Source organism: Scyliorhinus canicula, chromosome 15 (genome assembly GCF_902713615.1).
Source record: "Scyliorhinus canicula chromosome 15, sScyCan1.1, whole genome shotgun sequence".
Lineage (NCBI taxonomy): Eukaryota > Metazoa > Chordata > Chondrichthyes > Carcharhiniformes > Scyliorhinidae > Scyliorhinus > Scyliorhinus canicula.
In genome coordinates this window covers 111168555-111456912 of record NC_052160.1, presented here as the reverse complement: position 1 = coordinate 111456912, position 288358 = coordinate 111168555, and the positions used below count along the sequence as shown (strand labels likewise).

At 44.7% G+C, this 288358-nt stretch overlaps 3 protein-coding genes and 1 long non-coding RNA gene across 6 annotated transcripts; 2 read left to right on the top strand and 2 right to left on the bottom strand.

Moving 5' to 3' along the window:
- Nucleotides 1-97071: 97071 nt before the first annotated feature.
- LOC119978235 (suppressor of cytokine signaling 2-like) lies at nt 97072-122463 on the bottom strand. Of its 2 annotated transcripts, none has more exons than XM_038819694.1 (3): nt 122426-122463; nt 120780-120983; nt 97072-108708 (listed from the first exon to the last, which is right to left on the bottom strand). In XM_038819694.1, the coding sequence occupies exons 1-3, from the start codon at nt 122439-122441 to the stop codon at nt 108236-108238; spliced, it is 693 nt and encodes a 230-aa protein (XP_038675622.1). In that variant the 5' UTR covers nt 122442-122463; the 3' UTR covers nt 97072-108235. The 2 variants fall into 2 exon arrangements, with proteins under 2 accessions (XP_038675622.1, XP_038675623.1); XM_038819695.1 differs by lacking the exon at nt 122426-122463 and adding an exon at nt 121546-122380.
- Nucleotides 122464-122691: 228 nt separating this feature from the next.
- On the top strand, nt 122692-143575 carry LOC119978039. The gene is made up of 3 exons (XR_005463353.1): nt 122692-122897; nt 138196-138443; nt 143093-143575. It is a non-coding gene; the product is annotated as an uncharacterized LOC119978039 (long non-coding RNA).
- LOC119978038 (diphosphoinositol polyphosphate phosphohydrolase 1) lies at nt 140372-209076 on the bottom strand. The gene is made up of 5 exons (XM_038819370.1): nt 208537-209076; nt 181897-182007; nt 151939-151983; nt 143587-143671; nt 140372-142532 (listed from the first exon to the last, which is right to left on the bottom strand). Exons 1-5 carry the CDS (start codon nt 208633-208635, stop codon nt 142339-142341), a joined length of 534 nt encoding a protein of 177 aa, XP_038675298.1. The 5' UTR covers nt 208636-209076; the 3' UTR covers nt 140372-142338.
- Nucleotides 209077-209391: 315 nt separating this feature from the next.
- LOC119978037 lies at nt 209392-277691 on the top strand. 2 transcript variants are annotated; one of them, XM_038819368.1, is made up of 6 exons: nt 210322-211066; nt 233876-233997; nt 235298-235392; nt 244386-244512; nt 265473-265612; nt 275084-277691. In XM_038819368.1, exons 1-6 carry the CDS (start codon nt 210612-210614, stop codon nt 275132-275134), a joined length of 990 nt encoding a protein of 329 aa, XP_038675296.1. In that variant the 5' UTR covers nt 210322-210611; the 3' UTR covers nt 275135-277691. The 2 variants fall into 2 exon arrangements, with proteins under 2 accessions (XP_038675297.1, XP_038675296.1); XM_038819369.1 differs by lacking the exons at nt 265473-265612; nt 275084-277691 and adding an exon at nt 254157-254331 and having other exon boundaries at nt 209392-211066.
- The last annotated feature ends 10667 nt before the right edge of the window (nt 277692-288358 follow it).

Below are 288358 nucleotides of genomic sequence, written 5' to 3'. Positions count from 1 at the left end.
AACAGTACAGCACAGAACAGGCCCTTCGGCCCTCGAAGTTGTGCCGAGCAATGATCACCCTACTGAAGCCAACGTATCCACCCTATACCAGTAACCCCCCCCCCCCCCCCCCCCCAATTAACCTTATTTTCCAGGACACTAAGGGCAATTTAGCATGGCCAATCCACCTAACCCGCACATCTTTGGACTGTGGGAGGAAACCGGAGCACCCGGAGGAAACCCACGCACACACGGGGAGGACGTGCAGACTCCGCACAGACAGTGACCCAGCCGGGAACTGAACCTGGGACCCTGGAGCTGTGAAGCATTTATGCTAACCACCATGCTACCGTGCTGCCCAAATATGCCGAGTCCAGTGGCAGAGACATTGACCAAGCATCCTGCATAACGTCACGGTTTTGAGTATTGTTACCACTGCACTCATCCAAGTGGATGGTAACTATTCAATCACATTGTTGTTGTGAACATTATGGTGAATAAACTTTGAGGTGAGTGAGCAACCCTTCTCAGAGTAGCCAGCCTCTGCACCACTCAAGTAGATATATGGCTGGTCCAGTTCAACTTGTGGTCTATATGTGTGATCACCCCAAAGATGTTTAGGGTGGAGGCTTTGGCAATAGCAGGGCCATTGGAAGTCAAGCGGAGGTGACTGGGCTTCCTATCTTTCAAGATTGTTATTACCTGTAAAGTATTGATACTGGTGTGAATACCACCTGCCAGTTTTCCGCCCGAATCCAGTTGTTATAGTAATCCTCCTGTGGGTTGCCACAGTCTCCTGCATTATCTCAGCAATTGTTATTGAAGATGAACACTGTGGAATCGTCATTGAGCAGACCAACGTTAGGAGAAGGTCAGTGATGAAATTGTCAAAATTCTCTGAGGGACTCATTTCTTTTTGAACTTTGATGACCCATTGAAGCCTAAAATAATAGTGATCTTTTGTAAGTAAAAATGCAGGCTTCTATTTCAGCAAACACTCACTGGGCCCTGTATCCCTGTGAGAAGATGCATGACTTGCTCAAACAGACAGAAGTAAAAGTTGCCTCCCCACCCAAATTATTTGCTACAGGGCGGCACAATCCATGCGTTTAATCAAACTGTCTCAGACTGTTGATGTGAGCCTGATGAAAGGACTTGAAAATGAAATCAAGTTTGGTCGCGCTATTGCTGGAGTTCTGCTATAGTTGCAGGCAATAGGGAAGGAGGTGGGAGGGAACGGCAAGAGCTTTTGTCCCTCTTCTACCAAAGGCTGAACTGATCTTGTCTGCTTTGTGGCTTAAAACAGCAAAGAAAGTGGGTGGTGACTGCCTCATCACAATTCCTCACTATATGAATCACTCATAACACCATTGAAGCCCTTGAAATATCCAACAAGCCCTGGCATGCAGCTACTGCCCTGCTACTGTCTGAAATTAACAAAGCAGTACGTTTCCTGCTACCCTATCATTAAGCTTTTTTGGCAATGATAAGATGTATGAACAGGCTGATTTCCCTGTTCCTCCGTGACTGCATCGAATAGGGGTGGTACACCCAGAGTATGTTGCTCCTGCCCAAGCCTAAGATTAATAAAATTTCCCATGACGTTGCCTGGGCATCCCCTGCTACAGGCCCGCACCCAGCAGGACCGAGCCACAAGAGGAGGAAGAGAAGGGGAATTAAGACAACCACAGTCGCTTGGGACACAGAATTGCCAATGCTCCAAAATTGTGTGTATATAAAGAAACAAATAAACTGACTGAAGGAATTAACAGATTACATTCGCGTAGTTGAGCTGTGTTCTTTGAGCTCAAAGATTTACATCCTAAATAAAAGCAAATTACTGCGGATGCTGGAATCTGAAGCAAAAACAGAAAATGCTGGACAATCTCAGCAGGTCTGGCAGCATGGGTGGAGAGAGAAGGGAGCTAAAATTTTGCGTCCGGACGACTGTTTGTCAAAGCTGACTTGCATCTTAAACGTTGCTTTGTTCTGTCTGACATAACCACCGAAAGCAGAGATGGGCCTTTGTCTTTATAAAATCACATGGATGTTGTTTTCATCAGAGTTTAGATTTGCTTGTTCCTACATGATGATTGATTGTTTCTGAATCTGTGAATTGTGCATCTATTGAAAATTAAAAACAGCAACGTTTTTGTGTTATATCCATCTGGTATTTAATGAATTCCCAAGGTCGTCCAAAAAAAATAAACTCTGCAAACCATTAAGATTCCTGAGTACCCAAGTCTGTACATTTACAAAGAGGATTCTCAACACTCCTGAAGATTTTGTGGTGTTAGGTTGACTAGTTCAATTTTATGATGTTACGTAAATTAGGGTGGGACAAGTAAACACAGAAATAAATTGCTAAAGCTCCACAAAGACAAAAATAAAATAAAAACTGAATTGATATGCAACTCCAATACAACTCCAACATGGCTCTAATTCCCTCGACTCCCAAGCTTACTCTGATGACACCCCAACAGCCAGGTCCTTCGCCTAGACAACCAATAGGGTAAGGTTTTCACGCTCTGTCCCCATTGGCTGCAGGCGGATCACATGGCCAGCGAAGGATCAACCCTTAAATGGGCCATACCACCACAGTGGTGATGTAGAGAAAGCTGGCAGCCAATTTGTGCACAATAAGATTCCACACACAACAAGTCAGATGATCAGGTAATCAGTCTTTGGTAATGTTGGTCAAGAAATCAATGCTGGTTCCTGTATGCTTCAGAGATTTGGGGGTGAATTCTCCGCCGGCGGGATTTTCCGTTCCACTGGCAGCGCACCCCTGCCTGCGGGTTTCCCAGTAGTGTGGGGTGCCTTCAATGGGAAATCCTATTGTCCAGCAGCGGGAAGAGAGAATCCCGCTGACAACGACGGCGTGCTATCAAGAAACACATGGCTGGAGAGGCAGAGAATTCACCCCCTTAGACAACTTACAGTAAGCACCTCAGAAAGCACTGGAAAAGTACCATCATCAAAACCTCCATAGTCCAATGGCAGAGTCCTCTCCCAAGCCAACATGCCCAATGTCAGGCACTAATCACTCAAAATCAGCTCTGTTAGGCAGGACGTGCCATTCATATGCCTGATGCCAGACTCCAGAAGCAACTGCTCTACTCAAAATTTAGTTGCAGCAGGCCTCTTCCAGGAAGACTGGAAACCTTTTGGGGTCCTTCTCAAAGCATCCCTGAAGAGGTAGAACATCCCAGCTGACTCATGGGAGGCCCTGACTTGTGACCAACTAAAATGGAGAATGTTCATTTGGGAAACCATCTAACACATCGAGAGGCTTTGTAGGGAACACACAGATACAAAGTCAAGGTGTCGAAGAGAGTGCAAAGAACTCATCTAATAACCCTCCAAGCACCACCTGCCCAGCAGGTGGCTGCTCATATGTCGGAAGCCATAGGACCGGACTAGAAGCAAGTTATCTTTGATTTTGAGAGATTGTTTCAGAGAATGGAAGAATGGAGAGAGAGTTGGACTGAAAGGAGTCAAGTGCAAAGGAATACAATTTTTTTACATCCAGGCCTTGGTTTAACATTTTGTCCAAAATGTCAGAGTTGTGTATAAGTGTTCATAACAGTTAACAAAGAGTCAATCAACTAGACATGTTAAAGGAAACCTTCAGCCATTTTCTAAGTCCTAAACTCCCTTGTCAGTGTCCAAGAAGTGGCACGCAAACTTTAAGCATGTGGGTCAATTCAGTCAGGCACCGGTGGCATATGGAATATAGCCAGAATAGGCAAGGGCCTGCATTCTCTGGACTATGGATAGAATATTCCATAGGGCATCTGAGTTCAACTTTAACATGTATCTAGTAAAGAAAAAGGAGAGGGTCTATCGTATTCCACAGGATCACTGGTTTCTCCAAAATGCAGGAGGTTGTCAATGGAACCTGTATTCCATTGAAGATCCCCAGTAATCCACCATCTACAGGAATTCATTAAATGTAAAGATCCTTTCCGTGCCCAACTATACATCACAAGTGTCAATGCAGATCACTGGGTGCTCATCACATCTTCCATCCTTTGGCACTCGAATTACACATGCCTTCAAGGACCTGGATGGATATTTGTGTCAAGGCCTACCCGCTCAGGTAAGATCAATAACGAACCACAGGGAAGATACAACTGTGTACTCATGTACACAATCCAAGCAGGACAATCAGTACGCAAAAATTACACTTCCGGTGCCTGAACAGATGGAGGGCCTCTTTGTAGTACTCATCTGTCAAAATGACGAGGATTGTGGTCTTCTGTTGCGCATTGCACAAGTTTGTCCTGCTGGAAGGAATTACCGTTAACCTGCAGACAAAATATTGGTAGGAATGAACAACATGGATTGTCCCAGCCCAGGTACTGCTGGGACCATGGTTCGTTGGCTATCTAAGGGAGCTCCAGCTGCAGTGGACAGGGCAGTTGGAGAGTAGCCGATGGCTCATATTGTTGGATAGTGATAAGACTGCCAAGATGTTTCCTCTGCCTCCAGTAAAAGCCTACAAAGGAATAAGCCAGATTGACAGTGAAATAAGAACATTTATTGAAACAGCCACTATTCAGCACAAAACATTTAAGGAAACACTGAGGTGCTTTGTGCAAAACTTTAAAAAGAATTGAGTTCGCTGTCTATTTTCTACTTTGGAGACAGTTATAACGTTAATGTTTTTGATGTTAATAAAAACATTTCAACAGCCACAAGTTATTTCAAATGAATACTTACATAGGTCACCTATCTTTGGCCCAATTGAGGACCTTAAATGGGCAATTTATGGCCAATTTTGGGCCTTATCTCTGTTATAATGGGTGGCAGGAGAGGCCTGCAGGTTTAACCATGTGGGGCCATGGGGACCCTTCACACAGTTTTGCCTCCCAAGTCCACTATACCACCTCCCCCACCCCAACGAACCCCCCCTCCCCCTCCCCCCACCCCTCCTTCACCGGGGCCAGTCAGCCTGGCCCCAGCGAGTTTGGGTTGATCGCTCAACACCACTTCTGGGCCTAGCTTCAGCACCAGCAGTAGCCACCATTTCCGCTTGGTGCTGCCAGTGGGCAGAAATGCCAGCCTCCAATTGGCAGGCAGCTCTACGAAGTGGGATGTTCTTGGAAATAGACAGAATCCCCTCCTCATGCTGAATAAAGTGCCGTCACCCAAAAAAAACAGGTGGAGTGAGTTGGCTCAGCGGAGGAGGGTTTGCCCCCAAAACGTACACTGAGGTGCAGGGAGCCTGACCTTACTGTAAAAGGCATTTAAAGACTCAGGCATTTAAATTTCATTGATAATTACATAGGATGAATACAGTTTCTGAGCCGTGCCTTTTTAATCAGCTCCTGGCACCTCCAGTTATGAATACTAAATGACTGCCAAGGTGAAGACTCAATCCGCTTTTTTGACAGAATTGCATCCTACATCCCTCAGATAGAGATGAAGCCACACTCATACACTGAGCAGTCCAATCTTCTCTGAATCCATTTCTTGATCAGCAGCTGCAAAGATTATGGGACTGAATTTCCTCAGAGTTTTCCCACTGCCCTACCTTGATATTGATGGAAGTTTGGTGCACATGCCATTTATGCACAGAAAAGTGACTCCCCTGTGTGTTTTTGGTGTGGGGTGGGGGGTTGAGCATGTAAACTAGGGCAAGTGCCCAACCCACATCCTTTCCACCCACCCCATACTCACTCCCATAGTACACTAGATGGGCAGATGCTGAAATTGGCAGCCTGCCTGACATATATCAGGGCTGCACAGTAGCACAGTAGTTAGCACTGTTGCTTCACAGCGGCAGAGGCCCAGGTTCGATTACCGGCTTGGGTCACTGTCTGCTTGGGTTTCCTCTGGGTGCTCCGATTTCCTCCCACAAGTCCCAAAAGACGTGCTTGTTAGGTGAATTGGACATTCTGAATTCTCCCTCAGCGTACCTGAACAGATGCCGTGTGTGGCGACTAGGGGACTTTCACAGTAACTTCATTGCAATGTTAATGTAAGCCTACTTGTGAAAATAATAAAGATTATTATTAGTATTATGTAAATAGGTAAATAAGGGTTAATTGAGCTCGTTAACAAGGCCGCCTATTGCTGGCCCTCTATCCAGCCCCACTGCTCCACCCCTCTCCCCCACAACAATACAGTTCTCTCTAGCTTTGACAGAGTCATCCAGACTCGAAACATTACTCCATTCTCTCTCCACAGCTGCTGTCAGACCTGCTGAGATTGTTCAGCATTTTCTGTTTTCATTAAGAAGACAATTGACTTTGATTTTATGAGGTCCATATCATAATACAGTTTGTATGGGCAGGCAGGTTCGAGTGGGCAGCCTGTTTTTAAAAAAGCGTTTTTCAATGGATGCGAAGGAAGGCAGGCACTTAGATGGGTGTCCTTAGTGCATTGGGGGCAGTTCCCTTTAGATAGTACCTGACCTTCCTTCCTGCTGACCTACTCTCCCAAACCCAGTATCTCAACCCTCCCACAGCTGACCTAACCCCCCTTTCCCAATATCCAGCACTTGGAGATCCATTGAGCCTCCTTCTCTTGTGATTGGTTGCAGTCCCGGTAGTGGCCACTGCTGAGTTCCGTTCATGGCTGGGTCTGTTGGAGCTGCCTGACAATCAGATTGGCTGGCAGCTCCCGAGAGCAGGGCTTAGGTTCCCCCCAGTGGGAGGCGGTTGTCCCACTGGCCACCAATTTATCCCTCTCACGACACATTATGTCTGTGGGGCGAGGTCTTGCACAGAGTGAGTCGGCTTCCAGATGGCTTTCCTTCTTGGGTTTGGTGAGGACAGTAAGTGGCACGGTGGCACAGTGCTGCTTCACAGCCCATTTGATTTGATTTATTATTGTCACATGTATTAGTATACAGTGAAAAGTATTTTTTCTTGCATGCTGTAAAAAACAATGCATACCATACATAAGGAAGCAAGGAGAGACTGCAGAATATAATATTACAGTTACAGCAAGGTGTAGAGAAAAGATCAACTTAATACGAGGTAGGTCCATTCAAAAGTCTGATGGCAGTAGAAAAGAAGCTGTTCTTGAGTTGGTTGGTATGTGACCTTAAACTTTGGTATCTTTTCCTGACAGAAGAAGGCAGAAGAGAGTATGTCCGGGGTGCGTGGGGTCCTGAATTATGCTGGCTGCCTTTCTGAAGCAGCGGGAATTGTAGACAGAGTCAATAGATTGGAGGCTGGTTTGCATGATGGATTGGGCTACATTCACAACCTTTTGTCGTTTCCTGCAGTCTTGGGCAGAGCAAGATCCATACCAAGCTGTGATACAACCAGAAAGAATGCTTTCTATGGTGCATCTGTAGAAGTTGGTGAGAGTCGTAGGCGACATGCCAAATTTCCTTAGTCTTCTGAGAAAGTAGAGGCGTTGGTGGGCTTTCTTAACTGTACTGTCAGCATGGGGGGGACCAGGACAGGTTGTTGGTGATCTGGACACCTGAAAACTTGAATTTCTCGACCCTTTCTACTTCATTCCCATTGATGTAGACAGGGGCACGTTCTCCACTACGGTTCAGAGACCTGGGTTCAATTCTGGCCTCGGGTGGCTGCCCTTTTCTCCCCGTGTCTGCGTGGGTTTCCTCTGGGTGCTCCGGCTTCCTCCCACAGTCCAAAGATGTGCCGGTTAGATGGATTGGCCATTCTAAATTGCCCTTAGTGTCCAAAACATTAGGCGGGGTTCTTGGGTTACGGGGATAGGGTGAAGCGTGGGCTTAAGTAGGGTGCTCTTACCAAGGCCCAATGCAGATTTGATGGGCTGAATGGCCTCCTTCTGCACTGTAAATTCTATGATATTCTATGAACGTGGGCTCTGGACTTCACCACATTCAAACTTGCACAAATCTGACACATACAAATTGTGCCTCATAGCTCTGGGTTATATTGGCAATTTACTATTCAAAAAGTTACCTGTAAACACATATGAGTCATTCAGGTTAAAAAATAAGTAGCTCAGCCACATGATATTTTGAACATTACAGTGCTTCTTACAATGCAACCTCTTCCTCCAGATTAGAATGGTCTGTGAAGTGCAGTTATGATAACTATTTTTTTCACAAAAGCACGGGTGACACATGTGGTATCACATTGTAGATATTAAATAAATATCTAGCATCAGTTCTTATAAAATGATCATTTAAGTAGAAGCACAGCAGAGGCGTCGGGAAAAAAAATTGGTTCTGAGAAATGGATAAAAATAACTGTGAATAAACCATCTGCCCTTGAAGGATTTCACCTCAGACTGTTGGAAAAATGTTTGAATGGAGCAAATTGAGGCTCCACCCGTAACCTTTCAATCAACCCTGCTTCAATATTCAAGTTATACTATTGGGCTGCAGAATAGCCAATGTGTCATTTTTATTCGAGAAGGATAAATTGGGGCGGGATTCTCTCAGCCCACGCTAGTTCAGACAATCGGCGGGCCGGGCGCGATTCGTGCGACGTCGCCCCAACGCCGGTGACCGGAGAATCAGCGGCATTGGCGCCATGCGGTCGGCGCAGTGCCGGTTCGGGGGCCGCTCTACGTGGTTCCCCCCCGGTGATTCTCCGCCTGGGATGAGCCAAGTGGTCTTACCCAGCGGGACCTCGGCATCCATCCTGTCGGGGGCAGCCTGGTGGGGGAGGGGTCTGACCTGGGGGGGGGGGGCCTCCACCGTGGCGTGACCCGCGATAGGACCTGCCGATCAGCGGGCTGGCCTCTCCTGATGGGGGCCTCTTTTACTCCGCGCCTGCCCCTGTAGCCCTATGCCATGTTGCGTCGGGGCCAGCACAGTGAAGGAAGCTACCACGCATGTGCATGTTCACGCCTGTCGCAGTGCGCATGCACAGACCCGCAGTGCAAGTGTGACACCGGTATCGGCAGCTGGAGCGGCGTGAGTCGCTCCAGTGCTGTGCTATTCTCCTGTAGGGCAGAGGATCGCTACACTTAACGGTCTGATGACGCCGTCGTTAAACTCTCCGTTTTTTACGACGGCGTCAACACTGCCATCAGAAGGGAGAATACCGCTCCAGGCAAGATAGGTTAGTGTAACAGCAGTTTGAGCAAACTCTATGACATATATGCAAGATAATATTAATGAGCATAGGTTTAACAAGGAGAGACAGCAGGGATTGATTCAAGGTAACTTGTATTTAACACAATTAATTGAGTTTTTGAATAAGTGACCAGTTAAAAGAAGGGAATGCAGTTGACTTCTTTGTATTTCAGGATGTGTTTAATAATATACTACACAGGAGGCTTATTAGAAAAATCAATATGTGCAATATCGGATTAAGTATAGCAGCATGGTTGCAAGGCTGGTTGATTGAGTAAGCACAAATGGGTGTTGCTTGGATTGGAGAAGGGTTGAAGGTTGTTTACTTTAGAGGTCAATACTAGCTCTACCTTTGCTCTTGATATCTGCAGATATCATAAGAATATTTATTTATAATATATTTTGATTCTGTATAGAGGACCTAATCTCACAATACTTTGATAGTACAAAAGAAGGCAGTTTGGCCTTGGTGAGGAAGGTTGTAAAGGGCTTTAGGAAAACATAGGCTGGTTAGCGAAATGCCAGATACAATTTAATGTCTTGTGGTGTAAATAATACAAGGGGAGTGTGCACTCAATATGTAAGTGTTGAAGGGAGTGGATGAATACTAACTTCAGAGGACAAATACACTAATTCCTTAAATGTATGAGTGTAGATGGATAACAGCACTTTTGGGATTATAAGTAGGAATATAGGATGAAAATGCTGTATAAATCATTAGTTAGGCCATAAATAGAGTCCTGAGTGCTGTTTTGGCATGAAAGCCTCAGAGGGCATGTAGCACAGATTAACCAAGATGTTGCCAGGAAGGTGAATCTATAATTATGAGGAAAACCTTTGATGCCGGGACTATTTCTATAGGAACTAAAAGGTCAAAGAAGAAATATAATGGGGATTTATAGAATTAGGATGGGTTCTAATAAGGTGAATAGGGAAGGGCTATTCCCTCTGTTGGGTAGCAGTGGTGAGGACACGTCAATCTATGGCAGGGAATGGTTGAGGCAGAGGCCGCTGCATCTTTTAAAGAAAATATAACATTTAAAACAGGGGAAAATATAAGATCAAGGTAGCGTTGGAGGGGGTGGGGCGGTGGTGGCAGGGGATGGTCAGCGAAATTAGTTTTGTAGAGTTCTAGAATAGACTGGCATAGACATGGAGGCCCAAGTGGACTTTCCTGCTTTGCGGAGGCAACTCGCCATTAGCTGGTGGCTGGATCTTCCGGTCAATGGGTTTTCCTGTTGTTCACATCCTCTGATGCCGGGGGATTCATGGAAGGGGTTTACCATTGGCGAGACCAGAAGACCCTGCTGGCAGGAACAACCAGCAAATTGTGGCTGCTCTGGTTCTAAAAGTTAAAACGGACTCATTTTCTATACTGGATATTTGTCAACTTACTTTCTTTTTCACATTTGTTTGCTACTGTACATTTGTGGCTTTCAAGAAAACTTGTCCTTTCTGTCATATAGTAAGCTTTGCACCTCACAGCATGTGCTGGGCAGATATCAGCAAGGACTACTTCATCTTCAGAGGAACAGGTTTTGAATGCATCAGCAGGAACAACAAAGCGGTATTCGACCATTTATCCAGTAATAATCAAATGAATTGGCAAATCATCACTGGTTAATGACTTCACTCTTCTCTTGTATTAAATCATTATGAAAGTAATATAACTCTCTTGAAAATAATGCTCAGACAGGCTATACATCAGATATTCTAGTGGACAGTAATATTCCTTTTGAAAGTAATCCACTAATATTGATTCTTGTCTGTTTAAAAGGATTGAATTGATTTAATAATCATAATCTTTATTGTCACATGTAGACTGACATTAACACTGCAATGAAGTTACTGTGAAAAGACCCTAGTCGCCACATTCTGGCGCCTTTTCGGGTTCACAGAGGGAGAATTCAGAATGTTTAATTCACCTAACAGGACGTCTTTCAGGACTTGTGGGAGGAAACCTGGGCACCCAGAGGAAACCCACGCAGACATGGGGAAAACATGCAGACTCCGCACAGGCAGTGCAGAGTTTAATGGTAGAGTTTTAGAGAATATGTTCCCCCCCCTCCCACCCACAGTTCCCGATTAGCATTTTCTGGAGGGGAAAGAGGAAAGATTGTGCATGCAAGTAAATCTTTGGAAAAACATTCAAAAAGACACATAGATGATTGCGAGCGTTCTGAGTGCAACAAACAACACAAATCAATTGATTGATTTTTTTCTTGCAGTCACTCAAACTAAACAATTAAATCAAATAATTTACAGCCTCCACATAAAGACTGAGAGGTACATTTAGGGTGTGCTGAAGGACCAAATGGAAATATAGTTGTTCTAATTACATGTTGCAAATAAATGTTCTTCATTTTATTCAGTGTTCCATGTATATGTCTATTCCAGTCCCAGACCAGACCCCAGTGGCTAGGATCCTGGACCGAAACCCCAATATTTTATAATATTTTGTAAGACTGTACGGAAAGAATACTTTGTTCCAGGTGTGATTACGCAAAGAAATAGGGATTTGATATTCTAAACCAAAACTTTATTATTAATATAATATTAAACTCTTTAACATACCCGAAAATAGCTTACAATTACCCCCTAAACAATAATACTCTATTCCCAATTAAACAGGACAGAAAAACATACAGCTCTCAATCCATCCTACATTCCAATGGCACAGATTAATACTAGCTCTCCAGAATAGATTTTGCTTTGGTTAGAACCCCTGCAGACTCTGGCTGGAAATCTTCAAAAAGCTGTTTCAACTGGTTGTTTCAGCTTCCCCATTTTCCTCCGACACTTCTGTACTGCTTTAAATACTATTACTCTTTTCAACTTTCCTACTGGGAGCAAAGGTATCCAGATGAGAACTCAACTTAAAAAGCTTTCTCAAAATGTCTGAATACCTTGACCTCACCCAGAAATGGCATCATCTCCCCAGGCTGAAAACATATTAACTCCCCAGGACTCCCCCTGGTCAAGCAACATTGCATTAGTCCAGGCTGAAAACACATTACTCTTGCTAATTTCACCTCTGGCTTCAAAAAGCTTTCTGGTCTTGCAAAACAAGAGTCTTTTTTAAAAACATGACTACTGCAGTCAAACACACTCCAACCCAGGCTGTCAACCTTTAAGTTACCAAATGTTTATAATCCAATATATCTAAAATCCTGCATTTGTCACAATGCCGGCAATAGTAGGGAGAAGTACAACAAAGATACTGGCTTTAAACCATAGTCACTGGCCATTAAATATTCCTTTTGTGGGATCATGCAGATTGTATGTAAAGTTCTTTAAATTGTCTTATTGTTCCTATAAGTATTCTTATTGGAAAAATTGTAATTCAATATGGATTATAATTATTACAATAGGCATTAAGGCCACAAAGTTCAGCTCCATAATGCCAGTTGTTCCAGTGCTAGGAGAGGCAGTTAAGGTGAAAAATGGTGGAGGGCCCCACCCAATCATTTTGGTGTAGCCTGTACTGATCACCATGTTATTAAAAGCAATAACGCAGGCATTATATCTGTGTCTGGGAGGTATGAGGAACAAACACGTTGTCCAATGCTGATTGGTTGAGATGACCTTCCATTTTAGACTTTGTGGCTATATTTAGTGTTCTCTCTTAAACGTGCACAAATAACTCAATCACAGAGCTAGTGCAAGTACCGTCTTCTTGGAGGAGTTGTGAGAAATTGTTAAGTCAGAAGGGAGCATTTTGAAGGGATGTAAGCTTCTGAAAGGTTTTTGTGCAAAGTTCTTGCTCCCAATCATGGGGTTTCTCTTAAGGGCAGCATCAGCGAAAGAGGGGGCAGAGGCAGCAGAGAAAACATGCTGTTCATAGAGGGAGAAGGAGGCAGATAACACTCAGCAGGAAGCCTAACCTACCTAGGGTGATCAGGGAACACTTCACCAGCATCTTAAATCAGGAGCAGCACATTTGTGGCTGTACCTCACCAAGATGGTTGTCACATCACTCTGCCACCTCTTTGAACCAAATGTATAGCCTCAGTACAAGGCAAGAACTACAATACCAGTAGCTAGCTAGATGACCATGACCCTGTACATGAGCGAATCTTTCCGGCTGGAACGGGACAAGGTGAGCATCTCATATTTGCCGTTCGTTGTTGAACTCGGGAGGTCACAGAGACTTTCTACAGCAGCAGAGACGACTTCATTGTCTCCTTTATAAACGAGACAAGCAGGACAAATACATACATGTCCTGCCAGGCCACCAAACTGCCCCAGAGAGTACGGTGTCATTGTCTGCATGCATGTAGCTTTGTCGGCTTTGCACCTCAATGGTGAGAGGTACCAGAGCTGCAACGATTATCGCTCAGTCAGTATGCAGCTGGTGTGGCCATTCCCAGTACATCAGGCTGGTGAATGCTCATTGTCCTAGCAGCAGCCATGGAGTGCTCCTCTTGCACAATCAGCGATGCCAGAAATCTTCCAACCACCATGTCAAACCCAATGGCGTTTGCTTGACGAAAGGGCTATCTGCCTTACGGAGTACACCTGTCTCATGATTCCCCTTTACTATCACACCAAAACCTGCCAGCAATCATACAATAGAGATGTAATGAGCAACTTCATTGTCCAGGTAATCAGGGTGCTGAAACAATGGCTATGATTTAGCGGCCATGCTAGCTGCGAGTGTAAATCCTGTAATGGTGACTAAAACTCATGAGAGGCCAAAAACAGGATTTGCATCGGCGGAATTTCAGTTTGGGATCTTCCACATACACCTCCGATGATGCTCAGGTTCACGGCCAGGAAGGGTGTGGGCCTGATTAGCATATATTAGCATACATTATAAGCTAATTTGCAGGCTTGATGCTGCTACTTCTGCCCTCAATGTATCTTCCTACACAGCCGGTGTGTCATCACGCTGGCGTGAATCACTATTGGTTTTCAAAGGCAGAAAAGTAGTCATGATTACCATCCTGGGGGCACACAGTTAATTACAGGACCCTGAGTGGTGAGCGATGCCTTGGCAGTTCCCTGGCACTGTCTGCTGGCACTCTGGCAGTGCCAACTTGGGAGGGGGTGCACCCCCATGCCTGTGGGGGGGGGGGCGATGCCTGTGAGGTGGCAGGGCCTGATGAATGTGTATGAGGGGGTGAGTCACCCCCATCCTTGTAAGTGGGTCCTCTGTGTCCATTGGGGAGAGGTATTTTTTGCAGAGATTGGGACGCAATTTAAAGACGACGCACCCATCTCTGAAGCGCCACCTTACCGGTCTATCAGGCCCCACCTTGCCAGACTGACGGTGCAAACCACGCCCCCAGATTCTCTTTGCACGGAGCGCCAGTACATCTGGAGAGAAAACCCAGCTGTGTACCTGGTGAGCTGCACGTTGGTTTTCAGTATGGAACTAACACTCTGGCAAATCTTGGCATAATTCGATCCATTGGTTCTATCACCTGGACTTCTGAAGATGAGGCCACCAGAACTAGAGGGCCCATTCCCACGAGTGCAAATCCCATTATGGCTAAATCCATGTTAATGGAATGGAGAATGGCCTTAATTGGTGATTATTGTTTTCTCGCTGTGCCTAAGCGAGTTCCAGAATCCGCTATTGGGAGCGAGCTGATTCGATTACAAACCGCTTGGTGCCTGGCGAGGTTCTCCATTTAGGCCGCTCCCACGATCGAACCAGCTCACACGGATTCTCGCCAGGCACAACGAGGCCATTGTCATTTTTAAAAACTAAAGTTTTGTAATGTCAGAGACCACTTGCCTTTTGTGCACAAACTATTAAGGGAAAGAGTTCGAAGAAGGACGTTGTTTGAAATTCAGCAGTGGGTCACTCCAGAGCAGGCTTCAGGCGCCACATGGAACTCCTATTCTTTGAGTACATCTCAACTTGCTCTCACTCTAAATTGTCAGTGATGCTGTCAATATGTAATGTTTTGTATGAATAAAACAATGGGAAGATAAAATGACACATTGATTTCTCTTTCAGGGAAAAGTTCCATTTGAAATACTTACTTGTAATTCTGTGCAAAATTGAGCGGCAATCCCAATCCCACATGATACGACATGGAATTTTTAAGTCACCCTGTGTCACCCTGGGGTGATGAGCTGCTCATTGTCACTCTAGAAAGCCATTCCCTGCCTCCTCCTGTCAGCCTGCAGTTTCATAACCCAGCTTTAAACCGCAGGAAATATATCTCTGCAGGCTTCTGCCCAGTAATGAAGCAACCTCGTTTTACACAAATCAAGTCAAGGAGCATGCTCGAATTTAACCTGCTCCCAGTTGAGGTTAACTGCTCCAAGTAAACCATAACCAGACATAACTAGTTAAACCGGCTGTAAAATTGGTGTGAAATGTGTTTTGGTTGGACTTCCGTTGGTTTCTTGTTGGTTCCTAGTTGCTCCGGTTGATCCCAGGCGCATGCCAGTACTTCCGGTTCGGACCTGTTTTTTTCCTTCTGGGTAGTGGAGGCTGGGTCTTTAAATTTATTCAAGGCCGCGTTTGATAGATTTTTGTCAGACAAGGCAGTCAAGGATTAAGAAGGGCAGACAGGAAAGTGAAGATGAGACCACAACTAGGTCTGCTATGATTTTATTAAATGGTGGAGCAGGCTCAAAGTGGCCTGCTCCTGCTCCTATGTTCTTATGTTACACCATTGCAGCTTGGGCATGTGGGTAAAGAGGGACTTGAAAAGGTGCCACTTTCACCTATTACCTTCTGAACACTTGTCTGGGGGGACTCCTGGTCCGCTGAAGTATATGAAGTTAGGTAGAAGAGCAGCCATCATTGCATTGAAGAGTCAAACATGCTCAAAGGACTTAACATGACCTACACCCCACATGTTCCTTTGAACTCTTTGCTCTGGTTCACCTCCCGCAGTTGCAACTACAGTGCAACCTTCAAAAACATGAAGAGCACACTCCCTTCCCTGTTGACGGCCTTCAAACGTTGCTCAAGCAGTTTAAGCCCCTGCTGCAACCAAAATTACCCACAACTTTAAGAGGTGCAGTCTGACTCTAAGTCGTTTAGGCTAGTTTAAGTGGTGCCAGCCTGGCAAAGACATGGACCTCTTACTGATGTGCAGCTAGTCAGCAGCGTGCTTAGCACTGGGATACACCTCGCAATCTTGGAAATGAGGAGGCAGCACAGAATTTGCATACCATCTACACCACTTTGATCGGCCATGGTATAAGCACAAATGGTATTTGGGGCTATCCAAATTAGTCCTTTCATTCATATTTTTATAGCCTTGGAATAATTGATTATATTGCAAAACAAATTTGTTCTTAAAACACATTGCAATTTAGAGTGGAGAATTTTAATGCATGTCTAAAAACTATAACCTTTCATTCACTACACAAACTCATAGGCAACAGATAGAAACGACAAAAAAGAGTTGTGATCGCTAACCAGAACAAATGGGAAGCAGAATGATGTCTTTTTTTGTATTGTCAAAATATTTCTGCTGTATTGTTACCACAGGCGGGACAAAAGTATGAATGCTCAGTTGTATAAAATCCCACATCATTTTGGGGAATGTGGTTAAAGGCCAGTAATGTGAAAGTCATATTGTTGGTTTGTGTAAATGAGTTGCATGATCAAATCCACCCCCAGACAGAACAAAATAATATCCTGTGCCGATGTCGAATAGCATTTATGGTCACGACCAGTATGCTGCTGCTTTCAAAATTTGCCATGATGTGGAGATGCCGGCGTTGGACTGGGGTGGGCACAGTAAGAAGTCTTACAACACCAGGTTAAAGTCCAACAGTTTTGATTCAAACAAGAGCTTTTGGAGCGCAGCTCCTTCCTCAAGTGAATGATAGAAGAATACAAGAAAGATGGACACACATTTTGGATTAAAACTCATCAACTCAAATGCAAAGAAAAAAATGCCAGATATTTTGAATCCAAACAGATCGGCCAAAATTCGCCGGTTGCAAGTGCGCGGCCGAGTATAACGCGGCTGGTGGACCGGAGAATCCAGCCCATCTGTTTTTCGGATGCTAACTGAACTAGTAATTTCTAACATTTTCTACTTTACTCCAGAATTTGTGTTATTTTCTTTTTATTTTCTAGTGTTCTCACATCAATTTATTTCCAGTGTCATCTATACTGCATCTTCAGTCTGTAGGCCTTTAATCCACGTTTAAGAATATAAGAAATCCGATTTGGAATAGGCCACAAATGTCTTTTGAGTCTGCTTTGCTGTTCAGCAAGATCATGGTCAATCTTCTGCCTCAACTCTACTTTCCTACTCAATCCCCATATTCCTGGAGGCCCCGGTGCCCAACGGTCGATTGATCGTTGCCTTGAATATTCTCGATGTGGAGATGCCGGCGTTGGACTGGGGTGAGCACAGTAAGAAGTCTTACAACACCAGGTTAAAGTCCAACAGGTTTGTTTCAAACACGAGCTTTCGGAGCACGGCTCCTTCTTCAGGTGAATGGAAAGGCTTGTTCCAGAAATGTTTATATAGACACAGTCAGAGATGCCCCGGAATGCGAGCACCTGCAGGCAATCAAATCATCAAAGATGCAGAGAGAGAGGTAACTCCAGGTTAAAGAGGTGTGAATTGTCCCAAGCCAGTTCAGTCGGTAGGCCTCTGCAAGTCCAGGCTTGTTGGTGGGGGCCGAATGTAATGCGACATGAATCCCAGATCCCGGTTGAGTCCGCATTCAATATTCTCATGGACGAAGGAAAAAACAGCCCTCTGCTGTAGAGAATTCCAAAGATCAATAACTCTCTGAGTGGAGAAATGACTCCTCATCTCAATCTCAAGATCGATCTGAAACTATGGCCTGAATTTTCCAGCCATTCCCGCTGGCGGGATTTTCCAGTCCCGCTGACGATGCTGTCCCGCTGTTGTTTCCCTGGCTGCAGAGGGTGCGAACAATGGGAAATCCCATTGACAGTGGTGAGACCAGTGGAGTGCCACCTCTGCTGCTGCGGGGGGGAGGGGGGAGGGGGGGGGGGGGGGGGGGGGTTGAAGGTCCCGCCCCTAGATTTGACACTCCAGCTATGAAAAACGGCCTTGCAATGTCTGGCCCTATCAAGTTCTCATTTCAAGGTTAACAGGATGATATGATGCCAGGAGAGTGGGAAGTGTCTATATTGTAGGAGCAGCATGGTAGCACAGTGGTTAGCACTGTTGCTTCCCAGCGCCAGAGACCTGGGTTTTAATCCCGGCTTGGGTCACTGTTTGTGTGGAGTCTGCACGTTCTCCCCATGTCTGCATGGGTTTCCTCTGGGTGCTCTGATTTTCTCCCAAAGGTCCAAAAAGAGGTGCTTGTTAGGTGAATTGGACATTCTGAATTCTCCCTCAGTGTACCTGAACAGGCGCTGGAGTATGGCGACTAGGGTTTTTTCACAGTAACTTCATTGCAGTGTTAATGTAAGCCATTGTAGCCATGTACAATGGCCACCTGCAAAAGACCATGGGAATTGTGGTCAATTTGGGACACAGACAGGTAAACAGCCTTTGTGTATTGTGCAAAGAAACCAGACTTTGTTGAAACTTGCATCCATTGAGAATCAATTACCATTTTCCCCACGACAATAGCATTCGCATTAAGGACCATCAATGATAGCAGACTAACCAGCGCCACCCCCCTTATTTGGAAAGGCCTACATACCTGGGACACTGATAGCTAGGACCCGTCCAGCCATCGAGGTATCCGCTCCCTAATTGGGCAGGATCGACGAGGGTGATCGAAAACCCTATCGATTCATTGGACCTGGAGTAAGGACTTCCCAAAAGGGCGCAAAAGAGATGAAGGATTAAAAGCCCTGCGCACTAGAGATCAATCTCTTTTGGGACTGGCCTGTGCGCGATCAACTGTAGCAGAACAACCAAGTTCAAGGACCAGCGACCATCCTGAAGGACGAGCCCAGCTGAGACGAACCCAACAACTTCCAACCGACCATGTGGACCCAGATGAAGGCCTTATCTCACACAGTGCCGGTCACTCAAAGTTAAGTAAAGATCATCTTAGTTGTTAGGTGTAGTTTATTACAGAGCCGCGTGCATTATTGCATGGAGATACAAGTCTTGTGCTATTAATAAACTGTGTTTTTGAGCTAACATACTGGTTGTGTGGTCATTTAGTCAATATAAGAAACAGCTTGTGGTTCACATAAAGGGTAAAAAGGCCACACCGTCTTGTGACAATAATAAAGATTATTATTATGCAGAAAGTTATATTTGCATATGTGATGGGTAGAATCTTACTATATTTTTCAACATGTCAGGCTTGGATTAAAAACCATCGTGTAGCTCTCCAGCTGTACAGACCAAGTTTCACTCCAGCTCTTGAGCCTCCCTGAGTAAAATCAAATCAGTGGGTGTGGTTTACACCATCAGTCTGGCAGGCGGGGTCCTGATTGAGCGGGCAAGGCCGGCTCCACAGAGATCTGGGCGCCATCTTTAAAGGGTACCCCAATCAGAACTGAAAATCAACTGCACTGTCCGCTCCCCATTGTAGCTGCAAGTCCCCCCTCATTGGCCTCAGCACTCTCTACCCCACGACACATAATGGGAAAACCCTCCCCCATGTGGCTCCCCAGAGGGAGTGCCCAGGCTCTGCCCTGGCATCACCCCTTGGCACAGATTGGCACTGTGTTGACCTGGCAGTGCCAATTTTCCAGTGACAATCTGGCAGTACCAACCTATGTGAAGGGGCAGTGCCGGCATATTCCTCTCCTCTCAGGGGCAATAATTACCTTGGCACCCCTGGGATATCTCTTTTATGGATTCACATCTTCAAATAACTGTTGCAAACCGCGTTACGTGATGTTACATTGGGGAGGTTTGATTATTTAGTGAGGGGAACATGTGATGGAGCTGGGTAGTTACATTGAAATGTATTCCAAAACATTAAAATTAGGTTCTTGCCCTTTGTAGGTTTGAACCTCGTGACGTCACCAGCAAGGGGTGTGAAAAATCTGGAAACGTAATCTCTCTGGAGAGAATTGCGCTTCCCGATTCTCTTCAGATTTTCCGCCCACGTCAGCAATCCCCACGCACGGCTGATGCAGGCTCAAAATCACCCCTGATGTGTCAAATGTCTTGCAAATGCTTAAAATGCTGAAGAAGAAACTTGTTCAAAAATAGACTGAAACCAAAAATGTATTCATCATAGTCGATTCCTTCATAAATAATGCAAAATATTCAATTAAGAGTGGAGGATAATGCAATTCCAACTAGTTGTTTTTCTCTCTCTGTAAATGAACATAACCAGCCCTCAGCTATCCTATTCCTGAAATGAATTTCTCAGAAATAACATTGTGGAAAATAATTAAATATCAGATAGAAATACAGAGAGCTGGCGAGATTTTGGTGCCAAAATTGCATTGTTTGGTTGGAAAATTAATACGCTGTCTTCTTCTTCTGCCTTTATATTAGCTGGCCTGACTCAACCTATTTTCATCAACGATAAAAGCTTGTCTTTTCTTTTAATGGCCTATTTTCCTGGGAGAGTTTGAAGGTCAGTCAAAGAATAACGGCGAAGGGTATTCAGTAATTGCTCCTTCCAGGAATCTGACTTCCTGGAAAGTACTAACTGCAAGAACTGAATTCAGGCTGTCCCAAGGGTCCATTCCTTGCCTGTGATGTTATTTTATCTGACTTGGTCCTTGTTAATGCACTGACCTTTTCTGACTTCTTATTTTCTTATCAATTAATCTTTCTCACACTACTGCAGCAACTCGCTTATTAAACTAATTAAAGTCCAAGGTTTACCAGGGTAGAGGAAAGAAGTTGAAATAATATATCAACAGGATTAATAAAGAAGACAGTGATAAAAGCAGCACTGCCTCAAATAACTTCAAAGTACATACATCAATATACCAGCACTTTTTATCTTACTGTTCAGAATTATAACCAATGCTATTGGGGAAAAGGATTTATAATAGAGATATGCATGCCTATGCATGCAACAGATTTCCTTGTTTAAAGATTGTTCTTTTTTTTAAAATAATTTTTATTGAAAGAGTTTTTCCATACAGACATTTACCCCTACTAATTTTTAAATTATTTACAACACAATCCCTCTAGGCAAATGTCCCTCCCTCGCCCGCCCTCTCGCGCGCACCAGTCCTCCCCCCCCCCCCCCCCCCCCCAGGCAACCTTAACAACCAAGGCAGCCTACAGTTTCAGACATGAGCAGCGAGCAGGCTTGCCCGCGTTACAGTCGTGCGTGTCCCCCCACGACCCTTGCTGCCCCCCCTCCCCTCCCCCCCCCTCCCCCCCTCCCCCCCCCTCCCCCCCTCCCCCCCCTCCCCCCCTCCCCCCCCCCTCCCTCCCCCCCTCCCTCCCCCCCTCCCCCCCCCCCCCCCCCCGGGTTGCTGCTGCCACGACCCCGAACGTCTATCTCTGATCTAAAAAGTCAAGGAAAGGTTGCCACCGCCTGGCGAATCCCTGTACCGACCCTCTCAGGGCAAATTTGATCCTTTCTAGCTGAATATAGCTAGCCATATCGTTAATCCAAGTTTCAACGCTTGGAGGCCTCGCGTCCTTCCATTGAATTAATATCCTTCGTCGAGCCACTAGGGACGCAAAGGCCAGTATTCCGGCCTCCCTAGCCTCCTGTACCCCCGGTTCTACCCCGACCCCAAAGATCGCAAGCCCCCATCCTGGTTTGACCCTGGACCCCACCACCTTCGACACCGTCCTTGCCACCCCCTTCCAGAACCCTTCCAGCACCGGACATGCCCAGAACATATGCACATGGTTCGCTGGGCTTCCCAGACATCTGACACACCTGTCCTCACCCCCAAAGAACCGGCTCATCCTTGTCCCCGTCATGTGAGCTCTATGCAGCACCTTAAATTGAATGAGGCTCAGTCTCGCACACGAGGAGGAAGAGTTGACCTTCTCCAGTGCATCCGCCCACGTCCCGTCTTCTATCTGCTCTCCCAGCTCCCCTTCCCACTTGGCTTTCAGCTCCTCCCCCGATGCTGCTTCCGCCTCCTGCATTATCTTGTAGATGTCTGATATCTTCCCCCCTCCGACCCAGACCCCCGAGAGCACCCTATCACTCGCCCCCTTACTGGGGAGCAGGGGAAACCCCTCCACCTGCCGCCTAGCAAATGCCTTCACTTGTAAATATCTGAACATGTTTCCCGGGGGGAGCTCAAACTTCTCCTCCAGCCCTCCCAGGCTCGCAAACCTCCCCTCTATAAACAGGTCCTTCAGCTGCCGTATGCCCACCCTGTACCAGCTCTGAAATCCCCCGTCGATGTTCCCCGGGATGAATCTATGGTTCCCTCTTATTGGCGCCGCCAACAGACCTCCCATTTCCCCCCTATGTCGCCTCCACTGCCCCCATATCTTGAGGGTGGCCGCCACCACCGGGCTCGTGGTGTACCTCGTGGGGGGGAGCGGCCATGGTGCCGTTACTAGGGCCCCCAGGCTTGTGTTGCCACAGGACGCCCTCTCCATTCGTTTCCAAGCTGCCCCCTCCCCTTCCATCATCCACTTGCGCACCATTGACACATTTGCCGCCCAGTAGTACCCCGAGAGATTGGGCAGTGCCAGCCCTCCACTGTCCCTACTCCGCTCCAAAAAGACCCTCCTCACCCTTGGGGTGCCATGCGCCCACACGTAGCTCATGATGCTACTCGTCACCTTTTTGAAGAAGGCCCTAGGGAGGAAGATGGGCAAGCACTGAAATAAAAACAAGAACCTTGGGAGGACCGTCATTTTGATTGACTGCACCCTCCCCGCCAGCGACAACGGTACCATGTCCCACCTCTTAAACTCCTCCTCCATCTGTTCCACCAGCCTGGAAAAGTTCAACTTGTGGAGGGTCCCCCAGTTCCTTGCCACCTGCACCCCTAAGTACCTAAAGCTCTTTCCTGCTCGCTTGAAGGGGAGTCTCCCAATACCCTCTCCCTGGTCCCCCGGGTGTATCACAAAAACCTCGCTTTTGCCCAAATTTAATTTGTACCCCGAAAAGTCCCCAAACTCTGCTAATAGTTCCATTATCTCCGGCATTCCCCCTTCTGGGTCTGCCACGTACAGCAGCAGATCATCCGCATACAGCGATACTCGATGTTCCTCCCCTCCCCTAGTCAGTCCTCTCCACCCCCCTGAACCCCTCAGTGCCATCGCCAACGGTTCAATCGCCAGTGCGAAAAGTAGGGGGGATAGGGGACATCCCTGCCTGGTCCCTCGGTGGAGCCCGAAATACTCCGACCTCCTCCCGTTTGTCACTACACTCGCCGTCGGGGCCGAGTAGAGCAACTTCACCCACTTAATAAACCCTTCCCCAAACCCAAACCGTTTCAACGTCTCCCACAGGTACTCCCACTCCACCCTATCGAATGCCTTCTCCGCGTCCAGCGCTACCACTATCTCAGCCTCCCCCTCCACTGCCGGCATCATAATTACATTCAGCAATCTCCGCACGTTCGTGTTGAGCTGCCGCCCCTTCACGAACCCCGTCTGGTCCTCATGGATTACCCCTGGCACACAATCCTCTATTCTAGCTGCCAGGATCTTTGCCAGCAACTTGGCATCCACGTTCAGAAGCGAGATAGGCCTGTAGGACCCGCACTGCACGGGGTCTTTATCCCGCTTCAATATCAGGGAGATCAGAGCCTGCGACATTGTCGGGGGCAGAACCCCCCCCTCTCGCGCCTCATTAAAGGCTCGTACCAGTACCGGTCCCACCAAGTCCACATTTTTCTTATAGAATTCCACCGGGAACCCATCCGGCCCCGGCGCCTTCCCCGCTTGCATCTGACCTATTCCCTTGACTAGCTCCTCTAACCCTATTGGCGCCCCCAGCCCTTCTACCAGCCCCTCCTGGACCCTTGGGAACCTCAATTTGTTTAGGAAGTCCTCCATTCCCCCTCTCCTTGTCGGCGGCTCAGACCGATACAACTCCTTGTAAAAATCCCTGAAGACCCCGTTCACTTCTTGCCCCTTCTGCACTACCTTCCCGCCCCTCTCCTTCACTCCCCCAATCTCCCTAGCCGCATCTCGTTTGCGAAGCTGGTGTGCCAGCATCCTGCTCGCCTTTTCCCCATACTCATAGACCGCGCCCTGTGCCCTTCTCCACTGCGTCTCTGCCTTCCTGGTGGTCAGCAGGTCGAACTTGACCTGCAGGCTGCGCCGTTCTTCCAGCAGCCCCTCCTCTGGTGCCTCCGCATATCTCCTATCCACTTCCAATAGCTCCCCCACCAGCCTCTCCCTCTCCTGCCTCTCCTTTCTTTCTCTATGCGCCCTTATGGAGATCAGCTCTCCCCTGATCACTGCCTTCAGGGCCTCCCAGACCATCCCCACCTGCACCTCACCCGTGTCATTCAAGTCCAGATAGCTCTCAATGCTCTTCCGGACCCTTTTACACACCTCGTCGTCCGCTAACAGCCCCACATCCAGCCGCCACAGCGGGCGCTGGTCCCGCGCCTCCCCCATTTCCACATCCACCCAATGCGGTGCATGATCAGAGATCGCAATGGCCGAGTACTCAGCTTCCCGTACCCTCGGGATCAGCCCCCTGCTCAACACGAAGAAATCGATTCTGGAGTACACTCTATGGACGTGGGAGAAAAAGGAATACTCCCTCGCCCTCGGCCTACCAAACCTCCATGGGTCTACTCCTCCCATCTGCTCCATGTACCCCCTCAGCACTTCTGCCGCTGCCGGCCTCCTATTGGTCCTTGCGCTCGATCTGTCTAGCCCGGGGTCCAGCACTGTGTTAAAGTCCCCCCCCATGATCAAGCCCCCTGCCTCCAGTCCCGGAATGAGGCCCAATAGGCGCCTCATAAAACCCGCGTCATCCCAGTTCGGGGCATATACGTTGACCATCACCACTTTCTCCCCCTGCAGCTTACCCTTCACCATCACATACCTACCCTCCTTATCCGCCACCACCTCCTCCGCCACGAACGACACCCTCTTTCCCACCAGAATCGCCACCCCCCGGTTCTTTGCGTCCAATCCAGAGTGGAACACCTGTCCCACCCACCCCCTTCTCAGGCGAACCTGGTCCACTACCTTCAAATGGGTCTCCTGTAACATTGCTACATCAGCCTTCAGTCCCTTCAGGTGTGAGAATACCCTTGATCTCTTGACCGGCCCATTCAACCCCCTCACGTTCCAAGTGATCAGCCGGGTCGCGGGACGACCCCCCCCCCTTCCCCTGCCGATTAGCCATGTCCTGTTCCCTGCTCGCCCCGGGTCGACCCTCCCCTTCTGACCCGCTCCCCATGGCGATGTCCCCCTCCCCCCACCTCTCCAGTCCTCCACTTCCCGTTTCTGGTCTTTTCAGCAGCAACCCGGTGTCCCTCCCTAACCCCCCTCCCCCCCCCCCAGGCTAGGACCCCTCCTAGCCGCGATGTACCCTCCATCGTACTCCCGTAAGTCAGCTGGTTCACGCTGACCCGGCTGCTCCTGCCCCACTCCGACTCCCCCCGGCTCGGGGGGGGGCCTCCCCCCCCCTTGCCACTCCTCCCTGGCCCCGCTCCAGCGCGGGAAAGGTCGCCATTGCTAGCCACGCCCCGCACTCCTCCCCTCCCCCCTCCTCTGCCCCGCGCGCGGGAAAACAGAGGAAAGCCCGCGCTTTCGCCCTGCCACACCCCACCCCGCCATCTTCAGTTCCACCCCCGACCCCGTCCATGCCTGTAAAAGAACCCCCCCTAGGAGCCCATATCCCCGATCTGCTCTCCCCCCCGTCCCACCTCCCCAACTTAACATTATAAATAACAGATAAATAACAAATAACAATGTACTTAACAGTCGCCCTCTACCAAACAGCATAAATAACCATAAATAACCATGAATAACCACAATAACAATAACTAAGGGAAGTTGGCAAAGGGGGAAAAAACATCAGAAGAAAAACCACAGCAAGAGTTCAAAATCCAAACAAAGAATTCAGCTGAAAGTACCCGAGCGGCTACGGCCGCCAAGGATCCCCTGGGTCTAATTCGAGTCCAGTTTCTCTTCCTGTACAAAGGCCCACGCCTCCTCTGGGGACTCAAAATAGTGGTGTTGGTTCCTGTAGGTGACCCACAAGCGCGCTGGCTGCAGCATTCCGAACCTGATCCGTTTTGCATGTAGCACCGCCTTCGTCCGGTTGTACCGGGCCCGCCGCTTTGCCACCTCCGCACTCCAGTCCTGGTAGACCCTCACCGTCGAATTCTCCCACTTGCTGCTCCTTTCCCTCTTGGCCCACTCCAGCACTCTCTCACGGTCGCTGAGTCGCTGGAACCGCACCAGCACCGCCCTCGGGGGCTCATTTGCTCTTGGCCTCCTAGCCATGACCCTGTAGGCCTCTTCCAGCTCCAGGGGCGAAGGGACGGCCCCTGCCCCCATCAGGGAGCTCAGCATTTCTGCTACATATCCCGGGAGGTCTGACCCCTCCAGGCCTTCTGCCAGGCCCAAGATCCTCAGGTTCTTCCACCTCATTCGGGTATCCAGCTCCTCAAAACGGCTCTGCCATTTCAGGTGGAGTGCCTCGTGCACCTCTACCTTTCCCACGAGGACCGTGGCCTCCTCCTCCCTCACAGTCATCTCCTGTTGCAGCTCCCGAATCGACGCCTCTTGGGTCGCCTGGGCTCCCATCAGCCTGGTGGTCGTCGCATTCATTGACTCCAAGAGCTCCATTTTCAGCTCCGTAAAGAAGCGCAGGAGAGCGGCCTGCTGCTCCTCCGCCCATTTCCTCCATTCCTCGGGTGCTCCACCGGCCGCCATTTTGGTCTTCTTCCCCCGCTTTTTTTTGGGAGCTGCTGTTGCTTTCTTTACCACCCCACTCCGGGTACCGACCATAAAGTTGGTCTGGTTCTCTTCAGGGAGCCTTCCCCCACCGGGATTTGTCCTTACAGCGCCGTTGGGGCCCTCCAATCGGCCCGAAAACACCTTTGTAGCAGGAGCAGCCAAACGTGCGACTTAGCTGGTCATAGCCGCAACCGGAAGTCTAAAGATTGTTCTTAATAATAATAATCTTTATTAGTGTTACAAGCAGGCTTATATTAACACTGCAATGGGGTTACTGTGAAAATCCCCTCGTCGCCATCCTACGGCGCCTGTTCGGGTACACGGAGAGAGAATTCAGAATGTCCAAATCACCTAACAAGCACGTCATTCGAGATTTGTGGGAGGAAACCGGAGCGCCCGGAATAAACCCATGCAGGCACGGGGAGAACGTGCAGACTCCGCACAGACATGAACCAAGCAGAGAATGGAACCCAGGTCCCTGGCGCTGTGAAGCAACTGTGGTAACCACTGTGCTACCGTGCCTTTTTGCTGTTCTGTATGCACTTCAGGTTCAGCATGAATTTAAAATGCGAAAACAAATCCCACACTGATGTGGATGTACAACAATCAGCAAAGAGATCTAGTCCACAGATGTCACCTGAAAGAAAAATGGCTTGAGTGAACTATTTGCAAGATATTTCGATTCAGATACCGTACATGTCTTTCATGCTGCATAAGCTTCTGAATTTTACAACGCAAAACATGGATGCAACAGTGACTGAAATCACTAGGGACAGACCAGCAAGGCTGTGGCTCCTCCCTTTCCATGCCTGGTTCCAAGCTGACTGCTTTTTTATTTGCAGAATCTAAAATGGAGATACATATTTCTTGTTTTACTCAAATTGTGCCACAGGCTGGCATTTGGACTTTTTAGTAGAATATCAGAACGATTCGACTATTTCTATACTTACCTTCGTACGTTCCATGACTGCATCATTACAGGGAATTGAAGGCTGGAGAAAAAGCTGGCTGTATTAGGGAATCTAACTGATCTCAGAAAAAAGCAGTGTCCTTTCTTTTATATCAGATTTCAAAACGGGCCTATAAAGGTATTGAGAAAGCAAAAAAATAAATCAAACTATATGCTTATTGCACATCCTGGAATCATTCAAAATACATGCACTCAGAGTTTCCAGGAAAGAAAGATATTTCATTCACATACTGTCCTTCTTATCCCCGGGAAATTGTGTTTAAAAAACAGACACGGTTGGTTCGCATTTTGTAGAAAACAAGATCCCATGGTCAGGACATGAGTACGTGTTTGTGTAATCTGTTTTGGAGAGTGCTGGTCAAGGGATGAATATTGACTAGAACACCAAGAGAAGCTTCTTGCTCTTTTTGAAATAGTTTAATGGGATCATTCCAGCAAATATCCCAGAGGTCATGGAAGGGCCGCAGTAATATAACAATAGGATCGTTTTAACCATTTCTTAACCATCTTTTCTTAATTCCTTATCCCTTAGTACTTAGGTCCTGAGGATGTAACTTACTTATTAGTTCTCCCAGCAACACCACTGTCACCTTTGGAATTCCAGTTGTGAATCTTTTAAAGTAATGTGTCCAGAAGAAAAGAAAACCCTAGTGAAAAGTATTAGGGCAGGTGTAATAATAATCTATTATTGTTACAAATGCAAGGAAGTTACTGTGAAAAGCCCCTAGTTGCCACAGTCACGCGCCTGTTCAGATATCCAGAAGGAGAATTCAGAATGTCCAATTCATCTAACAGCACGTCTTTCGGGTTCTGTGCGAAGAAACCGAAGCAGCCGGAGGAAACCCACGCAAACACAGGGAGAACATGCAGACTCCGCACAGACAGTGACCCAAGCCGGGAATCGAACCCAAGACCCTGGCGCTGTGAAGCAACAGTGCTACCACTGTGCTACCTTGCCACACTAGGTGCAGGTAGCCCAACAGACGTTTCCCCTTCTGCGTGAGGATGTGGATACATCTGCTTGTAAAGTACCGCTTGCAGGTACAGGTTACCTTAATTTGACACATGCATTCTGGTGGAAGTTCTTCAAAAGGAAGCAATGATCACAGATTCTTGGTGCCAGCATCACTTGGATTTGGGAATGCCCGACTAACCATAAGGATAGATGTTTCTTCAGATGCAATTCAGTCACACTAATAAAAAGAAGCAAAATACTGCAGGTGCTCTCCTCCATCTTAACCTTTTATTTTAACTATCCCGAACATTTTTGTTCCTAAGCAAAAACCCTCCCTCCCTCTCCCCCACTGGGCCATCTGTCACTTGTTCTTAAGTTTCCCCACATCTTTGTTGCAATCTCTCCCAGTTACTACTCCCCACTGTTTCAGTTGTTCCGCCCCCTTTTATACAGTATATAATCCAATACATTTTTCTCTCACTTTAATTCTGAAGAAGAGTCATACAGAAGCAAAATGTTTCCTCTGTATCCTCTTCCTCTGGACATTTCCAGACCAGCTGGGTTTTTTCAGTATTCTCTGCTTTTCTTTCTGTCACACTCACATTCTGTTTTCAATGGCGCGGCAGGAAAAGAATCCATGTTAAGGTGATCAAGGACCACCTTAGGCTGATTGGCTGCAATACCGTGATGCCACTAAGTATTTCTGCAGGCCCTGGGACAATGGCCCATCAAACTCACCTGGGAACTGTTTGTTTTTTAGGGCCCAGATCAGCAAAGTGGTAGAAGAAGTGCTGTGAGCTCAGCTGCAAGATCATCTGAGCTGTTTTGCGGATATGGCAACCATGCAGGCAGGAGTGCAGTCATAAAATAAATAGGGGCCGGACTGCATCATATGGTGCCTCAAGCCTGCTTTAACTTTCAATAAGATCATGGCTAATCTTTGGCCACAACTCTACTATCCCGCTTGATCCCAATTATCGCTTGATTCTCTCCAAGTCCAAAATTCTATTTATTTCAGCCTTGAATAGATTCAATTACTGAGGTAGAAAATGCCAAAGATTCACAAACCTCTGGTTAAAGAAGTGTCTCCTCACTTTAGTCCTGGAGTGAAGATAATGATGCCTATGTCTAGATATTCCAGCTAGAGGAAACAGCCTTTCAGCATCTACCCGGTGGAGCCCTCCTTGAATTTTCTTTCGATTAGATCACCTCTCATTCTTCCAAGCTCCAAGGAATATAAGCTCATTCTGCTCGATCTCTCCTTATTGAACAATCCTCTCATCCTCGTAATCAACCTAATGGATCTCTGTTAGAACATTTGTTGAGGCAAATATCTCTTTCCTTCGATGCAGAGACTGAAGCTGTACACAGTACTCCAGGTGTGGTCTCACCAAAGCCTGTACAATTGTAGAAACACTTCCTTACTTTTGTACTACAAGCTGTTTGCAATGAAGGCTGACTGACAACTTGCCTTCCTAATCTAATTTGGTGTACCTACATTTTAGTTTTCTGCATTTCATACACGAGGGCATTCAAATCGCTTTGAATACCAATATTTAATAGTTTCTCACCATTAGAAAAAATCTGTTTTTCTATTCTTTTTACCAAAGTGATTAACTTCACATTTCTCCACATTATATACCACGTTCCACACCATGCCAAATCGCTTACAGTCTCTCGATCCTTTTGCAGGCTCTTTCTACGGAATCTTATCACCGTTGAAGATTTTATAGGGTTGGAATTCAAAGTGGGTTGTGACCCGATTGGTGATGCCTGGCTATCAACCTGTGTGATCTTAGCAGAGACAGCCAATTAAGACGCTGCCTCAGGGAGCACTGTCCTTGCAGGACATGCACCCAGTTGGACCAAAGACGGAGCCCATGGCATTGTTCTCCCACTGGGGGAGGTGGACAATGCTGCAGCAGGCAGGGGAACATGAGGGCACCTCAAAATGGAGTCGCTCCAGGAAGATGTGTTAAAATTCCCTTCTTAGCAGCTGTGTGAGTGTAGCCACACCACATTGATTGCAGCCATTCAAGAAGGAAACTCACCACCACCTTCTCAAGGGAATTTAGGGGTGGTCAGGACACACTAGTCTAGTCAGAGACATCCATATCCCATGAAAGAATAAAACATTTTTTTAAAGTATTTGTGACCACAACTACCAGGCCATCATTATGGAGGGAACCTCTCTACAGGATGGCCAGTAACCACAGCTGGTCATTCGAGACCCAGATGGTCAGACAGGGCAGGGTGGCACCCTGGCACTTCCTCTGATACCAGGGAAACTCAACATTGCCAGTCTGGAACTCTGGCTGTGCTACTTGAGAACATTGGTAGTTCTCGGGTAACACAGCCAGGCTGGTAGGGGCACTGTCAGGGTGCCAAAATGGCAGTGCCAGTGTATTCGGGTGCAGTTTAGCACTGCAAGAAATCCAATCCAGGGGCCTTACCAGGTGGAGGGGGGGAGGGGGCGAATACAGGGGAGGCAGAAAGAGAGGGGTAGATCGGCTTTGCGAGGCAAAATGGCACCCCAATCTGCGAGGAGCCTTTCTTGCTGGGCTCATCAGCAAGAAATGACTCTAAATGCGGCCTTGGTGGAGAGAATCTCCCCAAGGCCAAAACAATAGCCAAGTGATGTTGAATAGTCGGGAGTTTCTCGCGTTGCAACCTCCAAGATAGACCTTGCTAAACTTGCCCAAAACCGGACATAGATTTTGTTTCCGGTTAAATCGTATCCTATATCTGCAACTTGATGTTGTTCTGATGTTAGCTGCCCCTATCTCTCTTTCCTTAGTTAGGGTTCTACAATTTATACAATTTATTTCCCTATGATGCTATTCACCCTGCGGAGTTGGCTTTTGGCAGGTATGTCCATTTCCTTATCTCTCTACTTTGAAGTTACCACCTACATAGCCCCATTGTTTTTTCTAATCAAATATTTGTTTTCCACTGATAGAAAAATTTGCATCTCATCATTTCGCCAGACGTCTCCCTCTAATCAACTCTCTATTTCACTTTGTTTTTTAATCTTAATTTTCCCCAGTTCTTAAACTGGGAAGATTCTGCCCGTTGTTTCCTCCTCAAAATATATTTTGCCACCAGCTTTGTATGATCAGCTCATTGCACTTATTTGCTGGCCACTGTACCAACGTGTCGCCCATTTAATTTTGTTTAATTTACTAAGAGCAGTTTTACTAACTCAGGTGAAGCTGAAACCGCCCTATTCTTATTTGCCACAACAAAATTAAACAGAGAAATTGGTCAACCTTTGTATTTCTGTTTTGTCTCAGATAGTGGGGCCTAATCAATATGGAACAGAATTAATGCCACTATGAATTTGATCTATAAAGCAAGGCCAGAAAATCAAATATCCTTATTTTCCAGCTCCTCATGATTTTGTACATGGTTTTCATGAATAAAAAGGTAGACATGTCACAGTACACAGACAGCTTGAATTCTCTGTGCAAGCATCTGTCCTTAAGACCATGAGAAATAGGAACAAGGGTAGGCCATTCAGCCCCTCAAGCCTGCTCCGCCATTCATGGCTGATCCATCATTCCTCCAGTCCACTTTCCTGCCCTTTCCCCTTAACCCGTGATTCCCTTAATGATCAAGAATCAGTCCATCTCAGCATTAAACATACACAAGGACTCTGCTCCCACTGTGACAAGAAGTTCCAAAGACTCACAACCCTCTGAGGGAAGAAATTCTTCCTCATATCAGTCTTAAATTGGCAACCCTTCACTCTGACACTATGCCCTCTGGTCCTAAACTCTCCCGTGAGGGGAAATATCCTAAACTCTCCCGTGAGGGGAAATTGCTGGACAATAATCACTTCTCTGATGATTGAGAGTCGACTGATGGGGAGGTAATTGACTGGGCTGGATTGTTCCTGCTGTTTGTGTACAGGACGTACTTGGGCAACTTTTCACATTGCCGGCTAGATGCCAGTGTTGTAGCCATACAGGAACAGCTTGGCTAGGGATGCGGCAAGTTCTGGAGCAAAAGTATTCAGTCCCATTGCTGGAATATTGTCAGGGCCCATAGCTTTTGCAGTATCCAGTGCCTTCAGCCATTTCTTGATATCACATGGACTGAATAAATAAACATCCTTGTACTAAGACAACAAACAATGGCTGAGCAACAGTGATAGTTGTGTGTGCAGTTTGGCTACACCACCATAAGGAGTAATTTAAAGTCACAGAGAATGTACAGTATATATGCCAGGTCTGTGAAACTATAACAGGAGAAACTTATGATCCTCGGACTACTTTTCCTGGAGCAGAAAATGTGTACCTGATTTGTAAAAGAATTAGGAAGACTTTCAAAGATTGAATGAAGTAAAACTATTCCCTTTGGTTCAGCTCTCAAGATGGGCATCAGCAAATGAAAACCGCCACTAAGCGAATTGGATGGAGGGCTATTGGAAGAAGGACTGCTTTACTACACGGGGTGATTCAGGCAAAGTCCATTGCATCTTCTCAGAGAAAATTGGATAAATATTTGAGAGAGAGCAAGAAAGAGGGCACAGGAGAGGGAGCAGGAGAGTGGGATTTTCTTTAGCTTACTCTGGAAAGGAGCAAGTACAGGTGCAATGGCCTCCCTTAGTGGCTCCATTGGAGGGCAAGTTTAAATATGGGTAGAGAGACTATTTTTGTATTCAAGGTTAGCAGTTGTTGCCCATCTCTAGTTGGCCTTGACAAAATGGCTGGTGGGTCATCTTGAAGTGCTGCAATCCCTGGGCGGACAGCATTCATGCAATGCTGCATGGCAGTATTTTCCATGATTTTGACTCAAGGACATTGGAGAAATGATGTGTCTCAAATCGGCATGGTGTACAGCTTGGCTGAGACCTTCAAGATTCCCTTGCTCCCTTGCACTTGCTGCTCTTGCTCTTCTAAGTGGAGATGGTCACAGGTTTGGCACATAATATTGAAGAAGCCTTGGCGACTCGCTGCAGCGTTGCTTATAGATAGCATACACTGTACTGATATGTTGGAGGTGATGGAGAATTCAATCAACCTATATTTCTGAGCAGAGAAATTAGGTAAGGTTATCCACTGTTACTCATTACATTTATGTTGCCATCGGTGATTTTATTAAGGAGTTCCTGTTTAAGCATTTCTGAAATGTGCTGTTTTTCATAGATGATATGATTGTGCTTGCATTCAAATTGTAATTACTTTCCATATGCCATAGGTGAGGCTATTGGGTTTCTGTTATCATTGAAAAGCAAACTGATTTGTGACAACTGACACCAAAACTCTAATAAAAATGCTCCAATCCATTGAAATAGAAAGGAATTTAACTACCTCCCCCCTAATTCCCATATATATTTTCCAGTATTAGCAGCTATGCTTTCAGCCACTGCATCTCAATGTCCTGTAAGTCCCTCGCTGCATTCCTTCCTCACTCCACTACCCTCTTTCTTTAAGATTTGCCTTAAATCCCACAAAATCTTTGGTATAGGGTCTTCTGATTTGATGAGTGGTCAGAGACAGTAGGTTGTGACTGTGAGTCAGGCAGTTGTGGAGACCCAGAAGATAAAAGTGGAGGGGCCTTATCCTTGGCAATTATCCTTTAGGTTTGAGGCACTTGCAACAGATATACAGGAAAGTGGGACGGCAGAGTGGATAGGCAAACTGACCATGGTACAGGAAGCTGTTCAAGTGGGGGGAGGGGGTTAATAGGAATATAATGGTAGGAGGGAACAGTGCAGTCGAGGGAGGCACAGTTCTCTACAGCCAAGAATGCGAGCCCAAATATTTGTGTTACCAGCCCAGTTCCAGGGTTCAGGACATGAGCCCTCGGCTGGAGAGATACTTGAGGTGGGAGGGAGAGGATCCAGTAGTCAAGGTCCACATAACTATCAGTCAGATAGTAAGACTAGGAAAGAGGTTCTGCTTAGGGAGTATGAGCATATAGGAGCTAAATTAAAAAGCAGAATCTCAAAGGTAAAATCTCTGGATTATTACCTGATCTACGAGCAAATTGGCAGAGGGGATAAATAAGATTGGGGAGTTGAATGTGTGGCTCAAAGATTGGTGTGGAAGAAATGGGTTTCGATTCATGGGACATTGGCGCCAGCATTGGGGAAAATGCAATCTGTACCATTGGATGATGCTCACCTGAACTGTGCTGGAAACAGTGATCTGGCAAGTTGTATAACTGGGGTGGTAAAGAGGGCTTTAAGCTAACTAGTTGGCACACGGGATCAAGTCTGACAAGAGTTAATGAGAGAAGACAAGGCAAGAGAGTAAGGTAGCAATAAAAAAGTGTTAATCAGAGCGTGACAGGAAGGGTCAGAAAGAGCAAATTTAAGAGTGCACCAGCAGATTAAGCCAGAGATTGTAAAAATGGTGAAAAGACAGAACGAAAGGCTCTGTATCTTAATGCATGCAGCATTCATAACAAACCGGATTAATTAACAGCTCCAATAGAAACATATATGTATGATCTGATCGGCATTACAGAGACATGGGTCTGGATTCTCCGACCCCCTGCCGGGTCGGAGAATCGCCAGGGGCAGGCGTCAATCCCGCCCCGGCCGTGTCCCGAATTCTCCGCCACCAGAGATTCGGTGGGGGTGAGAATCGCGCCGTTTGGTGCCCCCCCCCCCCCCCCCCCCCCGGCGGCCCCCGATGGGCCAAAGTCCAGCCGCTGACAAGCCTCTCCCGCCGGCGGGAATCAAAACACCTACCTGACCGGCGGGACTGACGGTGCGGGCGGGCTCCGGGGTCCTGGGGGGGTCGCGGGGCGATCTGGCCCCGGGGGGGGGGGGTGCCCCCACGGTGGCCTGGCCCATGATTGGGACCCACCGATTGGCGGGCGGGCCTGTGCCATGGGGGCACTCTTTTCCTTCCGCCTTCACCATGGTCTTCACCATGGCAGAGACGGAAGTGACTCCCTCTCCTGCGCATGCGCGGGGATGACGTCAGCAGTCGCTGATGCTCCGTCGCATGCACGGACTTACGTCGGCCGGCGAAGTCCTTTCGGCCCCGGCTGGTGTGGCGCCAAAGGCCGTTCACACCAGCCGGCGGAGCGGCAACCACGCCGGCGCGGGCCTAGCCCCTCAATGTGAGGGCTTGGCCCCTAAAGGTACGGAGACTTCCGCACCGCTGGGTAGGGGAGAATCCCGGCCATGGCTGACTTATATTGCCATTGAAATATATTGCCATCCCTTCACTGTCACTGGGTCAACATCCTGGAATTCCCTCCCTAACAGTACTGTGGGTACGCCTTTACCTCAGGGACTGCAGTAATTCCTGAAGGCAGCTCACCATCACCTTCCCAAGGGCAGATAGGGATGAACAATAAATGCTGGCGTAGCCAGTGATGCCCACATCCCATAAATGGATTTTTTAAAAGATTAACAAGGGACCTGAATATTCAAGGGTGCATGACATTTCAGATGGACAGGAGGCTAGGAAAAAGTAGAGGTTGCTTGAGGATGACATTAGTACAATAGAGAGAGAGAAATGTAGTTCTAACGGTCAAGACGTAGGTCAGAATTCTCCGCTGCGAGTCACTTGTGAAGTGGTTTATAGGCCCCATATAAATAGGACACGGTATACAGGAAGAAATAATGAGGCTTGTGAGAAGTGTACAGTGATAATCATGGGCAATATTAATCGATATATAAATTGAGAAAATCAGGATGGCAAAGGTAATCTGGATGATGTATTTATAGTGTTTTGGGAACAATTTCTTGGAGCAGTACTTGCTGGGGCCTATTCTAGATCTGGTTCTGTGTAATGAGTCAGGATTAATTCATTGCCTCACAGTATCTTGGTAGCAGTGATCATGACAGGTGCATCTAAGACTAGTGTGTTCAACTTAAGGACAATTATGGTGGTATCAAGACAGAGCTGGCAAAAGTGAACTGGGAAAGTAGGTTAATTGCTAGAGGTGTAATGGCAGCCAGTTAAGGATATATTTTGTAACACTAAAGAATATTAGTGAACCAGCTGGTTCATTATTTTTAATGGTTTCGTTATCACCATTAGACTTTTAATGCCAGATTTTTAAAATTCAATTCAAATGTCGCCATCTGCCATGATTACCCTGGGTCTCTATATTATCAATCCAGTGACAATACCACCTCTACTCCTCTAAGAATATGGGAATAGCAAATAATAGCTAAAAATAAAAGGGAGGTGGAAATTAGAGTACAAAAGAAAGCTAGCTGGAAATATAAAAACAGATACTGAGAATTTCTACAGGTATTTACAAAAGAGTGAGTAAAATGAACTTTGGCCCTCTATAGAGTGATTTTGTGGAATTAATAAAGGAAGATAAGGAAAGGACAGAAGAATTGAACAGGTGTTTTGCACCTGTCTTCACTATGGAGGTTACAAATGGCACCCCATTATTAAGTGTGAATCAAGAAGTGAAAGGGAAGGAGAGAGTAGTGAAGGCGGAATCATAAAATATTTTCAAAGATGAGTAAGATAGATTCTTGATTGACAAAGGGAGTCAAAAGGTATAATGGGTCGGAAGGAAAAAGGAGTTGAGGCCACAATCTAATGTGCCATGCTCGTATTGAATGAAGAGTGTACTAGAGGGGCTAAATGGCCTACTCCTGCTCCTCATTCACCTATTCATATAATTCAGTGACTAAAGATGATCAGTAGGAAGCAGTTTACCCAGCCTGTCTTCCAATGAATCTCCCTCTCTTAACCTTTTCACACCCTGACTTTCATCTGTTTCTGTAGCTAATTATTAGCTACAGAATAATTAGCCAGGATTTATAGCTTGAGGGACATTACACCACGTCAAGCACAGCCACACTCATGCAAACAGACAAACGATGGGGCAAATTAGCACAACCACTCCACCTAACCTGTGTATCTTTGGCTGTGGGAGGGAACAGGAACACCCAGCGAAAACCTACACAGATAGGGCGAGAACATGCAAACTCCACACAGACAGACCCCAGGCCGGAATCGAACCCGAGTCCCTGGCGCAGTGAGGCAGTAATGCTAACCACTGCACACCGTGCCATCCCTTCCAATGAGTTTTATCAATGAAAACAAAGTGAGGCGGACAGAGACACAATTTATAAATTACCAACAAACTTTAAAACTGGCTGTAGTGTCAACGGCTACTGTAACTGATTATTGAAGTATGAGATTCCATCAGCTGCTTTATTCCTGCTTAACTTACCTTTTGGTAAATTTAGAAGTATGTGCAAAACACTATTTAACAATCTGTTGATGGATATTTTGCAGTCATCTTCATCTAGTTTTCCCTCAGCTCTTGAGGAGACTAATTTACTGGCTGACCATTTCCACAGGCGCTGGCTCTCGTCCGACATCCTCCCTCACATGTACATTCTTCATGTTTGAACCTCTGAAGGAAGCACTCACAAACTATTCCATATGACATTGGAGGAAAAGCCGGAACTTAGGCACAGGGGTACGCCATTTAGTCCATCAAGCCTGTTCCATCGCTCAATGAGATCGGGGCTGATCTGAGCCCAACTCCTTGCACCTGCCTTTGCTCCATGTTCCCTAACATTCTTTAACAAAAACATGCCAATCTCAGTTTGCCACTCTGAGACTTCTGTACTGGCACCACCCTTTGTTTGTAAAAGTATTTAATCTTGCTCCTGAAAAGATTGGCCATAATTTCAAACTATGCCACCTAACCATGGACTTCCCTGCTAGTGGAAATAAATTCTATCTACCTTTATATGTTTCCTTTTATATCTTGAAACCTTCAAGCAATTCACCCCTTAGCCTTCTAAATTCCAGGAAATATGACCCCAGCTTGTCTAATCTTTTCTTGTCATTCAGCCCTTGGAATCCAGTTATCATTCTAGTAAATCTATGCTGCACACCCTCCAAGGCCAATATATCTTTGCTAAGGTCAGCTTCTTAGAAGTGCTCGCCATACTCCAGGTGTGGTCTAACCAGAGCTTTGAGCAGCTCAAGCATGACTTTTACCTCCTTGTATAACATTCCTCTAGAAATTAAGGGCATTATTATTCACTTTTTTGATTACATTCTTTGCTTGTTCACGACATTTTAATGATTTAGGTACTTGTACCTCAAATATCTTTGGACCTCCACCAAGTCTGAATCTGTTGCATCTCATTGTATTTATAAACCTGTTTGACTATCAATTAACATAGGCCAGGAATTTCCTCAGAGCTACTTAGCATTACCACTATAACTTTGGCAGGGCTGGTAGCAATTGTGGGCAGAATTCTCCCACAGCCCCAATGGCAGGTTGAATGGCAGGAGGGGAGAGATTTTGCGCTGGCATGAATTTGCTGTGGGATCTTCTGCTGGTGCCTACCATGATGTTTTGGGGGTCCCGCTGGGAGCTGGTGTGAAATTGATTTACATCCTGCTAATTGGATGCGGATGAAGGCCCAACTGGAATCAATAGACCAACCATGGCACCCAAGTGGCACTGCAAGGGTACCCATGTGGCACCAGCAAGCCACGGCACCACCCTGCCCAAAGGGCATTCAGCTGGGGTCTCCAATCCCCTGGGAGACCCCTATGAGTGCTGTTCCATCTGGTCCCCGCTTATGGGCAGGATTCACATCGCAATGTCTTGCGGGATTGCATTGAATCTCGTGAGGCGTTGAGAGCCAGGTAGATCCTGGGAGTGGGGTTTCCCGGCTTTCAACAGCTATGCTTCCACACAGCATATAATAGGTGAATGGCATGAAAGCATCATAGCTTGGCATGATAGGCATGAATGGCCATCAGAGGTAGATGGGGGGCATATCTTGGCATGGAGCAGGGGTGCATGAGGAGGATATTTTGAGCTTACCTTCAAAGCATTCCCTCATTCATAGAACATAGAACATTACAGCGCAGTACAGGCCCTTCGGCCCACGATGTTGCACCGTCCTGTGAAACCCTTCTAAAGTCCCTCTACACTATTCCCTTATTGTCCATATGCCTATCCAATGACCATTGGTGTTGGCGAGTCCACTACTGTTGCAGGCAGGGCATTCCACGCCCTTACTACTCTCTGAGTAAAGAACCTACCTCTGACATCTGTCCTATATCTATCTCCCCTCAATTTAAAGCTATGTCCCCTTGTGCTGGACATCACCATCCGAGGAAAAAGGCTCTCGATGTCCACCCTATTTAATCCTCTGATCATCTTGTATGCTTCAATTAAGTCCCCATTTAACCTTCTTCTCTCTAACAGAAACAGCCTCAAGTCCTTCAGCCTTTCCTCATACGATCTTCCCTCCATACCAGGCAACATTCTTGTAAATCTCCTCTGTACCCTTTCCAATGCTTCCACATCCTTCCTATAATGTGGCGACCAGAACTGCACACAATACTCCAAATGCGGCCGCACCAGAGTTTTGTACAACTGCAACATGACTTAATGGCTCCGAAACTCAATTCCTCTACCAATTATTCATGATATCTCTGAGGAACTGTGAACCACAACTCTTTTCAAATTGCAAAATAGTGGGACATGCCTATCCCTGTAATGGACCTTTAAAAGACACTCCTGAAAATCAGAAACCTGGGGAATACGGTAGGGAATTCCAGAATCGGGATCTTCTCGCCATTTCTAAAGATCTCCCAAGTCTTCCTGACTGTGTGACAATCCAGCCCATAATCTCTGATGTGCAGGATATTAATAAAGTGGAAGCGGGCCCTTCCAGCGCACCGCACAGATCTCTCCTCGCCGCCCCGGGCCCCTGCGCCTGGCCTGCTCGCCTCTCTGCCCCCGCTCTCAGCCGCTCTTAGCTCAGTGATAGCATTCCGACTTCTGAGTCAGATGGCTGGAGGGGGGTTATCAACAGGAATGGAGTAGTTGGGCCACTGAGCCAGTTCCACTCCATAATAGTTAAATCATCAGAGTTAAATACTTCTTCTCCATCTGCATCTCTGCCAACCACTGACTCTGAGGTCATGAACGGTGCTATGTAAATAATAGTTTACTATTTCCATAATAATTCCCAGCAAAATAGAGCTGGTGCATTGCAATTTCTAATTTTACTGAGCACAGGCCATGGGCTGGATTCTCCGACCCCCCCCGACGGGTTGGAGAATCGCCGAGGGGGCGGCGTGAATCCCACCCCCGCCGTCTACTGAAGTCTCCGGCACCAGAGATTCGGTGGGGGCGGGAATTGCGCCCCGCCGGTCAGCGCACCCCCCCCCCCCCCCCCCCGGCGATTCTCCGGCACACAATGGGCCGAAGTCCCGCTGCTGTCATGCCGGTCCCGCCGGCGGGAATCAAACCACCTACCTTACCGGTGGGCTCCGGGGTCCTGGGGGGGGGGCGTGGGCCAATCTGGCCCCGGGGGGTGCCCCCACAGTGTCCTGGCCTGCGATCGGAGCCCACCATCAGCGGGTGTGCCTGTGCCATGGGGCACTCTTTTCCTTCCGCTTTGGCCATAGTCTTCACGATGGCGGACGCGGAAGTGACCCCCTCCCCTGCACATGAACCTGGATTACGTCAGCAGCCACTGACTCTCCGGTGCATGCGCGGACGTCCGCCGACTGGCGAAGTCCCTTCGGCCCCGGCTAGCCTGGCATCAGAGGCCTTTCCCGCCGGCCGGCGGGTCACAACCACTCTGGCGTGGGCCCAGCCCCTCAAGGTTAGGGCTTGGCCCCTAAAGGTGCAGAGAAATCGGCACCTTTGGGGCGGCCCTACGCCGGAGTGGTTCACGCCACACCGTCCTGGCGGGACTCCCTGCCCTGCCGGGTAGGAGAGAATCCCGGCCCATATTCTATTCAACTCAACAGGACTTTGATGTTCCAGGATTTCAGGTTTTCTCCCATCTGACCATCACATTCCCCCACACCCTCCCCATCTCCCCATAACCCCTGGGGTCCGTGATTATAAAACAGGCCAGGTTTTTACATGATGCATCTAGGACAGCCATTTTCTTAAATGATTTCCAACTGGGTGTATAATGGCTGTTGGGTGGTATGGTGGTGCAGTAGTTAGCAGTGCTGCCTCACGGCGCCGAGGACCCGGGATCGAACCTGGCCCCGGATCACAGTCCGTGTGGAGTTTGCACATTCTCCCTGTGTCTGTGTGGGTCTCACCACCACAACCAAAAGATGTGCAGGGGAGGTGGATTGGCCATGCTAAATTGCCCCTTAATTGGAAAAAAAAGAATTGGGTACTTCAAATTTTTTTTAAAAGTATAATGCCTGTTCTTTTCTTCACAACTGAAAGATCACACATGGACCTATTCTTTAGGACATGAATGAGCGGGCAGAAAGATTTATGCTGAATGGTTTGGCATCAAATTTTGGATTTATACTTGTGCCTCAAATCTGCCTTTTTGATTGACTTCAGACTCAGTATCTGGAGCATTTTTTTCATGCACTGGGTGTGGAACTAAAAAATTTCGGGTTTGGATCATTGCTAGCAGAAACAATTTTGATGCGGATTTCAGCCCCCAATTAAGCAGCTCAAGCATGACTTTTACCTCCTTGTATAACATTCCTCTATAAATTAAGGGCATTATTATTCACTTTTTTGATTACATTCTTTGCTTGTTCACGACATTTTAATGATTTAGGTACTTGTACCTCAAATATCTTTGGACCTCCACCAAGTCTGAATCTGTTGCATCTCATTGTATTTATAAACCTGTTTGACTATCAATTAACATAGGCCAGGAATTTCCTCAGAGCTACTTAGCATTACCACTATAACTTTGGCAGGGCTGGTAGCAATTGTGGGCAGAATTCTCCCACAGCCCCAATGGCAGGTTGAATGGCAGGAGGGGAGAGATTTTGCACTGGCATGAATTTGCTGTGGGATCTTCTGCTGGTGCCTACCATGATGTGCCGGGAGTCCCGCTGGGATTTCAGCCCCCAATTAAGCAGCACTTCCATCCGAGGCACAACTCTGTGCAAGCTACCTCTATTTATCTGCAAGTGACTCCATCCACTTTGGTTCAGCACAAATGTAATCACCCAGGTCTCAAAGTGTACCTAGCACAATTATATAAATCTTGTTCTGTTCAACAGAAGACATAGAAAGCACTCTCAATCTCCTCTTGCTTTGACACAGAACGTTTCACATCATCTCTGTCGTCTCTTTGCAAGTGACCAAAACAACACATGTAGCAAAATGGCCATGGCGTTCTTATTGATAGAATTCACTGGGAGTGCACAAAATGATTTTTTTTCTCTGTGTTGTACCAGGAATCTATCTCTGCACAACTCACGCGAGGAGGAAACAATCTATTTCAGATTTACAATCCTAGGAATAAGTGCATGTTGCCTAAACATGTGATAAAACTCCTTAAAGATCAAAAATGTCTGCATCTGCTTACTTAGCATTCACTCTTCATCCTTGAAGCGAGACAATGGTGCATTGTGATTGCAGTATGTACCACTAGTACTCATTAGAAGCTGGCTTGCAGGCAGAAAGCACACTCAAAAAGGCTAATGGGATGCTGGGCTTCATTATAGTTTGTATGTGGAATATAAAATCAAAAAAAGGAATGTAGGAGCCCAGTGGTTATGCCATCAGAGTGATAGCACAGAGAATATCAGTTCAAATCTCACCTGGACAAGTCCGAAAATAAATCTGGCAATTTATGATTTTGTGCCCAACTGATTCACCTCTGGGAAGAAAGACTACAATCCGTAACTTGTTGCAACTTTCTACTGGTGACCAGTTACTGCCACCAAGTGCCCCCAACCTCAATGATTCATCAGTCCTCCCCCCATATTCAACATCACTTGAACAAAATCCTGAGAGAATTAATTCAAGGTGACTCAGTAGTACAATATTGATTCCTTGTTATAGTTGTCAAAACAGCAGTTATCTGTTTGGTCTAGTCCTCATCAACCTTATTGAGCAAACATTCGACCTACAAAAGGGAAGAAATAATAGCAGCATTATTACAAATATATTAAACAAGTAGCAAAGAGAATAGTGTCAGAAGACTGGTGGAGAGCTACTGTGATTTATGTAATTAAAGGCAGATAGAAGAGTCCATGCAACAAAGACCAATTAGATTAACATTGGTGGTAGAAAAGATTAATGGGAGGGATTTTCTGGCCCTTCATACGAGCAGGATCTCCAGTCTGGCCAAAGGCGACCCCCGTGGCAGTGCCCCTGGCAGCGGGATGGGCAAGCCACGGAAAATGCCATAGACATTGGCAGGACCGGCAGCCAATGGCGAGCAGCCTTTGTTGCCAGAAAATGGGCCGCAGAGTGGGTTGGGAGAGAATTTTCGCTAAATACTTCTTTACTCAAAGATATAATTTAAAAAACACAGAAGTTGAAAATAAAATAAAAGGTAAACATTTTTTTTTAAAATTTAGAATATCCAATTCATTTTTTCCAATTAAGGGGCAATTTAACGTGGCCAATCCACCTAACCTGCACATCTTTGGGTTGTGGGGGTGAAACCCACGCAGACACGGGGAGAATGTGCAAACTCCACACAGACAGTGACCCAGGGCCGGTATTCGAACCCGGGTCCTCAGCGCCGTAGGCAGCAATGCTAACCACTGTGCCACCGTGCCGCCCTATAAAAGGTAAACATTATGGATTCCAAAAGGGAAGGTCAGGCTTGACCAAATCTAGTGAATACTTTGAAGACTTTGAGGATAGCAAATGTTGTCCCCTTGTTCAAGAAGGGGAGTAGAGACAACCCTGGTAATTATAGACCTGTGAGCCTTACTTCGGTTGTGGGTAAAATGTTGGAAAAGGTTATAAGAGATAGGGTTTATAATCATCTTGAAAAGAACAAGTTGATTAGCAATACTCAACACGGTTTTGTGAAGGGTAGGTCATGTCTCACAAACCTTATTGAGTTTTTTGAGAAGGTGACCAAACAGGTGGATCAGGGTAAAGCTGTTGATGTGGTGTATATGGATTTCAGTAAGGCGTTTGATAAGGTTCCCCACGGTAGGCTATTGCAGAAAATAAGGAAGTATGGAATTGAAGGTGATTTAGCGGTTTGGATCAGTAATTGGCTAGCTGAAAGAAGACAGAGGGTGGTGGTTGATGGCAAATGTTCATCCTGGAGTTCAGTTACTAGTGGTGTACCGCAAGGATCTGTTTTGGGGCCACTGCTGTTTGTCATTTTTATAAATGACCTGGAAGAGGGTGTAGAAGGATGGGTTAGTAAATTTGCAGATGACACGAAGGTCGGTGGAGTTGTGGATAGTGCTGAAGGATGTTATAGGATACAGAGGGACATAGATAAGCTGCAGAGCTGGTCTGAGAGGTGGCAGATGGAGTTTAATGCGGAAAAGTGTGAGGTGGTTCACTTTGGAAGGAGTAACAGGAATGCAGAGTACTGGGCTAATGGCAAGATTCTTGGTAGTGTAGATGAACAGAGAGATCTCGGCATCCAGGTACATAAATCCCTGAAAGTTGCCACCCAGGTTAATAGGGCTGTTAAGAAGGCATATGGTGTGCTAGCCTTTATAAGCAGGGGGATTGAGTTTCGGAACCACAAGGTCATGCTGCAGCTGTACATAACTCTGGTGCGGCCACACCTGGAGTACTGCGTGCAGTTCTGGTCACCACATTATAGGAAGGATGTGGAAGCTTTGGAAAGGGTTCAGAGGAGATTTACTAGGATGTTGCCTGGTATGGAGGGAAGATCGTATGAGGAAAGGCTGAAGGACTTGAGGCTGTTTCTGTTAGAGAGAAGAAGGTTAAATGGGGACTTAATTGAAGCATACAAGATGATCAGAGGATTAAATAGGGTGGACATCGAGAGCCTTTTTCCTCGGATGGTGATGTCCAGCACAAGGGGACATAGCTTTAAATTGAGGGGTGAGAGATATAGGACAGATGTCAGAGGCAGTTTCTTTACTCAGAGAGTAGTAGGGGTGTGGAACGCCCTGCCTGCAATAGTAGTAGACTCGCCAACTTTAAGGGCATTTAAGTGGTCACTGGATAGACATATGGATGAAAATGGAATAGTGTAGGTCAGATAGGCTTCAGATGGTTTCACAGGTCGGCGCAACATCGAGGGCCGAAGGGCCCGTACTGCGCTGTAGTGTTCTATGTTCTATGTTCTATGTAACAGAAAGGGTAGATAAGGGCAATGTGGTGGATATAATTGGTGCGATCTACCAGGCACGCTGTGCCGGAAAAACAGCTCGCCGCAGCACAGCATGGTGGATGAAAGCAGGAAGACCCCCGCTCCCGGGATCCAACTGGCTCGCAACACCTCACGAGGTTCAACACAATCTCATGCGACGTTGCAAGTAGAATCCAACCCATAATGGGCGGTATCAGGTTTTGCCAAATCGGCATGTTGGAGAGCGAGGCAGTAAGCCTTACTCTAATGTGCAGATTTCCAAGGTACCTGAGGTTTTAGGATTCAACCCTTCCCCTCGGTGACCTTGGGCGAGTGCCATTTGGTACTGATCCCCACAAAAGGGGACCAGATGGAACGGCACTTGTGGGTGTCTCCAAGGGGGAACCTGCTCTCTGGCACTGCTGGTGCTACCTGGGTACCCTGGCAGTGTCACTTGGGTGCCAGCCTGGCACTGCCAAGGTGGTGCTGGCAGGGGCACTGCCAGAGTTCCAGGTTGCCTAGCTGACATTTTTGCGTACGTGCGATTGGGCCGGGGTTGCCCACCATGGGTGTTTGAGGGTGTGGGGGACCCTCCCATGTTGCGTTTGGGTTGAGGGGAGGATGGGGATTTTTCTTGTGGGCCTTTTGCCACAACATGGAGTTCCGGCGAGCAGAGCTCCCCGTTTTATGTGCTGCCTCAGCCGCAGTTCCCCATTTACACCCCTTATTCAAAGCGAGTTGCATTGAATAACCACGTGTTTCTCCGCACTGTGAGTGCTCAGAAACACATGGCTAAACGCGCTCGCTAGGAGACATTGTTCCCTTTTGGGAAGATCGCGCCCAATATATTTGAATTTTCAAAACAGATTTGATTAAATGCTGTAGATTTATGACTAATTTCAGAACGTGTGCGGACGGACGGTAAACTGGCCACAAAACAGGGTCTGGATTCTGCATTTTTGGGACTATATTCCCACATGGTCGTAGAAACTGTGGCTTTCACGACAGAAAAACTGGCCTGAAAGGGCCACATATTCATAGCCCTGCAGGGGGCTAGCAGTGAACCGTCGGGAAGCTTGCAGCTTTTGCTGCAGATACGGGCCCATGTACTTCCGGGTCAGGGGCCGCGCATGCGCAAGGCAGTGGCCTATAGCGGCCATGCTGTGCTCCATGGCGGACTCAGACCGCGGAGCTGAAACTTCCAAATAGTGCCCCCAATGGGCCGAGTTTGCGACCCTGACCGCCCGCCCAAGATTAGCCCAGTGCCATATAAGGCCCCCCCCCCCCCCCCCCCCCCGCCCTCCAATCAGCCCGCCCCCGACCATGGTGGCTGCAGACAGAGTCAGCAAATGCCACGCTAGTATTCCGACTGGCAGGACCACATTAGATCCACGCTGTCGGGACTTCAGCTGGTCAGGGGCGGAGAACAGTGGGGCGGGCCTCCAGCAATGGCCGCAGGTAAGGAATATGCGACGCAATGTACTCCCACGGTACGGCACTTTTCGGGGCCTGGAGAATCGGGGAACTGGCGCTGATGCCGATTTCGTGCACGGGAATGGATTCTCCGCCTCGGCGCCGGCTGTGATTTCAGCGTCAGGGTGCGGAGAATCCAACCCCAGAAGTTAGGTATTAAAGCTAGTTACTCAGACTGGTAAATTATGTAAAAGCTGTGTTCCTAAAGGATTGGTATTGCAATCACTGTTGTTCGCAATCTACATATAAAATTTCGGCTTGGGAATTGGAGGTACAATTTCAAAATTTACAGATGGCACCAAATTATGTGCGCTGAGTGGGGCGTTTGCGATAATACAGAGGAGCGCTGTGACAAAATAAACTGACAGTATACTGTAATTGGCAAATTAATTTTGATATCGGTAAGCATGATAATCCTCAAAAGGCCCACGGGAATACACTGATAAATCGCCCCATGGAACTCATAGAATACGAGCTTCCCCACCAGTGGATAGAGGTCCGCCCAGCTGGGGCTCGTTAATTAGCCCTTTAAATTCTGACCTGAACCAGGACCAAGCCGTTCACTCGTCCCCGGCTTTGATCCTTTAGTTGTTTGCTGTGGTAGTGGCCTTAACCTTTAAGTTTATAATAAACTAGGGGAAGCATGGTGGCACAGTGTAACCCTGCTGCCTCACGGCGCCGAGATTCCAGGTTCGATCCTGGCTCTGGGTCACTGTCCGTATGGAGTTTGCACATTCTCCCCGTGTCTGCGTGGGTTTTGCTCCCATAACCCAAAGATGTGCAGGCTAGGTGGATTGGCCATGCTAAATTGCCCCAAAGTGGAAAAAATGAGTTGTGTATTCTAAATTTTAAAAATGTTTATCATAAAATTAAGTGAACCTTCTTTTCCAGCTCTCCTGGGAAGTGTGAAGCTGTATATTTAGATAGGAAGAATGCAAAGGATGTTTTTGTCCTTCATTAATGTTGTTGAAACTGCACTGATCCTGTCAAGCGGAGATTATATCATCATCTTCCTGATTTGTGCCTTGTCAATGGTGGAAAGGCTTTGGTGATTTTGGAGGTGAAACACTCACCATATAGATCTCTAACCTGCTCAATCAGCCATTGTATTGATATGGTTGAGCCAGTTAAGTTTGTGTTAATGTTGAGCCCCAGGGTGTTGCTGGTAGGGCAATCTGCAATGGTAATGCTGTTGAATGTCATTGTTTGGCACTTGTGTGACATGAATGTTACTTGCCACTTGACAGCCCATGCAGTCCAGGTGTTGCTGCATACTGTTTCTTTATCCAAGAAGATTTAAATGGAACTGAACACTGCAATCGTCAATGAACATCTGCCATTCTAACCTTACGATGGAGGAAAGCTTATTGACGAAACAATTGAAGATGGTTGAGCCAAGGTGAGCAGGTTTTTGATGATTAAGGCTGCTTGCTGACACTGTCAATGTCACCTTCCATCGGTCTGCCGTTAAATGAGAGTGCACTATTGGGTGGTACTTGGCTGAATCTGATTTGTTCAACTTTACACGGGCAAGACATACCTGGAAAATTTTCAGACTTACTGGTAGATGCAGCATTGTATCTGTATTGCATCAGTACAGCTTAGCTAGAGGTACGGCTAGTTCCACAGCACAATTCTTCAGCTCCATAGCTGGATCAGCTACACTCAGCCAATTATTGATATCATGTGAAGTGAATTAATTGCTTGGACTGCTTTCCGTGATGATGGAGATCTCAGGAGGAGGCAGAAATAAATCATTCACTTGGCACTTCTGGCACAAGATAGTTGAAATACCTAATAAAATTCCTACAGTGCGGAAGAAGGATAAAGGCACACAGGAAAAAGCACAAAGAAGATTTACAACAATGAACTGAAACTAGGAGATAATACCTAAAAGAATAGATTGAACAGACTGTCTTTCCCTTGTGTAGAAAAGAGAAACCTGGGAGGTGGCTTGATAAAGTTCTTAAACATTATCAAAGAGTTTGATGGGGTAGCTATAGAGAAAAATGTTCCTGTTGTGGGAGAGCCTAGAACCAGAAGCCAAAAATATAAGATAGTGATTAATAAATCCAGTAAGGAATTCAGGAGAAACTTCTTTACCTGGAGAGCTGTTAGATCCTGGATCAGGCAACTGGGGGCAAAGAATATAAATGTATTTAAGGGGAAGCTAGATAAACACATGATGAGGGAAAGGATTAGAAGGATCTGTAATAGGGTTAGATGAAGTGTGGGAAGAGGTTTGTGTTGAGCATGAACAGTGGCAGAGACCTGTTAGGGCAAATTGCCTGTTACTGTGCTGTAAACAATATACAGTACTGTCCAATACATCCGTCCATGATGGAAACCCTTGTAAGGATATCTTCCATAGTGCCATGTATCATTATCACTGCAGCAACCCAAAACTGGCCATCTGTGAGGCACTGCATTGCATCTGCCGTAGCAGAATTGCTTTCCGCCACAATCTGTAACTTCATGGCTTGGCACATGTAGAAGAGCATGTTAGGAGCAAGGCCAGAGATACATCTTAGAAAGAGATTCACAATCTCAATGTTACTATACAGTGCTTTCTGCATAGCAGAAAAATCAGAAGGCTATAGACAGAAGGGAATGGCTCCATAACAAGGGATCAGAACAAAACTCTGAATGCTAGCGCATCAAGTTAAGAAAGATGTTGGAAACTGAGGCAACTAACAGGAGGAGAAGGTAGCATGAACATTCCCATTCTGAACAATAGTGGAGTGTAGCACAGCAGTATAAGAAATAAGGGTATTTTTGCAAACGTCTTCATCTACAACTGCCAATTGTATGATCCTCCCACCTTCTGCAGCATCATAAATGTCAGTGCGCGGTCAATTCAGTTCACTCTACCTAACCTTTGCACCAGAGCTCTTTGCTTCTCCAGTGAAGCTGACCAAGTACAGATTATTAATAGTTAAAATTCCACAATGACAATTTGTGAGTTTGAATTCTATTGAAAAGAAAAACTAAATTTAGAATAAAAAGCTGGCAGTAGGAATAACATGAAGCTGCTGGATTATTGTAAAACTCCAGTTGGTTTGATAATGTCCTTTAGGAAAGGAAACTTCCTGTTCCTACTCTGGCCTGCAGACCCACGCACTGAATCATAACTTTCAGTCAATGTCTCAGAATCCTCCATCATCAGCACAGGGTAGGTTCTGTCTTATTGTGATGTTTACAGAGATGTTCAAAGTGGCCTCAACACTGACTTTAGATTCCATTGTCACGATTTTGTGCCCACATTCATCATGGCGAGCGCTGGTGGCTTGGAAACCTAATTTCAACACGGGCAGCACAGTAGCATTGTGGATAGCGCAATTGCTTCACAGCTCCAGGGTCCCAGGTTCGATTCCGGCTTGGGTCACTGTCTGTGCGGAGTCTGCACATCCTCCCTGTGTGTGCGTGGGTTTCCTCGGGGTGCTCCAGTTTCCTCCCACAGTCCAAAGATGTGCAGTTTAGGTGGATTGGCCATGGTAAATTGCCCTTAGTGTCCAAAATTGCCCTTAGTGTTGGGTGGGCTTACTGAGTTATGGGGATAGGTTGGAGGTGTTGACCTTGGGTAGGGTGCTCTTTCCAAGAGCCGGTGCAGGCTCGATGGGCCGAATGGCCTCCTTCTGCACTGTAAATTCTATGATAACACATTAACATACTATTAGCGAGATTCCTCGCCGTAACATGACGTCGTGTTAGTGAGGTCTATAACTGCTTTTTTAAAACATGAACCAGCCTTTTCTGGCCCTGCGCCATCAACCGGATGGTGTGGGCGGGCCTCCAGATTGTTTCTGCACAGAGTACTGGATTATCCAGAGAGAAAAGCTGGCTGCGAAGCTGGCGAGCTGCACGTCTGTTTTCTCGGCCAGCACTCTGCAGTGAATGGAAGATTCCACCCCATGTCTCAAATCAAGCATGGGCAAGGAAACTACTGCTGATTACCACTGATCATCCACCCTTAGCCAACTCTCATGTTGAACACACTTGGAGAGAATTCTGAGGGTAGTATGTGTAGTGATCTCTATATGTGCATGTACACAAGGAGTTAATGTGTAATCAGTAACACCACATGATCACTAGAGGGCCAGACCAACAGGGGTATAAAAGGCAACCACATTGGGTCTCTGGGCCTCTCTTGGGTGCACTGTGACCAGGGCAATAGCAGACTAGTTCAGATGGCTAGTGGAGTTACGTATAGTTACCATAGTTAGATCTTGTTAACCTTATCACTAGTATCAAAGTTAAAGTAAAGAACTCATGCAATTATTGTTATAGTTACTCAGTAAACCTTTTGTTACTACTGGACGAGTTTGAGTCTTCTTCTTCGCGATTCAGAAGACCTCATCGCTAACCAAGGTTTGAGTAGCACATGTTACCTACCACACAGGTAACAAAACAGTCAGGACACAGAATACACTCTGGGTGCGGAGTGAGGGCTTCAATGTTCATAACCAAGTAGCATCATTAATTGACTTAGTTACGTCCTGAAGGAAATAACTACCAATCTTGCAGCAAGTGGTGGCAGTACCAACTTCAGGTAATAACAATTGACCTTACCCTCACCTGTCTACCAGCCACAGATGCATTTGTCCTTGATAATACCAGTCAGAGTGACCACCGCACAGTCTTTGTGAAAACCAAGTCCCAGCTTTTCACTGAGAACACCCTCAAACATACTTTACAGCTGGTGATTCTGATATAGTTTATTCTCAGTCCTGTCTTTATTTTCTGAGTTTTGTGTCTATATTTTTTTCCCCACAGGCAACGTTTTGTTCCTTTGCCATATTGTCTTTTCTCGCCAGTCAATTGAACTTGAGTCAGCACTGACCAGGCATGGCTTCTGCATGACTCACATAGTCTAACTCTTCATCAGCTCCTGTCTTGCTGCTGTGACCACTTGAAGAAACACATGCCTCAACAGCATTAGCAAATCATCAGCTGCTAAGCTGTTTTAATTCTCTGGGGATCAAGAACCTGAAGTTTTGGAAAAGTCATCAACTCTACATTGGAACTGAGGGAAGAAAAAGAATTGAGAAATTGCAAGTTGTTCTGGAAAATCTTGTCACGTGTCAACAACTCAAATTACAGGGTGTATCATTTTCTGATGATGTGGAGATGCCGCCGTTGGACTGGGATGAGCGCAGTAAGAAGTCTTACAACACCAGGTTAAAGTCCAACAGGTTTGTTTCAAACATTAGCTTTCGGAGCACTGCTCCTTCCTCAGGTCCATCTGATAGGCCCGATCTTCCTGCTAACGTATACTGTCGATTTCACCCTCTACCAGTCCTGCCATTGCTTAATTATTCCATATTTTCCTGCCCATTTCTAATCAGCATGCCTTTCTGCAGGCTAGAGGCAGTACAGCTAATAGCAAACATTCATCAGTTTTTAGTAACCTGGAACACTTGTTGATTCCATTTGAGTTGCGTCTCAAATGATGATGGTGGCACTGCAACGAATCCAACAAGTTGATCGCTGAAGAGAAACCTGTATTTTACTACAGATAAATGTACTTAATGGATGATGGAACCATCAATTCACCAGACACATGTTTCCGATATGAATCTAGGCTTTACTTGACGAATGCGTACTGGGGGTTGGAGTGGAGCAGGCGCACCTTTTCAACAAGGGGGTCGGTTTTGTGAGCCCTGACGTGTTTCCTCAGAAGTACGGGGCCCGGCGTCCTCAGCCATGCCGGAAGTGAGACCCCCGTGGTAGTGCCCCTGGAAAAAATGAAGAACCTCTCGTGAGGAGTCTGGTTGGTCACTGTGCACAAAAGGGACCTAATAGCGTGGAGCGCGTCTGGGAGGACTTCCTGCCACTGGGAGACTTGGAGCTTTCTAGACCGGAGGGTCAGTAGGACGGTCTTCCAGACCGTCGCGTTCTCCCTCTCCACCTGCCCGTTCCCCATGGGGTTGTAGCTAGTAGTCCTGCTCGAGGCAATGCCCTAGTCGAGCAGGTACTGATGCAGCTCGTCGCTCATGAAGAACGAACCCCGGTCGCTGTGTACGTAGCTGGGGAAACCAAACAGGGTGAAGATGCTATGCAGGGCCCTAATGACTGTGTGGGAGGTCTTGTCGGGGCACGGGATAGCGAATGGGAAACGGGAGAACTCGTCTACGACATTTAGAAAGTAAACGTTCTTGTTAGTTGAGGGGAGTGGTCCTTTGAAATCAATCGCGAGGCGTTCAAAGGGCCTAGAAGCCTTGACCAGGTGGGCCCTGTCTGGTCTATAGAAGTGCGGTTTGCACTCCGCACAGGTCGGGCAGTCCCTGATGACCGCTTTTACCTCCTCATTGGAGAAAGGCAGGTTTCGGGCCCTGATGTAGTGGGCGAGCCGGGTGACCCCCGGGTGGCAGAGATCATTGTTGATGGCTTTTAATCGGTCGATCTGCGCGCTGGCGCATGTCCCGCGGGATAGGGCATCTGGAGGCTCGTTGAGCTTCCCGGGTCGATATTTAATATCGTAATTGTAGGTGGAGAGTTCGATCCTCCACCTCAGAATTTCTCCTTGTTGTACGTGAGATTCAGGTTCTGTGCCGTCTGGAGAAAACGGTGGAGGTTGGCGTCGTGGTCCTGCTGGTCATAGCCGCAGATGGTGACATTGTCCAAGTACGGAAACGTGGCCCGCAGCCTGTACTGGTCCACCATTCGGTCCATTGCTCGTTGGAACACTGAGACCCCATTAGTGACGCCGAAAGGGACCTGGAGGAAATGGAAGAGGCAGCCATCGGCCTCGAATGCCATCTAGTGGCGGTCCTCCAGGCGGATTGGGAGCTGGTGGTATGCAGACTTCAGATCCACCATGGAAAAGAGCCGGTACTGGGCAATCTGGTTTATCATGTCTGCAATCCTGGGGAGGGGATACGCGTCGAGGAGCGTAAATCTATTTATGATCTGACTGTAGTCGACCACCATACGGAATTTTTCCCCGGTCTTAACGACTACCACTTGAGCTCTCCAGGGACTATTGCTGGCCTCTATAACCCCCTCACTGAGTAGCCTTCGGACCTCTGCTCTGATAAATACCCTATCCTGTAGGCTATACCGCCTGCTACGAGTGGCTACGGGTTTACAGTCCTTAGTGAGATTGGCGAGGGGGGGGGGGTGGATCCGCAGCATAGCGAGGCTGCAGATCGTGAGTGGGGGTAGGGGCCCTCCGAAGCTGAGGGTGAGGCTCTTGAGGTTGCATTGGAAGTCTAGGCGTAATAAGAGTGGCGTGCAGAGTTCGGGCAAAACGTAGAGTTTGAATTTCAAGTAGCTAGCGTCTCGAATTGTGAGTGTCGCGGCGGTGCGCCCCTGGATCTGGACCGAGTGGGAGCCTGAAGCAAGCGAGATAGTTTGCTGCACGGGGAAAACGGGGAGCGAACAGCGTCTTACCAGGTCTGGATGTATGAAGCTCTCCGTGCTCCCGGGGTCGAAGTGGCATGGCGTTTTGTACCCGTTGATATGGACCTCTGCCATCGGGTTTCGTAGATTCTTTGGTCGTGATTGGTCCAGGGTGACCGCGCTGAGTTGAGGGTAGTCGGCGGCTCGATCTGCTGTGCTGGAGTGGCCCCGTGATGACTGCCCTCTGAGTTCATAGTCGAATTCGAATTCTTCCGCAGAGTTGTCCGAGCGCGGAGATGCCAATCGGGCCCGTGGATCGCACGTGGTGGTCGGCGAGGAAGATGGCGTCCAAGATGGCGGCCCCCATGAGTCGCACATGGCCGGCCGCATGGTGGAGGTTTTCCAAGATGGCGGGCCCCATGGATCGCACGTGGCTGGAGGGGGCGGAGTCAGGGCATAGGCCGCAGCGTTTTGGGCCCCGCGGGCCTGCGAGTGAGGAGAGCGATTACTTCGAGTCGCTGGGGAGTTGGAAGTTGGGGCCCTTTTAGCGAGGCACACTCTTGCGTAATGGCCTTTTCGCCCACAGCTGCTGCAGGTCGCGTTGCGGGCCGGGCAGTGCTGCCGCGGGTGCTGGTTCTGGTCGCAGGAATGGCAGACTGGAGCAGCATAGTGGCTGGCTGGAGCAGCATAGTGGCTGGCTGGGGCAGCATGGTGGCTAGGCGGCCGTGTAGCACAGGCCTGAGGGAGTCGCTGGTCGGGGGCCCATGATTGGGACGCGGGGTCCGCGGGGAACGAGTTAAGGCTGCAGAAGGAGACCTCCATCGTGGTAGCAGCTTCCACAGTCATTTCTAAGTCCTGGGCCCCCTTTTCCAGCAGTCGTTGGCGCACATAGTTCGACCTGAGGCCCGCTACAAAAACATTGTGTACACCCCGTTCCCTGTGTTCAGCCGCGGTAACCGCTTGATAATTACAGTCATTGGACTTCCCTTAGAGTTCCCTTAGAAATTCGGCGAGTGATTCTGTAGGCCGCTGGCGGTGAGTCGTGAACACATGGCGAGCGTAAACTTCATTAATAGGCCTTACATAAATTTTATCGAGAACTGCTAGCACCGCAGTATATGAGCTGGCTGGGTTTAGTTGCGTAGAGATTCTGTTGCTCACCCTCGCGAGCAGTAGACTTAGCTTCTGATCCTCTGTCGTTTCGGCTGTGCTCGCTTCTGCCAGGTAGGCCTTGAAGCACCGCATCCAGTGGGAGAAGATTTCTTTAGCCTCTGCATCCTGCGGGTTGAGATCCAGGCATCCAGGCTTGAGGGCCGATTCCATAATCGATCTTTACTGTTCTTTAGTCGCTTAAATTGATGGAACCATCAATTCACCAGACACGTGTTTCCGATATGAATCTAGGCTTTAATCGACTTACTTCAGAGCCAGCCTGTTACCCGTTGATGAACTCGTAGTGAACTCAGGCTGACTCTGGACAAGGGTATTTATATAGCGGCACGAGGGGGAGGAGTCATGGGCGGAGCCAAGGGTGGAGCCCAGTACAAGTTCCTGAATACTCCCAGAGCTACTCCCCCTAGTGGTAGGATAGCGCCACTGCGCTTACAAAGACAGTGTGAATTATCATATATATACATATATTACATTCACCACAATGGATCTCTAGATTTATCACATTACCCCATGGGGTCTGCCATTGTGTCGATTGGGAGAAAATGTAAACAAACTCACTGGGTATTATAAACACCTGGAATCACGTGGAACGTCAGTTTTACATCCTGGTCAATGATACTCTCTATTGAATTCAATGAAGAGTAAATTCAGACCTGGAGTAAAGCTAGTGTTGCACCCAATCCCAACCTTTTCCCGGCAGGTGAATTAAGTTAAAATTGCCCCCATCGAATTAGGAATGTTATGGTTTATTCCTCCCCTGCTCCCCACTACACACACACAAGCACATATTCCTCACTTCATCCCCAAACTCCCTCTCTGATTTTTGAAGGAACATTAAGGGAATGGTACAGGATTTCCAAAGCATCTCCACAGCTACATTGCTTTAGCTAAAACAAAATATTTTGAATATAAGTGACCAGGAACTATGTGGACAAGCTCAGGCTTACTAGAAAGCATGCTTACGAGTACATAAATTGTCCTTGGAACAATAAGCCACACCATCGCCAGACCATCAGTGCTGTTATTTTGAATTTTACTTGTTTGTGGCACAAAACTGCTTTGAAAGAAATCACTATTACTATTGATTTGACCGGGGGCAGAGCTATGGAACGGAATGTTAGTTGAATCAATCTGATCGACTGCAGGAGGTGAAGTGACGCTTCCCACTACTCATTCTCCTTTGTGTTGCGGAACATTGAATGCAGTAAGGCACAAAAGGATCATTCATTTTTTTTTTACCTTCACGCCCACGAAAAATAAAACAAATGACAGCCTAGTACCTGTCCCTGGAGAAAGCAAACATTACTGCTGCCTTCAGTAACCTGATTCCTAGAAAGGCTTCATGAAGTCTACTGCATGTATCAAATCCCTGGTTAGCTTCCATCACAAGGAGAGTAATTATATTACAGAGATCCTTACTGAGAAAATAACTCATGTAATTCTCCAATTCATTTTGATTCAATGTATTTTGGAGTTTTCTTCTCCACCCCTGCCCTGCCTTCCTCCCCTCCCCCATCCCTGCCTACACTATTTTCCCAGCTGCCATTAAAAAAAATCTTTGTGCCTACAGGAAAGAACAATTCTCACCAGTGCTTTCATCTCCCAGTTTTTATTATTGTTCCATTTTAAGGTATACAAGACCAATTCAAACCAGTATTCCCATTCCCCAGGTATTACTGGTATTCCTTTTTAAGGTATACAAGACCAGTTTGGACCAGCACTCTAATATCCTAGATTTAACTATTCCTTTGTTCAAGGACATTCAAAGCAATAGTTAATCAGGTTGCAATATTGGCAATATGAATATAGCTCTTGTCATTAAAGACCATGGGCGGAATTCTCTGACCCCCCGGGGGGGTCGGTGAAACGCCCGGGGCCGGTGTCAATCCCGCCCCCGCCGTGTCCCGAATTCTCTGTCCCCCGAGATGCGGCGGGGGCGGGAAACATGCCGCGCCGGTCGGCGAGCCCCCCGCTGCAATTCTCCGGCCCACGATGGGCCGAAGTCCCGCGGCCGAAAGGCCTCTCCCGCCGGCGTGGTTTAAACCACTTACCTGACCGGTGGGATTGGCGGCGCGGGCAGGCTCCGGGGTCCTGGGGGGGGGGGGGGGGGGGGGGGGGGAGGGGCGGGGCAATCTGACCCCAGGGGTGCCTGGCCTGCGATTAGGGCCCACCATAGAGGCACTCTTTTTCTTCCGCCCCCGCCATGGCCTTCACCATGGCGGAGGCGGAAGAGACCCCCTCCCCTGCGCATGCGCCGGTATGACGTCAGCAGCCGCTGACGCTCCGGCGCATGCGCGGATTAACGCCAGCTGGCGAAGTCCTTTCGGCCCTGGCTGGCATGGCGCCAAAGGCCGTTCACGGCAGCCGACGGAGTGAGAACCACTCCGCCGCGGACCGAGCCCCTCAATGTGAGGGCTTGGTCCCTATAGGTGCGGGGAATTCCGCACCTTTGGGGCGGCCCGACGCCGGAGTGGTTCACGCCACTCCGACACGCCGGGACCCCCTGCCCCGCCGGGTAGGGGAGAATCCCGGCCCATCCGTCTAATCTGTGAGTCATGAAATCTCTATTATTCCACTGCATTTAAACTACCTGGTGAATCTCACAATTGTTCCAGTTATTTGTAGAAGAGTGTTAGAAAGCAGGGAGCAAGGCAAGGTATTCACCTATTAAAACTACACGTTGCACAGGTCAGGTCCGTACCACTACATCACGGATTCCAGCCAATCTACCCACTCTATCAGATGTTGACTGAGTTAGTGTGTACTTCCTACATTTTCTGCTTTTTTACTCCGATTGCCAGAGATTTTTAGTTCTATTTTCAGAATGTCTATGTGGCATTTTGTGGTGATTATGCCATTAAGGGTAACAGAGCAGAAGAGGGTCACCTGTCTTGAGGGACCAATTGGGACCGAGAGTGGGTAATCACCCCGGGGGGGTGGAGTCCTCTCTGGGAGGAAGACATATAGGGGGTCGATTCTCCAAGCCCCGCACCGGGCCAGAGAATCGGCGCAACCACACCACGACGGCCCGACACCGGCGCACGATTCTCCAAGGTGCGGAGAATTGGCGCCATTTGTGCCGGCGCGGGGTCGCTGATTCTCCGGCCCATATGGGCCGAGCGGCTGCGCGGATACGACAGAGTCCCGCCGGCGCCGTTCACCTTGGTTGCTGCCGGCAGGAACTCTGCGCGAACGGTCGGAGGGTGGGGAGGGGGGGTTGGCCTGTGGGGTGGGGAGGGGGGCTCCGTCCCCAGGGGGGGGCCTCCGATGGGGTCTGGCCCGTGATCGGGTCCCACTTATCGGCGGGCCTACCTCTCCCCACCCCCGGGCCTACTTTCCTGCGCGGCCGGCCCCTGAACACCGACGCCATGTTTAGTCGGGGCTGGCGCGCTGAAGAAGTCCCCTGCACATGCGCAGGTTGGCGCGGCGCCAATTTGGCACCAGGAAGGGAGGCTGGAGCGGCATGAACCTCTCCAGTGCCATGCTATCCCATCCCATCCCCCTATGGGGCCAGAATCGATCGTCCCTGTGCCCGTTTTGCGCCGTCGTGAAACGCGACAGAGTTCATGACGGCGCGAACACTTGGGCTCCATTTGGGGGAATCGCCCCCCCTAGAAGGCATGTAGGGCTGGGACCATAAGACCATAAGACATAGGAGCAGATTTAGGCCACTCCGCCCATCGAGTCTGCTCCGCTATTCAATCATGGCTGATATTTTCTCATCCCCATTCTCCTGCCTTCTCCCCATAACCCCTGATCCCCTTACAACTGGTGGGCTCCTGGCTTCTGTACAGTTTTTCATATTAATAAATACCTGTTGCATTTCTAAAGAAGTCTGCAACGTGCATGATCTATATAACCTTGCAAAATTCACTGTACCGACTTGGACCTCAAGCAGTTCAAAACATATTGATTTTGACACAGTATTTTGTCCATATATTCTTTCTGTTACACGACTCTTGGTTTTGTTTCTAGACAGATATTCAATTGGTTATTTTGCAATGTTGACAATCAACTCAACATTAATAGTTTTATCTGAGAATATAGTCAATGTATCCATAATTTTATGGCAAAAGCTTCTAATCAAAGTTCTTGTTTGAGCTTTGCTCATTTTATCCTGTGTGCGCAGATCAAATTGGAAAAACAAGTCAGCTTGGGGTTCCGCCAATGCTTGTTGCGCAAGGACAGGACAAGGCTTGCATGTGAGTATGCACAGTCGAACAGCAATGTGCATTATTTAGATCTTAATGTATTAAAAAATTCTAAAGTTCTTCATGAAGGCATAATCAAAAAAGCTTCTGGGCTAAAGAAGGAGCTAATCGGAGTAGCCAACAGGTTAATTAGTGTGGGTTTTAAGGCACGTCTTAAAGGAGGAAATGGGGAGGCAGTGACGTAGTTTATTGTCGCTGGACTAGTAATCCAGATACCCAGGATAATAATCTGCGGGCCCAGGGCCCCCTGGGTTCGAATCCCACCATGGCAGATGGTGAAATTTGAATTCACTACAAACCTGGAATTAAAATGTCCAATGATGGCCATAAAACCATTTCCGATTGTCATGAAAAAAAACTCATCTGGTTCACTGATGTTCTTTAGGGAAGGAAATCTGGCATCCTTACCTGGCCTGGTCTACATGTGACTCCCGATCCACAGCAATGCATTGACTCTTAGAATGCCCTCAGGGATGGGCAACAAATACTGGCCCAGACAGCGATGCCCACAGCCCATGAACGAATAACATAAAAGTGGTGAAAGGGAGGAGTTTGGAGAGGGATTTCCAAAGCATTGGGCCTGGGCAGCTGAAGGCTCAGCCACAATGGTGTGGCAATACAAGAGCGGATTCACAGTTGGTCAGAGTTTAATGAAGTCTGAAGGGGCAGTAGGTGTCTTCTTCTTGGGCAGTTCCTCAGCGTCGAGGGTGACTTGCTTCCACTCTAGGGAGGTGGGTTCTGTGGTGGTTGAACAATCCAATCCTGGAGCCACAGACTCTGCCACAGGTTTACGCAGGTGGTGTTCGATGAGGTGGGACGCTCTGGATTCTGCGCTCTCCTCCCGCTGTTTACGCTTGGCCTCTGCGTGTTCCACCCTACGACGCTCAATGTAATTGGCGCCCTCGCAGATTCTTTCTCTCCAGTCTGTGCGTTCTGAGGCAAATGATTCCCACATGTCCATGGGAATGTTGCATCTATTTAGGGACACTTTCAGGGAGTTTTTGCAGCATTTTCTCTGCCCTTCTAGTGATTGGTTGCTATTGTGGGGCTCGGAGTAGAGCACCAGAGACTGGAGAGAGAACGACAGTAGGCGTGAGTGATTGTGGGAGATTATTTCTTGGCATGAATATTACTTGCCACTCATTAGCCCAAGTCTGAACATTGTTCAGGTCTTGTTGTCTATGGGACAAGGACTGTTCAAGTATCTGAGTGGTCAGCAATGGTGCTGAACATTGTGCAATCATCAGTGAACATCCTAATTTTTGATTGGTAATTTAATTACCACTTAATTGGTAATTTTCCACATTGCTGGTAGATGCCAGTGTTGTAGTTGCACTGGAACAGCTTGCTTAGGGACACAGCTAGTTCTGGAGCATAAGTCTTCAATGATATTATCGGATGTTGTCAGGGTCTATAGCCTTTGCAGTGCCTTCAGCTGTTTCTTGATATCATGTGAACGAAACCAATCTGCTGACGATTTGTATCTGTAATGCTGGGGACCTCAGGAACAGGCCAACATGGATCATCCACCCTCCACTTCTGGCTGAAGATAGTTGCAAATGATTCAGACTTGTCTTTTGTCCTGATGTGCTGGGCTTCCTCATCATTGAGGATGGTGACATTTGTGGAGCCTCCTCCTCCCATTAGGTGCTTAATTTTCCACCATCATTCATTCAGCACTGGAGGTGGCATGAATATATAGCTTTGATGTGATCAGTTGGTGAGGGGATTGTTTAGCTCTGTCTATTGCATGCTGCTTCTGCTGTTTAGCATGTATATAGTTCTGTGTTGTAGCTTCACCAGGCATTCATCTCATCTTTCGAAATGCCTGGCGCTGCTCCTGGCATGCTATCCTGCACTTTTCATTGAACCAGGATTGATCCCCTTGTTTGATGATTATGATAGAGTGAGGGATATGAGGTTACAGATTGTGGTTGAATATAATTCTGCTGCTGCGGGCGGCTCAAAGCACTTCACAGGTGCCCAGTTTTGAGTTGCTAGATCTGTTCTGAATTGATGATATTTTGCACGGTGGTAATGCCACACAGTACAATGGAGGGTGTGCTCAGTGTGAAGATAGGACTTTATCTCCCTATACTGTCATGGACAGATGCATCTATGACATCTAGATTGGTGAAGATGAGGTCAAGTAGGTTTTCCCCTCTTGTTGGTTTCCTCATGACCTTTAGCAGGTCCAGTCCGGTAGATATGTCCTTCAAGACTCAGTCAGCTCAGTGAGTAGTGGTGCTACCGAGCCACTCTTGGTGATGCACATAGAATGTACTCTTAGTGGGGGACTTCAGTGCCCTTCCAAGTAGTATTCAACATAGAGGAATATTGATTCATTGTCTGATGGAGATCAGGAAGTTATAATAATGGGGTCCAGAATTATGGCCGGAAATTTCCGAGAACAGCCAAATCGTGTTTTATGTTGCAGTAAATGCATGAAGCAATTGTCCCTTCCCCGTCAGTGCCTGAGTTTGTCTCCAATGTTTGAGGTCAGGGACATAATTTGCATTCATTAACGTATCATTATCATAACCCCCCCGAACCACCCCCCCCCCCCCCCCCCCCTCAAGAAAATCCATTCACATCGATGTGATGGCAGAATGGCATGAAACACAAGGCATGTACATGGCAAACAGACCTCGCAGGGGATCTCAAGTTAGTGCAGCGCTCAGGGTGAGAGGGTTGTGCATGGGCACTGTCCTGGCAATGTCCCTGGAGGCGCTGTCCAGAATGACTAGGGGACAGTTCCCGAGCAGTGATGGGGACAGTGCTGGGGAGCAGTGGCGAGGGGGGGGGGGGGGGGGGGGGGGTAATAATAATCATTGTTGTCACAAGTAGGCCTACATTAACACTGCAATGAAGCCACTGTGAAAAGCCCCTAGTCGCCACACTCCGGCACCAGCTCGGGTACACAGAGGGAGAATTCAGAATGTCCAATGTCAGGATGAACTCATTTGCACTGGGGAGACCTTTAAAAATGGTACCTCGATCCTTTAAAGACTACATTGCAGGTGGGAGGCGGAAATTAGGACCACCTTGCCAGCGATACATCCTTTGATTTGATTTTCTATGTACTGGACTATATAGTATTACTGTCCACAGTGTCAATGCTGCTTTCCCTGCCCGTTATTGGCCTTTGCTGATTTCTGGGAAAATCCCGCCCAAAGTTGAGGGCAATTCCCTTCCAACTGTACACCACTGTGCCAGCACCTCTAATGGTTCTGGCCTGTCGGTGGGACAAGATGTACCCAGGATGCCGATGGTAATGTCTGGACATTGACTGTAAATTATAATTATGTGGGTATTTTAAAGTTTCTACTACTTATTCAACATTTTTGGCATGTATAATGAATAACAAAATTACTCACTTTCTCCAAATTAATATGGTTCAGTAAATTATGCTAAACATTTACAAATCACTGCTTTATGCCTTGGTTGGTGTGCTGGATAAAATTCTAAGTATCACACTTTAGATGGAAGGCAAGATCCTGGAGAAAGTACAGAACTGATTAAACAAGATGAGGCGAGATCGTAGAAACTGGAAATGTTCTGGATGGAAATGGTTAAGGAGAGACCAAAATTATAAGGGAGAAACAAGCAAGTAGGGAGAAACTATTTCTTCTCGCAAGTGGATCAGTGACTAGAGTTAATAGATTTAAAATAATTGACAACAGAACTAGAGGGGAAAATTAGGAGAAGTTTCTTCACACAGCAGTTTGTTTAGACCTGGAATTCACTGCCTGGAAGGACGATGGTCTTATATTCCATCAGAACGGTTTGAAGGGCCGATGACAGTACACTTGAAGAGGGCTAATTTACAGGGTTTCTTTGACAAAGCTGATGTCTGGCACCAAGTTGGACAACTCTTTCAAAGAGCTAGCACAGGTATGATGAACCAAGTGGCCTCTTCCTGTGCTGTAAAATGTTATGATTGGAATTATTTTGAAGTAACTTGAATTTAATAATAATCTTTATTGGTGTCACAAGTAGGCTTACATTAACACTGCAATGAGGTTACTGTACATTACATTATCTACTCCACTCCTTTGCCTCCACATTACAGCTTGGTGGCTTGGACTGAGAGCTGGGAGATCCCAAGAAGTCTTCATCTTTCCTCTGAACAGCCACACAAACTGAAATGTGTACCTGATCCAGGATCGAAACCCAGAAGTGCATATTTGGCCTCCATGAAAAATAAATAATAATTTAAGCCAAATTGGTCTGACGTTTATTTGGAACACGCCAAGCCGACCTGAACTGAACCTGTTGTTGGTGCCAGCAGCGATAAAAGCATGGTCATTTGCAGTACAGATACCAGTCTCAAGTGAAGCAAAGAAAGAAGAAACTGTTTGTTTCACACAGTGAAAAGTCTGACCATAATTGCAGATGCAGAGTAACAATATTGACATGAAATGTGTCTGGAAGGTTTATTTTGAAGCGAAAACTGAAACCTGCTAGGACCCCCAAGACAGAGTTGGAATACCTGTTACGGATGAATGATTAATATCAATAGAGGTTGGATTTTACCCTCCATAAGGGTCATTGCCAACTGTTGAGTTTAAGTGTTGCCCAGAGCGATTTTTGTTATTTGTTACAAAGCCAACAATGATTTGCAGAATCTTTCAGAGTATCACAAAGAAACAGGCAACATAGAATTGGATGGAAAAACAGCTATTATTAACAAGACAAGAGGCACATAATGAGCGCAGTGGTCTCCAGTACTCTCTTTAGACCAGCTCATTTCCCATTTTGGGAAGGAAGAATTGGGGTAACATTCCAAGCAGCCAGCAATAGATTATGTGGCACAGTGGGTCTGAGTTCGAAAACTTTCATCTCAAATATCTGGATTTGAATTCAACCCTAATAATGAGATGAAGATCTTCTTTTCCTGCTGGGCATAGAGTTCAAACGTGAAAAGGTTTGGCAGTCTCAACATAATTCCTAAAGAGCTCAAATTCACACTGCAAAGCTGCATATAATTACACTGGCAGCTTCACTCAAGTGAAGCCAAAGGATGCATTTTTCAATTCGAATGAAGAGCTAGCATCGGCTCATTGTCAGCGGCAGCAAGTGCTTTGTAATTGAGAGAGCAAATTACTAGACAAAGACATCAATTTGTCACTTCCGTCATAGTGAAAAGTCACCATTATAAAATGTATGTCTCATAATAGTTGGGCAGCAAATACTTCTCGACAAAAAGGTTGTGGCACATCATTCACTTAGCGAGGGGGTTCTTAGCCTTGCTTGAACCCATGCTATATTTGAACAGAAAATATTTAATACTAACACTGGCTGTGAAAAGTGGAGAGAAAAACAGTTCCATGGTGCTGATGCTTATCACCTTAACAAAAAATCCAATTAAAACAAGTATAATGTGTTTTAAGCAGTTTAGAACCACTCTACTGAGGTGAAGTGACTCATCTGAAACTGAAGAATGAAATATTTTACATTTTCTAATTTTATGTATTTAATTTTACAGCAGTTTGTATGGATAGTAGTGATTGGAGATTAGTTCCAAATCTAGGGTGTGTTCACAAATACGAAGGATTGAAAATCCTGTGGCAATAACGCACGTCCATACTCCCCAAAGCCTGTCCACCATCTACAAGGCACAAGTCAGGAGTGTGATAGAAATACCCTCCACTTGCCTGGATGAGTGCAGCTCCAACAACACTCAAAGAAGCTCCACAACATCCAGGACAGAGCAGCCCATTTTATTGGTACCCTTCCACACTCCCTCCACCACATACAGACAGTGGAAGCAGTATGTGCCATCTACAAGATGCACTGCAGGAACTCACCAAGGCTCCTTAGGCTGCACCTTCCACACCCACAGCTGCTGCCATCCAGAAGGCCAAGGGCAGCAGATACATGGGAACACCACCACCTAGAAGTTCCCCTCTAAGTCAGTCACCACCCTGCTTTGGGGCCGTCCGGGGCATCAAGCGGGGCCGGTTCGTAAACCGTCAAGGAACCCTACACGTGAGTCGGGCGGCTGGTGCTGAGGCGTCGGGCCCAGCGCACGCGGAGGTTGGAGCAGCGGGGGCGGAGTCAAACGAAGGGCGAGGCAGCAGGTCTGAAGCCAGGGCGCGATGTCGGTGAGATGTCCCACATCGGGTGGCTCCTGCCTAGAATGTGGTAAGAAGACTGAAGTTCGGTCCCAGGGGATTTCTGGAGGAATACAAAGAAGAAGAGAAAGAAGTTTTAAAGAAACTTGGTGAAAGTTTTTTCTTTTTGTTTGAAGGAAGAATTTTTTGTTTTTCTATAAAATAAAAATAAAGATTAAAGAAGGAAAGAAGGGTGAAAAAACGAAAAATAATAAGTCGTTAAAGGATGCGAAAAGCAGCGTCGAGGAAGGGAGGAAATGTGGGCTCGCCGTTGAATGAGAGGACCAGAAAAAGTGCTGACAAGATGGCGGACCGCATGGTGGGACCGCACTACTTACGGTGGAGAAGATGACTGAGGTGATGGCAGTGGAGCTGGAAAAGCAGTTTGCGAGGCACATGGAGGCTTTGAGGAAGGAGATGGCGGTCGCAATGAAGTCACTGGCGGAAGAGGCAATCACCCCGGTGAGGGTAGCTGTGGCAAAGACATCAGCCGAGGTGAGAGAGCAGGGTGAAAAGATGAAGGAAGTGGAGGAGGCCGTGTCGCAGCACAGGGACCAGTTTACCACGGTGGGGGACAAGCTGCAGAGGGTGGTGGAGGTCAACAGAGGACTCCGAGTAAAGCTCGAGGACTTCGAGAACCGCTCGAGGCGGTACAATCTGAGAATTGTGAGCTTGCCTGAAGGGACAGAGGGCCCAAGGCCAACAGAGTACTTCACTAAGAAGTTGACGGAGTTGATGGGGGAGGGTGAGAACCCCTCCTGGTATGAGCTGGACCGAGCTCATCAGTCATTAAGGCCGAAGCCCAAAGTGAATGAGCCAGCAAGAGCAGTAATTATCTGCTTCCCATAAGTACTGCATGAAGGAGAAGCTAGGCGAAGCAGAAGCGTGAGGTGCAGTGGGATAGTGCTGGATTTCAGATCTACCAGGACTTGACGGTAGAGTTGGCAAAAAGATGAGCAGCGTTCGGGCGAGTGAAGGCGGCACTGTACAAAAAGATTTGGTATGGTATACCCGGCGATGCTGAGGGTGACGTACGATGCCAAAGACTTTTATCTCGAGACAGCGGAGGCAGCTGAGGTGTTCGTGAGGGCAGAAGGCTTGGGACAGACGTGAGGCGCAGAGCTGGAAGAGAGACTGTGGACTGTGATTGGGTACCTGGAAAATGTATAAAAGCTATAACTTTCTTTTTACTGATGTGTATTGTAATTTACTTCTCTTCACATTGTTATAGAGTTCAAGTTATTGGTTTGGTTGATTGGCATTTTGTGTTGCGACGGTTATATCTTATTTTAGTGAATATTATGGGTTGGATTGTTGTTTTTGTTTTTTCTTGCTCTGTGACTGGGTGGGAGGGGACGCTATATCTTGGCGGGGGGAGCCACCTGCGCTAGATAACTAAAGTCGGCTAGTGAACGGAGGTGAGGTGAGCGACATCGGAGCCTGGTTAGCAGGTTTCGATGGGCCTACGAGGCAAGGGGGGGGGGGGGGGGGGGGGGGAAGGGATTGGTGCTGGGAGATATTTTGAGAGGAAATGTAGGGGGATTTTTGGGAGGGGGGAAGGGGTTCGATTTTAATAATGGATAGGGGGCAGGTCAGGCTCATGGGGCAGAGCCCAGTGGTATGATGATGGTGGATAAGAAGGGTGGGAGGGGTGAGAGACCCCCAGTTAGGATAGTCACGTGGAATGTGAGGGGGTTAGGAGGTCCGGTCAAGAGGTCATGGGTGCTTCCGCATCTTAGAAGTTTGAAAGCCGATGTAGCAATACTGCAGGAGACTCACTTGAGGGTGAAGGACCAGCTGAGACTTAAAAAGGGCTGGGTTAGTCAGGTGTTTCACTCTGGATTTGACGGAAGGGCTCGAGGGATAACAGAAATGGTCAGCAAAAGGGTACGCTTCCAGGTGGAGAAGGTGGTGGCAGATCAGGGGGATAGATATGTGATTGTGACAGGGGCGCTGGAGGGGAGGTTAGTGGCGCTGTTAAGTGTATACGGTCCCAATTGGGACAATGCGGGATTTGCGAGGAAGGTGTTTGGGGCCATTCCCGACTTGGACACACACAAACTGATAGTGGGGGGGGGGGGGACTGGAACCTGGTGCAGGAGCCAAGGTTGGACAGATCACGGCCGTGCTCGCTGGTCCCATCGGGGGGGGGGGGGAGGGGGGGGGGGGGGGGTGGAAAGGCGCTAGCTGGGCTAATGGTGAAAATGGGAGGGGTGGACCCTTAGAGGTTTCTGCACCCGAGGAAACGGGAGTACTCATTTCTCTCAGCAGTCCATAAGGTATACTCGCGGATCAACTTTTTTGTGGTGGGGAAGGCTTTGCTGGCTGGGGTTAAGGGGTCAGAATACTCGGCAATTGCTGTGTCAGATCATGCTCCACGTTGGGTGTATATGGTACTGGAGAAGGTGGTAGCACAGAGGCCGGGGTGGAAATGAGATGTGGGACTTTTGGGGGTCCAAGGGATTTGTGACAAAATTGAAAAGGTAATTGAGGAATATGGAGGTTTCAACTGTACGGGTGAGGTGTCGAAGGCAGTTGTCTGGGAGACTCTAAAGGCGGTAGTGAGGGGTAAGGTGATTTTGTTTGAGGCCAGGGTGGACAAAGAGGAGAGGTTGGAGCGGCAGAGGCTAATAGATGAGATGTTGGAGGCAGATAGGAGTTATGCAGAAGATGGAGAACCAGCAAAGCTGGAAAAGAGGAAGGAACTATAAGCGAGCTTTGACCAACTGTCTACCAGGAAGGCGACTGAGACGAGCAAGGGATGCAGTTTACGAACATGGAGATAAGGTGAGGCATGTTAGCAGGTCAGCTCCGGAGGGAGGCAGCAGTAAGGGAAATTGTTCAGGTGAGGGATAGGGCAGGGAATTTGGTGGTGGCTCCAGATCTGATTAACAAGGTTTTTGAGGAATTTTATGAGAGGTTGTACAGGTCAGAGCCACCTGGGGGAGACCGTGAGATGCAGGAATTTCTAGATGGGTTGGATTTCCGAGGTTAGGGGAGGGGGACCGGGCTACATTAGAAAGAGTGATAGTGGAGCAGGAGATAAAGGATGTGATTGGGAGGTTGCAGTCAGGGAAGGTACCAGGGCTGGATGGGTTTCCGGTGGAATATTATAAAAAATTTAAGGATAAGCTGGCACCCCTGATGGTGGGGATGTTTGATGAGGCGATAGGGAAGGGGGTGTTGCCACAAACTTTGGGGCAGGCATCGATTTCCCTGTTGCTAAAAAAAAATAAGGATCCGAAGGAGTGAGGGTCGTATAGGCCCATATCACTTCTGAATGTGGACGCAAAAGTATTGGCGACGATACTGGCGGGTAGGCTGGGGGAGTGCCTCCCGAAGATGATAGGTGAAGATCAGACGGGGTTTGTGAGAGTGAGGCAGCTCTTTTCAAACGTTAGAAGGGTATTGAACGTCGTTATGGCACCGGCAGAGGGGAAGGAAACTGAGGTGATTATGGCATTGGACGCTGAGAAGGCATTTGACCGGGTAGAATGAGGGAACTTGATGGCAGTTCTGGAGCAGTTTGGGATTGGACCAAGATTTGTGAACTGGGTAAAGCTACTATATAAGGAGCTGAGGGCGAGTGTGCACACAAACAACATCAGCTCGAGATACTTTTCTCCCCACCGTGGGACTAGGCAGGGATGTCCTATGTCCCCCCTGCTGTTTGCACTCACGATTGAGCCGTTGGCCATCGCATTAAGAAGTTCAGGAGTATGGAAAGGAATAGTACGGGCGGGGGTGGATAGAGCAAAGGGTGTCCTTATATGCCAATGACTTGCTGTTATACTTGTCGGAACCGAATGTGTCAATCGGGAGAATATTGGAGCTGCTTCGAGTGTTTGGGTCTTTCTCGGGGTACAAACTAAATCCAGACAAGAGTGAGTATTTTGTGGTGTCTCGGCCGGGGGTGGAGGCAGGGGTGGGGGGGCTGCCATTCCGTAGGGCAGGGACTCACTTTAGGTACTTGGGGGTGCAGGTTGCCCGGGAGTGGGGGGGGGGGGGGGGGGGGGGGGGGAGTGCTCCGCAGTTACAACATAACTAGTTTGGTGGGGAGTGAAAGCGGATCTGGCAAGGTGGGATGGTCTCTCTCTGTCACTGGCAGGTCGGGTACAGGCGGTTAAAGTGAACGTGTTGCCGCAATTTCTGTTTATTTTTCAATGCCTGCCGATTTTCCTGCCAAAGGGAAGGTGGCCAGAGTTAGAAAGGTGCTGCTACAGGGGGGAAGTCAGGCAGAGGGTTTGGGTCTTCCGAACCTGATGTATTACTACTGGGCGGCGAATGTGGAGAAGGTGCGGAGCTGGGTCAGAGGGGTTGATTCCCAGTGGGTCAGAATGGAGCAGAGTTTGTGTAGGGGATCGGGATTGAAAGAACTAGCAACAGCGCCGCTCCCGATAGCCCCGGGGAAATGCTCAGGGAGTCCGGTAATAATAGCTTTATTGAGAATTTGGAGGCCGTTTTGCCATCACTTCGGGTTGCGGGCAGGGTCAAGGGAAATGCCGATTCGGGGGAACCACAGATTTGAGCCAGGGAGGTGGATGGAAATTTTCGGAAATGGGAGGAGAAGGGTATTAAGACACTAAAAGATTTGTTTCTTAGGGGTCGGTTTGCAGGATTGAAGGAGCTGGAAACGAAGTATGGGCTGGAGCAGGGAGAAATGTTTAGATACATGCAGGTTCGAGATTTTGCCAGGAAGGAGATACAGACCTTCCCGCTGGATCTGGCCTCCACATTGCTGGAGGAGGTGCTGACGACAGGGGGTAGTGTCGGCGGTTTACGGAGCTATTTTGGAAGAGGAGAAGGCACCACTGGAAGGGATCAAAGCAAAGTGGGAGGAAGAGTTGGGAGAGGATATGGAGGAGGGGTTCTGGTGTGAGGTGCTCGGAGAGCGAATGCCTCCACCTCGTGCACGAGGTTGGGGCTGATACAGCTAAAGGTGGTATACAGAGCACACCTCACGAGGGCGAGGATGAGCCGATTCTTTGAGGGAGTAGAAGATGTGTGTGAACGTTGCAGGGCTGGCCCGCCAATCGCGTTCATATGTTTTGGTCCTGTCCAAAGCTAGAGGATTACTGGAAGGAGGTTTTTATGGTAATTTCTAAAGTGGTGCACGTGAAACTGGACCCGGACCCTCGGGAGGCCATAATCGGGGTGTCGGACCAGCCAGGGTTGGAAATGGGTGCGGAGGCAGATGTTGTAGCCTTCGCCTCGTTGATCACCCGAAGGCGGATCCTGTTGGGATAGAGAGCAGCCTCTCCACCCTGTGCCCTGGCGTGGCGGGGGGACCTGTTGGAATTCTTGACTCTTGAGAAGGTTAAGTTTGAACTGAGGGGAAGGATGGAGGGGTTCTACAATTCATGGGCATTGTTCATTATGCACTTACAAGAACTGGATAACATCAAACATTAGTTGGGGCGTGTGGGTGGGAGGGTTGGGGGGGCTGTATGTGTTAATGGCGACTATGGGTGATCCCTCATTTCTTTTTGTCATTTGTTTGTGTGAACATGCGGGCTAATGTTTGGGGTTTGGTGGGAAGATGGGATCATTGTTATTGATGTGGGGATTGACATATTTGTTGCTGATTATTGTTTATTGTTGGTGGGTATAAATTTGGGAGAAAGTGCAGAAAAGGAGAATAAAAAATATCTTTAAAAAAAGTCAGTCAGCACCCTGACTTGGAAATACATCGCCGTTCCTTCACTGTTGCTGGCTCAAAACCCTGGAACTCCTTCCCTAACAGCACTGTGGGTGTACCTACGCCTCAGGGACTGCAGCAGTTCAAGAAGGCAACTCACCACCACCTTGTCAAGGGCAACTAGGGATGGACAATAAATGCTGACCTAACCAGCGACGCCCACATCCCATAAATGAATAAGAAAATGTTGCTGCTTCCCTCCAGAATGTTTTGTTGAAAAATATTAAACTGCAGCTGAGCGATCATGAATGCTTTCTTGTTGTGCAACAATCACAATGTTGCATTATGTCTAATGATCCCCTCCAGTGTAACAAGAGATTCATGCTGCTTAAGGATGTAGCATGGAGGTAAATAATCAGAAAGAGAAATGAAAAGCATGGGCCCTGATTTTGCTTTGAGAATAATGGTGAGGCTACTAGGTGTACCCTACAATTGCCAGGCATATGGCAGGTTAGGAAGATTGTGGTGTCAGTCTAATGCTGATTTGATAGCTGACCTCCTGTTAATATCCTCTCTTAAAATGAAAATGAAATGAAAATCGCTTATTGTCACAAGTAGGCTTCAAATGAAGTTACTGTGAAAAGCCCCTAGTCACCACATTCCAGCGCCTGTTCGGGGAGGCTGGTATGGGAATTGAACTGTGCTGCTGGCCTGCCTTGGTCTGCTTTCAAAGCCAGCGATTTAGCCCTGTGCTAAACCAGACCCACATGAACACATGCAGATGAACAAGCAATAAGCTTCCCCCTCAGAAGGAGGAGGAAGAGAGCAGGTAGCCACATCATCAGGCTCTGCTTTGCTTTAATGACCAAATCCCCCACTGCTCAACACTTCCCCACTATATCATCCTATAAGAGACTCTCCATCCCAGTGACTTCCTGGATGAAACAGAAGACACCGCAAAACAAGCTTTACATAGCAACTTTATCCATCAACACACTCAATACAATATTCAACGGGTCATCTTGGTGCATTTCTGTAATACCTATCTAATGGGTGCTTTTGCCTGGCCGCCCGCTCCTGCAGGTTGCACCCCAGTGGTGAATGAAAGGATGCTTTCTGTGGGGAGACTGTGGATGGCCTTGGAGGATCCCCTCAAGTTGCTGTGGGCCTTCTGGGCTTGGCTTCAGCCTGCACCATCTCGGCATGGGTGGAAGCAGTCTAAATTAGTTGGATGATAGACAATAGAAATGACATTGGAAGAGTGGCAGTGGTGGGAGCATGAATGCAGTCAGCTCGGGAGAGAACAGTAGGTTTGTGCACCATGAAGTCACTGCCACCCAATCGGGGTGGCGCCTTAGCAATCCTGGTACCACTTTGGACCACTGAGTGATGGACTGTGGGATCCTGTATACCGCTTTCAGCACTGATATCTGCAGTCATCTGACAGCGGTCTGAGCCGACAGTACACCAAATGGAGAGCCCATGTCCGAGCATCCATTGTTGCAATCAGATGCGGAGTAATTCCAGCTCATGCTGCAATGGACGCTGAGACATGAGCCATCAGAAGCTGCATCATGATTAATTCAACCATGGTCAACCCTCCCATGCTAGAAAGGATGGACTCCAAGCTCTGTGCAAAGCCCTGTGCCATGCTGGAGCCAGACTTTCTATGTTCCTGGCTCTCTTGTAGGCCTGCCAATGTAGCAAGCATTTACGTGTAGATTTGCCTTTTTCTGTTGGTCGCCCCATTGAAATCCTCATGAGTGCTCTGCAACATAACTTGTGTTCGACCTCACCCTCCATTAAGTTGCACACATGCTATCTTACGCCCTGGCCTGGCTACAGCCAAGTCTTGCTTGGTGACTTACCACATGCAAATCGCATTTCTATCCTTCCCTCTTAAGATCTATGCAGTGTCAATATCGGAGTTGAGAGCATCACATCAACTGACTGCATTTCTTCCTGAGTGGTCTGCTCTTCCTTTAGGCCTTCAGCCTCAGGCACCACTAGCTGTCCGAGTGGTTGTTCTTGGATGTCTGAAAGCATAAATGAGGGAATGTTTGGGGTGTGGGAATGTTTGGAGTGTGGATGGGAAGCAGGAACAAGAGATGCAATGCTACACCATCTATGGCTTGTACACGAGATGATACGTAAGGCAGGATCTATCATCATGGATGGCTTCAACGATATCACTTGTCACAGCCTCAATGATGGCCACTCTAATTTTCCCCAGCACAATTTTGTCTGGCTTCAGTTTATTATGGGCCACCTCATCCTCCAAAAGAGAGGAAGTTGTATCAGTGTGGTGCAATATGTTTGTGGAATACTGTGCACAGTAGTGAATGTGTGATGAAGTACATGAATATAGGATTTAATTTGTGGATCAAGGGGATATGGTGAGGAAGGTGATATGGTGATTGGTATGAGGCTAGTAGTGAAATTGGTTGGGCTTGGCCGATAAAGAAAGTATTCACTGACTTTGAGCACTCGTGTGACGTCATTAAACTTCTTGAGGCATTGTATCCAGGCTCTCAGCGATAAACTGACCTCCATGGCCATCCGTTCCACTCCAACCTCAGCAGTTGTTTTGAGGGTCTCATAGCTCCTGTGAAGAAGCGAACCTTTCTCCTCTGGTCAATGTCCCGTGGCAGTGACTTGTGCACAGGATCAGAAAGACTGCAGGTGTGCTCTCTTGTCTGTTGCACCATTTCAGGTCCTACTTGCTGCAGCCAGAATGCACCTTGCATTTCAGATGTCTGGCTTTGCAGGCTAGCTTAAAATGGTGCTGGTCTCGGCCCACACATCAACCCTCTTCTGAGGTGTGCAATCACACAGCAACACATTTAGCACTATGCTGCAGGCCACAACATGGGAATAAGCAGGCAGCACGAATTTCAAACACTGCCTGCATCGCATCAATCAGGCGCTGGGTAATAATGCATCACAATCTCTGTGCCTGATTTTGGGCATCATCAAAATTAGTTCCCTGCATCAGTCAATGTAGATTCTTCAATCCAATTGGTTGAAAAGTCATGTAAACACAAGCTGTGGTGGACAATTAAGCAACTAACTGGAGGAAGAGGCTCCACAAATACCTCCATCCTCAATGATGGATTTTGTCAAGCATTTATCAATCTTCAGCCAGAAGGGCCGAGTGGATGATCCATCTCGGTCTCCTCTGGGGGTGCCCTGTATCACAGATGTCAGTCTTCAGTCAATCCAATTCATTCCACGTGACATCAAGAAATGGCTGAAGGCACTGGATACTACAACGTCCATGGGGCCCTGACAATATTCCGGCAATAGCTCAAGACTTGTTCTTCAGAACTTTCTGCGCCTCGAGCCAAGCTGTTCCAGTACAGCTACAGCACTGGCATCTACCCGGCGACGTCGGAGATTGTCCAGGTATGTCCTGTACATAAGAAGCAGGACAAATCCAACATGGCCAATTACCACCCCATCAGTCTACTCTTGATCATCAGTAAAGTAGTGGAAGGGGTCATTAACAGTGCTGTGACGCGGGGCGGCACAGTGGCTCAATGGTTAGCACTGTTACCTCACGGTGATGAGGAATTTGCACTTCCTCCCAGATGTGTTTCCTCCGGGTGTCCCGGTTTCCTCCCACAATCCAAAGAGGTGTAGGTTAGGTGGATTGGCCATGCTGAATTGTCCCTTGGTATCAAAAAGGATAGGTTGGGTTACGGGAATAGGCTTGGGCTGAAGTGGGGTGCTCTTTCCGAGGGCCGGTACATACTCGATGGGCCGAATGGCCTCTTTCTGCACTGTAAATTCTATGATCGATGATCTATGATGTCACAGGTCCCCTGTAGAGGGGGTAACACTGGATTGACTCTCTAAATATCGTAAATAAAAGCCCGCACATATTCTGTGGGTAGTTGTGACGAAAACTGAGTGCCATTCATTCACTGTTTTAAAAACAATTTTGAGTATCCAATTTATTTTTTCCAATTAAGGGGCAATTTAGCACCTACTCTGCACATCTTTGGGTTGTGGGGGTGAAACCCACGCTAACGCGGGGCTCATGTGCAAACTCCACACAGACAGTGACCCAGAGCTGGGATCGAACCTGGGACCTCAGCGCCGTGAGGCAGTAGGGCTAACCCACTGCGCCACCGTGCTGCCCTCATTCATTCACTGTAGACCATTAATCAGGGCCACTGAGAAATTTGAGAAATATGTTCATAAGGGAACAAAATTCTGAACTAGCAATATACAAAGTCAAAATATCAATTCCTCGCTGAGCATTTGGGTTGGCCAATTAGTAACCAGTGAAGGCCAAATAACTGTGTTTTTAATGTGTTGAAAACAAAACAACAGATCCGTTTATAACATTAATGTGTTTTCCCCTTTATCTCCATTCCTTTAAACTTTTCAGCACGGTCCATACTTTATTAACTAAGTCCAATTTGCCAAATAGTGAATAACCTCTAAAATATTTTCCAGTACTTGGTTTGGGGTCAACTCAGTTCCCATCCAAAATAGTTTAACAATATTTAGCCAAAAAAAGCATAATGAAGCATTTATAGATGTTGGGAAAAAAAATGATAGGCTGACGCCACATTTTCTAGGAAGCATTAATGATTACATAGAAAGTAATGAGTATCAATGTTATTTTTACTGGTTAAATATGACCTTATACAAAATTACAATTGATGAGTTGACTTGCATCGGGATTATTTCAAATCTTGCACCTCTATATAGCAGCACTCCAAGTGTGTTAATACTTTGGTGAAATTACAGGGATTCTTATCCTTGTTCAGATCTCCATTCATTGTACAACTTAACTCCTCCAAGAAACAGATTGCATATTCTGCCTTTTCTGGAAATGCTGCCGTGTGATTCAATAACAGACAGGCCATTCCCAGCTTTTTTCAGATTGCAACACAAACTGGGTTGGAGACTCCCCGGGGGGTGGCGCGAATGCCGCCCCGCCACTCCGATGCTGCTGCCGTATTCTCCAGTGCCGTTTTTCGGGCGGGGGCGGAGTTTACGCCGCGCCAGTCGGGAGCCATTGGCATCAGCCCCTCCGGCAATTCTCCGGGCCCCGATGGGTCGAGCAGCTGTCGTTTCCTGGCCAGTCCCACCGGCGTGAAATGGACATGGTCCATCACAGCAGGACCTGGCTTGTAGGCCGGCTAGGTGAGTCCTCGGGGGGCATGGGGGGATTCGGCCCTGGGAGGGGCCCCCGACGTGGCCAAGCCTGCAATCGGGGCCCACCGATCTGTGGGCGGGCCTGTGCCATGGGGGCACTCTTTCCTTCTGCGCTGGCCTCTGTAAGGCTCCGCCATGGCCAGCGCGGAGAAGAACCCCCTTGCACATGTGCAGGAAACACGGCAGCCGGTCTGCGCATGCGCGGAACCATGCCGGCGGTTCTGCACATGCGCTAACTTGCGCCGGCCCTTCAGCGCCAGTTGGCGCAGCACCAACTCCTCCGGCACCGGCCTAGCCCTCGGAAGTGCGGAGGATTCAGCACCGTCTGGTCGGCCCGACACCAGAGTGGTTCGCGCTGCTCTTGGTGGCGGCTTTGGGCCATCCAGCCAGTCTGGGGAGAATCCCGCTTTTGGTTTCCAATGTAAAAGGGTTTCTTCTCTGCTTGAGAAGAAAGTACTTTCCCTAGTATATGGAGGAAAGTTCAAAAGCAAAATATTCCTAATAAAAGCCTTTGAAATTCTGCATACTTTATATTAGTTTCAAAGTTCATTCTAACATTGGAATTTTCATCCTTGTATCCTGATTTTGTAACCCCCGGTCAGTTCGATCTATAATGTATCACACTATTATTAAAGTGGAACGCTTCCCATAATTAAACACTATCGAGTTGTATAAAGCAAAGGGAAGGCAAATGGAATTTTGGCCTCTTCGGCTAAAGGAATAGAATATAAAAGTAGTGAAGTGTTGCTGCAACTTTACAAGGCATTGTTGAGACCACACCTGGAGTAATGTGCACAGTTTTGGTACCCTTATTTGAGGAGGGATGAAATTGCATTAGAGGCAGTTCAGAGAGGGTTCACTAGGTTGATTCCAGAGATGAGGGGTTTGTCTTATGAAGAGAGGTTGAGCAGTTTAGATTTATACTCTCTAGAGTTTAGAAGATCAAGAGGAGATCTAATTGAGGTATATAAGATGATAGAAGATATTGACAAAGTAGATGTTAAGCAGATGATTCCTCTTGTGGAGGAATCTAGAACAAGAAGTCATAGTTTTAGGATTAAGGGTAGAAAATTTAAAGCAGAGATGAAGAGACATTGGGCATGATCCACTGGCCACGCTGTGCTCTCGCTTGAGTGTGGTGCAGCCAGTGAATGCCTGGTGAGCCCTCTTGCAGACTTCCCGGAAGTATGGGATTCACCCATGTCCCACGAGACATCCGGGCCAGGTTCCCAGCAACACGGGGTGTGACAAAACGGCATGCACCAAAGCTGGTTCTAAACAGGCTTTGGGAACTTACCCAGCATCCACCGGCATCGCGGGATCCACCAGCATCCCCAGGTGGACGTGGACCAGGTGGAATGGCACTCGTGGGGGGGGGGGGGGGGGGGGGGGGGGGGATCTCCCGGGCCATCTAAGACCCTTGGGTGAGCAGTGTCAATGAAGGGTGGCTCCCTGGCACTCCCCCTGGGACATGGACAACTTGACACTGCCCTATTGGAACTTGGCACTGCAACCCTGGCACTTGGCACTGCAAGCCAGATGGCACTGCCAAGCTGGCAGGAGCACTGCCTGGGTGCCAAGGTGGCAGTGCAAGAGTGTCCGTATGCCAGGATGGCACTACCAAGGGCCAGCAGGTGGGGGGGGGGGGCACGCCCATGAAAGGAGGTAGGGGTATTTGAAGGGTGGGGGTTTGCAGGGCAGTTAAGTAGGTAAGTAAGAGATTGGGGGGGTGGGGGTCCTGGAAGGGAGGGGTGCTGTAAGGGGTTTTGGGGGGGGGGACTCAATGAGGCCTCCCCAGGAACCCCATAGCAGGGTGTCCTCGTTTGGAGTGTGTGGCGTAGTGTCCATGTGTGTGTGTGTGTGGGGGGGGGGGGGGTGACATTACCCATGGGTGGGGGCTGTGGGGGACCCACATGCTCACTTAGAGATTGTGGCACCCTTTCAAAATTGTTGCCCGATCTCATTGTTCAGCTCCCCGATGCTAAAATAAAATTCTATGTGTGGCCAGTGAGAAATACCCCAGGGCCCCCAAAAATGACTACGTGTCATTGAATAGCAGTGGGGAACCTGCCGTCAGAGCCGGCGCGAAATATCCTGACAAATCCGCCACAAATGAACTTAGAAATTTTTCCAGAGAATCGCAAACATTATTTCTCACAAAGGTTCATGAAACTGTGGAATTCACTAGCTTAGAGTGCGGTGGATGCGGGGCATTGAATAAGTTTGAGGAGATGGACATATTTTTAATTAGTAATGGGTTGAAGGGTTGGAGAATGGTCAGGAAAGTGGAACTGAGGCCAAGATAAGATCAGCCATCAGCCGTAAGAGTACTGCGGGTTGACGTGGAAGAGCTGTACCCTCTCGACCAACGGGTCCGCCTTGTGGCGTTTAACATGTCCACGGAGGAGGACGGATCCTGGAGCTGCCAGCCATGTTGGGAGTGAAACCCCGGAGGTGGACTTCCTGGGGAAGGCAAAGAGACGTTCATGGGGGGGTTTCATTAGTCGCGGTGCACAGGAGCAACCGAATGGAGTGAAGTGCGTCGGGGAGGACCTCCTGCCCGCGGGAGGCGGGGAGATCTTTGGACCGTAGGGCCAGCTGGACAGCCCTCCAGACCGTCCCATTTTCCGTCTCCACCTGCCCGTTTCCCCTGGGGTTGTAGCTAGTCGTCCTGCTCGAGGCAATGCCCATGTTGAGCAGGTACTGGCGCAGCTCATCGCTCATGAATGAGGATCCCCGGTCGCTGTGGACATCAGCGGGGAATCCGAACAGAGTGAAGATGGTTTTGAGGGCTTTGATGACGGTGGCAGACGTCAGGTCGGGGCATGGGACGGCAAAGTAGAATCGGGATATTCATCGACCACACTGAGGAAGTACGTGTTTTGGTCAGTGGAGGGGAGGGGTCCTTTGAAAGACAGCGTCTCATTGACTGCGTGCATTGCGGCCTTGGCGATGTCGGCCTTGATACGGTTGAAAGCCTGGTGAGCCTCAGCTGTCGGTGGTTTGAATGGGTGGGCGGGCCTTATCCGCATAGTTTGGGACCCATTGGGCGTAATACGAAAAGAACCCCAGGCATCGATTGAGGGCCTTGGGGCAGTGGGGAAGGGGAGTTCCACGAGGGGGCATGCAATCGGGGTCGGGCCCCAGAATTCCGTTCTGGACCACATAGCCGAGGATGGCTAAGCGGTTTGTGCTGAACACGCACTTCTCCTTGTTATACGTGAGGTTGAGGAGAGTGGCGGTATGGAGAAATTTGGAAAGGTTGGCATCATGGCGACATTGTCTAGGTACGGGAAAGTGGTCTGCAGTCCGTACCGGTCAACCATTCGGTCCATCTCCAGTTGGAAGAGTGAGACCCCGTTGGTGATGCTGAAGGGAACCCTACGAAAATGGTAAATGCGGCCGTCTGCTACGAACGCAGTGTATGGGCGGTCTGCCTTACGGATGGGGAGCTGGTGGTAGGCACATTTCAGGTCCACTGTCGAGAAGACCTGGTACTGTGTAATCTGATTAACCATATCAGATCTGCGTGGGAGGGGGTACGCGTCGAGCTGCGTGTACCGATTGATGGTCTGATTGTAGTCAACGACCATCCTGTTTTTTTCCCCAGTTTTGACCACTACCACTTGTGCTCTCCAGGGGCTGTTGCTGGCCTTGATGATGCCTTCCCGAAGCAGCTACTGGACTTCAGACCTGATGAAGGTTCTGTCCTGGGCGCAGTACTGTCTGCTCCTGGTGGCGACGGGTTTGCAATCCGGGGTTAGGTTTGCAAAAAGGGAAGACGGGTCGACCTTAAGGGTTGCGAGGCCGCACACGGTAAGGGGTGGTAGGGGTCCGCCAAATTTCAGGATTAGGCTCTGGAGGTTGCACTGGAAGTACAGGCCGAGTAGTAGGGCAGCGCAGAGGTTGGGGAGGACGTAAAAGCGCAAGCCACTGAACTCCACGACCTGGATGGTGAGGTTGCCGATGCAGTACCCCCAGATCACCACGGAGTGGGATCCGGAGGTCAGGGAGATTCTCTGGTTATCGGGGTGTACTGTGAGGGAGTAGCGCCTTACCGTATCGGGGTGAATGAAGCTCTCAGTGCTCCCAGAGTCCAGCAGGCAGGAGATCTCGTGCCCGTTGACGTTCACCTTTGTTGAAGCGGTCGCGAGGTTGTGTGGTTGAGACTGGTCAATCGTGAGCGAGGCAAGACGCGGCTGGTCATCGGCGGTTGCAGGCAATGAGCGGCCTGATGAGGTGCCCGACGGGCAGGGGTCCTGAGTCCGGTAAGACGGCAGCGCCCACGGGCCGCACGTGTCCTGGGGGAGGCAAGATGGTGGCGCCCATTGGTCCTGGGAGAGACAAGATGGTGGCGCCCATTGGTCCTGGGAGAGACAAGATGGTGGCGCCCACGGGCCGCACTTGTTGTGAGGAGAGCGAGATGGCAGCGCCCACTGGCCGCACGTGGTCCGAGGAGGGGAAGATGGCGGCGCCCACTGGCCCCACGTTGGGGAAGCCAAGACAATAGCGGCGATTGAGCGGGCCTGGCACACTGCAGTAAAATGTCCTTCTTGTCACAGGCTTTGCAGAGGGCGATCCCCGCCGGGCAGCGCTGTCGGGGGTGTTTTGACTGCCCACAGAAGTAGCATCTGGGTCCCCCGGGGTTGGTTGGCTGCCGCGCAGCACAGGCATGGGGTTGGTTGAGGGCGATCGCTGATGGGGTCCACGATGGGGCGGCCGTCTGCGGCGTCCATGATGCACAGTGGGGGGTGGGCCGTGCGGTCGGGGGCCTGAATGTTGCGTGATGCAACCATAAGTGAGAACGCTAGTTTTTTGGTCACCGCGAGGTCGAACATGGCCCCTTCTAAGGGGCGCTGGCGGATGTAGTCAGACACTATGCCCGTAACAAATGCGCCTCTCATCACCAAGTTTGAGTGTTCCGTGGCCGATACGGCCTGGCAGTCACAGTCACTAACTAGGGCGAGCAGGGCATGCCAAAAATCTTCCATCGACTCACCGGGAAGTTGGCGCCGCGTGGAGATGAGATGCCTGACTTAGATTCTGTTAGTTCGCTGAGCGTTGTTTTCCTTCAGTAGCGCTGGGTGGAGTGAGTGGAGTGAGTCGCGATCGGCCCGGCGCCTGGCACAAAGCCCAATTTGGGGATCTCGCACGATTTACCCATTGCGCCCAGCTCCATGCCAAGCACAAAGCAAGGAGCAACACAATGGCTGAATCGCACCCATTGCTTTTTGTCTCCATCACAGACTGTCTCACGACAAAGAGTCATCGGACTCGAAACATTAGCTCTTTTCTCTCCCTACAGATGCTGCCAGACCTGCTGAGATTTTCCAGCATTTTCTCTTTCTGTCTCATCACTTTCCCTGAAAGAACCGTTATTTCAAGTTGAATCGGACTGTTCAGAACCTCAGTGCCCTGTTTGACACCACGCTGAACTTTCAACTTCGTAACTTCTCTGTCAGAATGACCACTTACTTCCACCATTTCCCATCTCCACCATGTTCCTGTTCACCTGCTGCAAAAAATCTCATCCATGTGTTTGTTATCTACACACTCATCTATGCCAATGATCAATGGCTAGTGCTTCATCCTCTATCATTCATTGACTTCAGCTCATCCAAATCTCTGATGCCCATTGCCTAACCCACTTGGCCATAACTTCAATGCTCACTGACCTCTGCTGGTCCCTGGATCACCAGTGCTTTCAATTTAAAATTTGCATCTTTGTGTTCAAATCCCTTCAAGGCCTTGCCTCACGTTTTCTCTGTAATCAGCTCTACAAAACTCCGAAAATCCTGCATTCCTAAAATGTCAATCGCTTCCCTCATTCACTTCTCCCCGCTATTACAAGCCATCCCTTCAGCTGGCTCAGCAATTTTACTGAGAAACTCTTCAGAGTTGTTCTTGCTCCTCTGATGTGGTTTCACCAGAAGAGTAGCAGAAACTCCGGGCTGAATTCTCCACTACCCATCGCTGATAGCAGAGTTCCCAATTCAGAAAATCCAGCGCCTGGAAAAAAGAGGCAACAGTGCCCCGCTGGCGACGGGATCAAGGTTCATCCTATTAACGAGCTGGGCCCTTGTGAAATTAAATGAAATGAAAACCGCTTATTGTCACAAGTAGGCTTCAAATAAAGTTACTGTGAAAAGCCCCTAGTCACCACATTCCGGCGCCAATTCAGGGAAGCTGGTACGGGAATTGAACCGTGCTGCTGGCCTGCCTTAATCTGCTTTAAAAGCCAGCGATTTAGCCCTGTGCCCTTGTGATTCTCAATGCTGTGAATCACATGGGAGAAAATTGATGTAGGTGTTGACAAGAATGGACCTGGCGTGGTGGACCTCAGGTTGGGTCAAGGGGTAACTCTTTACGAGAGTTGACCCAAAGTCCAACGGAGGTCTAACCCCCCGCCTCCCCTCAAAACTCGATCCCGACACCAGCAGGCAGACCTGAGCATCGGAAATGGATCAGGGCCCGGCGGCAAATCCATTTTCTCCCCTGATGCTCAATTCTTTGCCGCATTGGGAACTCTGCTATCACCGCAAGGCAGTGGAGAATCCATCCGATAGTCATTTTTCTGGAGATTGGAAAGATTCTCGCTGAATTTTCCAACAAAATGGGTGGGATTCTCCCATCGGGCGGCTAAGTGTCGATGCCGGCGTAAAAATGGGTATCTTTTACTCCAGCGTCGGCACCCGTCACGGGACCCCATTCTCCGGCCCACAGGGGGCTAGCATGACATTCGAGCGGCCCGCGCCGCTCCAGCTGCCAATCCCTGCGTGAATCCGGCACCGCGGGGTCCGCACATGCGCTATTGGCCCAGCGGCAACTCGTGCATGCGCAGTGATCTTCTTCCCCGCGCCCGCCCTGACGCCAAATGGCGCAGGGCTACTAGAGCCAGCGTGGAGGAAAGGAGGCCCCTAGCCAGAGAGGCCGGCTCGCAGATCAGTGGGCCCCGATCGCGGGTCAGGCCACTACAGAGGCACCCCCCTGGTTTCGGACCCCCCCTCCTCCCCTACAGGCTGCCCCTGGACCCTTCAACGCAAAGTCCTGCCAGCTCAGATGATATCAGAACAGCGCCAGCGGGACTCAGATTTTTTGGATGGCCGCTCGGCCCATCTAGGCTGGAGAATCGGCGCGCCAGCCCGTACCGGTCCGAGCCGGAGAGTCGGCACATACCCCGACTGGCGCCACACCGACCACGCCGACGCCGATGGTGCATATTCTCCGCTCTGCGGAGAATTGTGTCCCGGCATTGGGGCGGCGTGACGCGATTCGTGCAGCGCCAATTCTCCAACCCGGCGGGGGTTGTAGAATTCCAATGTTTTTTGGAGTGGGGAACTAAAGACCGGCTCCTCAGAGATCAGAGTGCACTTTTTGCGGTGCAACCCCCCCATACACCCCTTCAACTTCCCACCCTTCATACACCTCATCAGGACACCCCTTCAGGACCACTCTCTCATGGCCATGGCCCCCCTCCGGCCCCGCCCTTTGGCAGTGCCCCTTGACACCCTGGCACAGCCCCTAGCACTGCCAGAGTTCCAGCGCAGGGACAGGGCACTTTCCTGTACCAATCCCGACCAACATGGGCTCCAATGGTCTTCAAGACACCGACGCCCCCCCACCGCCCCCCCACCCCCCCCCCGCGTGGTCATCATATCTGGTTTCCGTTTTTGGGAAACTAGTACTAATTTGCAGCAGCCTCAACCTGCGCTACTGGGGCCGGTGAATCCTTGAAGCCGAGAGACTGGCCTCCAATGGGCTAAGCGTATTTAAATGAGTTGAAGGACTCATTTGAATATGGGTGTTTGGTTCATACCCAGCAACAGTGTGATCCAGATCGTGCTGGTCTCTGTGGGTCAGGAGCATCACAGTCTTTTCAGGGCCCAGCGCAAAACCCGTTTAGAGGCTTTCCCGCTATCTACGGGAATAACAGAAGGTGCACTGAGCAAAACGCTGCTGGTAAATCGCCCCCACAACATGCAAACCAGGAAGTGTAAAGTAGGAAATATAAATTAGACACTGTTGCTTCACAGCACCAGGGTCCCAGGTTCGATTCCCAGCTTGGGTCACTGTCTGCGCGGAGTCTGCATGTTCTTCCCGTGTCTGTGTGGGTTTCCTACGGGTGCCTCCCACAGGTCCCAAAAGACGTACTTGTTAGCTGAATTGGATATTCTGAATTCTCCCTCTATGTACCTGAACAGACGCCAGAGTGTGGCGACTATGGGCTTAATAGAGATTATAATTAGACTTCAAATTATCTATTGATACCAAAATAATGATTAGAGATTACAGATGCAATAAAATAATACAAACAAGACAGATCGAAAAAGTATAAAAATCCAACACTAAATTTTCTTCTGAGGGAATCAGACTCCACACTCATAAAATTAGTGTTTCTCGGCTTAGATGTTGTTCAGCAGCAATGATCACTTATTGCACAGTAAAATCCCATCAGAATTCATCAGCTCCAGCTTTTTCAGTGATTCGTAGCAGGTGAATAGAGAAGGTTTACACCGTTGCAGTCATTTTGATGCTGAATCTATTTTTTTTTAAAAATAATTTTTATTGAAAATTTTGAATTTATACAGCAATAAAGCACCATAGTAAAATACCAAAAATAACAATAATATTAACAATCATAAACATTCGCCCCACCTCCATGAACAACACAGCATTTTAACAACAACGCAAATTAACACAATATAAAGTTACAGAATAGACACTACAATAAGGAACACCCCCCCCCCCCCCCTCCCCCCGGGTTGCTGCTGCTATTGACCAAGTTACCTATCTTTGAGCCAGGAAGTCCAGAAAAGGCTGCCATCGTTTATAGAACCCTTGTATTGATCCTCTCAGGGCAAATTTGACCCTTTCCAATTTTATAAATCCCGCCATGTCACTGATCCAGGTCTCCACACTTCGGGGCCTTGCATCCTTCCATTGTAACAGAATCCTTCGTCGGGCTACTAGGGACGCAAAGGCCAGGACACCGGCCTCTTTCGCCTCCTGCACTCCCGGCTCTACCGCAACTCCAAAAATCGCGAGTCCCCACGCTGGTTTGACTCTGGATCCAACCACCCTCGACACCGTCCCCGCCACCCCCTTCCAGAATTCTTCCAGTGCTGGGCATGTCCAGAACATATGGGCGTGGTTCGCTGGACTCCCCGAACATCTGGTGCACCTGTCCTCACCCCCAAAGAACCTACTCATCCTAGTCCCGGACATGTGGGCCCGGTGCAGCACCTTAAATTGGATGAGACCAAGCCTCGCACATGAGGAGGAAGAGTTGACTTTCTCCAAGGCATCCGCCCAAGTCCCGTCCTCTATCTGCTCCCCAAGTTCCTCCTCCCATTTAGCCTTCAGCTCCTCCACTGACGACTCCTCCACCTCCTGCATTACCTTATAGATATCAGACACCTTCCCCTCTCCGACCCACACCCCCGAAAGCACTCTGTCCATCGTCCCCCGCGACGGCAGCAGAGGGAATCCCTCTACCTGTCGCCTAGCAAACGCCTTTACCTGCAAGTATCTGAACATGTTCCCTTGGGGAAGGCCAAATTTATCTTCCAGTTCCCCCAGGCCCGCAAACCTCCCGCCAATAAACAGGTCCCTCAATTTGCTGATGCCCACCCTTTGCCACCCACTAAATCCCCCATCCTTGTTCCCCGGGATGAACCGATGGTTGCCACCCAGTGGAGCCTCCATCGAGCCCCCTGTTTCCCCCCAATGCCGTCTCCACTGTCCCCAGATTCTTAGGGTCGCCGCCACCACCGGGCTCATGGTAAACCTCTTAGGGGAGAGCGGCAACGGTGCCGTTACCATGGCACCCAGGATCGTACCTCTACATGACGCCATCTCCATTCTTTTCAACGCCGCCCCTCCCCCCTCCATCACCCATTTACGCACCATTGACACATTGGCTGACCAATAGTACCCCAGAAGGTTGGGCAGCGCCAGCCCGCCTCTATCCCTCCCTCGCTCCAGGAACACCCTCTTCACTCTCGGAGTGTCATGTGCCCACACAAAGCTCAGAATACTGCTAGTCACTCTCCTAAAGAAGGCCCTGGGGATAAAGATGGGCAGGCACTGAAAGAGGAACAAGAACCTCGGAAGCACTGTCATTTTGACAGACTGTACCCTCCCTGCCAATGATAATGGCAGCATGCCCCACCTCTTGAACTCCTCCTCCATCTGATCTACAAGTCTGGTGAAGTTATGCTTGTGAAGAGTCCCCCAGTCCCTGGCCACCTGCACCCCCAGGTACCTAAAGCTCTCCCCTGCCCGCCTAAGCGGGAGCCTACCAATTCCTTTCTCCTGGTCTCCAGGGTGCACCACAAACACCTCGCTCTTGCCTAAATTTAATTTATAACCTGAAAAGGTCCCAAACTCAGCTAGAAACTCCATCACTCCCGGCATCCCTCCCACCGGGTCCGCCACATACAGTAACAGGTCATCGGCATACAACGACACCCTATGTTCCTCTCCACCTCGCACCAAGCCTCTCCACCTCTCTGAATCTCTCAACGCCATCGCCAGTGCAAACAACAAGGAGGACAGGGGGCAACCCTGCCTGGTCCCTCGGTAAAGCCGGAAGTACTCCGACCTCCTCCTATTCGTGGCCACGCACGCCATTGGGGCCTCATATAGCAGCCTTACCCATCTAATGAACCCTTCACCAAATCCAAACCTCCCCAACACCTCCCATAGGTACCCCCACTCCACTCTATCGAAGGCCTTCTCCGCATCCAGTGCCACCACTATCTCTGCCTCCCCCTCAATCGCCGGCATCATGGTGACATTCAACAATCTCCGCACATTCGTGTTCAGCTGCCTTCCCTTCACGAAATCTGTCTGGTCCTCATGCACAATCCCGGGCACACAGTCCTCTATCCTGGTGGCCAGGATTTTTGCCAGGACCTTAGCATCCACATTGAGGAGAGATATGGGCCTGTATGAACCACACTGCTGGGGGTCCTTGTCCCTCTTTAAAATTAACGAGATCAGTGCCCGCGACATCGTCGGGGGCAAAGTCCCCCCTTCCCACGCTTCATTGAGTGTCCGCACCAACAAGGGGCCCACTAAGTCCACAAACTTTTTATAAAATTCCACCGGGAACCCATCCGGCCCCGGTGCCTTCCCTGACTGCATCTGCCCGATCCCCTTAACTAGCTCCTCCAGCTCAATCGGCGCACCCAACCCCTCCACCTTCTCCTCCTGCACCTTCGGGAAAGAAAGCCCGTCAAGGAACCTCTCCATTCCCCTCCTCTCCCCCGTTGGCTCCGACCGGTACAGTTCCCCGTAAAAGTCCTTGAAGACCTAATTCACCTCTACCCCCTTCCGCACCACATTCCCACTCTTGTCTCTCACTCCAGCAATTTCCTTAGCCGCATCCCGCTTGCGGAGCTGATAAGCCAGCATCCTACTCGCCTTTTCACCATGTTCGTACACTGCCCCTTGTGCCTTCCTCCACTGTGCCTCCGCCTTTCTAGTGGTCAGCAAATCAAATTCAGCCTGCAGGCTGCGCCTCTCCCCCAACAGTCCCTCCTCTGGTGCCTCTGCATACCTCCTGTCCACCTCCAGCATCTTTCCCACCAGTCTATCCCTCTCACTCCTCTCGCTCCTCTCCCTGTGTGCCCGGATGGATATCAGCTCCCCACGAATCACTGCCTTCAGGGCTTCCCAGACCATCCCCACCTGAACCTCCCCCGTATCATTCACCTCGAGGTACCCCTCAATACTTGCCCGGACCCTCCTACACACCACCTCCTCCGCCAACAACCCCACATCCAACCGCCACAACGGACGTTGGTCCCGCACCTCCCCCATCTCCAACTCCATCCAATGTGGAGCGTGGTCGGAGATTGCAATGGCCGAATACTCGGCCTCCTCCACTCTCGGAATCAGTCCCCTACTCACCACGAAGAAATCTATCAGAGAGTGGACCCTATGTACGTGGGAGAAGAAAGAGTACTCGCGTGCCCTCGGCCTCACAAACCTCCATGGATCCACCCCACCCATCTGATCCATAAACCCTCTCAGTACCTTGGCCGCCGCCGGCCTCCTACCCATCCTAGAGCTGGACCGATCCAGTGAAGGATCCAACACCATATTAAAGTCCCCCCCCCCCCATGATCAGACCTCCCGCCTCCAGATCCGGGACCCGTCCCAACATACGCCTCATAAAGCCCGCATCGTCCCAATTTGGGGCATACACACTAGCCAGTACCACCTTCTCTCCTTGTAGCCTGCCCCTAACCATAACATACCTACCCCCCTTATCCACCACCACCTCCGATGCCTCAAACAACACATTTTTCCCCACCAGAATCGCTACTCCCCGGTTCTTCACGTCCAACCCAGAATGGAAAACCTGCCCCACCCATCCCTTCCTCAGGCGGACCTGGTCTGCCACCTTCAGGTGGGTCTCCTGAAGCATTGCCACATCTGCCTTTAGCCCCTTCAGGTGAGCCAGTACCCTCGACCGCTTCACCGGCCCATTCAACCCTCTCGCATTCCAGGTGACCAACCAGATCAGAGGGCGTCCCGCCCCCCTCCCCCGTTGACTAGCCATAGCCCGTCGACTGCCCGCCCCAGGCCAGCACCCCCTGCCCGACCCAGTCCCCACAGCGACAACACCTCTCCTCTGTCCCCCCCAGCCCCCACCAGCTCCTTCCTGACAACTACCAGCAGCAACCCAGTATTCCCCTTTCCCCCCCCCCCCTCCCTTCCCCCCCGGGCTAGGAACCCTCCCAGCCGCGAACCGTCCTCCATTGTACTTCCGTGGGTCAGTTGACTTCTGCTGACCCCGGAAACTCCCGCCAATAACCCGACCCCTCCCAAAGTGGGATCATCCCCCAATCTATCCATCCTCCAGGCACCGCTCCAGCGCGGGGAAGAACCAGTTAAGGCCCCGCCTCCCCGTCACCGTCTCCGCCCCCCAGCCCCGCAGCGCGGGAAACCAGAGGAAAGCCCGCGCTTTTGCACTGCCCCACCACACCCTTCTGACGCAGCTCCCAAATAACAGCCCCACTCCATACCCCCGACATAGAATACACCAAACCCCCCCCCGACCCTCCCCGCAAGATACACAACTCAACCAATGCCCCACAGCAGAAAAAAACATAGCAGAACAACACCCCCATAAATAACCATATCAAAATTGCAAAAGTACAAAAAAAAAAGAACATAGCAACAGCAGAATCCAGCGCTAAGATATTACAACCGACCCCGCAACCCCAAACCCCTAGTTCAAGTCCAGTTTCTCCGTCCGCACGAAGGCCCACGCCTCCTCCGGGGAATCAAAATAATAATGCCGGTCCGAATAAGTTACCCACAGGCGCACGGGCTGCAACATTCCGAACTTTATCTTTTGCCTGTAAAGCACCTCCTTCGTCCGATTAAATACGGACCGCCGCTTAGCCACCTCCGCACTCCAATCCTGGTAGATCCGTACTACTCCATTCTCCCACTTGCTGCTCTTCACCTTCTTGGCCCAGCGCAGCACACACTCCCGATCACTGAACCGGTGGAACCTCACCAGCACCGCACGCGGGGGTTCATTGTCCTTAGGCCTCCTGGCCAGTACTCTGTGTGCTCCCTCCAGCTCCAAGGGCAGATGGAAAGACCCGGCCCCCACTAGCGAGTTCAGCATTATAGCCACATAGGTTGTCAGGTCCGACCCCTCCAGCCCCTCCGCAGGTTTTTCCGCCTCATGCGGTGATCAAGCTCCTCGAAGTCGTTCCTGCCACTTCTTGTGGAGTGCCTCGTGCCCCTCCACCTTACTCACGAGGACCACGGCCTCCTCCTCTCGTTCAGTGGCCTGCGTCTGCAACTCCTTGATGGCAGCACCCGGGGTGGTCTGAATCTCCGACAGCCTTCTGTTTGTTTCCTGCAGAGAGCTCAGTACCTCAGCCTTGAAGTCTGTGAAGCAGTGCAGGAGAGCATCTAGTTGCTCCTGGGCCCACTGTTTCCACTCCTCTGGAGCTCTGCCGGTGGCCATCTTGGATCCCTTCCCCCGTTTTTTCTGGGGAGCTGCTGCTGCTTTTTCCCCCTTTCCACTCCGAGTTCGAGTCATGGACTGCGGGGAAAGTCGTTCAGCACACCTTCCCCCACCGGGAGACGTCGAAAAATTTCCGTTTTGGGCTCTAAAAAGAGCCGAAAAGTCCGTTTAAAACGGGAGCTCCCAAATGTGTGGCTTCCTACTTCATCACAGCCACCAGAAGGCTGATGCTGAATCTATTGACCAACACTTCAGCTGCACACCTTGAGGACCAGTGGTGTATCTCTAACAGAAACGTCCAGATTCATGTTTGACTGTGCACATGTGAATACTAGAAGCTGCTGTTGATTTACCCTGTAATAACAGTGTGGCTCTCAGTGTCCATAGCCTCAGTTACTATGACTGTAAATGTTGGGTCATCATTTTCAATTTATTCTACTTAGCTGCAAAGCAATTTTCAGTTGGTTCACCCATACATACTGTAGAAATAAAAATCAGTATTATGCATCATTGTATGACATTTGATAACATTCAGAATTTCATGTCCGTTTTAGCTATTCAAATCTCATCACTATGCAACTGTATATTAATTTACAAACAGAATTGCCAGCATATGGTAGTTAAATACAATATTGGGACTCACTAATTCTCAGCAGAATACATTTTCTGCCCTACAGATAGCTAGTGCACTGGAATGGATCCAGGCAAGGTTAGGGAATGATGGATTAAACAGGGAAGCCTGGGAAATGTCAAAGACACACAATACATTGGCTTGCTGCTTGACCTACGCGGCACATCACACCCTTGGACTTTCACATATGTTGACCATATCCTTGCACAAATGGTTCAGAAGCAGCATTACTAAACATCATATAATACTAATGAACCAACATGGAATTTTGCATTGCTAATCCTTGTTTTGCATGGGTTCTGAGTTCATAGAATTTACAGTGTAGAAGGAAGCCAATCGGCCCATCGAGTCTGCACTGGCTCTTGGAAAGAGCATCCCACCTAAGTCCACATCTCCACCCTATCCCTGTAACCCAGTAACCCCACCTAACCCAAGGGCAATTTAGCATGGCCAATCCACCTAACCTGCACATCTTTTGGACTGTGGGAGGAAACCGGAGCACCCGGAGGAAACCCACGCAGCCATAGGGAGAACGTGCAGACTCCGCTCAGACAGTGACCCAAGCCGGGAGTCGAACCTGGGACTCTGGAGCTGTGAAGCAACCGTGCTAACCACTGTGCTACTGTGCCACCCTCATACTAAAAGCAAAACTGCAAGAAATTATTTCAGACTTCAGTGCTCTTTCAACTGTTTTTTTTGTGTTACCTGCATATCATGATATATGAAGATATGTCATGGAGATTCGTCCGAACTATAGACAGTGTACTCAGCGCATTATTATTTACTGATCGGTGTTCGGGGACCGCAAGAAAAAGAACAGCCTTTTCCAGATCAAGGTGCAAAAATAAGGGATTAATAGAATTCTCCTATCTGTTATAATGGGACCTGCAGGCAAACTCCAGTGCAAGGACCATACTGCTGGTGATAATCATGTCCACAATAATCCTCAACTTCTATGTTCTTCCCACTTGCCACAATGTTGCTACATCAAGCATGACATTACTACTTTGTCACAAGGGGAAAAGCATTGTTGCTATTGACAGGTAAAACAAAGCGAGAATGAAATGGCACCTCAGTTCTTCCACATCACATGGTTCTCTAAATCCAGAACATTACTAATTGTATGCACAAGGTCCTCCAGAGACAATACCACGGATCTTATGACCCACAAGAGCTTGCAGGGTCACTCCACTAGATCATTATTGTCTGTGATATGCAGGTGAATCTTGTCCTCACAATGTCCAACCTCGGAGAAGGACGCTCATCTGCAGATGGCACCCAAGGAGAGTAATTAGTGTGGAAGCTCGAATCGGAAGATCAAACATCACATAAATGTTAGATAAGAGAGTGTGTTACATGTTATTAGACGAGTCTAAGCATTCAAAAACGATACTCCTCTCCTAGCTACGCCTAATCTCTCCATCAATCCCAAGGTTGTCCATTGTTGTCTCCTCAAAGACACTTAAGGACTTCCCACCATTATAGGCCACTTCCTTACTGTATGTCTGCATGTACATAATAGCTGTCCAGGTGTCTGGTGTCAGGAGTACCAGTACACCCAATGTCATCCATGCTACAGCCCATAGAAGTACATGAATATGTATGGTGAGTACATGAATATGCATAATGCAGCTAGGTTTTGGCAGAAGGATTGTTGGAACAAAGTTCTTTTAGGATGTCAACACAACAAAGTTACAGCTGGATTCATGCCATTCTGCAGTTGAAGGTGAGTGGAAGGTACCCGGAGTGCTTTGGCTAGCAATCAATCATACAAGACTTGTGCCATGCATACTCACCCATCTGATCTGTATATCAACTTACCTTGGCTATTTTATTCCATTCCAAAAACATTGTGGGTTTGGTGCCAGTATTTCTCCAGAATGCAGCCTGAATAGATGCATTTTACCACCTCCTGTAACTGTGGATTGGCACTCTATGGATCTACATCCCATAAAGGATAAACAGGACAATCTTCCGTTCCACCATGTTTTGCAGCAGTTAGAACATAAAACATAGTGCAGAAGGAGTCTATTCGGCCCATCGAGTCTGCACCAACCCACTTAAGCCCTTACTTTCACTCTATCCCAGTAACCCAAAAACCCTTCCTAACCTTTTTGGACATTAAGGGCAATTTAGCATGGCCAATCCACCTAGCCTGCACGTCTTTGGACTGTGGGAGGAAACCGGAGCACCCGGAGGAAACCCACACAGACACGGGGAGAATGTGCAGATTCTGCACAGACAGTGACCCAGCGGGGAAGCGAACCTGGGACCCTGGCGCTGTGAAGCCACAGTGCTAACCACTATGCTACCGTGTACCCAGTTTTATTGATGCATCTTAAAATATGCAGGCTATGCCTTGCTGGCATTCAGTTACCTGCCTGCAGGCTTTATGCTGTTTTTATAGAACTCTTTTTCAAATGGGCTCCAGCCAAAATGAACCTTGTTAAATGGCTGCTGCAGCCTTACAAATAGGCGCTAGAGCATTAGCAATGTTCTTCAGGAGTCATGAGCGCTCTGCAAGTACTCAATTACATGCTAGACCATTATTTGTGTATGGTCTATATAGAAAACCTAAATCTTATTGCACAGTGATGGCCATTTCTAGATGTTAGCAATGTTTATCTTTACAATATTTTATGAATAAGGTATGTTTTTGCAACAAATAAAAAGTAGAATTAGAACTAAACCCAGAAGGGTTTTTAGATCACATTATTTGAGTCAGTGCCAAACTCATGTGGCAAAATTTCCCCACAATTCATGGAAAATCAACCCCAATGTTTAAACAGGAAGAGATTATCTTTCATCAGGTGTGATTTCACAATCCCAGCAAGCATTTTACAATTTAAATGGGCATAAGTCAAATATTAGGTGACAACGGGCAAGATTTACCGACCAACTCACCACCTGTTTTTTACGGTGGCGGCTGCGCACCAGTGGGATTTACTGACCGTGCCATTGTCAACGGGATTTCCAGGTGACTGCACCCCCTTGTCGTCAGGAAACCCATACACCGCCGTTGAGTACAGCTGCCTGCTTGGATCAGACCTATAACATTTATTGGGCGGGATTGTCCGTTAGCTGATGCCAACATCGGGGTGTGCGATCGGGCGGAGAATAGCTTCCGACATTAAATGCAGCGTAATTTTAAAAACGTCGTAAACACCGTTTGCACATTATTAGTGGGCCCACCTGTGATTCTCCGCCTCCGAGCTTTGAGGGAGAGAGAGCAAGTAGCCAGCAAGGCAGCTATGCAGCTGCACATGCTGCTGACAGCCAGCTTCATACATGGCGCCCTGGTTCATATAGGTGATCCCTCCCTGGCGCTAGCTGACCTATCAGCTGTATGGGCACTCCAGCACAACCTGCCCCCACGTTTCGGCTTCGATAAGTGTGTGTGGGGAATGTATGATTACGCGCGGCTGCAGATTGTCAGCCCGGCAAGTGTCAATCACGGACCTGGTGAATCCCACTTTTTTTCATGGGATTCGATGGTGTTCCACGCAGCACCGGTGTTAATCCCTGACCGGTATCAAAATCGGTGCCGGTGGGGTGCCTATTTTCCTGTCGTAAAGGTCCACAGATTCTCTGTTGGCGTCAACTTAGTCGCAGAAATGTAGAATCCAGCCCATAACCGTTTAAAGTTATGAATAAACATGGCACAGTGGTTAGCACAGCTGCCTCACACCACCAATTCGGCCTTCGGTGACCGTCTGTGGAGTTTGTACTTTCTCCCTGTGTTCGTGTGGGTTTCCTCCAGGTGCTCCAGTTTCCTCCCACAGTTAAAAGTGCAGGTTCGGAGGATTTGCTATGCTAAATTGTCTTTTAGTACCCAAATGTTAAATGGGGTTACGGGGATAGGATGGTGGCGCGGGCTTAAATAGGGTGCTCCTTTGGTGGGTCGGTACAGACTCGATGGTCACGTGGCCTACTTCTGCATTGGAGGGATCCTATGATTCTAAGGGTCATTTCTAAAGAAACTTGGAAATGTGATATTAAAACAGAATAACTTAACATACAAATTTAATAATACTTGGAGAAGAGCATGTTGTTGAAATTAGCATTTTCTTTGGCACCTCATCAACAAACGGTTCTTGCATAGAAGAGAATGTCCTTGGCCTTCACATTGTGTTTTTACAAAGCTCTGGCACAGACAAAGGGCAGAACATCCACTGCCCGTCTGAGCCTAATCTTTGCCAGTGATTAAAACAGACAATGCATGAGCAGTTTAGTGGAATTGTAGTCAATGGACTTTCTCCCACACTTTAATATTCCCCACAGCGTGGACTGGCATTTGGAATCCTTCCGTCATGTAAAAGATGATTTTCACCAGTGACCAGCTATTCCAAGCTTGGGAAAATTTTCAGAGATAAGTTGCTATTTGGTGGGCAAGACTTTTTGAATCAATACAATAAAATAAAAATTTCCATGGGTCAACAAATGTATGTGGGCAGGAACACCCAAACAAATATTTACGGTCAACTGGAAAGTAGGAAGATAGACTAATAAACTACAATGATACAGAAGATGCCGGAAAATAGGAGATTCTGGAAAAGGCTAATGATGGAAGCAAAGATAAGATGATTTTTGTTGCCACAAGAGAGGAATAAAGGGTGGGAAACCTCCATTTCGGCATTCCCAATGCAATTTGTGGAGTTGGAACATCCTATTTCATACCAGAGCACCATACTTCCAAAGGCTGTCAAAATAAACTTTAAAATACAGCCTCTCATACCTTTTGGTTCATACCAAAAAATGAAGGAAGTGATGTGATCACATCTGGAAAGAGGTAGGATTTTTTTTTAATTGAAGAAAAAAAAGTATATCATCTGCAGCTGGTCAATCTGATCAGTAACAAAGATTTTAGTTATGCTGAATATGATAGAAAACAGAATGAGCTGCTATAGGTACAAGATGGTTTTCTTTCCAGCAAAAGAACACTTAGAACTCAACAAAATCACCCTCGTACTGTAGACAAGCTACCTTTTACAGGCCTGACAAAATAAATCTTTGAATATTTTACCCTGGTTGTAAAGAGTAAGTGGAGATCTTATGGCGCAGTGGTAGTGTCCCTACCTCTGCGCCAGAAGCTCCAGGTTAAAGTCCCACTGCAGGGCTTGATGGCTACAGAAGGTGCGTGCCGAACAAATAGATAATCAGCCTATAAATTCTGGCAGTAAAGGGTTTCTGGGTCGGGTATACTGCTGAAGGCAATGACAAATGACTGCAGTACTTTGCCAAGCATTATCATTGAGATAGTGTGGGCCCTTTTAAAGGTGGGGGGGGGGGGGGGGTTCCACCAACCATGTGACTGGGCTGGGGCCAATCGCACAGAAGCACGCAAACCCTGGCTAATGGGGAGTTTGTGCGGGGCCCTGGGAGCAGAACCTCGGACAGTGTGGACCAGGGAACTTGAGAGTAAAGACCCTCGGAGCTACAGCACTGAGTAACACCCTACTATTCAACGGCACTGTGCCATATCTTTTGGACTCTAGGTGTTTCTCTCTATTAAGGCTGCATTGAGAATCATTTCCTGCTCGAGTCCAACAGGAAAAGCTCCTCGCAGATCGGGGCGCCATTTTGTCTGGCTGCCCAATCTCTTTCCCCCCCCTTGCCCCACACATTTTCACACAGTCATACCAAGAATAAATTATAACATGGTTAAATAGCTTCTAATCATGGAAAAGATTCAGCAGTATTTTATTGGAGTATGAATTACAACAAGGTTTACAAAATGCGAACAGAAAGACACAAACAGATAATACTGTACAGAGCCTGCAGTTCCAGAAATATAACAAACAATACTATCTATTAAATATTAACAATATATCAATGTTTGCAGGCCTCCCAAGCTTCATTTGCAGAAGGTCAATTGACAAGGTAAACGCTTATTTTAATTCAGGATTACAAATCAAATCAAAAACACTAACACAATGAATGCATTTTTCCAATCATGTTTAGTTTGTGTTTTTTCTCCATCTGAAAGCAAGGGATAAAACCATCCAGTGTTTGTCTGGTGATAAATCCTGATGTTAATACTGGACTGAAGTTTGATTACATTCAAAGCACAAAAATCAGACACCAAAAAGAGTTTTAAAAATATTAGGATTACATTTTATTCACCATGGAGGTTTATAAAGTGCTGCTTGCTGTACTTGCTCATTGGTTTAAATCTTTTTTTCAACTTTTTTTTCATTACACATCCTTAGTAATAACAATTAGTCAGCCACAGGTCTAAACTTAGAATATGTCCAACATCCTTACTACCTCCATACTGACAATACATAAATGGATCATTAACGGAGATGTTCTTTGATATGCCCACTTTGTGCGATGGAAGTAAAAAGGTTAGTTTTCCCAACAGTACAAAAGATCTGTTTGGCCAGACCAGCTGACTCCTCTCAATTAGCCAACCGCCTCAATCAACATGTGGCTTTACCAATTTACCAATATCCTGATGCAGCTATGATTTGATATAAAATAAAAGCCAGGGTGTCAGACACTCTGCTGGTCACTGAGGAATTATTTCAGGTTTACCAACATAATTTATATTTCGGGAACTATATAAAAATATATAAAATAAAGAACTGTGTGTTTTTGTAAACGGAATCCTTTTATATTTTAACTTGTGCTTTTATCAGGCATACTGATAAAAAAAAGTGAAAAGTCCCAAAAACACTTGCAAACAAACACCTTACCCAGGCTTGCATGTCGTAAGAATGGCCATGCCAGTTCTGACTTCAAAGTAAAAATAACATTTGTAAGTTGCAGGTGTAATTTTGAAGCTGCTCAGTAAAGTATTGGCTAAGCCCTTCTTTATCAATTACTTTAAAAATCTGCTGTAAAATGCCGATAGACATCATTAGGTCACTGATGTTCTATCAACAAAAATTACACATGATTTGTCCCCTCCAGAACACTAGTTTGCCAAACTCTTGAATGCGCCTCTTTAAATATAGGTGCAGCCATTTCCATAGCAAGTATTTAAACCGGAGTTTTGTGGTGAATTTTAAAATGTGCCATTCAAAGTATTTTTCCAAAGGTATCATTTATTTTGTGAGAAGAATATTACCAATAATTGAATAGCTAGTTTTAGTGACCAATAACTACATAGCTATAAGTCGAATAAGAACAAGGCTGGAAAATGCTAGGAAACAGCTGTGCACCAATAACCAAAAATGTTTTAGCACCAACAGATTTGACTTAATATTAACCCAAGAGATTGTTTTCATAATGTGCACCATGTTTGTAATTTGGCCACTTCCCAGCAGTTGATAAATCAGCTGCTTAAGTCATCATATTGTGTTAACACAATGAATGCATTGGAGTGTTCAAATTTTTCCTGAGAGCAGATTTGTTCAAATGAACAAGACCCAAGATAACTGGAGGTCATCGGTCAAAAGATTTACCTGGGACCAATTCAGCTCAGAAAATTCCACAGCACACATTACTGGGAGCCTGTGAAATGGAAGCAAGGAGCACTGTGAACAACTGCAGCAAAATCTAGTTGCGTTATTCACTCATCATTAATTTTATTACATTTATAATGTACATTTATAATGGGGCTGGTTTAGCACAGTGAGCTAAACAGCCAGCTTGTAATGCAGAACAATGCCAGCAGCGTGGGTTCAATTCCCGCACTGGCCTCCCCGAACAGGCGCCGGAATGTGGCAACTAGGGGCTTTTCACAGTAACTTCATTGAAGCCTACTTGTGACAATAAGTGATTATTATTATTTATACCGGTTTACGTTTACGATATACAAGAATTACAAAATGACTTTCAATCAAACTAGTTATACATAATCCAGAGTATTTCACATATGGAATTGAATTTAAAATGAGGAACAATATGTATTTCAGTCAGTAGGTCCTGGACGATTAATTTTCTGTACACAAGGTTTTATCACAAATAATTGCCACACTTTGTGTAACAAGCTCATGGTCTGCAAGCACAACAGTTTGTAATGGTAGATGTCATCAAAGGTGGAAAAGTCTCAGAGATCACTGTTGACATGGAAATGCAAAGGATGTCTCCTACGTAAAACACGTAGATTCAAAGTCCCTATGCATCAAGTATACCAAATAATCAACTAAAACTCATTTCACAAGAAGTATCAATAGCCTTTTTGGGTTGAAGCATTCCCTATCAAAGAGTGGAAAAATCACACGCATACAGAACAGTCCCCCCACCCGCTATGGAAATACCAAAGTGGGCCATTTATCAGCTGAAGCATTATTCATGCATTTTCCCTTTACTACTGCAATCAAAATAATGACTGGTAAAATATTTTCTGCTGAACTAAACATGGTCAGATTTGGACATTTAATGCCACATGGCACACTTGTCTAAAATGCCTCCAAATACTTGTTTTATGTGGAATCAAGTGGTTTGTGAAAAAAGTGATTAAAATAAATCAACTACGTTTAATGTGTCATTTTAAAATTTACTCTTTTCATTATTAGAGTAGAATGCCACAACAATGTCAATTTTTGGCAGGCACTAAGGTGTAGAGTATTTATGATTGAAACATTAGTACGTCAGATGTTGTCTTAGTCTTTCTATGCCCTCAGTAATCATTAGGATAGGGTTGAAGAATCATTTACCCTTATCACAGCAGCCTCTATCTGCAATCATTATGATATCACCAAATAGAATAAAAGAGGAAAATCTTGGCTATTTCCCAGATTGTCGAAAGTAACCTCACTCTTGTAGGTTCTTTAAAATATTGTATGGTAAAAGCACCCGAGACACAGGAACCACAATTCTTAACTGGAGATGTTCTTTGATATGCCCACTTTGTGTGATGGAAGTAAAAAGGTTAGTTTTCCCGACACTACAAAAGATCTGTTTGGCCAGACTAGCTGAATCCTCTCAGTTAGCCTACCGCCTCAATCAACATGTGGCTTTACCAATTTGTAGCTATGATTTGATATAAAATAAAAAGCCAGGGTGTCAGACACTCTGCTGGTCACTGAGGAATTATTTCAGGTTTATCAACATAATTTGTATTTTGGGAACAATATAAAAATATATAAAATAAAGAACTGTGTGTTTTTGTAAACAGAATCCTTTTATATTTTAACTTGTGCTTGCTGCAATAATATGACTGAACATCAGTCAACAGTAGCATCAGCTGTTTGGGTGAAAGCAATTCAAATGGGCAACTAACAATCATAAAAAGAAACAAGGAAATGTTTCAATGCAATATACTCCTCCCACTTCATTTTTGCAGATTCTGTATAGTTTATCTTTTAAAACTTTGTAAGGCGTCAGGAGAAACCTGTTTCAATCTGGTATCCCCGAGCTGTTATCATAAATACAGGTTAAACAGCTCTTAAATAAACCAAGAAAAGAAAACCAGTCCCAGTCAATGGTAAACCATTGGCTGAACCAATGGTTAATAGCAGTTGAGCACATCTTCGGCCTGAACAGACAGCCGCCTCAAAGATACAATTAAAAAACATTCCCAATGTTTTAGGATGATTTTCTTTTAAAATATATGAGGTACAATCATAGGTCGCAGATATGAGAGGAGCGATAAGTCTTTCCAATACAACATTTTTCCCTTTAACTAGTTTAATCATAATTACAGACTACTTGTCATGTGAGTTAGTTGGCTCACAACTCAGCAGCACTGAAATCATTGCTTCCAATTTCCATTCCATATGCATGGTCTTTCTTCCTCTAAGCATTGTCCTCTAATTAAAAAACAGTTGTTTAGGGCCTCAAGCTGCTTTGATTTGTAATTGAAGGCGAATGGGTTGAGTTGTCCACCTCCACTTTCCCTCTCCAAGTTAAAATACATTACCCAATTATGGGTTATTTGGCACTGGAGTAGTAGTTCAGTCACAAACACGAGGTCAGATGTTGCCACTCAGAAAATGGGTCCGAATAGGATGCACTTACTGGGCACAATTTGCAGCCTTCAGATTTTCAAAAAGTCAAATATTTCAACTGTAAAAGTTTTCCCATGGGGGTTAAAAATTTGGAAATATTCGGTACTTAAGTAACCCCAATCCCCTGACCCACTTTTCTCACTTACTAACCCCTTAGGTGCTCAATCACATGGATTGTGTACAGGCATGCCACACCAGCACGCAACATTATAACAGGTAGTCATGACCCAAAAATACATGAGTGCCCTGGATCCTATATGTGCTGGTCCCTCATTGTTCTTAGTCCTATCTTCGAGGAGAGCAGCTAACTGTTGGTCGGCACTAACACGTGTCTTACTTTAGCTCTTTGTCACAAACTTGGATTTATTTAAATGGATATTGCCCTCAATAAGTTATTCAAGAAACTGCCAGAGGTCTATACTTAAATTAGAGCAGAAATGTTGGAAATATTCAGGAGGTCTGGCAGCATCTGTGGAGAGAGAAACATGTCCGAGGTCACCAATCAAAGTCCATCGACCTCAAATGTTAACTTGGTTCCTCTCTTCACAGATGCTGCCAGACCTGATGAGGACTTCCAGCATTTTCTATTTTTATTGCAGGTTTTTGGATAGCACTGATCCACTTTAAAACATTTTGTGAAATTATGCACCGGGTAGATTTGAACCAGATTTTTTTCAGGGGCCCAATAGGTTTCCAGCAGAAGTCATTTTCTGTGCTTTCAAATTGCACAAGGACCACGGACAGCAGCATTTATTTTTGATATATTAAATAGTGACATTTTCAATGCTCAGTTTGCCACATCCTGAAATATGGTCCCTGACAGCATAAACCACACAATAAATTCACAGCCGTATTCATCACTTGTCCATTTAAAAAGTAAATAACTATTTTTAGTGAATAAATTATGAAAATGTTCGTACTTTTAGAATCTTATCTGCATTCATTAAAAATATTCAGTTTCAAACCTCAAAAGCCAAATATATTTCACCTTCTATTTTCTCAGATTCTTTTGATTCTTTTCTGTCAAGAGAATGTGTTTTTATTGAAAGCACAGTACATTTCTAACATGTAAAGTGGTCTAATCTGGGTGGGATCTGTAGCATCACTGAATGTTCACTGTTCCAAGGTGTACACATTTTAATTACATCAAGTCGTGGAGGCTCTGATCTGCCTAATGCCAGCAATGTTTTATCCAGCCTACACCCCATTTTCAGAAATCCCATCTGGCTGCACTGTGGACACGCAGTAGGGTTAATATTTGCAAAATATGGTCATTCAGATTGGAGATTTTCCCCTACATTTTAAAGAGATTAATGCTGGAAAGATCACAACACTGTACTTGCAACTGTGAAAAGAGATTATTTTGTAAGGAAATTAGCTATCACGTTACATAATAAATCCATGATCTGATATCACTGATCCTTTCGTCCATTGACATATGTGTACCTTTAAAAATGAGAGCTTTTCAAATATTAAGAGCCGTAATGAGAAGCATTTGCTAGAGGAAGAGAGGACAGTCTACATTCAAAGTGCATAAAGGTTTTGAAAATACTCAATGTATGCAACAATGGCTGATAACTGCTAGTGATCATGTGGTGCTACTGATTACACATTAACCCCTTATGTACATAGAGAGATCACTGCACCAAAATCAAAACAGAAAATGCTGGGAAACCTCAGCGCTCGGAAGAGGACTCATACAGACTTGAAACATTAACTCTCTCCCCCCACAGATGCTGCCAGACCTGCTGTGTTTATCCAGCATTTTTTGTTTTTATAGTGTCGGCCATGACTGAAGAAAAAGGAGTATTTGCTTAGCTATTTTGACCATCATTATCTACGAGATCAAATACTTTTGCTAGTGACCTGCCCTTGAGTCAGCAAGGAAGACAACATCTGGCTTGCTCATTTTAAAAACTGCTTCCTTTTCTGAGTACATGAAAGAAATATTAAAATTATAGAGATCTTAATGTTTAAAAATCATTAAACAAAGGGCTTTAGTTGACCAAGAACTGTATTGAACCTCAAAGTATTTTATTGCTTCCAAAAGGCTTCATTTGAAGATGTGGACACATCTCTGGAAAAATGAATAAATGAAAAAAATTCTCAAAGTCTGCTACATGATCGTATTAACTAGGGTTCTGGTCTATGAGGAATAAATAGATTTAAGAAAACAGCCCATGTTATCTTTTTAAACACATACAATTAGTGTTGCTCTTTGTGGTCATTTGGATTCAGAAATTTATTTTGTATCTTTACACCAATGCGGTTTTTAACCCGTTGGAGAATAATGGGGGAAGTGATGGAAGGATTTTTGAGCTGATCAGCCCATTGAACCACGTTTTGAACGCTCCTTTTTTGTCCAAAAAGTCGTGGTGTTTGGGCTCAAACCCAAAGCTTCTGGTCCAGGAGTAGCGGCGCTACCACCGTGCCACAGGCCTACACCTAGTCGAGATACGAAAGCTGGTAATGTGCCCGACACGGAAGGCAAAAAGGCCAAATCGCTCATGAACAGCAGGACATACTGCGGAGAAAAATAAAAATATAATAGTAGGTCATGTTGAGAAAGGAAAAACATGTCAGAGATGTCAGGTGTTACCCAAGGGCAACATTTTCACTGGAATGCATTGGACTAGATTTTAGAATTATACTTTGTAAAACCTTCATCACAGCATAACCAAGAATGGAGCCTCGGTTTGTTTTAAATTATGAAATCAGAGCGATCAAGGCAAGGCATTATAATGCACACTGATCGCCAGGTATAAGGGAGAACCACAATGGAGATCTTCTGACATGTAGCTACTGTGCTAATACCATTAATTATTTTCATTCTGAGTTAGTATATTGCCGGAACCATGACCTTTGCATTCCCGATTCAGTGCCAAATTCCACTGTAAACACATACCTTTCTCATTTCAAGTTCTGCAATTAGATCATCAGTGGCACACAAGGGATTAGTTATAACTTCAAGCAGCCAGATGTTGTTTTATCGATCTATCAACCACACACCTTTATCCTTCCAAATGAATCTATATGCTTCAGGATGCAATTGAACATTATAACACAGAGTACCTTAAAATAGCTTGAAATGGGCCTTGAAAAGAAAAAAAACATTTGATTTCTTCAGAAAATTCCAATATTTGGTTTGATTTACTTGTAACACCCAACCAGACATCATTGGAACTGTATCCACAACATAAAAAGGGGAATCATAAAATAAATAATTTAAGACTCGTGAAAGGCAACATTTCAATTCCCGAATTACATTTTTTAAAATTTTCTGTTTAAAAATGGTTACACATTAAACATGCACTTACTTAAACTTTTAAGATTGTTAAAATTAACTACATTGATCTTTTGAAATTTGGGGATGAGAAAAATATCTGCCTTGATTGAATGGCGGAGCAGACTCAATGGGCTGAGTGGCCTAATTCTGTTCTCATGTCTTATGGTGCAGTATCTCCACTTTGGGTACAATTGGCAATCCAGGTGAAAATTGTGCTCAAAATTGCACTAGTTTATATTTTAAAAGTTTTTTTCTTAGCTCAATTCCTCATGCATTTGCACATAACGCCAACATCAAATCTACCAGATATCATCACAATCCGACAATATTTTGGAATGCACTTTTTCTTTGCATTTAAAGTATTCCTTGATATATTTAAGAGTGGTAACTTGGCGTAGTTAAATTAATGCAGCTGAAAATGAGTTTAACCACAAAAGTTTTAACAAGGCTGCCTAATCAACCACCTGTGAGCAGCCTGATATTAAACAACTGATGTTAAAAAGCTATAGAGAACCATTAACTAGTTTCATTGGTGCACAGTGGGTAGCTTCGTTGTAAATTGAAAGACAGTTTAAAAGCTATTGAATGGGGCAAATGGCGTGCTTGCGCCTCAAAATGCTTGTGTCTCCATTTTAAGAGCTTCCTCGAAGGTCTGCAAATGGGCACAACCAGCAGGAGTGATTGATTAATCCGATTTGGGGCACAGCCAATTGTGAGGGCAGGGCCAGCTTCCCGTGTGATTTTGTTTTAAAACTATCGCAGATTTTGGAAACTTAATTTGCGTTTGGTGTAATTTGCAATTGAAGCTCTTCGATCTTTTGCTGGTTTGGTCAATTTACAAGTCCTAAATGGAATATTAAGAAAGAAATCAGGAGACGAACATGATTTTGATATGTTATTCTTTTAAATAAACAGTGCAGATATTTAATGGAGATGAGGAGAATTCATTTCTTGCACCGAGCTGTTCTGATATGGAGTGCACTACCTGAAAGTGTAGTGGTTCCATGGTAATGTCCCAAAACAGAATTTGAAAAGAAAATTTTTGCAGCTCAATTGAGAGCATCCTTTTCTGCTGCATGATTTTACATTATTGTGATATCAGTTTTGCTGGCTTTTTGTTTTGCTAAGAGGGATGTAGAGTCAATACTTCCCAGCTTCATGTCACTCTCTGCTCAGGCAAAGTGAAGCACTACAATGTAAACTGCCTCAATTAACCAAGATCCAAATGGTGTTTTTTTTGTTTAAAAGCTAACAAGGCAAGGACATTTCCTCTGCGACAATGCTAAAAGGTTTAAACGTGAGCTTCTTTAAAGAAAAAAGGCTGCTTTTCGATGAATTGCAGGCATATTACTTTGGGCTCGTACCATTGCAGTGTCGGGATAACTGCCAGATGTGATCTCCATTAAACCAAATCCTGGCAAAATCTGGCAGTATACAAGCAATTCTCAGATCTAATTGATAAAAGAATGTGAAGGGTTACTGGGCCAAACAATGTAAGCAGTAAATAAAAGCAGAGGTTTTGACAGAATCAGGAATGCAGGCAAAGAGGGCATTCTTCAAAGTGAGCCGTGAGCTTGATAAATCAGAGTTTCAAGATAATCTCTTGCAGCGAATCAATACCTGGAATAAGCTAATGCCCAGCACAGTAAAAATCTCTGCTAAATCCAGGAGGTAGGAATAAACAGATTTTGTTGCAGAATGGAAGATTAAGATTTTGAACAAGTCAGTGACAGATGGGACTAGGGGTGGATCACAGTATATATACTGTGGCTATTTATAACACACAAGCAAAAGACAGAACAAGCTGAACAGGCTGAGTGACATTTCCCTGTTCCATGGATTCTAAGGTGTCAGCAAGCCAATTAAGCAGCTGTTTTTCTGGTCTACAGATATCAGTAAATCATTGGCATCACTCCAACTGAACAAGGTAACATAATGGCCTAAAGTTTTCAGGCAGCAGAAAGGGACAGCTCTTGCCACTGACATTGAAGGAAGAAGCCTACAAAGAATTACCGGGCTATACGCAATTGATCTTCCTCATTCAGATGCAGCTTCCAATCTGGTGCCGCCTATAACATCCAGGACAGTGAAGGCCTCAAGTTGGCTGGACAGCCATTCAGACTGAAACAAATTGCACAGACTAGAAGTTTAAAAAAGCCAGGGCCATGGCTTGCACTCTAATCATCTTACAGAGAGTGAAATAAAGACTGGGGCATATACGTAAGATTAAGTATGAAAATTAAACTGAAAATTAAATTAAACTTTTAAAGAAAATTTAAAACCTACGCAATTTTTATTCATGAAAATGCAGGGATTGACACTTCATAATTGCAAAACTACATTCTCAGGGCCAGAGATGTTATTCAGCACTCATCACGACTGAGGAAGCTGTTAATATCTCAGGCTTAACATTTTAAAAAATGCTTTTACAGTGAGAATAGTGCATAAAAAGTTGAGGGTCAGGTCATATTATTGATTGTGTTGACTGCATTGATGAAGTCTGCAACAGTGCACCCTGTAGCCGAACAGCATATGACTGACAGCAACTTCTGCATTGGGCTGAGCGTGTGCAGAAACCAGAAGCTTCTGTCAATAATGAGAGCAAATGCCGACAGTGCCAGAATTGTTACAGTGACAAATTCCAGGCCAACCTGCTCTCGACAGAAAGATTTGTTTTCAGGAAAGGTTTAAATCAACAATTTTGTTTTCTCTGCCCGATTCTTTTGGTTTGTGTACTTAAAAGAATTCAAATCACATTTCACACAGCACTCTCAAACATCAAGAAGCTTCATCCTTAGCTGACTGGCTTGCCAGACAAGTGGGGGAATGCTGCCTGTGCAAGCTATCTACAGTTCATAATAGGGCTAGAAGCAAAATCAAGCATTGATTAAAATCTCCCTCACCCTATCACCCAAGCCGTGGAGAGATCCATAGTTTGTAATTTCACAGGGAAAGACCAGTTTACCAAACATCAAGCCACATTACCAACCTGTGACAGGAAGAAAGTCCAAGTGCTTGTCCATATTGGGGTTTATGGGAGTCGCTGTGGGGAGCAGCAGGAAACGGTGTTCTAAATCAATCTCAATGGCAAGTTAAGCAAACCTTTTAGTCCCAGTAGCACATTTTGGCCGCTGGGCTGAAAATTAGGACACAATAATTCTTAGTAAGGATGCTCTCCTGGATGAGACTTCGAGCACATTCCTGGCGATACCGGATTTCATCTTCTGATTCGTCCCATCCTTGCACAGACGGAACACGAGAACCACCAGATGCCAAACTATTCCCCAGATAATACACATCAACAATGCAAGTTGTATGCAATGTATAGTGTACCATGACAAGTTGTAACTGTCAAAAGAAATGTTGAACAAAAATCAAACGGTTACCATAAAAACTGAGAAAACTAAACAGATTGTATTTACTAAGAAACCATAAAATTTGCTTATACATTAAATTAATCCAAATATAAAAAAATGGTGGACAGTTTAATTCAATATCTATAGGGTGTATTCCAATAGAGCACCAAATCTCATTCTGTTGTTAACAGGAAACAGTTGAGCATTTGCTCAGGATAACACAAGTCCCTCTGACACTCGAGTCATTTTCTCTCCCACACATTTTAGGAATGGTTATCTGTTGACTGCCTTACAAACGGAAAGGATATTCTAATAAATATTCCTTTAATCTAGTGGGTAAAGGAAGTTCTTGGATCGTCTTGGTACTTTTATTGATTATAATCCTGCATAGATGTTGCAATGACGGCGTTGCAACGTAGAGGGGTTTGGTCAGTTTTAGGTGAATTACTGTGTCTTTAGTCACGGGTGCAATTGATTGGTCATGTGTAGTTTGGGCACTTTTAGACAAGGAGACGTAATGCTGGATTAGATCAACCACATCTTCAAAATTCTTGAGCTTCGGTTTCGCCAAAACCACTGAATCGAAGCCAAACTTTCCTTCGTTGTACTCAATGCGAAGGTGTGCAGGTCCTGAGCTTGTTTTGACGGAAAGAGTTAGAAGATATTCCGGGTTAGAGCTGTCACGGATTAGAAATGTGCCTTCAGTGGTTTGATTCAGGATTTGTCGTGCTTCAATTGATGTGAGTGCTCCCCAATACCAGCCTGGAGAGAGAGAAAAAATGAGGGCTAAAGTAAATCACATCTCTCATTTCATCACGTTGCATCTGAATCTGGAGAACAAATCAAAGCAAGAATCATTTGTTCATTCAACATTTATTAGTTTCCTCTAATTAAAATTTCAGCAACACCAAATGCAGCTAAATAGTACAAAAACTATTCTAAAAAAAAATCACAAAGACGTTAGAATTCCATTCAGAAATTGAATTTATACAGTTCAGTTCTTCTGTTTTGTCCCCCATTCCCTTTATATTTCTTAATTATTCAGGAACTTTCTGAAATTAATTTTGAATCAATGGCTTCCTATATGTCAATTCCAATAAGTCTTTGCAGAAGAAAGTTTCTTCTAATCTCATTTCTAGTCGAGTATTTACTTCAAGGTCATGTTTATTGTCTTCAATTTGACTCTACCAATGGTGAATTTAAACACCTGTATCAACTACATCCATCCCAAATCTCTGGACAATTCAGCTCTTATATTTCCTACATTTTCTGGTAAACATCCTTTTATGCTTCCCCAAGGCTCCTGCGTTCCTCCTTTTGTGAGTAGTAGAAAACTACTCACTTAGTCCAGATCTGACCTACAATACTGTGCAGAGTCATCATGACCTCTTTGTTTGTTGTTCAAACCATCTTGAAATAAACTCCAAAATCACACTTTCCTTCCTCAAGCTTTTTTTTTAAACCTACCGAACCAACATTAAGGAATTCTTTATCTAGATTCTATAACGCCTCCACTGCACTGAAAATATAATACTTCTATTCATGTTCTCCAAAAATATTGTCTCGTATGTGTTCTGTATTAAGCGTTACCTTCTACTGATTGCTCAGTGCCTTGCCCTCGGAGTCAGAGGTGTACAGCACAGAAAAGGCCCTTCGGCCCATCATGCCTATGCCAGTCAAAAACAATCACTAAAGTATTCTAATCCCATTTTCCAGCACTTGGCCCTGAGCCTTGGCATCAAAGTGCACATTTAAATACTTCTTAAATGTCATGAGGGTCTCTGCTTCCAGCACCCTTTCAGGCTGTGAGTTCTAGACTCTCACCACCCTTTGGGTGGAAAAAGGTTTCTCTCACATCCCCTTTAAACCTCCTTCTCCTTACCTTAAATCTATGCCCACTGGTCATTGATCCCTTCACCAAGAGGAAAAATGTCTTCCTGTCTACTCTATCTATGCCCCTCGTAATCTTACACATCTCAATCATGTCCCCCCTCAGGTTCCTCTGCTCCAAGGAAAATAACCCCAGTTTATCCAATCTTTCTTCATAACTAAAACTTAAGGGACCAGTGTACATGCGTACCAAGGTCCCTCTGATCCTTGGTGATTCCCAGTCCTGCTATTCATCATGTATTCCTTGCCTTGTTTGTCCTGCCAAAACGCACTAATCCAGATTGAATTCCATTTGCCACTGATCTGCCCATCTATGCCCTCCTGTAACCTACGGCTATCCTCCTCACCATTTATCACTCCAACAATTTTTGTATCATCCGCAACACTGATCAACTCCCCCTGCAGCCCTCCCTCTGATTTCCTGAATCCTCCCCAGCAGTCCACATTTTTAGGCCGCAGTTTGCCAGGCTCATCAGGCCCATCGACACGGGCGCAACTCCCGTGCTGGCCACTAGCACTCTCAGGAGGGCCATAACGGTATTTGCGTCGGGGAGATCTTAGAATGAGATCTTCCCTACCCCTGCTACCGTGGGCAAAAATTTGGTTTAAGCCCAGCGGGAGTATTAACCTGATTATCATCAATTTGCATGGATTTAAATATTCCTGAACGGCATAACATTGTATCTTCTGGGAGTTAGATGTTCCCCCTCAGAGGCATGATATCACACTGGCAGGAATCAGTCGAGATGACCATGCCAGGGGCAAGGAGATTAGTGTAGCTCACAGGTGATCAGGAAGATGGCAGGGCAGTGCATCCCGGCCCCACTAACCTTGCCTACATAAAAAGGTTACAGGTAATTTGACCTATTGAGTCCATGTCAGTCTAAACAAGGATAACCCAGCTTGTTCCATTCCCCAGCTCCTCACAAATAGCGTCTTTTCTGGTGCACATCCACTTCCCCTTTGAAAGCATTGTGACCATTCCTGCATTATATATAATAGAAAAATCTGGACTGCCAGAGAGAATTAATGACTTTACACATTGTATGAGGAGTTATAAATTGCACCCCAAGCTTACCGAGCTAAAGTCTGAATGAATGTACTCCATGTTAAATTTTGTAGCTCTACATTTTCTCCCCGAGGAGAGAGAATTTTACTGCAAATGTCCGTCTAAATAAATACTTGGTAAAAATGCCAGAAGACGAGCTAATGCAGAATGTTATAGCTGTTAAAAGTAGCAAAACAGCCGAGAAAAGCCACCCTGCATGGTTTGGGTTGTGGACATGTTTAGTAGGCTATTAACAAAAAAAATAAAGTGAATCAATTTAATGGGTATTCTTCCCTTGCTTTCATTGGATTTCCTTTGTTGGAAAATTCCTGGAAGGATTTACGTGAAAACAGATGCCGCACTGCAATTTACTGACACATTACCAGAAAAATTCAAACAAAAAAAAGCCCATGATGATTATTTTCAGAGGTGTTATGAATGGCACACAGGCAGATAACAAACATATCCATATACTTTATCCTTTATTCAATCACAGTTTCAACAACATGCTTTTAAGAGAAGGAAACACAAAGTGCAAACTTTCTAAGTTTTTGAAAACATGACTAGGTGTGTCCTCGTGCGTGAATCTGAGTTTCACAAACCTACAGGGACAGATTCTCAGAGTAAACAGCACCAGATGCATAATTATGTTCCTAGACAGAAAAGTATACATAATTACCAACATGAAGCAATGACCTTTATTTGGAAAGGGAAAGAGACTGAACAGGGCGCGTCTGTTAATGCTTCGGCTATCTGCCAATCTGTGGGTGGAAGTGAAGGAAGAGAGGGAGGGGGGAGTGCGGTGAAATAGGGAGGTAGGCTGTTATGCAAATGCTTCCAAGGTGAAAGATGACAGTCCTGCAAATCATTGAAAGTAAAGCCAGGTGGATGGAAGCATTAGGCGATTTGCTTTGATGGTTATAAACAACAGCTCTACCTTCACTAGACATATTACCCAGAAACCCAGTTCATCACAGAAGAACCCAATGTCACCACAAGCCACACACAGAAAAACCAAAGTTGAAAACACAGGACAATTACTGCACAACAGGAATGACATCATGCTAAAACATCTATGTATAACTAGACAACAGCTCCATTCACACATTACAGCAGCTGCCTGAAATGCTTCACAGCTGTTTATGTATTAAAAAAATTAAACACACAATATTATCCACTAATTGAAGCCATCCATCCTGCAAAAATATCTTTATAATAATCTTTATTAGTGTCACAAGTAGGCTTACATTATCACTATAATGAAGTTACTGTGAAAATCCCCTATGCGCCACAGTCCAGCGCCTGTTCGGGTATACTGAGGGAGAATTCAGAATGTCCAATTCACCTAACAAGAACATCTTTCGGGACTTATGGGAGGAAACTCACGCAGTCACGGGGAAACCATGCAGACTCCTCACAGTGTCCCAAGCCGGGAATCGAACCCGCGTCCCTGGTGTTGTGAAACAACAGTGCTAACCACTGTGCTACCATGCTGCCCATGAGACTGTAAACTCTAATGCAGTGTCTGTGAAGTTATCCTACAGACAGGAATTAGGGTCCACTTCAGTTATCTCAATTCGATTTATGATGAATATGGTAAGCTGGACAATACACACTACTAGAGCAACTGCACTGACTAGGTGCACTTAGGTGAACACTTTTGAATGGACAGCATTATTAAATAAATAAATCATCTTTATTCTTGTCACATGTATGCTTACATTAACACTGCAATAAAGTTATCGTGAAAAGCCCCTAGTCGTCACACTCCGGCACCTGTTCGGGTACATAGAGGGAGAATTCAGAATGTCTAACTCACCTCACAAGCACGTCTTACGGGATGTGTGGGAGGAAACCGGAGCACCCAGAGGATACCCACGCAAACACGGGGAGAAGGTGCAGATTCCACACAGACAGTGCCGGGAATCGAACCTGGGACCCTGGCGCTGTGAAGCAACAATGCTAACCACTGTACTACTGTGCCGCATTCAAAAGCATGTCTTCCTTCCCTTTCAGTCCAAAGCCTAGGGCAACTATGGCCTTGCCGATCACTGAATGGCTTGTTTCTATTGATAGCAGCAGAACCTGCTGGCCCAGGTACAGCCAGATACAGTGCAGTGGCTGTTTCTCTGCCCCGAAAGCACAGTTCAACTCCAACCTCACAAGAACAACCATTGTATACATTCATATTCATCACATCAGACATCCCAGTGACCAATCTGATGCCAAATTATAAGTGGCATTTGTAAAATTGCCCATCTCCATAAAGAACAAGGTTAAGATTTCCCAACCGGCCACAAATAAAAGAATGAACTGCCCTTGAATGGCAACATGAAACATACCAAAATAACAAAGTAAGGGGTTCTATGACACCCTGAAGAATTGTCATTGGCCAACATTGGACATTGTTGCATCTGACAACCCTGCTTCAGCCATAGCTACTGCAAAGCCATAAAGCATCCAGATGATCAGCACCATTGTGAGTAGTAATCCTTACTAGAGTCAAAACACATTCCTTTTTACACTAAATATATAGTGATGTAGCATGAACCTAGTTATTTAATTATTAGTGTGTCTACTGCTAAATGAGATTTTTTTAATATAAAGTGCCAGGGATGGTAGAATGTGCGCTTTCTGGCATGTAGCTGGATTGATTGAATCACAGAAAGACATTGCCTGATGAAGGAGCTGTGCACCAAAAGCTAGTGATTTGAAACAAACCTGTTGGACTTTAACCTGGTGTTGCAAGTCTTCTTACAGAAAGATAGACAGTTTGATGTGATGTCATTTCTGTTGTATTATTGGCTTCCTGTATTTTAGCATCAAATTACATTTTGTGGTGTGTATTACCCTTGTGTTATTTTTCTGTTTCACTCAAAAGTGTCAATTCAGTCTGTGAACAGTACAGAGAGACTGGCCAGCTCCCAGTACCATACCTACCCGGCCATCATTTACATCCTTTACATATTTGGCTGTAGGTGTTGGAAGGCTATTCAGACAGAGAGCATCTTGCAGTGCACTTCCTAGGAGTAGCTGCACACTGGGTGAGACAGGGAACGCTGATTTTCTCCTCTCTAACCTAACAGCAAGGATCAAACGTAGCATGCAAGAATGGGTGCAGTCACAAACCTACATCGATAAATACTGTTTTTTGTATTTCTTGATCTATTGTGATGTTAAATGAAGCACAAAAGGCTGCCGCCTTTGAGCAATATGCAGAATGCATTATTTACAAGAGACTCTTGCATTTATTAGAAATTATTCCCAAACAATGTACCATGAATCTTTGATTTTGAATGACTGCAAAACCAATTTACAAACCAGGAATATGCTTTTGTCTTTGCCTGAATTTCAATTGGATATGGGGATATTTTTGTTTGCCCTTTGTTTTATATCATGAAGGGCAGGGCAAAGAGCAGGCAGACAGCAGTCAGTAAGTTCAATGCAACATAGGAAATTTACATATATAATAATGTTAATAATAATAATAATCTTAATTGTCACAAGTGGGCTTACATTAACACTGTAATGAAGTTACTGTGAAAGCCCCTTGTTGGCAAATTCCGGCGCCTGTTCGAGTATACGGTGGGAGAATTCAGAATGTCCAAATTACCCAATAGCACGTCTTTCGGGACTTGTGGGAGGAAACCGGACACTAAGGGCAATTTAGCATGGCCAATCCACCTAACCTGCACATCTTTGGACTGTGGGAGAAAACTGGAGCACCCGGAGGAAACCCACGCAGACACGGGGAGAACGTGTAGACTCTGCAGTGACCCAAGCAGGGAATCGAACCTGGGACCCTGGTACTGTGAAGCAATAGTGCTAATCACAGTCTTTCATTCTCACTCCAAAGTACAAATATTTCCGACTCTCTCTGTTAGCTTTGATAAAGAGTCATCGGACTCAAAACATTAGCTCTTTTCTCTCCCTACAGATGCTGCCAGACTTGCTGAGATTTTCCAGCATTTTCCCTTTCGTGCTAATCACTGTGGTACTGTGCCGCCATCTGTATAGGCATGTGACTGCTTAGCTATCTAGGCTAAATAACTGCTGTTGGCAATTGTAATCAACTCTCAGCAATAGTTTAAAAATAACCGCCTTCAAAAAAGGCAAATAGTCCAATCAATAGAATTTATTATTGTAGAATGACTCTAGAAATAATAATAAATCACATGATTAGCATGAGCCAATCACTTACAAACCACTCAAACACCAGCAGGGAACACACAAAACAATCTTTGCCCATGTTTCTCCATTATTGATTTAAAAACACTAATTTGTGTTTTTCAAAAATTCTATGTTTTAGCTTTCTTGTTTCAAACTATTTCAATTTCCCCCTGCACACACAAGTCCCAGCCCACTCAACCTTTCCCCCTTAGCTAAATGTAACCCATATATCTTCCCTCCATTTTAAGCGCCCAAACGTATGCGACAATCATACCAACTAAAAACAAAGGAACGCTTCAGGATGCACAAAGAAAGAAACTGGTGGTGGCAATTAGTAAAGATAGTACTGGATCAGCTTACTGAATACACCCAAACTAAGCATTATTGCTCAGTAAGTTTAAAAAAAACATTAAACAGGAACCTTGTGTAATGCGGAGCTTGCATAAGCATTACAGTTTTTTTGGCTCCGTACTGCTGATTACTTTCCCAGTAACTTTTCTTCTACCACTATAAGAAAAGAACAGCTTTATTACTTCATTCCTTTGCTGTAACTGAGCTGCAACGAACTTTGGACTGCTTTTCCCAGAAACAGCCTGAATTTTGATGAAAAGGGAAAGTACTCGGGAAAGTACTTTTTAAATCAGGAATTATGAACGGCATTATAAACAGACAAATGATCCTTTAGCACTAGAAAGTTATCAGAGTTTGATTAATTGAAACAGTAAGAGCCAACTAAAAATCTCACACACCACTAAAGTTAAGTTTTTAAAGTAAAAATCGGATATTTGTTCTCTCGCTAGTACTATAATATATTTTGAAACACAAAGTCTTCGACAAAGATGGACTAAATTCCATCCAGATTTGATTATGGAGCTGCAATCACTAATCACAGCAATTCATTTTTACCAAACAGTCTAGACACAAGATGTTAAAAATCTAACAGCCAGTTGGAGATGACCAGAAGCCAATCTTTTCTCAGTTTTAGATTCATTCAGAGTGAAACATTGAAAATGTATATCTCCGAAATCAACTCCCACAACACTGTCAATAATTGTCTCTTTATCCTCTTTTGAAATGTGTTCAAGCAATCATCCAATCCATGTCCTCCACAAGCATGGACTTAAACTTAATTGGCGAAAGCCCTGGAGGTGAAAAGCAATGGGAGCCATATTCCAACATTACCTTGTCACATCCCAAGTTACTCATCGATACAGTTTATAGGGTGCAAGTTGGTTGATGATATATAATATATATACACACACACATATAATAATATACACACCAAAAGATGAATACCCATCACCGTAAAAATGTAATTGACATTAACAAACCTTAATAACGTAATTGATATTACATTGACATATACTGTATCCAGAATGACCATTTTCTAAAAAATATCTAAATTGCATTTGAGTCAATCAATACTTTCTGCTTCTACCGTCTCCCTAGGGATCTTGTTGCATGGATTTACTGAAATAATGTGCCATAATTGGCCGGAATAATAACTGTGAAGCTAATAGTGCACACTGTTATGTATACACAAATGTGCAACAAATTCAGATGTGGCCTAAGGCAGAGGTGCACCTAAACTTTACTATCAAATGTTGCTGTTCCAATTGTACCACTTACCATTATATGGTGTGAAGCTGCTGCATTTTGCAGTAGGGACAAACTAAGCTCACCGTGGAAAATCAAGATTTGTTCATTTATGTGGTAAATGTTAAGATTGCAAGTGTACAATCTCATTACTGCAGGCTTTAAATTGTTGAAGACTTTTAAAATGTAAAACTAAAAAAATCTGTTCTGAAACTTTTACTTTCAGGCGTTTTCTCCTCTCTCAATTCAATCTTTTTTTCCCTCTCTTTATTTTCCTGTGACATTGAATTCACGCACTAATTCTTCGCTGTCCTTGTATTGTTAATTTCACAATCCTGCAACCGATTGGCCAAGGAACACAGTTTCTTGTCCCATTTACTCAGATTGCAAACACTCAGTCTTTATCACTATGATGTTATCAGCTTGCACGTTCAGCAACTTGTTAAGCAGAAACATTTAAACCTAAATGTGTAAAGGTGAGTCTAATGAATAGCAAACACCATCATTTTAACTCCTACAAAAAATGTTCCAATGTTTCTGCGGATTCATTTTGAATTTACATCCCTTCTTGCATGGGCCATATCGTCTAGCTCTATCCTTGAGACAAGGCAAGATGGCTGGTCATGGTTTACACTGCCTAATCCCTTTAGAATCCAAAACAAAGCAACCATCTTCTCTTCCAACTTTCACCATCTCCCAGTGAGAACATGCCCTGTTCACACAACTGTTGCCCAACCATAATCCAATCCATCTATCCCTTCAATTAACCTGGTTCTTAAGGCAGCACGGTGGCGCAGTGGGTTAGCCCTGTTGCCTCATGGCACCGGGGTCCCAGGTTCGATCCCGGCTCTGGGTCACTATCTGTGTGGAGTTTGCACATTATCCCTGTGTTTGCATGGATTTCGCTCCCACAGCCCAAAGATGTGCAGGGTAGGTGGATTGGCCACGTTAAATTGCCCCTTAATTGGAAAAAATTATTTGGGCACTGAAAATTTTTTTAAAAATGTATCCTGGTTCTTCTCCTCTGTATCCTTTCAGTAGCAACAGCATTATTTTTGTACTCTGGTGATCAGAACTGTAAATCCAAGTGCAGTTGCACCAATGATTTATAAAGTAACAGGTTTACCTCAAAATTTAACCCATTAATCCATCCTAACATCATTTTTGCTTTTCTCACTCATTGTTGCGATAGCCTGGATTTAGTGTTTTTAATTTGCTATGCACATTAGTTACTTTCCATATTGATCATGATCTCTCCCTGGATTCTTCGCAAGCTTGTGAAGCACTTTGCATTTTTCTACTTGGCATTTCACCTGTCTGCCTAATTTCTATTCATATTCAAAACCTCTTCCACTTTATCCTGTTTATTTTTGGAATCTATCACCCAAAGTTGCACAGATGAGGGACTCACAGGGTTAGACAAAATGTGGGAGTTTAGGATGAAGCATGACAGCTCTTTAATGAGATAAATTATCTCAATCCATGCTGCACGCTTCTGTGATTCCGATTTATTAGTTTTGCATCGTACGCAAATATAACCACTGTGCTCATTACTTTTAGCTCCAGATTGTTTATGAAGATATTAAATAAAAGAGGACGCAAAAAAGGATCGCCAGGACTTTACTACTTCACATATTCTCCCAGGCTAATGATAAGCCCTGGACTACCATCATTTGGGTTCTATTGGTCAACCAGTTGTGTAGCCAAGATTTATATTTGTGTGTCTGCAGAAGGAGAGGGGGCCAAAACTGATCACAGAATATTTGTATAAGTCAATCCATACAATTGCAGTTTATTTTCATGTGGACAGAAAATACAGTGGAAGAGTGGCTGCATGCTTATAGAATTGTTAGTATCCCAGAAGTAAAGGGAGATGCTGTGGAACATACTAATAGCTTGTCAAGAAAAAGTCCCTTTATTCCCCATTTGGAAATCAAAATTTGCAATTATAGTCAAGTCTTTTTTTTTTGCATATTCCCAACATTTGGGTTCTATTAGTCAACCAGTTGTGTAACCACTAGAAAATACTGCCACTGATTCCTGTTTTATTTTCAGTACCAGCCTTTACAGAAAATCTGTATCAAAGGCCTTACTAAAATGAAAGTACATCACATCTTTGCGCCTTACCCCCATCAAGCTCCTTTGTCACAACAAAGGAAACCAGTATGTTTTATTGACAAAATTGCCTCTCTATTATTGCATATTATGTAAGATTTATTTCTATTCATATTAAAGATAATAAGATGGTGCATAAGAGCTTCCATAACTTTAACCACAGTGGATGTCAAACTCTCTAGTCTGTAGTTTATTGGGTTAGTTTTGCTAGATATATTTTTTTTTAAATGGAGCAACATCTGCCTTTCTTCAATCCCTAGGCATCGTTCCAATATTCAGAGACTTTTGGGTGATTTGTGCCCAAGTTCTTACAATGTCCTCCTTATTTAGTACTTTTGCAGCCAACATAGCATCAGTTATCTTGCTATTCCACATTCCGTTTCTTGTTTTACCTTATCGCTTAACATAACTAATAGCATTTTCATTACCATCCTACACTTCTCTTGGCATATTCAATCCAAAGTGTTCCTTTGACACTTTCATTCTCTTTTCACACTCCAAGCATGTTCTTTGGTATGAATCTATTTGGATGAACAATCAATAGGGGCATCATTGTTGGGAGGGGGGAGGAAGGGGGTCACCGTTTGTGTGGAGTTTCAAATCCAGTTGTGTTAAGGAACTGAACTAAGTTCAGCCAAGATTTATATTTGTGTGTCTACAGAATGAGGGGACCAAAACTGATCACAGAATATTTGTACAAGTCGACCCATACAATTGCAGTTTATTTTCAAGTACACAGCAGTGGAAGAGTGGCTGCATGCTTATAGAATTATTAGTATCAGAAGTAAAGGGAGATGCTGTGGAACATGCTAATAGCTAGTCAAGAAAAGTTCCCTTTATCCCCCATTTGCAAATCAAAATTTGCTATTTTTTTTTGCATACTTCCCATTAGAGAGTAGAAATTTTAAAAATATTTTTGCTAGAGTTGGAAAGAAAATAAAACTCCAATTATGAAGTCTTTTAATAACACTGGTTGTTTTCTTAGCCTAGTGTAGTTCTGTTTATGCAGTTGTTTAAGTTAACACTTTACACGTGGTGCTTTATGTCTCCACTCAGGCATGTGCTGCCCTACTTAATAATTCGCTTCAGACTATTTTAATAAGAGTTTAATTGCTCTTTAGGTTTCTGACATGTTGCATGATGTTAGGTGTCTCAGCTAATTGCTTCGTTTTGCAATATTTTAAATATATCAGGTCAAGTAAAAATACATCTAACCCCAATAATAGTGTCGATGGCAGCCATGGTGTGGAGATGCCGGCGTTGGACTGGGGCGAGCACAGTAAGAACTCAATAAGACTCAATAATAGTAAACTTTTAAAATATGTATCCTCTGTACTTATTCTTAAATAGTGACATGTTTCTTCACCGACTGAAATTAATTTCAAGTCCAGGTTTATTACAGTTCAAAATCAATTGTGACGTTGCATAATTTATAAAGCTAATGTTGCGTTCTCTGAAATTACGAAGAAGAATCCTTCTAAATATTTTCCACTCACTATTCTAATAGAATGGCACATGTATTAGTTGTATATATAATATAAAAACTCATCTTTCTGATTTCTGTACACGAGAGATACTAAACCCGCCATCTACATCGAAAGCTCCCAATACTAAACATTAGTCCTCAAAAAAAAGTTACAAGAATTTGGAACCGAAATGATATTTACAAGAAAATATTTAACTGTCGGAATTAAGTGACTCTCCTATACATCAGATTTTTTTCGTGTCGGTGTTGAGATGGCATTGAACCATTAAGCAGTGTTGTGACCTGATATATCTGGGATAACATATATTGCGTTTGAAACGGAATCCTGGACATTTAAGAGAAGGGGGAATTTACTGAAATGCCAGATACCTATTAGAAAGAAAATCACATCACATACGCCGCCACCGTCAAAGGGGCGATTTCACTACAGCACATTCTAAAGGGAGCTCCATTCACAAACCAACCTGCACCCTCCACATATACTCCAAATTATAAATCCATACATTCGCGCACACACACACACGCTACCTGTGAGCTCCAAATGACTCATGGTGCAGGAAATACGGAACAAGTGAGAATGTCCTTCCCGGAGGTCAAGTGGGTCCTGGGGCGAGTTGCTGGAGGACAGCGCCGTTGCTGCTTTCTCCTGACAGATCATAGAGGTGATGAATTGGGATAACCGCTGAGGTAACCGTCTACATCGGCCAGAAAGAGCTTGGTGTCTTCGAGCCCCTGAATGTGGACAAGGAAAGAGACGGGTTCATGGTGAAACTGACGGCACCAACTCCTGACACATTGAAGTTCTAAGACAGAACGCTTCCTTCAAAATCAAGTCCTCAGATACGGCAAAGCAACATTTTTTTTGCCGGCCGTAAACATGACTCGAAAACTCAATTCACATTCGTCTTCGGCATCATTTCGGAATTCAGTTCTCCCCCCCCCCCCCCCCCCCCCCCAAAAAAAAACTACGGTGACACAGCAGCACGCCCAGGAGTTTACTACAGCAGTCACATTAATTTATGCAGGCAAGACCGAAAAATGCTTTCGAGTAAAAATCAATCGCTTCGATATAAAGGATCGCAATGGCCCCGAAGGCACGAACGATTTCACTAAGAGCCAGTTCCTGGAGTCTCTGCCAGCTCCGCTGTTCTCACCACATTCGTTGCAGCTTAATTTATAAACATGTCATTTACATAAACTCATTTCCATCTCACCCCCACCCGCCTTCTTACTGAGCACCCAACGAATATATTCCCCAGAGTATGGGGCGTTGTGAAACATTAGCGGCACACACCTTTCCTTCCCCGTTTTGTCACCCGATTCACCGGCTTCCAAACATCTTGCCGAGCCTGGGAACAAGCTCAGGCGCTGCCCTCGTGTAAACTCCACTGGGAGCAGCCAGCCGCTAATTGGATATCGGCCTCATTTAACCCTCTCAGACAAAGTGGAGGAAAGCGACGGGCGCATTACAAAAGGAAACGAAAATGGGGGGAGGGAGGGTTTCTGATTCTTGGAATTAATTTAACCCTTTGAAGTCCCCCTCTAACTGCCCCCCTCCTCCTCCCCCAAGTGAACACCTCTCAGCTCCAGTGATGCGCGACACAGGATGAACTTGGAAGCAACACACACAGACAGGCCGTTCAGCTTCTCTCAATGAACATTTCCCAGTCGGGAAGGGAGGAGGGGTGAGATTTACGAGGAGTATCTTCCAGTCATGGCGAACGGCGTTTTCCCTTCACACACAAAAACACAACAACAAAGGGACATTTGCAGCAAGAAGGTCACAGGGCGGTAGCACCGAGTGGATTCACTCCAACAGCTCAAATAAAACCCCCCACAGAGCATCACCGAATATGTTAACATCGGAGACACGCCTACGTGCTCAAACGCATCCTGTTTCCCGTTGAACTTTTTTTCCTCCTCTCCCCCCCCCCCTAACTAGCGCTAACTAACGCCCAATCATACAAAAGTGTTCTTGAGAGGATGGTTGACAAACAAGGAGGCAGCATCATTAATATATAGAAAGGCTGCACTGGACAGATGTGTGTGTGCAGTGACGGATGCTATTACAGCCCAGCTCCTTCCTCCCCGAAAGCTTTAATTTTTGCCTTTGTGGCCTTGAAGGCGGTGGCGCACGCGCTGCTTTCCAGGAACTTTCCAAGAACTCGCGTCACCTGCTCTTGTTGCCATTTCACCGCCGGCCAATCAGCGGCGGCGCTTCCCTTCCGCTCATCCCGCCTGCCATTGTGACATCGCCGCCGGGAGGAGGGCTCTTACGTCATCGGGCTTGGCGCTAACTAACGCCGAGGAGGGGGGAGGTGTCAGGAAATGAGCCTTTTCTGATCAGTACGCGAGGAGGGGTGGTGGAGGGGGGGATTCAGTACGCGAGGAGGGGTGGTGGAGGGGGGGATTCAATACGCGAAGTGGGGGTGGAGGAGGAGGAGGGGGTGTTTCGATACACGGAGGAGGGTGGATCACTGCACAATTTCATTGACTCCTTCCTGAGCTGCTCAGCATCAACAATTGCGGATACTGACTGCCCTTACTGTCTGCTGACTGTTCCTCAGTCGACCCAAGCGTGAATTGCAATCGTGTGATTATGCATCGCCAACGCACTTCGTCATATTTTGCTTTCTGAGCTCTCAGGTAATTTATTTCCAGTCTTTTTTAGAAATATTTTTGACATTTGCATTGGCTCTAGAAGCTGCTCAACTGCACCCCCCTCCTCCCACGAGTGGAGATTTGTGCGCAAAAGGTCTCATTTGCAAGTGGACAACAAAGCGGACAGGCTGACGATGCTGCTTCTGACACTATTTAAGAGGGGGGGGGGGGGGGGTAAGACACCTGAATGGCTGCTCGCAGAAGATGGCATGCAGATTCGATGGGCCGAATGGCCTCCCTCTGTCATTGAGATTCCGAAATGAATTATTGGGGCGGCATCGGCGCCGCGCATTTACTTGTGACATCAGCCGTAGTTTCAAAAATAATCATCGTCACTCCATTGGTTGTATTTAGTAATAAATCTTCACACCAAGAACTGTTTCTATGTTCCGAATATGAAAGTCAGGGTTTATTTTACACAATAAATAACTGGAATCTGTCAAGTTCAATTGTGTGGCATCATTTGTGGAATGTTGGGGAAGGGGACCTTCCTTTAATCAACGCCATATAGAATTCCCCCCAATATATTGATATCCAGCAGAGTAAATAACTGGCACAATAAAAATGTCCCAATTTGATGCTGTATTGAAATCGCGGTAACTTGGGGCAGGGGGCAGATTTCCGGGACCGATCGAGGGACAGCAGCCAGAGTTACGCCAGCTCGCTGCACTATTGCAAAAAAAACATAACCCGCTGGGAAAGAGGTCGTGTCGAATCTCGGGTAAGACGGAAAACAAAGACAAGCGCAAAACGGGGACGCTGGAAAACGCTTCGAGGAAGTTTTGACAATGGTTTATCAGCCGATTGGCGAGCGGCGCTAGTCCGCTAATTCATACAGAAGGAATTGTTCAGCTTTTCGCAATCAATTTTAGTTCAGTTCAAAGAAGGTGCAAGTGTGACTGCTCCATTGTCCCCCATTGTGAGGCAACAGCGTCCTCCAGTGGAATTACAAAGCATGTTTCGGGTGAAATAAAGCTTGCCAGAGAAAAGTTATGATGTGGAGATGCCGTCTTTGGACTGGAGCGGGCACAGTAAGAAGTCTTACAACACCAGGTTAAAGTCCAACAGGTTTGTTTCGAATCACTAGCTTTTGGAGTGCAACTCCTTCCTCAGGTGAAAAGTTAGGGCACACTGAGTTGAGGTCATTCAGCACATCGTCTGCATCGACCCCCTCCCCAAAAAGAAATGGACTGTTCATCTTAATCCCACTTTCCAGCACTGGTTTGTAAACCTTATATGTTACAGCACTTGAGATGCAGGTCCAAGCAATTGAGCATTTCCAGCCTTTATATTTGCACAGTACACATTGACATAGCCACAATTTCCTTTGGTGGCCTATGAAGGATATTGTAGACCCACAAAGTCCCGCAAGCAGCTAATAAGGCAAATAACCACTTCAGTTATGTGGTACACAGGACATTTCCCCCACCATCTTCTGAAGTAATTCACAGGCGAGCTTTACATTCAGCCGAACGAGAGACATTATAGGGGCTCCGCTTTATAGTCTCCTCGGTACCTCCAGCAATGCAAAAACATCCCCCAGCACAGCACTGGAACATCAACCAAGATCATACAATTAATTCCGAAGAAGGGAAAGAGCAAATACTGCAGATGCTGGAAATCTGAAATAAAATCCAAAAATGCTGGAAAAAGGCAGCATCTGTGGAGAGAAAGAGAGGGTTGTTATTTCATACTAAAACCCCTTCTTTAGAATGGCAAAGCTGTTACACTTGTTACATGCTTGTGATATTTGCTTGGACAGAAATGACCAGCCCCCAGTAAAATATTTTAATGAATCCTAGCTCATTCGAACAGGAGACACTTTGTAATTGGATATACAAATCTTAAAGAAAGGAAATAGCAATCTCCAGGCTGTAGAATTGTTTCAGTTCCTATCTCCTGATATGCCAGGCCAATTGGGAGTTCTGCTGCATCAATCGTCCCTTATCAGAAAAGTAAGAGTTAGGGAAGGTGAAGGTGGTTCTGATATCTCCCCAAATACCAAGCACAGAATTTATAATAATTTTTATTATAATCTTTATTATCACAAGTAGGCTTACATTAACACTGCAATGAAGTTACTGAGAAAATCCCCTGGTCACCACACTCCACCGCCTGCTTGGGTACATTTTTTTTTGGAAATGTTTTTTATTGAGTTTTCATATTTTATATCCAACAAATTACAAATTATTAGAAAAAAAACACGCAAAAATTAACATGTATATTTACAGGCAAGCATCTTCATAATAACAACTGTGGCCACCCCCTTTAACCGGCATACATATTTTACATTCCCCAATATGGCCGAGGCACATGTTTATAGGCATTTATTTACAATTTGGTTTTGGGCCTTAGCTTGCCATCAGACTGTCTCGTGCGGCTTTGTCCTTCCTTTTTTTTGGGAATAATTTTTATTCAAGTTTTCAACAACAAATTTTATCACAACAGAGAAAATCAGTAACCCCTCCCCTCCAATACAAAAACAATAAATTAACAAGAAAAAGAAATAAGCATAAAACCATGAGAACAAACCTCTATAACGAACCCGTAGCCCCCCCCCACCCCCCCCCCCCCCCGGCTACCTTCCCCCGATTCCCGTCCATTTTCCCCTGATTCTTGGCCACCTGACTATTCTTCCTGTTGTTCGTTGGCCACAAACAGGTCCCGGAACATTTGCATGAATGGCTCCCACTTTCTGTGGAAGCCGTCGTCTGATCCTCGGATGGCGAATTTGATTTTCTCTATTTGGAGAGATTCTGAGAGGTCGGACAGCCAGTCTGCAGCTCTGGGTGGTGCTGCTGACCGCCAGCCAAACAGGATTCTACGGCGGGCGATCAGGGAGGCAAAGGCAAGGGCGTCCGCCCTCCTCCCCAGGAATAGATCTGGCTGGTCTGAAACCCCGAAGACCGCCACTATCGGGCATGGCTCCACCCTCACCCCCATAGCCTCGAAGAAGGCTGTCCAGTACTCCACATGTGGGCGTGATTGGCCGGGCCTCTTTGGCACCGTTCACATCTGTCCTCCACCTCCGGGAAGAACCTACTCATACGGTTTCTTGTTAAGTGGGCTCTATGTACCACCTTTAGCTGAATCAGACTGAGCCTTGCTCACGTGGCGGTGGAGTTGACCCTATGCAGTGCTTCGCTCCAGAGTCCCCACCCTATCTCAATCCCCAGGTCATCTTCCCATTTCTTTCTTGTTGCGTCCAGTACGGTGTCGGACCTTTCTACCAGTCGGTCATACATGTCGCTACAGTTCCCTTTATCTAGGATACTTGCGTCCAGTAGGTCTTCCAGTGGTGTCTGTCGTGGCGGTTGTGGGTACGTCCTTGTCTCCTTTCGTAAGAAGTTTTTGAGCTGCAGATACCGTAGCTCGTTCCCCCTGGCTAGCCAAAATTTCTCTGTCAGTTCGTCCAGTGCTGCGATCCTGCCGTCCGTGTATAGGTCCCTGACTGTCAGTGTCCCTCCGTCCTGCCTCCACCTTTTGAAGGTGGCGTCAGTCAGTGCTGGTGTGAACCTATGGTTGTTGCAGATGCTCAGGTACATTGAGGCAGAATTCAGAATGTCCAATTCACCTAACAGCACTTATTTTGGGACTTGTGGGAGGGAACCGGAGTACCCGAAGGTAACCCACACAGACACGGGAGAATGTGCAGACTCCGCATAGACAGTGACCCAAGCCGGGAATTGACCGTGAGACCCTGGTGCCCTCAGTGACCCTCAACATACTTCACCATCTTAGCTCTACCGCTACATCCAGGTGTGACCCCAGAATACATACTAGAGGTGGAGGCAGCCAGCTGCTTACCACTTCTCATGGCCTGCGATGCCCATGTTGGGTGTCCTCTCAGGGCTCTGGGGGTGGAGGGCCCCGGCACACTTGTCAACCGCACATGCACAGCTGTGACGTCCCTGTTCCGTGTGGAACGTGGCCTCATCAGAAGGGTGGAACTTGGGGGAGCTGGTGGCCACCATCCCCATTCCATGAGACGGGTCCAGGTTGGCACCCAGCACCCTCTTCTCCCGTTTGGTGCCCATAGGACCCTGGGGTTCACCCCGGGACGGAGGGGCAGCTGTACTTGGTATGTCATTGACATTCTGCCGAGGCCCTCATCCATGGCTGTGACCGACTGCGCCACAACTTGGACACCTCCACTAATTGCACCGACGCTATGCACCAGGCTCTCCTCTGCAGTAGCCACCCTAGCAGCGATGGCCTAGGTGCTACCTATTGCAGGTGACATCTCCTGCACCCATAGCCTCGAGGACTCCTTCAATCGGCTATGGACCTGCTGGAGTGTTGCTGCCATCTCCCTCTGAATGTCCTGGTACCCTAACGTCTCCATCAACTCTGGGAAAACCTCTTTCACAGGCTCAGTATCAGGCTATGATCCAGCTGGGTCCTGGGATCCAGCAGCCCTCTGACTGTGTCTTGCTTGGGGGTTCCTGACTGCACCTGATGTGCCCCAGAAGCCTGATCACTATCATTTCCCACCGAGGTGTGCGTATCTCTGCATTGTTGGAGGGTGGGGATGATAGCTGTGATGCATCGATCATGGCTTCCTTGGAGCTCTCCTCCGATGTGTTCTCCTGGAGGCTGGAGAGGGGGCCACCCAGGATGGGCTGGTGCCGTCGGCTGGAGGACCTGCGCGGGAATGGACATATGGTCAGTGGGAAGGATGGGTCAGTCAATAAAGCAATAACAACTCACGGGATAGGTCTCCATTTATGCCCCAGTGGATCCTCACATCTGTAGCGTGCGCTAACCTTCACATTAGTGACCATTCTATCCTCCTGTCACCTCCAAGGCCCGTTTCTCAAAGATGGTGAGAACTCATATGTCCGGCAAGCTTCCGCCGGTCTGGGGTCTCTCCCGTTGATTCTGGAAGAGCTCCTGTGGAGACACAGGGAAGGCATCATCATTAGCCGCATGTGTGGTTCATAGTGGTGGAAGGGGGTGTGTGAAGATAGGGTTGGGGTGTTGAAGGGAGAGGGGGGTGAATGGAGGGTTGGGGGCCGCATGGAGGGATCAGGGGGTGGGTGCTCGCATGAGGGCGGAAAGGCCTGGGGTGACAATGGTATCAACTCACCCATGCTGCCCAGTGTACGTTGTTGACCTCCTTACAACACTGGAGGCCAGTCCTCCTGGTCACACTCTCTGAGCTCACGCCGCCACCACCTTGTCCACTGGCTGTCCTATGACTCACGCTTGGGGACCCTCAGGGGAACACGATATCCCTCTTGGGCTCCACCGCATTGAAGAGCCTCCCCAGGTCTACATCGCCGAACCTTGGGCCTGATCGTCTCTGCGTCATGGCTGCGAGCTGAGTGGGGCTGGCTGTGCAACTGCTGTTTAAATGCTGCTCGACCTTGTTAGTGGGGGACTGGCAAATCGGCTGGTGAGCCTTCATTTGTAGTGAGAAACCAGTGGGGTCTGGTTAAGTGGACTAATTAATATTGAATAGCATTGCCGGTGTCACTGGGCCGAGCGCCGTTACCATAAGCTCGTTACCACACTTATCTTTCCGGAGAATCGCCCCCTTAGACTTTTCCACTCGCTTTCCAGGCACAGAATTCCATCAGGGATTGCATCTGTATGGTAGCTAGTCTGGACAGACAAGTGTGTCTAAACCATTGCAGGTAGATGTCCTGCACCTGCCCGGCAATCGGTGTAAGAGGCACAGGGAATTGGAAAATACCAAAATCTGCCAAATTCAAATCCACTCATTGTCTGAAATGGAATGTTGATTGGGCAAATAGTGGTTCTTTTTGGGATTGATCTTGAGATCTTGGAATCTGCCAAATGAAAAGTAATTTGTATAACCCACCAAGTTCATTTGAAAGGTCACATGGTTCTGGCAGATGATGGAGTAGCAAAGATGGTGAGCATTATCCATCTCAGGGCTGTTTCAATATCAGTAAGGCTAGTGAAGTTATGTGTCTGTCAGAAGCAAGATCTGGGAAGTACCATACAGTGAAGAAAGCTACATTGAGTGCTTAGGAGTTCTTGTGGAGGAACAAAGAATTTTACCAGGATGTTGCCTGGTATGGAGGACATTAGTTTACCAGGATGTTGCCTGGTATGGAGGGCATTAGCTATGACGAGCGGTGGAATAAATTCTGAACGACGGAGGTTGAAGGGCGACCTGATAGAGGTCTACAAAATTATGAGGGGCACAGACAGAGTGGATAGTCAAAGGCTTTTTCCCAGGGTAAAGGGGTCAATTACTAGGGGGCATAGGTTTAAGGTGCGAGGGGCAAGGTTTAGAGGAGATATGCGAGGCAAGTTTTTTTACACAGAGGGTAGTAGGTGCCTGGAACTCGCTGCCGGAGGAGATGGTGGAAGCAGGGATGATAGTGACGTTTAAGGGGCATCTTGACAAATACATGAATAGGGAATAGAGGGATACGGACCCAGGAAGTGTAGAAGATTTTAGTTTAGACGGGCAGCATAGTCGGCACAGGCTTGGAGGGCCGAGGGGCCTGTTCCTGTGCTGTACTTTTCTTTGCTCTTTGTTCTTTCTTTGTTGAGTTAGTACCAGAGACTTACAGACAGACGTTTCCACATGTAAGAAAACAGTTTGGACAGACTTGTATTTGAAAGGGTTAAACAAAGTAATTTTGATAGGTGGGTGAGAGCATTAAAAATAGAAGGAACCTGTGAGGCCCTGTTGCAAGACTGTAAAGATGCATTACCAGCAGTGATAATATCTCTTGTGGAGGAACAAAGAATTAAAACTGCAAGACAAGACTGAATTGGTTCATAGTTCAGAGTCTTTTATCGACACACTTTTAAATCTCAGAAAGAAAATGGGAATGCGTGAGAAAAAGACTGTCAAGTAAGAGAGGAAATAGTTGAAAATTCCAAGGAGACTTCACCTCAAAATTAAAAAAAGATGGTGCTGAGGGAATGAGAGATGTGAGGAAAGTTAGATGCTTTCATTGTAATAAACTAGGCCACACCAAATCATCATGCTGGGAGTGAAGCAGAAAGCCGGTTGGAGTTATAAAGTATGAAAAGCTGACAGGAATTATACACAGAAGATCAAACAATAGGGGTGAAAACGTAAGCACAAATTGTATAGGGGCAGAATGGCCAGCAGGTGACTGATGTGTTTCAGAATTTTGCATATGAGCGAAAGTTATTCCATGTGTATAAAATGGAATGGGGAAAAAAAAATTAATATTTTAAGAGATACAGAAGTGAGTAAATCACTAATTTTGTGGGATAAGGATAAGTTTCTATAAACTGGATGTGTGGGGAATTGAGCAGTTACCCTTCACTTCACTAGAATGAAAGTCAGCACCATTGATATCTTAATTGGCAGAATGACCATGACCTGTGCTGATGGTTCAGTCATTAATACCAAGCATTTTTGTATGTATGCATATCAAAAACATGGAGTTGGTTTGGCAGTATTGATGTGGCAAAATGGGTAAAGGAGGGGCTGTTTAGCTCACAGGGCTAATCGCTGGCTTTGAAAGCAGACCAAGGCAACCCAGCAGCACGGTTCGATTCCCGTAACAGCCTCCCCAAACAGGCGCCGGAATGTGGCGACTAGGGGCTTTTCACAGTAACTTCATTTGAAGCCTACTCGTGACAATAAGCGATTTTCATTTCATTTCAGAGGGGTCTGCACAAAGTATACAACACATTGCTTTGATGTTTATGAATTTAAAGTACAAACATTTTCAGTGCAATCCCTGATTAGGTGATATATTTGAAGTGAATGGTTTTAAGCCAGCCCTTAAATAGAAGACCTAAATAATTTTGATTAATATGACTTTCTTTATTCTTTAGTTTTGATTTTCCCAATTTATGGGGGAAATAATCTAGGTTTGTTTTTGTCCTTTATGGTAGAACACTGAGATCAGAAACTTATCTCACAGAATGTAAATCTACACTGCAATAATTTCATACATATATAAATGTAGATGAGAACTCGTTTCCGTCAGAATGTTACGAACCACGCTAATGTTAAATGTAAAGATAACCCAAAACACAGAAGGATATCTTGCAACACTGGATCATAGTGATGTATGTACATTGTGAGGAAAGGTGTACATAGGAACATAGGAATTAGGAGCAGAAGTAGGCAATTCAGCCCTTCGGGCCTGCTCTGTCATTCAATCGGATCATGGCTGATCTCTTCCTGGTCTCAAATCCATCTTTCTACCTGTTTCCCATATCCCTTTAACCCATTTTTATCAAAAATATTTCTGTCTCCTTCTTAAAGCCATTTAATGACTCAGATTCCTCCTCACTATGGGGCAGCGAGTTCCACAAATTCACCACCCTCTGAGAGTAGTTCCTCCTCATCACAGTTCTAAATCTACCGCCTCTCAACCTATACCTGTGACCTCTCGTTCTAAAACCCAGAGAGGAATAGTCCATGTGGTTGTGTGAACAATAATAAATAATTTTTATTAACTTAAAAGAAAGACAAAACACTTTACAAGAACTATAATACACTATCACATTTAATTGTACTTATGACTCTACACAAAGCATTTCTACATTAAACCAACCCCTGGTCCCCAACTACCTATATTTACCTGAACTCTGAGACAACCCTTTTCCCAAACAATATCTAATTTTAAGTAACTTTATGAGCTAAATCCAGCAAATAATTACCACAACTAGGTTAAGGTAGACACACCTTGGAAATAGTTTTCAGGCTCAGCAAAGTTGGGAAATGGCTGCTTCTTCCTGGAGACTATATCTGTAACGTGTTGCAGTTCTGATGTTAGCTGTCTTCCTCTCTCGTTAGTTAGGGTTCTAGTTATAGTTTCTTTCCCTTTGATGTTATTCACGCTGTGGAGTTGCCTTTTGGCAGGTACATGTCCGTTTCCATATCTCTCCACTTTCAAGTTATCACCTCTATAGCCCCATTGTTTTCTCAAGTCATGTGTAAAATACTTGTTTTCCACTGATAGACGAATTGGCAATTAATCTTTTCTCCAAATATCTGACTCTAATCAACTCCCTATTTTTATTTTTATTTCCCCCAGTTCTGAACACATTCTCTCTTTAAAAAATGAAACATCCTAACTTGAAAGACAATTTCATTTCTCAGCCATTTCTTATTGGTTCTACCTAATCAATCATTATAAAGAATTCAAAAGTATGCATTAACATAAAATATATCCAGAGTATTTGCACAGTGTTCCCAAATAGTCTACACTACACTTGGGATAAAGCATCCATCATGACGTTTTCTCTCCCGACCACATGAATTATTTTAAAATGAACGGTTGTCGTAACAAATTCCATCGGAATAACCTGGTGTTCTGATCTCAAAAGTTCTCCAGCAATTTTAGGGGTTATGGTGGATTACTGGCAACATAAATCTCAAAATGTTGCAATGCCAATACCAAACTTCATCTCTTTTTCAATTGTTGGTGACAGTTTAATTTCCTTAATACCCACAGGCATCAAATGTCCAAGTTCCCCTTCTTGTAGCTGTCATAATCTGGTGCAGCTAAAACTGGCTTTGTTGTCAACCCAGGTTTTAAATGTTACATTTCTTGTTCTTCTTCAAACATTCTGTTAGTGGTGCTATCATACTTCCAAAGTTCGGTGCAAATTTATGATAAAATCCACTCATTCGCAGAAACCTTAAAATTATTTTTTTGTTGTAAATTCTGGAAAATCCCAAGTGGCCTGTACGTTCACATCCCACAACATGTCCGAAATATGAAATTTGAGCTTTAGCAAATTTTTTTTTTTTTTGCAAGTCATGTCGAGATTAGCCTCTTTGAAGTGTTCCCAGTCTTTTTAAGTGTTGTAGATGTTCTTCCCAAATTCGACAATAAACACCACTAAATTGTCACTGCACAGTGACGTAGTAGTTGAATAACTTTAGCAGTTAGTCTCTGAAATGTTGCGGGTAAAGCTAAAGAAGAAAACAAATATTTTACATATATGACGAGAGAAAACAATGGGGCTATAGAGGTGGTAACTTCAAAGTGGAGCGATAAGGAAATGGACATCCCGAGCGGCATAACTTTAAATTCATTAAGTCTATTTGGTGTCATGAATGCTGAGATTTCCATCGCCCTCTCAGGCAAAGGTATTTGCCAATAGCCGTTTAGCAAGATTATTTTTGTGATGAATGTAGACTGTCCCAACAGTTTCAAAACAATCCTCTGACCGTGCTATAGGAAACAAATCCCTCCGGGTGATGGCTTTCACTTTCCTGTAGTCCACACAAAGCCTTTGTGTTCCATCCAGCTTTGGCACTACATCTACATCATGCATTGTTATCCTGGTTCTAACTAATTTATTCCCACACATACATTTATAAGACTGCAGTAACTCTTCCAATTCACCCCGACTTGTATCTGGAAGATAACTTAACCAGTGGTGTAAATTTTTCAGTACTTCCTCATTACCCAAATGAATTAAAGGGAAATCAGTCAGAATTTAACCCTTCTTGTCCCTGCTTCATTCCTTCAAGACCTCATGTTTGCCCTCATCTCCCCTATCTCAATACCCCTTAAGAATGTTGACATGACACAGTGAGATTTATGTTTATTTGATGTACATACCAGATAATTTACTTCACTCAGTCTTCTTTCAATCTGCTAGTCCACTAAATGTAGCTTTTTGTTGTTCACCCCACATGGGTACTAGCACTAGCAATGTCTATCCTGCACAAAGCTACGAGTCTGCGCTTTCCTATCAGCTATGTCTTTCAATCCTGCTGTGCTGGCTTAAAATGCTTCCTTGCCACCTCACAAGCCTCATTTAATACGTAGTCCAAAGGTGTTGTCTCTGACTTCTTATATAAGAACTTTTCTTGGATTAATTTCAGGGGACCTCTAACTTCTTGTCCATAGACCAATTCAAAAGGACTAAATCTGGTAGAATCATTAAGTGCATCCCTAATGGCAAATAATAAAAATGGAATCTCTTTATCCCAATCACAAGAGTAATCTTGACTATACACCCTCATCATTGTTTTCAAAGTTTGATGCCACCTCTCTAATACTTCCTGTGATATACTAATGATTTGTGCTGTTTTAATTCCAGGCTATACATAGCCTCTTTAAATAATCCTGACATGAAATTTGTCCCTTGATCTGATTGTATCCTTTGGTAAGTCATATATAGTAAAGAACTTGGTTAATTCCTCTACCATTCTCTTGGCTGCAATGGTTCTTAATGATGTCTTCAGGAAATCTATTGGAAATAGCCATAATAGTTAACAAGTTTTGATTTCCACTTCATATTTTTAACAATTGTCCTACACAGTCGACTAGAATTCTTTTAGAATGTTCTTCGAAAGCTGGAATAAGGATCAACGGTGCTGGCTTTACTGCAGCTTGACATGTTTGACAAAATGTAACTACATCTTCACGTAATCCCGGCCACTAAAACTGTTTCTGTATCTTTGCTTGGATTTTCCTTATTCTGAGATGCCCCCCCTAAAGGAATTGCATGAGCTATCCTTGAAATCTCTTTCCTATACTCAGGAGGTAATAAAATTTTATGTATTTATACCCATTTGGCATCTGTACTAACATGTGTGGGGCACCATTTTGTCATTAATATGTGATCCTTTATATAATTCAGGAATATACTGAGACTCCAGTTCTGAGTAAGCTGTTTGATAGATTGGTTTTAATTTGGAATCACTCTGCTCTAATTCTATCCATCTCTTTGAACTAAACATCAGTTTCTTTCCCTTCATCTGTTCCATCTTTATTCAGCTTACTAAAGATCATATCACATAACCTTTTCTGACTTTTCTCATCCTGTGCTCGTAACTCCACTGCCTCTTGTCTTACCTTATCTACCTGTGACCTTGTTTTACACAGCTAGGAAACACTCCAGAATGGTTTTGCAATTTTTTCTGTAGCTGTATTTTCTGGAACTGGCTGTTCAACCACAAGAGGCATCACTACAGTGATTTAGTTATATAATTCCCTAGAATGAATTGCAATGGGCAATGTTTCTACTACTCCCACAACCACTTCACCCGTCTTAAAGCTACTCATTTATTTTCACCAAAGTAATTTTTCTTGTTTTCTCTGTGAATACTACTGACCAGGGTCTTTCCTTCAATATTCCTTCCAGATAACAAATATCCTTATCCCATAACATTAGGAATTGACTCACTCCTGTTTCAAAGTTTTAATTTCTTTTTCCATTTCATTTTGTCCACCTGGAAAATCTTTCCCTACTTTTACAAAATTCTGAAACACATCAGCCACCTGCTGGTCACTCTGCCCCTATGCAATTTGTGCAAAAGTTTTCATCCCTATTGTTTGGTCTTCTCCATGTATAAATCCTATAGGCTTCTCTTGTTCTCCAGAAATAGTTCCTTTCTTAAGATTTATAACTCCAACCGGCTTTCCGCTTAAATCCCAGCATGATGATTTGGTGTGGCCCATTTCACGACACCCTGGGCTAGTGCACGGTTGATTCCGGTCCTACACACCTCAGAGTCCCAACACAAGTGAATTAACCAATAATTTGTATAAAATTTACAGAATCTTTGGCCCCTTGACTGCTCGATATGTTATAGCCGCCAGGTTAGTAGGTTAAACGCAACCAATGTTTATTTATAACGGGAGCCAAGTTGAATTATGCAATAATTATAACAGAATAAGTCAACTAATCTATTATTCCCCCTTTTTACTGTCCCACCCTTTACCCAAGCACAAGACAGACACACATAGAAGATGAGGAAGGGGAAACATAACAGGTATTAAAATTAGAGAGGAGTGTCCTTGCTTTTGATGTTGAGGTAATTGCAGCAGGCTTTCCGTCCAGGATGGGATTGCTGATGAGAATCTTCTAGCAGGAACAATCATTCAGTGCTTTCAGACTCTAGGGTAGTCACTAACTTTTATTAACCGAGGCCTTCACTCAAAGGAACAGCCTCAGGCCAGTTTGATTCTTAAGATTCTGTTTCACTTTCTCCCCAGTTCCATCCTGTGTTTTAAACTTAACTGGTTTCCAGACTCACCAGAATGTTCCCCAGCTTTACTGAGGAAAACAGAGCATCAGAGAATCAGCGTGCACGAGGCTTCAGAGAGGTCTGTTAACAATTCAGTAAGGGAAACCCAAAGAGTTCCCTTCAAGAATTAAACACAGACTGGATCGAGAGGAAAAGCTGGCTAGATCTGTTTTCCTGGAGACAGCTACAGCAGAGATACTGCCCTGCTGCAAAATTTTTAAAAAACTGAAACAAAGATGAACCCTTCCTGGCTCTGCAGAACATTCCAGAATGGTCAGTACCAATCAGCATCAAGTATCAGCAAAGGCCTGGCAATTTGAGCCAGCCCATTGGCCACCAACCAAGTCCATCAAGATGTGTCACCACTATCTCCCTGGAGTCTGCTGATCCAAAATGTAAACAGCTTTTTGTGATCTGCCTTCCCCGAGGTCATAAGTCAATCTTCAGCTTACCAGCCACTTGAATTAAAGGCAAAGTTCATCTTAAAGGCCTAGGTCCCATTAATTGTCCATGCACAAAAATTTAAATAGCAGAACAAAAATTAAATGGATAAATATGGGACAGACATGGAGTAACAGGAGGATCCTTACACTCAGTTTATTACAATAATAATAATCACTTGTCACAAGTAGACTTCAATGAAATTACTGTGAAAAGCCCCTAGTCGCCACATTCTGGCACCCGTTCGGGGAGGCTAGTATGGGAATTGAACCCACGCTACTGGCCTGGTTCTGCATTACAAGCCAGCTGTTTAGCCCCCTGTGCTAAACCAGCCCCAAACTCCTAATATCTCCCATGCCCTCAGCACTGTCTTTTTTATTTTGAGGTGACGTCTCCTTAGAATTTTCAACCTCTCCCTCTCGCTTGTCTTTTCTCGCACTTTCCCATTTTCTCAGATTTAAAAAGTGGTGTTGAAAAAAGGCTCTGCTGTATGAACCAACTCGGTCATCAGCAAGCTCCGTCTTGCACTTTGTTCCTCCACATGAGCTATCACTGCAGTGAATTAATCTTTCAATTCTTTCAACAGGAGTACTTCTCAAAGGCCGTCTTAGGTTCCTTCTACTTTTATTGCTCTCACCCAACCATCAAAAACTTTAACCGTATCAAATTCAATACAACTCTGTCCATTCTGTTTTCTTACATGTGGAAACCTTTGTCTGTAAGCACTCAATATAGCTTTCTTCATCGCACGTCCCAGACTTTCCTCTGACAAAGATGCAGTCTTCAGTAGTCTGACCAACAGGTTTCCAAACACATTGCGACAATTGCATTCGTCTAGCTATGTTCTCAAAGGAAGTTTAAAACATCCCAACATCCTTGTAACCAAACTTTGGAAGTGCCTGCACAAATCTAAACTTATCTCCACTAAGTTCATGTCTAAAATTCCTTCCGTTCTGCACCTGCTCTGGTCTCTTTTCCCACTGCCGACATTTGAAATTGAAATCCTCTCTCCTTTTCCCTTTCTGCTATTGCTAACCTCTGCATTTCTAATTCCCTTTGAAAAGCTTTTTCTCTTCCCATTTCACTTTTCTTGCATTTCAAGCTCAAGTTTTTTCATTTTGATTCGTATTTTTCCTGCATCCTGATTTTATTTGAATTTATCAAATTAAATTTCTTCACTTTCCAAAATACTTGGTCTGATGAGTCTTATCCCCAGATGATCATAGGTGCTTTCCCCTTTGAGGGGGAGAGCTGACTGGCAGAGATTTAACCTGAGAATCACCACACCTCAGGCAAGGTTGAGAAGGCAGGGTCTTCAGGAAACCTTCAGCCGGTGCGCATTTAAATGTGTTGCTATATGTTCAATTACCTCAGTTTTCTTCATCCGTGCAAGTAATCTTAATTATAACGTATTCACCAATTTTATCATTTCGGCTTTAGGTATACTTTTCAAACTTTCCAAGGTTATATTGTTTATTCCCAAACAAGTCTGAGCCAGTGCAACAGCCATTTTTTGCAACCACCTTATTTTAAATCACACACTTCACTTGGTCCCACACTTTCCTCATTCTTGTTAAGTCACAAATTTCCTAATGCAAGGAATTATACATCTTAAAATCCCAGTCAAGAACCTCCAATTCTTATGAACCATGCTGATGTTAAACATCCAAACAAAGTATCCCACTTGGAACACTGGTTCATAGTGTTGTATTTATTTTTTCTAGTATAATATGAGGAAGTGTACAGCCCAGTGAGGAACTTATTAGACAAAACACACATGACAAGAACTATAATATGCTATGGCACTTAAATGTTTTGATGACTATATAGATAATTTTTACATGTTAACTGTCCTTTGGTCCCCAACTTACCCAGGTTTACCTGAACACTGAAACACCCCTTTCCCCAAGCAACTTCCAATTTCAAGTAATTACCACAACCTGGTTATGGTGGACACATCTGGGAAAGTCTTCGGGTTCAGTGAAGGTAGAAATTGGCTGCTTCGTTCAGGAGGCTATATCTGCAACGTGATGAAACTCTGATGTTAGCCATCTCCCTCCAATTAGGGTTCTACAGTTCTGTTTCTTTCCTTTGACGTTATTCACCCCATGGAGTTTTGGCAGGTACATTCCCATTTTCTTATCTCTCCACTTTAAATTTGCCACCTCTATAGCCCCATTGTTTTCTCTAGTGACGCGTAAAGTACTGGTTTTTCCAATGATCTCAATTTCTCCAGATGTCTGCCTCTGATCAGCTGTTGCACTTGTCTTTTTTTAATCATTTCCCCTAATTCTTAACAAGAACCGATCAGATTCTCTCTTTCCCCCCCCTCAGGTTACAAGTAACATGAATCAAATTTTAAATGGCATGTCACCGTAGGATCTATCCTTGAGGTTTCACAACCATGTTAGGCTACGGTCTCGGAGACTGGTATTTGCTCATCTAGAAGTCAATGTTGTCCCTCTTTCCTGGGTGGGGGAGGTGGGTGTTAACAATCTTAAATGACAACTTGGGTGAGAGAGTAAGAAGGAGGTATTAAGGACAGGGCATACAAGGCCTGTATGTATAAGCATCACAAGGGGTTCAGTCTTGTGTTTCAATATAGACCATCCCTAATGGAGTCCTGAAAGAAAAAACAAATCTGCATTTATGAAAGGCATTATAAGTTCAATAACAAGTCCTACTGATCCTTCAGAGATGTGTACAAATGGTATATGAAGTAGAATTAAATGCACTTCAACGAGTCATTTAGACATCGATGAACGTTTAATGCTTACTACTGTGCAAGGTTGCCCACTTGCTGCAAAAAAAAGAAAAAGATCTGGCACACACTTCAAAAAAAAAAATCACATCTTCACACTATTCCTTAGAATGAGATAAATGGGAGGGATTTTCAATCTGATTAATTGCCCAATGACCCAGACATTAATACTCCTTCCGTGGCTTTAACCATATTTATATCAGCTACTTCCTCTACAGCAGCAGAGTTTTCTACACACCCACAATCCATTTAATGACAGATGGCAGACCCACGAAACACAAACTGTTCCTTTGGAGCTAAACCAGAATTCCAATCACAATTCAAGGGGACTGTCCATTTATAAAATGCTGATTAGGCCCCAGTTTGTGTATTAAGGCCAACTTTAGATACCACACATTAGGAAGGATGCAAGGCTTTGAAGGGAGTGGTGAGACTTACAAGTATTACCAGGGCTGAGGGCCCTCCTTTATGGTAGGGATAGCAAAGCTGGGGCTGTTCTCCTTGGAGCAGAGATGGGCCAGAGATGGTTGGATAGAGGTGTTCAAAAATTATGAATGTTTTTCGTAGAGTTAATAAGGTGAAATTGTTTCCAGTGGCAAAGGGTTCAGTAACCAGGTGTTAGATTTGTGGTGACAGGCAACTAACTTAAAAAAAGTGAGATTTATCAAGGATATGCTACCTGACAAGGTGGTGGGAGCAGTCAAAGGAAAATTGGATACTTGAAGGGGGAAAATATGGAAGGTGGGGGCAGGGGAAAGAGTAGAATGAGATCAATTGGATAACTCAACTGTGCAGCAGCTTAGGGCTGAATTGACATCCTTCCATGCTAGATCATTCGAGGCTTCTAGAGTGGGCATTGAGGGCACTTGGAAACATTTTTCCTCCAGCACTTGATTGGGTAGGGCTGGTGTTAGTTCTTTACGTGGCAGCTTTTCTCATTCTTTTACAACAATGGTATGTTTGATGAACATGGTTAAGAGTAACAGGAATGTATATGTCAGATCACATATGATGCACGTATGTGTAGAAATTTGATACAACACCCTATTACAGCAATGGAGCATGCAAGATTTTGTTTTTAACTAAATCGGACTACCTAAATTTCAGACCTCAGATTTTAGTATGAAACAAAGGACTAGTGAAAATATTGAGCAACATATTGGTAACTACATTTTCTTCACTGGCATAAATTAAATATTTGGGAACAGTATGAAATCCTCAATGTAAATCACAAAAAATAAAACTGCACTTCATAAATAACGTGACAAAGAAAAAAAGTCAACACTTGGGTTTCTGAAATACTGGTGAGTTTTTATTCGTTGGCACAGGTTTATTACAATCTTAAATCTCTTGCCTCACATGTGCATCACACTCAAGTCAGGTAAAGTAAGACACTTCCTCCAGTGACAATCTCTCCAACTAATGTGTAACCGTTGCATTAAAATGTGAAGGGCAGGATAACATGCCTCATATTCTTACCAATACTGACCATTGTAAAAACTAGCACTTATCCCTTCCATCTAAGGCTTTACACAGGAAAGCACCAAAAATGACATGTATATACAATGCATTAATTGCAAGTAAAAGCTGAAAGCATTAAGTGGTCATAATCAACGGATTCCATTTGGTTCACTTTTTACATATCAACAAGATTTTTATGTCTGCTCTTCAGAAATACAAAGCATTCTTTTAATTCAGTACTCAATTTTACTTTGACCAAAATTTAATTTATCACATCAGCACATTTTCAGTTATGTACTTAAGCATAAGTATTGTCATTTTTTAAACATCACTAGAGAATAGGACAATTTTCACTCAAGCATTCAGTTTTCTGATGCTGTTCAGTTTGCTTTAAATCCTCACTACTGAGCCATCTGTGTAAAGCAATAGTTTCTAGACTTCCAAATCTTCCAACAATTGGGGAAAAAGTTGCAAAAAATAATTTGTACAATGATGTTAGTATTCCGCAGTTCTACAATAATGAACATTAATTTACACCTCTTTTAAATTGGCTAATGGGATATCCGTCTAGATATGAGTTTTTAAAAAACAGCCCATCCCTTGGTTAACAAAAGGGTGTTTTCTTCAGCAATGTTCCTTTCTCTCGAGGTACAATCTATTTGTTAGCTGGCAGACTGTACAAGTTTTGAGGCAAATATTGTATGACAATCTCAGATCTCTGTATTAATTTAAAATAAAAGAAACTAAATCAATTTTGAAATTATGTTGGTGATCAATAACACTCATTTCAAAAGAAACAGTTATATTTTGTGTCTCAGTAAAAAAGCAAATCAAGAATTTGTTTAAAAAAGGAAAATGTACTGTACAGGGTAATTTTTGTTCCACATTTTACTAATCCAGAGTTGGAATTTTAAAACCAGGTTACACGGTTTAAATGCTTAAGCAGTATACAGTGTCCTTTTTAAATTGCAAGAACAAAAACACAATCAGAAAATTCAAAACACCCAATTCTCAGCTCTGTTAAGACCTTGAATCGCCTGCAAAGAACATCATTTAAATCCAGTGTAGAACGAAATAGGGAGAATAGCAGAGATTAGGAAAATGAAGCCGGCGACACAGAAATGTGCACTGCTAAACTGAATATAATCCAAAGCTCCACAGAAGGTAACACCCAATATGCATGGCTTGAACTTGTCTTACATACAAGGTAAAATGCTTTAAAGGCCTTATTCAGCAGTTTGTGTACAAGCTAACAGAAGTACTGTGATGAAGTGTATCATGAATGTTATTCCACATAGTAGTACAAGTCAGTGATCAATCGTTCCATAGCTTCCTTATGTAAACAGCAGTAGTGCAGGTGATAAAGCCAGCAAAAAATTTACAAAAGCTATATATAAAAAGTTGCAGAGAACTAAAATCGATACCCATTTGGCACCCAAACAATATCCCGAGGTGGAAATCCAAGTCACCTGACAATTAGGAATTCTATAGGATAATACCTGGGGGACAACTGGGTGTAACACCGGTACCTTAATTTCACAATCCTATCAAAAATATACAATATCTAACAAAAAAACTTACTAGTTATGGCTTTGATTTTCAGCACTATATTTTACATCACAATATAAAGTATCGTTATCAACATTGCGCAGATCTCCATGCAAAATTTATTTATACATGTACAATGTATCGAAGCAATCAAACTAGGTCAAACATTCTTTCACTGAACACTTTTTCAAGTCCATGCCTTTGGGACTCGATGTATGATGAGTCAATTACTGTGGAGCTCCTCTCAGTCATCTGATACTGGATACTGAACTCTGATTGGCGTACGTTGAGGCCTTCTCTTCAGATAATGTTGCAACAACAGGAGTTCCATTATTTGCCAAATAGCCTTGTTTGAAGGTTTCAAAATACGAGGCCTGTACAGGTTTATGACACTGAAGAACTTTAATGGCATCATCTATTTTAAACCATTCCCTTTTTCTCCCTAAATAAAATGAGAAAGATTAAACATACATAATTAAGTACCCCACCCCCTATCCATTAGGAATGAGCGGGGAAAGTGGGAGGGTGGTAGATGAGCGGAGTGGAGTTGGAGGAAAGAGATAGAAAACTTGTTAGAGGAGTTACAATCGATGCACATATTCTGCACCCTTGTCCATTTTTAAATCAATGCAACCTATTCCTTGGGCACAACTTTGAAGGATGAAATCTATTCCTTGGGCACAACTTTGAAGGATGAAAATGGTTCACTGATCAAAAAACCTAGTGCATAAATACCGACAACTGGAAACAGAAAGAACCTTGCAAGCTCCAACAGCTCAGCTGTTAAATATACACGTGCACAAAGTTTTATACCTAAATATGATTAAGAATTGAAAAAATAGAAAACTAGTTAATGCCAAAAATAAAAAGCCCAACCTTCATTCAAGTGATGTTGCTATGAACAAGTGGGCTGCAACTACTAAGCAACAGCAAAAAAAACCTCAAAAAGGTACAAGACCAGGAAGATTTCATGCAGTTGAATTTATTTTCTCTCCCTTTTAGGTTGCCTATTCTAGGCATCACTGCGCGATAGGAATAATGGAGAAGACAGGAAAACGCTCACAGCAGCATAGTAATCAAGACCGTCTTCAGAAAACCAACAAAGATATTTTTTGTTGTTGCAAGAGGTCGAGAGCCACCTATGATAATATAAACATCTCTGCCTGAGAAAGTGGCTGAATTATTCAAGTTGACCCTGGGCTCAACAGTTCAGTCCACTTTTCAAGATCCATAAAGCCATTCTGGCCACGGAGCAGATACCTATAAAACAACTGCAATCCACAATCTTGATTATGTGCAGATTGTTATCTATAGTCCAATGATATAGATAACTATCCCACAAGATAAACAGAGCAAATTAAATACCACTGAGCCCTTCGGTAATACGGAAGTGTAAGTACGACAATATAAATGAGTCACAAAATTAGTGCATTGTTTTAATTCGAGGCCTGAAATAGACAAAGATAATTTAGATAGTAAATAAAGTTTCATCTTACCAATATTAACTGAATCCTCCCAGTCATCTAACACCTCTGTTATTACCAGAACATAGACATATGTTCTATGCTTCCTGTCTTGATTCTGAAAAACAATATGATCTTATAATGACTTCGCAACAGGCATCGATTCCAAGACATGCAGAATTTTTTAATTCACTTACGGGATGTGGACGTCACTGGTTAGGCCAGCATTTATTGCCCATCCCTAGTTGCCCTTCAGTAGGTGGTGATGAGTTACTTTCTTGAACCGCTGCAGTCCTCTGGTGTAGGTACACCCACTGTGGTGTTAGGGAGGGAGTTCCAGGATGTTTCCCCAGTGACAGTGAGGGAGCAGCGATATATTTCCAAGTCAGGGTGATGAGTGACTTGGAGGGGAATCTCCAGGTGGTAGGATTCCCAACTATCTGCTGCTCTTGTTCTAGTTGTGCTGGTTGTGTTTGGAAGGTGTTGTCTAAGGAACCTTGTTGAGTTACTGCAGTGCATCTTATAGATGGTACACATCGCTGCCACTGCTCATCAGTGGTGGAGGGCTTGAACGTTTGTGGAAGGGGGAGAAATCAAGCGGGCTGCTTTGTCCTGGATTGCGTCAAGCTTCTTGAGTGTTGTTGGAGCTGCACTCACCGAGGCAAGTGGAGAGTATTCCATTACACTCCTGACGTGTGCCTCATAGATAGACAGGGTTTTTTTGGGGGGGGGGGGGGGGGGGGGGGGTCAGGAGGAGAGAGTTACCCGTCGTAGGATTCCTAGTCTTTGGCCTGTCCTGGTTGTCACAGTATTAATGTGGCTAGTTCAGTTTCTGATCAATGGTAATCCCCAGGATGTTGATTGTCGGATTCAGCGATGGTAATGTCATTGAATCAAGGGGCGGTGGCTAGATCCTCTCTTGTAGGAGATGGTCATTGCCTGGCACGAATGTAACTTGCCACTTATCTTCCCAAGCCTAGATATTGTCCAGGTCTTGCTGCATTTGAACATGGACTGCTTCATTATCTGAGGAGTTGCGAATGGTGCTGAACATAGTGGGGATGTTTATGGATGACTGCACAATGACCTTTTGATGGAAGGGAGATCATTGATGAAACAGCTGGCGATGGTTGGGCCTAGGACACTACCCTGAGGAACTCCTGCCATGATGTTTTGGAGTTGAGATGATTGACCTCCAACCACCACAGCCATTCCTTTGTGCCAGGTATGGACTCCAACCAGCAGAGAGTTTCTCCCGATTCCCAGTGACTCCAGTTTAGCTAGGGCTCTTTTATGCCAAACTTGGTCAAATTCTGCCTTGATGTCAAGGGCAGTCACTCTCACCGCACCCCTGGTATTCAGCTCTTTTGTCCATGTTTGAACCAAGGCCAACCCTGGCGAACCCAAACTGAGTGCTTGTGACCAGATTATTGCTGAGCAAGTGCCACCGATAGCACTGTTGATGACTCCTTCCATCACTTTGTTGATGATGGAGAGTAGACTGATAGGGCGGTAATTGGCTGAGTTGGATTTATCCTGTTTCTTGTGTATCCTGGGCAACTTTCCACTTTGCCGGGTAGATGCCAGTGTTGTAGCTGTACTGGAACAGCTTGGCTTCAGTACTATTGCTGGGATATTGTCAGGGCCCATAGCCTTTGCAGTATCCAGTGCCTTCAGCAGTTTCTTGATATCATGTGGAGTGAATCATATTGGCTGAATATAAAATATGCTGTGGAAACACATTTTTAATTTCAGAAACTAACAGCAACTATTGTAAAAGGCATTTATATGCTGAAGATGTACAGTATTTCTGGTCATTATCAAGGTTTTGTTTGCCCACTGACATGCTAAAATACATTTAAGAAAGCAGCAACCAAGTCAGGTCAGATTTGTTATTTAGGAGGTACAGTTTTAAATACCTTCCTCTCCCAACAACTTTTTGATCATTTCTAGCTTCTTTCTCTATGGTTCAAAAATAGGATATTGTTTTAAATTTGCTTCTATCATATTAGTCACCTCAAAAAAAATGTCCCACAGGCATCTAAACATTAATTTTGAGCCCTTGGTCTCCAAATTTCCTTTTCACCATGAATACACAGCGTCTCAATAACTCCAATCCATACCACGTCAATATCTAGACTATTCACTTATTATGCTGTATCCATTCACCCATTTGGAAAGGGTCCAGAGGAGGTTCAAAGAATGATCCCTGGAATGAAGAGCTTGTCATATGAGGAACGGTTGAGGACTCTGGGTCTGTACTTGTTGGAGTTTAGAAGGTTGACGGGGGAAACTTATTGAAACTTGTAGGATACTGCAAGACCTGCATAGGGTGGACATGGAGAGTATGTTTCCACTTGTGGGAAAAACTAGAACCGGGGACACAATCTCAGACTGAAGTGACGATGCTTTAAAACGGAGATGAGGAGGAATTTCTTCTGCCAGAGGGTGGTGAATCTGTGGAATTCATAGCTGCAGGAGGCTGTGGAGGCCAATTCAGTGAGTGTCTTGAAGACAGAGATAGATAGGTTCTAGATTAATAAGGGTATCATCAGCCATGATTGAATGGCGGAGCAGACCTGATGGGCCGAGTGGCCAATTCTGCTCCTATGTCTTATGGTCTATCACCACATTCTATTTTGCTGACAGTGTTCAATCCTCAAATCTAAACTCCACTCCACACATTCTTAACTTAGGGTGTTGCAATGGGAGCCCTAGATATGCCACCTTTGTCTGTGATGTCAAACGCTAATTCCCTAACCTCTGCTAATGGTCATGTTAGTGTTGTTTCCTGTTATGGCTCCATTGTGCAGAAGTTCATGATTACAGCCTAAATTTTGCTGGAGGGAGACTGCTCAAAGTAAGCCTTGTTAGTCTAATTTATTTGTGCACATTTAGGATTTAAATAATTTTGCTCACAAAGTTACTGGAAGTGCAAACTGAAAGGTTGAGTGATGACAAGGAATCTGGGACACTGGTGCACAATGGGAGAAACTGATTATTTTCTTCACCAATGAGATTTAAGGATTGAGAAATAAACAGAGGAATGACCAAAAAGGAAGGTGAATTACAGTGCATGAATTAATTATCAATTAAGTACAGAAAGAGATATAATGTGACGGTGAAAAGATTGGATTTAGGGAAAGGAGACAGAAAGGAAAAGAAAAACAAAGTTGATTACTGTTTGTGAATGTAACTGTGTTTTAATATATATATATATATATATATATATATTTTAAAACATTCCTGGGATGATTCCACCTTTTCTCTCAATTGCACCATTAGTTGCATTTGCTCTGACTTGACTTTCTACTAAGATTTCTGGAATAAATGCTTTCTATCAATTCTGAGCTTTTCCTTTGTATGGGATTGCAAATACACCATCTCTTCCTGTTGCTCCACTCTCATTTTCCCTCTTCTCACAACTGAAGCTTTCACCCTTAGTCCCTTCCTCCAGGCTTTCAGGTTCCATCCGCAATACAACTTAAAAATCCAGCACATCATTACTTCTCTGTGCTTTCGGGAGAGGCTGCTGCCTCTCACACTTTCACATGTTTTTATATATTTATCTCAGTGGATTTATAGTGCATATAAAATCAAAATTGGTAAATGCTGCAAGCAAAGTTGCACGATGAGAGGCAACAGATAATTTTCCTAGGTTAACAAGAGAGGGTATTAATTTATGATGTATTGGGAAGTGTGGATGTAGAAAGAGATCTTGGTGTTCATGTACACTAATCAATGAAAATGGAGAGTCTGAAAGCAATTACTAAGGCAAATGGTATGTTGGCCTTCACTGCAAGAGGATTTGAGTTTAAAAGTACAGCTGTCTTGCTGCAGTTATACAGGATCTTCTTGAGACCACACCTGGAGTACTGTGTGCAGCTTTGCTTTCCTTATTTGCCATAGTGGGAACACAATGGAGGTTCACTTGGCTGATACCAGGGTTAACGAGACTGTCCTATGAGGAGAGATTGGTTTGACGGGTCTGCATTCACTAGAGTTTAGAAGGGTGAGAGAAGACCTGAATGAAACGTAAAGAATTCTAACAGCTGGACAGACTAGGCGCAGGGAGGATGTTTTCCCTGGTTGGGGAGTCTAGAACCAGGGGACACAGTCTCGGGATATCGGATGGACCATTTTGGACTGAGATGGAAGATTCTTCACTCAAGGATAGTAAACCACAGAAGGCTATGGAGGCCAAGTCAATATATTCAAGAAAGAAAGAGAGAGATTTTTTAAAATTTCAATGGCATCAAGGGAGAAAGCAGGAATATTACATTGAGTTAGAGGATCAGCCATGATCACATTGAATGGCAGAGCAGGTTCAAAATACAAATTAATGGCCTCCTCCTGCTCCTAGTTCCATGTTTCTATACGTTCATTCAGAGTTGTCACATATAGTGTAATTGGTGAATATTAATATCAATTACAACTAATAGAATTATACTTAAAAACCTTGGAAGCACAAAACATTTGCAAATTTACAGCAATAAAATCTATAAATACGATTGGATATGAATAAAATGTCGGGAGTTTAAAGTCAAGTCTTGTTTACTAGCAGGATAAATTAAATCAGTTAAGGTTTTTTAAAAAAGAAATTTCAACTTCGGCATTTCATTTACCATAACCAGGCGTTATAATTGAGTCTTCAGTTTGATTCAATACCAGGATAAGATTTTTTATATTTTTACAACAATCAGCTCTTAAGTATCAACAATGTTGATACTAAATGTTTCAATAAACCACCACTATTGAATTTTCCGAAGCGATATCAAAAATTGACCTGCTTTCTAAAGATACTCTGCATTGGCTCACACAAATATATACATATGCAAAAGGATACAGATTTGAACATTCCCATCACATACATCCTTTCAGTTACAAGTATGCCAGGCATTCATAAAATACCAACTACTGGTCATTCATTTGACATAGAAGTCCTGAAATTTACATTGATGCATCCATTCACAATTTAAATTAGTAAAGTAACCCAGGATCAAATAATTTCTTTCTGATTTCTCAAACAGGAACTGTTGCCTGAAAAAAGGGGAAAGATTGACGAAGTTGAAACACTTTAAGCATTCCTCCATCGCATGCATATCATTGGTTTCTCTTTTTTAAAAAAAATAACTTCTTCATTGAAACCTACCAAATGCAAAGATTGTTAATTTGCTTACTAACATATCAGTCCCTGTGTTTCCAAAAGCAGTCTCATGCGAGACATTAGTTGAAATGTACTTGCTCCATTTTTAGTGGACGTTATTCACTGCTCAGTTCTACTCTAGACAATGCAAATACAGATTGGGCATGTACTTTGCTGCAAATAGATATTCTATCTGCAATCACGGTGTCTTCAGCACTCAATCAATCATCACTTCGACTTTAATTTCCATTTTCACCCATTGTCTTTGTATTGAGGTTGGTTGGAAAAGTACTTGGTACCAAAGTTCAAAATAATATCTCACAACTTTGGCATGGACAGACAGCAGACCTCGGCCTGCAAACTCAAGTAGGCAACATCAGATCTTAGCTGTTGCATCAATTTTCCTGCCTGCCAGATTTCCCCATTCAAGTTCGATCATGCATTTCGTTCAATTTTAAAAGATTTTACTGAGCTTCGTCTTTCTAATGTCTGTTTAAAGCGAGATTTACATAAGATTTTACATCGGCCTATATTTTTTCATCTCTTTTCAGAAATGTGTTCATAGATTAAAAAGCTGCAGCTAATCGATTTAGTAACATCTACACTAAACATCTGTTGCTTTCCCCACCCACATCATTTTTGGACATCTCCGATGAATGATCCCTCCTTCATACATTGAGGCGTCGGCTGCATTTGTCAACATCATTGGCTATAGTTCAAGGCTTCTCAGCAGCCCCTCTCTTCAATCACTGCATTATGTTATAAAGTTAGAATAAGGTCACAGTAACTTTATTGTGGAGTTAATGAAAGCCTACTTTTGACACAAAAAAAGATTATCTTAATTTTTTCTCCAAAATAAAAGTCCGAAATGTTGAATTTTGCTTCCGCTTTTGCCTTCCCTTTCAGGTCAGGAATAGCAGTTCACTGCAGAGTGAAGCTGCCTCTTTTCCTAGCTTTAAAAAAAAACAGCAATTCCGACCAAATGAATGCAACATTTAAAAAAAAACTGAGCAGAACAGTCATCCTGCAATCTCCAAGAGAGATTGCTAATTTAAGACTTCACGGTTTTAGGAGTTTATGCACAGTGGATAATCTCAATCAAGTTCCTCAATTCATTTTACACAGAAGCCTCACCGTCAGGACTGAATGTTCCCATTTTTTGAGAGGGTGTGTAAGATGTATTAAAGCGTCTTAATACATGCTTTGGTTGAGCTGCAAAATAAAGGCCTACACTTGATCTCCAAGAAATTAAATGCCTAATGTTTGTTGTGCCATTTAATTCAATATACATTGTCTCACAGTGCTGTGTTAAAATCCCCATCACATTTTAAGAACAATTTAAGAGATGGGGTGGCACGGTGGTTAGCACTGCTGCCTCACAGCACCAGGAACCTGGGTTCGATTCCAGCCTTGGGTAACTGTTTGGAGTTTGCACATTCTCCCAGTCTGTGTGGGTTTCCTCAGGGTGCTTCAGTTTCCTCCCAAATCCAAAGATGTGTAGGTTAGGTGGCCATGCTAAATTGCCCCTAAACGTCCAAAGGTTAGGTGGGGTTACAGGGATGGGACGGCGGAAATGGGCCTGGGTGGAGTGCTCTTTCAGAGGGTCGGTGTAGACTCGATGAGTCGAATGGCTTTCTTCTGTACTGCAGGGATTTTATACCCAAAGAATGCCACTGGATCTTCAAACAAATGTTTGTTCCTCTTTTGGAAAACAAATATTTCACAACATACATCAGTCAGCTTTATACACAGTGCGACTTTACAATACAACTTGTACCTTGTGGGGCCAAAGTTTTGAGTGTGGAAAGACAGTTTAACAAAGCAGTTAAAAAAACATTTAGGGTCTTGGGCTTTACAAGTAGAGATACTGCATACAAATGTCAGGAGGTTATACTAAACCAGCCACAGCTGGCGTGGCGTGTTCAATTCTGGGCATGTCACTTTAGAAAGGACATGGATTTTGGAGTGTACACACAATGGTTCCAGGGATGGAGTAAATAGGCTGGAGACCCTGTGGTGTTCTCCTTTGAGCAGAGAAGGCCAAGAATGGATTTGATAGAAGCCAAAAGAGTTTATATGCAGTAAATAAAATCTATTTCCAATGGCAGAAGAGTTGCATAGATTTAAGGCAAATGGCAAAAGAAATAGCAGTGACGAAAGCAACTTCTTTAAATGCAACCAGTTAGGATTTGGAATGCACTGCCTGAAAGGGTGCTGGATACAGATTCAATAACTGCTTTCAAATGGCCTTCTTTTGATTTACTCTTTTCTGATTCACAAGATTTTGTTCCATTCTATGAATGGTCTAATCAAATTGTATTTGGTAGCATCCCACAGCTTCTGGAGTGGAAACCTACAGGTAGATTTCCAGTAGTGCTCTTGGGGCACTGTGTATTCGATGCAGTTCTTTTGCACTTTCTGAAGGAGCACTGGAATTTATGGATATTCCTGTGGACAAGGTGGGGAAGTTTGAATATTCCATTGTGCCACAGAAATCAAATCTATACCCACTTCTCACTTGGTCCACCTGTATCTCTTTCATGAGATTCAACCATATGAATTTCAAGTCAGACAGTAGATGCCTCGAGGCTAATAATAATAATCTTTATTATTGTCACAAGTGGGTTTACATTAACAGTGCAATGAAGATACTGTGAAAATCTACTAGTTGCCTCACTCCGGCACCAGTTCAGGTACATAGAGGGAGAATTCAGAATGTCCAATTCACCTAACAGCACGTCTTTCGGGACTTGTGGGTGGAAACCGTGCAGGGGGAGAGCGGTACAAAGTGGCTTGCCTCTCCATTAAAGGTGTTCCATTGTGGATTGTGATTCTGATCTCAAGAATAAAAAGACTAGAGGTGACATCATTTTCAACTTGCATATGTTGAAAAAATGGCACCATGTTAAGGTTAGGAGGTGAATAGTGACTTGTCACCAATTTGAAAATTGTAGGCACAACAGCACAGACAGGTGGTGGACACCCCTGTGCATTCAAAGGGTGGATTGCCGAATACCCATATCACTCAGTTATGAAATAACTACTTTTAATTCTACATCAAACAGATCAGCCACTCCTATCTATTTATATGGCCGTGATCATTTTTCAATGACCCTTCATCAGTGTTCCTGTTCATTGGGATTAAATTTACTGTCAATCTAGTATAGAATACCCATTAAATACATCGATATAACTACGCTGAAGCAATATCGATGGTCTACTTTAAAACAGGAACTTACCTCAAATATTCCTACTAATCTTCCTAATGTCCCTTTGACTCCAGCCTGCAAAATAAATAAAGTAATTATACATTTTGGAAGATCCATGTCTATTTATTTTAGAATAGACTTCAAGGCCTTTCTGATGACCTAAAATCAATTTTTCTATATGCAGTCATATAAAGGGATCCCTGCCAAATTATCAAAACCATAATTTATACAATATAAATTAACAGGGATTTAAATTTATTTTTGCCTCGAGATAATTAGAATTACATTTGACACAAACAGATTATAAATTCACTAATGCCTCTGACAAATAACCAAATAATAACACCAACTTGGACCAAAAAGTATCAAGATTCTATTTTGTAAATACAGAGACTCAAGAAGACAACAGGACTCAAACGTATCCTCGGCTTGAGGGTATTTGATACTGCATATTTTATACTTATACTGTATTTATAAAGTTGTAAGAATTCAAGCAGGTAGTCAGGAGTTCAAGGTTCACTCGATCAAACAGGCATAACAATGTCTTGTAGAATTAAAGAAACTTACAGCACAGAAAGAGCCCATTTAGCCCGTCGTGCCCATGCTTGCCGATGAGTTATTCGCCTTGCTTATTTTGCAGATTCTGGTTTGTAGCCTTGTAAGTAACTGCTGTGATGAATGTAGGATTTTAGATATATTGGTTATATGTGTGGAGAAGTAAGGATTAAAAGCCAGGGTTAGAATGTGTGTTTGACTGCTGAAGTCATATTTTTAAAAAGAATCCTGGTTCAAACCAGGATTCTTTTAAAAACATGACTTCAGCAGTCAAACACACTCTCTAATCCTGGCTTTTAGGAGCCTGAGGTACAATGAACCATTGTAAAAGCTTGGGTTAATGCAATTTAGTTTTAATTAAGGGAATTCCTTGGGGAGTTAGTTAGTTTTTCAGCTTGGTGAGATGTCATTGCTGGGTGGAGCTAAGGCATCAGGCATTTTGAGATAGCATTTTCAGTTGAGCTCCGATCTGGCTGAAGCGGAGGCTAAGGCAGTTTATCCTCATTGTTAATTAGTTAAAAGAGATTAACTATTTAAAGCAGTTCAGGCATGGCTCTGGACAAGGGAGAGCTGAAACAAGCCAGTTGGAACAGCTTTTGAAGACATTCAGCCAGAGTTTCTGCAGTAGATCATACCGGAGTCAGATCTGTAAAGCAGTTCAAGCAATCTTTTTCTCAAAGAATAACTCTGTAAAGCAAGTATTACTCTGTGCCATTGGTATTTAAGGTGGATTGAGCACAGAGATGGTTTATTTTCTTTAAGTGGGAATAAAGATAGCAATTATTAGGGTTTGTATTCACTGTATTGAGTAGTACTGTTTAAGGGGTAATTGTAGGCTATTTTCGGGTGTGATTTTAAAGATTTTAATACTGTGTTAGTAATAGAGTTTTATTTTAAGATACCATATCCCCATTTCTTTGTGCAATCACTCCTGGAGCGAAGTATCCTTCCCTCACAGTCTTACAAAATTAAATGAAATATTGGGGTTTCGGTCCAGTATTCTAGACACTGGTGGGGCCTGGTCTGGGATCGTAATACCTCACTTCAAATCTCTTTTAAGTGCTATTGTCCTATTCAGAACAACATATTCCATTGTATATTTAAGAAATAAAGAATACCTAATACATGACTTTACAGTACAGAAGACTCCAAAAAACTACAACACATCCATAATAAACCTGGTTATAATTCAGTAGAAATAAAATACATATATACACACTGAAAAGCAAGTGAAAGCCAAATTTTCTTGTAATACACAGTCTCCAAATCTATACATTTGTACGGTATCAATTCTATATTCCAAAGTTTCAGCAGCAGTATGGAGCTGGCATTAAGGGGACAGGAGCAGCGGACAAAAATCAGGCTGCTATCTTACCCACACTTCTGAGAAGGAGTTGGAAAAGTGTGCACTCTACAGACGCAAAAAAGTCAAGATGACTCCATGCAAGACATTTTGGATAGTTCTATGGTAAGTTGAGTTTGGCAAGGCTCAGCCTACAACACAGTTGAATAAACTACTTCTGTGCTATGTAGCTATGGAATCACACATATATAACCCGCATAAAATGGACATATCAGAAATTCTGAGATCTAATCTGTTGAAATGTATGCTAGTTAAAGGGAGATCTCAACTTGAACTGCTGGTAAAAGTGTTTTGATTTGCTTCGCATTTACAATCATATGTTGCTGTCTGCATGTTTAATTAAGTAATCCATAATTTTTATTTTTAGTCCAATATGCTCCATATTGGACTACAAAGAGATAGGAATTTATCAAGTGTGGCCATAGGGCTGTAGACAAGTTCATGAAGAAATAAATACAGATGCAGTGACAAGATTTGTTCACAACCATCACTTCTGTTTGAGAGACCCCTCTCAAGTCAGTAGACCTGTCTTTTCCACCTCTGCTTCTCAAGACAGGCTACTGCATGTTGCGCCATCTGCTGCATCATGAACTGCTCGACAACAGGGACAATCTTTGCTATTGAAGGGAAAGTTAATAAATATGCACCTTTCAGGGGAGTGTATCCTTTCAAGCCATCCCCAGAGACTTGTCCCAAACGTAGTCTGCGGACAAAGTGCTACATTTGCTGGACTGGGTTTATTTTTCTTTGGAACAGAGGGGGCCAAGGGGAGATTTAATTGAAATGTATAAAACTGAGTGGCCTAGTTAAAATGGATTGGAAGAACTGATTTCCATTTGCAGAGAGATCAATAACCAGGGGACAGAAATTTAAAGTATATGATGGGGATCTGTAACTCAGGGTTATAGTGTGGAGTTGGACTGGGGTGAGAACAGTAAGAAGTCTTACAACACCAGGTTAAAGTTCAACAGGTTTGTTTCAAACACGAGCTTTCGGAGCACTGCTCCTTCCTCAGGTGAATGGAGAGGTGAAAAGCTCGTGTTTGAAACAAACCTGTTGGACTTTAACCTGGTGTTATAACACTTCTTACTGTGCTCAGGGTTATAGGGGCAGAAAACCTCACTGCATTTAAAACAAATTGGGACATGCAACTGAAATACCATAACCAAGGGCTATGGACCAAGAGCTGGGAGATGGGACTATTGGTCAGCACAGACATGATGGGCTAAATGACTTCCATCTAGCTGTAAATCATTTTATGTTTCTATAGTAACACATCTATAGACAGTATAGTAGAAGGCTCCTCATATCAATTGGCCTGTGTTAACAGATTCATGTAGATACTATCAGACCCCAGAAACATGATGCATGTCACCAGTCTCCATGGCATTCTCATTGTGCAATTGTTCAATGTCTGAAGAGGTAGAACAATACTGGGGTGGGGTGACTCAGGTGTATCTTTAAAAACTGGATAAAGGCTTTAAAATAGCTGAAGCCGTGACTGGCTATGACACGCACCAAAGCAGGTTCCTACATTCAGAACAGCAACCCCCTTGTTATCTCTAAAGATGTGTTAATGCTCCCATGACTATAGGAATCGAACGCAAAGGAAAATAACAGCAATTTACATTTCTACGGCCAAGCCGTGACCAACAGAGAGATCACTCTCCTAGGACAAATACCTGAAAACTCTTGAACTTAATGGTTGAAACATTAACCATCTAAAGGACCATATCTCCTTTGTTAAAACCAAGGTGTGTGGAGCTGAAAAACCTCAGACTGCCATCTTCCTTTAACCAAGTAGAAGCAGAATTCTGCCCAGGTTTAAGTTACCTGGCCCCCATCTCCACCATTTCTGGGTCAGCACCTCCAAGACTAATTTATCCTTACAGATCCATCTAATCACGGATGTCACCTCTACTGTAAGAGGGAATTATCTAGCTGTCTTCAGTCTGCTGACACCAAAAGAAACACCACTGGGCTTTGACCCTGAACTCAGGCAAAACAATAAATATTTTGTGTTCTTTGCCCTGTAACTTGTTCTTTCCTCTATCTCGCTTTCAGCGTGAATGCAAGATGGGAGGAACATTGCAACCCTCTTCCCATGTTGTGTGCGCAAAATGAACTAACCCTCTTATTTTACCATTTCTCAACTTTGCTGTGGGGTTATTAGTAGAAATTGGATCGCACCAAGTAATTATAATGGCAGAAATAAAAATCAAAACACCTTTCTGCTTACAGACGAGTGGTGAGGAGACAAAATCAGGGCTGTTTAAATTAAAATACGCCCTCCTTTCCTAACTAAATACATAGCAGCAGAGGAGGTGGAAATCAGAATCTGTTGGCTACTCCTCCACCCCAGCTCTAAGAAGTATACTGATCTGGTATACTAAATAAAAGTATGCAAAAGGCCAATAACTGTGCAATATTTGTGTATAATGCTTTAAGTAGCCACAACTCCCACCGTAGGTTTGCGTCATACATGTTGGGTTCTGTATAAAATGTGCTTAAACACTGAGGAGCACAATTAATTTAATCTTCCGGCTAATAGCAGCAAACTACTTCTTTATTTACAACCAAATAGAAGACCCCCACCCCCAATCTTTGGTGAAACTCTCACAGTTAAAGCTCCAATTCAATATTATGGATACAAGGCCTTTGGTCAGATCATAGTTTTGCTAATGGGTTGTCAAAAACATGACTTGTGGGCTTCAGGTGAAATGTTGGAGAGGTAGGGTACCTTTTGCACAAGTCCAGGAACACCTTTGGGAGAGGTCAGATGCCCTTTGGGATTGTTAACGGTAGACTTGAATCCATGTATATTGCCACTATATACAATCAGTCAATTTTCTGTCTCAGCCTCCTTTAATGGCAAGTTGCATTTTAGTAGATTTTAAGCTTTCCAGTCCAGTGTGGTACTGACCAAATTGTTCGGGTATGATCACTATATTCAAATGACAGGACCAGTACAAATTAGGTATAACCTGCCCTTGAGCTACTTGTGCAAGCACGAGGGACCAACACACCTCAATTTTGCCATTCAGCAAAATCATTCCTTATTGTTCTGATTATACCACAAGCCAAAAAATAAAAGTAATCTTCGAGGGGCCCTTCATGTGATCATCAACAAGTTTTCCTTGGCCAAATATTCTTTGTTTCCTTTTCTACTTACAATTTTTGCACAGCACCAGTCGTCTCGTTATTACAGCTCAAGAAAAAGCATTTTTCATTAAATTCTCCAATCTCCAGATCTTGTGTTAATGAATTTTTTTCCAGAGTTCACATGGACTCCCAACTTACTGGCCCCGAAAGAAAAAGTTCCTCATGCCCATCTAAACTACTTGCTAATTTGTATACATGTTCTCAAGGTTTTCAATTTTCATTATCATTCACTAAAAGTAACTTCTTTTCATTTGGCATTTTTAAAAATACTACCAAAATGAAAATACAAATACATTAATATAGGCACATAAGTTTGAGAGGTTCTAACACTCCATTCATTCTAGCTGGGGCACCATTTGTGTACACCCTATTAAGTTTCCTTGGCAGCATATTTGCATCACTAATTTGTGTGAAGTGAATGAAGGGCATTCAAGACTGAAAACTTTTTAAAATACTCATGTTTTTTGAATAAAGAGATACAAGGGTGAATGAAAGCTTAGCTTAATTTTTTTTGCAACTACTGTAGTAGGTGGGAAGATGTCATGTATAGGTTGTTAAAAATAAAATGCTTTGTTGTAGTACCCGATTCCAGGCACTGGGTGGCATGCAATGACTGACTATAAATCTTAATATCCGAGCTCATTTAAATCTATGTAATTCTGAAACAAAGGTAGAAATTCAACAGCCATTCTGCAGGCCTCAAAAAGGTTGGTAGGAGACTCGAGTGTAAACTAGGAAACAATTATAAAGTGACGGCAAGTTTGAGTTTTAAAAGTCTGACTGTTGTAGCAGGAAGGGAAGACAGAGTAAAAGGACTGAATTTTCTCCATGACAGTGAGTCGCTCTCTGGCAGAATGACACCGGAGGCTTGAATTCATAGTCCTTCCCCAGAACTCGGCAGCCACCATTTTCTGTGGTGGTTCTACTTTTGCACATTCGTTGTTCATGGCATCAGCTAAATATGTTAAAGTGAAGCTGCCTTTGGTCAGATCATATTTTCGCTAATGGATTGTCAAAAACATGATTTGTGGGCTTCAGGTGAAATGTTGGCGAGGTAGGGTACCTTTTGAGTAAGTCCAAGACACCTTTGGGAGAGGTTAGATGCCCTTTGGGATTGTTAAAGGTAGACATGAATCCATGTTTTAAAAAAAAGGACAATCTCTTTGGAACTGTCAAGTGATTTAAATCTCCTGGCCTTTAATTTTTTGCAAAAACTGTCTGCAGTATACAAAAATAAATCAGTACTTGCCATTTCACTCATAGATTACATAGAATTTACAGTGCAGAAGGAGGCCATTCGGCCCATCGAGTCTGCACCGGCTCCTGGAAAGAGCACCCTACCCAAGGTTAACACCTCCACCCTATCCCCATAACCCAGTAACCCCACCCAACATCAAGGGCAATTTTGAACAATTTTGAACACTAAGGGCAATTTATCATGGCCAATCCACCTAACCTGCACATCTTTGGACTGTGGGAGGAAACCGGAGCACCCGGAGGAAACCCACGCACGCACGGGGAGGATGTGCAGACTCCGCACAGAGTGACCCAAGCCGGAATCGAACCTGGGACCCTGGAGCTGTGAAGCGATTGTGCTATCCACAATGCTACCGTGCTGCCCTCTGTTGACATAAGTTTGAGGCCATCATTCCTTTTCATGGATTGCTACCTTGTTGCGCTGGAGAGGCTTGAGCGCTCTGTCAATCCTGAGAGAAATGCCATTGGGAGTCTTAAGCCCCGGGCAGGGTTATCCATGACAGGAAGATCAGAGGGGAGGAACCAGACAAGGCACAATGCAAAACAAGTCCTCAATGACGAATCAGGTGGAAGATAAATATATGGTATCAACGGCCACAATAGCGGATGAAGGCTGCAGTGTAGGGAAAATCCCAGTCATCGAGGTTTCCTTGCCACTGTAACTATCCATCTGTCAAGGCGTCTACCGAGGGGAAACCAGCACAACCCCCACACAGACGAGCCATCTGGCAATCGGCGAGAGGTGACAATGACAGGGCACTGAATCTGGAAGTCCCTAGCTTTGGATCGGAATATAGGCAGTTGAGTTTGATTCCGCTGTCTCGCTCTTGGAATAGGAACAGGAGAGCATACTAAAGAATCGGTGTCAACTTCAAGTTTACCAACCCACTCCAGGGCTATCTCCCTCCATTAGGATCAACAGGGAAACCCTCCCAAATGTGATACATTTCCCATTCCTGGTGAAGCACTTCTCCTCTAAGGCTGACATCGATGGGGAGTTCCAACACCGTATCCTATTCACAAGTGCCTCCTTCGACGCCTAATGACAACAGTCTTTGACGACGGTGACATCGTGCTGATACCAAGAGCCTCGTGTGCAAGACGATCGTCCTCCCAACTCATCTATACAGCTCTGAAACTTGGGACTACGTACAGATGCTACCTCAAGGCCTTGGAAAGGCACCATTAACGCTGTCTGAGATGGATACTCCGCAGCAGCTGAGGACAGGTGTAATAACATCAGTGTCATTGAAGGAGCTGAGCACACCAGCATCGGTATCATGAACATCCTAAACCAATTCTTCTGGGTTAGGCCATGTGCTTAGGATAGTAAAAATTCCTGACTTAAAAGAATATATTTTTGCCCAGCTCATGGAAGGATTCCAAATAAGAGGATACTAAAGAAGTGCTTCAAAGACACCCTGAAGGCTTACCTCAAGAAATACAACATCAACACTTGGGAGACCCATGCCGAGAAGAGACCTACTTGGAAGAATCTGCTGGTTGAAGGAATACGATTCTTTGAGGACACCCAATGGCAAAAGGAGCCTGAGAAAGGAATATCAGCTATCCAGAATACAAGGACCAATCCCACCTCACAGAAGCACCTGCTAAGTGTGAAGTTTAAGATGCGGTTCTATGATCGGCCTAATCAGCCATGCAAGAACCCACAGAATCCGTGACCAGTTTCTTAGGTGGACAATCAAACTCATTAGTGAGTGATCGCTGGAGAGAGGGTCATCATTATGGGATTTGTGCTGTACGACTGATTTGACAAACTTTCACTATCACATGGGATGCCCTTGTACAGTTTTATTTAAGAGCTTATAAGAGGGCTATGAATACAAATGCTCATTTTCATTTAGGATTACATAGTTGAGGAAGTTAAAAGCAGGGAATAGGATTTTAATCACTTATGGTATTTTTAAAAAGTGGTTAATTCATCCACAGACACTTAAGAGCTTATTTCATTTCACCTCAGCATGGGCCCAAGTCTGCTCCTGGTGGCTACTGGGTGGGTTTGCATGGAGAATGCAGGGGCAAAGGGTGGTGGGGAGCCAATCATTTATATGAGCTGGCACTAAGTTGGTATAGGAGCTGTAAAGGACCATGGGGATAAGTAGGTGGGGTATGAGGAGTGCATGCTGATTTAGGTGGTGGAAGGAGTTTTAAAACAGCTGCAATAAAGTCCTGGAGTACCAAGGTGGGTCTTTCACACAGTTGCTTGGCTGCCTCTGAACTCCAGCACACACCTTCCCCCCTCAGGACCAAAAATCAGACTGTTCAGGGCATTTTTTCCTCAATTGATCTTGCGGAACTGGGTCCTTTCCAGACTCAGGAATAAAAATTTAGGTCTTTGTGTTTCCATTGTTCAGAGCTCCTGCCAATGAATTTGAGTTGCAGCCTATGCGGGTAAGTTTTGATATCAATACAGTGGCAAGGTTAAACAAGTATGAAGGGCATTCATACAGGGTGACAGAATAAAGAGCATTACGACACCCTGGGGCAGTGCGTGGTCAATTCCAGCCCCACTTGAAAAGAGAGTCGCAGCGGGGGCAAAGAGAGAGAGAGCGCTAGAGCGAGAGAGAGCGCTAGAGCGAGAGAGAGCGCAAAAGAGAGAGTGCAAAAGAGAAAGAGAGAGCACAGAGAGAAAGAGAGAGCGCAGGAGAGAGTGCGAGAACGCTTCTTTCAGGGTCTAGAAGCTTCTGGCTTCAGACACCAAGCTGTAGAATAGAAAGAGGGTCCAGTGGCTTCTCTCCGCAGAACCGCATCCGACAGGAATTGTCGTCGATTGCCAGGCAGAATACTATCCCTGGCCAATCCATTGGCCACCAGCCAACCAATCAACACAAACTCCTCCAATCTCTTGGGTGCCATAAGGTCTGGGTTCCTCTGCCCCAAATAACAAACTTCATAACACAACGTAGTATTTTGACACTTTGAGTTAAAGGTATGTCTCTATTAATGATCCATGGACCAAAAATAATAAAGAAATAAGAACTAAGGGAATCAACAAGAAGGGCACTTACAAGTGAAAGTTCTGAGGAGCACTGACCACAGCAGTATAATTAAAAATAAATGGTTGCACCAGGTATAAATTCTGAAGAGATCCAGATTATTTTCAGGACAGCAATTCCTATTTCATGTGGAGACTAAACTACTTTTGAACACTGACTATATTTTGTAGACAAGCAAAAAGCAGCACAGATCACAGAGCTGGGGTTGGATTCTCCGCACCCTGACGCTGAAATCACGTCAGGTGCCGAGAATCCATTTCCGCTCATGGAATCGAATGATGGAATCGGGTCTGGCACTGGTTCCCTGATTCTCCGGTCCCCGAAAAGCCGCATATCCCCTACCAGCGGCAATTGCTGGAGGCCCACCCGGCTATTCTCCACCCCCGACCGGCCAAATTCCCGACAGTGTGGATCTAACATTGTCCTGCCGGTCGGGATACTACCTTGGCGGTTGCGGACTCAGTCAGCGGACTCAGTCCGCGACCGCCATGGTCGGGAGCGGGCCGATCAAAGGGCAGGCGGGGGGGGCTTTATACGGCATTGGGCTAATTTTGATCAGGCGGTCCGGATCGGGGGCATTATTTGGGAGGTCCAGCTCCGCGGTCCAGGTCCGCCATGGAGCACGATGGTCATTTTCTCCTTTTAAATTATAAAATCAGAGACGACTACAGCACAGGAAGCTGCGATTCAATCCATCATGTCTGTACACCTGCTGTTGTGAAGTCCCACTCCCCCACTCTTTTGCTAGATTCCATTATTTATTTCATAAACAAAATACTGTTTGATTTATGACATAAATTATGTGAAATAACCAGAGGCTAAATTAGAGTGGAAGAATTGTAAATGAGCAACTTTATCAATAATATTTATTGTGTAAGGTTTGCTACAATAATGGATGTTAAAACCAGCTCTGGGCATGGAAGCACGGTGGTTAGCATTGTTGCTTCACAGCACCAGGATCACATGTTTGAATACCGGCTTGGGTCCCTGTTTGTGCGGAATTTGCACGTTCTCCCCGTGTCTGCGTGGGTTTCCTCCGGGCACTCCGGTTTGCTCCCACAAGTCCCGAAAGTCGTGCTTGTTCGGTGAATTGGACATTCTGAATTCTCCCTCCATGTACCCAAACTGGGCAGTCTGGCCACTAGGGGATTTTCCCAGTAGCTTCATTGCAGTATTAAAGTAAGCCTACTTGTGACAATAATGAAGATTATTTCTTAGTGATTAAGTAAATGGCAATTGGGGGGGGCCACCCGCGCTAGTTAATTAAAGTCGGCTAGTGAACGGAGGTGAGAGGAGGGCTGCGGACATTGAAGCTTGGTTAGCAGGTTTCGATGGGCCTACGAGGCGGGTGGGGGGATCAATACTGGGTGAGAACCTTTGCAATTGGGACCATATACACTTACTGGAGTCACTAGCCTCCCCTCCACCACCTCTGTCACAATCACATACCTATCCCCCTGATCTGTAACCACCTTCTCCATCTGGAACTGTACCCTTTTGCTAACCATTACTGCTACCCCTCGAACCCTTCCGTCAAATACAGTGAAATACCTGACTAATCCAGCCCTGTTAAGGTCTCGCCTGATCCTTCACCCTCAAGTGAGTCTCCTGTAGCATTGCTACATCGGCCTTCAAACTTTTAAAATGCAAGATGCGCAAGCACTGTTGACTTCTTGACTGGACCTCCCAACCCCCTCACGTTCCACATGACTATCCTAACTGGGGATCTCTCACCCCACCAACCTTCTTATCCAGCATCATCATACCACCAGGCCCTGTTCCATGAGCCTGGCCCACCCCTATCCATTATTTACATCAAACCCCTCCCTCCCCTCCCAGAATACACCCCTGCACGTCCCCTCAAAAAAATCTCACCCATCTCGTCCGCCATCGAGGTGAGCTGGTCGCTGTGCTGCGACATAGCCTCCTCCAATTCCTTCATCTTTTCATCTTGTTCTCTCACCTTTGCCATAGCTACCCTCACCGGGGCAATTGTTTCCTCCACAAATGATTTCAGTGTGACCGCCATCTCCTTCCTCAACACCTCCATGTGCCTTGCAAACTGCTTCTCCAGCTCCACATCCATCACCTTGGTCAGCGTTTCCACCGTAAGTAGTGCGGCCCCACCATGCGGTCCGGCATCCTCCATCTTATCAGCTCTTTTATTGGTCTCCTTATTTGATGGCAAACCCGCGTTTCCTCCCCTCTTACAGCTGTTTTTAGCATCCTTTAACCACTTATTATTTTCCCCTTCTTTCTTCAATCTTAAAATCTGAAACTTCCCCTCTGGAAAGCAGAGACAAAAACTGTTGATTAGCGCAGCCAGATGTGACTGAATAAAGCGTGCCAGTCTATTGACAGATATTTGAAGAATAAAGGGATTAAGGGTTATGGTGTTCGGGCCAGAAAGTGGAGCTGAGTCCACAAAAGATCAGCCATGATCTCATTGAATGGCGGAGCAGGCTCGAGGGGCTAGATGGCCTACTCCTGCTCCTAGTTCTTATGACAGCTCCCTTACTTGCACTGTTTTCTTCGATGTGTCGTAGCAATGTGGGGAACAAGTAGTAGTTTGGGCTTTGTACTCGTACTTGTCAAACTTTCAATGACTTTTGGAAAGCATCTATTTCTTCACAGTGCCAAAAGCAATCATCATTCTTGCAATTTGAGGTTCAGTTTGTTTAGAATTGGAAAGATGTCTGCAAGGTAAGACAGTTAGCATCCAAGTTTCATTAGCAAACAAATCAGCCAGAGGGGACAATTTCTCAAGAAGAAAAGCATGGATTCCATACCTCTGTCCATTAACTCTGACAAGCACCAGGTCCCTTGACAGCCAACATACCACTGTGCGGAACAGTAAGTCTATGTGCTCGGCCCCCATAATCGGAACACAGAGCCTCAAAAAGTCTGGTATTGAGTGCACTGTGCTTAACGACATTCACAATTCTTTTTTTCAAATGTATTTTATTACAGACATATATCAAAACAGGTTACAGCGAGCAAACGCCCCAGGAAACATACTTCCCAGCACTATACAGTCTACAGATTTTTCCCCTGCAGCGAACAGCCCCTCAAACAGGGTCACAAACATCCCCCACCTTTCCTCAAACCCCCCTGAAGAGCCCCTTAACTCATACTTTATCTTCTCTAACCGCAGAAAGTTGTACAGGTCATCCAACCAAACCGCTACTCCAGGTAGCGATGCCAACCGCCACTCCAGCAAAATTCACCCCACTGTGCAATCAAAGAGGCAACGGCCACGACATCAGCCTTCCTCCTCTCCATGAGCTCCGGCTTCTCTGAAACCCCAAATATCGACACCAAAGCGTCCGGGTCCACCTCCTTCTCCACTACTCTGGCACAGACCTCGAATACTCCTGCCCATAATCTTCCCCATTTTTTTGCAACCCCAAAATATGTGCGCGCGATTCGCTGGCCCCCGCCCACACCTCTCACACTCATCTGCTACCCCCTGGAAGAACCCACTCATTCTCGTCCGAATCATATGCACCCTGTGCACCACCTTAAACTGTATCAGGCTCATCCTTGCACAAGAGGTCCCCGTTTGCCCTACGCAGTGCCTCGCTCCTTACTCCCCAATTGATCCCCCCTCCCAACTCCGCTTCCTATTTCTCCTTGATCTTCTTCTCCCTGCTCCCCCCGCCACTTTTATATATCCCCAATTCTTCCCTCCCCTTCCACATCCGGAAGCAGCAATAGCTCCAGCAGGGTGTATCCCAACAACCTATGGAACCCCCTCCAGACCTTTCGCACAAAGTCCCTAACCTGCAGATACCTGAACTCACTCCCCCACGGCAGCTCTACCCTCTCCCTTAGCTCCTCCAGACTGGCAAACCCTTCCTCCAAATACAGATCCCTCACCTTGACCAGCCCCACTTCACTCCACCTCCTGTATACATTATCTATTCCCCCCAGCTCAAACCCATGATTCTTGCACAGCGGCATTAGCACTGACATCCCTTCCATCCTAAAATGCATCTTCAACCAATTTCATATCTTCACCGTGGACTGTACCACCGGGCTCCCTGAATATATACTCTGAGCCATTGGCAATGCTGCCATCATCATAGCCCTCAAACTCGACCCCTTACAAGATTCCTCCTCCATCTTAACCCACTCTCCACTCTACCCCTTCTCCTTCCCACCACCGTTGCACCTTGTCCACATTTGCAGCCTAATAATAATGAAGCACGTTTGGCAACACCTACCCCACTGCTGTCTCTGCCTCTGTAGCAGGGCCCTCCCCACCCATGGCACCTTCCCCGTCCATACAAAGTCAGAAATGATTGTGTCCATTTTCCGAAAAAGGCCCTTGGTATAAAGACCGAGAGAGCTTGAAAGAGAAGCCAGGACCTCGGCAGAATATTCATTTTCACCACTTGGATCCTCCCCGCCAACATTAAGTGCAGTGCATCCCACCTCTTAAGATCCTCCCTAGCCTTGTCCACCATCTTCGTTAATCCCACTAAGGAGCCCCGTCCATTCCCTCACTACCTGAATCCCCAAATACCTAAACCCTATCCCTCGCTACTGTAAATGGCATCCCCCTAAATTAGCCCACTGTCCCAGCTCATTCACCAGGAAAACCTCGCTTTTCCCTACATTCCGTTTGTATCAAGAGAACCATCCATACCTCCCCAGCAGGCCCATAATCCTTCCCATACTCTCCAACGGATCCGAAACATACAGCAAGAGCTCATCAGCATAGAGCGGCACCCGATGCTCCCTGTCCCCTCATAATCCCCCGACACTCTGCCGACCCAGAGATTCGCAATTCTTTTCAATGCCACTTAAGAGACTGGACGGAATTCTTTTCAATGCCAGTGCCTCACAGTGAATAAAACAATGATTCCAAACAATGTCCTGACCAGCTGCCTCCTTAATCCTCATCATAGCTCCGCTGTTTTTCCCAGTCATGTTGGCTGCCCCATCACTTGTGACTCCTCTGCAATGAACCCAGTCGAACCCACACTTTTCAACAACGTAACTATTCAATGCTTCAAAAATGTCTGTGCCAGTTGTGCTGATTGCTAATGTCAGGCAGCACAGCAAACCTTCAACAAATTCATTGTGCCAAACATACTTTTTTTTTTAAACAAACAATTTTATTGAGGAAGTTTTTCGGCATTGTAAACAGTTACAGACATCAACAAAAAGGCACAAATGTGCAAACATCCATGTACATTCAATACTTCAATCGTACCATACTGCACAAGCCCGCTCCTCTCCCATCGGCACTACCCGCCAATTTATCCCTCCTACTCTACTCTAACCTCTTTTCCCCCCCCCCCCCCAATGCTGACGCTCACTCTCCCCGCAAAGAAGTCAATGAATGGTTGCCACCTTCGGGCGAGCCCCTGTACAGATCCCCTCAAGGCGAACTTAATTTTTTCCGTACCCAGAAAACGCGACATGGCCGAAAGCCACAACTCAGTCTTCGTGGGCTTTGAGTCCCTCCGTGCCAACAATATTCGTCGCCGGGCTATCAGGGAAGCAAAGGCCAAAACATCGGCCTCTTTCTCCCCCTGGACTCCTGGGTCCTCCGAAACCCCAAAAATTGCCACCCCTGGACCCATCGCCACTCTTGGTTTTAAGCACCCTGGACATGATCCCCGCAAATCCCTCCCAGTATCCCCTAAGCATCGGACATGTCCAAAATACGTGTACGTGGTTCGCTGGTCCTCCTGGGCACCTAGCGCATTTGTCCTCTACCCCAAAAAATTTGCTCATCCGAGCCACCGTCATGTGGGCCCGGTGAATTACCTTAAATTGAATCAGGCCGAGCGTGGCACATGTTGCGGTCGAATTTACCCTACTCAGGGCTTCTGCCCACAACCCATCCTCCATTTCCCCGCCTAGCTCCTCCTCCCATTTGAGTTTCAGTTCCTCCGTCTGGGACCCTTCCCCCTTCATGAGCACCGTATAAATATCAGAGACTCTACCCTCCCCTCCTTCCCCCCTAGAGACTATTCTGTCTTGGATCCCCATTGGCGGGAGGCGTGGGAAGGATGGGACCCGTCTACAGACAAAGTCCCGTAACTGTAGGTACCTGAAATCGTTTTCCCTTACCAGACCAAATTTCTCCTCCAAGCTCCTCAAACTCGCAAAGCTCCCCTCCAGGAACATATTGCCCACCCTCCCCACCCCCGCCATGCTAGAAACCCCCCATCCATACTCCCGGGGGCAAACCGATGGTTGTCACAGATTGGCGCCCAAACAGACGCCCCCACCTCCCCTACATGCCTCCTCCACTAGCCCCATATCCGCAGGGTCGCCACCACTACCGGGCTGGTGGAGTACCTGGCCGGCGGCAGCGGTAGAGGAGCCGTGACCAGGGCTGCCAAGCTGGTGCCCCTGCACGAAACCGCCTCCACCCGCTCCCAGACAGACCCCGTACCCACCATCCACTTCCTTATCATAGCGATGTTAGCCGCCCAGTAATAGTTAATCAGACTCGGCAATGCCAGCCCTCCCTCGCTGCGGCTCCTCTCAAGCATCGCCTTCTTCACCCGCGGGGATTTTCCCGCCCAGACAAAGCTCATGATAATCTTGTTAACCCTTTTGAAGAAGGACTGCGGGATAAAGATTGGGAGGCACTGAAAAATGAACAGGAATCCAGGGAGGATTGCCATCTTTACAGTCTGCACCCTCCCTGCCAGCAACAGCAGGAGTGCATCCCATCTCCGAAACTCTCCCTTCATTTGTTCCACCACCCTGGTCAAATTTATCTTGTGCAGCCTGCCCCAGTCTCGCGCCACCTGGATCCCCAAGCACCGGAAATTTTCCTCAACCAGCCTAAATGGTAGCCCTCTCAATCTGTTCTCCTGGCCCCTTGCCTGCACCACAAACATTTCACTCTTGTCCATATTTAATTTGTATCCCGAGAACGGGCCGAACTTCCTCAATGTGTCCAGTATACTTTCCATCCCGGCCAATGGGTCCGACACGCACAGGAGCAGGTCGTCCGCATAGAGAGAGACCCTATGTTCCACCCCGCCCCTAACCATCCCCTTCCATCCCTTTGCAGCTCTCAGTGCTATCGCCAGCGGCTCTATGGCCAGCGCAAACAGCAGCGGGGAGAGCGGACAGCCCATCTGGTCCCGCGGTATAGTCTAAAATACTCTGACACTTCTCCGTTTGTCCTGACGCTGGCCTTTGGGGCCTGATAAAATAGCTTGATCCAATTCACCAGTCCCTCCCCGAACCCAAACCGTCCGAGCACCTCCCATAGATAGCCCCACTCCACCTGGTCGATGGCCTTCTCGGCATCCATCGCCACCACTACCTCCACCTTCTTGCCCGTCGGGGGCATCATTATCACATTGAGTAATCTTCTCAAGTTGGCCGACAGCTGCCTGCCTTTCACGAACCCAGCTTGGTCATCCCCAATCACCTCCGGTACACAGTCCTCAATTCTAATCGCCAGGACCTTTGCATCTACATTGATCAGGGAGATTGGCCTGTATGACCGCACGTTTCCGGGTCCTTACCCCGCTTCAATATCAGTGATATGGTGGCTTGCGACATCAGCGGCGGCAGAGTCCCTCTGTCCCTTGCCTCGTTAAAAACCCTCGCCAAGACCGGACCCATTAACTCAGAGAACTTCTTATAAAACTCTACTGGGTATCCATCCGGCCCCGGGGCTTTCCCCGACTGCATGGCCTTTAGGCCCCCCAATACCTCCTCCACTCTAATCGGGGTCCCCAGCCCATCCACTCGCCCCCCGCCTACTGTTGGAAATGTTAACACATCCAGAAACCTTTTCATCTCCTCCGGTTCTTCCGGGGGCTCCCAAGTGTACAGCTTGCCATAGAAGTTCCAGAATACCTTATTCAATCCTGCCGGGTCCTCCACTCTGCACTCCTCCCCATCCATCACTCTACTTATTTCCCTGGCCGCCTCCCTCTTCCCGTGAACAATCTACTGGCCTTTTCCCCATGCTCGTACACCACACCCCTCGCCTTCCTAAGCTGTTCCACGGCCCTACTCGGGGATAGCACCCCCAGTTCCGCCTGTAGTCTCTACCTCTCTCCGAGTCGATCCTCCCCCAGGGACTCAGTGTGTTCCTCATCTATCTGACACATTTCCCTAACCAATCTGTCCATCTCTGCCCAGTCCGCCTTGGCCCGGTGGGCCCCAATTGAGATCAACTCTCCCCGCACTACTGCCTTCAGCACCTCCCACAGGGTCGTCGCTGAGACCTCCCCTGTATCATTCACCTGCAAGTAGTTTTGCATACGCCTCCGAAGCCTCTCAGATCCCCTCCTCCGACAACAGTCCCACGTCTAGCCTCCATTGTGGGCATTGGTGATTCACCCCTCCAACCTGCAGGTCTACCCAGTGCGGGGCATGGTCCGAGATAGTGATTGCCGAATATTCCATGTTCTTTACCTCCCCTATACAATCCCTGCTTAGGACAAAGAAGTCTATCCTAGAATATACTTTATGGACGTGAGAGTAAAACGAGTAGCCCCTTCCCGTCGGCTGTCTAGCTCTCCAGGGGTCCACTGCCCCCATTTGCTCCATAAACCCTTTCAGCTCCCTTGCCATTGCTGAGAGTCTACCCGTTCTGGGACACGACCAATCCAGCCACGGGTCAAGGACCATCTTAAAGTCTCTCTTTCCCCCCCCCCCCGGAGCAACATCCCCAAGTAACCCCACCCCTGCCGCCCATTGGCTGTATTCTCCCCCTCCCCGACTCCCTTGACTAGCCAATCTGCTAGCCCGGTGACTCATCATTCCGGTGCCCCCGTCTCATTCCCATTGTTTCCCCGTCCTCATCCCCGGCGCCCCATCCCCCTCTCCAACCCGCTGGAGCATGAAGGCACAGGAAGACATGAACATCAATAAAACAAAAACCCCCAACCCACGTACTTAACCCCCCTCGCTGACCGGCCACCCTTGGTTACCATACCGGCTCCAGTGCACTCAGCGAGCCCCACAAAAAGTAAAAATCCACACGAGAAGGAAAAAACAGAAAAAAAAAGGAAGACAAAAAAAAACCAGTAACCAAAAACAAAGGGAAGAGTCCCAACTGTCCCGCATGGCACCTTTAACCCAGCAAGCCGTTGAACAGCAGTCCAGGCACTTTCAGCGTCCTTTCATACGATAGTTCTCTGGTCCTAATTCACGCCAGTGGGACCTCTTTTCGGGACCAGCCCTGATCCCTCGCAAAGTCCATCGCTTTTTCGGGCTCGGAGACGTAGTGGTGTTGACTCTGATGTGTGACCCAAAGACGGCCAGGAACAGCAGACCAAATTTCACGTGCTTCTTGAACAGCACCTCCTTGACTTGTTTAAAGGCTGCTCGCCGCCGAGCCACCTCCTGGCTTAGGTCCTGGTATATACTGAGAACACTGTTGTTCCACGTGCTGCTCCTGGCGCTCTTCGCCCACCGCAGCACCCGCTCCTTGCCCACGAACCTGTGGAACCTGATCACCATCGCCGGCCGGGGGGTGGGGGCGCGCGGCCGCCCCTGCCTCGCCTGCACTCTGTATGCCCCCTCCAGCTCCGGCGGTCGCGGAAAGGCTTCAGCCCCCATCAGCTGCATCAACGGGTCTGCTACAAACGCTGCGGCATCAGCTCCCTCAGGGAGGCCGATGATCCTCATATTATTCCTGGGAGCTCTATTCTCCAACTCCTCCACTCGGTCCAGCAGTCTTCTTTGCCGCTCCTTCAGCCCTTCGATTTCTGACACCGCAATCGTCTGCGCATCCCCCTGCTCCTCCATCACCTCTCCCAGCTCCTTAACTTTTACATCTTGAGCATCCAGCCTCTGATTCAGCTGATCCACTGCCTTCTGAAGTGGGTCCAAGTTGTCCCGCTTCAGCGACTCAAAACTGCTTTTCATCACTTGCAGCATGTTATCCAGCGCCTGTTGGATTGCTGTGTCCGAGGTCCGTGTGTCCACCATCTTAGGTTCCAGGTCAGCTTGCCCTGCTCCTTGCCTTTGTCCCTTTCTCTCTCTCTTCCTGGCTCCCGCATTACATGCAGTGCAGCCCGCTCCCCCGCACTTCCGCGGCCGCCTTTTTGCCACTCCACAGCCCCGCTATCGCGGGGAATCAGCCCCTAAAGCCCCGCCGGAGTGAGAGCCCTCCGAATGTGCGGCTCACTCGATCATTGCCGCCACCGGAAGTCGTGCCAAACATACTTAACGTAAACTAGCAAGGTTAAAAAATCTGAAATGTTGTATCAAGAACTCGTGTGCTGACTTTAAACAAAAAATAAGCTGGACTTCTAAATTCTCAACAGTATCAGAAATTCGGCAAGCCACTGTGTTATCACTAAGTTGGATGCATTTCAGTAGGCACTATGTCAAATACTGCAGGGAGAATTAACCTCTCTGCTACGGTGTGGGGCATTTCCCCTTTAGCTACTGGTAAGCTACCATGTTAAAGGCTAATTGTGCTTTGTCTTTCAATGTTGCTTTTCTGCCAAGGATTTCAGCTGATGTTTTAAATTCGCACTGCACTCTTTGAAAATGCCATGCTTAGTCTTCAAATGCCTGTGAAGCTTTGAGGGTTTTATACTCTCATTTTCCAGACATGTTACACACATGTGCTTTGTACCCTAATTTACATTGGCTCAATTAACAAAGCCATATCATAAGCAATCATCTTTATACTGCATTGTTCCCGATTTCAGTTATGTCTTTGTTCGCTGTTCATCAGAGAGGCCTTGGAAATCTGTAAAGAGCTGTACTGAAACGGATGTGTATTTTCACTTGTTTGCCAATCACCTGAAGATTTACAAATGCTTCAAGGCCGCAGAGAGCAATGTGAATCTATTTATACATGCGTGATAATAGAAGATCTGCAGTTGAAGCTGCAGAGGAAACGGAAAATGGTAAGACGCAACAGTTACTTGTGTCTGTGGAGTCTGAAGACAGGTGAAACAGCAAAGAGAACGTAATGGACTTGAACTTCCGTGGAGTTGGACTGCCACTCCACTCCCTCATTTTTTTTTCAGACCTCAAAACCTTTTTGATTCTTTCATGTTCAACCTGGTCAGTCTGGGTCAGTACAAAAAGTTCCCCCACAAGTTAGAAATTATTATAATTTCTTCTATTTTTTATGGGTAACTACTGATGTAACACAGTTGCAACCATCTGAAGTTTGTGTTTAAAACCACATTTTCAGATGGCTCTTGCTGCAGGGCAATTTCCCAGGCAATTTGGTGTGCAAACCTCCCAGGGAACTTCCAGCGCATCTTTTGCCCCCCCCCCCCCCCCCCCCCCCAATTACACCGTCCTGAAGCTCAGAACTGACAGCCCATCAATTTCTGGAAGTGGAGGTTCCATTCCAGTAAGATACTTAGTTTCAAATGACTGGTGTGTAGAAAATTTTAATCTACTCCAAAACCGTGGATCAAATCGATGCTGCCACCTCTTTGTCCCAAGTGAGGAACAATTCTAAACATTTATAACTGGCACATGTGTGATTTGCCCGTTATATGCAAGGACCAATATAAGATAGAAGTAATATACACAGGAGCAAACCTCTTTTTTGACGAACCCTAGAGTTGACCAAGGAACCAGAACTCCTCAACACCACCTGCATGAAAACGATAAGATAATGTCATGCAAGCTGATATAACGTTTGGCTAGCCTTTAATATAGGGTTCAAGAGAAGGCATTCTGTTGTTCATGGCCCTGAAAATGTAATTTAAGAATTTGGTGTATGTAATTTAAGAATGTAACAATGTTATAGATCAAGACTATGAGGTGAAAGTTAGTGAGCATTACAATATATTACTGCTTAAAATAAGAGATAACTTTGAAACTGACATTAATTAAAACGATTAGTGGATATCCGTTTTGGCCAAAGGAGACTTCCTATTTTAAACGTGAATATTAAGAATTGGCGACTGTACTTAATTATGGCTAACCTAATGATCAAGTTCAAGATGATCTATGAAAACTATTTCCAGTTCTCCTTTCTATGTTTTTTTTCATTCTCACTTCTGTTAATATATTTAGATTTGTTGATGAACTTGGTATATTTTTCTCTGTTGTGCAGAATTTGGAAATCTACCTCATCTGAACTCTCAAAAAACCCAGAGCACACGTTATGGGTTAGGGTGGAATTTCACTTGTGGGTTCTCCCACTTGTCTGGAAGAGTCAGGCCAACAGCATAAATGAAATTTGCCTCCACTAACCTGATTGACACTTCAAGAATTCCTTAATCTTATTCCAATTTAAAGCCAAACTCAGAAGCAAAGAATTTACATGCAATGCTATAATTAAACTATTGATGAGTGGGAAGATTTCAGATTACTCAAATAGCCAAACCCATAAATTGTCATGGACTACCATTTTGGAATGTACTCGATTCTAGATTGAACCAAATATCACACTGCAACAGTTTCCTGAGCATACAACAGACACACGAATTTGAGGAGAATCAAATGATAGTTACTTTGCTGTTCAAATTCCCAGCTCTCATCAATTGCTGGTTTAATAAACACCAATGTAAACAAAAAAAAAAAAAAGAAAGCAATCCTAAAATGCCAGTGCTAAGCTTATTATCTGGGCGGAACTCAGGGTAGGAACTGGTTGGATCAAATCTTTAAAACCGTTTTTACACACAATTCCCACTACCTCCCCCAACCAGATAGATATCACAAGAATAGGAGAATGGCATAATCTACTGGAATTCTCATCAATTAATCCTTTGAAAACCCTAACACTTTAGCATGGCCATATACACTATCAGGTCAGGAATCAATCCTGACGTTAAGTGGAACACAGTGTGCAAAGGGTCTATTATCCAATGTCTGCCTTTGGGAAAATAGGATGCTTCAATTGAGCAAACTGTTAGTGTTGGCGACATACAGTGGCAGTTCCCTTAAAGTTGCGGCAAAAAGCCACTCCCATATTGCTCCACCCCATAGCAGCAAATTCAAATGTTCCTAACACTGATTCAAGTTTGAAATAGGTCTTCCAAACCCCATTCCTACTCGATCAAAGATTCACAATGTATTGCTGAAAATAGACATATCATCAAAGCTTTCTGTCTTGCACTCATCAGGATAACTCATACAAATTTCCAACAGGAACATGGAACAACAATTTATACTGCATGTGAAGAGTGCTGATTGGTTGGCAATTGGACTCGGATTGGTAGAGGCATTGCCATGCAGCACTGAACTGCCCAGTCTTGTTAAAATTCAAACTGGGCAGATTGACAAGATTGGTCAAGGCATTGCCCTGGGGAATGACTGTTCCCTAAACTTGCTACAATGCTGTGGCATGGCGGCAATGCCTACTCCAGTTACTACGACCTTTGACACGGAGAAATTACTGAACCGGTCACAATGTTTAATAAGGTTGAAAGCATCAATTTTCTGCAACTGATATTGGTTACATCAAGTTCGGACATTTTGGTGGAAGAGAGTTTAATGACCATGATCAAGGATTCCAGTTAAAATGTCAACCTGTTCTCAGTGGTAACATCATCACCTTAGAAAAGGATCATGGTCTCAAGACCACTCCAGAGACTGAAACACATAATCTAGACTGACATATCACTGCACTGAGGGACTGCTGTATTGTCAAAGATGCTGATACAGCAATAAACCATCCAATACTCCATGGCACTATGTGGCAAGCAGGGGAGCTTTCACCTAGTTTTGGCCGAACTTTCTCCCTTGACTAACAGAATCAAAAACAAATGATCTTGTAATTTATCTTACTAGTCTTTGTGGGACATTGCTATGAACAAATTGATTGCTATATCCCACTACATTGCAACAGTAGCCACACTTGAAAATACTTAATTGTATTTCATGAACAAAATACTTAATTGCTGCACTTTGGGATGTCCCAAAGGCACCAGGGGCTGGTTTCGCACAGTGGGCTAAACAACTGGCTTGTAATGCAGAACAATGCCAGCAGCGCGGGTTCAATTAATTCCGCCTCCCTGAACAGGCGGCAGAATGTAGCGACGAGGGGCTTTTCACAGCAACATCATCGAAGCCTACTTGTGACAACAAACGATTATTATATAAATGCAAGCCGTCTCTATGAAAAATAAAGGGCTGGATTCTCTGTTGGCGGGGCGCTCCGTTTTGCCAGCAGCCCGGGGGTTTCCTGACGGCATGGGGCTGCCCCACAATGGGAAACCCCATTGACTAACCTGCGTAACTGAGCATCCCACCGGCAGAGTAAAACAGAAATGCGGCGGGGCGGAGAATCCAGCCCAAAGATTATGCTTGCATAAACTTTCTAAAATTCCTAACTATACTATATCTGGCTCCAGAAGCAGGAAAGCAGAGATGTCACCTTTGTTGTTGGCAAGTCATCTGTCCTCAGTAGTCTACATTGGTTGCTATAGAAACCAGTTGATCACATCTCAATAGATATGCATTAAATGTTTTGATGCTCCGTTACGCAGGCTAGTCAATGGGGTTTCCATTGTGGGGCAGCCCGTCGATGGAGAATGCAGCCCTTTTTTTTGTCATATTTTCTTTGCTGTATCTACATTTTTTCCATGCGATTACAATACTGCTATATCAGTAACTGTACAGAGCTCTATAATTCTATTAGCCTTTCTCTGTTTAAGCTACAGACCTCTCATCCATTATACAGAGACAGGACTAAAATAGCTTCAATTCATGAAAAGCTGATGGTCAACACAGGGTGGGTACAGCCAAAAATCTCTTTACAATAACTCATTCTGTTTATACATAAATCTTTGAGCTGGAAGCTCATTATTCCATTGGCTTTTGTATTTTCAAGTTATATGTTATAAATTATAATTTTTTTTACCAGGTCAACCCAATTAGAATGATGTCAAATAATTTTCTAGCTAGTGTTTGTGATGGTTAAGTAATAGTAGAAAAAACAAACCAAACCACGAGTGCAAAGTTTAATGGTTTATTGGAGATCAGTATCTTAGCTTTTTTTGGAAGCTGTAAGCAACATTCGTTTACACCAATGAACCATGTGCTTTGCACATAATCTAGACTGGCTTAAACCAGTTTCTTTCTGGCATCTGCTTGGCTGCAGAGGCAATGTGCGGAGGTATTTAACCTATTGTTTTCATAGCAACCAGAATTTAACAATCATTCTTCGGCGCATCTCTCATAAGCAAGGCCTAAAAACAAATGTATTCATCCCCATGGTTTAATTCTATTTCCTTGGATGTGATCTTCCTCAACTTTAGTGCCCTAGATTCTGGCAACACTGCAAACCACAGATGGCCAACAGGAAGAAGTGTGTTAAACATCTATTTTCCACAAGTAACTGGTGCAGCAGTGAAAATTCTGTTATTTTAAAAACCAAGTGCAAACAAAGGCCATCACATTTAAACTGTGTAGCTGTCATCACATCTATAATTTGTGATTTTCTTGTCTCCTGGTCTCAAAGGTTCCAGAGCTGCTGCCGCCTTAATATTTCCTCCCAAAATCCCAGTATGCCAACTGTTATGGGCCAGGGTTTAGAAAACTCCAAAGGAGTTCACCTGACTGTTTATCGATTTTGGTTACGACGAGTAACAAGGGCCTGCCTTTCAGGTGTTATTCAGAGGCCTCAAGCACTTTTCATCAAAAACAAGCTTTATTCTACGAATGTAGTTAACATTTTTATAAACACACACAGTAAGCATTTTTATGAACTACAAACATAAATACCCCACACAGCTACAGTAATCTATGTATCATCCTTAATAAACTTCCCCTTTTAACTGTTCCAATTTAATAACAAGATCCCATGAATCAGAAACCCCTTTTCAAAGGTGTGGCCCAAAACAGGGCACTCTTATTATCTTTAAGACTTGGTATGGATACACATGTTTCCTTTCCAAAACAGCAGGTTTGAATTCCTTCCAGAAAACAGTTATCACTTTTAAGTTATCAAGTAATCTGGAAACAGCTTTTAAATGGAAGATAGAGAGACATGTCTTTCCAACCTGTGCAAACAAAACCAGGTCAAACTCAAAGCGAAAGTAAAACTCAGAGCCACAGCCCAGCTCCACCCACACAGTGACGCCACTGAAGCCATGTGAGAAGACAAAAACATTTTTAAAAAGGGACACTCCCATGACAACTTACTCACGATCAACCCCCTCTCTAATACTTGGCTGAACTTCAAAGATGGAATTCCTCGTCTTGCTCCCTTCTTTTTATAAGACTTTCATATCAAAGACTTTCATATCAAACGGTTGATTTATCTCTCCATCTTTCGTATTCTTTTCCGTAATATGGAATCCAATGCTATTGATCTTACCCTTCCCAAACAAACAATCGTTTGTGATCCATACCATAAATGTATCATTTTTTGTAGTTAAAAGTTACGGTGTTTTGGCATTACAGTGAGAGCCTAAGAGTATTTGAATATATTAGTGTAACAACTTGGATATAGCTCATTTAACATAATTAAACACTCCAAGGCATTTCACAGGAGTAATTATTAAACAAAATTGACATGAGCCAAATGAGGAAATGGGAGGACAGGTATTTTTGAAAAAGTAGGTTTGAAGGAACATGTTGAAATGAGAGGAAAGTAGAGGTTGACAGGTTGAGAGGATAAATTGCAGAGTCAAGGGCCTTGACAGCTAGGGGAGCAGTCATCAATGGTAAAGCAAAGAAATCAGGGTGCACAGAAGACCAGAATTTGAGGAGTGTAGAGATATCATAGAGCTGCAGCGGCCTGCAGAGAAGAAGAGTGGGGCCCTGAAGGAATTTGAAAACAAATAAGAGAATTTAAAAAATTGAGGTGCAGCTGAACCAGGAACCAACGTTGGACCAGGAACCAGCAAGAGGTAATGAATAACTGTGTCTTGTTGGGAGAGTTAGCAATAGATCCTTGGGTTATTCCAGAGAAAGTGATGTGGGGGCAAGAAGAAAGGCATGTGATTCCCCAGCTGACTGGACAGACAGGAATGGAAACAAGTAAGAACAGCCCACGAGCTGGACAGGAATGGTGGTGTTGAAGACAGATGTCAAGAGCAGTAACTCTGGAATTCAGCACTTTCATCCATGTTTAAACCTAGGCTGTAATAAAGTCTAGAGTTGAATCCCCTGTAGATGGAAAAGAGATCATTTCCATCAATTCAAGGGTACAGAATGAGGGAGGAAATGAGAACAATTGCAAGACGTTCATGACAAAGAACACAGAGAATTTTTTTTAAGGGAGGGTTTTGAAGCCATGGAATGTATTATTACCGTTAGTGACTGAACGTACACAGTACGTACATAGTAGACACAAGAATAATCAACAGAGAACGTTGACAAATGGTACATATCAACAATTAAGACTTGGCGCAGTTGATGGTTACAGGAAAGGGAATAATGGGATATTGGATTAGGCTGATGTGCATATATAGGGATGAACTCAGATGGACTGGATCAGAAGTTACTAAGTTAGAATTCTCTGAACATTCTTCTGCCCAAAATTGGTAGGTAGAAGTTAACCGAATTAGAGATTGGTTTTGGTCTTTAAAAAAAAAATTATTCTCCTTTTTCATATTTTCTCCCAAATTTGCACCCAACAACAATAAACAGTAAGCAGTAACGAAAACAACGTCAATCCCCATATCAACAACAACAATCCCACCCTCCCAACCAAACCCCCAAAAAGCAGCCCGCATGTTAACATAATCAAACAACAAAAAGGAATCAGGAATCGTGTATAGTCACCATTAACACATCAGTCCCTCTCCCCCAAACCCTCCTCCCATCCCCAATGATCGATGTAATCAAATTCTTGTAAGTGCATAATGAATAACGACCATGAATTGTAGAGCCCCTCTATCCTTCCCCTCAGTTCAAACTTAACCTTCTCAAGAGTTAATAATTCCAGCAGGTCCCCTTGCCACACCAGGGCACAGGGTGGAGAGGTTGCTCTCCATCCCAACAGGAGCCGCCTTCGGGTGATCAACGAGGCAAAGGCTACAACATCTGCCTCCGCACCCATTTCCAACTCCGACTGGTCCGACACCCCGAATATGGGGCGCGATTCTCCGCTCCCGTGCGGCATCGGGAAGGCCGTTGTGAACTCAGCCAAGTTTCACAACAGCACCAGAAGCCGCTCCTCGCACGGCGGCTGTGGGGAAAGAGTGCGTCCCTTGGAGACGCTGACCCGACGATCGGTGGGCACCCCTCCCGAGCACAGCCATGGTGCTCACTCCCCTCTCCGCCCCCCACAAGCCACAAATGAACCTTTGGCGCCATGTCCACGACGGCAGCAACCAGGTGTGGTTGCCGCCGGCGTGAACAGGTCGGGAACGTCAGGCCGCTCGGCCCATACGGGCTGGAGAATCAGCGGTCGCCGGGAGAAACGGCGAGCGGCGATTCTCCGAGCAGGGGGTGGCGTGTCGTGATTCGCCCGGCCCTCCCGCGATTCTCCCACCCGGCGTGGGGAGCGGAGAATCCAAAATAGCCCCATAAACCGCCGACACTACCACCTCCTCCAGCAATGTGGAGGCCAGCTCCAGCGGGAAGCTCTGTATCTCCTTTCTGGCAAAATCTCGAACTTGCATTTATCTGAACATATCCCCCTTCTCCAGCCCATACTTCGCTCCCAGCTCCTTCAATCCTTCAAACCGACACCCAAGAAACAAATCTTTTAGTGTCTTTAATCCCCTTCTCCTCCCATCTCTGAAAATTTCCATCCCACTTCCCTGGCTCAAATCTATGGAACCCCCAAATCGGCATTTCCCATGACCCTGCCCCCAACCCAAAGTGTTGGTGAAACTGCGTCCAAAATCTCAATGAAGCTGTTATTACCGGAATCCCTGAGTATTTCCCTGGGGCCATCGGGAGCGGCGCTGTTGCTAGCGCCTTCAGTCCCTGCCCCCTACACAAACTCTCCTCCATTCTGACTCACTGGGAATCAACCCCTCTGACCCATCTCCGCGCCGTCTCCACATTCACCACCCAGTAATAATACATCAGGTTCGGAAGACCCAAAGCCTCTGCCTGCCTTTCCCTCTGTAGCAGCATCTTTCCAACTCTGGCCACCTTCCTCCCCCATATGAACGATGTAATAATTCCTTCAATCTCTCTAAAAAATGCCTTTGGCAGGAAAATCAGCAGGCATTTAACCACCTGTACCCAACCCGCCAGTGTCAGAGGGAGACCATCCCACCTTGCCAGATCAGCTTTCACCCTCCCCACCAAACTAGAAATGTACCTATGGAGCCCTCGCCAATCCCGAGCAACCTGCACCCCCAGGTATCTAAAGTAACTCCCTACCTATGGTATGGCAGCCCCCCACCCCCAGTCAAGACACCACAAAATACTCACCTTGTCCAGATTTAATTTGTACCAAGAAAGACCAAAACACCCGAAGCAGCTCCAATATTCCCCCTATTGACACACTCGGTTCCTATACGTATAACAAGTCATCGGCATATAAGGACACCTTATGCTCCACCCCCACCCCCCCCCCCCCCCCCACTATCCCTTTCCATACCCTCGAATCTCTTAACGCGATGGCCAATGGCCCAATCGAGAGTGCAAACAGCAGGAGGGACATAGGACAGGCCTGCCTAGCGCCACGGTGGAGAGACAGGAATCCCAAGCTGATGCTATTTGTGTGGATGCTCACCCTCAGCTTTGAACATTATTCAAGGTCCCTGCACTACTATTCAATAACATAGTCACCAAGGCTTTCATACCTCCTTAGGATACCCAGCATGGTGGCACAGTGATTAGCACTGTTGTGTCACAGCGCCAGGGTCCCTCGTTTGATTCCCAGCTGGGATCAGTCTGTATGGAGTCTGCATGTTCTCCCTGTGTCTGCGTGGGTTTCCTCCGGGCGCCCCAGTTTCCTCACACAAGTCCCGAAATATTTGCTTGTTAGGTGAATTGGACATTCTGAATTCTCCCAGTGTAACCGGAGAGGTGCCAGAGTGTGGCGACTCGGGGCTTTTCACAGTAACTTCATTGCAGTGTTAATGTAAGCCTCCTTGTGACAATATCATTGTCCTCAGTACCAGGATGAAAACTGTGGAGGAAGGTTTGGAGCAAATTCAAGTCCTTGCCTGAAGCCAGTACCCCACTAGGTTTGTGCTTAGTCTAACACAGTTGATGCAGTGCATTGCATCATACTACAGCAGTGGAAACCCAATGAACCAGCAGGAATTTGACACGTGATGCTTTTCCAAATGAATGCTGTGACTTTTGAGTTACAATTTGAATGCCAATATTTGGAGCCATTGTGATGAACACAAAATCAGAGAAAGATAAACATGAGAAATCTTTTGATGTACAAGAAGAATTACAACAGTTGAGGCTTTAGCAAAGCATAATGAACCATCAGGAGTGCCCTTGATATATGGAGGTAGGGATATTACACAAGGTTATAACTATTCCTGGAATTCTCCAGCCCGGGTACTTGAAATTAATTTAGTGATATGCAAAATAATTTTTAAAATTTTTCCACTAGCTGCATCTGGAAATAAGTATCATGCAATTATGAACCATAGGTAGAGAGATCGGAAATTGCTATACTTCAGCTAGGTTTACACAAAGTCACATCAATTAAACAGATACAAATTTGAAGGAAGAATCTAACTTAATTCCAACAGAAGCCTGATTAACAATGAAAGAGTTATTAAAATTAGTTGATAGTGAAGCTTAAGAACACAGAACAAATGTGTGCTCTGTACGTACTTCTTCACAGACTTCCCGGACAGCTGCCACACTTGGTTCCTCATCAGGCTCCATGCCACCACCTGGCACAATCCATCTGTCTGGGTATCGACTGCTGCTGACCAACAGAACCTAGGATAAAAGAGTATTTAACTTAGGAAAAAGGGTACTGTGATTTTCTTCTCTCGTCTTCAATCACATTTGAAACAAATCAATTAAGCACACATGAAGAACATGCATTTTCCAAAAATAGTACCACACTGTGAAAGGAGGGCACCAGAAAACACAGGGTCAGCTTGTTACAGGCATTGCTCAAATAAAATATAAATCCTCTATCCTAGTTTTTGTCTGATACACAACAAACCATTCAAAGCATTAACTACCTACTAATCTTAACACTTTCAAAGGATATGCAAAAATTCAAGAAATTAGAAAATTAGACACTTTGTCAACTTTCCTTACTAATTCGGACCAATAGGTTTTGTCTTTTATGCCTTGCAGTTCGGTGCCTGTATCAATGTTTTTATTTTTGATACCAGTTATGTTAAGCAGACTTTTTTACAATATGATTAATCACAGAAGTTCCACTAAAATAATCCATTTAAAATAATCCACTAAGCCTGTCAATATTAATTTCCTATATTCTGGGCAGCACGGTGGCGCAGTGGTTAGCATTGTTGCCTACGGCGCTGAGGACCCGGGTTCGAATCCCGGCCCTGGGTCACTGTCCATGTGGAGTTTGCACATTCTTCCCGTGTCTGTGTGGGTTTCGCCCCCACAACCCAAAAGATGTGCAGGATAGGTGGATTGGCCACGCTAAATTGCCCCGTAATTGGAAAAAATAATTGGGTACTCTAAATTTAAAAAAAAAAAAATTTCCTATATTCAAATGTCTGCTCAAATCCTGTTTCTTCTGTTTTTCTCCGCAATCTTTAAATGTTGTGATTGCCAGAGGTGGTTATTGAATAAATCAGTTAATACAATATCCTAATGACTTATTTATGGTTGGGTGAAACAATCCTTCCCATCTCTCAATATATATTTTTAGCACATATCCAAAATAAATGTCCCTTTATTGCCACCTAGACTGATCCTCATACTCCACAATTTTGTTTTAAAACAAGAAAAAGGGCCCCACCCTCAATAGCTTAATCTTATTAGCTCATAACTCATGCAAACGACAACCAGTTTAAAGAATCAAAATGACGGTACAAACCCAGTTAATACAAATATTTTCTGAATGTTTTGAAATGTACAACCTTTTCCAGAAATATCTTTAGTGTAGACACTCCAAAGATTTTATACTTCTGCTGCTTGTGATGCACCAGCGCCTTTTAATATTTTATTGTGCAATCTCCTAATTCACAATATTGCATGCAACCTATAATAATAAAGATCAGTTTTTCTCTCTCTCTGGACCAGTTTCAGGGGTGGAAAATATTGACGATTTTACTTAGTGGGCAGCCTGATGCACATAGAGCATATAGAACAAGGGGGACTAGAGTGCATGGTGCTGATGGGGGTGGCAGTTGCAGGATGAAGGTTTGGTGGAGAACAAAAGCTGCACAGGTTAAAGGGAGCCCAAAGTTGCCCTGGTTGGGAGGGATCTGGCAGGACTGACAGGACAGATGAGACACGCATGGGAGGGAGGGATAGAATGATAGAATTGGTTGTGTGGCAAAGTGGCAGGGACAATTGTTTGATACAATTTATTATTCAAAAACCAAAATTCAACATTCAAAACAAGTTTTAGAAAAGTTATCAGATGGATTAAGAATACATCAGCATTGATTCTGTAGACAAAGTGGATATCTTTGATGATAAGATGCTGAAAATATAACTGGTGGATATCAAGAAAAGCATAATTATTCCTGGAATAACATTGAGCCCATCAGATGCTAACCTATCCTTTCAACTGGGAGAAAACAAGCTCCCAGTTAGATTTTCATATTCTATATCAGAATAGATTCTTTAAAAATTTTGTATTTATATCCTGTGTTTTCACACACTGCTTTGTGTTTCTCCCCCCCCCCCCCAAACCCCCCCCCCCCCAACCATTTCCCCCTCCCCCGAGTAAGTTTTGAGTCTGTTAAAGAACTGGAAATCCTGTTGCAACAAAAATACTAATTTGATCGCAAATGTTTTACAGGGCTCTGCTAGTTTGATAACATTCATGATTTCAGTACAATAAGCCACCAGAATCAAATGGAGGCGACATAGTCAACAGAAAGTCAGCCGAACAGCACACGAACATGTTGCCACATCTATAGATTACGTTATGGAAACTGAATCGACCCCTTTTTTGTGGTATATAGCAGCTGAAATCACTTTTATGGAAAACAGCTGGAAAAATATGTCAGTGGAAATAAGGCCAAAAAGACTTCAGCATCGAAAATGCCCTTAATGCACAACAACAATGGCTGGTCCAAATGTTCTAAAATGTGTGCCTCATTAAGGTCTCCAGAGCATTGTACCTGGAAATATACAACAGTATTTGTCTCCTACTGTTCTTCGCCTAAACACCATCAGCGTATCCTTCCATTTTTCTCTCACCCCCACGTACAAGGCAATTTAAAGGGAAAGCTAGATATGTTATTTGTTTCAATTACTTCATGTGGTGGTGGGTTCTACATTCTAACTATTCTCTGGTAGTTGCCTCAATTTCTGAATAGATTTACTTGTCACAATCTGATATTTATGACTCATAGTTCTCTTAGCTACTCATGTCCAAGGCAAGCTAAAATCGTGCTTCTCCTGAGTGAAAGAGGACAAAGTTATTTCTATTACGGAGGCAGGAATATCACTATTTCATAAGATTGAGAGACATGCCACTTACAGTCCCTGGTGACAACAAGGGGAACAAATGTCAAAATTGACAGGTCAGCTTTGGAAAACTATCAATATTCAGCAGTGAACATTTAACATTGTGATGAGAGATTGCCACGAATAAGAAAAAGCAGCAACCTGCATTTAAGCATATAGAGATCAATAAATGAGAGCTAAATCAACAAGTCAGAATTTGCAGACGGCATGGTGGTGCAGTGGCTAGCACTGCTGCCTCAAGGCACTGAGGACTGGGTTCGATCCAGGTCCCAGTACATGTGGAGTGTGCACTCTCACCGTGTCTGCATGGGCCTCACCCCCACAGCCCAAAGATGTGCAGGGTGGGTGGATTGACCATGCTAAATTGCCCCTTAATTGGAAAAAGAAATTGGGCACTTTCAATTTAAAAAAGAAAAAAAGTCAAGATTTCCTTTGGCATAGCATCTAATAGTGCCTGCCATGAGCCAGATTTTCCCTTGCATGTTTTAGGTTGTTGGAAAAAAAATTACATAGCAGGATGCGGAGAGTGCCAGCCAATAATATAGCGCCAAGGGACCTGAATGAACAAAACAAGTAATTGTGTTGGGTGGCATGGTAGCGCAGTGGTTAACACTGATGCCTTGCAGCACCCATGACCCGGGTTCAATTCCAGCATTGAATGACTGAGTGTTTTTTCTCCCACAGTCCAAAGATGTGCGGATTAGGTAGATTGGTCGTGCTAACAAATTGCCCTTAAATGTCCAAACGGTTAGTTGGGGTTACTGGGCCTGGGTAGGGTGCTCTTTCAGAGGGTCAGTGCAGATCTTCTGCACTATAGGGATTCTATACATCTCCTTAATCTATCACATTGAAGGATTGCAAAATTAAGTTTAATGACAGTGAAGAAAGTGGGTGGCTTCACTGTAGAGAGAGAGAGAGAGAGGGGGGGGGGGGGGGGAGAAAGCGAGACAAACATAAGTATTTTTCCAATGGTTTATAATAAATTCATTAAACCTTTCCTTTCTCATCTAGAATCAACATTTTCAATGTTCTGGTACTCCAGTCTGTCAGCATTTTCTTAACTGGTTATTCAAAACTGCATGCAATAACACATTAGCATGTAAATATCTAATCCTCTCCCATGTGGCAACTTCTTAAAACACTATGCAGTTCCCAGAATAGACAGAACTGATGGAAGTAGAGGGTGGATTAAATGTTACAATATAATTTATTCTTTAACAAGAGAAACACAATGCATAAGAAACTTGCTGTTAACCACCTCCAACTAAAATATTGTTCTAAATTCAAGTTTTGCATAGCAAAACAAAATTTAAACATTGCTTAAATCACCTCAATTTCATTTTTGCAATTGTTTATAAACACATCAACAGTGACACTCCTACAGTGACTCAGAGTTAAATATACTCACCCGCATCCCACTGTACAATACAAAATAGAAGTCAATGTGCTCACATTCATTAAAGGCACAATAAGACAATGATAGTTTGGGAAACAAAATGAAGTTTCCACCCCAGTTTCTGCTCCTTGGCACTACAGTAACAAACAGCCCCTTGGCTGCAAAACCACTGGAACTTGGGTGATAAATCACTGCTCAGCCTTGCATAAGATGTGGACATTAAGGAAATGTAGCTGAACAGGCTCATATGAAACAAATGTCATCTGGAATCAGCTACAGGATAGAAGGGGTTAAAATAAATGAATGAGAAGAGAGTACAAATGAGAAGTACAGGGAAGCTGCCAACAGCAATTAAATTCATCAAGAAAGGTTGTACTAAACATCGGCTGCTCTTTTAATACAAACTTCTGAATAACTACGGAACTGCCATTTGACATTTTCAGGCATTTTTAAACAAGTTTTTTTGATAGTCTCACAGGAAAGTTGATGGCCACATTTAGAATGGTATTGCGATGGTTAGTATTCTGTTTCTGTTGAAACATACCTTGCAGCTACTACATCAGTTACACAATTTTAATTAGGCAATAAAACTCACTCATAGGAGTGCCTGCTTGAAGCGATCACAAAAAAATTCTGAAAGTATTGTGACACAATGGTAGAGTCCCTATCCCTGGGCCAGAAGTTTTGAGGATCATGTTCCATGACAGGACTTGTCGGCCACAGTTAAAGGGGCTGATAACCTGCCAGGGAATCCTTCCACAATTTCCCCACTACTGCCCAAAAGGGGAAAAAAGTGCAAAGATCCAATAAAGAAAACGGAATTCTAAGAAATGAAAACGTCAGCAAGAATCTGTCGTTGTCACAGTACTTCATTTAGATAGTCCTCTCAAACTTATTCTGGTTGCTCACTCATATGGACCTATGGTTTATTTTGTAATCTTTCCGTTAAATCCGCTTTGCTCCCAAAGATCCATTTTTCTACTATGGTTTCCAAGATTAAAGTCTCTTTTGCAGAAAAGAAAATCAATAAGCTAATTAAAGTTTTCAATTTGTTCTGTCCCTCCCTCGCTCATGATTACTGCAGGACATAGTTTCAGGACCTTTCCGTAAATAATTGTTTTTTTAGAATTTTTAATATTTTATAACCTGCTTAAAGTTACTTAATGGAAAATTAAAAATTACTTATTTTGGATATGGAACTACATGCATGGATTAGCTTGCTTTTTATTTATTGGAGACAGCGGGTGTAGCAGCTCTTACATAGTTAACTGAAATCCCATTGTAAAACTGCTAGACTCACTAAATCAGCACACAGTGTCTCCTAACAAATGGATTTAATGAACCTGGCAAGTTTTCAGAGCTCGTCTGCACAAGCCGGGGTCTCTCATAAAGAAATTTTTAATTGTGCCAATAAGGATTTCCAAGGTGCAGGTCTCATGCAGGCAGTTGAAATGTAAACCTAGTGGATTTGCGGAACAGCTGCCAGGAATACCAGTTTTCTTTTTTAAAACTGCGTCTTTCACGTGGCTGCATTTAGCAAGTCCAGCAAATTTATTTTGGGCCTTCCACTGGCTACATGAGACCTGCACTTTTGGAACTAACATTTCTGAAACTCCATTGACAGTAATATTAAATCACCTAGTTGATCCGTACATATCATAGTGAGAAAATATGCCCAAAATTTGTGCATTACTTTGCTTTAAAAAAAAATGTTTATTAAATATTTTCCATATTAAACAAAACCATCCAAAAAAAATTACTAAAATTAATACAAGAAACAAATAAACAAAAACACATGACCTTTAACCCTAAAAACTAAACTAAACCACTTAGCAGCTGACAGTGACTAGCTCCTTAAAAAAGAAATGACGACTGCCATCTTGGGTATGAACTTTCTACTGGCCCTCTAAATGGTGTAATTAACCTTCCCCAAATGTAGAAAAGACAGGCGGTCACCCAATCAAGCCGAGGCACCCAGCGAAGTAGGAGACCTACACCCAAGTAGATCTCGTCTCCGGACTATCAACAAGGCGCAAGTGAGACCATCCGCCTTCACCCACTGACTGAAGCACCGGGCAAATATGGCCACCAGCGGACATGGATCCATGTTTCAATACCAACTGGAGAACCAACTTTTTTTTTGCCCGGGGGGGAGGGGGGGGGGGGTGGGGAAACCATGCATGAATAAGAGGGGGATAGGCAAGTAAAATACCCATTATGCCTACACACAGACAACACAAAGTAGATGGAGAGCCAACAGTAAACTATTCACCATTTGCAGAACAAATCACCACGTTTATCCAATATAAAGCACACAAGATGACATCTCCTGAGATATTCAGTTTGACAGCAGGGGAAAGCTCATTAACTCACTTCCCACATCAACTTGCATGTTAATTTAGTGCTCCCACTCTGCCAGGTTCAAAAATCTTCAGCAACATTGTGCCAATATTATAAACACTAGCCATTATGCTTAAGTATATAAATAATGGAAGAAAAAGGGCAATTTAGTTATCATTAGGTTATTAAAAAAGGCTTAGACAGTGAGGCTTAATAGAATTGTAACAGGCAAATTCAATGACATGAACAACTGAACTGAAAATCTACATGAATCAACATCTTTCCATAACTCCCCACCTTTGTGATGGATCATCAAATTTACAACTCACTTGAGAATGCCAACCATATTTCCAGCTACCTATTCCTGGTACCTTCCTGTGCAGCCACAGCAAATACATCACTTGACTATTCCCCTCTTCTCATACCATGGTCCAGGGGTCCGAAGGTATCTTCTGTGAGACAACAATTTTTTGTATTCCTACCAGTCATGTGTACTATGCTTGCTGTTCAAAATGTAGCATCTTTGAAGATGGGATGGTCAAATGATAATCAGTTGTCCATTTTGTTAAATACTCAATTTTATCTGCCTGTATGACTCAGAGCTTTCGGTGATTCATTAGTTTAAGTCCTATTCCCACACTGACTTTAGTTTTTCTCTTCTCACAATGTTCCCATGAACATCCATTTTGTAGGCACACTGCAGTTTTTATTTAATTTTTTTAAAAAAAGAACATATACGTTGTTATCCTTTACAGCAGCTGGTGAGGCCAAGTCGATGCTCAGGGACTGGCGGTGTTATGCTCTGGGGGAATTAAAGTTGGGAGGGTGGGGGTAACCTCAATTGCCAGCCCTTTTCTCTCCTTTTAAGATTGTCATTAGACCATGCATGAATGAGAGGGGGATAGGCAAGTAATATTTTTACTGTGGTTGTACAGGAAATCGCCTGGGGAAAGGGAGCTTAGTTGGCAGTAAACTGTGTTGCAAAGTTAACGATCCATCACAAAAATGGAGAGTGATGGAAACTCCATCATGTAATTTGTTAAACCCTTCCAAATGTTGAATTGTAAATCCATAAACTTTTCAAATGCGCATTAGATTGGGGAACTCAGCATGTGATAGGCAGAAATTCCCACCGTGTTTTGCCGACATCTTATTTTCATTTCAAATCTAAACTGAATTTGCATTTAAATCTATTCAATTTGATCAACTTGTTGCATGCTTAACAATTTACTACTTTTAATATCTGTCTGTAATTTCTTCTTCCATCATCTAATGGTCATCTCACCCCCACCCCCCCCCCCCCCCCCCCCCCCCTCAATTTTCTGTTTTGGAAGGTCAAACCCGATCTGCCTAATTTTTCCACAGATCCTGACTGGTTTCTTAGTTACACTTGCAATGCTTGCAGCACTTGGGTTTAAAAAATGACAATATTGCTAAAGGACTGCTTTCTTTCCTGACATGGAAATGACACACCATGATCTACATTAAAATGAAAACGCTATCTAGTTCAATATTTAGTAAAATGTGCCATCCATTTCTAAACCTTGCAATAGGATGAAAAAAAGTCCTGCAGCTCCAGCAAGTTGGCTGATGAACAGAATTTACAGCATTCATTTATATTTTTTAAACACAAGTTAAATTATAAAAAGATCACAACTCAATTCTCGTATTTTAATGTCATATAAACTCAAAATCAGGATTTGGAGAAAACTGTTACACTGATTGGGACAACTGAATAAATGTTATGCACACAGAAGGTTATAGGAAGATTCAGGAATCAGCTTACAAAAAGATTCAAATTACCAAAGACAAAATATCAGCTTAGAAAGCCATATAAACTCTGCGGCAATTTGACAGGTTTCAAGGAACATTAAACTTAAAAGGGAGTTAACCTCAACTGACCAACATTGAACATGTAATATTAGTGAGGCACTCATAATACCGTGTCTGGACCTATCGCGCTTTTCAGCATTATTGCAATGTAACCAAAATAAATTAGCACTCATTACTAAATAGATGGATCTTCCAGATCACCCGAGTAATGCTTCTGCCAGATTGTTTGACCCTTACAGGGTTACAGTAAAATGCTGCAAATTCAAAAACGTGATTACCATTCTGCAGTATATGTCAAACAAACTTTCAAATCCTACACATTTCATTCCATCCCATAAAAATTTGTCATAAATATAGAAAAGTTCAGAGGGAAGTGAGAAAAGAAATAAAGGCAGCAAACATAGAGGGTGATATGGGCCAGGGAGCCAACCTAAAGAGATTCAAAATGTCTTGTATAAGCATGAAAATATTAGCAAACGTTGTAAAAGGATGCACAGAACTGATTTGAGACTAAAAAGTCAATTTCCACGTGGAGGCAGAGCACATGGTTGAGATACCAAATGAGTACTTAGCATTTGTTTTTACAAAGTAAGTGAAATACGTTGAAATGAATAAATTACCAGGACAAAATGGGATGCAACTGGGGTTACCGAGGAGGAAGTGGTTTGGTGATATTGGCACTGTACTAGTAATTCAGAGACCCAGAGCCATGCTCTGGGGACCCCGGTTCAAATCCCACCAGGGCAGATAGTGAAATTTGAATTCAATAAAAATCTGGAATTATAAAGTCTAAAGGTGACCATGAAAACATTGTCGATTGTCGTAAAAACCTCACTAATGCCCTTTAGGGAAGTACAAGTTCAACGCTCGCTACCAGATGGACGAGCCGAGCTGAGCAGCAGTTACTCCTCCGGACCCGAGAAGCTCCAGAATCGAACAGCGGCCGCTGTTCTCTGACCTAAGCCAGGTGTCCGAAGTTAAGTACAGGTTGTCATGGCCGATAGGTGTAGTTAACTAGCAGTGTTTATGTTGCATGACTAATTGTGTGTAAATAAAGTATCCTTGATCTTGAACTAACTGGTGTTTGGCTCTTTGATCGATAGCCGGTCGAAACTTGTGGTGGTATCATTTGATATCTGGTGACTCTAAGCATTAGGACATAGATAATATAGAAAGAAGGGCAACTTCACTGATTGCCATAATTGGAACAGAGCCACAGAAGGGGCAGAGAAAAGAATATAGGAAAGAACAGGCCTACATGTGACTCCAGATTCACAGCCCTCAGTGATGTCCTCAGTGATGTCCACATCCCATGGACAAAAAACTAATACGAAAGGAGTACAGGTGAAAAATGCAGAGGAAAACTGGCCACAATCTTCCTATCCTTCTTAGATTCAAGGGTTATTCCACAGGATGAGAATTGCAAATATTATGCCCTTTATTGAATATGGCTATATAAAGATAAGACTACAGACCAGTCAATTTATCTTAGTGAGCAAGCTTTCATAAACCAAAATCCGGACAAAATTAACAGTCACTTAAGTTAAATTTGGATTAAGACAGCATATATTGGTTCAGGGCAAATCATGTTTAACTAACTTGATTTGAGATTGTTTTTGATGAGGTAACCGAGGGTTGATGAGAATAATGCTATTGGTGTGGTGTGCATGGACTTCCAAAGACATTTGATAAATTTCCATAAACCAGAGCTGGCAGATTCAATGGCTTACAAAGGAAATTGGATAATTATCTGAAGAGAAAAAAAATAAATTGGAAAGTTATGGGAAAAGGGCAGATGAGTGGGGCTTGACAAGTTGTTTTTACAGAGCGCCTGCATGGACTAAATGGCCTACTTCTATGCTGCAACCATTCAATGATTCTAACTTTTTTCAATTAAGATGTGTCAATTTTGACAGCTTTTAAACAGAGAGCATTATTTCCAAAAATACAAATGTGCTCTATGCTTTATTGCTGGACATTATTTGCCCCAGACCACAGAGGAAGAGTTTAAGCAAATTGCTCTGAATAAAGAAGTGGGGAGCCATGGAACGGGAATAAACAATTGAAATAAAATTCAAAATTTAAGACATAGAATCATAGAATTTACAGTGCAGGTGGCCATTTGGCCCACTGAATCTGCACTGGCCCTTGGAAAGAGCACCCCACTTTTAACTTATCCCAGTTACCCAGAAACCCCACCTAACATTTTTGGACACCAAGGGCAATTTAGCATAGCCAATCCACCTAACCTGCACATCTTTGGACTGTGGGAAGAAACCGGAGGAAACCCATGCAGACACGTGGAGAAGATGCAGACTCCACACAGATAGAGACCCAAGCCGGGAATTGAACCTGGGACCCTGGAGCTGTGAAGCAACTGCGCTACCGTGCTGCCCCAATTGCAAGAGATCACATGCAAGTTATCAATGTATGGCTACATTTGAGTGAGCTATGAATTTATTCTTTATTTCTTTATTTATTGCAGTGATTGTTTGAAACCTCGTTTAATGAACCTTACAAATATTAAGTTTAATCTAAAAACAGGAAAAAGTATAGCACAGATTTAGAGAACATGTTTGCCGCATCAATTAGTCAAATCCTTAAACAGAAACTAAGACTGGCTGATGTTGTCAACACATCATTATATTTCAGCCATGGAACAGATGAACACAACATTAACTAGTTGAGCATTACATGAGTACCGTGTTCCTGGACCATGTCCAAGTACTGTGTTGCTGGATTGTGTCCAGGAAGTCACAAGATAAAACAAGATGTTTTTTCCAGATCTCCCCAACCCCTCGCTTAAAGCTTCTCAACTAGTTCAGAAAAATGCTTATACAAATTCTACTTTTCTGTGACAGAGCAAATCCTCCAAGGACACACTTGATTATCCTGTAACGGTTGCAACTAAACACAACACAGGAATGCAATAGCTGGAATCCTGACTTTATTTTAAATAAAGCATGCCATGAAAACAGCCTTTTAAGATACATCAGCACTAAACCAACAGTGGAAGCAAAATTCAATGCTCCAAATTATAATACTGACAATCCCGACCACGAGACATATTTTGCAAAATTCAAGGTCATTCGATTGTCAAGAGACATGTGAGCATTCTGAAGTTCTCCCCAATAAAACAGTCCACATGAGAAATGGCACCAGCAGCTACACAGTGGCCTGTTGATTTGCACTTAACAAAGAATTAATACCTTGATAGCAGGTGGATAATGAACAGAAAAGGCTTTGGAGGAGAAACATAGACATTTAAGGTTTACTGAAATTGCCAAGCATCGTTAATCACTGGGTAGCTTTTGTCCCTGGTTGGGCACTGTAAATCTATGATACTGCTACTTTACATGGTGCTGAGACAGTGCTATTGACTCTCTTTAATGATTATCTACTCGCTTCACAGAGGCAGAATTAATCATTTTCTTTGAATAGAGAGTTATTTGTATCCATTTACTTGCACAAAGATTTTAATAGTATCTATAATACTCAAGGCATCTCATAAAAAATGTGTACTGATATCAATTCAAAACCAGAGTTGTATTCACACCATGTTCAAAAGTTATCTTGGAAAATGGATAAAAAAATCTCACCAGTCACATTTCCAACTGAATAAATCAACATATATAACCTATACTGTATACATAAAATGAGACACAAATAAACATTATCTTGTTAAGTTCCATATGAGGCCAAGTTTTATGATTTTGATTTGACATTGCAAGAGTACATTGAAAGAAAATGGTGGGATCAGGCCAGTCCGGTTCAGAGCAGTTTAAAGAGCTTATTGACTAACAAGAACATTATTAAAACAACTATTCTGGAAGCCATCAGCTTTCCACAGATTCAAGAACTCTTTAACAACACTTAACTGTCCAATAATTAAGATTCCCCAGTCATTGCTACAATAAAGTCTGTGGGATTTATAATGGCAAATAAATTCTGATATCTTGCATGTACATAGAACAATGTGAGAACTCAAGATTAAAGAATTTGATGGCCAAATACTTGTAACAATCAATTTTAATGACAATTCAAAGATAATTTGCTTAATGTTTTCTCAACAATAATTGCACAAATACTGAATGACAACATAATCATAACTGCAATACATGTTCAAACCTGTGAGGTTCTTTTAAACTGACCTCAAAACATATCAGAAATAAGTAATATCAGAAAGCTAACTGTCATTTACTGGCCAGTAACTTGCAAGTATAAGCAGTTGGGCTCCTCAATCAGTAATTTATACAAATCATTTCCAGCTGCAGCCTCAAAAGCTAAACATAATGCACTGGTGTGATACTATTCCCTTATTTTACAATACCTGTGAGCATAGTTTCCAGATAAGACTTCAAGGAATTGGTCAGGATGGTAGCATATAGCACCCCACCAATATGGACAAGAATTTCTCCTTGAACAAGCCAGCTTTACTTTTATCTGCCAATCTATTTGAAAACCTGTCCTCAGGTTTAATAAACTATCCCTCATCACCGCTGACCCCTGTAAAAAAGTCTAACAAGTTCAGCTGTCAGCCTAATGATCACCTTGAACAAGGCAGGCATTTTAGCATCCAAAACATTATCGGCACTGGGGATTAAAGCTCCTACACAAACACCTCTAGAAACAGCTCAAAGTACAGGTTAGAAAGACAAATTGAAAGATATGCTATGTTTCAAGTGAGGTAGGCCAAATTGACCACATATGTGAGCCAATTAGAAGATCAGGGATATCTTTTGTAAATTATAAATACAATCAGAAAGAGAATTGTCGACAAATCTTACATACAAGAATGCAAAAGGTTATGATACAGTTGAAAGCATGGAGGATATGGAGTTCAAGGATATGCAATTTACAACATCTGATGCAATGATTTTGGGAAGATAATTTATACTTAATTATCGATCAAAAGTAGCAAATTGTTGTACAAAAAGCATGATGCAACTATTAACAAATGCTTTGAAGTTGGTTCATTATAAGAAGTTATGTGGGGGTTAAGGTTTGTGCATTTTGCTGGCACTCCTGACATATGGCATTCTTTGTTCCACATAGGTTTTAGCTAGTTTAAAAGCTTCGAGATATCTCAAGAACCAGCTCAATATAAACATCAAATAATGTATTTTAATTCACTGAGTGTAAGGAACACAAAATCTACTACACTCATCTGCTTAAACAGTGCCTCAGAGTGCTTTAGACAGACAGAAAGTCACTTCCTAAATGACAAAACTTCTGCTATGTTGCCCTCAGCTGTCACAGTTAGCACCGATATTGTATAAAAACCTCGGGCGCGATTCTCCGCTCCCCATGCCGGATGGGAGAATTGTGGGAGGGCCGGGCGACTCATGACACGACCCCCCGCGATTCTCCCACCCCCGGAAGAATCGCCGCTCGCCGGTTTTCAAGGCGACCGACAATTCTCCGACCTGGATGGGCCGAGCGGCCTGCCATTCGCGACCGGTTCACGACGGCAGCAACCATACCTGGTCGCTGCTGTCGTGAACATGGCGCCAAACGCTGGTTTGACGCTTGTGGGGGGCGGAGAGGGGAGTGAGCACCACGGCCGTGCTCGGGAGGGGACTGGCCCGCGATCGGTGCCCACCGATCGTCGGGCCGGCATCTAAAAGGGACGCACTCTTTCCCCTCCGTCGCCCCGCAAGATCAAGTCACCACGTCTTGCGGGGCGGCGGAGGGGAAGACGGCAACTGCGCATGCGCGGGTGTCATTAGGCGCGCCGGCCGCGTCATTCTCGGCGCCCCGGGCCTTGACGCCAGTGACAAGGCCCGGCGGCCGAGAATAACGGAGCGCCGCTCCTAGCAGCCTCCGAGGCCGTCGTGAAACTCGGCCGAGTTCACGGCGGCCTTCTCGATTTTCCACGGGAGTGGAGAATTCCGCCCCTCGCCTTACTCTACCGACCACAGCAGCTTTATAATGAAACAAGAAAAATCAATTCAGTCTATGAAAAACTACTGCACATTCATGCATTAAGGGTTGTCAAAAGACAACCCTTGATTATTGTTAAAAGATGAACAGAGTAGACCTAAAATATATATGCATTTTAAATATTAACTATTTTTACAATATTTTCAGCCAGGAAAGCCAAGCACTGAGAATAAAACTGATCAATATTCATGCAGGAGACTATGTTTGAGATTGGTATTAAACTAGGAAATAAAACAAATTTGTTTTTAGGGCACAATGCAAGATTTTCAAATAGACAATGTCCAGATTTTTGCACCAGACAGGAATGAACAACTGTTGCAGTTCACCCATGTGCTCTTTGAATGTTTGCCATTACCTAACCACCGTCATCACTTAATGTTCCCCAATCCATCATAGACAACATGCATCTCAAACTATTGTAGTTCCCTTTATTTAGATTCAGGAACCTAGTCTCAATCAACTACATCAGTCTCCAACTTGATGAAGAATTCTATTATATTATGGTCGCTCATCCCCAAGGGACCTCACACAACTAGATCGCCAATTATTCCTTTTGCACTACATACTACCCTGTCTGGGATGGCCTGTTCTCCGGTTGGTTAGACCACAAGGCGTTGCAGCAGAAGTAGGCCATTCGGTCTATCGAGTCAGTTCTGTCATTCAATGGGATCATGGGTAATCGGATATAATCCTCACCTCCACTTTCCCACCTTATTCCCTATGACCCTCGATTCCCTCGCTGATTAAAAATCTGTCTGTCTATCTCAGCCTTGAACATACTGGTTCCTCTGCATATCGATTCAGAAAACCATCCTGTCTACATCCAGGAATTTCTACTCTTATGGTATTGTTACTAATTTGACTTGCCCAATCTATAGACAGATTAATGTGACCCATAATGGCAAATGTTCTTTTATTGCATGCATCTCTAATTTCCTGTTTATACCATTGTTGTTTTCGGTACCTCGGTCGATGCTGGGTGGTCCATCCAGTTTCGTTCCTTTTTATTAACTTAGTGGCTTGCTAGGCTATTTCACAGGGCATTTAAAAGAGGTTTACCACATTGCTGTGAATCTGGAGTCACATGAATGCAGACCAGGAATGGAAAATGGATTTCTCCCTAATGGATACAAGTCAGATGGGTTTTTAAACAACAATCGACAATTGCTTCATGATCACCATTAGACTTTTAATTTCAGATTTTATTGAATTCGAACTTCACCGTCTGCCTAGTGGGATTCGAGCTCGGGTGCCCAAAGCGTTACTCAGCAATCTCTAGATTTCTAGTCTAGTGACAATACCAACAATGCCTCTGTCCCAAAGGATAAATTTAGTTGTTTAGCTATTAAATAAGTAAGAATATTAGGTAGGACCGTACTTCTTATGATCTAAAAAAGGTACTCTAACTGAACCACTGCGCATAGCTTTTGGCACCTGTTTGGTCAACTCAGCTGGAAGAGCAGAGACGAATATAATAAGCTACACAAAGAAAATAATACGTAGGTAACAAAATAATGATATTGCACCAACCATCTATCTATAAATGTATTTCATTCAAATTATATTTTTTGAAGCAGTAACGAAAAAAGTTAATTTAAAAAAACTTTTACTGGCATTCAATGCACAAAGATTACAAAGAGAAAACAGATTTCAACAGCCACATAAATAAATTTAGTGAAATGTTTGTTTCAGCTGCTGAGTTTCAGGACCATAAACTACTCCCAAGTACTCTGGAGTACATCTACTTCTTGAAATAATCCAACTTCACCATCAATACTTTTGGAATGCTGTACTTCAGGTTTGTTTACTGCATCAGAGAAACAGTTTTGTCAAATGCAAAACACGAGACAACATCATTTCACTGGTCACTGAAGTATCATTGACTCTGACTTACTTCAAGTAACTTAAATCATCAATAATCCTTGCTCTCCAAATGATAAAATGTATGCAGCTTTCTAGCCAATGTAAAAGCATCACAGAATTTCAACCAAAATGTTTCTTTTCTCCCACCCCGACGTTTCATATCCCTGAATATGACTGATGTGTCCCTTTCTTACCACAACCCCCTAAAAATCTGGAATTGATCAAAAATAACCTATTTGTTAATTCATTGCTTAAAAAAAAGTAAATTGGACAACAGTACAGGAAGTGGTTTGTTAGCTCAAAACGGTCAGATCAACAGTTGACTCTAATTAAGTATTAAAGGAAAAATAATTAGTAAAGCTTAACCCTCATAGATATGTTTAATAAGACTTGACAAAAAAATAATTTAGCTCATTCAAAATAGCATGTAAACCAATACTCAAATCTCATTGCTACAACATGAGCTCCAATTGGGTTAATGTTGCAAAGATAGCTCTTCAAGATAACAGTATCAAAGAGAATTGCAAGGACAGGTGTCCAGATGTACCAGAGATTTAAATATTAGAGGTTAAATGCCTCCACTAACTCACATCAACTTACAATTGATGGTTTTCAGGAAGAGGAAATGACATCCATTACACATTGTGAAAACTGAAGATCATCCCGACTTCATCCTGTAACCCCATATGAACTTTCCATATCATCAAGATTAACTTTGGAGAGCTGAGGCTGAAGAATTCATCCATATCTTCCAGTACAGCGTGTTCACCAGAGATATAAGTACCATTTATCCAAATTGGCCCGAGACCCAGGACCTGCAAAAAAAATCAGGAAAGGCCGGACCATTGGAATAAATTGAAATCCTAAATTAATTGCTTTTTAACCACAAGGGAAAAATTACAAAACTAATGAGGTAATTTCTATTTCGTTGGGATACTATGAAAATAGACCGCACTAATTGGGGACTGGCTGCAGGGGATCGTGGGGCGTAGTAAGAAATTCAACAAGAATTACTCCACAAACAGATGCACTGACAAATAAAAATACTTACACAAATTTTCTAAAGTACGGTCTAAACAGAATTAATGACCGTGATCCATGGCAAATAATTATATCCCCCACACAGAATTGACCGTTCATAAGTTAGTATGTCAGACTACTTGTGAGGCCCAAACACAGTGCACTTAGTAACTCACTGCGTCTTCAGCAACATGAATTTAATAATGCAGCAAATTTTGCTGAAAATTAGTGGGCCGTCTCCAGTAACATGAACCTTAGTAATGTAGCAGATTTTGCAGAACACAAGTGGGCCTAAGTAGCAGCCAATATTTCTACAAAAGTTATTTTCTACTCCATTGCAAGTTCAAAGAGGCAACATATAGTGTTCTCAAGATCATAAATACAACTACTATAAATGGTGAATTCTAAAAAAAAGTTGCTTTGGTTGACTCGATAAGTTTGCTAAAACACAAAGCAAGCTTGAAATGTTGAGGAATACTCGTCACAGGTTTTAAGTCAGACTGCTTTTATATTGGTTGAAGGCAGCAATCAATAACTTATTCAGATCAAACATGTAACTTAAACATAATTCTTTGAAAAATAACAGGGGGAGTAACACAGAATGCATTTGTAAATCTAGACTATTACATAGGAACATCGGATTTACAAGCAGGAGGCCATTAAGCCTTTTAAGCCTGCACTGCCATTTATTATCATATCTATCCGATTGTAAACTCAACAACACTTTTTTCCATCTGCTCCCCATAACCCGAGACTCCCTTGTCAATCAAAAATCTACATCAATCAACCTTAAATAAAACCAAACATAAATAACCCAGACTCCACGACTTCCTGAAGAGAACACATCAAACCAACCACCTTCAAAAAAAATTGCATTACTGCCTTAAAAGGAACAGTAAGAAGTCTTACAACACCAGGTTAAAGTCCAACAGGTTTGTTTCAAACACGAGCTTTCGGAGCACGGCTCCTTCTTCAGGTGAAGGAGCCGTGCTCCGAAAGCTCGTGTTTGAAACAAACCTGTTGGACTTTAACCTGGTGTTGTAAGACTTCTTACTGTGCTCACCCCAGTCCAACGCCGGCATCTCCACATCATGCCTTAAAAGGAAGACAGACCCTTCAGCTGTCCCTTAGTTCTAGTCTCCCCCATAAGAAACACCCTACTAGTATCCACCCTACCAAGTCCCTTCAGAATCTTATGTTTCAATAAGAACATCCTTCATTCTTTTAAACTCCTATGGGTTAAGGCCAGAATGAGTTGTGCGAACCTTGACTCTGAACAGCTTCTAACACAACTATACATTTATTCAAATAGAGACCAAAACTCTACGCAGTGCTCCAGATGATAAAGCTGCAGTAAAACTTCCATACTTTTAATAGAACAGAACATTATAGTCCATGGAAATGTGTCTTTGGCTTCACCTCCAATATAATATATAATCATAGTTTAGTTAAAATTAGTAAATATTTCATTTTTCCTAGCAATGGGCATTCAAAAGCGCCAACGTGAAGGGAGCCTTCAAACTGGTGGTATAAGGGGAGAGAGGGACCAGCGATGATGGCCTGAGCTTTGTTCTCAAATGTGTTAAATAAATTAATCGAATTGTGTCTGCTATCTACCAAAGATTTTACCTGCAGCATTGCCAATTCTGGCCAGCTTACTTTTGCATTTCATACTCAGGTAACCATATCACACTGTCATGTTGAATGCAAAAATACACTATCAGACCTTGGTGTCTCATCTCTAAAACATATTGGCTCCCTCCAAAACTTCAGTTTTCTAATTAAAAACAGACGCTGGCATGCCTTTTGTGATTCATGCACCAGGACAGTCAGATCCCTCTGCATCAGGGATCTGCTAAGTCTCTCCGTTTAAATAATATGCTGCTTTTCTATTCTTCCTGCCAGAGTGGACAACTTCATATTATACTTCATCTGCCAAATTTTTCCTCACTCACTTAACTTGCCTGCATGCCTTCGTAGACACTTTTACCCTCTCTTGACATCTTAGAATCCTGACAATTAGAAGGCTACCATTTTGCCCAGAGTGTGCGCCAACCCTCTGAAAGAGCACCATACCGAGGCTCAGTCCTCTGCCCTATCCCCGTAACCTCACCTAACCTGGACAACTTTAGACACAAAAGTGCAACTTTAGCATGGTCAATCCCCCAAGCCCGCACATCTTTGGACATTGCAGACACGGGGAGAATGTGTAAGTCATCCAAGGCCGGATTTGAATCAGGGTTCCTGGTGCCGTGCGAGACAACAGTATTAACCACTGTGCTGCCCTTACTTTCCCACCTATGCTGGTGTCATCAGCAAATTTGACTGCCATGTATTCTGTCCTTTCATTCAAGTTAGTGGTATAAGTCTTAAATATTGAGGTCCAGCACTAATCCTTTTGGCACTCCACTGGTTACACAAAATCAGCCTGAAAATGACCCATTTATTCCTTTTCCCTGCTTTGCTATCTAACCAACCCTTTATCCATGCCAGTATGTTACCCCTCACTACAAGATGAGTTCTTATTTTATGACCTTAGATGTGGCAGCTGATCAAATGCCTTTTGGAAATCCAAGTAGACCGCATCTACAAGATCCCCTTCGCCACCTTTTGTTACTTCCTCAAAGAACTAATAAATTAGTTAGACACTATTTCCCTTTCACAAATCAAAAAAAGGTAATTTACAGGGAACCAGATTCAACTGACAAGCTCCCGAAAGATTTTCTTAGAATTCTGACTCCACCCAAAATAGTGTGAATTTTGACTGTCCACTGCAGGCTTATTGAAAGATGATCAATTACAAAAGCAAGAATTGTGTCCATATGCAAAATCTAGTCAATTCTATTGAGTAAATAATTTCTGGTGTGCGCACCACTTTACTATTACGGCTTTTTAGGATTTGTCTTATTGAATTCAGCGCACGCAACTTTCAAAAAAATCTTTCAAGTTCTAAGCAACCTGGATTGGATACTTTGAAACCTCAAGACATAGGGACAACATATTCAATCGAAACAATATTGATTAATTCAATCTAGACACAAACCCTGATAGACCTTTGAAACAGATTTCCATAATTCATATGGTCCATAAATAGCAATTCTCGTCTGAAAAACTTCTCCTAGAAGTGCAATATGAAAAGTATATTTATTCCTTACCTAGGGCTATGCAGCTCCACAGACTAAAGTACATAAAATTGTGGAATACATACATACACCAAGCCAGGCAATTTATACAGATTCCATAATATTTTTATAAAGTTCTAAGCTTAAATACGTCACCTGTGATTCAGTTGCATTCACGTCTGAGACATAAGGTTATGAAGTCAAGTTACACACCAGGACTTAAGCACAAAAATCAAGGCTGGCATTAAAAGTGTAGTACTGAAGGAGTGTTGCACTGCTCGAGTTGCCGACCAAGGCCTTGTCTGCCCTCAGGTGGATGCAAAATATCCCAATCAATTACTTCAAAGGCCAGGGAGTTATCCCTTATGCCCATGCCAATATTTTTAACCTCAATCAACATCACAAAAGCCTGGAACTGTGAAGCAGCAGTGCTAACCACTATGCCACTGTGTTCCTTCTCTACTTCTCATGCCTATGTACGAGTAGCAGCTGTCTTCTTTTATTTTAGACTAAACCCAGCCAGGTTATTTTAAAATAATTTTATCAAATGCCAATCCATTTTAAAAAAAGGATTTTTGTTAGGTATCATATCAGACGACATACAACAATGTTGGTTAACTGGAGCGGAGGTATCTTTCACCCACAATCTGATTAAAATGGCGAGACAGGTCGGAGGAGCTGAATGGCCTAATCCTGACCGACTTGAGTGGTACTTCTGGTACAGTCAAAAATGGCAGTTTTGGTCTATCCAATGTTGTGCTGAAAGTTATGAATTTCCAGGATGGGATATCAAACAAGCAGTCTGACAGTACAGTCAGTTAAGAAGTCAAAGCAAGCAGCTGAGATGGTGTTGGGTATTGTCACAAACATATGGAAATTGACCTTGCCTGTGAATGACAAATCTATTTCAAATCAATAGCTTAATATATTGAAATATATAGATCCAATATTCCATGTCATGTAATATAGACTTTATGTTCAGCATGTCTGAATTTCATTATGTTGAAATACTCAGGATTTTCTGAACATCAATAATAATAATCTTTTAGCGTCACAAGTCGGCTTACATTAACACTGCAACAAAGTTACTGTGAAAATTCCCTAGTCGCTACACTCCGGCGCATGTTAAGGTACACAGAGGGAGAATTCAGAATGTCCCACGTCTTTCGGGGGAAAACGGGAGCACCCAGAGGAAACCCACGCAGACGCAGGAAGAACATGCAACAACGCTAACCACTGTGCTATTGTGCCACCCTTGACATAGACAAATAAAATGTCACAGTAAATGCAATGTCAAGTTTGTTTTTTCCCCCCCAAATGATGTGCAATTGCTAAACAATGTAACCTGGCATAAAAGCCATGGATCATTTGTTAAAAGGAAGTGAATATTTGGAGTTTCCTTCTTTGAAATTTTATACAAGTGGTTACAATTGTCAACTGAATCACATCCTGACTCAAAATTATTTGTACAAATCAGGAAGCTGATATCCCTTGTTTCAAGGCCACAATTTTGAATATCTGGATTTTTTGTGGCCTCTGTTAAGCATATCAATACATGCATTTCATATATTCATTTTCCCATTTCCACAAGCCCAATCCTCTGCAAGGCAACCATCTTCTTGCCTGTTTATTCCCCTCACATGGTCTAAAATTTATCTTCAGCTTACAAGCATACAGACACCCTGAATTTCAGTCTAACTTATTAACTCATCAGAATCTTCCATTAACCCGGCTTGAATTCAATTTCTCACTAGCCTCATTGTAATCGCGCTCTAATTAGAGGAGCAGCATCAAAAGCAAAGATTATACAGACATAGACTTTAGAATGCAGAAGGAGGCTATTCGGCCCATCGAGTCTGCACCGACCTTTGGAAAGAACACCCCACACCTCCACCCTAGCCCCGTAACCCCACCAAAGCTTTTTGGACACCAAGGGCAATTTAGCATGGCCAATCCAACTAACCTGCACATCTTTGTACTGTGGGAGGAAACCGGAGCACCCACGCAGGCATGGAGAGAACGTGCAGATTCCGCACAGTCAGTGACCCAAGCCGGGAATCGAACCTGAGACCCTGGAGTTGTGAAGCAACTGTGCTAACAATTGTGTTACCGTGCTACCCAAAGAGTGACAACATATTTTTGAACCCATCATTTATTCCAGGGTATCGGACTTCTAAAATTCAGGTCTTGGTAAAAATAGACAGCCAGCACAAGAAGCTTTCTTCTGGATCATCCAATCTACTGCAAGAACATCTCTCCTGTTAAATGCTAAATGTGGTAATTTGCCTCAAGAAGCCACATGGTTGCATCAGTAAATAAACTATGTTTAACACCATGAATTATGCACTGAGACAGGATCAGAATGTGCTCCAGATCTACAATGTAATTTTATTTACAAAAATTAAATCCTCTACTCTTATTCCCATCCCCCAAAACTCACGGGACAGCTACAACTGAACTACTTTGCTTATTCCTACAACCATGAATCATATCTTACAAAAGGAAAAATGCTTCGCTTACATCTTCTACCTGTATCAGCATTTGGGTATAACTTGTAGAACGCTGCCAACAAAGAGTAAACTGAAGAGCTTTTGAGATTGGAAAAGGCAAAATGTAAAAACGAATACCAATGTTGGACATTCAGTTGGATGATTATGCTTTTGCTGAAAAATATGCAGCCAAAATTTGTGAACCTTGAATGTATCTCCGACAGCATTGATCATGATTAGTCAGAACATTACAGAAATTTGGAGCTTTTAACACCATTTGCCCCTCGACAATCAAAAAGGGCAAGGAGGCAGATGTAAAAATCTCTACCATGATCAGTACCTCTTCTTCTTCTTCTAAGGTAAAATGGAGCAAGGCAAAACCTCTTAGACTGTGCACCAGACACAATGCACATAATAGAAGCAAACTTGCTGAATAAAAGGCCAGAATGTTTGGATTACTGACCAGTGAATAGATAGGCCAAAAGAAAAATCATGCGATGCTTCGCAACTATTAGGTACTCAACCACAACTGCACAGGACATTCCGTTGAATGATTACTACTTACTGAAAAATATGTAGTTTTGAAACAGTTTGTAGTCTGCTTGAACAAAGACATTAAGTACTTACAAGCTTTACTTCCAAAAACTACATAAAATGGTAGCCAGTCAAACATAAATACAACAGCCCAACACTACTGTCTCATTTATGTACACTGCAACAAAACATAAGCAAGGATTCACATAGCCAAATAAAGTGGATTTTAAAGACTAATGATGATGTGTCTGTGCAAATATACTACTTAGTCATGTTTTCATTTTGTTTGGAAAAACTGTATGGGAGGTCTGTAGCATTTCATTTTGTAACTGGCTATAAAGATGGAACTCCATTAACACCATCTATTCATTTATGCATCCATTTTAAAATACTTGCTGTTTTAATGTTGCAAGTTCATAGACAGCATTCAATGCTACATAAGTACTGGGATTCTTGTGATTTTCTTGTAGTAGACAGTCAGTTGTGCACAAAGTATAAGCTTCTACATTATGTTTCTCGATATACTTAGAGTTGTCTGTATTACATCTAGGAATGGGAGTACTGTAATTCTAGAACTACAATTCTACAGCTGTTGTTGTTAAACAGCATTGTGATATATTAGGGTTGCCTGGGAAACAAGGCCAAGCTAGAGATGAGAATGCTCAGTTGCAGAATACTCAATCCAAGGAAATAAAAATGGCATTGAGGAAAGGGACGGCAGAAAGCTAATAGTTCACAGCCTTGTATTTTTTAGACAAAAGTCAATAAGGATTTATAGACCTTAAACTTAATTGACAATTACTGCAACGTGTTACCAGGTTGCACTGTCAAATGTTTTCTGCACTGCAGATACTGAAGCATTGCCTTGTAGTCTTCTGTTTCTCAATAGCTCTACTGTTATTACTGAGATGTTATACTGTATTGTAAGTTTACTGCCAAAGGCTGAGACAGTTGAGTAAAATGGGCCATTCATTTAAACACAAAACTGCCATGTAATTTTAAACCAGCTCGCTTTCGTCATTACTGTCTGAGTTTAGGCTTTCACCCAACATTTAATCAATCACTGAAGTTAAAAGGTAGCTTCCACAAGTAAATGAGTCTACTGAAACTTGCTCTTATGCATGTTGTGAAAATGGGGCAGTTTACAATGACACATACCACGCATTTACCCACCAAACTTGTCCACTTTGAAAGTAATTCTATCAAGAGTTCAAGCACTACAATTCCACAGCTGCTGTTATTAAACAGCATTGTAATATTATAGGGTTACCTGGGAAACTTACAAGTAAATTACAGTCATAGTAAGTAAATAGTAATACAGTACTTGATCTGAACAACGATGCCCAAAATCTGAGCAGTTCTTTTCAGAGTCAGTGAATGAAAATTACATGGATAGATTACTTCACAAAGCACTCAACTTCATGGAATAGGCAGCCTGAAGCAGGAACAAGATTATAAAATACACAACCATACAATGATCAGGCGAAAAATTAAATTTGTAACAAAAATTAAACTTGGGCACAAGTTTTTCAATAGGTCAGATTAGGTATTCTGAATTTTCCCAATTTCTACAGTTTACAAATTACCACACTACCTGTCCAGACACCAAGTAATTTTCTGACATAAGCACCTTCAGTATACTGGCATTGCAAGATGGAAGCCAGCTAGGAAGAATGAAATAGATTTCATGTATTTGTTATCATTTAGGACGGATAAAAAAAACTGAAGCTCAAGTACAGCAATATGCAGCTAACTTTGATCTACATTATTTTACATACAAAAAAAAAGAATTCAGCAATCTTCTCTACCTGATGCATGGCAATGCTCTGTCTCGGAAATATTTATAGCTTAAATTCAAAAATTCTAATGGAGACCAATCAGGTTCATTATGTAACTATACCATATTTGAGTTAACTCACAAACTAAGTGAAACTCAAGTAATTTGACATTCAAATGCCAGCAGATTCCCAGGTCATCTTATGTTCCTTGTGAATTAGAAGGGGGTCGAACAACTATGTCCCTGCTCAACCGGAGTTGTTTTAAATAAAATTTAGAGTACCCAATTCATTTTTTTTCCAATTAAGGGGCAATTTAGCATGGCCAATCCACCTACCCTGCACATCTTTGGGTTGTGGGGGCGAAACCCACGCAAACACGGGGAGAATATGCAAACTCCACACGGACAGTGACCCAGAGCCAGGATCGAACCTGGGACCTCGGCGCAGTGAGGCACAGGGCTAACCCACTGCGCCACTGTGCTGCCCCTGCTCAACCGGAGTTGCAAGAACTTTCTCATTCGCAATAGCGGATGATGGGAAAACTGTAGCAATCATAATGGTTCCACGAATATATCCAAAAACCAGGGCACGGTGAAGCTAATTGGAAAATGTGACATAGCAAGGAATACAGGTGAAAGCAGCAAAGATTTGTTTTGCACCACAGAATGTACACAGGTGCTGACCGTCTTCAGAGATGTTTCCAGTCCCTTGACTCAATTTAAACCTAATATTTAATATGATACCTAAAGCAAGGACTTGCAGATCTGGTTTAAAATGGTGAACTTGCCGTTTTCACAAAATATTTGTTGACATGGAACAATTGATCTTTTCCTTTTCTTCCTCCTTTTGCACAGCTACCAGCCAGCCCACCTGCCATTTAGAGAAGTCAACCTTTCGTGCCACAGCCAACTCACAGCACGAAAGCATCCATCCCATTGTGCTCTCTTACTCGTGTGTGTGTGTGTATGTATAAGCAGCAAATTAGTATTCGGCGAGACTGAGTTACGTTTCCAATGTACGCGGGGGAAACGAAGGCATTTCTCTCTCCCCACCGCCACCACGTCTGCCATAGGTCCAACGCGAAAGATTTCCATTAGAAAATTACGGGGCTGCGCAGCAACATGGGGGAAAAGTCTCATTTAACGACAGACGAATGCAACCCTCAGTCCACGGTTTCTGAACACGCCGGCTTTCCTTTAAACGGAGGTCAATCCTCGCCCGTGGGTGTCACTGTTAATTTTAGCACAAAGTGCATGTGGCACCACGCCAAACAAAAAGGACCCCCCCCCCCCCCCCTCGACGCGTGAGAGCCGGTTTACTGGATGGAAAAATAAAATAAATTCAAGAGAATTCCAAGAGAATTCAGACAGAATAACAGCGAACACGCCCCCCAGACCAAAACCGAGGTGGAGGAGAGCAGACGTGCTGGGCCCCGGGGGGGGGTGGTGGTGGTTACTATCTGTCTGTCTGTCTCTCTCCCCCCCCCCCAACGCCGCACAAACCCAAAAGCCTCTTCTTACCTCCTCTTCGCTCTCGCTTTTGAAGCACAAACAGGCCGCTCGCTTCTTATACCCGTCCCCATCGTAAGTCCGAATCTGGTTTTGCTTTAATTTCATCATTTATGTTATTTGTCCCCCCCCTCTCCGCGAACTGTCCCGTTTCAATTGCGGTTATCTTCTCGAATTCTCTCCGTCCTCGCTGAGAGATTGAAGCAACTTGGCGGCGGTTGGGGAGGGGAAACACACACAAAAGAAGAAGGAACAGCCGGTGATTGCTCGTCCGTCAATGTGGAGGACCCAACCGGCTGTGTGGGTGAGGGGAAAGCTGGATGCTCAGCCGCCGGGGCAATTATCCTCCTCCTCTGCTGCTGCTGCTGCTACCACCTCTCTTCATATTCCCACAGCCATTCTCCTGGACATCGGCGCCTTGACTGTCGTCGTCTTCGCCGCCGCCATCTTAACCGCACCGCGCCACAACCGAACCTGCTGCACAAAGGGCGCGCGCGGGTGGTTGGGGGGGAGGGGGAGGAGTGCTCAGAGGCGGGGCTTGTGTCCACTTCGCCAATCGGGTCCGTGGTGCGGCCCCGCCCCCTTTTATCTCCCTCCCTCCGCAACAAATGTTTGGAGGACGGACGTCGCCTGGGCGCTGATTCCAGCAATCAGCACTCCGAGCCTGCAGGGGGCGCGGCGCGACTGGTCCCCCGCAACACCGGCCGGTGGAGGAGACACAGGGCAGAGCTATTACTTTTTCTGAGTTACAAAGCCAGGGCTCAAGAACGCGGACAAGGGCGAACCCCTGATCCATCTCCTTGCCTGCTCCAAAAACCAATTCAAATTCAAATTGAATCCAATTCATGGTCCCCACAAAAGAGACATACCAGATCTGAGCCAAAAGGCAGAGCAGATACTGGCTTGATCTGAGCCAAAAGGCTATTTTCAGGTGCAATTGTATGTTTCCGCCTTTCCAAAATTCACATAAATGCCCGGTTGTCAAGTGCAGCTCGCTCCATGTTCCGCCTTTCCCCCTGTGCCAAATGTTAGTCAATTTGAGTTCATCGCACCAGCCTCTCCGTCTTCCACCTTTGCATCCACACGAGGTGGTCCAAAACTCTGCTGCCGGTGCCTTAACTTGCACCAAACCCCACTCATCCAGCACTGGTGTTACCTCGGTTGCTGTGCACAACTGGTGCACTCTCAGTATGCAAGCCCTTTTTATTTGTGGTGGACTGGTGCACTTGTGACGGACCAGGGCCCCATCACCTGTCCACTCACTGACCTGCTTCTGGGTTCGGGCAACGCCTCAATTTCAAATTCTCATCTATGTTTTCAAATCTCTCCCGGGCCCTGCGCCCACCCCCATCTCAATGATCTCCTCCGATCATACAACCCTTTGGGATATCTGTGCTCCTCTAATTCTGGCCTCTTGTGCATCCTCAATTTTCATTACTCCCCATTGGGGACCTTCTTTTCAGTGGCCAATGATGTAAACCCTGACATCCCTTCCCTATACTCCCCACCTTTCTCTGCCTCCTCCTTCAATACACCTTAAAACCAACCTCTTTGATCAAACTTGGGGCCAATATCCCAATATCCCCTTATGTGGTTCAATGTTTATTTTTGTTTGACAACACTCCATGTGAAGTGCCTCGTAGTATTTTGTGACCTTAAATCTAAAATATATAAACTCATGTTGCTTTTTGGTGATTGTGGGTAACAATTTACTGCATACGCATGTGACAAAAGTGACAAGAAAGAGTTATCCATTTTTCGAAAGGATTTATTATTTTCTTCACAGTCTGTTCTAAAATGTGGCTCACCTGTTCGTCGTTCAGATTTTATGGGCCTTTCCATGCATTTCCACCTTTCGGTACTCGGTTTTGTCTCGTTGAAACAGAACCAAACGCAATCGCCAGAAAGGCATTTCTAAATTAAACGGTCGCACAACAAAGGGATTGGACTGCTGTCATTTACTTTCAAAGTTGGTCTCCAAGCACCGGCGTTCTCTCCTATCCTTAGGTTCTAGAATAGGAACATTGCTCCCCCGCAACTGTCACCGAACACAATTTCAATTCAAAACAGTACCTGCCATTGATAAAATGTTTCAGATTTTCCCCATTGTATTTCACAACCTCAACAAACGGAAATATTTACTGTCAAACGAAGAGGGGAGGTATTCGGAGATGCAAGACCTGGCCTTGGAAAACTGGCAAGACCTGACAATGTCGAGATCATTGCCAGATTCATCGCCCTCGGGCGTCAGGCGGTCGCTCAGTCAGGGAGAAGTCCCCCTGTTGGAAGATTTGAAAGATTTCCACATGTTGCCTGAAGGGTCATACATGGTGAGTGGATCCAGCATGCGGCCAATACAGTCACATGCGCCAATTATGTTCGAAAACATGCCTTCTTCTCCCGAGGGAAAGGCTAAGGCGATGGAAGAATCTGGGATGGAAGCGCCTCCCAAACCAGCAAGTCCTTCCAAAGAATTACAGATCCAGTTCCCAACAGACACAGGCTCAAGGTGGCACACAAGTGGTCCAGAGAGGGAAAGCAAGTAAGTGACGGTTTTTTTTAATTACCGCGTGTTGCATCTTCCCGTTTAAACTAAACGTTTTCAGTGACGTTGTGAGCTCAACACATTCCCCTTTCAGCATGGGTTCGAGTCCAAGCCAGGCTTAAAAGGGACCAATGCCGCCACTTCAATCTGCCAATTCTGAGGCTCTTAGATTTAAGTCGTTTTGGAGTTTACGAAACCAATTCTTAGTAGGAATAGACACGACAAAACTGCCAGCAATTTGACTTTCTTGTTTTGAAAAAAAAAACACACTAAGAAATGTAATTGTCAAATGTGTGCCATGGAAAAAATCTTCACTTTAAAACAGTGACAGGAAAAGATGAGACATTTCGGTTCATCTATTTTCAGCCAACCATGGCTTCTGCAAAATTCTCTGAACACACGCTGACCAACCCTGCACAGAAGCGCCCTACTCCCAACCTTTGCCGGTAAAGTTACCCGTCCCCCCTTTCTGACCCCACCTCAATTCACAAAAGCACTCTCCCTTCAAATCTAACTTTCCTTTGCAATATCTGTTCCAGGTCAACATACATAAAAAGCATGAGGGTAGCCAGGGAAAGGGTTGGCCCACTGAAGGGTAGGCAAGGGAATCTATGTGTGGAGCCAGAGGAAATAGGCAAGTTACTAAATTAATACTTTGCATCAGTATTCACCAAAGAGAAGGAATTGGCGGAAGTTGAGACTGGAGAAGGATGTGTAGATAGCCTGGGTCACATTGAGATCCAAAAAGACGAGGTGTTGGGCGTCTTGAAAAATATTAAGGTAGATAAGTCCCCAGGGCTGGATGGGATCTACCCCAGAATACTGAAGGAGGCTAGAGAGGAAATTGCTGTGACCTTGACAGAAATCTTTGGATCCTCACTGTCTTCAGATGATGTCCCGGAGGACTGGAGAATAGCCAATGTTGTTCCTTTGTTTAAGAAGGTAGCAAGGATAATCCAGGGAACTACAGGCTGGTGAGCCTTATGTCAGTGGTAGGGAAATTACTGGAGATAATTCTTCAAGACAGAATCTACTCCCATTTGGAAGCAAATGAACGTATTAGTGAGAGGCAGCATGGTTTTGTGAAGAGGCGGTCATGTCTCACTAACTTGATAGAGTTTTTTGAAGAGGTCACAAAGATGATTGATGCAGGTAGGGCAGTGGGTGTTGTCTATATGGACTTCAGCAAGGCCTTTAACAAGGTCCCTCATGGTAGACTGGTACAAAAGGTGAAGTCACATGGGATCAGGGGTGAGCTGGCAAGATGGATAAAGAACTGGCTAGGTCATAGAAGGCAAAGAGTAGCAATTGACAGGTGCTTTTCTAATTGGAGGGCTGTGACTAGTGGTGTTTCACAGGGATCAGTGCTGGGACCTTTGCTGTTTGTAGTATATATAAATGATTTGGAGGAAAATATAACTGGTCTGATTATTAAGTTTGCAGACGACGCAAAGGTAGGTGGAATTGCAGATAGCGATGAGGACTATCAGAGGATACAGCAGGATTTAGATCATTTGGAGACTTGGGTGGAGAAATGGCAGATGGAGTTTAATCTGGACAAATGTGAGGTAATGCATTTTGGAAGGTCTAATGCAGGTAGGGAATATACAGTGAATGGTAGAACCCTCAAGAGTATTGAAAGCCAGAGAGATCTAGGTGTACAGGTCCACAGGTCACTAAAAGGGGCAACATAGGTGGAGAAGGTAGTCAAGAAGGCATACTTGCCTTCATTGGCCGGGGCATTTAGTATAAGAATTGGCAAGTCCTATTGCAGCTGTATAGAACCTTAGTTAGGCCACACTTGGAGTATAGTGTTCAATTCTGGTCGCCACACTACCAGAAGGATCTGGAGGCTTTAGAGAGGATGTTGCCCGGTATGGAGGGCATTAGCTATGAGGAGCAGTTGAATAAACTCGGTTTGTTCTCACTGGAACAATGGAGGTTGAGGGGCGACCTGATAGAGGTCTACAGAATTATGAGGGGCATAGACAGAGTGGATAGTCAGACTTGTCCCCAGGGTAGAGTGGTCAATTACTAGGGGGCATAGGTTTAAGGTGCAAGGGGCAAGGTTTAGAGGAGATGTACCAGGCAAGTTTTTTACACAGAGGGTAGTGGGTGCCTGGAACTTGCTGCCAGAAGAGGTGGTGGAAGCAGGGACAATAGTGACATTTAAGGGGCATCTTGACAAATAGATGAATAGGATGGGAATAGAGGGATACGGACCCAGGAAGTGCAGAAGATTTTAGTTTAGATGGTCGGCACGGGCTTGGAGGGCCGAAGGGCCTGTTCCTGTGCTGTACTTTTCTTTGTTCTTTGTCAAAGACAGTATTATCCCTTTCTATTCCAGGCCAGGGAGTTCACAAATGCATCTCATTCCCAACCAACCCCCTCCCGCTTCAAGTCAGCCACGCCCCTTCCAGTCCACATAGCCTTCCCTCCCCTCTCCTCCCTCTCGTTGACCTCTCAGTGAGCTTCATAACTATTGCTGCTGCACCAAGCGTGGTTTTCTAATATATTATTAGGAGAGCCACTTGCAGTTTCAGGCACAGACCCCTGTTCCCGGAGGAAAGGAAACGGACGGGGCAGCCGGGACCAGGGACAGGGTGAAGTGACAGGGAGTCACCAGTCAGAGTACCGAGGCAGAGACATCGACTGAACTCGGATCACAGCTTCGTCGATTTGTCGTTGCCCGGGGGATTAAAACGACGCGCAGATTTGAGCATTTTGCCTGGCTACCCTTTCAACAGGCTATGTCCCTCTGAGGCGGCGACGAAGCACTGGGACCAGTTTTCCCGAGCAGAGCAAATCCATGGAACTGGGAAAAGGAAGTGTAGCCTGGCAGAAATATGCGCCAAGAGGCCCGTCACCGGCTCCTCGTTTCTATTCGTTTCTTGCACTTCTGAAGGTTCCCACAGCGAAGGAGGCACCAGGTATTCAAATTGGTCCATTTAGTCACGTTTTTGACTTCAGGGCGACAAGCAACTTTCCTGTCGCAGGTCATGCAACAGGCGCCCACATTAAAGCGAAGAGCAGAAACAAAAACCGCTCTTTGACAGCTCAGAAAGGTGGAGGAATTTTGGTTCCTGAAAGCGCATCATTGCCTTCTTGCTATTCTAGACTTGACAAGAATTGTATCTACCTCAAGTTTGGACGCAGTAGGAACATCTGACAAACCTGTAGAGCGGGGTCCCCATGGAATCCGTATGCTCCAGTGCTATGTGTAGGAGGGTCAGTCATAAACACTCATTTTGAATGCCAGTAAAGTGTACAAGGAGAATACTCTTGGAGATAAGTGGGTTTACATGAGTGAGTGAGGTGGACGTTCTGGTCGTTAGGTAATGCCTTTAAAAGCTTTGGTTACTCGAGGAAAACATCTGAGTGGTGCCATCTGCTGCCACAGGACCTGAAAGCATGGTTAGAAATTCCCCTCCAGCACTCTGTTCGGTATAAGTAATAATCTTTATTAGAGTCACAAGTAGGCTTACATTAATGCTGCAATTAAGTTACTGTGGAAATCCCCTAGTCGCCGCACTCTGGTGCCTGTTCGGGTACACTGACAGAAAATTCAGAATGTGCATTTCACCCTCCAAGCGAGTATTTCAGGACTTGTCAGAGGAAACCGGAGCACCCGGAGGAAATACATGTAGACACCGGGAGAACGTGCAGGCGGTGACCCAGTGCACAGACAGTGACCCAAGCCGGGAATCAAACCCAGGACCCTGGCACTGTGAAGCAATAGTGCTAACCACTGTGCTGCCGTATCACCCAAAAACACCAAAACACAATGCAGTTGGATTGTTTCAGGGTAAAATGGATGTAGCTTGAATAAATCACCTGGCAGTTTACCAATGCATCCGCACGTCATGGTTACCTTTCTGGCTATGGAACAGTAGGATGTGCTTTTGGCTTGAATAACTCACAGGCTTGCCCAAGGTGTAAATATTGAGATTTAGGTGGACAGTTAGCATTAGTGGAGAGGAGCATTTGCAATATTAATCCAAAGGGATATTACTCTGTTAATGTTCAGCTAAAGTGTGACCATTGGCACAACACAATGCAGTTAAATGTTAAGTTCCCTTAGATCTTGCACCATCCCTTCATCCATAGAAGCAAATACTTGTTTCAAGAATATATGTGTGCTTCCAATAACATGCAGCAGCTCCTCACACATGCAAATATAGATACCTTCAAACTTGTTTTAATGGTAGAGAAGGTGTACATACTGGCTGTAATAAACTGTCATTCTGTGAAAGCATTCTTTTGAAAGCCGGACAACAGTTACCTGGGTAAAAGCAAATTGCTGCCAATGTTAGAATCTTGATGGTGAGCAGGGAGAAGGTAAAGGAGCAGGTGTTGCACCTTCTTAATCAAGGTATTCCAGGGGGAATGGTCCCTGTGGAATGCTGACAGGGGGAAGTGAAATGAAGATGTGTTTGGTGGTCGCATCATGCTGAAGTTGGCAGAACTGGCCAAGGATAATCCTTTGAATGCAGAGGTTGGTGGTTGTCGAGGTGTTAACCAAAACTCATTTTCACAGCCATATTTCCTTCCTCAGTGATTATCTCCATCTCCGACTTACCCCAAATGGATTCCAACTCAAGTTCTACCCATCATGTTTTGAATCAACCCAGAATTACAGGTAGTTCAAGGACATTCAACATTCCTCGCAACTGCTGTTCTTGCCGCATCTTGAGATCCCCTTTAGTGCCATGCGCCATGGCATACTCGATATCTCTATCCAGAAGCGCCCACTCTTCCTTTCTCAAAACTGCCCTTGTCCCCAGTTTAATTTCATTCTTGATTTCATCCAACGCCTTAACAAAAAAAAAATTCTGTTCCTTTCAAATGTTAAAGAACGTAAGCTCCAACAACTCGTTAATGCCAACACCCATCCAGGATCCTACACCCCTTCCCATCCCTCAGACCTCATCCTTTCTAACCCCAGTCATTGCCATTATTCACCATACCCTCGGATCTTTCCCTTTCTGAGGCTGAATGTGCTGTACACAGCAAGGGACTCAGCTTCTTCAATACCATTACAAATTTCGGGCTCGACATGATGCTTAACTCTTCCACCGCCACTTTCGACTCCATGCTTAGTTCTTTGGGCAGGAGTCCTCCTCCTATTGAATAGATCCTTTTACACAGTATTATCACTCCACTTGGACCCCCCTCCACCCGCTTACCTGCGCTTACTCTTTTCATTGAGAACTGTCTCAATTTCCCAGCTCATCTCGCCCACTTGCTACATTCCGTTCTTTGGGTCCAATCCTGACTTTGCCATTAAACCCATCAGCAAGGGGTCTACGATATCTTTAACAACTATGTGGAAGCCATGATAAGAGAAGCACGAGATGAAGTATGAAAATGTGTCATAGTAGGAAATGAACTGATGAAGGTAGTGAGGTTTTCAGATAACCAGGCTGTAGTGGCTAGGGCATCACAAGATCTACAGACACTAATAGATATAATTAATTGTGGTGAAAATCTATGGAATGAAAACAAATGTAAAAAAGATAAAAGTTACGAAGATTGGAAGAAATAATAATGAGAAAGCAAAGTTCAAGATAAGTGGTCAACAGCTGGAATGTTTATCACAATTTAATTACCTAGAAAGCTCCTTGTCAGAAGATGGTTACAGCTCTAAAGAAATCAGAGCTGGAATAGCAATGGTAAAGAATTGATCAACATAAGAGTGAGTAGAGATATTCAAAACTAATTCTGTGCTGATGCTTAAAATACAGGCACAATATTAGTCTACTGAACAAATGTAAGCACTAATCTATAAAAAATATCAAAATCTGTTGTAATTAATAAAATGGGAAAAATGAAATGCACAACGCTTTTGACTTCCAAGTCGACAACTCTTTCAAGACTGTAGCAGTTACAAGTTTTAGGTTTACTATCATTTGAGTTTATATTTTTCATTCAACAACAATCCCTCTTGTATGTAATGTTATTCTAAAATGTAATAGTTTGATAATATCATGACCACAGCATCAGTTAAAATCTGGTTAACACCATGAGTGGTGTGCTTTTATTTACAATAACTCATTGCATTTTTAAGCCCTGTTTCATCAAATGCTCAGGAAGATTCTTCATGAAAAGTTCTGAAGAAAACAACTCTTCTAAATAGGCAGAACCCAAAAGATAAAAAACGTACATGTATCTTATCTCGATTAAGATTATAGCAATATTAAATGCTGAATCTCCAGAGCAATAAGGTGAATCTGGGCTTAACATTTCATTCAAAGGATGGGTTCTTCAATACTGCACGGATGTGTGGAGACTTTATAGAGGGTCATAAAACAGTCTGAAGATTAATGAATGAACACGGGAAATGGTCCAGGAATTTTTTAATGTTAGTTCACACCTACAATGTCTGCTGACTGCACACTCTGGGCACCAAAGCCAGATCTCCACAGGATCCAAAGAAGTCCTCTGCTGCACTGAGGGATCTAATCTGTGCCTTCAACATGCAGGTCTCTCATTGGAGCTATGACCTGGCGATTTCCTTCTGTGCCTTTGCTTGTTGAACTTTTCTTTGGGTTAGAATGCTTCTTTGAATTTTCCTTCAGCTTTCCAGGATTTCAATTTTCTTTTGCAGTCTTGGCAAGGTTTTGTGTTGTTCCATTTGCTACCAGCATGTTTTAAGGTGTTGGGCATTGTTCAGTAGGTTTTATAAACGTATTCATCGTCTTGGGTTGTTCAACAGTAAGTATCTGTTTGTTAGGAAAGAGTTAAAGTTTCCTAGTACTTAAGTTGGAATTGGGGTTTTAATTGTTTAATAGACTGCACTTAATGTTTAATGAATATGAAGAAGCATTAATAGACTGCAGCAAATATAAAGGGGATACAGGTGGCCATGTGGTGTTGTTGGAGAAGTGATTGCTGAACGCAATTAACTTGGAGTCGAATAAATCAAGATCTACTTTCTAGTTCTCGTTATAGAGTTCCTATTGGAGCTTAACATTATTAATTAATAATAATCTTTATTCGTGTCACTAATAGGCTCACATTAACACTGCAGTGAAGTACTGTGAAAATCCCCTAGTGGCCACACTCCGGCGCCTGTTCGGGTACACTGAGGTAAAATTACGAACGTACCAATTCACCTAACAAGCATGACGTTCGGGACTTTGTGGGAAGAAACTGAAGTACCCGGAGGAAACTCGAGCAGATTTGGGGAGAACATGCAAACTCTGCACAGACAGTGACACAAGCCGAAAATCGAACCCAGATAACTAATAAACACTATATACATAGGCACAGTAAAGGTCCAAGCTAAAAGCTATCTTCATACTTGTTTCTACACACGGCTCTGTCCAACACTACACTGATCCGTATTCATGTTCCCTCTTTCACCACAGTGTTGGTGGCCCTGTGCTCAGTCCCATGTTGGTCCTTTTTGTTCAGACCTTATACTACGAGGAGTAGGGGCTAGATTGAGGGGAAGGGCACATGCAGGAGTGCTGAGAGTTATTGGAATGAAAGTCATCATGGCAATACTTGTATCCCTCCTCACAGCTGTTTCTGAATAATATTCTACAGCAGTATGTCACCAGCCACCATCTATATTCACCCCACTCCAACTCACTGCCAGAATAGACTTAGACGTCACTAAATCTAAAATTGTAAATAACCATCTGCTTGCCTCCTGATTTTCGTTGCCTTTTCATTGAACTGAATTCTGAATTAAATTGAATTAAAAAGCCAGCGAGCAGTGTATACGTTGGTTTTAAAATGTCGTAGTTACTGTGTCTATCAAATACTATCATTGAGTTGACAACAAACCTTTATGCTGTATCCCAAAAATATCTGTTAATAAACACCTGGCCCAGGATTTTGCTGTACCATCATGGCATGCCTCCCATTGGCGGATGCAACGGGCTACTCAAAGTGCCGTTTACTTCATCAGGACCGTAACATCCTACCTGGCTCTGTTTTCTTAAAATCATTATTAAATAGTACTTTAAATGTAGCACTTTTTATTCTTCCGTGGCATGCTGGTGTCATGGGCTAGGCCAACATTTATTGCCCATCCCTAATTGCCCCTGAGAAGTACCTGGTTGGTGATTGTTATATATTTTTATAATTTAGATAGGGATCCATGATTACTAATTTGTTTAAAAAGGGGTCCTTCATCAAAAAAGTATGAAAATCACTGGCCCTGCACTGAAAGCTCAGACCCCTCATATTAAGCTCAAACCCACAAACATTGGATCCAGAGGCAAGCGTGCTACCAGCTCAACCACACTGACAAAAATATTTGCTGTGTTATCACTGAAATCTACACCTCACACAAGTAATGTTGTAACCTGCACAAGACCCATAGGAATGACCCGACTAATCTCCCCGCGAGCCTTGTGGATATGAGCTTCCCCGCTGAGGGGCGAAGGCCCATCAGCGAGACAATTAACTCAGGATATTAAAAGCTGGCCCAGGTAGGAGCCGAGCTGCTGGGTGGCCCCACCTGGGACTGGGACTGTACTCGTAGATACTTTTCTTTGGGTGATAAGCCATTCATTTGAATCTCCTTTCCAGACTCCTCTGTGACTACTAAACCTACCAAAGTTAAGTAAATGTGCATTTCTTGTGGTTGCACACAGAGATAATCCCAAGGACTGTGGTTCTGATAAATCAGGTCTGACAAGGGAGGTGAGATAATTTGAACAAGGTAGGGTAGAGGCATGGGACAAAAGGAGAGGAGGGAGGAGATGGCGGGAGTTGAATGAAGGTGATGAAAGAAAGATGGCAATGGCGTAGAGGAAGGATTAGAGAAAATGAAAGGAAGAGGTAGGGTGCTCTTTCGGAGGGTTGGTGCAGACTCGATGGGCCAAATGGCCTCCTTCTTCCCTGTAGGAATTCAATGGTTCTAAGGTTCTATTCTATGGAAAGAAGGGATAGGGGAAAGGAGAGAGGCTAGAGGAAAGGCATCAAAATGGAGAAGAATGAAAATTGGTTTCAAATAGGAAGCAAAGAGTTAAATTCTTAGAGTAAGGTATGGCTGCCAGTCCTTTCAGTAAGACAGGCAATGGGGTTAGATGACAGACAATACTGGTGATCTGAATGGTTCTTTGTTTCTGCTTGATGTCTTTTCACAGTAACTTCATTGAAGCCTACTTGTGAGAATAAGCGATTATTATTATTATTTTGCAAGTGGTGTAGACGGCCTATTTCAGGGATTTGAATTAGGGCCTTTAAAATATGTTTGGAACACAGTTGCTCTTGTTATGATTGACCCATATTTTGGCAATTAATTTATACAGTTTTATATTTATATGGGTTGCCGGAAGTCCATTTAAACGTTTTTGGATCCTGAATATTTTCTGTAATTCAGCACGCATCCACCTAGTGTTTCCATGGAAGCAACAGTCAGATGTTATTTTATTTTTATTAATAGTCAGGATAAGAAAAATAAATATTTTCATATTCCACATTATTTCCTGCTGACGGGTGGTCGGTTAAGAATGTACATTTATAGCTGTAATGCAATGCAATGTTGGGTACTATTCTGGCACATTCAATTTGAAGTGTTGCATTATTTTTATGGTGCAATTCACAAAGACAAAATTGTGAAGCCTCACACTATGATATATTTAATACATATATCTTTTTGTAGATATATTATAAATTATCTACAATACATACATCTATATGCACATAGACAGATACATATTTCTTTTTCTTTATTCTGTGTATGACGATATATTCAAGAAAGAATAAAGCAACATTACTGCTTCACTCAATCAGTCGAGGACCCTGTAGCCACCTGGGGTGGCCACTGCCCAACACAAAATGGAAGATTGCAAGGAATGCAGGGAAAATGGACATGTTGTAAAGCAAGCAGCTGGCAAAGCGCTTGTATATTGGGACGGCTGCAGAAACCAGTTTTGACTGCTGCAGAAACCAGACAGCATTGTGAAAAGAAACCAGTTAACATACTAATGAGGCGATACCGGGCAATCCCCAGATACAATGGAAACAAGTTAAACACAGATCGATACATTGAATGGAAGGCCAGACCTTTCGGCGCCAGAGAAGCCCAAAACAATAAGTCCCAAGAACCGCCCCAGTGACCGAGGAACTGCCCCATGATTGGGGGGTTCAAACATATCGATTGGGAAGAGACCCAATCAATTCCAAGCAGGTAAGGGAGTCCGCCCAAAGGGGCGCGGATCCCCTGGGACCTATAAAAGACAGGTCCCACACATGGTTCAGTCTTCTGATCCAGCCCTCCAGCCCTTCTCTCTCTTTGACCAACACTCCTCCGTGGACCAGCTTTTGCCAAGAAGATCTTGAATGAGAGAGAGGAGAGGGTTCGGACAGCAGCCGCCAACAAGTAAGTGCCTCACAACGATCGCTACCAGAGATAGGCACTCCTGACCCCTTTTAACTGATACCGACCTGAAGTCTGCAGACCAGAGCAGAGCAAGAGGCCTTGTTCCCTGACCCAGCAGTTCCTTCGAGATAAGTATTAGTTTATTTAGCGGTAGGAATAAGTTTAATCCTTTTAGCGTGTGCATGGGTAGTTATTATAATAAACTCAGTTGTTTGGACTTACTAATTGGTGTATGGTTTTATTGCTTTGAACTTCACCTTGAAGCTTGTGGCGGTGTCTTAACGACATCTGGCGACTCCAGAGCTAAGAAAAGAAACAGAGCCAAATTGAGTGTTAAGCACACTCACCCAGAACGACCAACATTTAGTGACAGACTCCGCCGGGATTCGATTAGAAGTGACATCCCCACTCCGAGAGAACCCAGAAATTTGAATTGGAAATCCAATTGGGAAAAGGAAAAACCACAAGTGTTCAAGGGGTTCAAATCAATAGTCATAATTCGGAAGTGTGTTTTTGCATGCGTAACTAACAGGGTTGTAAGGTTAAACCGAGAGATTTTTGTTGCGTCAAACTTTCGGGAGTTTTATAATCGGAACATAGCGAAAGCCGTACCCGTATTTTAAAAGCATTATTTTATCATCCCTTGTTCCAAATTAAAGAGAGAAAGAGGAAATGGCCATGCAGGCAATGGAACGCCTCATGAACCCAGAGCAGTTTGTGGTCGCAGCGACCAACAGTAGCAGAGTAGGCCAGTGTCCGGTATGGGAGCTGGAACTCAGGAAATATCTCAAAGGGAAAGGATGGCCCCTTTGGAGTGAGTTTTGTGTGAATGAGGAGACAGGTCCCGGGAGTATAGGACATACTTGGTGGGAGAACCTTTCTAAAATTCACAAGAAGAGTTTAGGAAAAGCACGCAAGCCGATGGCAATTGTGTCCTGCTTGGCACAATTGCGAGGCACAGAGGAGGTCGTTCGGACGCTCCGCAAAGAATTAGAGGAAAGGAATAGGATGAGCAAAGTGGATGTCAGGGACATCGAAAAGGAAAACCTAGAGTTAAGAAGGAAGCTGGCAGAGAAGGATAGAGAGGTGGATGATGCCAAGAGGGCAAATCAGTCTTGTCTAGCCCATCTGAGCAGTTCCCAATCACAGTATGAGAAAGCCTGTCAGGATGTGTAGCGAGCAGTTCTGATAAGGGAAGAGTCAGAGAAGCAGGTAGAGGCACTGCAAAGGCAATGCTCTGACCTAAAGGCAGCTTTAAGAGCACTCCATGCTGCCACCACTGAGCAAAGGCAAAGCACAGTGGATCACGCGAAGTGTAGGAAGCAGATTGCGCAGCTGCAATCTCTGCTTTCCGTACAGAATGGGTTCCAAGAAACATTTGGAACCTAGTTAGATGAGGAAAATGCCCCAGATTGGCAAGAATTGAGCGAGACAACGCAGCGCTATGTTCAGGGAACATGTGCGCCAGCAGCGCAACAGAAAAGGAAAGCGCCCCAGCCCCCCACAGATCAGATTGCACCCGCACCTATGAACCCAGTCACCACCCAAAGAAAGGCAGCCACAGAAGGCGCACCCGACATCACCTACACCACCCCCTTAACTGTAACACAACTCAGGGACGCATTCGCAGGAAGGCTGTGGATTCATTTCACTGCCGCTTTTGGCAATTTAGACCGAGCGCATTTAACCCGCGATAATATGGTTAAATGGACCCGCACCATAATCTCCCACGCCACAGATGCAGGACAGAATGTCTGCAGTAGTTATGACCCCTCAGAAGAGGCCCATAATGAAAAATGGGTTTTGAAAAGATTGTCCCGCGCTTGGGAGCAATCTGTCCAAGGCAAGGTTAAAGTGAAGACCCCAGAGGAATCTCAGGCTGCAGCAGATATACAGGCAGTAAGAGCGCACCAAAACCCCGCATGGGTAAACGAAGGAAAGAACTGCCCCCCACAGAAGTCGCAGGAATGTTACAACTGCGGACAGTTAGGGCATTTTGCAAGGGAATGCAACGGCCCACAGAGATCTCAGAGAGGCCAGCAGACAGGTACTCTGAACAGGAAAAAAGCTAAGCCAATACACAGTATAGAGACGCAGTCAGGACAGACCAATGTGGACGGAACGGACTGACGGTTTTCGGGCTCCCCCACTTGGGTCTGTGACACCCTCTGGGACCGATCCGGAAGGCCGGTGGTCACAGCAAAGATTAGAGGGAAGCCCATAGAATTACTTTGGGACACAGGAGGGTCCCGCACAACAATTAATTCCACCACCACAGCACAGGCGGACATGTGGCCCACCACATCCACAATTACACTCAGCGGATTTACAGGTCACTTGCAGCAGGGACACATTACAGCCCCTGTATCAATTCAGCTAGGGAACATCTCCACCTGACACCCCATTGTTTTAGTTAGTCTGCCCCGCACAGCAGAACACATACTGGGTATTGATTTTATGAATGCCCACAGCCTGTCGTTCGATCCAGTCAATCAGTGTGTCTGGCGAATGGCAAAATCTGACAGAGCACCCGCAACTCTCACAGTAGGAGTGTATGCAAACAGGATTAGCGCAGTAGGCGACTATTGTTTCGACCCGACCACGCTTAGCACGGACAAACACGTTAGGGCAGTTTTGAACAGACACAGGACAGCATTTGCCAGTCACCGGCACGACTGCGGCAGAATGACTGGACAAGTTCAAGTTACTGGACCTGACCCGAGACCACAGAGACAGTACCGATTACCCCTAGAAGCAGAGAGAGAAATTGGAAAAGTTATAGAGAGCTTATTAGAGCAGGGTGTACTTAGGACAGTAGCCTCAACTAATAATGCACCTATTTGGACAGTGAGGAAGCCCGACGGATCATGGCGTCTGACCATAGATTATCGGGAACTCAGCAAAGTAACCCCAGCAGTAGCCCCCATGGTAGCAACAAGTCCCGAGACCATGCTCAAGCAGGGACTCCACTCCAAATATTTCACGGTATTGGACATTAGCAATGGCTTAGAACATAGAACATAGAACAGTACAGCACAGAACAGGCCCTTCGGCCCTCAATGTTGTGCCGAGCCATGATCACCCTACTCAAACCCACGTATCCACCCTATACCCGTAACCCAACAACCCCCCCTTAACCTTACTTTTAATAGGACACTACGGGCAATTTAGCATGGCCAATCCACCTAACCCGCACATCTTTGGACTGTGGGAGGAAACCGGAGCACCCGGAGGAAACCCACGCACACAGGGGGAGGACGTGCAGACTCCACACAGACAGTGACCCAGCCGGGAATCGAACCTGGGACCCTGGAGCTGTGAAGCATTTATGCTAACCACCATGCTACCCTGCTGCTTCTGGTCAATCCCATTGGCAAAGGCGTGCCAGTACAAATTTGCCTTCACATTTAAAGGACAGCAGTATACGTGGACATGCCTCCCACAAGGATTCCACAATTCCCCCTCCATTTTCCACCGACAGCTGGCAAATGGATTAGCCAAATTTTCCCGACCCGAATGTCTGGTACAGTCTGTTGGCGACCTATTACTGCAGACAGACACCAAGGCAGAGCACATCACACTTCTATCCGAGCTCCTGGAAATTTTACAAGACATTGGATGTAAAGTTAACCTCAGAAAGGCCCAAATATTAGAGAATCAAGTGATGTATTTGGGTACAGTCATCACGCACGGCAAACGCGAGATCGAGTTCAAAAGAATTGAATCGATTGTCAAATTGCCCCTTCCCCAGAATGTTTCAGCCCTCCGGTCGTTTTTAGGACTGGTTGGGTATTGTCGGAACCATATCGATGGTTTTGCGACAAAGGCAGCCCCACTCTCAGACCTCCTTAAGAAAGGAGCCCCTTGGGAATGGCTTCCGCAGCATACAGAGGCTGTGGAAGAGTTAAAGAAAGCCCTCAGCGCAGCACCTGCGCTACAAGATCCACACCAACTCTCCCCCTATGCAATAGAGGTAGCTAGCACCGATCTGACCCTCTCGGCCGTGCTCCTTCAGGAACGTCACGAGCAGCTACGACCAGTAGCTTATGCCTCCAGACTTTTAGACCCCGTAGAACAAGGATTTTCAGCCTGCGAGAGGCACCTACTAGCAGCTTTTTGGGCAGTTCAGTACTTCTTGTACATTACCGGACTTAATCCCATCACCATTTTGACCGAGCACACCCTCACACAGTTACTTTTAGACGGTCGACTGAAGGACGGTTCAGTGAGCCAGATAAGAGCAGCTAGGTGGACACTACTGTTACAAGGACGGGACACAACAGTTAAACGGACCAAAACACACACATATTTAGCGGACAACCTACAATATCCAGGACAACCCCATGAATGCGAGATTGTAGCACCCCTACACAACACAGGACCCTTCATTGCAAAGACACCCCCCAGGAAGATAATGAATTCAAGCCAGAGCCCCCAGCACACAGTCACATGTGCCCCATTGAAAATATATGTGGACGGTTCATCCACAGTTTTAGATGGAGAACGCATCACTGGATGCGGGATCTATGTTGAGGATGCGCAGGGTGGCGCACTAGAAGAGATTGCATTAAAATTACCAGGTCACTTAGGCACGCAGGCAGCAGAGCTCGCGGCCATTGCATATATAGTGGACCACCCAGATTCGTTCCCCAGCCCAGCAGATATTCGGACAGCTTATATGTCTGTAACAGCCTGACCGATTTTCTACCCCTGTGGAGGACAAGAGGTTTTGTCTCCGCAGACGGGAAGCCCCTTCCATCAGCCCCATTACTCCGCCATATCCTAGAGAAGGCAAAGGATAGGGCGTATGGCATAGTTAAAGTTAGAAGTCAACATAGGTCATCCCCCCCTGGAAATGTAAAAGCCGACGCACTGGCAAAAGCAGGTTCCAGGCGAGGTCACCTTTGGACACCCCCAGCTAGCGCACCAGCTAGCGCCCCTGTGAGTGCAGTTCAGGTCTCACAGACAGAAATCAAAGATTTAGTACAGGCACAGAAGCAGGACGAAAATCTCCGGGAGATTTTTAAAGGAAACTTTGTGGCCCAGTACGATAGATTCAAACACGCTTTGACCACACATGAGGGTGTGATCATTAAAGATAAATTGTATGTGGTTCCTGAACAGGACAGGAATCAAATGATTGCCTTATTCCATGACCGTCATGGACACCAAGGGATCGACCCTACCACAAGACACCTTAGACAACTCTGTTGGTGGCCCAACTTACGACAAGATGTAACCCACTATATTGAGAATTGTTTAATTTGTGCGCCGAATAACCTGGAGAGGTATTCAAAGAAGGCACAACTCAGCCACACTCGCCCCGTTAATGGCCCCTGGACAAACCTCCAGATCGATTTTATAGGACCATTGCCCCCTTGCAGGAATGGCTATAAATATGTTCTGGTGGTCATAGATACCTTTACCAAATGGGTAGAGGCATTCCCTTCACGCACCAACACAGCAAAGACAGCTGCAAAGATCCTGACCCACCACATCTTCACGAGATGGGGTCTCCCCAGAAGTATAGAGTCAGATCAGGGATCTCACTTTACAGGGCGGGTCATGAAGAACGTCCTGACCATATTCGGAATAAAACAGAATTTCCACATTGCGTATCACCCCCAGTCAAGCGGGATAGTAAAACGCATGAATCGGACCCTAAAATCGACCCTTAGGAAGATGGTGCAGGAGAACAATTCGACTTGGGATTCAGTGCTCCCATTCGCACTAATGTTCATCCGAAATACAGTTTCATCATCTACAGGTTTCACCCCACACACACTCATGACCGGACGCCCTATGAAAGGATCAGAATTCCTTTTAGGACTGGACATGACCAGCCCAGAAGTGACGGCCCTCACACACGAGAAAGCAGTCAAAGAATTAGTTGAAACTGTGAGGTCTGCAGAGTTAGTAGCCGCAGTAACATTGGGAAAACGACGGAAACAGAGCAGGGCCTGTTTCAACAAGAATGTACACCCCACAGAATTTCAGGTTGGGCAACAGGTTATGCTATCTGTTTATAACCCCAGCACGTTTTTGGCTCATAAATTTTCCGGCCCGTACTCAATTTCGGACAAAATCAGCCCCTCAGTATACAGAATAAAATACCCAAACGGTAAGACTGCGTGGTTTCATATTAACCAACTAAAGGCTTATAGAACACAGTCAAACCACTCGCACCATGTCGTGCTCGATGCAACAGAACACCTCGCCCCGCCCACAAGAGACACATTTCCACCCTCCCCCTTACAGACCAGTTCCTCATCGGACTCGACCTCGACTCCGCCCACTGACTCCAGACCATGCCCCGGAACGCCCACAAGCTGCCACAGCAGAGACAGTGACAGTGACTGTGAGACTGAGGACAGCCACAGCACTCCACCCTACAGCCCCCACTCCACCGACTTCGACCCCGACTCCAGTGACCCCATGGAAATCACCTACATTAATAATCCAGACCCACACCCAAACCCACCACCCAACACTGACGACCCCAACAACGCTCCTTCAATTTTAGACCCCACGATTTGGCACAGGGACAATTCTTGGCGACTTGTCCGCAATGACGAGAGTGACCCCCGGTCACACAATGCAAAGATTGCATGCCTGATCCATACAAGGGTATGGGATCTGGGAGAAGAGGATGACTTGATGTCTGACTCCCGACACGGCAACCCCTTTGTGACCCTGTTCGCAGAGCATGAGGAGAAGTGAGGTGTCCAGATGATGTAAAAAGGGGAACCGCTTAAGAGAAGCGCTGTCCTTTCTGATGGAACCTGCACGGATGTTTGTTTGTTTGTATGTTAAATGTTTGATTTGGAGATTGGCCACTTACTTTTCAGCCGAAAAGCTTGTGACCACCTCACATGCACATTAGTTTGTCCGCAGATAATTCTGAGAACTTGACACATCTGAAATGTCTGGAGCCCAGCTCAACTTTTTCACAAGGAGCATCTTGGCTCCTCCCTTTTTTTTAGGTGCCCCTCTATTCTGGGAATAGAGGCTGCAATTCCATATGACTATATTCTTGCCCGTCCATTTCAGGTTGCTCAGGCAGTGGAGAAACGGCATTGAGGACCCGCCCTGTCTGAGGACCCCCCTTTGGTCAGCTAAGCTCGGGTACAGCACAGCTCGCCCTACCCGGGGATCCCATACAACTCTTACCCATCGCGGCCCATACGCAACTCATTTGACCTTTTCGTTTCTAAACTTTGGTTTCATTTTTGTTTAAGGTAGCCCTTCGGCCACCATCCCATATGCTATTTACATCCAGGAACATTCGGATGGTAAATCGCAAAGCCTGCGAGACGGCTCGCAGTGGGAAAAGTTGTTAGGTGTATGTCTGGTCCTAAATTCGCTTTTGAAAAAAAAAAATGAGGGGAGTCACAGGGTGTGACTTGGCCATTCATTTAAGGGACAATTGGAATGAGAGGACAGATACACTAACATTACAGGTATTAAACAAATTATTGACAGATACTGTGCTTGATCCCATAGGTTTTGAACGTTCGAAGGAAGGATCAGAGCAAGATCAGCAATACAAAAGGACAGAAGGAAGAGAAGGAAGAAGACCACGATGTAGAACTACATGCTTTTAGTTACTGTTTTTGTATTTTTGCGCGCGGACGCAAACCATTTTTCCCCTATGACCCCCGGCGTTAATGTTTCCCACACACCGACTTCTCAAAGCCCAGTAATGAACAGCAAGGATCAGACCTGGTGCACAAAATTCATGAACTGGTACTCACTTTTGTACGTCATTGAATCACTTTTGGTGATCGCAGTTCTCTGCATCATAGCGCAGACCCTCCGGTTAAGAAAATGGAGAAGGAGAGCCTCCCGCTCTTGCGCCTCAACCATTTACAGAGTACAATCCCCTATTTTCGGATTCCACCAATCCCCCCAACCCCTTGACGTGTAATAAAGGATTTAATTAGATTTGATGTTGTAACTAAAGACCTTTGCGGATGTATTATAATGTTCTGCGCTCGACTGCCGAGTCAGAAAACGAAATGTAAAGATACTGTTGTATGAATGAGTAATGGTTTAGAATGTTATAGGATGTTTTAAATGTGAGATGAGAATAGTTTATTGAGATAGTTAGAGGTTCCCGATTCGAATTGGTAATGCATGTCCCCTTTGACATAGCGCCAATCAGAAACTGTTAAATTTTTTTTGCCACAGTTGAGGAAAGAATAGAAGCCATGGAACTCGCTGAGGTCAGGGAACACAAAGACACCATACTTAGGTGATCCGTCATGATTTCTCATGAGGATCACAAGGAGGGAGTGTAGCCACCTGGGGTGCCACTGCCCAACACAAAATGGAAGATTGCAAGGAATGCAGGGCAAATGGACATGTTGTAAAGCAAGCAGCTTGCAAAGCGCTTGTATATTGGGACGGCTGCAGAAACCAGTTTTGACTGCTGTAGAAACCAGACAGCACTGTGAAAAGAAACCAGTTAACATACTAATGAGGCGATCCCCAGATACAATGGAACAAATTAAACACAGACCGATACATTGAATGGAAGGCCAGACCTTTCGGCGCCAGAGAAGCCCAAAACAATAAGTCCCAAGAACCGCCCCAGTGACCGAGGAACTGCTCCATGATTGGGGGGTTCAAACATATCGATTGGGAAGAGACCCAATCGATTCCAAGCAGGTAAGGGAGTCCGCCCAAATGGGCACGGATCCCCTGGGACCTATAAAAGACAGGTCCCACACATGGTTCAGTCTTCTGATCCAGCCCTCCAGCCCTTCTCTCTCTTTGACCAACACTCCTCCGTGGACCAGCTTTTGCCAAGAAGATCTTGAATGAGAGAGAGGAGAGGGTTCGGACAGCAGCCGCCAACAAGTAAGTGCCTCACAACGATCGCTACCAGAGATAGGCACTCCTGACCCCTTTTAACTGATACCAATCTGAAGTCTGCAGAGCAGGGGCGGCATTCTCCCCTACCCGGCGTGACAGAGGGTCCCGGAGTAGGAGAGTGGCGCCAACCACTCAGGGGTCGGGGCTCCCCAAAGGTGGGGAATTCTTTCCGCCTTTGGGGGCCAGCCCCGTGCCGGAGCGGTTGGCACCAGAAGACTGGCGCAAAAAAACGGCGCCCCCGGCAGCGGGGCTGGCCGAAAGGCTTTCGCCGGTCGGCGCATGCGCCAGCAGTGATGTCAGCGGTAGCTGGCCACTGACGTCACTGCCGGCACATGCGCGATGTGGGGTTCTCTTCCGCTTCCGCCATGGCGGAGGCCGTGGCGGCCGCGGAGGAGAAATAGTGCACCCAGGGCACTGGCCCGGAGTCTGAGCGGGGGGCCCCGATCACGGGCCAGGCCCCCCCCCGGGGTTCGATCGCCCCCCGTCTTCCCCCAGGACCCTAGGGCCCGCTCGCGCCGCTGATCCCGTCGTTCCAGAGGTGGTTCAAACCTCGGCGGCGGAAGAGGCCTCCCAGCGGCGGGACTTCGGCCCATCCAGGCCTGAGAATCACCGCAGGGGCCTCTCCGATTGGAGTGGTGAGATTCCCGCCACCGCCACTTCCCGGGTGGCGGAGAATCTCTGCCACGGCGGGGGCAGGGTTTTCGGCGGCCCCAGGCGATTCTCCGACCCTGCTGGGGGTCGGAGAATTTCGCCCCAGAGTAGAGCAAGAGGCCTTGTTCCCTGACCCAGCAGTTCCTTCGAGATAAGTATCAGTTTATTTAGCGGTAGGAATAAGTTTAATCCTTTTAGCGTGTGCATGGGTAGTTATTATAATTGTATTATAATAAACACAGTTGTTTGGACTTACTAATTGGTTTATGGTTTTATTGCTTTGAACTTCACCTTGAAGCTTGTGGCGGTGTCTTAACGACACCTGGCGACTCCAGAGCTTAGAAAAGAAACAGAGCCAAATTGAGTGTTAAGCACACTCACCCAGAACGACCAACATTTAGTGGCAGACTCCGCCGGGACTCGATTAGAAGTGACCTCCCCAGTCCGAGAGAACCCAGAAATTTGAATTGGAAATCCAATTGGGAAAAGGAAAAACCACAAGTGTTCAAGGAGTTCAAATCAATAGTCATAATTCGGAAGTGTGTTTTTGCATGCGTAACTAACAGGGATGTAAGGTTAAACCGAGAGATTTTTGTTGCGTCAAACTTTCGGGAGTTTTATAATCGGAACATAGCGAAAGCCGTACCCGTATTTTAAAAGCATTACCTTATCATCCCTTGTTCCAAATTAAAGAGAGAAAGAGGAAATGGCCATGCAGGCAATGGAACGCCTCATGACACTAGGCGACCCCAGAGCTAAGAAAAGAAACAGAGCCAAATTGAGTGTTAAGCACACTCACCCAGAACGACCAACAACCCTGAAAAGTTTGGTAAATTTTAGGTAACAATATCAAACAAAGTCTACCAGCTTCCTGCTTTGGTTAAAACATGGACAAAAGAGCTGAACTCCAGAGGTAACGAGAGGCTGACTGCCCTTGACATCAAGGTTGGAGTCACACCTGGTACAAAGTAAGATGGTTGTGGTGGCGTGAGGGCAATCATCTCAGCTCCAGGACATCACTGCAGGGTGGTGTCCTAGACCCATCAATCTTCAGTTGCTTCATCAATGGCCTTCCCTCCATCATAAGGTCAGAAGTGAAAAGGTTTGCTGATGACTGCACTGTGTTCAACACCATTCATGACTCCTCAGATACTGAAGCAGTCCATGTCCAAAAGCAGAAAGACCTGAACAATATCCAGGCTTGGGCTGACAAGTGGCAAGTAACATTCATTCCACACAAGTTCCAGCAATGACCACCTCCAACAAGAGAGGATCTAAACACTGCCCCTTGACATTCAATGGCATTATCATCATTGACTGTTCCACTATCTACATTCTGGGGGTTACCATTGACCAGAAACTGAAGTAATGGACTGGTCACATAAATACTGTGGCTACAAGAGCAGGTCAAAGGCTTGGAATCCTGCAGCGAGCAATCAACTCCAGACTCTTCAAAGCCTATCCACTATCTACAAGGAACAAGTCAGGAATGTGATGGAATATTCACCATTTGCCTGGATGAGTACAACTCCAGCAATATTGAAGACGATCAACACCATCCAGGTCAAAGAAGCCCTCTTGATTGCTACTCCTTCCACAAATGTCCAATTCCTCAACCACCTATGGACTGTGGCAGCAGTGTGTACCACCTACAAGATACACTGCAGGAACTTACTAAACCTTCAAGAAGGACAAGGGTAGCAGATAATCTGGGTACACCACCACCTGGAGGCTGCCCTCCAAATCACTCACCATCCAGATTTGGAAATGTATCGCTGTCCCTTCACTGTCGCTGGGTCAAAATCCTGGAACTCTCTCCCTAACAGCACTGAGGGGGCACCTACACCTCAGGGACTGCGGCGGTTCAAGAAGGCAGCTTACCATCAATGTCTCAAGGGCAACCAGGAATGGGCAATAAACGCTGCCCTTGCCAGCAATGCTCCCATCCCATAATTGAATTCAAAAAGACTGTAGCTGTGTTAGTAACCAGATTTTAGATTGTGCAAAGGATGCAATATACTGGTGGATGATACTACTTAGGAAAAGTGATACACTATTCTCCATTGCAAATGTTAATAGATAATTAAAACAAATGTAACTATCAACACCTTACAATTAGAAATATATAAATTCAATTGTTTTGAGTGTCATGTTTCAATCAGATTAGCAAAGAAATCTTGGGTGGGATTCTCTCAGCCCGGAGCTGGGCCGGAGAATTCCCGCGACAGGCACGAATTGTGCCACACCGCCCTGATGCCGGCACGCAATTCTCCGCAGAGCGCCGGCGTGGTCGACGTAGTGCGTGTCGGGGGCCGCTCCATGCAGCCGGTCTGCCGATTCTCGGCCCGGGATGGGCTGAGCGGCCGTCGTAAAAAAGCCGAGTCCTGCCGTCGCCGTCCACACCTGCTCTCAGCCGGCAGAACTCGGCGTGGAAGGGTTGGGGGTGGTCTGTGGGGGTCCGATGTGGGCTGGCCTGCAATCAGGGCCCACCGATCGGCGGGCCAGCCTCTCTGGCTGGGGGCCTCCTTCCTTCCGCACCGGCCCCTGTAGTCCTGCGCCATGGTGCATCGGGGCCGGCGCGTTGAAGGAAGCCACTGCGCATGCGCGTGTTGGCGTCAGTGCCACTGCGCATGCGCGGATCCCATTTGACGCCCACTGAACCGCTCCAGTGCCGTGCTGGCCCACTGTAGGGGCCAGAATTGCTGATCCTGAGGCCATGTTCTCGACGGCGTTTACCGACGGCGTTAACGCTTAACACAGAATCCCGCCCCCTACCTCGAGAAAGAAAAGGTCATATCCATCAATCTGATCCTTTATAGTTCTAAGATGAAATACTCCAGAGAAGCACCTAATGAACTGACTCACCTTTACTATTTGAAATCCTTTGTTTCGTACAACATTACAATAATGTATTTTTTTACTATTACTTTGGACAGGTCAAACATCAACACCAGTCTAAAGGTTATGCCTGTAGAAGAACAGAATACATCTGTGAATTCTAACGAGTCCTTGCTAGATTACAGCAGTACCAAGGACGAGAGTGAATCACTTTTAAAGGGTATGGAAGAGTCTGCATTGCCTTTCTTTGCTGTTTGCGAAGGCTGAAATTATATTTCTGCATGTTATTAGTTCATAAAACCGCAATTCCAAGCCAATTTTGAAATTTATCCATTATCGGGGCAGCATGGTAGCATTGTGGATAGCACAATTGCTTCACAGCTCCAGGGTCCCAGGTTCGATTCCGGCTTGGGTCACTGTCTGTGTGGAGTCTGCACATCCTCCCCGTGTCTGCGTGGGTTTCCTCCGGGTGCTCCGGTTTCCTCCTACAGTCCAAAGATGCGCAGGTTAGGTGTATTAGCCATGATAAATTGCCCTTAGTGTCCAAAATTGCCCTTAGTGTTGGGTGGGGTTACTGGATTATGGAGATAGGGTGGAGGTGTTGACCTTGGGTAGGGTGTTTGTTCCAGGAGCCGGTGCAGACTCGATGGGCCGAATGGCCTCCTTCTGCACTGTAAATTCTATGATAATTTCTACAAAAATGATTTCTTTATTGTTGGATAATGATAATTTACATTGAGAACTTGAGGTATATTGGCTTTGTTTACCATAGCTGGCAGCTTTTTGTGCCAATGTTTATCTAACATTTCACATTTAAACAAATTCTCAAACACCATAACTGTGATCCCAGGAACCTCTGAGATGGTTTAGGGAATTTTTAAAGAACGTTCATTCTTGGGATATGTGTGTCACTTGTATCATGACTACGAGAGGAGAGAATCCTACTGCCAGTGAACGGTGTGCCACCGAGAAACACACGGCTGGGGGAATGGCGAATCCCGCCCAAGGTTTTTTTTTTCCACACTGTATTGAGAAGTTGCGTTTTGTGGTTAAGAAACAATGCAGGCTCTTTGAAATTCACTCAATTGGTGAATTTTAGTTATTGTAGTTTCAAATAACAATGATTTATAGTGAAACAGTATATTTGCTGCACGTTTAGCAGACATTTATGGTTGTTTGGCATGAATCCTGAATCTTTCCATGACAGAAAGAACTGCAGGTTCTGTTAATCTGGAGCCAGGACAGAAAAAAGCTGAAAAGACAAGTCAGTCAGCATCTGTTGAGAGAACAGTTTACATTACGAGCTCCATATCCTTAGAGACGATAATAGTAATAAAGCAATAATGGAGCATAGCAATACACAGAAGGAAGTTTACTGATTTGGTCAAGTTCAACTGATTCTCACCCAGTCTCCAAAACGATTCAGTAAGTCTTGGAGGTAAACTTTTAGACAACGAGAGGTTAGGCTTTTCTTTAGAAATGGATTAAAATGCAAACAAACTTTGTTTTTGGACTTCTAGATCAGCCAAAGGAAAACAACCTAAAAATGTCATTCTCTCCATGGAGCAAGTTGTTGAATATGTACAGCAAGATGAAAAAGTCTCCAATTCCTAAAGTAGGTTTGTTTAACTCTCTGTGATAAGTTTTAGACTTTCATAATGATCCTACTTTTCACTGGCACTGTTAGTACTAAAAGGTCCAAGAGGAATTTCTTGTTCACAGTCAATAATAAATTGACAGAACGGTGAGGAGAAGTGAGAGTGACTGCCCTTGACATTTGACCAACCGTGGCATTAAGGGGCCCTAGCAAATTTGAAGTCAGTGGCAACCAGGGGAAATCTCTCCACTGGCATCATACCTCGCACAAAGGAAGATAGTTATGGTTGAATGGTTGAATTGCCTACTTCTGCTCCTAATTCCTATGTTCCTATGCGGTTATTGGAAGTCAGTCATCTCAGTGCCAGGATATCACTGCAGGAATTCATCGGCCCAACCATCTTCATCTGTTTCATACTCATTGAGTTATAGAGCCCTAGACTTTTACCACCCAAAAAGAAGCCTTCGGCCCATCGTGTTCGTGCCAGCCATCAAGCACCTATCTATTCTAATCCCAGTTTCCAGCACTCGGTCCGCTTACTTGTATGCTACGACATTTCAAGTGCTCATTTAAATGCTTCTTAAATGTTATGAGGGTTTCCGCCTTATCAGTGACCTTTCCTCAATCATTAGGTTAGAAATAGGGAGGTTCACGGCCAATTGCATGGTGTTCAGTACCAATCGCAGCTTCACAGCTATTGAAGCAATCTGTGCCCAAACGCAGCAAGACCTGGACAACATTCAGGTTTGGGCTGATAAGTGGCAAGTATCATTTTTCCCATACAAGTACTAGGCAATGGCCACCTCCAGCAAAAGAGAATCTAACCATCTTCCTTTGACATGCAACAATATTCCCATTGCTGAAACACCACCATCAACATCTTGGTTGTTAGCGTTGCGTAGAAATGGATCTGAACCAGCCGTATAAATACTATGTCTACAAGAGCAAGTCAGAGGCTGAGGAATTCTGTGGTGAGTAACTCACCTCCCACTATCCAAAGTCTGTCCATCATCTACAAGGCACAAGCCAGAAAGGTGACAGAATACTCTCCACTTGCCTGTATGTGTACAACTCTAACAACACTCAAGAAGCTCAATGCCATCCAGGTTCCACCAGTCTGTTTGATCAGTACCACCACCCACCACCCCTAATATTAATTCACTCCACCACCAATGTACAGTGGCAACAGTGTGGACTATACACAAGATGCATTTCAACAATTTGCCAAGGCTCCCTCAACAGTACCTTCCGAACCCTTGACCTTAGCCACTAGGGTGGATAAGGGCAGCATAGGAACATCACCATCTGCAAGTTTTCCTTCAAGCCATACATTATCCTGACTTGGGACCCGTACCGCCATTCTTTCACTGTTATTGAGTAAAAATCCTGGAACTAACTTCCTAGCAGCACTGTGGTTGTATCCACACCAGATTGATTGCACCCATTCAAGGAGACGGTTAACCATAATCCTCTGAAGGGCAATCAGGGAAAGACAACAAATGTCAGCCTGGCCAGTGATATTAACAGCCAATGAAAGAATTAAAAGAAAATAATCATAGGATTATTACATCAAAGAAGGAGATCCTTCAGCCCATCATGCCTGTTCTGGCTCCCTGTGAGAACAACTCCGCTCGCCTCACTCCCCCACCCTTTCCCTGTATTCTTGCACATTTTTACACTTTAACATACATTTATACAACAATGCAAAAAAATATCTTACACAGGACATGCAAAAAGACAATGGTGAATGTGAAGGATTTTAACTGGGAAGACAAAAGGTTGGCACATATGATAGAATTTCGGAAATTATTAAAAACAGGGAGAGATATTAAGGAAAGTAGAGGCCAGTGGGAAAACGTGTAATTGGTAAAAGGCAGTGATCATTACAGGATTTTTCTCCATTTCACTGCCTCATGTATCATTAGTGCATTCATCAGAACTGATAAATGTGCACAGCTGTTCAAACATTTCATCTTAGATAAGTTCTCAGTATTTCAAAGAAAGGTTTATGATTTGTTTCTTGTTTCCCATTGTTCAAATGACTTAACATGCCAACACTAACATTCAAGTTGGCTTCAAAGCATAACTTTGTCTTTTTAGCATTCCAATAGATAAAGAGTTTTTATGTCACTTCAAACAATTTAGAGAAAACAAAAAATGCTAGAAACACTTATCAAGTCTGGTAGCATCTGTGAAGAGAGAAACATTTTGGGCAGGATTCTCCCCTAATCGGAGGGGCGGGCCGTAATGGCGTCGAGGAGTGGCGCGAACCATTCCGGCGTCGGGCCACCTGGAAGGTGCGGAATCTTCCGCACCTTCAGGGGCTAGGCCGGTGGCGGCAAGGTTGCCGCTTGCGTGGGAGTGCCAGAATGTGCTGGCGTCATCCCAGTGCATGCGCAGGGGGGTTCTTCTCCGCGCCGGCCATGGCGGACCATTACACCGGCCGGCGCGGAGGGAAAGAGTGACCCAACGGCACAGGCCCGCCCGCAGATCGGTGGGCCCCGATCATGGGCCAGGCCACTGTGGGCCCCCCCTCCCAGGGCCAAATACCCCTGCACCCCCCCCCCCCCCCCAAGGACTCCGCAGGCCGCCCACAGAGGTAGTTCCCGCCGGTAAGGACCTGGTGTAATGTACGCCGGTGGGCCCGCCAAAAACTGGCGGTCGCTCGGCCCATCGCGGGCTGGAGAATCGCCAGGGGGGCCGCTGCCAACAGCCCCTGACCGGCGCGGCGTGATTCCCGCCCCCACCGAAAAACCGCCACCTGAGAATCCGGCAGCTGGCGTCAGGGCAGCGGGGCGGGATTCACGGCGCCCCCTGGCGATTCCCTGGCCCGGCGGGGGCTCGGAGAATCCCGCCCAACTGTTGTGTCTGTGACCTTTCATCAGAACTGAGTTAAGGTAGAAATAATAGGTTTAAATTAGTAAAATTGGGGAGGGTGAGGTGGTGATCAAAAGGGAAAGACCCATGAGAGGGTGCAGGGCAAGAGAGATTAAGTCACAAAAGGTGTCAAGGTGTAACACCAAAGAGGGCGGCAATGGGTCAAGAAAATAAATCAAATATGTGTGCAGAGGAGGTGTGAATGGTAGGATAGGATCATTCATCCATCTACCCTATCACAGATCTTCCCTTTTCTTCTTCTTCCTACCCTTTCCCCATTTCACTTTTATCAAAACCTATTACATTTTGAATGTTACTCAGTTCTGATGAAAATCACAGACCTGATGTGTTATCTTTGTTTCTCCCTCCACAGATGCCACCTGACCTGTTAAGTGTTTTCAGAATTCTTTGATTTTATTTTAGATTTCCAGGATTTGTAGTGTTTTGTTTTTTGCGTTTGTCAAACAATTTGAAACATACCATTTTATATTGTTACAGTCTCTGTAGAGATTGTAAATATTTACAGAGAAATTCAAACACCCAGTGATTAATTGCAAAAACTATGCCTCAAAATGTCACATTGTAAAATAAAAAGCGACTTCGCTGAATAATTTTAAAACACAAAGTAAGCTCAAATAATTTAATACTATAATTTGTTAAGATGTAAGAATAAAAATCCAATTCACCTAATTCTTTCTAATTCCACCAATAATTCTCTGCTACACTATGAGATCTTGAGGGATCATTCAGTTCTCCTTATGGAATCGAGTCAAATTTGCTCCAGCTCTCTGAAATTCACTTTAATTTCTCCTCATTTTCCCAGCTGTTCTCAGAGGTATGCGATTTCATGGGAATCCTGAGAAACACTAAGGGGTACGAAATGTTAGTGGGGGTTGTATCTAGACCTGCAAACTGTAGTGGTGATTTTGGCAATGGCATTAAACAGGAAATTAGAGACACATGTGATAAAGGAACATCTGCACATAGATCGGGCAAATCAAATTAATAACAATACCGTAGAGGAGGAATTGCTGGAGTGTATTCGAGATGGTTTTCTGGACCAATATATTGAGGATTCAACTGGAGAACAGGGCATCCGAGACTGGGTATTGTGTAATGAGAAAGAAATAATTGGCTATCTAGTTGTGTGAGGCGACTTGGGGATGAGTGACCATTGAGATGGAGAGTGATATACTTGATTCTGAACTAGGGTCCTGAATCTTAATAAAGGAAACTACGAATGTATGAGGGTCGAGTTGGCTATAATGGATTGGAAAATGTTACTTAAAGAGATGATGGTGGATAGACAATGGCAAACATTCAAAGAGCACATGTGAACTGCAACAATTGTTTATTCTTGTTTGGTGCAAAAATAAAACGGGAAATGTGGCCAGACCATGGCTTACAAGGGAATTTTAGATAGTATAAGACCCAAGGAAGAGGCATACAGTTTGATTAGAAAAAAAAACAACAGACCTGAAAATTGCAAGCAGTTTAGAATTCAGCAAAGGAGGACCAAGGGATTTATTAAGAAGAGAAAATAGAGTACGAGTGTAAGCTGTGGGGAACACAATAACTGACTGTAAAGATTTCTGTAGGCATGAAATGATTGGTGAAGACAAATGTCTTCAGAAATAGGCGAATTTACAATGGGGAATAAATAAATGGCTGACCATCTGAATACATACTTTGGTTCTGTCTTTAAAAAGGACACATATAACAGATTAAAAATGATGGGGAACACAGGGTTCAGTGAGAGGGAGGAACTGAAAGAAATCAGTATTCACAGGGAAGTGGTGTTGGGAAAGTCGCTGGGATTGAAGGCCGATAAATTCCCAGGGCCCTTTAACCTACGTCCCAGTGTATTAATGGAGGAGGCCCTAGAAATAATGGATGCATTGGTGGTCATCTTCCAAGATTCTATAGACTCTTGAACAGTTCTTACATATTGGAGCTGAGCTAATGTAAGCCCACTATTTAAAAAGGGAGGTAGAGAAAAAGACAGTCAGCCTGATGTCAGTTGTGAGGAAAGTACTAGAACTCATTATAAAAGTTGCATTTGGCAGAGCATTTGGAAAGCAGTGGCAGAATCAGACAGAGTGAGCATGGATTTATGTTTGACAAATCTACTGGAATTCTTCGAGGATCTAAGTAGTGGAGTTGACGAGGAGGTGTATTTGGATTCTAAGAAGGCTTTTGACAAAGTCCCACAGAAGAGATTACCGTGTAAAATGAAAGTGCATGGGACTGGAGTAGTGTATTAGAATCATAGAGCAGCACGGTAGCACAGTGTTCAGCACAGTTGCTTCACAGCTCCAGGGTCCCAGGTTCCCGGCTTGGGTCATTGTCTGCACGTTCTCCCCATGTCTGCGTGGGTTTCCTCTGGGTGCTCCGGTTTCCTCCAAAAGTCCAAAGACGTGCAGGTTAGGTGGATTGGCCATGCTAAATTGGCCTTAGTGTCCAAAAAGGTTAGGAAGGGTTATTGGCCATGCAACTTAAAGAGATGATGGTGGCCCTTGGTGTCCAAAAAGGTTGGGTGGGATTACTGGGTTATGGGGAGGGTGGGGGTGTGGGCTTGGGTTGGGTGCTCTTTCCAAGGGCTGGTGCAGACTTCATAGACTTCTAATTCATAGAATTCCAACAGTGCAGAAGGAGACCATTCAGCCCAATGAGTCTACACCGATGCTCTTAAAGAACACCCTATCTAGGACCACTGCCTTGCCCTATCTCCATAACTCTACCTAATCTGCACATCTTTGGACATTGAGGGGAAATTTTACATGGCCAATCTACCTAACCTGCATATCTTTGGACTGGGGGAGGAAACCGGAGCCCTGGAGGAAACGAACAATGACACGGGGAAAAAGTGCAAACTCCACATAGAAAGTCACGCAAGGCTGGAATTGAATCTGGGTCCCTGGTGCTGTGAGGCAGCAATGTTAACCACTGTGCCAGCATGCCAATTGGTCAGATGGATAGAAAACTGGCTGGCAGCAGAAAACAAAGGGTTGGAAAAAACGGATTGTTTTCTAAATGGCAGACAGTGACTAGTGGGGGTACAGCAGCGACCCCAGCTTTCACAATATATATTAATGATTTAGATGAGGGAACTGAATGTATTGCCTCTAAATTTGCAAATGATGCAAAGCTGGGTGGGAGGGTGAGCTATGAAGAGGATGCAGAGATGCTTCAGTATTATTTGGACAAGTCTAGGGAGTGGGCAAATGCATGGCCAATGCAGGATAATGTGGATAAATGTGAGTTTATCCATTTTGGTAGCAAGGAGGAGAATGTGCAGCGATGTCCTTGTACACCAGCCGATGAAAGTAAGCATGCAGGTGCAGCAAAAGGTAAAGAAGGCACTGATATGCTGGCCTTTATAGGAAGAGGTTTTGAGTCCAGGAGAAGGGATATATTGCTGCAATTATATAGAATCTTGGTGAGACCACACCTGGAATATTGTGTTCAGTTTTGGTCTCCTTTTCTGAGAAATTATATTCTTGCTATAGAGGGAGTAAAACAAAGGTTTACCAGACTCATTCCTGGGATGGCGGACTGACACATAAGGCGAGATTGAGTCAGTTAGGATTATATTGGCTGGAGTTCAGAGAAATGAAGGGGGATTTCATAGAAACCCATAAAGTTCAGAGAATCATACAATTCTTACAGTGCGGAAGGAAGTCATTCAGCCCATCAAGTCTGCACCGACCCTCTGAAAGAGAGCCCTACCTAGGTCCACTCTCCTATACCCGAGACACTTAGTGGCAATTATAGCAAACCACTTAACCTGCACACCTTTGGACAGTGGGAGGAAGCGGAGAACCCGGAGGAAACCCAGGTAGACGCTGGGAGAATGTGCAAATTCCAAACCAACAGTCACCCACGGCTGGAATTGAACCCAGGTCCCTTTCCTGTGAGGCAGCAGTGCTAACCATTGTGCTGCCAATTCTAACAGGACTAGACAAAGTAGATGCAGGAAGGATTTTTCTGATGGTGGGCGTAACCAGGGATCACCGTCTGAGGATACTGGGTAGACCATTTCGGACTGATATTAAGAGAAATGTCTTTACCCAGCGAGTGGTGAGCATGTGGAATTTACCACCACCAAAAGCTGTTGAGGCCAAAACATTGCATGTTTTTAAGAACGAGTTAGTTATAGCTGTGGGGTGAAAGGAATCAAAGGATATGGGAGGAAGACAGGAACAAGTTTTTGAGTTGGATCATCAGCCAAGTTTATAATGAATGGTGGAGCAGGCTCAAAGGGCCGAATGGTCTACTCCTATGTTTCTATGTAACCTTTGACGAAGTGACATTCTAACTCTTCTTCCAAAACCTCACAACTCTTGACTTCCCAGCTCAAGCTTGGGGCTTATTGCATCCATCCTTATTGATTCAAACATCAGGAACACCCTGTTTCCTATAGGCCTCTATGCTCCTTCACAGGATTTGTAAAGCTCATCGTTCCATAGCTGTTTTACAGATCCTGGCAGATTTTTCTTTCTCAGTGCTCCAAATTTCACTCAAGCCGACTGCCGACCGTTTGTTCTCTGTGTGAAACATACAGGGGAAAAGCAGAAAAGGGTATTTCCACTGTACTTCCACAAAGCCTATCCCCATATGGAATGTTCCAAACACAATGTAAATCAAATCTGTTTTACCTTCAAAACAACCTTTTGATTCTGTGACCCACATAAATTATTTATATCTCCATTTGGGTTAACTGCCCTTTTTCCAGACTTGCTGGTTTCACCAAGAATTACACCTTGTTTACTGAGGTGCTTTTAGCTTCTTTGACCTGGGAACTGCATGAATAATCTAAACCCTTTATTGAAATAACTGTTGATCTCCTGTCCCTGCCCAAAGCACAAAGCCGAAGGCCGCCGCCGTGTGCATGCGTAGACTCCCAACCGGAAGTGCAGGGCCCCGTATCCGCAGCCAGAGCTGCGAGAAGCACTCCAAGGCCCTCCCAGGCTCCTGCAAATTGGAGAATCACTCTGGACTTTCTTAAGGAAAGACCAGAGTGAAACGCCTGTGTTTTGACGTTGGCGTGGGGACATAGCCCCATTATTGGAGAATCCCGCCCATTAAGTATGAAATCAGGTATTCGCAGCAACATACAAGGAAGGCTTGCTTATGTATATTAATAAACATTAATTGTTAAGTAAATTAGTCAGATTTGTGATGGATACAGGAAATAAAGCCGCTTATATGATTTAATTTTGTTTTTCCACAACATTTGTATAAAATCATTGAATGATACAGCACAGGAGGAACCCATTGGGCTTATTGTGTCTATGTTGGTATTTTAAAAGAACGGTACAATTAGTCCTATTCTCATGGTCTTTCCCAAGGTCATGTATTTCTTTTTCTCTTTAAGTATTTATCTAATTCCCTTTTGAAAATGACTCTTAAATCTGCTTCCGCCACTCTTATATAGTGCATGCCAAATCACACAATAAAATCCACAGGTCATTTTCCGATCACCATAAATTTGTGTCCACTGGGTACTGACCTTTCTACCATTGCCAACAGTTTCTTAGGTACCCTATCAAAACTGTTCATAATTTTAAACAACTCCAGAAAACTCCAGAAACGGTTGAAAGGAAAATAGCTCTAATTTCTTGAGTATATAATCCAAAATTGCAATGAGGAAAAGGCTGTATTGCTCGAGGTGTCACATTGAGATGGCCAACTGAGGTCACTCTTGCTTAGGTGGATTTGAAAGATTCATGACACTATTCAAAGAAGAGTATGTTATGGTGCTCTCAACTAGCGCCATCAAACAGAATAAGTGTTCACTTTTCTTACTCCTATGTGCATCTTCTTTTGTGCAAATTGGTTTCCAAGTTTATTATATATAACAGAAGTAATGAGTTAGCTGGATAGCATTCAGAGGCATCTTGAAGGCATGAAAGGTCCCATATAAATGCAAGTTCCTTATTTATGTGAAGGGCTTTGAAACTATTTTTGAGAGCAATTATGCAATTCCACTTGAATGCAAGCTCTTTTTATAAATATAGCTCACAAATGCTCCATTTTCTGTCTCTGTGCTTCGTGTTTGTGGGTGACGGAAGGGGTACATTCAATTTCCTTTATACTAACCAAGTAACATTACAATACAATTATCATTACAGTTTCACAGTAAAGAGAACTCACAGGAACTTCTAAAAGAAGATGGGCAACGCATTCAACTGATAGTGTACAGATGTAATGAATCAAATCCTCTCGTTTTCAGTCACTTTAGAACTACTGACTCTGTGGGTAAGATTAATGTATGTTTAATTGTGAACTGAAGAGTAAAATTCCTATTCTCTTGAGATTTAGAATAGTTTTTCCCTGGAGGGAAAAGGAAAAATGTTGTCTCAATTGATGTGCGACAATCAAACCAATCAATAAAATCAATCATTACAACAGTGTTCACAATGATTTCCTCTGATGCTGCAACATTTATTATTACAGGCATATACTGTTGAAAACATGTTACTTACAATCTGCATTCTCAACTTTTTTCACTCATTATCTATTACTGTTTGTACTGTGTTGTTTGAGGGGTGTTGCCAGCAGCATAAAGGTAATTCCATGTTCCATATAGGATAAATATTCTCTAATCCACTCTCTCATCATGGAATCTCTGCTGAAAGGCAGAATCCTCTCCCAGATGCCTTGTGAGCATTTTTAAATTGTAGCCAGTGGGCTATTTATGTGCCTGAATCAAAATGACAGACATTGAAATCTGTCATTACTTTTTCGAGGTCAATTGTAAAAACGATCCAAAGGGAACATCTTTCTCTGAAATATGTTCCATGAAAACACACCTTTTAAAACTGTCAAGAAATCTGATTGCCCAGTTTTGAAATGTCTAAGTTATCCTGTGTTCACCCAGGATCCAGGGGGCGTTACTGAAACCTCATTGAGAATAATGAGGGCATTAAGAATCTGCTTCATATCCAAAGACGAGAGACATTTAAGAACTTGACTAGGAAAGAGTGGCGTATTTTCTCATCTAAAGGGCATTAATGAATGAATTGAATTTTTATGCCAATATGGACGTTAGCCCAAATGATTGCCAGATTTGAACACACCTTTTCTAGTTTGATAGTCCATAACCGTAGTCACTATGGTCGGGTATTCATTACTAAATTGAAAGGGACCTGGAAGTCTTAGTAGATTCCGCACAATACAGAATAACAAATACGTACTGAGAACAGTAGGACGCTGGTCTAAAGTCAGAATTAAACTGTATAGTGTTCAGGTTGGTCCATGTCTCGAGTATTGAGTCCTGTTCTGGTCACTGAGCTGCAGAGAATACTTCAGCACTAGAGACAGTTGAGAGATGAGCCAAAAGTCTGATCGCTATTTTCAGAGGTGCAAGCCGTGAGAAATTTTGGTTACACTTGGACTTTTCAGCCTTTGATGGAAGTGTCTAAGGGATGATCTTATAAAGGTACAGTTTATAAATCGGTAAATCTGTTATCGTCATTGTGGGTCTTAGTTGAGGGTGTCAATGGTCTGGATTTGCAGATACTGCTAGGGGCAAGGATGCTGGTAAACTTCATCCTTTATTGAACATGCTACTAATTATTGTGATGAGAGAGAGATATGAGAAAGTTGGGCCCAGAAATAGGATCGAAGGTGTAGCAGGCAATTTAGGGGTTAAACAAACTGAGGGAAAAACTGTTAGCACGGAATCCGACGGACACGCCCACACCTGACCTGAGTTACAATGTCTCAGTCAGGCTTAAACTCATTAATGGGGATACACAGGATGCCCCTGTTCAGTAAGGGTGAGTCACTCGAGATCCATTGTCCTTTGGGACATTCCTGTCCCAAATCAAACAGCCTAGCTAACGCTAATGGATTCAAGTCTGGGAACCCCAGGGGGGAACCTTTGTTTGAGGGGCTGTGTGGGGCTCAGAGAGAGAGAGTGAACAAATCCTGTTTTTGAAAAGGGGAGCAGAAGGATTTGAAAAGCCATCGAGTGAGGTCATGAAAAAACTGTTCAGGAGACAGGCTTTCGAAAAGGGTTCTAAAGGAACTTGGCTAACAGCAGAAAATTGCTTCGTAAAAACAAGCATCAAGTTTGCCTACCTGTGTAAGTGGAATGAGAGCTGTTTGTTCATTTGGAGTGCTGTTTAATGGGAACTTCTGTGTTAATGTTAAGAAACAACATGTCATTTGTTATTGTTGGGGCTAAAGTTTAAAAGTTTAAATATTGCTTTTCTTTTGTTCAGTAAAGTTTGATTATAAAATAAACAAGCCCTATTTCTTATATTATAACTCCTGTAATGAATCAATCTTTCCGCACCCCCTTAAAAACGTATCATAGATTACCGTAGAATTTATAGTGCAGAAGGAGGCCATTCGGCCCATCGAGTCTGCACCGGCTCTTGGAAAGAGCACCCTACCCAAGGTCAACACCTCCACCCTATCCCCATAACCCAGTAACCCCACCCAACACTAAGGGCAATTTTGGACACTAAGAGCAATTTATTATGGCCAATCCACCTAACCTGCACATCTTTGGACTGTGGGAGGAAACCGGAGCACCCGTAGGAAACCCACGCATACACGGGGAGGATGTGCAGACTCCGCACAGACAGTGACCCAAGCCGGAATTGAACCTGGGACCATGGAGCTGTGAAGCAATTGTGCTATCCACAATGCTACCGTGCTGCCCCTAAGGTCTGACCTAGTCTCCTAGCCACTGCTGAGAGCTGACCAGGTGTCTGTAACATTATGTCCAGTGCAAGGCTTAGCACCAGGCTCCAGATGGAACTAAGAACTTAAGGATTTGGAGCAGGAGATGGCAATTCAGCCCCTTATCTCCTCTAGGCCTCAACTCTACTTTCCTGCCTATTCTCCATAACCCTTCAACCCATTACTAGTTTAATATCTGTCTATCTCTTCCTTGAATTTACTCAATGCCCTGGCATCCACCACAATCTGGGATAGTGAATTCTGGGAGAAGAAATTTCTCCTCGTCTCACTTTTAAATCTGCTACTCCATACCCTAAAACCATGACCTCTTATTTTAGATTGCAGCACAAGAGGAAGTATCCTCTCTGTGTTTACTTTGTCAATACCTTTTATCATTGTGTGTATCTCAATTTGATCTCCTCTCATTCTTCTAAACCCGAGAGAGTATAGGTCTAAACTGCTCAATCTCTCTTCATAAGACAACCCCTCATCTCTGGACTCAATCTGGTAAACCTACCTTGAAATGCCTCTAATTCAACTACACCTCTCCTCAAGTAAGGGGGTCAAAACTGTACACAGTACTTCAGGTGCAGTCTCACCAACGTTTTGTACAGTTGCAGCAACACTTCACTGCTTTTATACTCTGTTCCTCTACCTATAAAGGACCAAAATTTCATTTGCATTCCTTATTACCTGCTACACCTGCATACTAGCTTTCAGAGATTCATGCATGAGGACACCCAGATTCCTCTGCCCTGAAGCAGTCCAAATTTTCTCTCGACTTAGATAAGAAGTTGCCTTTCCATTCTTCTGAACAAAATGGATAACCTCACACATATCCATGTTAAACTCCATCTGTTAAATTTTGGCCCACTCACCTAACTATCTATATCCATTAGGGGCCTCACGGTAGCATGGTGGTTAGCATCAATGCTTCACAGCTCCAGGGTCCCAGGTTCGATTCCCGGCTGGGTCACTGTCTGTGTGGAGTCTGCACGTCCTCCCCATGTGTGCGTGGGTTTCCTCCGGGTGCTCCGGTTTCCTCCCACAGTCCAAAGATGTGCGGGTTAGGTGGATTGGCCATGCTAAATTGCCCGTAATGTAAGGTTAATGGGGGGATTGTTGGGTTACGGGTATACGGGTTACGTGGGTTTAAGTAGGGTGATCATTGCTCGGCACAACATCGAGGGCCGAAGGGCCTGTTCTGTGCTGTACTGTTCTATGTTCTATGTTCTATTTGTAAATTTCATATTTCCTTATTGCAACTTACTATCCCACCTATTTTAATGTATTCTGCAAATTTGGCTACAGTACCTCCTATCCCTACATTTAAGTAATTAATATATATTGGGCTGCATTCTCCGCTTCGCAATGCCAGAAATGCGAATCGCGATCAGGTGGAGAATCAGGGGTGAAACTCTCCCCTACCCGGCAGAGCGGGGGGTCCCGGCGTAGCGGAGTGGCGCCAACCACTTCAGCTAGGCCCGTGGCGGAGTGGCACCCGTTCCGCTGATGGCGCCAAAAAGGCGCCAATGGCCTTTGGCGCTACGCGGCCCTGCGTCGGGGCTGGCCGAAAGGCCTTCGCCGGTTCGTGCATGCGCCAAAGCGTCAGCGGCTGCTGACGTCACCACCGGCGCATGCGTGGTGGAGGGGGTCTCTTCCGCCTCCGCCATGGTGGAGGCCGTGGCGGCGGTGGAAGAAAAAGAGTGCCCCCCACGGCACTGGTCCACCCGCCGATCGGTGGGCCCTGATTGCGGGCCAGTCCACCGTGGGGGCACCACTGGGGTCCAATCACCCCGCGCCCCCAGGACTCCGGGGGCCCGCTCGCGCCACCAATCCCGCCGGCACAGCCGTGGTTTAAAGGTACATCCACTACAGCTATTTTATAAACCCCCATTTCTTAAAGGTACTCTCACATGACAATACTCTGTTACCATTTTATCTTGCATCACAGATGATGTAGACCATTTGCATATTTAATATTAACCCTTTATAGTACATCTCCTCCTCCCCCAAGCCTCTGACTCTATTAGGTACATTTTTCACTTTATCCACCATCTCCCTTGAAGTGTCTGCCTTCACCCCTGATTCACAGAGATAAGCCTTGTGATGGTTTCACCAATCTATCTAACTTTGGTCTCAGCTCTCTCAGAGGTTGTATAAATTCAAGTTCTCCATATTCTCTCATAAAATCAGTGAAGTAATACATGAATCATCAGAGACTATTGATTCACATTTCAGGTTGTCTTCCTGATCAGGTGGGTTGTTAGTCCATTCCATTGATGTTCTTCTTCATGCAGATATTCTGCTCACTATTCAATTTTTAGATGTTGCAAATTAAGATTGTGTTTTTTCCTAAATTAGTTTTTTGATTCTCGTCACAAATTCAGATTGATTCACCTGGTTAGAGTTTTGGTAAATCACGCACTCCGTGGCATAGATTATAGTTTCTGTCTTGACTTGCATAATACTCATCCTCCTCCTTACTCGATCTGAACCTGCTGCTTTGAGACATGGCAAAAACACATGTGGAAGAGCAGGATGTTGAGTCCATAATTGTATTCCCAACAGAAGTTCTGATATAGTCAAACCATTCTGAAGTGCTGTAGAATGGTAGCTATCATAAATTTTCTTCAACAAAGCTTTAACCACCCCTCCTGCTCTTTCAGTCTCTCCATTAGCTTGTGGGTATCCAGGTGTGCTGGTTGCATGGACAAATCCATCATGTTCTGTGATTGTCTTCAAACATTTGTTTGTAACTGTGGGCCATTGTCTGAAATAAGTTGTTCTGGAATGCCAAGTATCTTTTAGCAATTTAGTTAGACCATGAAGACATTTCACCACAATCCAGCTGCAGTAATAATCAATGACTTTGAGGAATGTTTTCCCTTTGAGCTTGAAAAGATCCATTCTGAGATGTTCCCACAGTCTGGGTGGAAATGAGGATGCCATCACTGTTTTCTTTTGGCCCTGCCGATGGATTCCACAGGTGATGCAGCTTGAAATAATTTCCTGTAATTACTTTGAGACCCTTGGACACCAAACAGGATTTTGTATTCTGGCAGAACATTTCATAATGCTTGGGTGTCTGAAGGATTTAGAATTTGGGTCTGGCCGATCTCTCATAAATGAATAGGTTGACTTTGTTGCTCGAAATCATAGTCATAGATTTTTATAGCATGAAAAGAGGCCCTTTGGCCCATCACATTTTCACTGACCATCCAGCACCTATATATTCTAATCCCATTTTCCAGCACTTGGTTTGTAGTCTTATGTGCAATGGCATTTCAATTACTTATCTAAATACTTCTTAAAAGATGATAGGGTTGCCGTCTCTCCCACACTTTCAGGCAGTGAATTCCAGATTCCAACCACACTCTGGATGAAAATGTTTTTTTCCTCACATCTCCTCTAAACCTCCTGCTCATTACCTTAAATCGATGCCACCTGGTTATTGACCCCTCCACTAAGTGGAAAAGTACATTCGTATCCACCCTTATCTATGTCCATCATAATTTCATACAATTCAATCAGGTCACCCGTCAGCCTTCTCTGCTCCAGGGAAAACAACCCCAGTCTATCCAGCCTCTCTTTGTAGCTGAAACGATCCAGCCCAGGCAACATTCGAGTGAATCTCTTCTGTACCCTTTCCAGTGCAATCACTTCCTTTCTATCGTGTGATGACCAGAACAATACACAGTACTTCAGCTGGGGCCTAACCAGCATTTTATACAGCTCTAGCATAACATCCCTGCTCTTATATTCAATGCCTTGGTTAATAAAGGCAAGGATCCCATAGGCCTTCTTAACCACCTTATCTACCTATCCTGCCGTCTGCAGAGATCTGTGAACCTGCACACCAAAGTCCCTTTGATCATTCATTGTATATTCCCCATCCTTGTTAGTCCTTTCAAAATGCCTTACCTCACACTTTTCATGGTTAAATTCCCTTTGCCACTTTTCTGTCCATTTAACCAACCCGTCTACATCGTCCTGTAATCTAAGGCCTTACTTCTTCGTGTTTACCACACCACCAATTTTTGTATCCTCTGCAAACTTACTTATCATACCTCCTACATTCACATGCAGATCTTTAATGTATACTATAGACATCAAGGGGCCCAGCACTGATCCCTGCTGAAGACCACTGGACACAGGCTTCCAGTCACAAAACAACCTTCAACCATCACCCTCTGCCTCCTACCACTAAACCAGCCATGCATCCAGTGTGCCAAATTGCCCTGGATCCCATGCGTTCTTATCTTCTTCGTCAGCCTCCCAAGTGTTACCTTGTCAAAAGCTTTACTAAAGTCCATGTAGACTACGTGAATCATACTACCCTTTTCTATATACCTAGTCAACTCCACAAAAAATTCAGTCAAATTTGTGAGATATGATCTTCCTTTCACAAAACCATGCTGACTATCCTTTATTAATCCTTGCCTCTTCAAGTGGAGATTAATTATGCCCCTCAGAATTTTTTCCTGTAGTTTCCTACTACTGAAGTTAGACACACTGACCTGCAATTTCTGTCCCTACATGCCTTCTTGAATAATGGCACCACATTAGCTGTCTTCCAGTCCTCTGGCATCTCTCCTGTGGCCAGAGAACATAGAACATAGAACAAGATTTGAACATTGATGTCAAAGCCACTGCAGTCTCCTCCCTTGCCTCCCACCGCAACCTGGAATACATCTTATCTAGCCGAGGGGTTTATCCACTTTTAGGTCCATTAAAAGTATTAATACCTCCTCCCTCTCAATGTTAAGTTCAAGTAAATCACAATGCCCTTCCCTGATTTCTATACCTACATCAGCCCCCTCCATAGCGAACATAGATGCAACGTACTAATTTAAAACCACACCAATATCTTACGATTCCACACACAAATTGCCACATTGGTCCCTAACGGCCCATTCGCTTACCCTAGTCAATATCATGCCCTTAATATACTGATAAAACACCATTGGATATTCTATTATTTTACCCACCAGTGCTTTTTCATGCCACTCTTTGCTCTCCTAATTTTTTCCTTAAGTAACCCCCCTGCACTTTCTGTATTCCGGTAGGACTTCACGTCTTTTGAGCCCTTGGTATCTGCCACAAGCCTCCCTTTCTTTCCTTATCAAATCTTGGATCTCCCTTGATATCCAGATTCTCTGGACTTACCACCCCTACCCTTCACTATGATGGGAACATGTTGGCCCTGTACTCTCTCTACTTCCTTGGTGAATGCATCCCAGTGCACTGATGTAAATTTTCCTATAAGTAGCTGCTTCCAGCTAACTTTTGACTGATCCTGTCTTATTTTATTAAAATTGGCCCTCCCCCAGTTAAGAACCTTAATTTCCAGTCTATCTTTGTCCCTTTCCATAACTACCCTAAATTCTATTGAGTTTTGGCCACTGTTTCCAAAATGCTCTCCCACTGAAACACCATCCACTTGTCCAACTTTATTCTCTAAAACCCGATCCAGCACCTCACCTTCCCCTTCACGACCTTCCACATATTGCCATAAAAAGCTCTCCTAGATGCATTTGAAGAATTCCGTCCCCTCTAAGCTTTTCGCACATTGACAATTCCAGTTAATATTGGGGAAATTGAAATCCCCTACTATTATTACCCAATTTTTTTTCAATTCTTCGAGATTTACCTACATGTCTGTCCTATCTCTCAGTGATTGTTTGGGGCCTATAGTACACTCCCAGCAATGTGAACTTTTTGTTTCTGAGTTCTACCCATGTGGCTTCATTTGCAGAACCTACTAAGATATCATCCCTGAGTATTGCCGCGATGATCTCCCCAAATAATAATGCAATTTCTCCTCCTCTTTTGCATCCCCCTCTATCACAGTCCCTAATGACAGCTACTCACCAACCAATCAGCTTACCACTTTGCTGTGACGACACTCTTGCACCTTTTTTTCAAACCCAGCACGTTGTCTCTTCCCAGTACAAGGTATCCCTCGCAGCTCTGGCTGTATCTGCACCCGGAAGGAAGTGCAGGCCCCGAGCCTCGCTCTCTATTTATCCTCTTTCCAGTACAAGATGTCCCTCGCAGTTTTGGCTGTCCCTGCTGCTGGAAGATATGTGTAGGACTCGAGCCTGCTAGGTGTTGTTTCAGGTTGAGATTATTTGGAACACTTCCTGGCCACCCATTGATGCAGCATTCTTCAATTTTAGCACATTCTGCCTCTGCGCTTTGTGCCTTCCATTTAACCTCTGTGTTATTGCTGGTAGAAATTTTGTGGTCAATGAGGTATATGGCTACATCTTCAAAAAAATTTCTGTCCACTTGTTCAGGCTTTTCAACAGGAATGCATGACAATATGTTTGCTGTTGTTTGTTGTTTTCCTTGGACATGTTTGCCAATTGGTTCATGCAAGCTGTTCTTTCCAGTGATGAACTCATGGATCCTTTACTTGCTGCTTATATGAAACCGTGTGCCTGGATTTCTCAAGGTTCCCTAATGGTTTTACTAAGTTCTCGTGCTCTCGTTCCATAGCACCTGTTTCAGTCTTCTTCAAATCTCTGAAGAACGCTGGGAATTCTTTCCTGAACTCTGTAGTTTGTCTTACTTTCCCAATTCATCTACTTTACTGAAGAGTTGTGGATCTGTGCAAGATTTCTGACTCAACTGGGAACACTCTTGATTTTGGATCACAGACAAAGGCCAAAATTCTCCGGTTGTTGCAATTCACTTTTCCCCCCTGCCAGTGGATTTTGCCAATTGCATAGGCTGTTTACAATGGGAAATCCCATTGACAAGTGGCGGGAACAAAGAATCTCGGCACCAATGAATGGCATGGCACTGAGGAACCCATGACTGTTGGACCAGAGAGCTCCCCTCCCAAAGTTTCTGTAATTTTTCTTCCTTTGTACTGAAGTGTAACTGTTAACTGTCCCTTGACATTCAGTTGAATTGTCTCCTGGACCATTGGGTTGTATAGTCGATGGCTGGAAGAAATTTTGCTTTAGCCACTGTTCTGAAAAAAATTGAAATTCCTCCTCCAATGTCTAATTTGAAGTTTAGTTTTACGTCTGTTGATCACAATAGCTGCAGTCCAACAGTTCTCATTCGATTCCTTAGTGGCACTCTGTTGTCTTTTTCATCTTAACTGACTGAATTTTATACAATTAAGTTGTTTCTCTTGTGTTCGGAGCTTTTTGTGGTGACATACCAATTAAAAATGTTCTCTTCTCTTACAGGGCTGTCACTCCACATTTTTGGCTGGACATTCTTTGCATTGACGCAGCCTTTTCCTGCCATAGTGCGATCACTTAGTAATGGTGGCTACCGTGCCCCCTTCATGTCTTCCTTGTTTTGGAGTAGGTGTCTGTGCTGCCAATTCTGTCCCCAATAAACTGCACTGAGTCAACCATTTATCTCCACAAGATTTCTTTGTTTCCTTGAATAAATATCTGATTTTGTTTTCTCACTTCTGCCTGCGTTGCTAACTGCACAGCCTTTGATAGGATCAACTCTCCTCTCGACTGCAGAAAATCTGATAAAGACTCATCTGTGACTCTTGCAACAATGTCAGTCTGAATGAATTCATTGTGCAGGGCTCCATGGTCGCAATTCTCAGTGAATCAATAGAGATTGTTAATGAAGTAATCAAAACTTTCGCCCAATTTTGGGCAAGTCTGTTGAACTTCACGCTGTCTCTCAGCTATGTCCTGTCAGACCATTATTTCATCTGCGCTACTGCCGATGGAGTAGAGAAGGGTAGCCAGCTGTTCCTTGTGAGTTTTCTCTGCCAGTCCCAAAGCTGCTCTATACCTGGTAAGTCTACAACACCAGTTCTGCCACTCTTGGCTTGATCCGGGTCTTCCTCATGGTCAAAGCACTCTGGAAAAGGTAGAATTTCCTGCATAGCTTTTCTTCACTTTAGCCTTTCTTTGAGTGAAGTTGGCAATTTTCCCACACTTTCCTTGTTCTGCAGCCATTTCTCTTGCTGCTGCTTCCAGTCCATGGACTCTTTACTTGGAGCTTTTTCTGTGATGTTTTCCACTGTTACCATCTGTTATCACACTTGTGAATTTTAGATGGGGATACCTATGGTCTGAATTTATGGATATTGCTGGAGGCAAGGCTGTTAGTAAACTTTATCTTTTATTAAACATTCTACTAACTATGTACAGTTTAAGGATTTGTACTAGACTCTACGTAGAACTATCTCTTAGCAGTTTTGTGCTGTACAGTTCTATGTTCTATATCCTGTTGTCATGTGATCTTACATCGCTACTAATGTACACTGTTTATTTACATATTTAACATTAATCCTTTACATTACAGTAAATGGTAACGGAAGAGGTATGTTCGAAAAATTTCTATTAATTGCACGAGTAGACCAACATGACACCGGTTCAAATTATTAACAGGGAAATTTAGCACTATTAGCGGAATAAATGATGAACGTATGGAATGAATTTTCAAGTAGAGGCCTCCTCACATTTTTCTCTCTGCATTCCTGTTTCGACATCTGTGTTTACCTGCCTGCTGTACTCTCCAGCAATTTGAACCGCCCCATCCGCTGGAGGTGTGAGCATCCTAAACCTGCCGTTGTCTGTTCTTTGACGTTAATATTGTGCCATTTTCTTCTGCAGGGAGCAAAAGAGCATGAAATGCTATGGTGCAGAAGAAGGTCAATTGGCCCATCACGTCTGAACCAGCTCATCAAATGAGCATTCTGACCTACTGCCCTTCCTGCTCCCCGTATCTCTGTACATTGTTTCCATTCAAGAAATCATCTAATCCCTCTTGAATTCCTTGATTGAACCTACCCTTACCACACTTCCAGGCCTTGCATTCCAGACCCAAACCACTCGTTGTGTGAAAAAAGGTTTTGTTGCATCACATTTGCTTCTTTCGCAAATACTTTAAATCTGTGCTCTCTCATTCTTGATACTGTTACAGGAAAGAATAGTTTCTCCCTACCTACTCTGTCGAGCCCCCCTCATAATTTTCAATATCTCCATCAAATCTCCTCTCAGCCTCTTCTCTCCAAGGAGAACAGTCCCAACCTCTCCAATCATAATTGAAATTTATCATCCTTCCTATAGAATGATGCTCAGAACTGTGCACAGTATTTCAGCTGAGATCTAACTAGTGCCTTGTATAAGCTCAAAATAATCTCCTTGCCCTTGTACTCTATGCCCCTGTTAATAAAGCCCAAAATACTATGGGCTGAATATTCCGTTGTTAGGATTCTCTGTTTTTCCAGCAGCTCGGTGGCTTCCCGACGGCGTGCGGCATACCCCACAAAGGGAAACTCCATTCACTAGCCGGCGAAACGAAGAATCCCAAAGGAGTGCCGCAACTGAAATCTGGTGTGGCGGGACGGAGAAACCCACCCTATATGTTTATTAACTGCTTTCTCTTCCTGTCCTGCCACCTTTAATGAGCTTTGCATGTTTACACCCAGGTCAGTCTGCTTCTGCACCCCTTTAAGAATTGGCCCCTTTATTTTATATTGTCTCTCCATGTTCCTCCTACCAAAATACATCACCTAACGCTTCTCCATCTCAAATTTAGGGCGGAATTCTCCGCAGGGGGCCGAATTCGTGAAGGCCGTCGTGAACTCGGCTGAAGTTCACGACGGCCTCGGAGCCCACTCCCTGCACCTAATTCACCCCCACCCGGGGGGGGCTAGGAGCGGGCCACCGTCTTTCTCGGCAGCGACCTCGTCACGCTGAGAATGTGAAGTCATCCGCGCATGCTCGGGATGCCAGTTCCAACCCGCGCATGCGCGGATGACTTCATCGCGCAGACGGCATGAACCCGCGCATGCGCGATGGCCGTCTTTCTCCTCAGCCTCCCGGCAAGACGTGGCAGCTTGATCTTGCCGGGCGGCGGAGGGGAAAGAGTGCGTCCATTTTGGACGCTGGCCCGACGATCGGTGGGCACCGATCGCGGGCCTGTCCCCTCCCGAGCACATTCGTGGTGCTCCTGTCCCAATCGGGCCCCTAGATGCCCCAAGTGGGCATCTGGCGCCCGTTCCACGAATGCAGCGACCAGGTGTGGTTGCTGCCATGTAGAAACGGGTGTGAAGGGCCGATGGCACGGCCCATCGGGCTCGAAGAATCGCCGTAAACAACGGCGAGCAGCGATTTTTCCGAGCCCGGGGGGGGGGGGGGGGGGGGGGGGAGGGGAGAATCAATGGGGGCGCCAGGGGGACGTAAAAAATGTCAGGAGGCCCTCCCACGATTCTCCCGCGCTACGTGGGGAGCGGAGAATTCCGCCCTTAATCTGCCACCAACTTGTTTATGTCCTTTTGAAGTTCCAGACTGACTTCTTCACAGTTTACAATACTTCCAAGTTTTGTATCTACCTCAAATTTTGAAATTGTCCCCTGCACACCAAGATTTAGATCATTAATATATATCAGGTAAAGCAAGGGTCCTAATACTGACCCCTGGAGAACACCACTACAAACCTTCCGACAGCTCAAAAAATATCCTTTCACCATTACTCTTTGCTTCCTATTTTTCAGCCAATTTTGTATCCACATTGCTCCTGTCCCTTTTATTCCATGAACGATATCTTTTCTCACAGGTCTGTTGTGTGGCAATGCCTTTTGAAAGTCCATGTGCACCACATCAACAACATTACCCTCATTGACTCTTTCTGCTACTATTTCAAACAAACTTCAGCAAGTTGGTTAAACATGATTTTCCCTTTGGAAATCCATGCTGTCTCTTCTTAATCAACCCACATTGTTCCAGGTAACTACTAATTCTATCCCGCATAATTGTTTCTCGAAGCTTGTCCACCATTGATGTTAAACTGATTGGCCTGGAATTGCTGGAGCTTATCCTTACAACCCTTTTTGAACGAAGACTGGAATTCTCCAGTCCTCTGGAACCTCTCCTGAGTCTAGAGAAGACTGGAGGATTATGGCCAGGGCCCCTGCAATTTCCTTTCTCACTTCCTTCAATAATCTTGCATGCATAGTAGTCGGTCCCAGTGCCTTGTCAGCTTTAGATACCGACAGTCGATTCTAAACTTCCTCCTTATCAATTTTGAACCCTTCTGCTTCAGAGTTTTCTCATCTGTCACTATGTCCAATGTAGAAGGTACCTCCTTGGTAAAGACATGTGCAAAATATTAATTTAATACCTCAACCATGACCCCAGCCTCCATGAATAAATTCCCTTTCAGGCCCCTAATCGGCCCAACTACTCCTTTTACCACCCTTTTGCTATTTATATGCCAATAGAAGACTTTGGAATTCCCTTTTAGGAAGTATTTTCTCATTATCCCTCTTCGCTTCTCTAATATGCTTTTGCACCTCCCCTCTTAACCTTCTCTGTTCTTCCAGGTTTTCATCTGTATTTTCTAACTGGCATGTGTCATGAGCATACTTTTTCTTCCTTATCTTAATTTTCATCTCTATTTCCATTGAGGGAGCTACGATTTGTTTGCCCTACCTTTTACTTTTTTTAAATAAATTTGGATTAGCCAATTATTTTTTCCAATTAAGGGGCAATTTAGCGTGGCCAATCCACCTACTCTGCACATTTTTTGGGTTGTGGGGGCGCAGCCCACGCAGACACGGGGAGAATGTGCAAACTCCACACAGACAGTGACCCAGAGCCGGGATCAAACCTGGGACCTCAGCGCCGTGAGGCGGTTGTGCTAACCACTAGGCCACCGTGCTGCCCCTATCTTTTGCTTTTAAGGGAATATACCTTGACTGTTTCCGGACCATTTCTGTTTTGAAAGTAGCTCATTGTTCAGCTACTGGCTGAAAAGTGTCACGAAAAGTCATTGGCCAGCAGGATTAAGGAAAATCCCAAGGCTTTTTATACATATATAAAAGAGCAAGAGGGTAGCCAGGGAGAGGGTTGGCCCACTCAAGGACAGGGGAGGGAATCTATGCGTGGAGCCCGAGGAAATGGGTGAGGTATTAAATGGGTACTTTGCGTCAGTATTTACCAAAGAGGACTTGGTGGATAATGAACCTGGGGAAGAGTGTGTCAATAGTTTGGGTCATGTTGAGATCAAAAAGGAGGAGCTATTTGGGGTCTTGAAAACCATTAAGGTAATCAAGTCCCCAGGACCTGATGAGGTATACCCCAGAATACTGAGGGAGGCAAGGGAGGAAATTTCTGGGGCCTTGAAAGAAATCTTTGTATCCTCACTGGCCACAGGGGAGATCCCAGAGGATTGGAGACTGGCCAGTGTTGTTCATTTGTTTAAGAAGAGTAGCAAGAATAATCCAGGTAATTACAGGCCAATGAGCCTTACGCGGTAGGGAAATTATTGGAGAGGATTCTTTGACATATGATTTACTCCCACTTGGAAATAAGTGGACATATGGATTTCAGTAAGGCCTTTGACAAGGTCCCTCATGCAGGCTGGTACAGAAGGTGAAGTCGCACGGCATCAGAGGTGAGCTGGCAAGATGGATACAGAACTGGCTCAGTTATAGAAGACAGAGGGTAGCAGTGGAAGGGTGCGTTTCTGAATGGAGGGCTGTGACTAGTGGCGGGTTCCTCAGGAATCAGTGCTGGGACCTTTGCTGTTCGTAATATATATAAATGATTTGGAGGAAAATGTTTTGGATATAATATATATAAATGATTTGGAGGAAACTGGTTTTATTAGTAAGTTTGCGGACGATATAAAGGTTGGTTGAATTGCGGATAGAGATGAGGACTGTCAGAGGATACAGTAGGATGTCGATCGGTTGGAAACTTGGGTGGAGTGATGGCAGATGGAGTTTAATCCCGACAAATGTGGGGTAATGCATTTTGTAAGGTCAAATAGCGGTGGGAAATATACAGTAAATGGCAGAACCCTTAAGAGTATTGATAGGCAGAGGGATTTGGGTGTACAAGTACACAGGTCACTGAAAGTGGCAATGCAGGTGTAGAAGGTAGTTGAGAAGGTATATGGCATGCTTGCCTTCATCGGCCGGAGCATTCAGTTTATAAATTAGTAAGTCATGAAGCAGCTTTATAGAACCTTAGTTAGGCCGCACTTGGAATATAGTGTTCAAACCTGTTTGCCACACAACCAGAAGGGTGTGGCGGCTTGGGAAAGGGTACAGAAAAGGTTTACCAGGATGTTGCCTGGTATGGAGGGCATTAACTATGAGGAGAGGTTGGAGAAACTTGGTTTGTTCTCACTGGAACAACGGAGGTTGAGGGGCGACCTGATAGAAATCTACAAGATTATGAGGGACATGGGCAGAGTAGATAGTCAGAGGTTTTTTCCCAGGGTGGAAGAGTCAATTACTAAGGGGCATAGGTTTAAGGTGCGAGGGGCAAGGTTTAAAGGAGATGTACGAGGCAAGTGTTTTACACAGAGTGTGGTGGGAGCCTGGAACTCACTGCCAGGGGAGGTAGTGGAAGCAGATATGATAGTGACTTTCAAGGGGCGCCTTGACAAATACATGAATAGGATGGGAATAGAGGGATATGGCCCCGGAAGGGTAGAGATTTTTAGTGCAGACAGGCAGCATGGTCGGTGCAAGCTTGGAGGGTCGAATGACCTGTTCCTGTGCTATAATTTTCTTTGTACAGTTTTCCCGTAAACTTTCCATTCTGGCCTAACTGGCCCAGCTCTGTTTTTGCCTCATTGACTTCGGCTCACTCCAGTTCATTATTCTTACTCTGAATTGCCAATTATTCTCAGTGGACATCTAACTCGTTTATCAGTGTGATGGAAATATGAGCTTGCAAATTCTTGTCCACTCTAGCAATGAATAATAATGCATTCTACTGCTGCCTGGTCCCTCCCCTCACTGAAAGACATTACTTGTTGCGCTCATGAGAGCCACCTGGTGGTGCGGAGTAGGTCATTGACCCTTTTCCTACATTGTAATAGTCCCACCTGTGGACTGCACAGCTCCTAACCTCAGCTGCAACCTCCATTCAGGCTTCCTTGGTCAGGCAGGAAGTTTTCCTGATGCTGTCAATGGGAACAGTGCCTCCAGCTATTCCCAAATAGCTTGGGGGAGAATATGAGACATTTGCCATCTGATTGTGGAGGTCAACGTGATGAAGCTGGAGTTCTTATGCAGCGCACACTGCATAATTGGCCAGGCCCCTGCGCCTCTGCATATTTTATTGGCCGGCCACCGAGCACAAGCTCCACCCATTTCCAGTTCCACAATTGGGAAAACAAAATTCCACCTACAATTTCTGTTTTGTTAAAATGTTGTGATAGCAAATGACTTGGAACAAGCATATAATTGTCTTTATTCCCCTAGGCAGTTTTCGAAATTACAATACTGAAAGATAGCCTGTGGTATAATTGCCAGGGCAGAAATTGCAGATAATTGTCGTTCGTTGCTATGAGCACCTGCTATTTAGTTCAGGGCTTTATCAGTGTCAAAGTCAGAGAAAGCTGACAAAACAAAGCATTTTCTTCAAAGAATTGGTTTCCCATATAATGAAACCCTTTGTTCTGAACTCTCACTAATTGTCTGGCATTTGTACAAAATGTTAATGTCGTGCCCTTCACATAGGGAAATGTGCCAAGGTGCTTCACAGGAGTGTTTGCAGAAAACATCTGACACTGAGCAAAAGAATGAGATATTGGGACAGCTGACTGAACCCCTTGTCCAAAGAGAACAGTTTCAAAGTACACCTTAAAGACAAGAGAGGCAGAGAGGCAGAGAGCTTTATGGCGGAACTCTAGAACTTAAGACTGAGATGGTTGAAGGAATTGGTGGCAATGGTGGGGTGAAGATGTTGGGGGTACATAAGAGGCCAATGTTGGAGGATCACAGCATTCTCAGAGGGTTGTAAGGCTACAGGAGGTTGTAGAGATAAGCAGGAGTGAATTCATAGGGTGTGATTTAGCCGCCTCATCGCACCTGAATTGATCAGCAATTGAGCAATTAGTCTCATTTAAATATGCATTCACCGGATTCTCTAGGCCCTCAGGGCCTAACGTCTGGGCCTGGGACACCTTGTCAGGGTGCTGTTAAGTATTGGTCACGCAAACTTAGACAAGGCATATCAGCACCTGGGGGCGGAGTGGGGGTGGGTCTCCCGGCCTTTGGAGATACCCTGATGGTCGAGGATAGAGTAGGGTAGAACCCTGGTACTCACCCTGGCACTGCCAGAATGCTCGGGCGGCACTGCCAGGCTGACAGTGGCACTGCTCGGGTGGCACGGCAAGGATGGAACTGGCAAGGGTTGGAGTCTGAGGGGGGATGAGGAGTGGTACAGTGAAGACGGGTATGAAGGGACATCATAACGGTTGGGTCATTGGAGTGTGGGGGTCCTGAAAGGAGGCGAGGGAAGTCCTGAAAAGAGAGGGGACCTCAGCGACTCCATAGTGGGGTGTCCTCACTTGGAGGGTGGGGGTGGGTAATGCCCATGTCAACATGGGATGGCACTGCCAATGGGTGGGTGTGTGGGGGGCCCTCAAGCACACTTAGAGATCGGGATACTATTTTAAAATATCGTCCCAATCTCTGAGGAGCCGGTCTCACCGGCGAGTTCAGCTCCCCATTGCTGAAAAGCTTTCTATGTTTGGGCTAGACTGGGGAGAAGCTCCCCAAGACCCATAAAAATGACTAAGTATGGGTGAATATCAATGTGGATATCAATCACAAAACCGGCAGGAAATACCCCACCAATGCACCCAAAATGACACCCCATGAATCCATTGGAACATGAGGATGTGAAATCTAAATTCTAAGCGTCGGTGGACCAGGAGACAAAGAAGGTCAGTGAGGGTTGATGGGTGAAATAGATTTTTAGCGATTTAGAAAACTGGCAGTAAATGAGGGGGCTATAAAGGGTTGTCGGGTGAAGGCGGGTATGAAGAGGCTTCATAGATGTTGGGGGGTTGAAGGGTGGAGGCCCTGAAAAGGCGGGATGGGTAGGCCTGAAGTCCAGAGAGGGTGAAAGATGGGAGGCTTGTCAAGATGGCGGTGGAGGTGTGGAGGTAACAAACACCTATGCAGATTTTAGCATTTCCAGTCTCCTCAGTCAATGCTGGAATCCCCTGGGTAACCAATATGCTGGAAACAAAAATCGTCGAAAAAGGACCAGAGCTGATTCAATTAGATGATGAGTTATATGCACCTCAATTTCATTTGCCCATTTAAAAAAAATCCTAAATCCATTTACCGAACAAACGTCTTACAACTTGGTTCTTGAGTCTCCTGCCAGTGGAAAGAGTTTCTCTGTAGCTATTTGATCAAATCCCTTAAGAATTTTAAATACTTTGATTTCATTAGTTTATGGTTCGAGGGAATACAAACCAAGTTTACATCAAGGACAGGATGCTCCATTTCCCCTAGCCACGTGTTTCTCGGCCTTGTGCCGTTCGCTGGCGACGGGATTAGAGAAGCCATCGCTTGTCAATGGGATTCCCATTGAAGCCTCCGTACACCGGCGTGAAACCCGCAGGAGGGAGTGCGCTGCCGGATGGAAAAGAGAATCCCAACGGCTGGAGAATTCCCGCCCAAGTCTTCATTCTGATGAATTTACATTGTATCCTGTCCAGGACCAATATGTCATTCTTGAGTTTCCACTCATTGGCCAGAATTCCCTGCTGTAGGAATCAGCATGGGAGGAGGACTGGGAATGTACATACTGAGATACGTAAAATACTGGATACAGTGCAGACCACTGGCAAGTGGTAATGTTCACTTAAATTGAAAAATACCTTTCACTTTCATTGATAGTTATTTCCTTTTAATATTTTCTTTGTTGCCCCGGCTAGTTAAATTGGACCTAGAAGGGCAGCACGGTGGCCTAGTGGTTAGCACAGCTGCCTCACGGCGCTGAGGTCCCAGGTTCGATCCCGGCTCTGGGTCACTGTCCGTGTGGAGTTTGCACATTCTCCCCGTGTCTGCGTGGGTTTCGCCCCCACAACCCAAAAATGTGCAGAGTAGCAGGATTGGCCACGCTAAATTGCCCCTTAATTGGAAAAAATAATTGGGTAATCTAAATTTATAAAAAATAATAAATAAAAAATAAAAAATTGCACCCAGAAAATGTTGAAGATGGATATTTCTATGTGGGGGATTCTGATTTCGCTGCATGACTTAAACGAGGCAGAAGAGTTAATGGGGGATAGAAAATGCAGGTGCAACAACATCTGCAGCATTTTAGCTTGCCCCTGTTCCTACCCCAGGAGACATTTTTACAGACTCTTCTCTAGATTTAAACAGCAGAGGCCATTCGCAATGTGCTTCGCAGGAGGCTATCTTAGAGAAGGATCTACTAGAGAACTGCACCATCTGTAATAGATTAGGTGATCAGCAGACATCTAGAATGGGGATAGTTCCGTGTTAGACAGCTGTCCTCAATGCGCACATTATTTGAAGCAGATGAAATTCCAGGTGGATGCCTGTCAACACTTAAGGGCTATTTTCTGCAACATTTGCTGCTGACCTAATTGAGAGCGCCCCCCCCCCCCCCCCCCTCCCCCCTCACTCTCCCGATTGCAGACGAGTACCTTGGGGAAGTGGCTTACTGTTGTTTGGCCACCTCAATCCGAAAGATAATTGCACCACGTTGCTTAGTTGCAATGATGGATGGCATTCAACATTGCGGAAGCTGTTTGCAATATTTTATATTGTACAGCATTTACCAACTTTTATTTCTGCCATGCTTGATGGGTTTTACAATGTTTCTGCACGGAAGAACGTTGAGTCATTCTGCCTCCTTGACACCATAAATTTCTTCCTTATTTACAATCACATTTGAGCTAACTGCACTGACCTGTTTGGTAAGCTCTGGCCATGTAGCTTTCACCTGAACTTTTATTTCAGCAGCAACTAACACCTCCTGTGGTACACTTTCTCCCGTAGCCATTTGGTTCTTCTGTATCAAAAGAAACAGCTTTCCCCCATATTTTTCCTTTGTTCTATTGTGAGCAATTCCTCAACTTTTCTACACTAATACAACCTTATCCTTGGAGGCAAAAAGCAATCAATGTAAAAACTACTTCTTGCTGGAATCTTGTAGCTCCCCAGTCAATTGTCCCATGGGCCAAGCTTCCTGAACACATTCTTCATAGTCCTGTAGCCTATTCAAATTAGAGGCAGGGATTGACATTTACAACATCGTGTCTGTGCACCACATATGTTGCACATCTTACAAACCTCTGAACAAGGACTAGGCCATTCAGCCCCTCGAACCTGCTCAGCCATTTAATAAGATCACTGCTGATCTGATAAATACCTCAAATCTACATCCCGGCTACCTCCGGTAACCTCTTGCTTACCAACCATCTACCCACCTCTCCTAATGTTAAAAATATTAAAAGACTCTCCTACAGCACCTTTTCAGGAAGAGAGTTCCAAAGACTCACAACCCTCTTGAGTGAAAAAACTTCACCTCATTTCCGCTTTAAATGGAAAACCCCTTATTTTTAAACAGCGACCCCTTGTTCTAGATTCTAGATCTTAAGTATAATTTTCTCAAAGTAGGTTATCTTTTGTCCAAAATAAAAAAATAAGATTACAATATATAAGGCAATTGTTTTCGTGAAAAATATTTCAAAATAGCATAACTGCAGATAAAATATTAACTATATTTGAACAGGTTTTGTTGAAATGGAAATAAAGAAAATGCTTGACGTTCAGAATGAAGTTCGGCTGTGGAAGAAAGGTTTGAATGATGAGACTAGTCTGCTCCAAAGGTCAGATTCAACACTGAAAGATGCTGGAATTCTTCGCGAGCAGGTACTGAAGCAAAATTGTCCAATTGTTGGTACTGCCAACCCATTAGATATTTTGCAACCAAAGCTTGGTCACCTAGTCATAGAAATATACATAAAAAATAGTAGCAGGTGGAGATCATTTTTATTTGCTTTGTTTGGCCCCTTGTTCCGCACTGTAACCAATAACTGTTTGTCGATGTACCATTTGTCAAGGTTCTCTGTTGATTATTCTTTTGTCTACTATGTATGTACTGTGTACGTTCCCTCGGCTGCAGAAAAAAATACTTTTCACTGTACTTCGGTCATGTGACAATAAATCAAATCAAATCAAATCAAATAATTTGGCTCTTTAAGCCTACTCCACCATTCATTATGATCATGGCTCATCGTCAAGCTCGATACCTTTATCCTGCCTTCTTCTCCCCACATATTTCTTGATCCCTTTAGCCCCAAGAGCTATATCTAATTCTTTCTTGAAATTAGTCAGTGATATAATGGCATCACTGCATCACCAATTATATCTATTATAAACCTATAAAGCTTCCTGAAAAACTAAAATATATATATGTATATACTTGATATGTATAATATAGACGATACATCTCTATCCCAGAGGGTTGCTCTATTCTAAAGATCTGTGGAAGCTCACTTATTTAGCATGTTCAAGAGAGAAAGTTATATATGTCTGGATACTAATGATATTAAGGGATGTGGTAACAGTGAGGAAAAATAGAATAGAGGTAGATCAGGCTTGTCTAACAGACTTGTCTAATAGGCGGGCTGGAACATGACCTATATATCTTGCCCACCAAGCATTGTCTGAGATACGGCAGACCAGCAGTCTTGGATTTCAAAAATGTTTCAAGCTACTTGTCCGATCACAGGCTATTTTCTCCATAAATTTTCTGCTGACAGGCTCACCCATGAGCCCATCAGCTGCAAATACGAGGAGAAAATAGTCTGTAATTGGTCGAGCAGCAAGCAATGTGAAGCTAAGTAACAATTGAGGGGCTGAGACCCAGAGCAGGGCCATGAATAACATGGTGGGGGATGGGTTTGAGAGTCCGGCCAAGACCATGAGTTGGACCAGGAGCATGAGCGGAGGTCTAAAGCGAGGGACTGGAGCAGGGCCTGTAGCGGGGCTGGGAGTAGGGGCAAGGCCTGGAACAGGAGCGGGAGCTTGAAGTGGGGGTCTGAAATGCAGTCGGGCGTGGAGTGTGGAGTAGAAAGAGAGAGAGAGAAAACTCTAACAGGACTAGACAGGGTAGATGCAGGAAGGATGTTCCTGGTGGTGGGGGTGTTCAGAACCAGGGGTCATAGTCTAAGGTTAAGGGTGAACATTTTAGGACTGAGATGAAGAGAAATTTCTTCACCCAGCAAATGGTCAGCCTGAGGAATTCTCTATCACAGGAAGCAGTTGAGGCCAAAACATTTTGTTTTCAAAAGGAGTTAGTTATAGCTCTTGGGATGAGGGGGATCAAAGGATATTGGGGGGGGGGGGGGGGGGGGGGGGGGGGGGTGGCGGGGAAGGCAGGATCAGGCTATTGAGTTGGATGATCAGCCGTGATCATGATGAATGGGGAAGCAGGCTCAAAGGGCCAAATGGCCTCCTCCTGCTCCTATTTTCTGTTTATTTATTACTCTTTTTTTAAAAAATGATCAATTTATTACTTTGACATTGTATTTTTTGCTATGCAAGTTGTTTCTTTTGTTACTTCAGCTTTGCTTTTGGGTGGGGATTTCTGGGATGATTTCCAGTGGTGCAGGAGGCGGAGGCGGAACGCCATTGGCCGGCTGCAGGATCTCCTGGTCCCGTTGAAGAGTTTTGCATGGTTTGTCTGTCCCGCCACTGGGGAACCTGCCGCTTGGGGTAGCCTCTGGCAGTACCAGAAGATCCCTCCAGCAGGAAGAGCCCGCTGTGGCCCATTCTTTGAAATTCATGTATAACGTTGTGCCAAACCTTACCTTTCTGAAAATTTGCTCATCGGCCCCTAGAATGAAAAATTTGGCCCTTCATACAAAAGATTTGGATAAGCCTGAGGTGGATGATCAGCCAGGATCTGTTGACTGGCAGAACAGGCTTGACAGGCTGAATGGCCCACTCCTGCTCCTATTTCCTACGTCCCTATTATTACTGAAATCTGACCTTGTGCTGGGACCAAATTGGTGATCGTAGAATTAAGTTCTTGACAAGGAATGCTTAGACAGGGTTGAGTTTTAAGGCACAATTCTATACTTTTTCAGAAACAAAGGGCAGAATTTTACAGCCCATCCCGGCATCAGGAATCCCTCCGTAATCACTGGAGTTTTGAACGACTCATTTTCTGGTCCTGTCCCCGCTGCCACAGAGCCGTAAAATCCCGCACAAAACTCATCCTGCCAAGAATTTCCTTGGTGTATTGTCAATTCACCTGCAGTAGTTCAATGTTTGAAGTGATTATTTATTTTCAGAGTTAGGAATCAACTCTTTTGGCTGTGAATGGAGCGGAGGCTCTAGTCAGACTGAGAATATCAATCTGGATGATTGACAGTGCAGCTGAAACAGGTTAATGCTTTTGGGCAGCTTTAATTTTTCTGAGGAAAATAACATAACCTCCAACTCTTCAGAACTGGTCCAGAGTGATGGTGAATTCTGAAATAGTGCTGAAAATTTATAACTTGATGCAGCCCCTTTAGACTGAAATTTGTCTCAAAATTAATAGAAACTGGTCAAACTGCTCAATCTATAAAGAGGCGTCTATAACCTCTTTCGAGAAAACAATGGCTGGAATTCTCTAACCGTTGGGATTCTCTATTCCCACCGGCAGCACACCCCTGCCCGCAGGTTTCCCAGAGGCATGAATGGCTTCAATGGGAAATCCCATTGGCAAGTGGTGGGAATATAGAATCCCGCTGCCAGTGAACAGCGTGCCACCGAGAAACACACGGCTGGGGGAACAGAGAATCTCGGCCACTACCTCATTTTGAACTAAAGTTAAGTGACAAAAGACAGTATAAAATAGCAGCAAGTATCCATTGTTTAGTAGATAACTTACGGTTGCCGGCACTCATTTGGCCAGAAAATGTTGGCTAAATCCTGAAAACAGACATGTGGATTGTAGTGTATGATTAACACTCGCATGTTCATTACATTGCAGGCAGCACATTAAATTGGTGCTGCTATGTGCAGCCAATGCTCTCTGTGCTTTATAAAGACAGAAAGTGCTGGTAAAATGATGACATGATGATTGGCCGGGTGGTTGACAGTGAAGTAGAAGGTCTTAGATCACAGGAGGACACAGATAAATTGGTCAGATGGGCAGATGGAATTTAACCTTGAAAAGTGTGAGGTGATTCACTTTGGAAGGAGCAACACGTCAGGGGAGTACTCAATGAATGACTAGGATGCTCAGTGGAACAGAGGGATCTTGGGGTGCCAGTTCACAGATTCCTGAAGGCGGCAGAACAGGCAAATAAGGTAGGTAAGGCATAAGGGACTTGCCTTTATAAGTGGCGGCATAATTTGTAAGAGCAGAGAGGTTATGTTGGAGCTGTACAGGACTTTGGTTAGGCCACAGCTGAAGTACTGTGTTCAGTTCCGTTGTGAAACTATAGGAAGGATATGATTGCACTAGAGCGAGTGCAGAGGAAATTCACCAGGATGTTGCCTGGAACGGAACATTTTACCTATGACGAGAGGCTGGATAAACTTGGATTGTTTTCTTTGGAACAGAGAAAGCTGAGAGGGGTCCTGATTGAGGGGTATAATATTATGAAGGGGATGGATGGAGTAGACAGAAAGCAACTGTTCCCCTTAGTTGATGAGTCAATAACAACGGGGCATAATTTTAGGATGAAAGGTTTTGAGTGAATTTGAGGAAGAATCTTTTCACCCAGTGGATGGTGGGAATCTGGTATGCATTGCCTGGAGGGTAGTTGATACAGGACACCTCACAATCTCTAAACAGTATTTGGATGAGCACTTGAAATGTCATAACATTCAAGGCTATGGGCCAAGTACTGGAAAATGGGATTAGTGCAGATTAGAGTAGGGTTTTTTTTGGGTGCAGGCTTGATGGGCCAAAGGGCGTCTTCTTAACTGTATGATTCTATGATTCTATTACTCAATAAATCTGGCAGCATCTGTGAAGAGAGAAACAGAGTTAACCTTTCAAATCCAATATGACTCTTCTTTGGAACCCTAATGGTGCTGTTCAAGGGCTGTATGCATTAGCAGGGGCCCCAATATCATTGGTAGCTGCCACTATTTAAAGGTAACAGAAAGGTGCATTGTGGTTGCAAGAAGCATTTTCATAAGTAAATTTGGGCTGCATTTGAGCAATGGGTGAACATGCAAGAGAGTAAACACTCAAGGTTTTCTAACAATCCATTGGAGGTCTTCGTAGAAAGAAGGATTCATTCTTGGGAGGCAGTGGGAAGAAGTGGCATGCTCCAAGAACATGGATATGGTGCAGGAAGAAGTTTAATGAGCTGACATGAGTGGTCAAAGTCAATGAGCTCATCTCCAACTGCACACCATCCACTCATCATTTACTCACCAACATTCTCCATCAATGAGTCCTAAACTTCACATGTTTTACCTCTCTCTCTCAAATACTTAGCACTGTAGTATGTTTGTACCCACAACTCACAGCTCGCATAAACTGGCAACTATTCAACAATGACTCCCACATCACACAATGATTTTGCAGGACACACATCCTTCTTCTTTGCAAGAGAAGCTGTAGCAGAAAACCAGGCATCAGCAAAGAACTGGAAAAGGATGTGTGCCTGCATGTTTTAATTTCTGTGGCAAAGGCAACATTGGGAAGGACCATCGCTTGAGGCAAGCCTATAGTTAAGGTTGGAAGGAACCATGATGAGAGTATCTGCATACCTAATCCTCCTTCTCCCTTCCCACTTCTCACTCATCTTAGATCTCTTCTCTTCAGAAGCTGCAGATGGTGTAAGTACGGAATTCCATCTCCCCTCTCACCACAAAACAACCGTGACCCTTTTCCATTTACGACACCCAAGAACCTTCCCAAACAGTGAAGGAGGATGAAGAAGACAGTGAATAAGAAGAGACACTGCCACTTGATTTTACACTGGCAATCACCAGCTTAGAAACTGACACTGTATTTACTTAAAGACTAGGATAGAAGATGCATGTAATGAGACACAGGCCACATGTGCAAGAGCCGGGGGGTGAATAATGCAGGGCCCAGCTGACCAGAGACTAAAGTCCATGACAAGTATAGGTATAATTGCTGAATTGGAACACAAGCCTTGTGACCATTTCTTACCGGCAGCACAGTAGTCAGGCAGCACGGTCGCATAGTGGTTAGCACTATGGCTTCACAGCGCCAGGGTCCCAGGTTGCGGCTTGGGTCACGCATACAATAAGAATAGAGGAAAAAGGAGCTTTTACAACTATGAATAACAAAGAAAAAGCACCACAGATGTGGATCAGTTCACATGATTGTCAGATCCAGAAAATCCTAATCCAGTGAGGTTCCTTCACCAAGGAGCTGCAGTTCAGCTAGCTGAGCAGGATTTGGAAGAATTCCTTTAAAGCTGATGGTGCCGCAGTGAGATGAGATCCAGGGATTTGGTCTGTTCTGCAGGCGATTGCAGGAATCTTCCAGAGAAACAACCTCCCCAGAGATTCAGACTTGATGCAGACTGTTAGTCAGCCTGGAGTCCTGCTTGGGTGCTTTCAGGCTGGAGTGTAAACAGCAAACTGAGTTGCAAATCAGGAAATATAACATTAAAACTTTCCAAAAGCCACAAGCTTAGGTCATGTGCCGTTTCCCATTAATGAGTCAGTTGCAGGCTGAAAAGCAGTCTCCATGCCTCTGGTCAAAGTCCATTGTTTGTTATAGGAAATAAATGATGGATTTTAATGCATCTGCAGGTAAAACACGTTTTGATGGCTTTCTCTTTGTTGTAGGACCAGGCTGGGGAGGCATGTTGTTTGCTGGACCCTGGTTTGATTGATCATAATGTGTCTTCACACTGAGAGGACACATTACAATGAGAGGTGCGAAATTTCACAAGTAAGAAGCACGGTGGCACAGTGGTTAGCACTGCTGCCTCACAGAGCCAAGGACCCGGGTTTGATTCTGGCCTGGGATGACTGGCTGTGTGGAGTTGGCATGTTTTCCCTTTCTCTTCATGGATTTCCTCCCACAGTCCAAAGATGTGCAGGTTAGGTGGATAGGCCATGATCAATGCGCAGAGTTACGGAGATAGAGCATGGGAGTGGGCCTAGGCAGAGTGCTCGTTCAGAGAGTCAGTGTAGACTGGATGGGCCGAATGGTCTTTTTCTGCACTGTAGGAATTCTATGTGGAAAAAAATGAAGTTAAGCTTTTGTCCTGTAACTGCTGTTGGAAATTTCCAGAAAAAGACAGCTTGTGATCATATGACTTGTAGCAGCCATCTTTTCTTTTAGAAAAGTTCACTTTTTAAATAAGCTAAAAGATAAGGTTAGATTTAAGATTTCATGATCTCTTTTATGCCTTGGGGGTTTGACAGTTATTTAATACTTTCTGCAATAAGTTTACGTCTTCAGTATCTCAAATACAACTATTCCCTGGTTAAAGTTTGAGAAGGTCAAATAAAGCTTGCCTGAGAGATCAGCTGAGACAAGATTATCATCAGCAGACTTTTCAGTGACTGATGACTTTTGCAGCTTGCTTTACATCAGCAGGGAGCCAACTGCATAACCGGCCAGCGAGGCTTGCGGCAGCCACTTGCAAATTAGTGACGGTTCTGCTAGTTGGAGGCAAGATCATTCTTGTCCTTGAATGTTACGCCTTTAGTTTATTTTTGTCCACTGAACAATATCAATGCCACATTGATCAAAAAAGTGACTGATGCATTAATTAGCTTGACAAACACTTTCATGAAAGAATTTGCTTACTAATCACTTTTGCCTTATGTGAGCAAACTCTCCCATTTCTCATAGTATGGTGTATCCTTCATGGCAGCTTAATGCCAGCCCTGAAGACAAATTAATGACAATCCTGAGCACTAATAGATGTGCATCTTTATGTTCCAATGGTTTGATGCACGAAGCTAACGGAAGATTTGAGTAAAGCTCCTTGACTCAATATTTTTAGATTTAGACGTTTATGTGATCCCCTGAAAGAACTGCAGGATTGTCTCTGGGCTTGACATGAGTGACACACACCATCTTAACCATCTCCTTGTACATGATACTGTTGGTTAGTCTTACCTCATCATCTTCCTTTCCATGCATTATCATGTCCTGCAATTACTTTAAATAACATTGGCCACCACCACCTCCCAGGGGCTGGTTTAGCTCACCAGGCTAAATCGCTGGCTTTTAAAGCAGACCAAGCAGGCCAGCAGCACGGTTCAATTCCCGTACCAGCCTCCCCGGACAGGCGCCGGAATGTGGCGACTAGGGGCTTTTCACAGTAACTTCATTGAAGCCTACTCGTGACAATAAGCGATTTTCATTTCATTTCATTTCATTACCACCTGCTTGGGAGGATACCATGGAGTGCCAAATACACCCTTTTTCATCTCTTGCAGCAGTGTCGACTTCAGAAGCCTTGCAATGAAGCATAACTCTATCACTTGCTCATAAACTTCAATTGGTGTTTTCACATTGTATCCTTAATTTCTTATCAATTTTCTTCAGATTAGTAAATAAGATGGGAAAAGGATCAAATTTAAAATGATTGAAAATATTCTCATGAACAATATCACCTGGAAACAAATCTGATTACTTACTTAATTGTCAAATCCTGTAAAATATGACAGAGGCACATCTGTCTGAACTCTTACATTCTAAACTTGTTCTATGTGTGGGAATTGGGGGAGAACTGTCCAGGTGACACCTGGTTGATTTCCCGTCATCATCATTCCCATGCATCTCTGTGAGCCTGTGTTTATCCAATATTCTGCAGCGCATATGCTAACTCGCTCAAAGACCTGCTCCCCCCTGCACTTACTGACCAATATTGGCTCTTGGTCTGACGACAGCTGATTTCAAAATTCTTTTGCTAGTTTTCAAATCCCTTCATAGCGCTGCTCCTTCCTATCTCGGTCACCTTATTTCAACTCTCCGATCATCTAAGATCGGGCGGCATGGCGGTGCAGTGGTTAGCACTACTGCCTCATAGAGCCAGGGACCCAGGTTTGATTCCTGCCTTGGGTGTCTGTGTGGAGTTTGCACATTCTCCCCGTGTCTGCGTGAGTTTTCTCCGCGTGCTCTAGTTTTCTTCCATAGTCCAAACATGTGCAGGTTAAGTAGATTTGGCCATGCTAAAGTGCCCCTTAGTGTCCAAATTGTTAAGTAGGATTATGGGGTTACAGGAATAAGTTGGAGGAGTGGGCCTAGGCAGAGTGCTTTTTATGTGGGTCGGTGCAACTCAAGGGGCTGAATGGCCTTCTTCTCCACCATAGGGATTCTATGAAATCTCTGCAATCTGCCAATTCAGGCCTCCAGTGCATGCTGACTATTCTCACCATCATTGGCGGCTGTGCCTTAAACTGTCTGGTTTGTAAATGCAGGAGTTTTGCTCTCTAATCCTTTCCTCCTCACTACCTCTTTTTCCTCCTTTAAGACACTCCTTAAAATCCACCTCTTTGACAAAACCTGACTTAATAACACCTTTTGTGATTCAGTGTCAAATTGTTTGGTAATGTGCTATGAAGTATCTTAGAACATTTTCTGACATCAAATGCACTTCATAAATGCAAGCCATTGCCTGAGATCAAACAACAATGTTAGAATTACCTAGAACAACTTAAGATTGTAAAGGTAAATCAGAGCCAGGTAAGTTGGAAGGAGCTGGAAATCAATGGCCATTGGAGTTGGAGATCATTATAAGCTGACCTCGAAGGAAAATATTGAATACTTCCTCTCTTCTGCTTTGACAAAGAGTCATCCAGATTCGAAACGTTAGCTCCCTTCTTTCTCTACAGATGCTGTCAGACCTGCTGAGATTGTCCAGTATTTTCTGTTTGTGTTTCAGATTCCAGCATCTACAGTAATTTGCTTTTATATTTATGTAGTTCTTCCGTTAGTCCCTCAAAGTGAGGTTGATGCCTGCCACGGAACCCATGGTAAAAAGCAGCACATGGCCTCTGTTAACATGGGGAGGCCGTTGCACTGCAGGCTGACAATCAACTTGTTTGGCTACGTCATGAATATACCTTCTGTGGCCATCAAGCCCTGGAGTGGGTACTAAGTTATTAGAAGCACGTTGTTGATAATTACCAATTAAGCCCACTAAATCCTATTGAACATTGCAATTTTAATGACCTGCTATTAAAACAGAATGTGGGAACATTGAACTGTCTCATTCACATATTACTAATTAGAAACTGATTTTCTGAATGAATTTAGATTTGTATAAAACTACATTTTTGTTAAGTGTATATTCACGATAGATGCTACTTAAATTGATTGTGGAAAATTTGAAAGATTGTTCTGGGAAAATATATATTCTGAAATATGAGTTTTATTTTCTTTAGGTTCTGCTGCTTGAGGAGAAGGGTGTGCACGAAAGCAGATCTTGGCATTAGGATGGAAATTGTAAAAAGAAAAATGTAAAACAATTATAAAAATCATTCCCATACTAAAAGTAGAAAGAGTAGATTGAAGGAATTTGAGTTAATTAGAATGGACTATAGCCTTGATATTAACATAACTTGCCTCGTGGAATTGGGAATGTGTGGGTCAAACATCAATTTTACACATTCTCCATTTCAGCCAGTGGAGAATGAAAACAGGTGGTGTGTAAAATGTGCTTCCAACATGTACTCGCCCTGTTCCCACTGGGTTACAGTGGAGGTTAAAATTGAGGCTATATATCTGAATGTTTTTAATCTCAATCAAATAAATGGCCCATTATAGTCGGTTTCAAGTCTCAAGCACTCCAGGTTAAAGTTCCATCTTAAATCAACAGTTTTACATTTTTTCAAATTAAATATAGCAAGACAGAATTATCCACAGATTCGTAAGATTAAAAATAACTTCCTTTAAAGAATGCTTTGATTTCGCCAAAGATGGATTGCTGTAAAGAATATCCAGCTTGTAATTGCCAAGATATCTAGAATAAGTTACTGAATAATGGACAGCAACAGGACATGTTAACACCTTAATAATTTGAATAGGACACTGCTTCCCTTCTGTGGGGTACAGAAATGTGTGGTCTGCCACTCAGGTGGTCTTCTTAAGATATTGCTGCTTGCAGGAAACTGTGGAAGGCTTGCTGTGTACTGAAGATAGTTTTCTACTATTTTTATGAAGCCCAATATTTTGAAAATATCTTGGAATAGAATTCTGTAGCACTGGGCAATTGAATTAGAAAACACTACAGCAAACACTTTGTTTTAAAACTCCACACTAACACAATTTATATAATGGAATTTGTTGGCATGCAAACTAGATATTCTTAACAACTTTGCCTTCTAATATGGTCAACATGTGCATGTGTTTCCCATTTGAAAGTTGACGGCACGCTCTCAAGTGTCTGTCTGATTTGAGTGACAATCGAGGCAAAGACAGAATTTGAGCCAATAGAAACTCTGAGACTGTAACTCCTGCGACTTTTACCTTCCAATTAGCCTTATCCTGAAAATCTGATTGTACCACAGTTTGTTCATTTGTGTGAATCAAAACCCACTTGGTGTAAGTTTCTCCAATTATATTTTATGGCGTGTAAATCAATGTAATAAACTAAGGACATTCATGACTTAGTAATATATTATGGAGAGAGTTACACAGCTGTAATTTGGCAGAAACAGCTCTGTAAGATGTCTTGGTTCTCCAGGAGTTGTACCAACAGCAGGGAGATCCCAAAATAGCGCAACAGCATTTAAGTTTAAGGGAATGTTAATGACAGCTGATAGCTATGCTGTGATGGCACTTATGAAGAGGGTATATTGGATGATTATGCCAATCATGAAGCTCCTTTACATCACATGGTTTGCAAGAGCGTACTAAATGCTGTTCTTTGCCATTTAATATATCTGATATGTATTAAAATATGATCTTATTTTATGTGGGATTTATAATTTCCTTGAACAGATTTCTTAAAATTGTTAGAACAGCACCTTTGCATTTTTTTCCCCCTTGAGTGGGTCTCTTGCACTACACATCAGTCCCTTATTAAAAGGGTGATCAAGTGACATGTTTCCTGGCCTGTCTCAGTACTGCTCTTACTTTGAAATTCAGATATTCCAATTCAGATCAGAAATGTATCAGTGCAGAGAGAGGGGAACTGTATCCTGACAGCCACAATAATTATTTGGAACTTCCATTGGATTGCGCACTCTCTGCACCTTGCTGGGCGGTTTTTAACAAATATAATAGTTGAATATGCTGAAGTGTTTCAGCAGTCAGCCATGGCATTATTTAAGCACAACTTCAAATCATTATAACAGGATACAAACTAAATTCCAGTGACACACCTAAATTTAATTTAAAGCTGTTTTGTCTTTTGGATAAAGTTCAATATCAATGATTGCCAACTACAAATTGCAATTCTTTGAACAGCCCTTTCATTCTGCGCACAATGCAGTCAATTCTTCCTGTAATGCTCCTCTGACTAATTCAGAGAAGCATTACAGCATTTATGAAAAGTACGAGTGACACCTTCTGGCAAAAAAGCCACATTGCATCGTGGATGAGTCTCCTGTTCTCTGACACTCACAAAGCAAATAATACTAGGTTCATCAAAATTGAATAAAACTTACAAATCCAACTAAAATAAATTGTGGATGTGAATGGTCATTTTGTGATTGTAATTATATGCTTTATACTTTAAACAACATGAAAATTACTTTGTTCCAAGAAACCAATTATTCTGTGAATTTGCACACTAGGATATATATTTTACAGGATTGGAGGACATTAATGAAAAAGGGAAAAATACCCTTAGACATTTGAGCTTGCAGGTATTACAAGGGAAAGCAGTGTCATGTTTCTCTTGTGCTATCAATTGTCTTTAAAACAAGTATTAATTTTATTGAATTGTATCTCAATATTTTGTTGAGAAATATGAGTGGTTTTGTTACCCAAAATGTTTGGAAAACTGCTATTTCTGTAATAAATGCGACTTTCACAGTGCTGGCTTCATATCCTTGTGTTTGTTTTATTTAGTTCAAACCCTCCACCCCCACCCAGATCTGATATCCCACACGATACTCCACAAGATTGTGCAGATTCATACGCCAGGGTTTCTAGAGTTATGGGGGCTGGATTCACCGTTTCAGCGGCAAAGCGCCGGCTCAAATGGAGAATTTGCGGGTGTTTTACGACGCCAAAATCGGTGCCGAACCCTCACCGATTCCGGGAGCGATGAGGGGCTCGCAGCGGCGCGGGGTGAAACGGCCAGCTCCCGCACCGAAAGCGGCCGGAGAATAGCCGGGTCCCTGGCCGCGCATGTGGACGATGATGACTTGCACCTATTGCACCATACAACATAACTCCGGGCGTGCGCGGACCTGTCCCGCCGTCCGTGACCCCACAGGCCACCCCCTGACCACCCTCCACCAATCCTGCCAAGCCCTCGCGGAAGCACCCCCCAGCCAGCGGCACGGATGCCGGACACAGTCCGCAGCCGCCACGCCGAGTTCCCGACCACTGAGACTACACGTCAACTGTGTGGTCGGGAACTCGGCCCATCAGCGTGGAGCATCACGTGATGGCCTTCCGATGGTGTGCCATCATGAACTATTATCAGTTCCCAATCAGCCGCTGAACAGCGAATACCATTTCTATTATCAATATTGCCTGTCTTTCATATATTACATAATCTGTGAATTTCCATCTGCTGTATGTTCAATAAACTATCCTGGGCCGGGTTCTCTGGTCCACTATCCCTGTTAGTGAGCATGCAGAATTTGGCACTCAGCCAAAACTCTATTCACTGCAGCAGGACCAGAGAATTCTACCGGCATGAACAGATGGAGAATTCCGGCTGTAATCCACATCAAATGCTTCACATGGATAAGGTTATGCATTGTCAACACAAATGTTTCTCATTAATATTTACATATTGTTTGTGTTGATTCTAATGGCTGAAACCTGTCCAGGAAGATAATTATTTGTTACACTTGAATAGTGCTGAAAAAAAGAGGCAAGCTTCCCGAAACATTTTGTCTTGCACACCTTTTGAAAAACACAAGGGGCGGGATTCTGTTCTCTGTTCCCCGATGCCGATTTTGTAAACACTGATCGGACGGAGAATCCCTTTTTACGATGAAATTGGGGCGGTGCCTGTTTTCGAATGCTCCCCCCCCCTCCAAAACGGCTTCATCGAGGAGTACGCCGCACACCGTTGGGACAGCCTCAGGACGTTACCTGAAGGCCCTCCCTCAATGCTCCATCCCCGATGGACCGTGCGGTCTCTGATTGGCTGAGGAATTTCAATGGGGAATGCAACATGAATTGTAGGTTCCCTAATCTCCCGAGTAATCTAAAAAAGGCAAAAGTCTTGAACATATTGCTTTTGTTTGCAGAAAACAGGTTACTCCGCATCAATATATGTGACTTCTAGCAAACGTAAATGAGTGATGTTCCAAGCTCAACTGAATGTCTTAAATTGGTCATTTGTGTAGCTGTTGGCACTCTCAGGATTGTTCGGCAAATGTGGCCCAATTGGGAAATCACATCGAATAGTAAATATTTTGTTTTGGATTTTGAAATCACTGGCTGGTTTGGTACTGCCTGTACTCTGCCTATTACAATACAACCAAAGGAATATGTTGTTTGATTTGATCAGCCAATCTTTGTAGCATAGGGCTACTTGCCTGGCATCACACTAGCACTGAAATTCACATTTCCCCTCCCTCCCCATTTCTCTCCCCTTCCTGTCCTCCATAATGCTGATGTCAAATAAATCAATTTTGGTAATATATAATAAATAACTGCAGATTTTAATCAATTGCTGTCATGGTAAATAATTCCCTTGACGCATAAAAAAAAGTTAAATCTGCTAGCTTTGTGAGGTAAGGCAGAAAGGCAGATGAAAATGTAAACAGAGGTTTTAAATAGGTTGACTTGCTTCATCTTAGCCATGCGTTAAATAAAATTGCTCTAATTGAATCAAATTGGTGATGGCAAAACCTTAGCTGATAAACAATAATATTCTGCTTGACAACATAATAATATACAAGGAAAACTATTTTCTTTAACTCTGAGCATAGTCCTGTTTCTACACTGTAGTAACCTTGAAGAGGGCAGGACACCATCATTCCTAATAACAATGATTATCAGGCTGAAGGTGCAACAGTGAAAGATAAAACCGTATAATTTCCTTGTGATACAGTCCAATTCTCAGCTTGGTCAATAGGGGGAGACACAGAACGGAGGATGAGAGTTTATGCAGAGGAAAGCTGGCAAATACAGTGTGAGAATCTCCCTGGGCAAATCTTGTGCATCTGTTAACCAAGCTGCTGGTTGTAAACCAAAAGAAATGGAATTACACAGTAATTCAATGACCAGCCTGTTAGTTGGTGAAAATAGTCTTTTGAAGACAACAGGCAACAAATTTTACAAGTGTTTTAAAGGTATGTAGAAGTTTAAAACTTTTTTTTTTCTCCTTTTATACCGGCATTGCTGTTGTTATCGGTTCTTTTAAAGTAATTTTAATTTTTTTAACATGAAAGGTGATTATTTTATAAGTGAACATAGATTTTGTTATTTGTTTTAAATCTGTGAAACTATTTAAATCTGCACTATATTATATAACTACGTGTGGCATGCTTAAAATTGTTTTTATGTTTTAATTTAGATTATATGCATCAGATTTCAAAAGCGGCCCACGGCTTTTTGCTGTCACTTCCTTGTAACACCTGATATTTTTTTGATTTGCGTTTATAGAATCATAGAATCACTGCAGTGCAGAAGAAAGCCATTCGGCCCATTGAGTCAGCACTGCAGCTCCAAAAGAGCACTCCACCTAGGCCCATGACCCAACCCTATCCCAATAACCCCACCTTACCTTTGGACACTAAGGGGCAATTTAGCATGGCCAATCCACCTAACCTGCACATCCTTGGACTGTGTGAGGAAACCGGAGCACCCGGAGGAAACCCACGCATACACGGGGAGAACGTGCAAACTCCACACAGTCACCCAAGGCCTGAATTGAACAATTCCCAGGTGTTGTCAGGCAACAGTGCTATTATGTTTCTGCCTTGTTTAGTTTGATTATTATATTCATTTATAATTACCTCACAATTAAAAAGTGTGTTTTGATGTTTCAGTAAATGTAGAAGCCTGTAAAGTTTAATGAACAACATTTATAAACAAAAATAATTTTATAAATACCAAACTTTAAAACCAGTTAACATTTAACTTAACGTTTAACTTTATCAGCTGAACAATTACAAATTTCTCACTTAAACACTGCCCAATAAAATATATTTTTCCACATAAGCAGAAGTCAATAAAATATATTTTTCCTCATAAACACAACAGTTCTGTCTATTTATAAAGGGGTGAGGGAAAGGAGGAAGAGAGAGAATAGGAAAGGAGGGAAGAGGGGGGAAGGGGAGAGAGGAAAGAGGAGGGAGGGACAAGGGAGCATTGGGAGGAAAGGAGGGTATTGATATATAGTTAATTTTACAAGCTGAATGTCCGAAAGTCATTAATTTCATTTCCACTGTTAAGGCAGTGCGGCAGTTAGAGTTAAGCTTAAGGTCTTCCTTCAACATTTCACAAAACTGTTCCATTGCTTCTTTGCTGAAGTGCAGTCTCCTGACCTGAGGAAGGAGCAGTGCTCCAAAAGCTAGTGTTTGAAACAAACCTGTTGGACTTTAACCTGGTGTTGTAAGACTTCTTACTGTGCTCACCCCAGTCCAACGCTGGTATCTCCACATGCAGTCTCCTGGCAGACATCTCCTCTGTCATCATTTCATATGATGTCTTTACCTGTACACTCTTAGGGGTGGGTTATTGATTTACTTCCTCGTCAGGCAGAGATGTAGCCTGAAACCAAAAAGAAAATGCTAGAAAATCTCAGCAGGTCTAGCAGCATCTGTAGGGAGAGAAAAGAACTAAAATTTCAAGTCCAAATGACCCTTTGTCAAAGCTATAATACAGAGAAGGTGCGAAATATTTCTACTGTGGAGTGAGAATGAAAGATGAGGTGGCAATGACTCATCTTTCATTCTCACACCACTTTATAATATTTCCCACTTTGAGATCCTTGCTCAGAAGAGACCTACTTGGAGAGGAACCTCCTGATTGAAGGGACACCTGACGTCAAGAGGAGGCCCGGAAAAGGAGCCTGAGAAAGGAATACCCACGCCCTAGAGTCCAATGACTGATCTCACCTTCTGGAACTTCTGCCAAGTGAGTGATTGAAGATGTGGCTCTAGGATTGAGCTCATCAGCCACGCAGAACCTGTCACCAATAACACGGAGCATTTTACGTGGACAAATTACATGCACTCCAAACCCATTCCATCCATTATAGTTCCTTTAATGGGATAACATCCTCATTACAAACCAAAGTTTTAAAAAATCTTTCTTTCATTTTCTGTGACTCCAAACTCACTTTAAACAGTAAAGTACCTTTTAATGGAATTAACAGCCTCATAACAAACCAAAGTTTAATATATGTATATATCTTTTTTTCACTTTATTTTCATTTTAAACATATTTATAAATGCTCAACACTAATATTATAAAACATTAACCTACCAAAAAAATGGCTCCCAATGTCTCCTGCCTCGATGATCCTGGACCGAGAAAAAAGTGTAAAAGTTTACCTAACATCGGGCAAGCCAGCCAAGTTAGCACTGTCCCTGGATTTTTAATACTGCACGTTCAGCGCACTATAGGAAGGAAAGCATGTGAAAATAACCAGACCGGGTGTGTAGATGTGACATGTTTCTAGCCCACATGTCTCTCCCCTCCCCCCCCCCCCCCCCCCCCCACCCCATTGCTGAACAGAACAGGCCCATCATTATACATGTGCAGGATTGTATGTATTTGCAGCTTATAGAGGTAGGTGCTAATAGGATTTCAAAACATTTCTCTGGAATCTTAAATATCCTTCCAATAGGATATCATTCTGATAGATGCAAATTACTGCGGATGCTGGAATCTGAGACCAAAGAGAAAATGCTGGAAAATCTCAGCAGGTCTGGCAGCATCTGTAGGGAGAGAAAAGAGCTAATGTTTCAAGTCCAGATGAGAGCTTTGACAAAGGGTCGTCTGGACTCGAAACGTTAGCTCTTTTCTCTCCCTACAGATGCAGCCAGACCTGCTGAGATTTTACAGCATTTTTCTTTGGCTATCATTCTGTTGGAGTATATAAGAAAAATCATGGCGTATTAGAACTTAAAGGGCAGGGAGAAATCAATGCAACCATACATCACACAAATATATTGTTCGTATCTGCTTGTACACTAATCATAGAATTTACAATGCAGAAGGAGGCCATTCGGCCCATCGAGTCAGCACAGGCCCTTGGAAAGAGCACCTTACCTTAGCCCCCCCACACCTGCACCCTATCCCCGTAACCCAGCAACCCACCTAACCTTTTTGGACACTAAGGGCAATTTAGCATGGCCAATCTACCTAACCTGCCCATCTTTGGACTGTGCGAGGAAACAGGAGCACCTGGAGGAAACCCACACAGACAAGGGGAGAAAGTGGCAATTCCACATAGACAGTCACCCAAGCCAGGAATCGAACCTGGGACCCTGGAGCTGTGAAGCAACTGTACCAACCACTGTGCTACCATAATGAATGAATACTGCACAGATTGTTCATAAATATTAATTTAAAATGAATACAAGGAATAATTTGTTTGGCCCACAACAACAGAAGAAAAGGAGCATTTCGAAAGCATGGTGATTGCAGTAATGTTTGTCTCTAGAATGTTTGGCCTATAATTTTGCATTTAAAGGACCGAATACTGGCCTCAAGTTCTGGAAGCAATCAACAAACAGAAGAAAATCATTTACGCCAGCTAGGTCTATGTTTTATCTAACCAAATTGCATCTCTAGGTGAAAATATTCTTTGATGCAGGAAAATGATGCTCTTTTACCCATTTAATCATAGTTAAAGCAGTATGTACATTGTATTATTCCTGTTGTTAAACAGAAGATGACAGAGCAGGAAGCACATGCAATAGCAAGAACGAACTTTTTTCTGTTGTCCAAAGTATAGATTGCATGTCCACATTATGAAAATGTACATTAGCGCAGCACAGTTGCACAAGTGAATAGCACTGTGGCTTCACAGCGCCCGGGTCCCAGGTTTGATTGCCTGCTGGGTCACGGTCTGTGCGGAGTCTGCACGTTCTCCTCGTGTCTGCGTGGGTTTCCTCCAGGTGATCCGGTGCAGGTTAGGTGGATTGGCCAAGATAAATTGCCCTTAGTGACCAAAAAGGTTAGATGGGGTTATTGGGTTACGGAGATAGGGTGGAAATGTGGGCTTAAGTGGGTTTGTGCAGACTCGATCAGCCGAATTGCCTCCTTCTGCACTCTATGTTCTATTATCATTTATTATTTACAAAGTTATTGTACACTTAGATTTTCACTGCAGGAGTGCATTGATACCTCAAACCTTCTTGACATGATATTGGGACTTGTGCAGGCCGGGGACTACTTGATTGGCCTTGGTTTCTTGGGATTAGCTAGGTCCAGGGTTAAGGGGCTCCACAAACCATTGGCCATCAGTGTTGGGTCCACTGCTCCATGGTCAGGGAGTGGGTTGTAGTTCTGGGCCTGAGAACCTCAACAAACAGAAGCCAACAGGCCCTGGTGGCAGGCCATCAGGTATCACAGCAATCTTGCCTTCTTCTGATGTCCACACAAACACAGGTTGTAAACCCCCAGAGTGCTCAAATTGATTGTATATTCCCAACTTACCTGAGATTGATTGACTCAGCACAGACAGGGACAAATTTACTAAGTCACCAGGGACTCCCAGAATCAAAGTGAATTAAAGGAAACCGCCATCACAATGTACCTCAGAAACATTGAGTAAATATCTACGAAAAGGGCTTCCTTCCATTGTGAAGCAAGCAAATGGTGGCAAATATTTGCATAAATCATGCCAATATTTACATATACCCATGCTAAACTATTGTGATATTTAAATATTATCTTTATAATTGCACAAGTGACATGCAGAGGAATGAGTTTCGTCTTGTGTAATTCTGATGATACAAAGTGCTGTTCAGTGCCAATTTATTTCAGTGTGAGTGTATAGCTGTTTTATATGGCAGTCTGATTTCAAGCAATTTTGTGTCATACATCTAGAAAAGGCGATTCTACTTACAAAGTCAGGCCACAAACATTGGCTCCGTAACACTGGTCATTTCAGCAAGCAGGAGCTGGTCAAGGTAGAGAATGTTTGGAGCCACTCCCAGCCATTTCTGGTGCAGTTCATGCCAGTCACAACACTGGCAATAATACGGGTACCTGTGCGTAAAATGTTTAATACAGGATAATGGAGCAATTTAACATTTGAGAAATCCAAAATTAGCTTTTCAGGGCCAGAGATGCTTTCATAAGTAATTATTACTTAGACAGCTGTTAGAAAATTTATTAAACAAGGGTATACACCGTTCAAGATTTTATAGACTGAGATTGTCGCATTAATAGTGGAAATTCACAATAATTCAATGATTTCATAAAGATATCTGCAAAACCTCAACAGCACACCTTGTGGAGGAGCAGGGAATCACTGACAACAAACACTGGATTTCCATGCTGACATGTGCATGTGCGGATAGCTAGAAATTGCTGTCAGTTTAACAGTTGTAATGATACAAATGCTGAGGTTCATTGCCATTTCAACCATAATGTTTGAATCTATGAATCAAAAATTCTCCACTTGATTTTGATTAAATGCACGTTTACATACCTTGGCAGAAAATCCTAACATATATTTCCATAAACGTCACCCTAGCCATTAGGTATTTCTCACTTCTTTCTCCAAACATTCCCAAATGGCACGAATTCAGACAACCGTAATTGCAAAGCAAGCTAAATGATTATTGGAGACTCTTCAAAATTTCCCTTAAGAAACAATTTTTAATGTAAATTCCTTTTAGCTTTACTTACCGAGCAATTCCTTGTGGTCATTACTCAAGGCTTCAGTGATCATGTAAATAATTTTAACACGTCACAGGACACACAAGTGAATTATTATCATCAAGTAGCCAAATAGCAACAAATTACTTCCTAGTTAATTCATTGATGACTTTCTAATTTGCAGCATGGTGATGTAATTTAATGATGAGATAGCAGAAATTATGTTCCCTTATCATAAAACATATTAACTGAAGTCAGTGCTGCTAAAATTCTAATCAATGGACCAGCAAATACTTTTAGTTCACACGAAATGGGTGATCCGATGCGCAAAGAGTTGCCTGGTGATGAAAATGTTCCTCCAAATAGTACATTGCGAAAGGTAATCCATTCATTTAAGTTCACACAGCAATTGTATATCATATACGAAGAGTCTTAACCAGTCAAGTTCTGTTTTTATTAGAAGATCTGAGACTTTTACTGATGGTTTAGGAATCACATTCCCTAATGATGTAGATTGTGGAGGGCTTGTGTTGGCGTCCTTACCGCTGGATATTAATCTCTGGTTTTAAGTCCAACACCAAGTTGGCCATTGATGTACCATCGATTGCACGCGAGGCGAGTGATTTACCAAAGTCTGGCTTTAATTGACTAGAACACAGCTCTGCGATCGTCTACAGTGGAAAGGGACGATCGTCAGGCGTCTGAGCATTTATACCTCGTTAATAGAGGCGTGGTTAACTCAGCCTCTCGGCCAATCGGTCGAGAGGCACATGACCGACCAGGGCCAATGGTAAGCCGACGTTCTGGCCCAATGGCAGACGAGTATGCAGATCATATCATCACATTCACCCCTTACGGAGAAGGAAGGCGGGGGGGGGGGGGGTGTGTGAACGAGACCCAGGGTGGGGGGGGGGGGGAGAACTGGTGATATGAGTAGCCGTCGGGAGAATTATTTTCTCTCCGTACCCTTATCGAATTTGGGGGCTTGCCACTGGCCCAGAGATAACGATATTTACAAAAAGAAAGTCCATGGGGCTGTAGAACTCTAGAAGGATTCGATCAGTCTTTTGGTGGTCCTTGACGTCCTGGCCGAGCGCCGCAGTGGAGGAGTTGTCGTCGGATCGGCTGATGGTCCTGCTGATGTCCTGGAGTCCGGGAGCGATAGACTTCGAGTAGTCTCCGTCACCTGAGCTGGCCGCGGAGACGCCATGGATGAGGGATGGGGAATCTGAGTGGGGTGCTGGGGTGAAAAAGGGGAGGGGGGGTCTGTGGTGGGGGGGGGGGCCGCACGCCGGCGGGTGCCAGGTCCCAGAGGGAGACCGTGTCCTGCCGACTGTCGGGGTACTCCACATACGCGTACTGCGGGTTAGCGTGGAGTAACTGGACATGCTCCACCAACGGGTCGGACTTGTGCACCCGCACATGCTTCCGGAGCAAGATGGGCCCGGGGGTAACCAGCTACGTCGGGAGAGGGGATCCGGAGGACGACTTCCTGGGGAAAACAAGAAGACGCTCATGAGGTGTCTGATTAGTTGCAGTACAGAGGAGTGAGCGGATAGAGTGCAGTGCATCGGGGATCACCTCTTGCCATCGGGAAATAGGGAGATTTCTAGACCGGAGGGCCAGTAGCATGGTCTTCCAGATGGTACCATTCTCCCGCTCGACCTGTCCGTTACCCCGAGGGTTATAGCTGGTCGTCCTGCTAGAGGCGATGCCCCTGTCGAGCAGGAATTGACGCAGCTCATCGCTCATAAATGAGGACCCCCGATCGCTGTGTATGTACGCGGGGTAGCCGAACAGTGAGAAGATGGAGAGTAGGGCCTTAATGACAGTCGATGTGGTCATGTCGGGACAGGGAATGGCGAAGGAGAAGCGGGAGTGTTCGTCGATAACCGCCAGGAAGTAAATGTTGCGGTTGTTAGAGGGAAGGGGCCCCTTGAAGTCAATGCTAAGACGTTCGAAGGGGCGGGATGCTTTGATCAGGTGTGCGCGCTCGGGGCGGTAGAAGTGCGGTTTGCACTCGGCGCAGATGTGGCAGTCACGGGTTACTGACCTGACTTCCTCGATGGAGTAGGGCAGGTTGCGGGCCTTAATGAAGTGGTGTAGGCGGGTCACCCCTGGATGGCAGAGGTCTGCGTGGAGGGAGCGGAGGCGGTCTATCTGCGCGCTGGCGCAGGTACCGCGGGACAGGGCATCAGGAGGCTCATTGAGCTTCCCAGGACGATACAAGATCTCATAGTTGTATGTGGACAACTCGATCCGCCACCGTAAAATCTTGTCATTTTTGATCTTGCCTCTTTGTGCATTATCAAACATGAAGGCTACTGACCGTTGGTCTGTGAGGAGGGTAAACCTCCTGCCGGCCAAATAGTGCCTCCAATGTCGCACGGCTTTGACTATGGCCTGGGCTTCCTTTTCCACAGAGGGGTGGTGGAGTTCGGAAGCCTGGAGAGTTCTGGAGAAGAAGGCCACGGGTCTGCCCGCTTGGTTCAGGGTGGCCGCCAGAGCTACTTCTGATGCGTCGCGCTCGACCTGGAAGGGGAGGGCCTCGTCGATGGCGCGCATCGTGGCCTTTGCGATGTCCGCTTTGATGCGGCTAAAGGCCTGGCAGGCCTCCGTCGACGGCGGGAAGGTCATGGTTTGCATGAGGGGACGGGCCTTGTCCGCGTAGTTGGGAACCCATTGGGCGTAGTATGCGAAAAACCCCAGGCAGCGTTTGAGGGATTTGGGGGTATTGGGGA

Excerpts from the sequence above, each read along its gene's own strand:
- LOC119978235 (XM_038819694.1), bottom strand. Across the intron at positions 108,709-120,779 it reads GAGTCATTTGGAGCTCACAG|GCTGGTATTGGGGAGCACTC; the intron begins GTAGCGTGTGTG and ends CTCTCTCTCCAG.
- LOC119978038 (XM_038819370.1), bottom strand. The coding sequence starts at position 208,635 with ATGATGAAATTAAAGCAAAACCAGATTCGGACTTACGATGGGGACGGG. Across the intron at positions 182,008-208,536 it reads AAAGCGAGAGCGAAGAGGAG|GTTCTGTTGGTCAGCAGCAG; the intron begins GTAAGAAGAGGC and ends CTTTTATCCTAG. Across the intron at positions 151,984-181,896 it reads TCCGGGAAGTCTGTGAAGAA|GCTGGAGTCAAAGGGACATT; the intron begins GTACGTACAGAG and ends TTTATTTTGCAG.
- LOC119978037 (XM_038819368.1), top strand. The coding sequence starts at position 210,612 with ATGTTTCAGATTTTCCCCATTGTATTTCACAACCTCAACAAACGGAAA. Across the intron at positions 244,513-265,472 it reads TAGAACTACTGACTCTGTGG|GTTTTGTTGAAATGGAAATA; the intron begins GTAAGATTAATG and ends ATATTTGAACAG. Across the intron at positions 265,613-275,083 it reads CTGGAATTCTTCGCGAGCAG|GTTCTGCTGCTTGAGGAGAA; the intron begins GTACTGAAGCAA and ends TATTTTCTTTAG.